Source organism: Coregonus clupeaformis, chromosome 10 (genome assembly GCF_020615455.1).
Source record: "Coregonus clupeaformis isolate EN_2021a chromosome 10, ASM2061545v1, whole genome shotgun sequence".
Taxonomy (NCBI): domain Eukaryota; kingdom Metazoa; phylum Chordata; class Actinopteri; order Salmoniformes; family Salmonidae; genus Coregonus; species Coregonus clupeaformis.
In genome coordinates this window covers 40454949-40723044 of record NC_059201.1, presented here as the reverse complement: position 1 = coordinate 40723044, position 268096 = coordinate 40454949, and the positions used below count along the sequence as shown (strand labels likewise).

Below are 268096 nucleotides of genomic sequence, written 5' to 3'. Positions count from 1 at the left end.
CTGATGTCTTCAGATGTTGCTTCAATATATCCACATAATTTTTCTTCCTCATGATGCCATCTATTTTGTGAAGTGCACCAGTCCCTCCTGCAGCAAAGCACCCCCACAGCATGATGCTGCCACCCCCGTGCTTCACGGTTGGGATGGTGTTCTTCGGCTTGCAAGCAACCCCCCTTTTCCTCCAAACATAACAATGGTCATTATGGCCAAAGAGTTCTATTTTTGTTTCATCAGACCAGAGGACATTTCTCAAAAAAGTATGATCTTTGTCCCCATGTGCAGTTGCAAACCGTAGTCTGGCTTTTTTAAGGCGGTTTTGGAGCAGTGGCTTCTTCCATGCTGAGCTGCCTTTCAGGTTATGTCGATATAGTACTCGTTTTACTGTGGATATAGATACTTTTGTACCTGTTTCCTCCAGCATCTTCACAAGGTCCTTTGCTGCTGTTCTGGGATTGATTTGCACTTTTCGCACCAAAGTACGTTCATCTCTAGGAGACAGAACGTGTCTCCTTCCTGAGCGGTATGACGGCTGCGTGGTCCCATGGTGTTTATACTTGCGTACTATTGTTTGTACAGATGAACGTGGTACCTTCAGGCGTTTGGAAATTGCTCCCAATGATGAACCAGACTTGTGGAGGTCTACAATTTATTTTCTGAGGTCTTGGCTGATTTATTTTGATTTTCCCATGATGTCAAGCAAAGAGGCACTGAGTTTGAAGGTAGGGCTTGAAATACATCCACAGGTACACCTCCAATTGACTCAAATGATATCAATTAGCCTATCAGAAGCTTCTAAAGCCATGACATCATTTTCTGGAATTTTCCAAGCTGTTTAAAGGCATAGTCAACTTAGTTAATGTAAACTTCTGACCCACTGTAATTGTGATACAGTGAATTATAAGTGAAATAATCTGTCTGTAAACAATTGTTGGAAAAATTACTTGTGTCATGCACAAAGTAGATGTCCTAACCGACTTGCCAAAACTATAGTTTGTTAACAAGAAATGTGTGGAGTGGTTGAAAAACGAGTTTTAATGACTCCAACCTAAGTGCATGTAAACTTCCGACTTCAACTGTACATATATATCTTAGCCAACGTCACTCAGGAGAAGTTTGATGCCACACGGATGCATGTGATGCCAGAAGTAGCGGCACAGGAGCGCATGGTGGACGATGGCACTGGTCAGGTGGAGGTAAACTCACCAGAACATGAACTCTGATTTATGTAATTTGTTCCAAGATATCTCTCCGTCATTCTACTCACCGTTTGTCACTTGTGGAAATGTGTAACACTCTCTGTGACACGTGCAGGTGTGGCGTATCGAGGACCTGGAGTTGGTCCCAGTGGAACCCCAGTGGCATGGCTTCTTCTATGGAGGAGACTGCTACCTGGTGCTCTACACTTATGAGGTCCACAGCAAGCTAAACTACCTCCTCTACATGTGGCAAGTAAGGGAGCTCACTGCCATTGTAGAATGAATAAAGTTGAATCATTTTATTTGTAATGGCATACCTTTAGACATAAATGCCTCGTCTTTATATATATACAGTGGGGGAAAAAAGTATTTAGTCAGCCACCAATTGTGCAAGTTCTCCCACTTAAAAAGATGAGAGAGGCCTGTAATTTTCATCATAGGTACACGTCAACTATGACAGACAAAATGAGATTTTTTCCCCCAGAAAATCACATTGTAGGATTTTTTATGAATTTATTTGCAAATTATGGTGGAAAATAAGTATTTGGTCAATAACAAAAGTTTCTCAATACTTTGTTATATACCCTTTGTTGACAATGACACAGGTCAAATGTTTTCTGTAAGTCTTCACAAGGTTTTCACACACTGTTGCTGGTATTTTGGCCCATTCCTCCATGCAGATCTCCTCTAGAGCAGTGATGTTTTGGGGCTGTCGCTGGGCAACACAGACTTTCAACTCCCTCCAAAGATTTTCTATGGGGTTGAGATCTGGAGACTGGCTAGGCCACTCCAGGACCTTGAAATGCTTCTTACGAAGCCACTCCTTCGTTGCCCGGGCGGTGTGTTTGGGATCATTGTCATGCTGAAAGACCCAGCCACGTTTCATCTTCAATGCCCTTGCTGATGGAAGGAGGTTTTCACAAAAAATCTCAGGATACATGGCCCCATTCATCCTTTCCTTTACACAGATCAGTCGTCCTGGTCCCTTTGCAGAAAAACAGCCCCAAAGCATGATGTTTCCACCCCCATGCTTCACAGTAGGTATGGTGTTCTTTGGATGCAACTCAGCATTCTTTGTCCTCCAAACACGACGAGTTGAGTTTTTACCAAAAAGTTCTATTTTGGTTTCATCTGACCATATGACATTCTCCCAATCCTCTTCTGGATCATCCAAATGCACTCTAGCAAACTTCAGACGGGCCTGGACATGTACTGGCTTAAGCAGGGGGACACGTCTGGCATTTGAGTCCCTGGCGGCGTAGTGTGTTACTGATGGTAGGCTTTGTTGCTTTGGTCCCAGCTCTCTGCAGGTCATTCACTAGGTCCCCCGTGTGGTTCTGGGATTTTTGCTCACCGTTCTTGTGATCATTTTGACCCCACGGGGTGAGATCTTGCGTGGAGCCCCAGATCGAGGGAGATTATCAGTGGTCTTGTATGTCTTCCATTTCCTAATAATTGCTCCCACAGTTGATTTCTTCAAACCAAGCTGCTTACCTATTGCAGATTCAGTCTTCCCAGCCTGGTGCAGGTCTACAATTTTGTTTCTGGTGTCCTTTGACAGCTCTTTGGTCTTGGCCATAGTGGAGTTTGGAGTGTGACTGTTTGAGGTTGTGGACAGGTGTCTTTTATACTGATAACAAGTTCAAAAAGGTGCCATTAATACAGGTAACGAGTGGAGGACAGAGGAGCCTCTTAAAGAAGAAGTTACAGGTCTGTGAGAGCCAGAAATCTTGCTTGTTTGTAGGTGACCAAATACTTATTTTCCACCATAATTTGCAAATAAATTCATTAAAAATCCTACAATGTGATTTTCAGGATTTTTTTTTCTCAATTTGTCTGTCATAGTTTACGTGTACCTATGATGAAAATTACAGGCCTCTCTCATCTTTTTGAATGGGAGAACTTGCACAATTGGTGGCTGACTAAATACTTTTTTTCCCCACTGTATATATTTTTTTTTTAGGGGAGCCATGCCTCTCAGGATGAGATAGCAGCGTCTGGCTTCCAGGCCGTGGCCCTGGATCAAAAGTATGGCAACCAGCCTGTACAAGTGAGCATCACCATGGGCAAGGAACCCAGACACTTCATGGCCATGTTTAAGGGTAAAATGGTCATCTGTGAGGTGAGACAGTTTTGTTTTGATTTAATGGTACAATGATAAAATGTAAATATTGTGAAACTGGTTGTCATTATCTGATAACAATGGATTGTCTTTGGTTTAACCATGATTATAGGTTGATATAGGATTTCTAACCATTAAGTAATTTATTACCACATACTGTATGTTTAAATCAAACCTGACCTACTTTCCTCATCTTCTGTTCCTCAGGGCGGTACCTCCAGAAAAGGCATGTCTGACCCAGAGCCACCCGTCAGATTGTTCCAGGTCCGCGGTTCTGACGCCTCCAACACCAAAGCCATCGAGGTGCCGGCCCTGGCAGCCTCGCTCAACTCCAACGATGTCTTTCTGCTGAGGAGCCAGTCAGGGATTCACCTGTGGTGTGGCAAGGTACTGTAGGGAGGAGAATTAGGTATATGCAGTTGTGGATACTACAGATATAGCAGGTTAGAGATACTGTGTGCGTACCAAATGACCAGGGTCCAATGGTCAAAAGAAGTAGGAATAGGTTGCCATTTGGGACACAGACACAGAGATATAGAGATGGTACAACATTCTGTCTAATAGTCTCTCTCTGATTGGCCAGGGATCAAGTGGGGATGAGAGGGCCATGGCTAAGGAGGTCAGCGCTGTGATTGGACAGCACTCGACTGCTGAAGAGATCATGGCAGAGGGTCAGGAGCACATTGAATTCTGGGATTTACTTGGAGGGAAGGCCCCTTATGCCAATAAACTTAAAGTATGGTAGTATGTTTACCTTGCCATAATCTGTATTTCAACCAAATATGATCTAATAAAATGTCAATGGGAGCAGCTGTACTAAGTTAGTGAAGTGATTGCACCCTAAACCATGTACAATTGATGGGTTGTGATTCACTGTGCTAGATATTATGAATTTCAAGTAAACTGTTTGCTGTATTTAAAGTTCTTTGTGTTCTCTGTGTGTGTCTTGTGTGTGTGCTCTGAAAGACAACAGCAGGCTGCTCTGGATCATCAGCCGTGTCTCTTTGAATGCTCGAATAAGACTGGCCGTTTCATCGTTATCGAGGTGACCCAGTTCACCCAGGATGACCTCAGCGAGGATGATGTCAATCTACTAGACACGTGGGACCAGGTACAATGTGTCTTGTTAACATTTCAGCTTAACAGCCTTCTTCAGTGTGTAGGTCCAAACATTAGACTATAATACTATTATAACCAGGTCGTCCTCTGGGTGGGGAACGAGGCCAATGAGGTGGAGAAGAAGGAGGCGGTGGTCACCAGTCAGGAGTACCTGCGTACCCACCCAGGGTCCCGGGACCCTGACACCCCTATCCTCCTCATCAAGCAGCGGTACGAACCCCCCACCTTCACCGGCTGGTTCACCGCCTGGGACCCCTCCAAATGGAGTGTGAGTGAAAATGATCTCCTTCTCTTACAGATGAACTCTTGGTCTGTTTGTGTGTGTGTGTGTGTGTGTGTGTGTGTTTCTGTGTGTTTGTGCGTGTGTGTGTGTGTGTGTGTGTGTGTGTGTGCCAAATAGTGTACACAACTGTTTAAGTTAATATATTCCATCAATAATACTGTACACACATGTTTTGTGTTAGTGGGGGAAACTTACGAAGAGCTGAAGAAAGAGTTGGGTGAGGTGACATCCCTTGTAAGGATCCCAAATGTAAGCACAATTTTATTTATCTATGCACTCACCATAACTTGGTGTAAGGAGAGGGATTGAGACAATGATGAGCTGGATCCATTTACCTAACCTTGCTGTGAACTCAACCCAACAGACTCATGGTTTCATCAATTTTATTGGCCCCATACACACTTCCCACTGGGCAAAAACTGGTTGAATCAACGTTGTTTCCACACCATTAAAAAACGCAATGTGATGATCTGGAATCAACGTGGAAAACTCATTGTATTTGCAAAATGTCATCAACATAAGGGCATTTCGTAATTTTTTCACCCAACTTTTAACCTAAATCCAATGGAATTGTGAAATGTTTTGTTGATTTCCCATTGAATTCACGTTAGTTGACAACTCAACCAAATCTAAATCAAAACTAGACGATGAACCAGTGGCGAACCGTGACTATAGGACCTAGGCCTTCAGAGGGGCCAAGAATCTTCCAATACATTGTATCAAAGAAAATAACAGAAAACATAGCATCGCTTAATGGGCCCGACGTTTTATCTTCTGTAGTCCGACCAGAGGAGCAATTATCTTTGAGACATTATGAATGAATAAAATAGGCCTAGGCGCGTTTTGGCTGCCGCACACACAGAGATGGAACCGGCATGGACACAACATGCGAGACATAGCATAAAATAATGCGAACAGCAAAACAAAAAACACTGTTTATACAACCAATAGTAGCCTAACACCAATATCACCAATAGCGACAACAACAGTGTCACATCAAAGGTGACAGGCTCATGGTGCTGAAACTACAGCGAACGTAATACCTGCGCACTCCATGGCGCTGAAGGAGAGCCGGTTTTGGTCAAACACATTGACACAGCTATCAACAGTCACACACAGCATCAAATAATATTAAAGAATAAGCTGCCCATTCACCCCAGTAAGCCCCATGAAATCATAACAATACAAAAACACAACCATTTCATTTCCAAAATGAAATTAACAAACCAGCTATTACTTCCCATTGCAAATATATTTGATCACGTTCATCACACTAACCCAGGGGTTCCCAAACTTTTTGGGCCCACGAATTCAGAACAATCTTTTGAAAGTTATCGGAGCAGTGCATTTTGGGAAATGGTGTTCTACACTGCCTCCTGAATCGAATCATTGTCTCTCAGGAGCAGAATGGTGTTGAGACCAGGAAGAGCTTCCAGTCTTACCCACCAGATGACCTGATCAACAAACTAGCTAATGAGCTGCCTGAGGGTGTCAACCCCACCCAGAAGGAGGTAGGTGTACTGAGCTGCTATAATGAAGTGACAAGTGTTCAAGGTACTGCCACGCCGATATTCAGAACAATCTTTTGAAAGTTATCGGAGCAGTGCATTTTGGGAAATGGTGTTCTACACTGCCTCCTGAATCGAATCATTGTCTCTCAGGAGCAGAATGGTGTTGAGACCAGGAAGAGCTTCCAGTCTTACCCACCAGATGACCTGATCAACAAACTAGCTAATGAGCTGCCTGAGGGTGTCAACCCCACCCAGAAGGAGGTAGGTGTACTGAGCTGCTATAATGAAGTGACAAGTGTTCAAGGTACTGCCACGCCGATACACTCAGATGCTATATTGATCAGTAGTTTTTTAAGTGTGAAAAGTAGATTCCTCCATAGACTACTGTGAGTTACGATGTATTACAAATAGTTTTAATAAAAGTGTCTTGACAAATGTATTCTTTACACTTGAATGTTGCCTTGAAAAATAACAATGGTCTCCTCTCTCTCTCTCTCTCTCTCTCTCTCTCTCTCTCTCTCCTCTGTCTTCCAGAAACATCTCTTAGACTCAGACTTCAATGCCATATTTGGAATGTCTAAAGACCACTTTGCCAGCCTGCCTCAATGGAAGCAGCTGAGCGTTAAAAAAGGCAAAGGCTTATTTTAAGGGGAATTAATCTCTCATCATTTTGTAACAATTTCCAGATGTTAAAATTTGCAAAGCATACTAATTGTACCTTGTTCAAACATTACTTTTAACTGATGTCTTATTATTTCGATCTAATGACAAAGTCAGTCATAAAAAATAAAAAACCTGCAGTTGTCTTTTCCTAATTGTGCATTTAAAAAAGATGTCCCTATATTGTACTATATACTGTATGTCTGCCACTCAATTAAGCGTACATTGAATACATTCAACCTAATAAAAAAATCAATGTGTATTCTGAATGATTGTTTTATTGACTCTTCTGAGTCCCCCCCCCCCCCATCCAGCTTAAATAAATTGTTGTTAGTAATGTCAAAGTCAAACACGCATTCATATGTATGATTAAATTGTTTTGAATCCTGAATATATATTTAATGCTAAACTATTTTTTTATAACAGAAATGCTGTGAAAAAGTATTTGCCCCCTTTCTAATTTTCTCTACTTTTGCATATTTTTTATATTGAATGTTATCAGATTTTCAACCAGAACCTAATATTAGATAAAGGGAACCAGAGTGAACAAATAACACAACAATTACATACTTCTTTCATAAACAAAGTTATGCAACACCCAATGCCCCTGTGTGAAAAAGTAATTGCTCCCTTACACTCAATAACTGGTTGTGCCACCTTTAGCTGCAATGACTCCAACCAAATGCTTCCTGTATTTGTTGATCAGTCTCTCATGTCGCTGTGGAAGGATGTTAGCCCACTCTTCCATGCAGAACTGCTTTAATTCAGCAACATTTGTGGGGTTTCAAGCATGAACTACTCATTTCAAGTCCTGCCACAACATCTCAATTGGGATTAGGTCTGGTCTTTGACTAGGCCATTCCAAAAATTCACATTTGTTGTTTTTTAGCCATTTTCATGTAGACTTGATTGTGTGTTTTGGATCATTGCTGCATGACCCAGCTGCGCTTCAGCTCACAGATGGATGGCCTGACATTCTCCTGTAGAATTCTCTGATACAGAGCAGAATTCATGGTTCCTTCTATTAAGGCAAGTGGTCCAGGTCCTGAGGCAGCAAAGCATCCCCAAACCATCACACTACCACCACCATGCTTGACAGTTGGTATAAGGTTCTTACTGTGGAATGCAGTGTTTTCACTAGGAATAATGGGACCCATGCAACAGTTGCAGCTAAAGGTGGCATAACCAGTTATTGAGTGTAAGGGGGCAATTACTTTTTCACACAGGGGAATTGGGTGTTGCAAAACTTTGTTAATGAAATAAATAAAATAAGTATAATTTATTTTTGTTATTTGTAAATTAAGATTCCCTTTATCTAATATTAGGTTTTGGTTGAAGATCTGACAACATTCAGTATCAAAAATATGCAAAAATAGAGAAAATCAGAAAGGGGGCAAATACTTTTTCACGGCACTGTATAAAGGTTTATTCAATGCATTGCATGCAACTGTTGCACATTTGTTGCACTATATTCGGGGCGTGTCTATCAAGTGCCTATGATGTCACGACGTACCCTATAATTTTCATACGTACGCATTGAAACAACAACAGCGTCAAAAGGCTAAAGTGCGTAAAGAAATAGCTTGCAAATCAATCTGTTGCTGACCACTGTGGAAATATCGACATCAGGTACGTTAAATAATATTTAATGCAGCTAACCAGTAATTGTAAACGGCACCTGAGTTTATCGTCGTTTTGACGTGATACTGAAGAGCCAGGAAAGACCGAGAAGCAAAACGTCGTCGTTAGCCAGCAATGTCGATGCCAGCTACTGGTAACGTTGTTTGCGATCTAGTTAAATGGCTGACTTTCTACTCACATTTTGTTAACGATAAATAGAAACAAACTGTCCTGATACAATGTTTTATTTGAAGGCTTGTGCTTATATTTATAGTAGGCAATTGGAATTTAGCAAATGAACGTTAGCTAGCTCGTTCATTGTTTCGTATAATCACAATTTGCTTGATTTGCGCTTGATTGGGGGAGAGGGCCTTCGTTAGCCAAATTGGCTGGCTAACTAGGATAGTTTGACATCAAGTTAGATGTCTGGCTATCATGACAACGCCCCCTTCAGCCAGCCGCATCATGGTTTGGGAGCATCATGTTACACTATCTAAATATCTAGCTAGGTAGATTTGACTAACTAAAATTAACAATGACATGTAGGTTGTAGCGTGAAATGAGCTACCTACTGTAGCTTCCTGTTACACTTTTCCCTCCCAACGCGAAGTAGCGACTGTCATGTTGAATCCATTGCGTAGGTGGCCTGATGTAACTGGGCAATTGTTAACTCGTGTGCGATTACGACAAGGTTTCATCACATTAGACAGTTGTTTAAATATTTGTTTACGGTAGTTAGCCGTAATAGTTTATCGTTACCGGGGCGGGTGGGATTTTGGCCAAGATGTATTTACAGTAGTTTTGTGTTAGGTTATGCAACTGTCGCTAGCTAGCTAAGTAAATCTGAAACATAACCAGAGATGAGACAGAACTGAGGCTTTAACTCAGGAAGCCCCTAACCCTTTACAACCAAGTCAGTGAATGGCTAAGCCACATAACTGAGCTGCACTTGGCTCAGTTGGTAGAGCATGGCGCCTGCAACGCCAGGGTTGTGGGTTCGATTCCCACGGGGGACCCGTATGAAAAATGTATGCACTCACTAACTGTAAGTCGCTCTGGATAAGAGCGTCTGCTATAAAAAAAAAACAAAAAAAAAACACAATCATGGTTAGGGACAGATCGACATTTACTGTGGGGGAGGGGTGGTCCAAAATAGGAGAGGGTTGTCAAAAATTGTTTTTTTCCCCCCTTTGGGTAGGGTTGTGTGTGATTTTATTTTTATTGGGTACAGGGTAGGGTAGTGAGTTTTTTTCCCCCTGGTTTACCTTCACTCTTCTGCTTGTATTTTCTGTATAAACAATGTCTTCACTTTTGATATTACCCTAATAAAGTTTAGAAACGTTTGGTATGGCTATTATTAAGCTTTAGCTAATGCAGGCCTATGATATGAAGGCAATTCGCCCTTCGCTCCAACTGACTCCGACAGTTGAACTTGAGGTGAGGAAGACTGTTTCTGGCCTACCAGAGTTACTTCTATTACATTTACATTTTAGTCATTTAGCAGATGCTCTTATCCAGAGCGACTTACAGTTAGTGAGTGCATCAATTTTTTTTTCATACTGGCCCCCCCGTGGGAATCGAACCCACAACCCTGGCGTTGCAAACGCCATGCTCTACCAACTGAGCTACACGGGACCTCTATAATATAATGCTTATCTTTATACCAAATATTATATGTTTGAAAATTAGCCGCCTTCTGTATGTTTATATCTGTATAGCAGAAGCAGTAGCCACATGACATAAAGAAATGTGTCGTAGCATGCCACCGGCATATCTCTATCTCTCTGGGGTTAGGCCTACATCTTTCTGGGGTTAGGCATATATATATATATATATATATGTGTGTGTGTGGATTTGGTTATTTCAGCCACACCCGTTGCTGACAGGTGTATAAAATCGAGCACACAGCCATGCAATCTCCATAGACAAACATTGGCAGTAGAATGGCCTGTACTGAAGAGCTCAGTGACTTTCAACGTGGCACCGGCATAGGATGCCACCTTTCCAACAAGTCAGTTTGTCAAAATGTCTGCCCTGCTAGAGCTGCTCCGGTCAACTGTAAGTGCTGTTGTTATGAAGTGGATATGTCTAGGCGATATGTCTAGGCGCAACAACAAGAATTGGTAGGCCACACAAGCTCACAGAACGTGACCGAGTGCTGTAGGGCATAAAAATCGTCTGTCCTCGGTTGCAAAACTCACTACCGAGTTCCAAACTGCCTCTGGAAGCAACGTCAGCACAAGAACTGTTAGTTGGAAGCTTCATGAAATTATATATTTGTAACGTTGGGAGGGGGTGAATTTAATTTTTTTTTCTAACACCTTGAGTTGGACCAGCCCCCCCCTTCAGTAAATGTCAATCTGTCCCTTGCATTAAGACACCGAGCCAGCCGAGATATGGGTCGGAAAACGTACCGCAATGTAGGGATGGGATGTGCCACTGTACACAATTTGACCTTTATCCAAACGGCTCCATCAAGAACATTCAAATACTGCTAGTTTTCCCGGAAAACTGCCCTTTTCGTCCTCATGCTAGCTAGCAGTAGCCGCAGCAGCCATTATGGAATGGCACATCGCGTTTAACAACAAAGGAGCTGATTGGCTGACACTGCCATTCCTAAATGGCTGTGATGGCTACTGCTAGCTAGCATGAGGATGAAAAGGGCAGTTTTTAATGTAACCATGATTGCGTTCCGACCCCAGTGCAGCTCAATGTAAATAATCGTGACGGTAGGGTCGGTATCTTCTGCCAAAGCCCCGTACAAGACCTTAGTAATGAATGCAATGTAACTTAGGCTAATCCTAACACTAATTAATTCCATGCATAAGTGGAGGAGGCTACATATGTTCATTTTCAGACCCAGGGAGTTAACGTTTGCTATCTATTTGATCTACCCAAGCATGTGATCCAGAATAGATAGGAAGTGACAATAAGGTACTTTTGGTTCTGGTGATGCAGACAGACATGTTTTCACTTTCATTCTGAGTTCTACCATTCCAGTACATGTAGGCTAGTTCAAGTTTCTAAATTAAGAAGGCTGTGTTTATTTCATGCCGTTACTGTACTAATCAACAGCAATGTCTAATGTCCATCTCATATCTGTTTTGTTTCAGGACATTTTACTCCTGGGACAGGGTCCAACCAAATCCAGACAAGATGAACGTGTTCGATCGAAGTATAAATTTTGATTCCCTTTTTAAATTTTCTCAAATGTAAGTATCTTGGTTTACTATTTCCACACAATGTCTGACAACCGTAAGGAGACTGTGTCACCATGACTGTGTCATCATCATGAGTCATTCATTCAACGGAAGCAGTCTGTACTGGTCACAAACTGGTTTTGCTAGTGCTACAGACAGAGATGTGTTACCAAAGTAGAATATGACTAGATAGGCCTAACTGATGAGGTGGAAATTTTTTGTTAGTGTATTTTCTGTAGAGCTAAACCTGTTCCTCGTACAATAAAAACTCTCCCCTCTATCTCAGCACCCGCTCCACTCAGGCTACAAGCCTAGCTAATTCTGGGTGGGATGGGGTAGTGATACATAAATTAATCTGTGGATGTTAGGCTTTGTGGGTGTTGTATTTTGAAGAGTGTGTCAATATAGTTTACTCTTGTTGTCTTGCAACTTAATGAAGAACAAAAATATATATCTATTCCATATACAATACAGCTCCCACTCCACTCAGCTGCACCTGAAGAATGTCTACTCCAGCCTGGCCCTGTGCATGTTTGTGGCTGCAGCTGGAGCCTACGTCCACGTCGTCACCAGGCTCTTCCAGGTAAACAGAGGTGGTGGTAGAGGCAGCAGTGGGAACAAGTGCAACCAAACTAAAGCACTTTATTAGTGTGCTGTACTATTAAAGGGCCAATGCAGCATTTAAAAAAAATCTCAATATCAAATCATTTCTGGATAACAATTAAGTACCTTACTGGGATTTTCAATTTAAAAGTGTAAAAAAGAAACACAAATGGTTCAAATCAAATTTGATTTGTCACATGCTTCATAAACAACAGGTGTAGACTAACTGTGAAACGCTTACTTACTGGTCCTTTTTCAACAATGTAGAGTTAAAGAAAAAAAGATAGTGACACATGGCTATATACAGGGAGTACCAGTACCGAGTCGATGTGCAGGGGTATGAGGTTATTGAGGTAGCTATGTACGTATAGGTAGGGCCAAAGTGACTAGGCAACAGGATAGATCATAGACAGTAGCAGCAGCAGGTAACCATTTTAATTAGCTATTTAGCAGTCTTGGTTAGCAGTCTTATGGCTTGGGGTAGAAGCTATCAAAAAGAAAAGAGAACCAAGGCACTCTTCATATAATTCATTAAAATACCTTTATTTGTATGGCATGTTTAATGGAACAAAGATTTTAAAACTCTGATGCGTTTCGGCTGCATGGCCTTCATCGGGGAGTACAATGATACAATGTCTTCTTTTGAACAAACCATTTTCCAATCAACCCTAATTGAAGAGGGAGTGGTCACAGAACAGCCTATATTCCAAATTAATTGGACAACACCTAGTAAACAACACTATACATTCAACATTGAAATAGATATGCTATCAAAATGCACATCAAGGTCAGAAGTATTAGAACCACTAGAAAAACAAAGTAGTTCTAGCCTTGAATGGGAGTGGGAAAAATTGTGAGAATAGGAGAGCAATACATTTTATAGTACGCTAGATGACGGCAAACATGGATCAACGCAGTCCAAACATGGCATAGGGCAATATGTCCACTAGATGACAGTAAAGGGACCGCTAAGACCCTACAGGAACGGTGAAAAATCCATATCTTCCTTTAAACCAGGGTACTTAGTGGCCTGTAGTTTGTAAATCCCCCAACATTCCCTTTGGGTTAGCTGTTGAACGCGGTCCCCTCATCTAATTTAGGACTGAACATGATCAATACCCTTAGCTTGTATGGAGGCAGGGTTGCCATGGTGTAAGGACTTGTATTCCCTTGCCATGGGGTAGTCTTTTATTTTATTATTATAATAAAAGAAATTGGGTGTAGATCAGCTTTAATATTGCAAATAGATTGTAGCTTCCATCAATGTAATTGTCTGCATCATTTCCAATCTATGGGGCAGTCTTTGTTGCCTACCTGTGTGGCGTACTTGTGTCCCACTAAGCGGTCTTAAAGGTGTCTCTTTGTCCGTCCAATGTAGAATACCTTGCACTGTGGACATTCCAATCTGTAGATGACATGAGTGGCTTTACAGATAATGAAATGCTTGACTTGATGCTCCGTGTTAGAAGCTGTATCAGCAAAATACTTTTTCTGTGCAGTATTTTGTCTTTTGAGAGTCACCATTTTACATTTGAGTAATTTAGGAGACGCTCTTATCCAGAGTGACTTACAGGAGTAATTAGGGTTAAGTGCCTTGCTCAAGGGTGCATCGACAGATTTTTCACATTGTCGGCTCCGGATTCGAACCAGCCAACCTTTCGGTTACTGGCCCAACACTCTTAACCACTAGATTACCTGCTGCGAAGGTAGCTGTGGACTAGTTTGTTATTTAGGGTAATACCTCTCTTAAAGCTTATGACTGGTGGCTCTGGGAAGACTTTGCGTAGTAGTGTATGACTTTGGATGATTCCCCAATTATTTTAAAGTTCTCTGCTTCAGTGCTATATTTTGTAACAAAGTACACTCTGGTGCATCACGAGGAGCTCCCCTCTGTAAAAAGTCCTCTGTCAAGACGTCCTTGTCCCTGCATCTTTCAGAACCTGACTACTCTAACCCCGGCTCAAGAAGCGATTCTCCAATTCAGCAGATTGGACACGTCTGTTTCCTGATCGCAAATTCTGCAGACTATTTGGAATTGTCCATAAGGAATGTTCTCTTTTAGCCTTTTGGGGTGGAAACTGTCTGTTCAGGGTCCTGTTGGTTCCAGACTTGGTCTTTCACACATTTTTGGGGCCTTCTTCTGACACTGCCTGGTATAGAGGTCCTGGATGGCAGGGAGCAAGGCCCCAGTGGTGTACTGGGCTGTACTCAACATTAGAGGTCTTCACAGGTCCAAAAAACTTTTGCCACACTCGGAGTGAGGCTCTATGACTGTAGCCTATTGCTGCTTTGATGACTTATGATTGGCCAACAGCAAGCTACATGTGCAACGCTCCACTCGTGAAAAGCAAGGGCAGCAGCATAAATAATACAATTTCTCTCTACTGCAGCAGTCGCATTCGGATCTGTACGAGTCCTACCGGCCAAGTCAGTTAAAATTACACATACTCAAGACCGTGACAATCAGATCCGACCCAGACCCGTGATATTATTTAGAATTCTGGATCCCGCTTGGGTCCTGGATCGGGTCTCGGGTGTTCGGGTACAGGTGGATCCGTGAAGACCTCTACTCACCACCCTCTGTAGCGCCTTGCGGTCGGATGCCTTGTAGTTTCAGTACAAAGCGATTATGCAGCCAGTCAAGATGCTCTCAATGGTGTAGCTGTATAACTTTTTGAGGATCTGAGGGCCCATGCCAAATATTTTCAGCCCCCTGAGGGGGAAGAGGCACTATCGTGCCATCTTCACAACTGTGTGGGGGTTTGTGGACCATGTTAATTCCTTGTTGATGTGGACACAGAGGAACATGAAGCTCTTGACCCGCTCCACTACAGCCCCATTGATGTAGATGGGGGAGTGCTCACCCCTCCGTTTCCTGTCGTCCACGATCGGCTCCTTTTGTCTTGCTGATGTTGAGGGAGAGGTTGTTGTCCTGGCACCACACTGCCAGGTCTCCGGCCTCCTCCCTATAGGCAGCCTCGTGATCAGTCCTACAAACCATTGTGTCGTCAGCAAACTTAATGATGGCATTGGAGCCATGCATAGCCACGCAGTCATGGGTGAACAGGAAGTACAGGAGGGGGCTAATGCCACGCTCAAAACAACTGGAAACTCTGAAAAATACGAAGTCAAATCATGACGTCAATGATCTTTAGGTCGGAAAGTCGGAGCTCTAGAAAGAGGCCAGAGTTCCCGAGTTGGAATTCCGAGTTGGATGACCGTTCAAATCGATTATATAGAGTTCCCAGTTGTTTTGAACGCGGTGTTAGCACACACCCCTGAGGGGCCCCCATGTTGATGGTCAGTGTGGCAGATGTGTTGTTGCCTACCCTCACTGTCTCGTGGCTGCCTGTCAGGAAGTCCAGGATCCAGTTGCAGAGGGAGGTGTTCAGTCTAGGGTTGTCCCCGACAAAACAAAAAAAAACCTTGGTTGACTGAGAGCCATCTGTTCTTTTGACCAATTAATTGGTAAACATTTTCAAACGTGTATTTTTCTATATAGACACACCCTATGTGTTTTAATAAAATCAACTACACTGCTCAAAAAAATAAAGGAACACTAAAATAACACATCCTAGATCTGAATGAATGAAATAATCTTATTAAATACTTTTTTCTTTACATAGTTGAATGTGCTGACAACAAAATCACACACAAATTATCAATGGAAATCAAATTTATCAACCCATGGAGGTCTGGATTTGGAGTCACCCTCAAAATTAAAGTGGAAAACCACACTACAGGCTGATCCAACTTTGATGTAATGTCCTTAAAACAAGTCAAAATGAGGCTCAGTCTTGTGTGTGTGTGGCCTCCACGTGCCTGTATGACCTCCCTACAACGCCTGGGCATGCTCCTGATGAGGTGGCGGATGGTCTCCTGAGGGATCTCCTCCCAGACCTGGACTAAAGCATCCGCCAACTCCTGGACAGTCTGGTGCAACGTGGTGTTGGTGGATGGAGCGAGACATGATGTCCCAGATGTGCTCAATTGGATTCAGGTCTGGGGAACGGGCGGGCCAGTCCATAGCATCAATGCCTTCCTCTTGCAGGAACTGCTGACACACTCCAGCCACATGAGGTCTAGCATTGTCTTGCATTAGGAGGAACCCAGGGCCAACCGCACCAGCATATGGTCTCACAAGGGGTCTGAGGATCTCATCTCGGTACCTAATGGCAGTCAGGCTACCTCTGGCGAGCACATAGAGGGCTGTGCGGCCCCCCCCAAAGAAATGCCACCCCACACCATGACTGACCCACCGCCAAACCGGTCATGCTGTAGGATGTTGCAGGCAGCAGAACGTTCTCCACGGCGTCTCCAGACTCTTTCACGTCTGTCACATGTGCTCAGTGTGAACCTGCTTTCATCTGTGAAGAGCACAGGGCGCCAGTGGCGAATTTGCCAATCTTGGTGTTCTCTGGCAAATGCCAAACGTCCTGCACGGTGTTGGGCTGTAAGCACAACCCCCACCTTTGGACGTCGGGCCCTCATACCACCCTCATGGAGTCTGTTTCTGACCACTTGAGCAGACACATGCACATTTGTGGCCTGCTGGAGGTCATTTTGCAGGGCTCTGGCAGTGATCCTCCTTGCACAAAGGCGGAGGTAGCGGTCCTGCTGCTGGGTTGTTGCCCTCCTACGGCCTCCTCCACGTCTCCTGATGTACTGGCCTGTCTCCTGGTAGCGCCTCCAAGCTCTGGACACTACGCTGACAGACACAGCAAACCTTCTTGCCACAGCTCGCATTGATGTGCCATCCTGGATGAGCTGCACTACCTGAGCCACTTGTGTGGGTTGTAGACTCCGTCTCATGCTACCACTAGAGTGAAAGCACCGCCAGCATTCTAAAGTGACCAAAACATCAGCCAGGAAGCATAGGAACTGAGAAGTGGTATGTGGTCACCACCTGCAAAACCAGTCCTTTATTGGGGGTGTCTTGCTAATTGCCTATAATTTCCACCTGTTGTCTTCCATTTGCACAACAGCATGTGAAATTTATTGTCAATCAGTGTTGCTTCCTAAGTGGACAGTTTGATTTCACGAAAGTGTGATTGACTTGGAGTTACATTGTGTTGTTTAAGTGTTTCCTCTATTTTTCTGAGCAGTGTATATGCATTGAGCTTGTCTGATGCTTTAAGTGCACTGTTTGATGAAATAATTAAAACACACAAATGACTCGAGGGAGCCAGGTCAAGATGACCAGAACCTGTTCCCGATCCTCCTCCTCCTGCTGTCCTTCGCCGATTCTGCCGTTACGCTCCCGAAGTTGCCGGTAATAGGCAATTTACAATTTGTCTTACGATTTCTACCAATCTGCGTCCCACTTATGATTTTCATATGCAAATTTTGTGGAACACTTTAATTTCTATTAAAATAACATTGTTTGTTCTATTGCCAACTAGGTACAAATAGGCTACATAAAGCCAACAGTTAAGAACATTGCAGGTAGAAAATATCCTGACTACAAGTATCCTATAAAGGTTTGTTCTTCAATTGCATTAATCTCTCTACTCGGCCTTTCTGCAACGAACTTGAAACATTGTATCAACTGGGTATGGCCTGCAGCTCCCGCTAGCAAACTTGCAAAATTGTATCAACAATTCTGGACCCTCAGTGAGTAGAGCTGTATTTGCGCAAGGGACAATAAGTAATCAGGTCTTTCATGATGTTTCCACTGCATCAGAGCATTACATTTTTCCCTTTCACAACGAGGCTCAGTGGTTATCAAAAGGGAGAGCGCTGGGTCGATTTCTCAAATAGCCAACATTAGGAACTATTGCCATTCTCAATGGATGTAAAAACTTGCTGTTTGAGGTGAAGAGAAATACTTTGAAGCTCCACAGCTCTTTTAGTGGTGGTGAGTTAAGACAATCAGAAATGCTGTCAGACATCCCCAAATCTGCTCATTTATAAATTTGCCCGCCGGCCAGGTAGCCTTTCTATGTGTAATCGGGTGCGTGTCCTTACACAACCTTGAAAGTATACAATGAAACTTGTTTATCACAAGTGTAGAATAGGTTGTGAGCTCTACAAACAGCTTGTCCACTCCGACAATGAGAATGGTAAACAACTGTAATAATAACCTATTGAATGCATTAACATAAATTACCGTCACCAAACAAACATTGTAGATTAGAAATTATGGGAATTAACGTTAAATGTACTACTGTTGATATATGAAATGGTGAATTGATACACTAACAGAGGCAAACAATTTACACAATGAAGTGATGAAAAAAGTTGCATGAATTGGGGGGAGCACATTCTGGAGAGAATCTAAGCCACACTCCCCTTCTTGACACAACATTTAAAATGTATACCCAAGACACATTATCTTCACACATACTGTAGGCCCAAGATAAACAATGCAATTTCACTTATTTTATCAATTTAATTAAATTGCTTGGCGTGCTGAGGAAAATACCCTCGTGGCACACATGCCTTACAATGCCGATGCCTGTCTTAGAGTGATGACTGTGCCATCCCCGCTGCCTCCAATGGATTAGTCTACTGAGACGACAGGCGTGAATCAGACCGGTGTCTCGTGTGCCATGACATAAATAATTTGCAACTGCTCGACTAAAAAAATCTCGCTTGACTAACAGCCTGTCGACTAAATGGGGTCAGCCCTAGTTCAGTCACAGATTCCTGAGCTTGGTGATGAGCTTGGAGAGGACTATGGTGTTGAATGCTGAGCTGTAGTCAATGAACAGCATTCTTACAGCGGTATTCCTTTTGTTCAGGTGGGTGAGGGCAGTGTGGAGTGCAATAGAGATGGCGTCATCTGTTGGGGCAGTACGCGAATTGGAATGGCTCCAGGGTGTCTGGGATGATGGTGTTGATGTGAGCCGTGACCAGCCTCAAAGCATTTCATGGCTATAGATGTGAGTGCTAGGGGGTGATAGTCATTTAGGCAGGTTACCTTGGCGTTCTTGGGAATGGGGACTATACACGTCCTGGTGTTCCGTCTGACCCCGCGGCCTTGCAAATGTTAACCTGTTTAAAGGTCTTACTCACATCGGCTAGGGAGAACAAGTTCACACAGTCATCTGGAACAGATGGTGCTCGTGTTGCTTGCCTGGAAGCGAGCATGGAAGACATTTCGCTGGTCAGGTAGGCTCGCATCGCTGGGCAGTTTCCCTTTGTAATCAGTGATAGTTTGCAAGCCCTGCCACATCTGTCGAGAGTCAGAGCCGGCGTACTAGGATTCGATCTTAGTCCTGTATTGAAGCTTTGGCTGCTTGATGGCTCGTCGACGGTCATAGCGGGATTTCTTATAAGCGTCCGGATTAGTGTCCCGCTCCTTGAAAGCGGCAGCTCGAGCCTTTAGCTCAGTGCAGATGTTGCCTGTACTCCATGGCTTCTGGTTGGGATATGGTCACTGTGGGGACGACGTCGTCGATGCACTTATTACTGAACTCGGTGACTGATGTGGTCAACTCTTCAATGTTATTGGATGAATCCCGGAACATAATACAGTCTGTTCTAGCGAAACAGTCCTGTAGCTTAGCATCCGCTTCACTGGACCACTTCCGTATTGAGCGCGTCACAGGTACTTCCTGTTTGAGAAACGCCACCTCTGAATGTGCATTTGTCTTGTTTGCTTATGGCCCAATACAGCTCATTGACTGCGGTCTTAGTGCCACAATCTGTTTTGTGTTGGTAAATAGATAGCTACGATAAATATAGATAAACTCTCTTGGTAAATATTATGGTCTGCAGCTTATGAGGTATTCTAACTCAGGCGAGCAAAAACTTTTGACTTCCTTTTTTAATTTATTTTATTTATTTATTTCACCTTTATTTAACCAGGTAAACCAGTTGAGAACAAGTTCTCATTTACAACTGCGACCTGGCCAAGATAAAGCAAAGCAGTGCGATAAAAACAACAACACAGAGTTACATATGGGGTAAAACAAAACAAAGTCAAAAAATACAACAGAAATACATATATATACAGTGTGTGCAAATTTAGCAAGTTATGGAGGTAAGACAATAAAATAGGCTATAGTGCAAAATAATTACAATTAGTATTAACACTGGAATGATAGATGTGCAAGAGATGATGTGCAAATAGAGATACTGGGGTACAAATGAGCAAAATAAATAACAATATAGGGATGAGGTAGTTGGGCGGGCTAATTTCAGATGGGCTGTGTACAGGTGCAGTGATCGGTAAGGTGCTCTGACAACTGATGCTTAAAGTTAGTGAGGGAGATAAGTGTCTCCAGCTTCAGAGATTTTTGCAATTTGTTCCAGTCATTGGCAGCAGAGAACTGGAAGGAATTGCGGCCAAAGGAGGTGTTGGCTTTGGGGGTGACCAGTGAGATATACCCGCTGGAGCGCAGACTACGGGTGGGTGTTGCTATGGTGACCAATGAGCTAAGATAAGGTGGGGATTTGCCTAGCAGTGATTTATAGATGGCCTGGAGCCAGTGGGTTTGGCGACGAATATGTAGTGAGGACCAGCCAACAAGAGCGTACAGGTCACAGTGGTGGGTATTATATGGGGCTTTGGAGACAAAACGGATGGCACTGTGATAGACTACATCCAATTTGCTGAGTAGAGTGTTGGAGGCTATTTTGTAAATGACATCGCCGAAGTCAAGGATCGGTAGGATAGTCAGTTTTACGAGGGCATGTTTGGCAGCATGAGTGAAGGAGGCTTTGTTGCGAAATAGGAAACCGATTCTAGATTTAACTTTGGATTGGAGATTCTTAATGTGAGTCTGGAAGTTTACAGTCTAACCAGACACCTAGATATTTGTAGTTGTCCACATACTCTAGGTCAGACCCGTCGAGTGTAGTGATTCTAGTCGGGTGGGCGGGTGCAAGCAGCGTTCGGTTGAAGAGCATGCATTTAGTTTTACTAGTGTTTAAGAGCAGTTGGAGGCTACGGAAGGAGTGTTGTATGGAATTGAAGCTCGTTTGGAGATTTGTTAACACAGTGTCCAATGAAGGGCCAGATGTATACAAAATGGTGTCGTCTGCGTAGAGGTGGATCTGAGAGTCACCAGCAGCAAGAGCGACGTCATTGATATACACAGAGAAAAGAGTCGGCCCAAGAATTGAACCCTGTGGCACCCCCATAGAGACTGCCATAGGTCCAGACAACAGGCCCTCCGATTTGACACATTGAACTCGATCTGAGAAGTAGTTGGTGAACCAGGCGAGGCAGTCATTTGAGAAACCAAGGCTATTTAGTCTGCCAATAAGAATGTGGTGGTTGACAGAGTCGAAAGCCTTGGCCAGGTCAATGAAAACGGCTGCACAGTACTGTCTATTATCGATCGCGGTTATAATATCGTTTAGGACCTTGAGCGTGGCTGAAGTGCACCCATGACCAGCTCGAAACCGGATTGCATAGCGGAGAAGGTACGGTGGGATTCGAAATGGTCGGGTGATCTGTTTGTTGACTTGGCTTTCAAAAACTTTTGAAAGGCAGGGCAGGATGGATATGGGTCTGTAACAGTTTGGATCTAGAGTGTCACCCCCTTTGAAGAGGGGGATGACCGCGGCAGCTTTCCAATCTCTGGGGATCTCGGGCGTTACGAAAGAGAGGTTGAACAGGCTAGTAATAGGGGTTGCGACAATTTCGGCGGCTAGTTTTAGAAAGAAAGGGTCCAGATTGTCTAGCCCAGATGATTTGTAGGGGTCCAGATTTTGCAGCTCTTTTAGAACATCAGCTGTCTGGATTTGTGTGAAGGAGAAGCGGGGGGGGGCATGGGCAAGTTGCAGCGGAGGGTACAGAGCTGGTGGCCGGGGTAGTGGTAGCCAGGTGGAAAGCATGGCCAGCCGTAGCAAAATGCTTGTTGAAATTCTCGATTATTGTAGATTTATCGGTGGTGATAGTGTTTCCTAGCCTCAGTGCAGTGGGCAGCTGGGAGGAAGTGCTCTTATTTTCCATGGACTTTACAGTGTCCCAAAACTTTTTGGAGTTAGTGCTACAGGATGCAAATTTCTGTTTTGAAAAAGTTAGCCTTTGCTTTCCTAACTGCTTGTGTATATTGGTTCCTAACTTCCCTGAAAAGTTGCATATCGCGGGGGCTATTTGTTGCTAATGCAGTACGCCACAGGATGTTTTTGTGCTGGTCAAGGGCAGTCAAGTCTGAGGAGAACCAGGGGCTATATCTGTTCTTAGTTCTGTATTTTTTGAATGGGGCATGTCTATTTAAGATTGAGAGGAAATTACTTGCCCACCAGCTGTTAAGACACACCCCATGGATTTTACAAGGTGTCGGAAACGTTCCACAGGGATGTTTGTCCATGCTGGCGCGATGACATCATGCAGTTGCTGCAGATTGGACGGCGGTACATTCATGCTGCGAACAGCCGATTCCATCTCATCCCAAACATGCTCTATTGGGTTTGGTCAGCAACAATGTTCAGCTACGTGTGGCGTTCAATCATTGCTCAGTTGGTATCAAGGGACCTAACGTGCCAGGAAAACATTCCCTAAACCACCGCCACCAGCTTATACCGTTTCACGAGGCAGGATGGGTTCATGGACTCATGCTGCTTATGCCAAATCCTGACTCAACAGGAACTGGGATGCGTTGGACCAGGCAACGTTTTTTCCTTTCCTCAATTGTCCAGTGGTGATCGTGTGCCCACTGAAGCCGCTTCTTCTTGTTTTTAGCTGATAGGAGTGGAACTCTGGGTGGTTGTCTGCTGCAATAGCTAATCTGTGACAAGGATCGACGAACTGTGCTTTCCGAGATGACGTTCTTCACACCACTGTTCTACTTCGCCATTATTTGTCTGTTCGTGGGCTGCCTGTTAGCTTGCACGATTCTTGCCATTTTCCTTCGACCCCTCTCATCAACGAGCTGTTTTCGCCCACAGGACTGCCGCTGACTGGATGTTTTTTTATTTGTCGCACCATTCTCTGTAAACCCTAGACACTCGTGCGTGAAAATCCCAGGAGGGCCACTGTTTCTGAGATACTGGATCTGGCGTGCCTGACACCGACGATCATACCATGCTCAAAGTCGCTTAGGTGACTCGTTTTGCCCATTCTAACTTACAACTGAACAGTAACTGAATGCCTCGATGTCTGCCTGCTTCATATAACAAGCCACGGCCACGTGACTCGCTGTCTGTAGGAGCGATTCATTTTCATGAATGGGGTGGTGTACCTAATAAACTGTCTGAGTGTATAACACAGGAAGACCACGTTTCTGACTGCATTAGGCCTTTAACAAAACTTAAGTGTGTGGAGAGTGGGGGGTAGATTTCACAAAAGATGGCCATATAACATACGATTGATTGTATGTGGTAACGCATTGATGTTTTTTCATTAACTGGTGAATGGCGATCACCATTGATGTTATTACATATTTATAATAACTATTGCTGTGTGTTTTGTGTCCATTTAGGGTGGGCTGTTGACCATGCTGGGCTCCCTGGCCATGATGGCCTGGCTGGCTATGACTCCCCACAGCCCTCTGACTGAGAAGAAGAGACTGGCCATCCTCTCCGGTTTTGCCTTCTTCACAGGTAACCTCATCTGCTCCATAGCTCTGTCAGAAAAATAGATTTCTGTATGCTAGCTATGATTACCAGCTTATACGAACGGGAGTTAGCATTTAGCAGTCGCTTCTTATAAACCTGAAAAGGGACAACTTCTACATGGTTTGCAGCGAAAACAGCTAAATAAACTCAGCAAAAAAAGAAACGTCCTCTCACTGTCAACTGCGTTTATTTTCAGCAAACTTAACATGTGTAAATATTTGTATGAACATAAGATTCAACAACTGAGACATAAACTGAACAAGTTCCACAGACATGTGACTAACAGAAATTGAATAATGTGTCCCTGAACAAAGGGGGTGTCAAAAGTAACAGTCAGTATCTGGTATGGCCACCAGCTGCATTAAGTACTGCAGTGCATCTCCTCCTCATGGACTGCATTAGATTTGCCAGTTCTTGCTGTGAGATGTTACCCCACTCTTCCACCAAGGCACCTGCAAGTTCCTGGAAATTTCTGGGGGGGAATGGCCCTAGCCCTCACCCTCCGATCCAACAGGTCCCAGACGTGCTCAATGGGATGGAGATCCGGGCTCTTCGCTGGCCATGGCGGAACACTGACATTCCTGTCTTGCAGGAAATCATGCACAGAATGAGCAGTATGGCTGGTGGCATTGTCATGCTGGAGGGTCATGTCAGGATGAGCCTGCAGGAAGGGTACCACATGAGGGAGGAGGATGTCTTCCCTGTAACGCACAGCGTTGAGATTGCCTGCAATGACAAGCTCAGTCCGATGATGCTGTGACACACAGCCCCAGACCATGACGGACCCTCCACCTCCAAATCGATCCCGCTCCAGAGTACAGGCCTCGGTGTAACGCTCATTCCTTTGACGATAAACGAGAATCCGACCATCACCCCTAGTGAGACAAAACCGCGACTCGTCAGTGAAGAGCACTTTTTGCCAGTCCTGTCTGGTCCAGCGACGATGGGTTTGTGCCCATAGTCGACGTTGTTGCAGGTGATGTCTGGTGAGGACCTGCCTTACAACAGGTCTACAAGCCCTCAGTCCAGCCTCTCTCAGCCTATTGCGGACAGTCTGAGCACTGATGGAGGGATTGTGCGTTCATGGTGTAACTCGGGCAGTTGTTGTTGCCATCCTGTACCTGTCCCCCAGGTGTGATGTTCGGATGTACCGATCCTGTGCAGGTGTTGTTACACGTGGTCTGCCACTGAGAGGACGATCAGCTGTCCGTCCTGTCTCCCTGTAGCGCTGTCTTAGGCGTCTCACAGTACGGACATTGCAATCTATTGCCCTGGCCTCATCTGCAGTCCTCATGCCTCCTTGCAGCATGCCTAAGGCACGTTCACGCAGATGAGCAGGGACCCTGGGCATCTTTCTTTTGGTGTTTTTCAGAGTCAGTAGAAAGGCCTCTTTAGTGTCCTAAGTTTTCATAACTGTGACCTTAATTGCCTACCGTCTGTAAGCTATTTGTGTCTTAACGACCGTTCCACAGGTGCATGTTCATTAATTGTTTATGGTTTATTGAGCAAGCATGGGAAACGGTGTTTAAACCCTTTACAATGAAGATCTGTGAAGTTATTTGGATTTTTACGAATTCTTTGAAAGACAGGGTCCTGAAAAGGGGACGTTTCTTTTTTTGCTGAGTTTATATCCAAATCGGACTTTAGCAACCACATTGTGGGCCTGTTACAATACATAAACCTTGACGGATGATGAATATCCACTTTGTTAGATCAGATTTGTTGAATGTGGGCCAATCTGGTCAATGGAACATCTGTGTTCCATTGACTCCTTTACCGCATCTATATTGGTCATGGAGAAATCCAAACCAGTCTAATTGGAATGAATGGCAGTCGAGGCATAACCCTTTTTTGTTATCAACCTTTTAATTTATTTTTAAAGGAACACCGACAATAACAAAAAGCAGCAGGAATGGTTATGCAGTAGGTAAATACAATTAGAATAGACCACATAGCCTATACATCCATACACTGAGTGTAGAAAACATTAAAGACGCCTTCCTAATATTGAGTTGCACCCCCCTTTTTCCCTCTCAACAGCCTCAATTCGTTGGGGCATGGATTCTACAAGGTATCGAAAGCGTTCCACAGGGATGCTGGCCCCATGTTGACTCCAATGCTTCCCACAGTTGTTAAGTTGGCTGGATGTCCTTTGGGTGGTGCACCATTCTTGATACACATGGGAAACTGTGGTGTGAATAACACAGCAGCGTTGCAGTTCTTGACACAAACCGGTGCGCCTGGCACTTAAATATTTTGTCTTGCCCATTTACCCTCTGAATGGCACACATACACAATCCATGTTTCAAGGCTTCAAAATCTTTCTATAACCTGTCTCCTCCCCTTCATCAAGTTACATCAATAAGGGATTATAGCTTTCACCTGGTCAGTCGGTCATGTTTTGTACACTCCGTGTATATCGCCCACCCGTGATGCATCAACCCACCCTCCAACCCCTCCTGGCGACTACCCCAACCCACCCAACCTGAACTCCATGAAATTAAATACAAAATCAAGCAATTGTGATAAAATCAGAAGGGTACACTTTTGCACATGAGTAACAAGTAAAGAAAATAATGGCAATCGGTTGGGAAATAAACTCACTACAGTAGTTCTTTTGATAACTAGCTGTCAATTGTTGCTGTCAAACCTGACAACGTTATACGTCTTTACTGTAATGACATTAGTGGTGAATTATCATTAAGTAATAACAGTTTGGTGGATCAAGGTATGGTGATATCAAGTACGTCAGATAAGACGGAGGATACCTCTTTCCAAAATATCTTCACACCCGAGAACTCCCAGTACACATGCATAAAGGTATCTTGGTTACATGGGTCACACAGAGGAGAGATTATGATTTCTAGGTGTAAGGTGAAATTAAGTATGTCCGCTGATGATTGGGATTCTTAGAAGAACCCGCTAAGTTCTCCCATACAGGATCCCAACAAATATCAACAGTAGATGGTTTTCTTATCCATTGATTCTTAACTGGTACTGATTTTTGTAAGCTGCAACTAACATAACAGTATACAGATCAGTAACCAAACTCTTTGAGTTACCATGTCTATCTAATATTCTATGTAGTTTATGTTGTGGGAGGGATGAGTCCCGAGGGACACCATACGCCCGCATTGGTGATCTTTAACGTAGATAAAAGAAAGTACCAGGTAATTGAAATATAGCCCTAAGATCATTCAAGACTTGCAAACCTTAATCTCTAAATAGATCATCCAAAACATGCACTCCCTATCCTCCCATTGAGTGAATGAAAAGGGGATACCCCCAGAAAGAAGGGAATGATTGTGGAAAATTGGTGACTGAGCATGCCACTTCTGTATTGTTAGATTACTTTTCTACTAAGCGCCATGTGAGTAAGAAGGAAATTAGTGTTCCAAGACCGTAACTTGGTAGATTTTTATGGTACAGCAGAATTTACTAGATCCTGAAGTCTGTGTGGTAAGTACATTTACCCATCCTGCCTGGTACAGGCTGCTTGCGGTGGTGTGCTGGTGTAAATCAACTGAAATGGTTCCGAAAAATAAGTGCTCACAGGCCAAATGTAGAACAATGGGGATCCAAGGAATGGAGCGAGAAAGATAAGCAGCCATCTTTCTGCATGTCACGTGATTCCCATCAGTCAGAGGCATAATCTTGATTTGACTTAAGCAGGAAAATTTAAAGTAAGGCATGTGATATCAGAAAATGTGTAATAGAATTGTCAAACTAAAATATTGTCATATTATTATAAATACAGTTTATACAGGTTTTAGAACAATTCTGTATAAATATCCTCAAATATTTAAACAGACAAATGTCTCCATTTTTTTTTTTTTCTTGGAAAGCTGTGAGTGCTATTATATGATACAATATCAGTACTTGTTGCATTTACAACTTGTTTAAGTCCTATTATCAACTGATTTCAGCCAATGTATGGCTGTGGATTGACTGCATTGTTTGAATGGAATGTTTGCATATTGGTAGTTAATTTGAAAGATTTATGAAATTATTCCTCTAAAAGTGGATGGCTAGCTAGTGAACAAACATAAAATGCATATACATTCTTCAAACTCATTATTTTACACTTTCTTATCACAATGGCTGACCTTTATCCCATCATAAAAAGGTTCATGTCCATTCTACTATTCTAATTTCTAATTCTATGGTTTCCTCCATATTCCCATGAGGGGGAGGGTACGATTGCACACTTCTAAAGAAGGGTAGAGAATCGGAACGCAGCCTATGTATTTTTAGTTATTGAAGTAGTCATGAGCTGATGTTTTATGTTTTCCTTTCCCTCTTCATTTCAGGTGTTGGTTTGGGCCCAGCCATGGATTATGTCATCTCTATTAACCCAAGGTAAGATGACAGTAATAATATGTATAGTAGCTAGTTCCTTTTGAATGAGGGGTTTCTCCTGAGGTGACTGAATGAGTCTTTTCTCACATCTCTCTGCTTTCCCCCTCCAACCAGCATCATTGTGACAGCCTTCCTGGGGACCTCCATAATCTTTCTGTGCTTCACGCTGAGTGCCCTCTATGCCCAGCGCAGGAGCTACCTCTTCCTTGGAGGTAAAGTGCGGAACCTTCATATTCATGCATAATGTACCAAGTAATGAAAGACGAGCACTGTAGTTTTGAGTTCCACATAGTGGGTGTGGAAGCGGTGACATTTTTGTTGTTGTTGCAATCTATAAATAAGGACAAACCACCTGGTACCGACAACCTGGATGGGAAATTGCTGAGGTTGGTGGTGGAATACATTGTGACTCCTGTTTGCCACATCTTAAATGTAAGCCTATAAGACTGTGTGTGCCCTCAGACATGGAGGGAGGCAAAGGTCATTCCGCTACACAAGAATAGCAGAGCACCCACCCTTTAATGGTTTAAACAGCCGACCAATCAGCCTATTACAAGTGCTTAGCAAACATTTGGAGAAAAAAAATGTTTTATCAAATATACAGTAAGGGAAAAAAGTATTTGATCCCCTGCTGATACTTATTTCCCTCATTTTAAAATGCAAATCAATTTATAACATTTTTGACATGCGTTTTTCTGGATTTTGTTGTTGTTATTCTGTCTCTCACTGTTCAAATAAACCTACCATTAAAATGATAGACTGATCATGTCTTTGTCAGTGGGCAAACGTACAAAATCAGCAGGGGATCAAATACTTTTTTCCCTCACTAGTTATTTTACAGAAAACAAATGAACAACCGATTTTCAGCATGCTTATAGGGAAGTGCAGAGCTGTTCTGTTAGACTTCACTGCAGCTTTTGATGTCATTGATCATAAGCTATTGCTGAAAAAACGTAGGTATTATGGATTTGCCTTATTATGGATTGAGAGTTACCTATCTAATAGAACAGAGGGTTTTCGTTAATGGAAGCCTCTCTCATGCAACTTCAGTTGTGTGCGTACCGCAGGGCAGCCGGCTAGGGCCATTATTGTTTTCTGTTTTTACTAATGACTTTCCACTGATCTTGAATAAAGCCTGTGTCTATGCACGCTGATGACTCAACAGTATACACGTTGGCTGCCACAGTAAAATAATTAACTGACACCCTTAACATAGAGCTCCAGTCAGTTTTAGAATGGGTAACTAGCAATAGGCTGGTGCTAAATATCTCAAAAACTAAAAGCATAATTTTGGGGACAAATCACTCGCTCAACGCTAAACCTCATTTAGATATATTATTGAATAATGTGGCGATTGAGCAAGTTGAGGAGACTAAACTGCTGGGTATAACTCTAGATAGCAAGCTGTCATGGTCAAAACATAAACATATAGACTCAATGGTTGCTAAAATGGGAAGAGGTCTGTCTTCCTTTCATTTCAGTTGACCAGACAGGTCCCACAGGCCCTAGTTTTGTCGCACCTGGACTACTGCCAATCTGTGTAGTCATGTGCGGCAAAGAGGGACATCAGTAAATTGCAGTTGGTCCAGAACAAAGCAGCACGTATCGCACTTAGGTGTACACAGAGGGCAAGTGTCAGTAACATGCATGTCAATCTCTCCTGGCTCAAAGTTAAGGAGAGATTGAATGCATCACTATTGGTCTTTGTGCAAGGTATTGATGTGTTGAAGGTACCGAACTGTCTGTTCAAGCAGTTGGCACACAGTTTGGACACTCATTGGTACAACACAAGACATGCAACCAGAGGTCTCTTCACAGTCCCCAGGTCCAGAACAGAGGCTGGGAAACGCACAATATTAAATACAGCCATAACTACACGGAACTCTCTGCCACACCAGGTAACTCAAGCGAGCAATAAAACCAGATTAAAAAAAACAACAGATAAAATAACGGACTGGGAAGAGACAAAGCCATTTTATATATATTGTATTGTAATTTGCACTTATGTATTAGCCTACATATCAGTACATACACACAATATCAAGGTCTATGTGTGAAGTTTTTTAAATGTATGTAGTTCAGTCCTTGACTAATGTTCTGTACTATGTATTATGTCATGTTTCATGTGGCACCGAGGAAGAGTAGCTGCTGCTTTTGCAGCAGCTAAAGGGGATCCTAATAAATACCAAAGTGTTCTGTGCTGCTAACCAGATATTGTGTAATGTAAAGGAACTGAAACTATAGAAAGTAAACTCGCACACCTTGAAGTGCTACCAGGTGCATGGAGAAAAAAGTGTGCTCATTACGTGTGCTGGAGTTGTCCTTTTTATTAAGGAACTGAAACTTACCACTCTGGATTTAGGGAGACTGTGCTCACTAAATACAAACGTCATACTAAACCAATGTTACCAAATGCACATACCCCAAGTTGTTAATAAAGAAGTTTCCAACTTTCTATTCTGTTCATTTATTTATCGAACATTTTCTTCTCTCCGTCTTTCAGGTACTCTGATGTCCGGACTGTCCATCCTGCTCCTGGTCTCTTTCCTCAACATGTTCCTGGGGTCTGTCATGTTGTTTACGGTAAAGAGGAAAACAACCCAATATTGTCATGTTTGCTGTTTTTTTTATCCATTATTATTGCTACACAGTGCTACACAGTGCTGTCCAACACTACTCTTTATGGACTTAGCTATGACTTAGTGTGCTGGTTGTCATTTTCACCAATCAAGCATTTATCTCTGTGTGTGTAGGCTCACGTGTACCTTGGCCTGGCCATCATGTGTGGATTCGTGCTGTTTGACACTCAACTCATCATTGAAAAGGCTGAGATGGGAGACAAAGACTACATCTGGTAAGGGACACACACTCTCTCTGGACCTGGTGAGGAGGGTGAGTGGTTAGATGTTGAAACATAATTTTTTGTAATCTGGAATTTCGAAACTTGTATGAGTGTGTCTGTCAGCCTGTGGCTCTAAATTAAAATGTTTCATTGGTACCACTGGTACTCCCAGCTTAAAGTTAGGAGCACAACAACATTTAGGAGCACCAGAAAATAGGATACATTTAAAAAAAAAAATTGAGATATAGCTTATAACTTATATTTTCATTTTAGTCATTTAGCAGACGCTCTTATCCAGAGCGACATACATATAATTTTTTCTTCATACTGGCCCCCCGTGGGAATCGAACCCACAACCCTGGCATTGCAAGCGCCATGCTCTACCAACTGAACTACACTGGGCCCATATGAATTCGACCTACTTCTGAAGCACATGTTGTGTCATAGAAACTTATAGGTAACCCTGTAAATACATTTGTTAATGATAAAAAGCAAAAATGTTGATACAAATACCCGTCATTGAAAATAGTTATTTATTGAATATTAGATTTCTACATAGTTGGGGCCCTATAAAATGTATTTCCCGTTTTGTTTTGCCCAAATTCCGTTTCCAGGTTTAGATTTTCAATTTATTTTCAGGTTTTCACTTTCAAAATCACTTTTTAAATAGAACATCCAGTTTTGTTGTTTTTCTAAATCCACAACAATGCTTAAACCACATCAGGTGACCACATAAGACATTTTTAATTTTTAAGTGTAGTTACCTTTTAATTCAAGTGCACACCATGCACCTATAGCAATAGACTGTTTGGTTCAAAGTGTTTCTGTAGCCCATGTGTGTGTGTGCAGAGTATGCAAAACAAATGCTCAATGGATTGATGCAAGTAAGCATGAGATCTTTCTGCCAGGTAGGGATAGGCTACTTTGTAGTTAACATTTAATTGAAAAGGTTTTTGAGAGAGCCTTTCCATCTACCAGAAAGCAGTTATCATTAGCATCGCTAACGGCTACACAAAGTGGTAGACATACGCACAAACGGCACAGCGCGCACACAGACAGGACATTCCTGTGCTTTGCATCTTCAGAAAGTTGCAGGAAATACGAATCACTGATGCATTCTGTTTATGTCTCATGATATGGGTGGCAGGTAGCTTAGTGGGTAAGAGCGTTGTGCCAGTAACCGAAAGGTCGCTGGTTCTAATCCCTGAGCCGACTAGGTGAAAAATCTGTCTGTGCCCTTAAGCAAGGCACGTAACCCTAATTGCTCATGTAAATCGCTCTGGATAAGAGCGTCTGCTAAATGACTAAAATGTAAATGATTATACTTGGGCTAATTTAATTAATCTTGAAATGTTTGGGCTAGAAACAATCCGTTGGATGTAGCCTAGTAATGGTGCAACCATAACGCTGTGCTGGCTTTTTTCTCTAAGGCACTCGGAAACAACAGTACAGCGAAGCCTAATCATTACAACTATTATTATCTGCTTGTTTTTTTTCTAGGCTCACTGGTGCTCCCAAATTAAAATTCCAGGTCGCACAACAGAATATTAAGGAGCATATGGTCGCACTTTAGATTGCCCACGCAATCTTTCCTTCTCAAACACAGAAGAACATACAGTAGGGTATACAATGCACTTGGTATTGTGGCTCATCAAAAGTTTTAGAAGATATTTGATAACACTTCTCTCTTCACCCTATTGAAGGCATTCTGTGGATCTCTTCTTGGACTTTGTGACCATCTTCAGGAAGCTCATGGTTATTCTGGCCATGAATGAGAAGGTACAATATTGACAGTGTATTGCTTTTTATATAGTATACCGACTATACGATACTTCCACTATCTCTCATACACATTGCTATGTTTTGAACCATATAAAAACATGAACCTAGGACCAGAAAGCATTCTAAATACAATGTGTATGATTAACCAGCATATTGTAGTGTTGTACTTTGCATGGTTTAATGTCAATTAGCTGAAGTGAAAATGGATGTCTGTTTTATAAAGAGCTGTATTGTTCTCTTTATTTAGCAGGACAACAAGAAGAAGGAGAAGAAGTAAATGTGGAGGAATGCAAGCAAATAAAATATCTGTGACCTGGAATTGCATCAGGAGTGCTTCTGCTGCATTCACATTAATTGCTTAATTATTCTAAATCATTATTTAGACCATATTTGATTTTGTACTTTGATATAGTGTCTTAATTTTTAGGAATCGATTGGTTGGATTTGGAATTTGGCGTAAGGTTTGATGTATTTAAAAGTAGATGTGAAGGTCCTAGACGTCCCCGTGTTTTTTTTGTTGGTGTTTTCTTAAAGAACTCCCGTTTTGAAGGGATGGTGTAGTTTTGTGAAGTTAACTAACAGACTTATTTAGATAGTTATTTTTGCGTTGTCAGGTAACGATTTGAGGAGACAATTTGTTTGTTCTTTGCTCTTCCATCTGATTAAGTAGGAAATCAATGCCTCAAATAATTTTAAAAGGCCACTTTTTATATACCTACTGATAAAAGTGCAGTATCCGTTTGGAGTTGTGGGAGGTTGTTAATTCTGTGAATGTCCATTTGGGAATTCTGCCACTTAACCCCCCCACACCATTATTAGTCTCAATTATGACATCACAGGCTTTCAGCGTTGCGATGAGTAATGAAGAACATGAGTTTGTAAGGTGGTCATTTACATGGTTTATCATTTATTAGCACATGACAAATATTACTACTGCTATTACAGTACAATCCCATTTTACTGAAGTCATGCGTTTAACATTTCCCCTTGACTGATCAGAGTAATTTACTGGTTTAATTTAAGGCATTGATTGTCTCAGTGAGGCTGCTCTAACCACAGTCTTTTTATGTTGTAGGTTGTGCCATTTAGGGGATATTCGTTTTTTTAATAAGATGCAAATGATAGAGCAGACCAAGCTTTGCATCTTAAATGTTAAATATCTAGACCTGACAGGACTCATTAAAACACAAATGATTGCTATAGCAGTTGTATGATATTTGTCAATGGTAATTGCTGGTGGTGGTGTTGTCCGCTATGGTGTCAAGAAAGTGATGTTTATGGATTGACAAGTGTAATATATTTCTTGTCAAGCTTGTTCTCTTTCCCTTACTAACAAAGATTCAGTGCTTGAAATAGAGGTGATCACTAGAACCTGTTTCATGTATTGAGGTGAAATGAAAGAAATCCCACTAATCTTCATGGTATGCCCAAGGTGCAGGGGTGACATTTATTTACAAGGTGCACTTACAGTTTTAATTAAGTAATTTCTTGTGACAGGGGTTATGGGATTAATTGAGAAGGTATGGCATTTCTGCCAAATTCAAACCATTCTAGTCAATTAACTCATTGAATCACATGGCATAGCATCCAGTTACCAGTCAGAACTGGTCCTCAACTACCCATGTCCTTGGATAAAGGATTAGCCATTACAAATGTTTCATCCTCTTCCTTGATGTTGGGGGAATCAAGATGAAGTTAAATTCACTGTTTCCTTTCTGATATGGGTTGTATTCCTTAGGTTAACCTTAGTTGAATGACATTGAACAGAATCTGGCAGTCAAACATCCTCTTTGATATGCAGCTCAAGGCTTTCTTTTCTTAGTGCCAATAACAAGTTTACCAAACTAATCACCTGTTGCTTCTCAACTTGAGGATTTTACTGTTTAAGAAATTAAATAACTGCATATCTTATACTGTGAAATTTGTTTTGCTTTTACAGGAATTACTGTTGTAATTCTGCTACATTAATGTAATTTGTTAAAATAAAGTTTGATTAAGTCAATGAGACTTATGCTCATGTTTTAATAACTGGTTGCAAAGTAGCACATACATCCCTATGGGGATTTTTAACAGGGCTTAGATCACTTCTATCTGACAGTGTACAAAACATTAGGAACACCTGCTCTTTCCATGACAGACTGACCAGGTGAATGCTTATTGATGTCACCTGTTAAATCCACTTCAATCAGTGTAGATGAAGGGGAGGAGACAGGTTAAAGGATTTTTAGGCCTTGAGACATGGATTGTGTATGTGTGCCATTCAGAGGGTGAATGGGCAAGACAAATGATTTAAGTGCCTTTGAACAGGGTATGCAAGCTGCTGGGTTTTTCACGCTCAACAGTTTCCTGTGTGTATCAAGAATGGTACACCACCCAAAGGACATCCAGCCAACTTGACACAACTGTGAGAATCATTGGCATCAACATGGGCCAGCAGCCATGTGGAACACTTTCGACACCTTGAGTCCATGCCCTGACGAATTGAGGCTGTAATAAGGAAAGTGTTCCTAATGTTTTGTACACCAAGTGTGTGTCATCCTAACCGTGAACATAGGGTACATTCAGTACTATACACTCATCAGTCATCTCTGGGATACAAACACTAGTTCTTTGATTTGGCGCAGCCTGCAATAATGATATTAAAATGTAATCTCCCTATGCGAATACTTAATTTACTATGGAGGCAACATTTTATTTTTATAAACTTTTGGGTCAATTCTCATTCACTGCCTACATTTCTCATGAATTTGTCACTCCCGTCCGTCAATGGACCAGTATGGGTCAGTCAGCTCTGTTGCCTTGATAGATTGCAGAATCTCTGTCCACAGTCATCTCTCAGGACAGTGTTTACTCCAACACCAGGCACCTCCACACCTGAGAACCTTCAGTCCAGTGTTGCCATGGAAACAGTGATGATGAGGAGGGTAGTGGGGCTGGTGGGAGGATGGCTGGGGGCCAGGGAGATCCTAGGGGGGCGGGGTCCGTTGCAGAGGGGGGTGTTACAGCAGCTAATACAGACAGAGCCCACCCGGCCCGGGACACAGAAAGACTGATACCCTGCTGACACAATCAGACAGGTGGAGAAAGAGGCACAAGCCTTCCTGTAAATCACACCTAGGGAGAGAGAGAAGACAAAGCCTTGACCAAAAAGTACACATGTCAAAGGGTGCACATTTTCGATCTTGTAAAAAAAAAAGTTATTTACTATTAACCTACTAGAATAAATTCAGCAAGGCTCACCATTTTCATCCACAATCACCTCCTTCTGACAGGCATTCTGGATGTTTGCTGTGCAGTTGACAATGAACTTTGGAGCTGAACAGTCATTGTCCAACAGTGTCTCTTCACAGTGGTAACACTGCATCTGAAAAGGCCAGACTGAAACGCGCACACACACACTAATTGTGATGCCTAAAATACATGGAAGGAAATATCTAGTTACAGTGCACTACATGGAAGCACATGTGTTTCCAAGCAACCTCCATGAAGATAATGCAGAGCAGAAACTCCATAAGAGGGAGCCATTTCCTTCTGTTGATGTCTCTATTCCCTCTCTAATACATAGACAAGTCCATTGTCCAGCGCCCTTTTCAATCAGATTGGACAGTAAAACAGCACAGAGGTTTAAACCCGTTAAAAATGCTATAGCCACTGCTTTTTCAACTACACTGTTAATAATAATGAGGTGTTAAAATTAGTATGACCACTGTCTCAGAAAAAGGAGATCATCAGACGCATGTTTAAGTGTGAAGGCTATCCAATCACTGTCACTTCTGGTGAAATGCCAAATCCCAACAGCTAATATACAGATAATCATTAGTATGAAGAATCCTTGACCCACTCAACCTTGCTGCTTTATTGGTAATCAGTACAGTCACACATTAAAAACATTATAGCAGCACTTTGTAAAACACATCGCTATACATCACTATTTTGAAGAAAATACAATCTGATTACATCCTATGTCCTACTTTATGTCTGCCTGTGTGTCAGGTCATCTACTATAAAATATGAATGCAGTGTGGCCAAACATTATTATTGCATTAGCCATAGTTCAAACAAAAATATAAACTTGTCTAACTATAAGGGTGTTGGAGCAGAAATTATTAATGCGTCTGTCTGAATGACAGATTGACCATTTTAATAATGTTCACTGACTGGTATTATGATTACGACAGGTAGGCTCAGACTCCGAAGGTAAAACAAGTTAAATCATTCATTTCTGTCAATGTGTGTAAAGACTACATTTAAAGCGATTGCATTCATATTTGCATCATTTTAGAACATAATGTATACATTATATTAGAATAGAGGCTTAGCTTCTCAAAAATATCTTGTTTTATTCTAAAATGTAGCCTATAGGCTTTAAATTGAGAGATTTTGGGGCAACGAGACAATAATTAAGAAATTATTACTCGGGATTGCAAATGTTATACATAATATAAATAAACCTACACTGACTTTTACAAAAGAGAAACAGTAGTTATGTACCTGAGCAAAGGACGCATCCACACAGAGAAGCGAGGAGAACAAACGATTGCATCGTCAAACTCCATCAGGTTACTTTGTCTCCCAAAAAAACATTACACAGTTGTAAGGTCAGCCACAACTTGAATCCACTTCTGATTAAGTATGAGCAGTAATATCACCAGTAAGCATCCAGTGTTACGCCTAAATTGGTTCCGAGGGTCTTGCGTCTCCTAATTTTGAGTGCGCTGTTTGGCAAGCGTCACAGACTCAATCTCAATCTGACGCCTCGATCACACCGACAGTATTTTTGCGCCAAAAACCCATCATCTGAATGTGTGCAACATTCACCTTCTGCTACCATTTCTGTCAAGCCTTCTACACATACAGTTTGATGCATATTCGATAAATCCAATGTATGTGCCACACAGAACGCACTGCAATGCAATGCTGCAAGGCAAACACAGCGTTCCATTGGAAATTAATGTACATACTTCTGGTGTACCAAAACGCAGAAACACTGTTGGTGTGATCGAGGCTTCAGAGTTCTGTAACGTGCTCCGGTTCAGTGGTTTCAGATAAACAACAAATGCTAGAACATTTCTCAATAGCAGAAAATGAGGAAATGTCTGTATAACTCGAATTCATCAATACACAGTTCATCCCTACAAAATGAATCCCTATTCAGTGTGACTACCCTAGTCTTTACCACAACCCTTACCCTATCGGTTCATATCCCAGCCCAGCAGCAGCAGCTCCACATCCTGGTTCAACCCGAACCTTAACCCTAGCTTCATGCCCACATCCCGGTTCAACCCTAAACGCTCAAAATAAGTGCTTGTTAGTACCCCAAAAAAAGGATTCTTCATTTTGTCCATGTAGGGCAGGGTTCTTCAATTCCGGTCCTGGAGGGCCGAAACACTTCTGTTTTTTATTTCTACCTGGTAGTTAATTGCACTCACCTGGTGTCCCAGGTCTGAATTAGCCCCTGATTAGAAGGAGAGGATGAAAAACAGAGGTGTTTCGGCCCTCCAGGACCGGAATTGAAGAACCCTGATGTAGGGGAACCCTTTTTTGTGCTGTGGAGAACCTTTATCAGTTCTTTGAATAAACCTTTGTTTAGCCATGTGTATGGTTCGTCATTAAACTGTTAGAACCAGAGCCGACTGGGCACAAACTAGTTGAATAAACGTTGTTTCAATGTAATTTTTCAACATATTGTGAAGTTGAATATACGTGGAAAATACATTGGATTTGAAAATACATGATTATGTGATCTCTAACCAGGTTTCCATCCAACCTTTTTATGCTAAAGTATGTTGGATAAAAAATGTCATGCCAGGTCTGATGAAAACAGCAAATTTATCGGTAATCTTTCAGAATGTCGACAAAACAAAATACACTAGAGAAGGTGTGCCTTTGTGCCTGACAAATTAATTATGCGAGAAATGGCGGTGGACTTTATGCACAAATATCGATATAAGCATCATATAGTGACGGCTCTTTCATCGATGCGATTCGATTCCCGACGTTCACCAAAAATATATGTTCAATAAGAGCCGTTCGTTCGCGAAGGACCCATCACTAACGTAGGCTACCGAATAAAAAATACAAGTTAAATGGGTTTCCATCGCTCCCTGATTTGCATACTGCTACTACTGCTTTTTGAGCTAAAACAATGTTTTTCTGCAGATAAGTTACAAAATAATGATCTAAAGTCAGGGGTCTCCAACCCTGTTCCTGAAGAGCTACTATCCTGTAGGCTTTCATTCCAACCCTAATCTATTGCACCTGATTCTAATAATTTGCTGGTTTATTAAGATGAATCAGGTTTGTTACAACTGGGGTTCGAGTAAAAACCTACAGGAGGGTAGCTTTTTAGGAACAGGGTTGGAGAGCCTTGCTCTTAAGAGGGTGAATCCTCACTGAATAAACAATAAATAGCGGGGAGAGCGCCTCAATCTGGTCCACGGTGATTTTTTCCGTTTGTAAAAAAACGTACTTTTTTTGCAGGTCATTTAATAATCTGGCTAGGTAAAAATGTATTTGAACGCACATTTCACGATCTGACATAGGCCTAAATGGTAGCCTACCTTTTGGGCTTAACATTGGAGATATGCAATTCTTTTCACAGTTCTAGGTCGTTTTTTAAGCATTTTGAACAAAGAGCCGTTTGGGAGCCAAATTAGCAGGCTCTTTTACGTGAACAGAGCCTAATGAGCCAGCTCAAAGAAAAGACTCGGAATGCCCATCACTAGCCTACATGGGAATTTAACCACAGAAGTTTTTATGTGCACTACGTCATCACGCACAGCATTTAACCCGCAACAAGTCAATTTGATGTAAACACATCTGGTGGGAAAATGCGGATTTTTAGAATATTCAAATTAAAATCTGTCACCAATTGGATGGAAACCTAGCTATTCTAATGAATTTTCAACATAGACAAACCTTGCATAAAATATGTTGAATTTGTACATTTGAAACAATGTCAGATCTTCAACATTATACCCACTATCAGAAAAAAATACTATAGGATGGGCAGCACCTCGTACTGGTACAGGGTTTTAACCAAGCCCAGTCCTGCTTAGATTTGATATTTATCACTGACTACTACCAATGTGCTATTGTGAGAATGATTATTGAGCAATCTATTAATAGCTAAATACACTGCTCAAAAAAATAAAGGGAACACTTAAACAACACAATGTAACTCCAAGTCAATCACACTTCTGTGAAATCAAACTGTCCACTTAGGAAGCAACACTGATTGACAATACATTTCACATGCTGTTGTGCAAATGGAATAGACAACAGGTGGAAATTATAGGCAAATAGCAAGACACCCCCAATAAAGGACTGGTTTTGCAGGTGGTGACCACAGACCACTTCTCAGCTCCTATGCTTCCGGGCTGATGTTTTGGTCACTTTTGAATGCTGGCGGTGCTTTCACTCTAGTGGTAGCATGAGACGGAGTCTACAACCCACACAAGTGGCTCAGGTAGTGCAGCTCACCCAGGATGGCACATCAATGCAAGCTGTGGCAAGAAGGTTTGCTGTGTCTGTCAGCGTAGTGTCCAGAGCATGGAGGCGCTACCAGGAGACAGGCCAGTACATCAGGAGACGTGGATGAGGCCGTAGGAGGGCAACAACCCAGCAGCAGGACCGCTACCTCCGCCTTTGTGCAAGGAGGAGCACTGCCAGAGCCCTGCAAAATGACCTCCAGCAGGCCACAAATGTGCATGTGTCTGCTCAAACGGTCAGAAACAGACTCCATGAGGGTGGTATGAGGGCCCGACGTCCACAGGTGGGGGTTGTGCTTACAGCCCAACACCGTGCAGGATGTTTGGCATTTGCCAGAGAACACCAAGATTGGCAAATTCGCCACTGGCGCCCTGTGCTCTTCACAGATGAAAGCAGGTTCACACTGAGCACATGTGACAGACGTGACAGAGTCCGGAGACGCCGTGGAGAACGTTCTGCTGCCTGCAACATCCTCCAGCATGACCGGTTTGGCGGTGAGTCAGTCATGGTGTGGGGTGGCATTTCTTTGGGGGGCCACACAGCCCTCCATGTGCTCGCCAGAGGTAGCCTGACTGCCATTAGGTACCGAGATGAGATCCTCAGACCCCTTGTGAGACCATATGCTGGTGCGGTTGGCCCTGGGTTCCTCCTAATGCAAGACAATGCTAGACCTCATGTGGCTGGAGTGTGTCAGCAGTTCCTGCAAGAGGAAGGCATTGATGCTATGGACTGGCCCGCCCGTTCCCCAGACCTGAATCCAATTGAGCACATCTGGAACATCATGTCTCGCTCCATCCACCAACGCCACGTTGCACCACAGACTGTCCAGGAGTTGGCGGATTATTTAGTCCAGGTCTGGGAGGAGATCCCTCAGGAGACCATCCGCCACCTCATCAGGAGCATGCCCAGGCGTTGTAGGGAGGTCATACAGGCACGTGGAGGCCACACACACTACGGAGCCTCATTTTGACTTGTTTTAAGGACATTACATCAAAGTTGGATCAGCCTGTAGTGTGGTTTTCCACTTTAATTTTGAGAGTGACTCCAAATCCAGACCTCCATGGGTTGATACATTTGATTTCCATTGATAATTTTTGTGTGATTTTGTTGTCAGCACATTCAACTATGTAAAGAAAAAAGTATTTAATAAGATTATTTCATTCATTCAGATCTAGGATGTGTTGTTTAAGTGTTCCCTTTATTTTTTTGAGCAGTGTATATTCAATGTTACTGTCGAAATCCTTCTAAAGGGTGGGTTTAACCGAGCAAATGAAAAGTAACCATACTTTGTAAGTCACATATCATCAATACAACCATTTAGACCTATATAGCATTTGCAAAGTCATCAACAGCTTTTGTTGCAATTTAACCCAGGGTTCAACAAAAACATAGGCAATACATATACAGTACCAGTCAAAAGTTTGGACACACCTACTCATTCCAGGGTGTTTCTTTATTTGTACTATGTTCTACATTGTAGAATAATAGTGAAGACATCAAATCTATGAAATAACACATATGGAATCATGTAATAACCAAAAAAGTGTTAAACAAATAAAAATATATTTTATATTTGCGATTCTTCAAAGTAGCCACCCTTTGCCTTGATGACAGCTTTGCACACTCTTGGCATTCTCTCAACCAGCTTCATGAGGAATGCTTCTCCAACAGTCTTGAAGGAGTTCCCACATATGCTGAGCACTTGTTGGCTGGTTTTCCTTCACTCTGCGGTCCAACTCATCCCAAACCATCTCAATTGGGTTGAGGTTGGGTGATTGTGGAGGCCAGGTCATCTGATGTAGCACTCCATCACTCTCCTTCTTGGTCAAATAGCTCTTACACAGCCTGGGAGGTGTGTGTTTTGAGTCATTGTCCTGTTGAAAAACAAATGACAGTCCCACTAAGCGCAAACCAGATGGGATGGCGTATCGCTGCAGAATGCTGTGGTAGCCATGCTGGTTTAGTGTGCCTTGAATTCTAAATAAATCACAGACAGTGTCCCTAGCAAAGCACCCCCACACCTCCTCCTCCATGCCTCCTACTCTGCACCTCACAAAGACACGGGGGTTGGAACCAAAAATCTCAAATTTCAAATTTCCACCAGTCTAATGTCCATTTCTCGTGTTTCTTGGCAAGTCTCTTCTTATTGGTGTCCTTTAGTAGTGGTTTCTTTGCAGCAATTCGACCATGAAGGCCTGATTCATGCAGTCTCCTCTGAACAGTTGATGTTGAGATGTGTCTGTTACTTGAACTCTGTGAAGCATTTATTTGGGCTGCAATTTCTGAGTCTGGTAACTCTAATGAACTTATCCTCTGCAGCAGAGGTAACTCTGGGTCTTCCTTTGCTATGGTGGTCCTCATGAGAGCCAGTTTCATCATAGTGCTTGATGGTTTTTGCGACTGCACTTGAAGAAACTTTCAAAGTTCTTGAAATTTTCCGGATTGACTGACCTTCATGTCTTAAAGTAATGATGAACTGTCGTTTCTCTTTGCTTATTTGAGCTGTTCTTGCCATATAAAATATATTTAGATTTGTTTAACACTTTTTTGGTTACTACATGATTCCATATGTTTTATTTCATAGTTCTGATGTCTTCACTATTATTCTACAATGTAGAAAATAGTACAAATAAAGAAAAACCCTGGAATGAGTAGGTGTGTCCAAACTTTTGACTGGTACTGTAGGCCTAGGGTTTCAAGCTTTGGTTGATTTCAAATGTAATCTTTAAGTTAATCATTAATACGTTGGATTCACAACTCCATCCCAACCAAACATCTAAGCTATAGGACTAAATCAAATCCAACTTTATTCAAAGTGCATTTAAAGTTAGATTAGATTTAGTCCTATTCTCTAACGTTGATTATTGGTTGAGATGGAGAAGTAATAATAATAATAATAATAATAATAATAATAATAATAATAATATGCCATTTAGCAGACGCTTTTATCCAAAGCGACTTACAGTCATGTGTGCATAAATTTTTACGTATGGGTGGTCCCGGGAAGTGAATCCAACATATCAACTATTAATTTGTAGACAAACTGGAATAAAAAACAGACTAAGTCAGATGTTGATATTTGGTTGCACTGACAACCAAACACAATTCAATATCACTTTTGCAATACAGTTATTGGCCTATTAACTTGCCGACAAGTTAACAAATGATATGTTGGATTCACGTCTTCAACTAAACCAAAAACAAAAGTTAAAGAATATATGTTGGATTCACATCTCCAACTAAACCAAAAATAAAAGTTAAAGAATAGGATTAAGCCAGTGGCTCAGATGAAACTATCGAAGCATTAGATATCCTTTAAATGTTGATACGTGGTTGTGTTGGCAACCAAACAAACTCAATATTACTTTTGTAATACAGTAATTAGCAGTAATAAGTTACGGCTATCTTATCAACTAATGTAACAGTATTTATTCAACTTTAAATGAGTAACACATCCATGGCCACATTTTGAAGTTAGCCTACTGTAACTATAAATGTCTTATGTAATCATAGAATGCGTGTATTGTTCAAGATAGCATGCAAAGGTCGCAGGTCTGTGGATATCTTCACAATTGCTTTAATTATCTGTGCAGAATCTCGAACAGCTTTGCTTACTTGCACCATGTACTTTTCAAGTAATCCAGGTAATTTGATGAAGCACAGTGATAACACATTAAAGTGTTGTATAAATACAAATTAAATAGTGTATTCCCATTTGAACTTTGTTGTGCTTTTAAATGGTTGAACGTCCAGTGATAACACATTTAGATGGCAACTTAACCAAAACTCAGACATTGTTTTTCCATTGGAATTTGGTTGTGCTTTTAGATGGTTGAAAGCATAGTGATAACAGATTGGGAATTCAACAAACCTCTGACTGTTTTTTTTTTTTAATAGGTGAATAAAGGTTGAAATTTCATTGATCAGATCAGGCTGACGTGTATGCGGTAACGAAGTCAAGCGCAGGACACCGAGCTACTGGCAGACGTACTTTACTGAACACAGTATAGAAAGTACAAAATCTAAATACCTCCTAACAGGGAGGAAACAATACTAGCACACAACAGCTTGCCGACCTCACGAAAAACAATCACACACACAATAAACTATGAGAGACAGGGGTATTTAAAGGAAATACAACGCAACATAATAGGAAACAGGTGTAAACAATAAAGACCAAACAAGACAAACACCGAAACATAGATCGGTAGCAGCTAGTACTCCGGGGACGACGAACGCCAAAGCCTGCCCGAGCAAGGAGGAGGAGCAGCCTCGGCTGAATCCATGACAGTACCCCCCCTTGACCCCGGCCTCGGGGACGGCCAGGAGGACGCGGAGCAGGGCGAGTCGGATGACTCCGGTGGAAATCTAGGATCTAGGAATCCCTCAACATGGAGGGATCTAGGACGTCCCTCCTAGGGACCCAGCACCGTTCCTCTCCTCCGGACCGTACCCCTCCCACTCCACGAGATACTGCAGGCCCCCCATCCGACGCCTCGAATCCAAGATGGAACGGACTGAGTACGCCGGAGCCCCCTCGATGTCTAGTGGGGGCGGAGGAACCTCTCGTACCTCACTCTCCTGGAGTGGACCAACTACTACCGGCCTGAGGAGAGACACATGGAACGAGGTGTTAATGCGGTAATTAATGGGCAGTTGTAACCTATAACATACCTCGTTCAATCTCCTCAGGACTTTAAATGGCCCCACAAACCGCCGACCCAGCTTCCGGCAGGGCAGGCGAAGGGGCAGTTTTCGGTTCGAGAGCCAGACCCGATCTCCCGGTGCATACACCGGAGCCTCACTGCGGTGGCGCTCGGCGCTCGCCTTTTGCCGCCTGATAGCCCGTTGCAGATGGACATGCGCAGCGTTCCAGGTTTCTTCCGAGCGCCGAAACCACTCATCCACCGCAGGGGCTTCAATTTGGCTCTGATGCCAAGGTGCCAGGATCGGCTGATAACCTAGCACACACTGAAAAGGCGTAAGGTTAGTGGAGGAGTGGCGGAGTGAGTTTTGGGCTATCTCTGCCCAGGGGATATATCCCGACCACTCCCCCTGCCGGTCCTGGCAATAGGACCTCAGAAACCTACCCACATCTTGGTTCACTCTCTCCACCTGCCCATTACTCTCGGGGTGAAAACCTGAGGTAAGGCTAATCGAGACCCCCAGACGTTCCATAAACGCCCTCCAGACTCTAGAGGTGAACTGGGGACCCCGATCAGACACTATATCCTCAGGTACCCCGTAGTGCCGGAAGACGTGTGTAAACAGGGCATCAGCAGTTTGTAGGGCTGTAGGGAGACCTGGCATAGGAATGACACGGCAGGCCTTCGAAAACCGATCCACAACGACCAAGATCGTCGTGTTCCCCTGGGAGGGGGGCAGGTCCGTGACAAAATCCACCAATAGGTGAGACCACGGCCGTTGTGGAACGGGTAGGGGTTGTAACTTCCCTCTGGGCAGGTGTCTAGGCGCCTTACACTGGGCGCACACCGAGCAGGAGGAAACATAAACCCTCACGTCCTTAGCTAAAGTGGGCCACCAGTACTTCCCACTAAGGCAGTGCACTGTCCGACCAATACCAGGATGACATGTGAGGCCAATATTTGAATCGATCACTAACCTCGAGCGGCACGTACTTCCGACCCTCTGGACACTGTTGGGGAGTAGGATCGGTACGCAACGCCCGCTCGATGTCCGCATCAACCTCCCACACCACCGGTGCCACCAGACAAGACTCCGGAAGTATGGGAGTGGGCTCAATGGACCTCTCCTCTGTATCATATAGTCGGGACAGGGCGTCTGCCTTAGCGTTCTGTGACCCTGGTCTATAGGTGAGCTTAAATACAAATCGGGTAAAAGAACATAGCCCACCTTGCCTGCCTCCTCGCCGCCCGGATGTACTCCAGGTTACGATGGTCAGTCAAAATGAGAAAAGGGTGTTTAGCCCCCTCAAGCCAATGCCTCCACACCTTCAGGGATTGAACCACAGCTAACAGCTCCCTGTCCCCCACATCATAATTGCGCTCCGCCGGACTGAGCTTCTTAGAAAAGAAAGCACAGGGGCGGAGTTTTGGTGGCGTACCCGAGCGCTGAGACAGTACAGCACCGATCCCAGCCTCGGACGCATCCACTTCAACTTGGAACGCCAAAGAGGGATCCGGATGTGCCAGCACCGGAGCCGAGGTAAACAGGTCCTTCAGATGTCTAAAAGCCCTGTCCGCCTCAGCCGACCACTGCAGACGTACCGGATCCCCCTTTAGCAGGGAGGTAATGGGAGCTGCTACCTGTCCAAAGCCCCGGATAAACCTCTGGTTGTAATTGGCAAAACCCAAGAACCGCTGCACTTCGTTCACCGTGGTGGGAGTCTGCCAATTACGCACGGCAGAAACGCGGTCAATCTCCATCTCCACCCCTGACGTGGACAACCGGTGTCCCAGGAAGGAGATGGACTCCTGGAAGAACAGACATTTCTCCGCCTTCACATACAGGTCATGCTCCAACAGTCTACCAAGCACCCGTCGAACCAGGGACACATGCTTGGCTCGCGTAGCGGAGTATATTAGAATGTCATCAATATACACCACTACACCCTGTCCATGCAAGTCCCGGAAAATCTCGTCCACAAACGATTGGAAGACTGAAGGAGCATTCATTAAACCGTATGGCATGACGAGGTACTCATAGTGACCCGAGGTGGTACTGAATGCTGTCTTCCACTCATCTCCCTCCCTAATGCGCACCAGATTGTACGCGCTCCTGAGATCCAATTTTGTGAAGAATCGCGCCCCGTGTAATGACTCCGTCATACTAGCAATCAGAGGGAGAGGATAGCTGTATTTGATTGTGATCTGATTGAGACCACGGTAATCAATACACGGGCGTAAACCCCCATCCTTCTTCTTCACAAAAAAGAAACTCGATGACGCAGGGGAAGTGGACGGCCGTATGTATCCCTGTCTCAGAGATTCGGTGACATATGTCTCCATAGCCGCCATCTCCTCCTGAGACAGAGGATACACATGACTACGAGGAAGCGCAGCGCCTACTTGGAGGTCTATCGCACAATCCCCCTGTCGATGAGGTGGTAATTGAGTCGCCTTCTTTTTACAGAAGGCGAGTGCCAAATCGGCATATTCAGGTGGAATGTGCATGGTGGGAACTTGGTTCGGACTTTCCACCGTCGTTGCCCTACGAAAACACCTACACACCGCCCGAAACACTGATCAGACCACCCCTTGAGAGTCCTCTGTTGCCATGAAATGTTGGGGTCATGTTAACCAGCGAAGCCCCAACACCAGGGGAAATGCAGGAGAATCAATCAAATTAAAACGAATTATCTACTCATGACCCTCCTGCGTTTTCATCCTGAGAGGCGCTGTGACTTCCCTAATCAATCCTGACCCCAAAGGGCGGCTGGATGGGGAAGGGCACATCAACTGGTACAATAGGAATCCCTAACTTATAGGTGAACTGGCGATCAATAAAATTCCCAGCTGCGCCTGAATCTACTTGCGCCTTATGCTGGGAATGAGGAGAAACCTCGGGAAACACCACTTTAATACACATATGCGCAACAGAGAGCTCTGGGTGAGTTGGGTGCCTACTCACCTGGAATGACTCATCAGTGCGCTGCCTACTGCCTCGATTCCTAGGAGACCCTCCCCAGCACCGACCAGCAGTGTGTCCTCTGCGGCCACAGTTGGTGCAGGGGACGGCCTCTCTCCTGGTCTCTCTCCTGGTCTCCCTAGCTCCAGCACCTCCGAGCTCCATAGGGGTCGGCTCGGAAGTGCTGGGGGATGGAATGGACGGCCCTGAATCCGGACGTCCGCGGGTAGCCAACAGGGTATCCAGGTGAATTGACATGTCCACCAGTTGATCGAAGCTGAGGTTGGTGTCCCTACAGGCCAATTCCCGACGCACGTCCTCCCTCAGGCTACATCTGTAGTGGTCGATGAGGGCCCTCTCATTCCATCCCGCGTTGCCAGCCAGCGTCCGGAAATCCAGTGTGAACTCCTGTGCGCTCCTCCTCCCCTGTCTGAGGTGGAATAGACGCTCACCCGCCGCTTTACCCGCTGGTGGATGATCGAATACTGCCCTGAAGCGGCGGGTGAACTCTGCATAGTTGACAGTAGCGGCGTCTATTCCCCCCCACTCGGCGTTGGCCCACTCCAGTGCCTTGCTGGACAGACAGGAGATGAGGGCGGACACGCTCTCGTATACCAAGGGCACCGGGTGGATAGTTGCCAGGTAGAGTTCAACCTGGAGCAGGAAACCCTGACACCCGGCAGCTGTGCCATCATAAGCCCTTGGGAGCGAGAGCCGAATCCCACTGGACCCCGGAGGTGAAGCGATGGGCATCGCCGATGGTGGTGGTATCGTCGGAGAAGGTGTAGGCAGACCCCCTCTTTCCCATCGCTCCATAGTGCTCACCACCCATTCCATGGCGGTGCCGAGAGCCTGGATCATGGCCGCTTGTTGTTCGATGCGTTCCTCCATTGATCCAGCTGGCACCGCCGCTCCTGCTGACTCCATGTGTGGTGTGTGATTCTGTCAGGCTGACGTGTATGCGGTAACGAAGTCAAGCGCAGGACACCGAGCTACTGGCAGACGTACTTTACTGAACACAGTATAGAAAGTACAAAACCAAAATACCTCCTAACAGGGAGGAAACAATACTAGCACACAACAGCTTGCCGACCTCACGAAAAACAATCACACACAATAAACTATGAGAGACTGGTATTTAAAGGGAATACAATGCAACATAATAGGAAACAGGTGTAAACAATAAAGACCAAACAAGACAAACACCGAAACATAGATCGGTAGCAGCTAGTACTCCGGGGACGACGAACGCCAAAGCCTGCCCGAGCAAGGAGGAGGAGCAGCCTCGGCTGAATCCGTGACAGATCAACATCTCTACCAAATATTACCCACATTTCTGTGTTGAAATTACATGACATGCCCAGTGGGAGGGTTCTTCATTACACTTGTTAATTTCCCTGCGACTGGTTGGAGTGAGTTACTGTATTTTTAGATCTGAATTAAGGTATTAATGCTGAAAGGGACAGTGTGCTGCTGTATTCTGATTACTTGGGAGTCAACGTCACTTGGGATTTGAACACACAACCTCTCGGTTGCCCGCGACCTGAATTTCCTGCTACGCCACTGTGTCTGTGGGTATAATAGAGATTAGAACCAATAGACATTCTGTCATTTGTTCCAATGGGGGAACCCTTTCTGCTGCCATGGAGAACCCTTAGATTTTTTAGAACCCTCTCATGAAGAACACTCTTGTTCCAGGTAGAACCAATGGCCTATTCTACAGTTATACTTATAGGATACTTCAGGATGCGCTTATGGCATGCAAAATGTAGTATAATGGTACATTTTTCGACCCGATATATTCAATATAAAAGGTACAATCATTACTGCACTTTGAAATGTAGGTGGGGTGGCTCATTAACATATTTGGGGACATGGTCTAAAATGTTGTATTTGTGCCAACCGTTAGTGGAAGTGTTGTACCAGTTTAAGTGGTTTTATCATTATGCTGATGGAGGTTGAGCACATCATTTGTCCACTCCCAATGCTACAATCTATGTAAGAGCTTGTGACAATCAACAAATGTGCATTCTCCAGTAACTTAATGGCAGTTGGTCACCAGGAAGTTCACATTTATTTTTTCAATAATATACTGTCAGCTTGCTGGCAGGAAGGCCAAGTAGGGCTGACCACATTTAGTCAACTGGTTGATTGTTTGGTTGATAGGATTTTGGTCGACCAAGATTTCTTTAGTCGAGCAGTGGCAAATATATTTAAAATAAATTATGGTACGAGACACCTGTCTGATTCACGCCTGTCTGAGTGGACTAATCCATTGGGAGGCCGCAGGGATGGCACACCAGTAGTACATTTACCATTAATTCCCATAATTTCTAATCTACAATGTTTGTTTGGTTACGGTAATTTCTGTTAATGCATTCAATATATTATTATTACAGTCTTACCGTGGTCATTGTAGGAGTGGACACGTTGTTTACAGAGCATGCAACCTAGGCTACACTTGTGAGAAAAAAGTTTGTTTATTTCATTCCATTTACGAGTTGTCAATTTATTGCATTTTGTTTGGAGCGCTCCTGTCAATCTTGAGTAAGGACATGCACCTGATTACGCATGTAGAAGTAGGACTAGTCTACCTGGCCTGTGTGCCTATAAATGTCCCCATTTGGGGATCTGATACTATTTCTGATTGTCTTAACTCATCATCACTGTGGAGCTTCTCAAAGTATGTTTACTTGCTGTTTGAAGCAAAGAAAAACAAAGTCTGTTTTTACATCCATTGAGAATGACAATAGTTCCTCAAAGTAATCTTTCCAGCTCTCTCCCTTTCGATTACCACTCAGCATGAAATGGGGAAAAAAATGGCATGCTCTGATCCGGTGGAAACATAAAAATAGGCCTACCTGATTACTTCTTATCCCTTGCGGAAATAGCCTACAGCAGTGTCTGTCCCGAGCTCACTGGCGCTGGGAACTGAGAGCCCAGAATATTTTATACAATGTTGCAAGTTTGCTAGCATGAGCTTCTGGCCTGACCAAGTTAATACAATAGTTTATACAATGTTTCAAGTTCCTTGAAGACAGGCCATGCGTAGCCAATGTGATTTATAGGATATTTATTTTTTATCAGGATATGTTCTACCTGTGGGCTGCAATGTTTTTAATTGTTGGCTTTATGTAGGTTATTTTTACATATTGGCAATGGCAATAGAAGTTACTTTTAGATTTGTATAATTTTCATTTAGATATAATTTTTATTAACCACATGACATTGATTTTGAGATATGGTGACTTTATTATAAATTAAACTGTTCCACGAAAGTGTGCATATGAAAACCATAACTGGCACGCAGATCAGTCGAAATGGTACTATAACTTGTCGCCCCAAATTAAAAAGGTTGCCGACCGATGGTGTAGCCTATTATCGCCAACTTCAGGAGCATAATGGCAGAATCTGCGAAGGCCAGCAGCAGCGGGCAGCGGGCGGAAGAGGGTCGGGAGAGGGTCGGGAACAGGTTTTTTTTCTTCTGGTTAGGCTATATTGATCTCTGGCGCCCTCTTTAGTAATTTGTGTCTTCACTTTTAATCGCATTGCTTAAAGCATCAGACAAGCTCAGTAGCCTACATATATTTGATTGTATTCAAACAGGGTGTCTATATATGGAAAAATACACGTTTTAAAATGTCCACCAATCGATTGGTCAAAACAACAGACGACTCTTGGTCGACTAAGATTTTTTTGGGGTCAGGGACAGCAGTAGTCCCAAGTGTGCTCACCACAAAGAATGTATAGTAGTCGTTAACTAATGTTAACCTCTAGGGGATCGGTGTCCCGTATACGGGACGGTTGAGCTAACGTGCGCTGTGATTAGCATGACTGTTGTAAGTAACAGCAAACTTTCCAGGACATGACAAGACATGTCTTATATGGGAAGAAAGCTTAAATTATTGTTAATCTACAGTGGGGAAAAAAAGTATTTAGTCAGCCACCAATTGTGCAAGTTCTCCCACTTAAAAAGATGAGAGAGGCCTGTAATTTTCATCATAGGTACACGTCAACTATGACAGACAAATTGATATTATTTTTTCAAGAAAATCACATTGTAGGATTTTTTATGAATTTATTTGCAAATTATGGTGGAAAATAAGTATTTGGTCACCTACAAACAAGCAAGATTTCTGGCTCTCACAGACGTGTAACTTCTTCTTTAAGAGGCTCCTCTGTCCTCCACTCGTTACCTGTATTAATGGCACATGTTTGAACTTGTTATCAGTATAAAAGACACCTGTCCACAACCTCAAACAGTCACACTCCAAACTCCACTATGGCCAAGACCAAAGAGCTGTCAAAGGACACCAGAAACAAAATTGTAGACCTGCACCAGGCTGGGAAGACTGAATCTGCAATAGGTAAGCAGCTTGGTTTGAAGAAATCAACTGTGGGAGCAATTATTAGGAAATGGAAGACATACAAGACCACTGATAATCTCCCTCGATCTGGGGCTCCACGCAAGATCTCACCCCGTGGGGTCAAAATGATCACAAGAACGGTGAGCAAAAATCCCAGAACTACACGGGGGACCTAGTGAATGACCTGCAGAGAGCTGGGACCAAAGTAACAAAGCCTACCATCAGTAACACACTACGCCGCCAGGGACTCAAATCCTGCAGTGCCAGACGTGTCCCCCTGCTTAAGCCAGTACATGTCCAGGCCCGTCTGAAGTTTGCTAGAGTGCATTTGGATGATCCAGAAGAGGATTGGGGAGAATGTCATATGGTCAGATGAAACCAAAATAAAACTTTTTGGTAAAAACTCAACTCGTCGTGTTTGGAGGACAAAGAATGCTGAGTTGCATCCAAAGAACACCATACCTACTGTGAAGCATGGGGGTGGAAACATCATGCTTTGGGGCTGTTTTTCTGCAAAGGGACCAGGACGACTGATCCGTGTAAAGGAAAGAATGAATGGGGCCATGTATCGTGAGATTTTGAGTGAAAACCTCCTTCCATCAGCAAGGGCATTGAAGATGAAACGTGGCTGGGTCTTTCAGCATGACAATGATCCCAAACACACCGCCCGGGCAACGAAGGAGTGGCTTCGTAAGAAGCATTTCAAGGTCCTGGAGTGACCTAGCCAGTCTCCAGATCTCAACCCCATAGAAAATCTTTGGAGGGAGTTGAAAGTCTGTGTTGCCCAGCGACAGCCCCAAAACATCACTGCTCTAGAGGAGATCTGCATGGAGGAATGGGCCAAAATACCAGCAACAGTGTGTGAAAACCTTGTGAAGACTTACAGAAAACGTTTGACCTGTGTCATTGCCAACAAAGGGTATATAACAAAGTATTGAGAAACTTTTGTTATTGACCAAATACTTATTTTCCACCATAATTTGCAAATAAATTCATTAAAAATCCTACAATGTGATTTTCTGGATTTTCTTTTCTCATTTTGTCTGTCATAGTTGACGTGTACCTATGATGAAAATTACAGGCCTCTCTCATCTTTTTAAGTGGGAGAACTTGCACAATTGGTGGCTGACTAAATACTTTTTTTCCCCACTGTAACTGCAGTGTCCAATTTACAGTAGCTATTACAGTGAAAAAATACCATGCTATTGTTTTAGGAGACTGCACAACAAAAAACGTATCACGGCAACTGGTTTGATACATTCACCTCTGAAGGTAAATAATGTACTTACATTCAGTAATCTTGCTCTGATTTGTCATCCTAAGGGTCCCAGAGATAAAATGTAGCATAGTTTTGTTTGATAAAATCAATTTTTATATTCAAATGTAGGAACTGGGTTCTACAGTTTGAACCCCTGATGTCTATGGCTCCACACCCACCCCGCCCGGCCATCTAGATGTGTGAAAGTTAGTGTATAAGCTAATGATCCATCATGTATGACATTCCTGGGAGTGTGTAAACTTACATTTTGTGTTACCATATAATTTTAGTATGTTCTCTATAGTTATGTACTTGAAAATGTATCAATTGACCTTGATACAAAATAGTCTAGTATTGCAATGCTTCACTGGATCAATCTGAAACTTTGCACACACACTAAATTGCGCCTAAACTGCAATATTATATTGTGGCCTCTCTCTTGCATTTCAAAGATGATGGAACAAAAAAAACCCAGATCTAATGTGTTATATTCTCCTACATTAATTTCACATTTCCACAAACTTCAAGGGGTTTCCTTTCAAATAGTATCAAGAATATGCATATCCTTGCTTCAGGTCCTGAGCTACAGGCAGTTAGATTTGGGTATGTCATTTTAGTTGAAAATTGAAAAAAAGGGTCCGATCCTTAAAGCTATCTTGTAATCAGAAAAGTTATGTGAAAGTACAGTCAGTTACTGGCAGCTAGTTTATTTATTTATTTTTAATCATTTAGCAGACGCTCTTATCCAGAGCGACTTACAGTTAGTGAGTGCATACATTATTATTATAATTTTTTTTCTTACTGCCCCCCCGTGGGAATCGGACCCACAACCCTGGCGTTGCAAACGCCATGCTCTACCAACTGAGCTACATCCCTGCCGGCCATTCCTGCCCCTACCCTGGACGACGCTGGGCCAATTGTGCGCCGCCCCATGGGTCTCCCGGTCGCGGACGGCTACGACAGAGCCGTAAGTTGCAAGTAAGTTACTAGCAGTTACTGGCTATTAAGTTAATGTGAATTTTACAATAACTTACTGAAAGCTGGTTGTTAGCAGAGCCTTTCATTTACAGTGTTAAATAACACTAATATGTGAGAAAAATATTTTTGAGAACAAATGTTTCATTTTGGCGTTATAATAAGGTTGGTAGCAACCAGTGGCGATTTTAGCATGTAAAAAATATATACATATGTTTTTGATGCATGTCAGCAAAGCCACAACACAACACTAAACAATACATTAAATTGCACTATAACAGTGACAAACCGTGCCCACAAACTGTTAGGGCCTACATAAAACTGTCCCAACAGCAGAGTCCCAACACCTTACCACTGCTACACCTGGCTATCAGCGGAGCCTTGTCTGGCAGCGAAACAGTTCATTCAGCCTCATTTACTGCCTTAAAAAAAACATAGATGATATGGCTGACTTGCTTAAACAAATGTGGTTTATACTGACAATTGAGATGTACAAACTATGGCATAAGGGGACGACAAGCGGATAAGAGGCAAACCGTAATTTCGATTAAGACGTTAATGAGCGAGTTCGGACGGACGTAGTCAATATAACTATTTGTTATACTTACCGTGTTCTCCCTGTACACCAAGTCAGAACCGTAAAATAAATAAAGGGGGCATATAAGCAGACAATGAAAGCTCTTACAATATTTGATGATTACATTTCTCTAAAACAGGCTATAGGCTACATGTGCACTACCAAGTCAGAACAGTAGGCTAAATTATGTGGGGAAACTGTACCAAATTATTAGGGTGAGGCACATGGGCTACTAACAGCTTACTACACAACATACACTTAGTATTAATTTCTTAGCTACAGTATGCATATCTCCCTGGCATATTACATCATTTATGCAGCAGCATACACAACACTTTTGGACTCACCTTGTTGTGCTGCGCTCACTTGAACAGGAAGGTGTCGTAGCGGGTCCTTCGTGGGCAAATTTTGTCATCAAACTTTGTCATCAAAGTCTGGCATTCTCTGGATTTTTGGTGCTTTCAAGACAACTGGCAACTCGGAAAAAACAAGGTCGGCTCATGATGATGTCAGTGATCTTCAGGTCGGAGCTCTAGAAAGAGGCCAGAGTTCCCGACTTGCAATTCCGAGTTGGATGACCATTCAAAACTTATTTTCCCAGTTGGAGTTTTTTTTCCAGAGTTCCCAGTTGTCTTGAACTCACTGAAGTCTGAGACTTCCCAGTTCCGAGTTTCCAGTTGTTTTGAGTGGGGCAGAAGTCATGCTGGATTGACAGCATGGCCAATGTTGAATGTTTATCTTTTTAAGCTTGGAAAAGAGACCCTTACACCCAGACTTGGACCACACACCCACTCCACTGAATAGCCGGCTAGTGATTGCTTTGCAATGCTTGCAGTTAGCCACTGATTCCTTCCAAACCACTCATTGTTGAATTTGCGATTACCAACTTGTTGTGTAATGTTTATGTCCAATGGCCGATGAGCACCGATACATTTTATCTATAATTTCTCTTCATTATTTCTCTTCATATGACAAGGATTGGCCAGTAAATTGTCGAATTGATTCATGATGATGACTGCTAGCTTGCTAGCAAAGATTTTGAAAGTATGACGTTGATATGATCAATCCAATCAAAGTTACTGTAGATATAACGTGATTTCATGTCATTTTATCTGTGACCAATGACCTTGAGCCTTCTTAGATGGGCACTTTAATATGGCGGCACCCAAGGGGTTAGGTAGCTAGCTAGCAAACGTAGCCACACAATAATACCAAATACAATATCATCATGTGAAGTAGTTAGTTAGCAGTAAAATCGCCTAAACAAACTGCACTATCAATTTAGGGGTCTACAATCTTACCATGTTCAACCTGCAGATCGATGTGCCCCACAGAGTGGAGTCTGACATTCGCAACGGCAGATATACTTTTGAGGAGATGGGAAACGTTGCCCATGCTATGTCAGTGGATCGCGCGGTGCATTCTGGGAGATTCTGGGACAAGGAGCGCCCTCCTTCAAGGTGTGAATGGGAGTCTATTGTGCGCTAGCTCCAAAACCCAACATTAGCACGAATTTTGTCAACAGGAAGTAAATTACAAATATTTTCCAAGATGTGAGATAATTAACTTGCTATGTGTAATATCGTATAGCTTTGGAATCGTGACATTATGTACTTTCGAGGAAAATAGGCACATTTGTCGACATATACACTGACTTTGAGAAGGGATTGCGTGACTATTAGCCTAGCAACCGAGTGACGCAGCATGACAACGTGAACGCGATTGGTCAACAGTCTGCTGGGGGTGGGGACGTTTTGCGTTCCTTCATTAATTGGATTCCTATCTCCTTTCTCTAATATCTCTGGCAACGGCACCATGCATTGCACCCTGGACTGAAAAGGCGGGTAGGCATATCGCAAAAATATGATCAATTGCTCATCGAGAGAAAACATCCTCCCGAGTTATAACATCGTCCAGTATTGAAATCTGACATGTATAATAAACGTTTTCGCGATCTAAAAGTCGTATTCCTATGCACTTCTAGTGTGGTAAGAGCAACTATCACAGTGCTACGTCATTATTATTATTATTTTTTAATTTCACCTTTATTTAACCAGGTAAGCCAGTTGAGAACAAGTTCTCATTTACAACTGCGACCTGGCCAAGATAAAGCAAAGCAGTGCGATAAAAAAAACAACAACACAGAGTTACATATGGGGTAAACAAAACATAAAGTCAAAAATACAACAGAAAATATATATACAGTGTGTGAAAATGTAGCAAGTTATGGAGGTAAGGCAATAAATAGGCCATAGTGCAAAATAATTACAATTTAGTATTAACACTGGAATGATAGATGTGCAAGAGATGATGTGCAAATAGAGATACTGGGGTGCAAATGAGCAAAATAAATAACAATATGGGGATGAGGTATTTGGGTGGGCTAATTTCAGATGGGCTGTGTACAGGTGCAGTGATCGGTAAGGTGCTCTGACAACTGATACTTAAAGTTAGTGAGGGAGATAAGAGTCTCCAGCGTCAGAGATTTTTGCAGTTCGTTCCAGTCATTGACAGCAGGGAACTGGAAGGAATGGCGGCCAAAGGAGGTGTTGGCTTTGGGGATGACCAGTGAGATATACCTGCTGGAGCGCATACTACGGGGTGGGTGTTGCTATGGTGACCAATGAGCTAAGATAAGGCAGGGATTTGCCTAGCAGTGATTTATAGATGATCTGGAGCCAGTGGGTTTGGCGACGAATATGTAGTGGGGACCAGCCAACAAGAGCGTACAGGTCACAGTGGTGGGTAGTATATGGGGCTTTGGTCATACCGGCCGGATTTCTGCCTGCTTGAAAGCCAATAACTCAGATACACATGAGAACATGAAATGACCCGGGGAATCGATATAACATCACTCAGAGATGCCCAAAATACATATAACATAACAAAATTCAAATTTTTGTCATTTAGCAGGCGCTCTTCTCCAGAGCGACTTACAGTAATGAATGCATTCATTTTCATTCTTGCTGGTCCCCCGTGGGAATCAAACCCACAACCCTAGCGTTGCAAGTGCCATGCTCTACCAACTGAGCCACACAGGACCAAAAATGGGTGAAACTTTGCTTTAAGGTTAGTGTTGTGGGTCAGGGTTAGGCTAGAACCAGGATGTGGACATGAAGCTTTAAAATAAAAAACAACAATTTACTGAATTTTGTGTATTTGTGCCAGTTTAAGTGGTTAATGGTTATGTTTTAACACTGTCAGTTCTACAATCTTTGTAAGAGCATGTGAGAATAAAGAGATGCACTGTTAGGAGTTAACCACAACCCAAATCCTAGCTTCATCTATACATCCCGGTTCAACCCTAATCTTAACCACAACCCTAATCCTAGCTTCATGTCCACATCCTGGTTTAACCCCAATTAGGGTTGCAATGCTACCGGTAATTTACCATAAGTAATCTTAATGAAAAAAGCATCAATCAATAATGGCATTATTTTCAATTAACTGCAGACTATTGACTTTTTTTCACAACTGCCACCAGTTTGGCCCAAAAACATTTACAACAGAAGACATTAACATAGTAAAAAAAAAAAGTGTGTAAAAAAAAAAAATAGGATATTTCATGCAGAAACCCTCATATTAAAAACCAATGGTATTCACTAAGTTGATGGTTTATATTTAGTGTTTTACAGCTTTGCCATTGTATTTGTGTGATAATCATCACAGGTGTCTCGCGGTTAGGAGCGTTGGGCCAGTAACTGAAAGGTCGCTGGTTCGAATCCCCAAGCCGTCTGCTAAATTACTAAAATGTCAAACGTAATTGTCTGAAGTACCCAAAAAGATCACTAGATGTCATCTGATATAATTCTTTTTTTTGTTGTTGAAAAATACCAAGATTCTGGTAGTTTACTGGTAAACTCTTTGCATCCCGAAACCTAGCTTTAAACACAATCCTAACCCTAGCTTCATGGCCACAACCCAGTTCAACCCTAACTCTAGCCTTATGTTTAACCCTGGCTCAACCCTAATCCAGAGTATTGCATATGCAGAGTATTGAAACAGCAAGAAAGTTTTGTGTCAAAATCATAGCAGGCGCTGATGCTTTGTGGATATTACATACATAGCAGGTGAGCTTTTACCAGGAGGCGTTCAATCAATAGTCTTGAATGAATAAATGAAGAATGTCAAGCGAGCTCAGAGATTTTTATTTGTTGGGTTCTTGCATTTGTTTAGAGACATAAAATTAACATAATCATCATCATCGTGTTTTTACTGCATTGATAAAATACATTACGGTTTATGGCTTCATTTAAGATCTGGTAGAAATTCTATGTACATAACACCTTGAAATACTATTTACAAAATCAGAGTAATAAAATGAAAATACCCCAGTCAACAGAACAAAAAGACAGACCTCTGATGAAAATAATAACCTTTCATTCGATAGAATAAAATGAGTATAAAATAAGAGTATAGTACAAAAATAACGGGTATCAGAATAAAAACAGCAATAACATCAATGACGTCAGAAACAAAAATGTCATTTGAGTATGATTTGCCCTCAAAAATAAATAAGTAAATAAATACAACAGATAGAGATAAATCACGAGTCCAATTTAGCAAACGTACTAAGTAAAGATTCCACTACATCGCCACGCCACTCCATACTGGTCAGCATTGCCATGGTTATTGTACATGGTGTTGCGAAGACTCCTGACCGGGGCTTGACCCATGTTTGACTGACAGAAGCAGACAATAGAGGCTTCCCTGCAGATAGATGACATGTGTGTTACCATGGAGCTACCTATGGATCCCCCAGTTAGATCCAGAAGAACACAATATAAGGGTATGGTAAAGAAAGTATTGGGTTATTGGGTCCTACGTATGTAAAAGAGATATGGTGGAATGAAAACTGCTACCATCTGAAGTACTGTAGTTTTTTAGTTGTCATTTAGTTTTTTGGAGTTTGGCCTGCAACTTAGAACACAGGAAACAATGTTTCATGAGATGATTGTAAAGCGAACGGCCTTCATGTCAAACCCTTGTTTTAATTTTGACATAAACCAGATGGCCTTGAAAGGGTAGAATGGTAGCATATATTCTGGAAGACTACCTCTTCAACTCAAATCTATCTATTCTCACAGAGGATTGTATACAGTAACAGTCAGATCTCAATTTCCATGGTATAACACAGTAGTTATTTTGTTAACTCAGAGAGGGGGGAGCTAAAGGACAGGCAAGGTTCAAAGTGGGATTATGAAGAATTTTCAACTAGAAAAAGGTCAAATTCATGTCAGTTTTGAAAGATCACTCACTTCTGAAAGCTCAGAGTTTGGAAGCACAAGGATGTCTTATCCCTGAAGGAATTTCTGGGGAGTTATGAAGTTGAAGCAGATGGAACAATACTGAACAAAAATATAAAACGAAACATGCAACAATTTCAAAGATTTGAATGAGTTACAATTCATTAGGCCTTAATCTATGGATTTCACATGACTGGGAATACAGATATGCATATGTTGGTCACAGATACCTTAAAAAAAAGGTAGGGACGTGGATCAGAAAACCAGTCAGTATCTATAGCGTGACCACCATTTGCCTCATGCAGCACGACCAATGTCCTTCGCATTGAGTTTATCAGGGTGTTGATTGTAGCCTGTGGAATGTTGTCCCACTCCTCTTCAATGGCTGTGCGAAGTTGCTGGATATTGGCAGGAACTAGAACACGGTGTCGTACACGTCGATCCAGAGCATCCCAAACATGCTCAATGGGTGACGTCTAGTGAGTATGCAGGCCATGGAAGAACTGGGACATTTTTAGCTTCCAGGAATTGTGTACAGATCCTTGCGAAATGGGGCTGTGCATTATCATGCTGAAACATGAGGTGATGGCGGCGACAATGGGCCTCAGGATCTCGTCACGTTATCTCTGTGCATTCAAATTGCCATTGATAAAATGCAATTGTGTTCGTTGTCCGTAGCTTATGCCTGCCCATACCATAATCCCACCATGAGGCACTCTGTTCACAACATTGACATCAGCAAACCGCTCACCCTCATGACACCATACACGTGGTCTGCTTGAGTCTGGTTGGACGCACTGCCAAATTATCTAAAACGACGTTGTAGGATGCCTATGGTAGAGAAATGAACATTAAAGTATCTGGCAACAGCTCTGGTGGACATTCCTGCAGTAAGCATGTCAAATGTATGCTCCCTCAAAACTTGAGACATCTGTGGCATTGTGTTGTGTGGCAAAACTGCACATTTTAGAGTGGCCTTTTATTGTCCCCAGTAAAAGGTGCACCTGTGTAATGATCATGCTGTTTAATCAGCTTCTTGATATGCCATACCTGTCAAGTGGATGGATTATCTTGGCAAAGGAGAAATGCTCACTAACAGGGATGTAAACACATTTGAGAGAAATGCGTCTGGAAAATCTCTGGAATCATTTCAGCTCATGAAACATGGGACCAACACTTTACATGTTGCGTTTATATTTTTGTTCAGTATATTTATGAGGACATAATCAAGTACATGGGCAGGAAGGAAGGGAGGAGTCCATGTCCTTCTTAGTGTCTCTTGGTGCTGTTCTGAAGTGGGTGTTTAAACAAGGTCTGTGTCCCAAATGGATCCCCATTCCCTATAGTGCATTTCTTCTGACTAGAGTAGTGCACTATATAGGGAATAGGGTACCATTTGAGATGCAGAAAAGTTCCCAGATCGGCTTGGATCTCCTATCAGCTTATATTCTGTTCGCAAAAGAAGAATGAAACAGCTGTGGCAAAAAACAATGTATTGCTTTCCAGCGCCCTCCTATCTTTTACAGTTCCGCTCATAGGGCGATGACATCCTTGCACTGTTTAACTATAGGTGTTTGGCCACAGCCAGGGTTGCCACAACCTGAAACTACACAACGTTTAACATAAAAAACATGTTTTTGGCAGCCAGAGGGAATATAAAAATACATTTAAATACGCACTTCCCCATTAGAATAACCTCAGATTCTTATGAATGCTAAATGAGTGTAGAAACACAATACTCTTCCTCCTGCAACAAACATCTGTAAGTCTACCTAAACACTTTTGAGTGTATCGTGGTGTAGCATCTGCAGTACAGCAATGGTGATTGAATAGCACATATGTTGTCTTAATTCTCCAACAGTAAATTGATTGAATGTGTCTCTGTCTATGCTTGTGCAAGGCAAACATTGACCCATATTGCAGAAGTAAGTAACTACTCTATGTCCAGTGGGGCTTCACAAGGAAGGCCTACATAAACTCAGCAAAAAAAGAAACGTCCCTTTTTCAGGACCCAGTTGTTCAAAGATAATTTGTAAAAATCCAAATAACTTCACAGATCTTCATTGTAAAGGGTTTAAACACTGTTTCCCATGCTTGTTTAATGAACCATAAACAATTAATGAACATATGCACGTGTGGAACGGTCGTTAAGACACTAACAGCTTACATACGGTAGGCAATTAAGGTCACAGTTATGAAGACTTAGGACATTAAAGAGGCCTTCCTACTGACTCTGAAAAACACCAAAATAAAGATGCCCAGGGTCCCTGCTCATATGCGTGAACGTCATAGGCATGCTGCAAGGAGACATGAGGACTGCAGATGTGGCCAGGGCAATAAATTGCAATGTCCGTACTGTGAGACGCCTAAGACAGCGCTACAGGGAGACAGGACGGACAGCTGATCGTCCTCGCAGTGGCAGACCACGTGTAACAACACCTGCACAGGATCGGTACATCCGAACATCACACCTGCAGGACAGGTACAGGATGGCAACAACAACTGCCTGAGTTACACCAGGAACGCACAATCCCTCCATCAGTGCTCAGACTGTCCGCAATAGGCTGGGAGAGGCTGGACTCAGGGCTTGTAGGCCTGTTGTAAGGCAGGTCCTCACCAGACATCACCGGCAACAACGTCGACTATGGGCATAAACCCACCATCGCTGGACCAGACAGGACTGGCAAAAGTGCTCTTCACTGACGAGTCGCGGTTTTGTCTCACCAGGGGTGATGGTGGGATTCGCGTTTATTGTCGAAGGAATGAGCGTTACACCGAGGTCTGTACTCTGGAGCGGGATCGATTTGGAGGTGAAGGATCCATCATGGTCTGGGGCAGTGTGTCACAGCATCATCGGACTGAGCTTGTTGTCATTGCAGGCAATCTCAACGCTGTGCGTTACAGGGAAGACATCCTCCTCCCTCATGTGGTACCCTTCCTGCAGGCTCATCCTGACATGACCCTCCAGCATGACTGCCACCAGCCATACTGCTCATTCTGTGCGTGATTTCCTGCAAGACAGGAATGTCAGTGTTCTGCCATGGCCAACGAAGAGCCCGGATCTCAATCCCATTGAGCACGTCTGGGACCTGTTGGATCGGAGGGTGAGGGCTAGGGCCATTCCCCCCATAAATGTCCGGGAACTGGCAGGTGCCTTGGTGGAAGAGTGGGGTAACATCTCACAGCAAGAACTGGCAAATCTAATGCAGTCCATGAGGAGGAGATGCACTGCAGTACTTAATGCAGCTGGTGGCCACACAAGATACTGACTGTTAACTTTTGATTTTGACCCCCCCTTTCTTCAGGGACATATTATTCAATTTCTGTTAGTCACATGTCTGTGGAACTTGTTCAGTTTATGTCTCAGTTGTTGAATCTTGTTATGTTCATACAAATATTTACACGTTAAGTTTGCTGAAAATAAACGCAGTTGACAGCGAGAGGACGTTTCTTTTTTTGCTGAGTTTATATATTTTTGCTTTAGTGGAGCATTTTGTAGACACAAAGTAGGGTTATCGGTTTAATTGTTTCTGGCAGAATAAACATGTACCCTGTGCCAAACGAAATGTCAGAAGATTCAATCCAAGGTGAGTTATAGAGCAGTGGACTAAACAGCCAACAATGCACCTTTTAAAGGCATTTCCCTGACGTTCACGGAGATCACATTCATGGTAAACGCTGCATTTCAGATAAAGCACAAATTATCGTCAAAAGTCTGTTACATTACGCTGCTCTTTAACACGCCTTGGATTGAATCCTGGCCCATGTATGTAAACTCAGTCTATAGTCGTATAAATACTTGTTTACTCTTTCAGCATGTCAAACTCTCATTTTGAGTATTAAATGGCAGCTCAGTTGAGAATTACATTTTTAATGACTGCAGTCACAGGCTGCCTTTATAATGCTGTTATAATGGCATTATTCCTGACATAACTGTTTCAGTACGTAAAACAGTCTGACAATGGATCAAACACATGTAAAACATTTGACTCTTGGTTGAGATTCTTAGCATTTCATTGTCCATAACACATACACTACTAGGTAATGTCTGGCCATAACTGTAATATAATGGCTGTTGTCTTGATCTGCCACTATCTGTTACTTCAGATAGTAGGTCGATTTCTTTGACAGTGTTTCAGTAAGTTGTGATACAATACAGTATATGGCAGCTTCAGGGAAAGTGTGAACTTCAAGAGCTCATTGACATGGTCAAAGCTATTGTGGACACACTGCATTAAGTCTCACTCACATACACTCATCCATCGATCCATACATACCCACACTTTTTTCTTTAACTTAACCCTTTACACTCGTGGGAATTGGCCTAGATGGATAGGGCTAAATTGAAATGCTTCTTACAGAAGAAATAGGAAATGCATAACCATGGTAGCAATTGAAAGGGAACGTTTTGAAGATTATGGGGAAATTATTAGACCAAAAGGTGAGGGCAATAGTTCATCTGACACAAGACTGTATCCAAACATTACACTTGATTATATGTGCATTTTACATTTACTGTACATTTCGCCGCATTTGTTGATAACGAAATCTGAAAATACTCTGGATACATTCAGTAACATAATGAGAATATTCTTGGAAAATGTGGGGTAGGTGCAACATAAGATTTAAAAAATTACAACGGTTTGAGTGAGAGTGGCTACACACGTCTCCAAAGTGTGCACAGTTCCTAAGTAAGTTCAATGCACTTTTATGACTCAAAGAAGAGTCTTCAACTATAAGGTGCTTTTTGAGCTCTCCTAGCTGTGCCGTTCAGGAACTAAAGCAAGCACACTTGTAGTTGTTTTGGTTGGAACACAACCCTGCATCCCCACCCTCACACACAATTACTGTTGTTTTTAATGCAATCCAAAAACGGTTAATTATCAATTGCAATCTGGGTCAGGTGGGCATCATTTGAAAGCTTATTCTATTTCCAACATGACTAGCTAAGTTATAAAATACGATATTACAGTGTTAGTTTCACAATGCAATTCAGGGAAACAGATCGTAATTTTGGTGTGCATAGAAAGGAGTCATCATGAGTGCATTCAGGTGCGTGTGCCGTGGCAAATTTTCTTCACAATAGACAAACATAGGCTTATTCTGTTCAGAACAACCCAGGGTATGTATATTATCTTGTAACTGTACATCAAACATAGTGATCATAAACGTTAACACTATATATGACATGAGTTTTATGATATGGAAATGTGAAGTGCACATTTGGATTCATGGGTGTTTGGCTTGCTTGTATGACATCAAAGCTGTATTTATTATAATCCATCTTTCAAAATACATAGAGTCCTCTTAAATTTACAGCATTTCCCTCACTCAGACAACATAAATGTGTAAAAGTTGCCCAATTAGCAGGAGGGATGGGGGCAACATCTTGTCGCGCGAGGTGCTCAAGTTCAGAACGGTTATCAGTCAAATACCATACTGCGCTGTGAAGCACAGAGCCTGAGCTCTGACGTTATGTCTAGCATGTTACTTTACAGCCACTGCATTCCAATTTAGGCGTTTATCAGTGCCCAAATCTGCTATTTTCAACCCGTATATGTGTATGAGTGTAAAGGGTTAAAATAACATGATATATAACATATGACATAAAGCACAACAGTTTTTTAAAATTACATTACGACTGAAACCATGGAAGTCTATGACATATTTATGATCGATCACTACATTGCATTGCATCACTACATTTAGTGTTATTTTTATCTGGCATTAAAGGCAGCCCAGTTCTACGTGACCAAAACATGTCCACATTCAGGGCAGACAAGATAAACCCCTGATACCAGCCACTTCTTGGGGACCGATGATCCCAATTACATTATTTAACAACGATTCTTCAGATCCAGACCATAGTGAGCGTTTGCCTGTCTCGAACAAGGTGACATTTTTTCCATTCATCTCGGTGTGTGTTAGGCTTGGGCGGTATACCATATACCGGGGTATTTGGAAATAGCCACGGGGTGGTTTTTCAATACAGTCAATTCCGTTGAACCTATTTCTTTGAAGTTTTTAAAATAAAATGTGAATATTTGTAGCAATTATTTTTGTAAATACCTACAGTCAACTTGTGCAATCTGTTAGGAGATAAAGAAAATTGCGTTCTTCATTTCACCTGTCACATAATTATTCATTATGAAGCTTACCGTAGTCCCCAGTCACGTGGTGTTTGTTTACAAGCACACAATGATGAGAGACCAGAGCCTTGTGAGTCACTCACTGTTGTACAGCACGCGCCATGTGATCTAGTTACAGTATGGAATTCACAACTAAATGTTTGCCAGCTAGATATCTTTTAACTATTAAGTTACCTGTCTAAAATGTGCTAAATGCGCTGCAGTAGCTAGTTAGCTATCTAGCTAAGTGGTTAGCTTTTTCCCAAATCGAGCTTCGCTTACCAGTAACAGCAGAAAATCACCTCCTGGATCAAGAGCCTTGCTGTCTAATATTTGTTTTGTGCATGCAGTAAACTGTGAGTAGCATTTACTTGTATAACTTTATGAGCTGGGATGTCTGTCCTGAAAACAGTTTAGGTCAGAGACTGTATAAAATGTTAGCATTTAGTTAGCATTCTCTATAGGACTTGACATGTAGTTGTTAGCATTGCTAACCTTCGGATTAGGCTCAGTGGGATTTGAAAATAGTGCCCCTTGTGTTCAGTGCCAGTATTACAGAATATCCCAGTATGGCACAAGGTCAGTATGAAGGTATGGCAATCTGGATACCGCCCAACCCTCGTGTGTGTGTGTGTGTGTGTGTGTGTCTGTGTCTGTGTCTGTGTACATTTGAGTTGCGCTGGTCTGTCATATGATGCTTGTTGCTTGGAGGACAGCAGTGTCCAATTCTCAGTCTAGTTCCTCAAATTATGTATGTGTGTGTGAACATCAGTCAACCTGAGGGTGAGTTTTCCAGCAGTTCTAACCAGGTCTCAGTAATACAGAGAGGGTCAGCAGAAAGAGGTGTATGTGGAAGAGGTACTTCAACTCGGTCTGCCTCAGGGGCTGGGCCCACCACTACAAGAAGGGATGGGTGTGCCTCATTAGCAGGGGTTTAAAGGGTGTCGGTCGGTCTGTCTCTCCATCTGCTCCCCTCTCTGTCCCTGGGTCCTTAGGCCGGTCAGCCCTGGCTGCCACAGGAGGAAAGGCTGTCGTAGAGGGAGTCACTGAGGGATTCAGGCGTCTCTCTCGGGGACAGGATGTCCTCTGGTCTCTCCTTCACCAGCTCCAGCCCTCTGTCCTTCCCCACCTCTGGGGCGCTGGGCGTCCGCCCCTTACCACGTGGGCTGAGCCCTGTCTGGGGTGGCAGGGGGAGGCTGCCTGGGTCAGCAGCCAGGGGGCCCTGGGGGACACACTGTTTCAAACTCTTGTGGGAGAGGAAAGGTGGGCACACGAAGAAGGGGGAGGGCGGATGGGAAAAAAGGAGAGGATATGGATGGTAGGGATAGACAAGGGACAGAAGGATGCTATAGTTAGTTATTTTAGGATGACGTGAAATTGACCAGGTTCTAAGGCAAAACATGAATTTATATCTGCCACTTGAAGAAATGCTTTTGTCAGTAACCATGTTTCCATCCAACCATTTTGATGGGATTGAACTACCTGTCGGATAAAAAAAAAACTCATGACAGGCCTAATGTGGGTACATTTCCTAAATGCCAACAGAAAATATATATTTGACAGGAGTGGATACTTTTTTTGTTGGTGAAATAGATCATGCTACAAATGGCAGTGAAAACATTTGTATTTTATTGAATATTGTTGATATTGCAATTGTTGATAGAATAACCATCATATTGCGGTAAATTTGCAGTCACGTAATGCTAAGTTGTCTGGTCCTGCCACTACGACTTGGAAAAGCACGCACAGTTTATTAGGCTACCGATGAAATAAGTTATGATGAACTTCACAGGGTGGTGAATGTGCACTGTCATAAGATAGATGCTCATTTCCAATAAATAAATATCGAGGGTCTTAACTTGTATGGTGGTGACATGATGATCGCTGCCAATTGACCAATAAAAATTATCTAGCTTTTATTCATAATCTCAACATGTACAGTGAGGGAAAAAAGTATTTGATCCCCTGCTGATTTTGTACATTTGCCCACTGACTGTCAAGATGTGAGGTGTATGTGGGGTGGAAGTCAGGCGCAGGACACCGAGGCTCAGTCCAACAGAGTTTACTCAAATAATCCAACAAGGAAACGGTAAACAAACTGCCTCGAAAAACACAGAGGCGAGCATTACGCACAATGCGTAAAACACTAAAACAGAAAACAAGAAACGAAACACGCAGCACTACGACAGGCGAACAACAACACACAATCCTACTAAGCAAACAGACAGAACTTATAGGACAGGTGATCAATAAACAATTGGACACAGGTGTGACAGACAGACAAAAGCAATCACACACAGAACAAAGATCGGTGGCAGCTAGTACTCGGGGACGGCGACCGCCGACGCCTGCTCGTACAAGGAGGAGGAGCAGCCTCGGCAGAATCCGTGACAGTACCCCCCTTGACGCGCGGCTCCAGCCGTGCACCGACCCCGGCCTCGGGGACGGCCAGGAGGACGCGGACCCGGGCGCGTGGGATGCCCACGGTGGAACTCAGTCAGGAGGGATGGATCGAGGATGTCCCTCCTGGGCACCCAGGACCGTTCCTCCGGACCGTACCCCTCCCACTCCACGAGATACTGGAGACCACTCCTCCGGCGCCTCGAGTCCAATATAGTCCGGACCCTGTACGCCGGTGCCCCCTCGATGTCCAAAGGGGGTGGAGGGGTCTCTCCTATCTCCTCCTCTTGGAGTGGACCAGCTACCACCGGCCTGAGAAGAGACACATGGAACGAGGGGTTAATATTTTTGTACTCAATAGGCAGTTGTAATCTGTAACACACCTCGTTCAATCTTCTCAGGACTTTGAAGGGGCCCCACAAACCGCCGACCCAGCTTCCGGCAGGGCAGGCGGAGGGGCAGGTTTCGAGTCGAGAGCCAGACTCGATCTCCCGGTGCGTACACGGCCCCTCACTGCGGTGGCGATCGGCGCTCGCCTTCTGTTGACGGATGGCACGCTGCAGATGGACATGGGCAGCGTCCCACGTCTCTTCTGAGCGCCGAATCCACTCGTCCACCGCAGGGGCCTCGGTCTGGCTCTCGTGCCACGGTGCCAGGACCGGCTGATACCCTAAAATACACTGGAAAGGTGTTAATCCGGTGGAGGAGTGGCGGAGAGAGTTCCGGGCCATCTCTGCCCAGGGGATATACCTCGACCACTCCTCCGGCCGGTCCCGGCAATAGGACCTCAAAAACCTACCCACATCCTGGTTAACACGTTCAACCTGCCCATTGCTCTCTGGGTGGTACCCCGAGGTAAGGCTAACCGAGACCCCCAGGCGTTCCATAAAAGCCCCCAGACTCTGGAGGTGAACTGGGGACCTCGGTCGGACACAATATCCTCGGGGACCCCATAGTGCCGGAACACGTGGGTAAAGAGGGCCTCGGCGGTCTGTAGGGCAGTAGGGAGACCCGGCAGTGGGAGGAGACGACAGGCCTTAGAAAACCGATCCACAACGACCAAAATGGTAGTATTACCCTGGGAAGGGGGTAGATCGGTCACAAAATCTACAGATAGGTGGGACCATGGTCGTTGTGGAACGGGCAGAGGATGTAACTTACCCCTGGGCAAATGTCTAGGTGCCTTACACTGGGCACACACCGAGCAGGAGGAGACATAAACCCTCACATCCCTGGCTAACGTTGGCCACCAGTATTTCACGCTAAGGCAGTGCACCGTCCCACCAATACCAGGATGTCCAGAGGAGGGTGATGTATGAGCCCACGAAATAAGCCGATCACGAACCTCGAGCGGAACGTACGTCCGCCCCACAGGACACTCGGGGGAGTAGGGTCGGTACGCAGCGCCCGCTCGATTTCCGCATCGACCTCCCATACTACCGGAGCCACCAGACAAGACTTCGGCAGTATGGAAGTAGGCTCAATGGACCTCTCCTCCGTGTCATACTGTCGGGACAGTGCGTCTGCCTTACCGTTCTGGGACCCAGGGATGTATGTGATCTTAAACACAAACCGGGCTAGGAACATGTTCCACCTAGCCTGACGAGGGTTCAATCTCCTAGCTGCCCGGATGTACTCCAGGTTGCGGTGATCAGTCAGAATGAGAAAAGGGTGTTGAGCCCCCTCAAGCCAATGCCTCCACACCTTTAGGGCCTGGACTACAGCTAACAGCTCCCTGTCCCCAACGTCATAATTGCGCTCCGCCGAGCTGAGCTTCTTGGAGTAGAACGCACAGGGGCGGAGCTTAGGTGGCGTGCCGGACCGTTGTGACAGGACTGCCCCTATACCGGTCTCGGACGCGTCCACCTCTACTTGGAAAGGCAAAGAGGGATCCGGATGTGCCAGCACCGGGGCGAAGCGAACAGGTTCTTCAGCTTGACAAATGCCCTGTCCGCCTCAGCTGACCACCGCAAGCGCACCGGACCCCCCTTTAGCAGGGGACGTAATGGGAACTGCAACCTGTCCAAAACCCCCGGATAAACCTCCGGTAGTAATTAGCAAAACCCAAGAACCGCTGCACCTCTTTTACGGTGGTTGGAGTTTGCCAATTACGCACAGCTGATACCCGATCTACCTCTATCTCCACGCCAGACGCGGACAACCGATAACCCAAAAAGGAGACGGACTCCTGGAAGAACAGGCATTTCTCTGCCTTGACATACAAGTCATGCTCCAACAGTCGTCTCAATACTCGGCGCACCTGGGCTACATGCTCGGCTCGTGTAGAAGAATACACTAGAATGTCGTCAATGTACACCACTACACCCTGCCCATGCATGTCCCGGAAAATCTCATCAACAAAGGATTGGAAGACTGAAGGAGCATTCATTAACCCATACGGCATGACGAGATACTCGTAATGACCCGAGGTGGTGCTAAATGCTGTTTTCCATTCATCCCCCCCCTTAATGCGCACCAAATTGTACGCGCTCCTGAGATCCAACTTTGTGAAGAAACGCGCTCCGCGTAATGACTCCGTCATCGTCGCAATCAGTGGAAGTGGGTAACTGTATTTTACTGTGATCTGATTGAGACTACGGTAATCAATACACGGGCGCAATCCCCCGTCCTTCTTCTTCACAAAGAAGAAACTCGAGGAAACCGGAGAAGTAGAGGGCCGTATGTATCCCTGTGCCAAGGACTCGGCTATGTAAGTCTCCATAGCCGCAGTCTCCTCTTGAGACAGGGGATACACACGACTCCTGGGAAAAGCTGCTCCGGTCTGGAGATTTATCGCACAGTCCACCTGTCTATGAGGAGGTAGCCGTGCTGCTCTCGATTTGCTAAACGCTAGTGCTAAATCCTCATACTCGGGGGAATGCGCAGTGCGGGCACTTGGTTCGGACTCTCTACCGAGGTCGCCCCTATGGAAACACCTAGACATCTCCCTACACACTGGGCAGACCACTCCATAAGAGCCCTCTGTTGCCACGCTATGGTAGGATCGTGGGTGCTTAACCAGGGAAGCCCCAACACCACTGGGTACGCAGGAGAGTCAATCAGATAGAACTGAATGATTTCCTCATGACCCCCCTGCGTAGTCATCGTCAGCGGTGCCGTGACATCCCTGATTAGACCCGACCCCAACGGCCGGCTGTCTAACGCATGGACAGGGAATGGAACTTCTACCGGCCGAAGGGGAATTCCTAACCTAGCACAAAATGCCCGATCAATAAAGTTCCCAGCTGCGCCTGAATCTACTAGCGCCTTATGCTGGGAATGAGGTGCCACCTGTGGAAAACGCACAGGAATGCTCATGTGACCAACAGAGAGCTCTGGGTAAGTGGGGCGCCTACTCACCTGAAATGACTCCCCAGTGCGTGACCTGTTGTCCCCTCTCTCAGAAGACCCTCCCCAGCACCTGGCCGCGGTGTGTCCTCCACGGCCACAGTTGGTGCAGGGATTGGCCCTCCTCGGGTTCTCCCTCCTCCTCTCTCTAGCGCCAGCACCCCGAGCTCCATAGGAATTGGCTCAGAGGTGCTGGAGGATGGAAATGGACGACCCCCACTCGGGACGTCCCGCGGGCGGCCAGCAGGGTGTCAAGCCTGATGGAGATGTCCACCAGCTGGTCGAAGCATAGGTTGGTGTCCCTGCAGGCCAGCTCACGACGAACGTCCTCTCGCAGGCTACACCGATACTGGTCGATGAGGGCCCTCTCATTCCATCCCGCATCCGCAGCTAACGTCCGGAACTCCAGTGCGAACTCCTGTGCGCTCCTCTTCTCCTGTCGGAGGTAGAACAGACGCTCCCCCGCCGCCTTCCCTTCAGGTGGGTGATCGAAGACTGCCCGGAAGCGGCGGGAGAACTCAGCGTAGGTGATGGTAGCTGCGTCTATTCTCCTCCATTCGGGCGTTGGCCCATTCCAACGCCTTACCGGATAGACAGGAGATGAGGGCGGCGACGCTCTCGTATCCCGAGGGCGCTGGGTGTATAGTAGCCAGGTATAGTTCTATCTGCAGGAGGAAACCCTGACACCCGGCTGCAGAACCGTCATATGCCCTCGGGAGCGAGAGCCGAATGCCACTGGGTTCCGGTGCTGAGAGAGGAGGACTGGTCGTTGGTGATGGGATCGTGGGTGATGGCGTGGGCACTTCCCTCGTCACCAAGCGACTCATCTTGTTGGACACCTCGTCAAGGGCGGCCTCAAGTTGCTGGAACAAGATGTCTTGATAGCGTAACTGCTCCTCCAGCAACCTGGGTGCCGCTACTGCTCCTGCTGACTCCATGATGGTGTGTTGTTCTGTCAAGATGTGAGGTGTATGTGGGGTGGAAGTCAGGCGCAGGACACCGAGGCTCAGTCCAACAGAGTTTACTCAAATAATCCAACAAGGAAACGGTAAACAAACTGCCTCGAAAAACACAGAGGCGAGCATTACGCACAATGCGTAAAACACTAAAACAGAAAACAAGAAACGAAACACGCAGCACTACGACAGGCGAACAACAACACACAATCCTACTAAGCAAACAGACAGAACTTATAGGACAGGTGATCAATAAACAATTGGACACAGGTGTGACAGACAGACAAAAGCAATCACACACAGAACAAAGATCGGTGGCAGCTAGTACTCCGGGGACGGCGACCGCCGACGCCTGCTCGTACAAGGAGGAGGAGCAGCCTCGGCAGAATCCGTGACACTGACAAAGAAATGATCAGTCTATCATTTTAATGGTAGGTTTATTTGAACAGTGAGAGACAGAACAACAACAACAAAAATCCAGAAAAACGCATGTCAAAAATGTTATAAATTGATTTGCATTTTAATGAGGGAAATAAGTATTTGACCCCCTCTCAATCAGAAAGATTTCTGGCTCCCAGGTGTCTTTTATACAGGTAACGAGCTGAGATTAGGAGCACACTCTTAAAGGGAGTGCTCCTAATCTCAGCTTGTTACCTGTATAAAAGACACCTGTCCACAGAAGCAATCAATCAATCAGATTCCAATCTCTCCACCATGGCCAAGACCAAAGAGCTCTCCAAGGATGTCAGGGACAAGATTGTAGACCTACACAAGGCTGGAATGGGCTACAAGACCATCGCCAAGCAGCTTGGTGAGAAGGTGACAACAGTTGGTGCAATTATTCGCAAATGGAAGAAACACAAAAGAACTGCATGGGGCTCCATGCAAGATCTCACCTCGTGGAGTTACAATGATCATGAGAACGGTGAGGAATCAGCCCAGAACTACACGGGAGGATCTTGTCAATGATCTCAAGGCAGCTGGGACCATAGTCACCAAGAAAACAATTGGTAACGCACTACGCCGTGAAGGACTGAAATCCTGCAGCGCCCGCAAGGTCCCCCTGCTCAAGAAAGCACATATACATGCCCGTCTGAAGTTTGCCAATGAACATCTGAATGATTCAGAAGAGAACTGGGTGAAAGTGTTGTGGTCAGATGAGATCAAAATGGAGCTCTTTGGCATCAACTCAACTTCCTTGCTGAGCGGCCTTTCAGGTTATGTCGATATAGGACTTGTTTTACTGTGGATATAGATACTTTTGTACCCGTTTCCTCCAGCATCTTCACAAGGTCCTTTGCTGTTGTTCTGGGATTGATTTGCACTTTTCGCACCACAGTATGTTCATCTCTAGGAGACAGAACGCGTCTCCTTCCTGAACGGTATGACTGCTGCGTGGTCCCATGGTGTTTATACTTGCGTACTATTGTTTGTACAGATGAACGTGGTACCTTCAGGCGTTTGGAAATAGCTCCCAAGGATGAACCAGACTTGTGGATGTCTACAATTTATTTTCTGAGGTCTTGGCTGATTTCTTTTGATTTTCTTCTGAGTTTGAAGGTAGGCCTTGAAATACATCCACAGGTACACCTCCAATTCAAATGATATCAATTAGCCTATCAGAAGCTTCTAAAGCCATGACATCATTTTCTGGAATTTTCCAAACTGTTTAAAGGCACAGTCAATTTAGTATATGTAAACTTCTGACCCACTGGAATTGTGATACAGTGAATTATAAGTGAAATAATCTGTCTGTAAACAATTGTTGGAAAAATTACTTGTGTCATGCACAAAGTAAATGTCCTAACCGACTTGCCAAAACTATAGTTTGTTAACAAGAAATTTGTGGAGTGGTTGAAAAACGAGTTTTAATGACTCCACCCTAAGTGTATGTAAACCTCCGACTTCAACTGTACGTCATTATGCACAGCTCTTTATTTGCAAAAAGACAGTTTGTTTGAAACACACTGCTGCTGAGAAAATGCACATATTTCTTTGTGCAAATGTATTGCTTTAAACTATTTCGATAAATGGGATTGAAACCTGTTTGCAGTTTTAAAACAACTTTCCTGCAATTCTACACATTTTGCCATAGATCAGAGGACATTTTTCAGTTGTATAGCTCATCTCATGCTATTCTACACATTTTGCCATGAGGTTGAGATAATTTTTCATTTTAAAGCTAATTCAAGCTACAATGTGTGTTGATTGTGATAAAGGCACTGGATTATGAGTTGTCTTGTTTGGAAAATGAAGAAATGAAATGGGCAGTGGCATGGTGCATATAGCCATAGAAGCACAATGACATACAGTAGCAGTCAAAAGTTTGGACACACCTACTCTTTCAAGGGTTTTTCTTTATTTTTACATTGTAGAATAATAATGAAGACATCAAAACTATGAAATAACACATATGGAATCATGTAGTAACCAAATAAGTGTTAAACATATCAAAATATATTTTATATTTGAGATTCTTCAAATAGCCACCCTTTGCCTTGATGACAGCTTTGCACACTCTTGGCATTCTCGCAACCAGCTTCATGAGGTAGTCACCTGGAATGCAATTCAATTAACAGGTGTGCCTTGTTAAAAGTTAATTTGTGGAATTTCTTTCCTTCTTAATGCGTTTGAGCCTATCAGTTGTGTTGTGACAAGGTATACAGAAGATAGCCCTATTTGGTAAAAGACCAAGTCCATATTATGGCAAGAACAGCTCAAATAAGCAAAGAGAAACATTCCATCATTACTTTAAGACATGAAGGTCAGTCAATCCGGAAAATGTCAATAACTTCAAGTTTCTTCAAGTGCCAATAACTTTTAAAGTTTCTTCAAGTGCAGTCGCAAAAACCAACAAGCGCTATGATGAAACTGGCTCTCATGAGGACCGCCACAGGAATGGAAGACCCAGAGTTACCTCTGCTGCAGAGGATAAATTCATTAGAGTTATCAGCCTCAGAAATTGCAGCCCAAATAAATGCTTCACAGAGTTCAAGTAACAGACACATCTCAACATCAACTGTGAATCAGGCCTTCATGGTCGAATTGCTGCAAAGAAACCACTACTAAAGGACACCAATAAGAAGTATTGCTTGGGCCAAGAAACACGAGCAATGGACATTAGACTGGTGGAAATATGTCCTTTGGTCTGGAGTCCAAATTTGAGATTTTTGGTTCCAACCGCCGTGGCTTTGTGAGACGCGGTGTGGGTGAACGGATGATCTCCACATGTGTATTTCCCACCGTAAAGCATGGAGGAGGTGTTATGGTGTGGGGGTGCTTTGCTGGTGACACTGTCTGTGATTTGTTTAGAATTCAAGGCACACTTAACCATTTGGTTTGGGCTTAGTGGGACTATCATTTGTTTTTCAACAGGACAATGACCCAACACACCTCCAGGCTGTGTAAGGGCTATTTTACCAAGAAGGAGAGTGATTGAGTGCTGCATCAGATGACCTGGCCTCCACAATCCCCCGACCTCAACCCAATTGAGATGGTTTGGGATGAGTCGAACCGCAGAGTGAAGGAAAAGCAGCCAACAAGTGCTCAGCATATGTTGGAACTCCTTCAAGACTGTTGGAAAAGCATTCCAGGTGAAGCTGGTTGAGAGAATGCCAAGAGTGTGCAAAGCTGTCAACACGGCAAAGGGTGGCTACTTTGAAGAATCTCAAATATAAAATATATTTTGATTTGTTTAACACTTTTTTGGTTACTACATGATTCCATATGTGTTATTTCATAGTTCTGATGTCTTCACTACTATTCTACAATGTAGAAAATAGTATAAATAAAGAAAAACCCTGGAATGAGTAGGTGTGTCCAAACTTTTGACTGGTATATATATATATTTTTTTTGCTCAATCTGATTGGGTGGGCCTAGCTCCCCAGTGCCTAAGTCCCTGCCTAAAGCAGGACTGATATATGCTCCTCCAGCTCAGTGGCTCCAGAATGCTCCGACCAACTACTGTCTATCATATGTGCGCACAAGCATCGTAGAGAAGAAAAATGCATGTTTAGAATTGATAATCAACCGCATGATGCAAGAATGAATACAATTACTTGATTATGGAATGTTTTAATGGACACAGCTTTGTAGAACTAAAACATGCAACTCGAGAATGAATAATTTGTGGGTCTGCTGCTGTTGCAAACGATACTGTGCTTATCACCCTCTCGGCAGTCAAATATTCAGCCAAAAATCTTTCACAATCTAGTCCGGTTACGGCCGCAACTAGACCTAATTTCAAAGGAATCAAGAAATAATCTTATTTTATGCAGAGCTATCACAAATGTACATTGTTTAAAACACAATTTTACAAGTCTGTCACAAATAACTGCTCCAATAAGCCCCTTATGGTGAACGAGAGGCTTGCCGAATCATGACCCTTTCGAGTTTTCAGTTTATCATTCGCCGGTAGGGGGTCCTACGTGCTCTGAGCATTACTGAATGGAATTAACGAAACGAGTCGAGTTGTTTTGACTGAACGAGTCGAAAAGATCTGAGTCTGTAAGCCGACCTTCCCATCACTAGTCAAAAGCCCTTCTCCCGCTCCATCTCGTTTCCACAGCAACCCCCCCACCTCCCCCATCCCTGAGAAGTGGCAGGAGGAGTTAGTTATCTGCATTTAGATTGATCTCTCTCTCACTCAAAATTTGAGGATAATAATGCCAGCTAATGGGACTATGGTTTAAAGTGCTGACAAGGGATGACAACTGACAGGCGAGAGTGATCAAGGCCCCAGCTGTCTATCAGCCTCATCTCTTAAAATATTAATAAAGAGCAGAGCTTTCATCTTTTCACTGTAGATTAGAAAGTTGGCACATGTCAGCACAGAGTACAGGGATGTCTTCTTCTAAATTTCTTGTTACGATGGAGATGAACTCAGCTCTCTGACTCACTCACCCTTCTGGAGGGGGTCCTCTGGCTGCCCTCTCCCTGCATGTCCAGGTAAACATCACTGGCTCCTGCAGAGCCTTTCAGGTTGGGAAAGGTCCAGTTCTTGGTTGGGGGATTTTGCATATGAGCCCCGTAGGCATCTATGTCTGCATAAGAGTAAATGCAATTCAAGATGTAAAAAAGAGCTTAGCGCAGGTGTTTTGTTGAAGATTTAAGCTTGTGTGAATAGTTAGTCCACAGTATTAATGACACACAAAATGTTGGTTTTGCAGAACTGATAAAACAGACTTCCGCAACCATATCTAAACCACTTATGTAAAATGACTGCATTAAAATGGTCTATATGGGAACACAACAAGTCCTATGGGAATACAAAGTCCAAGAGTCCAAGCTGACCCTCGTGGATTGTGCTGGACAGATGCATGTTGGGACCTCTTCCCTCCAGTCCTGAGCCATACAGGACAGATGGGTTGACTTCATCCAGAGATGACAGCTCTCTCTCCAGTGTACGGGCCTTACGCTGAACTTTCATCTTTGCCCCATGTTTTCCCTGGGAGCCTGAAAACACTTGCTCTCCCTGTGGCTTCCCCTTAGTGATGCTCTTCCCTGCTGCGTTACTGGCATAGTCTGGCATGGGGAATGTGCCGATGCCACTGTCGAGGGTACGCATGGATGCCCCAGAACCTAAACAGTGCGGAAGGAACGGGGGAGTGTTAGTCAAGGGAAATGGATGACAGACATTATCATGACTCAGCATCATGCTGCTCTCACCTGTAAAGTGCTGGGAACTAATGGACTCTGCCAAGCTCTCGTCTGATGTGACCTCATCCTTGCCGATCATATCTGAAGCCTGAAACAGCAAGGGTTACACTCCACGTAAGATTGAATCATATTACTGATGTCATTTATTAATTTGTCTATAGTGTATAAGAGAAAAAAAAGAGAGAGAGTTTACCTGGTCCATCTCGTCCCTGCTCTTGGTGTGGCTGATCCTGTCCCTCTGGTGACTGAAGATGGGCCGCGACCTCTTTGAGTCAAAGGAGAGGCGTCTGTGTGCCATTCCAAAAGTGGTAGGTATAGCTCCCCTCTCGTCCACCCTGTTTCCAGAACAAGACGTCGAGGGACTTAAGAAAGAAGAAGTTACAAAAAACTCATAGGGGAACTAGCTTTCGACTTATACCAATCAAATTAGATCCGATTTTATCATACGAGAAAGAGTTTTCTAATCCTCAGGCAAGTTTTGTAATTACAGTGCATTCGTAAAGTATTCAGACCCCTTGACTTTTTCCACTTTGTTACGTTACAGCCTTATTCTAAAATGGATTAAATAGTTTTTTCCCCCTCATCAATCTACACACAATATCCCATAATGAAAAAGCAAAAACTGGTTTTTAGACATTTTTGCAAATGTATTAAAAATAAAAAACTGAAATATCACATTTAAATACGTTTTCAGACCCTTTACTCAGTACTTTGTTGAAGCACCTTTGGCAGCGATTACAGCCTCGAGTCTTCTTGGGTATGACGCTACAAGCTTGGCACACCTGTATTTGGGGAGTTTCTCCCATTTTTCTCTGCAGATAATCTCTAGCTCTGTCAGGTTGGATGGAGAGTGTCACTGCACAGCTCTTTTCAGGTCTCTCCAGAGATGTTCGATCGGGTTCAATCCGGGCTCTGGCTGGCCCACTCAAGGTAATTCAGAGACTTGTCCCGAAGCCACTCCTGCGTTGTCTCGGCTGTGTGCTTAAGGTAGTTGTCCTGTTGGAAGGTGAACCTTTGCACCAGTCTGAGGTCCTGAGCGCCACCACCATGCTTCACCGTAGGGATGGTGCCAGGTTTCCTCCAGACATGACGCTTGGCATTCAGGTCAAATAGTTCAATCTTGGTTTCATCAGACCGGAGAATCTTGTTTCTCATGGTCTGAGAGTCCTTTAGGTGCCTTTTAGGAAACTCCAAGCGGGCTTTCATGTGCCTTTTACTGAGGAGTGGCTTCCGTCTGGCCACTCTACCATTAAGGTGGAGTGCTGCAGAGATGGTTGTCCTTCTGGAAGATTCTCCCATCTCCACAGAGGAACTCTGGAGCTCTGTCAGAGTGACCATCAGGTTCTTGGTCACCTCCCTGTCTAAGGCCAGCTCTAGGAAGAGTCTTGGTGGTTCCAAACTTCTATTTCAGAATGATGGAGGCCACTGTGTTCTTGGGGACCTTCAATGCTGCAGAAATTTTTTGGTTCCCTTCCCCAGATCTGCGCCTCGACACAATCCTGTCTAGGAGCTCTACGGACAATTCCTTCAACCTCATGGCTTGGTTTTTGCTCTGACATGCACTGTCAACTGTGGGACCTTATATAGACAGGTGTGTGCCTTTCCAAATCATGTCCAATCAATTGAATTTACCACAGGTGGACTCGGATCAAGTTGTAGAAACATCTCAAGGATGATCAGTGGAAACAGGATGCACCTGAGCTCAATTTTGAGTCTCATAGCAAAGAGTCTAAATACTTATGTAAATAAGGTATCTGTTTTTATTAATACATTTGCAAACATTTCTAAAAACCAGTTTTCGCTTTGTCATTATGGGGTATTGTTTGTAGATTGATGAGGGAAAAAATTATGTAATCGATTTTAGAATGAGGCTGTAACGTAACAAAATGTGGAAAAAGTCAAGGGGTCTGAATACTTTCCGAATGCACTGTACAGTGGGGGAAAAAAGTATTTAGTCAGCCACCAATTGTGCAAGTTCTCCCACTTAAAAAGATGAGAGAGGCCTGTAATTTTCATCATATGTACACGTCAACTATGACAGACAAATTGAGATTTTTTTTCTCCAGAAAATCACATTGTAGGATTTTTTATGAATCTATTTGCAAATTATGGTGGAAAATAAGTATTTGGTCACCTACAAACAAGCAAGATTTCTGGCTCTCACAGACCTGTAACTTCTTCTTTAAGAGGCTCCTCTGTCCTCCACTCGTTACCTGTATTAATGGCACCTGTTTGAACATGTTATCAGTATAAAAGACACCTGTCCACAACCTCAAACAGTCACACTCCAAACTCCACTATGGCCAAGACCAAAGAGCTGTCAAAGGACACCAGAAACAACATTGTAGACCTGCACCAGGCTGGGAAGACTGAATCTGCAATAGGTAAGCAGCTTGGTTTGAAGAAATCAACTGTGGGAGCAATTATTAGGAAATGGAAGACATACAAGACCACTGATAATCTCCCTCGATCTGGGGCTCCACGCAAGATCTCACCCCGTGGGGGTCAAAATGATCACAAGAACGGTGAGCAAAAATCCCAGAACCACACGGGGGGGACCTAGTGAATGACCTGCAGAGAGCTGGGACCAAAGTAACAAAGCCTACCATCAGTAACACACTATGCCGCCAGGGACTCAAATCCTGCAGTGCCAGACGTGTCCCCCTGCTTAAGCCAGTACATGTTCAGGCCCGTCTGAAGTTTGCTAGAGTGCATTTGGATGATCCAGAAGAGGATTGGGAGAATGTTATATGGTCAGATGAAACCAAAATATAACTTTTTGGTAAAAACTCAACTCGTCGTGTTTGGAGGACAAAGAATGCTGAGTTGCATCCAAAGAACACCATACCTACTGTGAAGCATGGGGGTGGAAACATCATGCTTTGGGGCTGTTTTTCTGCAAAGGGACCAGGACGACTGATCCGTGTAAAGGAAAGAATGAATGGGGCCATGTATCGTGAGATTTTGAGTGAAAACCTCCTTCCATCAGCAAGGGCATTGAAGGTGAAACGTGGCTGGGTCTTTCAGCATGACAATGATCCCAAACACACCGCCCGGGCAACGAAGGAGTGGCTTCGTAAGAAGCATTTCAAGGTCCTGGAGTGACCTAGCCAGTCTCCAGATCTCAACCCCATAGAAAATCTTTGGAGGGAGTTGAAAGTCTGTGTTGCCCAGCGACAGCCCCAAAACATCACTGCTCTAGAGGAGATCTGCATGGAGGAATGGGCCAAAATACCAGCAACAGTGTGAAGCTTGTGAAGACTTACAGAAAACGTTTGACCTGTGTCATTGCCAACAAAGGGTATATAACAAAGTATTGAGAAACTTTTGTTATTGACCAAATACTTATTTTCCACCATAATTTGCAAATAAATTCATTACAAATCCTACAATGTGTTTTTCTGGATTTTTTTGCTTCTCATTTTGTCTGTCATAGTTGACGTGTACCTATGATGAAATTTACAGGCCTCTCTCATCTTTTTAAGTGGGAGAACTTGCACAATTGGTGGCTGACTAAATACTTTTTTCCCCCACAGTATCTTGTAATCATCATTCAGTACACTCATGGCTGCAGTATTATATATTTGTGCCAGAGTTCTGATGTATTTAATTAATTCTTAGGAACATAATCTAAGATTACATATCATTCTTACCTGTTGAGGAGCTGCTGCATGAAGTTGTCTGCGGTCACTCCTCTGTACATGAGTGACAGTTGGCCCTGGGCCTGGTCCATCACCACCTCACAGGAGTGTCCCCTGCCGGAGCGGTCCATCTCGACCCCGTTCACATAAGCCCGCTCCTCCTCCAATGCCTTCCGCAGGTCCTCTGCCTTCTCCATCAGCTTGGAGATGTTCAGGCTCTCCACCACCTTCCGGGGCCCACCTGACTTAGTGTCCTTAGCCCCTCCGCCAGAGGACGACGAAGGAGAGGACGACATGTTGTTCTTGAGCTTGGACACTTCTGGTTTACGGCTGAGGGCGGGGAGCTTGCTCTTCCTCAGGCCGAACCAGCTGGCGATGCCGTTGGAGGCCTTCTGCTTGGGCTCAACTGCCTGGCCCCGGTCCTGCTCCTGCAGCTTAAGCATGTTCTCCTCGATGCCACGCATTACTTTCTGCTCGATGGCCGACTGGGGTACGGGTGGGCCGGTTGAGTACTGCTTCTTGTCGTCTTTCACGATGGCTTCAGTAGACGACCGCGGTGGCAGAGGAGGAGGAGGTGGGAAGCTCTCTGCATGGACAAAGTTCTTCTTCTTGCTGGCCAGGAGCTTACTTTTGTCCTCCGGCCTGGGCGGGTGTCTCTGAGCCAGGGCGCGGTCCTCGTGAGCAGGCTTGACCCCTCGGGGGTAAGAGGAAGCCTGGCCGACCTTTGAAGGGGACTTTGAGGGGACTTTAGCGGGGCTGTTTTGGGGGCTAGGGGCAGTTTTACTGTGGTGGCTCTGGGTGATGGGGCACTTCCCGTAGCTCCGCACCACTGGAGGGGTCTCTGTGTTGGAGGATGATGTGCCCATCTTGATCTTTGGACCCTCTGCTTTCGCTACATATATCCGGGGAGAGAATGATGTCTCCTGCTCTACCTTTGGTATGGATGATGGGGTAGCTGATGATTTGGCGCCTGATTCATGTATTGGACCTGGCACCCTGGGGTGACTGCCGAGGCTGGTTTTGGGGTAGGGCTTCCCTTCCAGGGAATCTGTGTATTTCTGATGTTTGTGCTGCTCTGTCCCAGTTCTCTCGCCTTCCCTTTCAGGAGTCTTGGTTTTCTCAATATTGTTGGTGGGGGGTTTACCCACGTTACTTTGTGCATCCTTCTTGTCCACGGACTGTGCGCCTACTGGCAGGTTATCTGTGCTCTTCAGTTTCCCCAGAGCAGCCAGGCGCTCTTTGAATGGGTGGTGACTGGACTCACTCTGGGATTTTCCCTGCACCAGCCTCTTGGGGGTGGAAGACCCAGGCGACGGGTCACCTCGCCTGGCTGCAGACTGGGTTGGCTCACAGATCGTCTGACTGGGCTCCAGAGCTGCACGGTGCTCCTGGTGCCTGTCCCTCATGCTGGAGTAGCTGGGGCGACTACTGTGTGCTTTACTAGCGGTGGCGGAGGACGAGGAGGGTAGGCTGAAGTGTTGGTCGGGCTTGTGCCAGACGGGGCTTTCTGAGTCAGTGTCCTGGTCAGTGTCCTGTTCAGTGTCCTGGTCATCTGGTTCTGGGGACGAGTCAGGGTGCTGTGAAGATGGGTGGCTGAGGAGGTTATCCTCCTCCTGCTGCTGATTCTCTACAGGCCCCTCAGGTTGGGTGTAAGGGAGGTACTGGGGCGTCCCATCTGACGGGCAGACATTCTCATAGTGGGCCACCTTCTGAGAGCCCCTTTGTGCGTGAGAAGAGGAGGAGGAGGGGGCTGCCTTTGTACTGCGGCTGGGTTTGGGCGCAAAGTGGCTGCTGAAAGCTATCTCCTTGACTGTGGGAGGGGGGCCCGCGCTGTCCTCTGGCTTGGGTGGCGAGGTGGGGGCAGAGTGCGTGGCAGGGTAGGGGTCTGTTTTGGAGGAGGATGAGGACAGCTGCTTCTCCCTCTCTGTGGTGGTGGCTTTGCGTGTCATTACAGGCGAGTGGTACACCTCATAGTTGTTGTTCCTGCAGGGGATCTTGGAGCTGCGGGTGAGCTGGGGACTTAGACGGAGGGGGTTGCCTGGTTGTGCCTGGTTGATCCCCGTCGGGATCTTCAGGAACTTGAGCAGCCGTGCCGGGGAGGAAATGGGGGAGGGCTTGACTTCACCCAGGCCTGAGGAAAAGGTGGGGCTGAGTGCAAGCTTACTCTTCCCAGAGGGAGGCAGGGCCTGAGCTGAGCTGGTCCTCTCGGGAACCGGGGCTGGAGAGTACAACTCCACCGCCACCTTCTTGCAGACAGACGTCTCATTGGAGGAGAAGTAGAGCCCGTTGCAGACCTGCTCGCTCACTTCCTGCTCCTCGTGATACCCTGGATCCGTCTCCATGGCAACAGGGTCTGTGTGTGAGGTAGAGGTGTGTAGGCTGTTGTTCACATTGTGCACCACTGATACGGCCTCTTCTTCCACGTAGCAGCACTCCTCCGGACTGTCCCCGTTTTGGGTCAGCGATGTTGCAATGACAGCCTTTATGTGCTTCACATCCTCACTGTGAGAGGGTTGCACCTCGACCCGAGACAGAGGTGGCGGTTTGCCAAACGGATGCCTGTCTTTGTGTCTTTGAAAGTTCCTGGTCTCCTTCCCTAGCATCCCGTTGAGGTTGGCTTGGATTAGCGAGGAGATTGGATCAGAAGAAACCAGAAGTTCTGGAGGCTGCTCTAGAGAGTCTACTGCTGTTTTGTTCATGTAGCACTGGCTTGTGCTGTCAGCAGAGAGGAGGTGGGGGAGAGCTGCTGCCTGGGGAAGGCCTGTGCTCTGTGCCGACGCCCCCTGGTCCTCTGCCCAGGCCTGCCCGTTGAGGCTCTCCACTCTGCCCGGGTGTGTGGCGCCGTGGCCCTGGGCACACTTCAGCAGGCTCTCCAGGCTACTCTTCTGGGAGAGCATTTGGCAGGACTGGCAGCCCCTCTGCTGGTGCTGTCTGTGCAGGGCATGGTCCTCCTGGAGAGCCCCTTCTCCGTTGGTGTAATCATGGATGTCTGAGTCTGAGCTGGAGTGGCGGCAGCGTGACGAGGGATGTGCTACCAGGCACTGAGAAGAGGGTAACCCCACAGAGGACATCAGGGACATCTGGTCTCTCTCCATGGAGACCAGCGCCTGACCCAGGTCGTGGTGTGGGGACAGGCAGGAGGAGGGGTGGAACTTGAGGGGGTCTGACTCCTCCAGCTTGCGCAATACTTCCAGGATGTGTGCTTTCTTTTTAAAGAATGGTGACAGGGCCTCTATGGAGGTGGCAGGGGCCGGGGCTGAGCCGGCTGTTCCGTTCTGTGTGTGGTCCCCATTGCTCTGCATAAACAAGGACATCAGTTTGTAACTCTACTACATCTTCATCAAACAATACAAACTAAAAACAACACTTCAAGTTAAGTACAGTATGGCTAAAATCAAAAGAAAATTCATGCTGCCTCCAACATCTAACACATTGCGTGCACAGCGCACCAGGAGTCATATGTATTGATTTCATGTTGACAATCGATTGTGGAGGTTCCTTTTTACCCTGATTAGAACAAAACTTGCTTGGATACTTCAGGACTTTTTGAGTGGGCCTGCAACTCATGTTTCAAGTGAATGTACTGCATTGAACTAACTGCCCAAGTCCCCAATGACCGTCACAGCAAAAGAGGACATCCTGAGAATGCTGAGCACCCCAGTCCTTACAGGGGGTGGAATAAATGAACGAAGGAGAGAAGAGTGGAGAGGCAACTGAAGTCACTTTGGTTACACATGTCCGGCCAACCATAGGAAGCAGTCGTTATCTTTAATTAAAGAAGCAATTCATTCTGTAATCAGTGAGAAAACTACTCCTCCACCCTCCTCCTCCTCCTCATCCCCTCTTCTTGGAGAGGAGCCAATCTGTTAACTAAAATAGTCACCGCCAGTGGGGACCTCTGTGATTATCAAATGAAGACAGAGGGGGGTGGGACAGAGCCACTTGTTTAGCTTACACAGACCATTCATTCTCTTCCCCTGTCATTATTTCCAATACTACTCCACTGGCATTCCCCAAAGCCATGGCACGTCAATTTGATGAATCCAAGCAACAGGCCTAGTTTCTATAGGTGAGGGCCCACTTGATTACCTCAGCATACACTGTGCATTGTTTACCCCTTTTCAATCTCCCTCCATCTCTCCCAAGTGAACCCAAAGAGCTATTGCGTGTAAATTTGACAAATCCAGTCGAATGAGGTGACTTTGAAAACCCCTCTGCCAACGCTGCAAAGTGCCTATTCTGATGCAATGATTTACGTCCACCTAATAAATTCTCAGTCTACACCTGGGAGCTCGGATAAACCCATATATATGCAGCATGTATATATACAATCTGGACGGATGCTGCACTTGGATCAGGGGAGCTGGGAGTGGTGCAGAGCTTAGCTGAGGATGTGGGTATGGTGAACTGAACGGGATTCAGTCAATACATTTCTCTACTCATGGTTCATTAAAGGCCCAGTGCAGTCAAAAACATGATTTTCCTGTGTTTGAGTAGGGTTGCAAAATTCCAGGAACTTTCAATAAATTCCCTGGTTTTCCCTAAATCCCGGTTGGAGGCTTCACGGAGTCAGGAGGGGATAAACAGGATTCCGCATTTCCTGCTTATTCCCTCCTGATTCCGGGAATCATCCAACCAGGATTTCTGTAGAACCAGGGAATTTATTGAAAGTTCCTGGAATTTTAAGTAGAGAAATGTATTGACTGACTGAATCCCATACAGTTCTGCTTCCTAAGTTGCCAGAATTTTGCATCCCTATGTTTGATATACACTGATTATACCAAACATTAGGAACACCTTCCTAATATTGAGTTGCCACCTCAGCATCCATGAGAGAGGCTTTATGTTGTAAAGTAGCCTTTCAACAGTGGACTCCATCAATGTGTGTGATGGGTTAATGGGCTCTCTTAAGGGGTGCCGCATTTACCCAAAACCTCCATCCCACTATATTTTTGTTTAAAATCCCAGGGCTATATGGAGGGTATACTAAATGCAATGTGGAGACTATGGGATGATGGCTGGGTTGCTTTGAAACTTGGGGCCAGACAGAAACCATTGCCCAAGGAGATCTGAACGAAATAAAGCCTCAACCTCAAAGAATTACGGAGGAGAGGAGATGGAGGGAGAGAAAGACAGAGAGGAATGCATAGGGCGAGTGTTTGTTCAGAGGGAAACAAAAATCTATATTCAATTTGACACCTCTCTCCCTGCCTGATAACAAGAAACCAATCAGTTGCCCTCAGGGTTGAAATGAGGGGTCTCTCTTGTTCCTTTCTTCCACTTGTTTCTCAGTCATTTGTCAGCAGGAGTCTAGTGCTGCTCCTGGGGGCAGCAATAACACCGGCCTATTTTAAGAGAGAACATTACAGAGGTGCTCGGTGAGCGCCGTTGGGGGTACTTCGGTGAGTGGGGGCAAAACAGGAGGAACTTTCACAGCAGAAAATGTTGTGGTGGCGCTAGAACATTGAGCAAGCCAATCCCCTTTAAATTATATTAATTTGTGGTTGAATTAATCCTGGGAATGCGAATGGACTTGGTTCACTGGGGGACCTCCTTGGAACATAATAAATCCTTGGAACACATCAAATTAGTGGATTTGGCTATTTCCGCCACAACCGTTGCTGACAGGTGTATAAAAATCGAACACACAGCCATGCAATCTCCATAGACATACATTGGCAGTAGAATGGCCTTACTGAGGAGTTCAGTGACTTTCAACATGGCACCGTCATATGATGGCACCTTTCCAACAAGTCAGTTCGTCAAATTTCTGCCCTGCTAGAGCTGCCCCCGTCAACTGTAAGTGCTGTTATTGTGAAGTGGAAACGTCTAGGAGCAACAATGGCTCAGCCGCGAAGTGGTAGGCCACACAAGCTCACAGAGCGGGACCGCCGAGTGCTCAAGTGCGTAAAAATAGTCTGTCCTCGGTTGCAACACTCACTACCGAGTTCCAAACTGCCACTGGAAGCAACATCAGCACAGGAACTGTTCGTTGGAAGCTTCATGAAAAGGGTTTCCATGGCCTAAGATCACCATGTGCAATGCCAACCGTCAGCTGTGATGTAAAGCTCGCTGCCATTGGACTCTGGAACAGGTAAACAAAACAACAAGGTGAAGAAAAACAATCAATTCCATTCGTTCTGCATCGCTGATCATCAGGTCCACCGCCTGTCGCTAGGCAACTGTCATTCTCTGGAGTGATTAATCACGCTTCACCATCTGGCAGTCCGACGGACGAATTTGGGTTTGGCGGAAGCCAGGAGAACGCTACCTACCTGAATGCATAGTGCCAACTGTAAAGTTTGGTGGAGGAGGAATAATGGCCTGGGGCTGTTTTTCATGGTTCGGGCTAGGCCCCTTAGTTCCAGTGAAGGGAAATGTTAACGCTACAGCATACAATGACATTCTAGATGATTCTGTGCTTACAACTTTGTGACAACAGTTTGGGGAAGGCCCTTTCCTATTTCAGCATAACAATGCCCCCATGCACAAAGTGAGGTCCATACAGAAATGGTTTGTCGAGATCGGTGTGAAAGAACTTGACTGGCCTGCACAGAGCCCTGACCTCAACCCCATCGAACACCTTTGGGATGAATTGGAATGCCGACTGCGAGCCAGGCCTAATCGCCCAACATTAATGCCCGACCTCACTAATGCTCTTGTGGCTGAATGGAAGCAAGTCCCCGCAGCAATGTTCCAACATCTAGTGGAAAGCCTTCCCAGAAGAGTGGAGGCTGTTATAGCAGCAAAGGAGGGACCAACTCCATATTAATGCCCATGATTTTGGAATGAGATGTTCGATGAGCAGGTGTCCACATACATTTACATTTATGTCATTTAGCAGACGCTCTTATCCAGAGCGAGTGCATACAATTTTTGTATATTTTTTATTTAAAAAAAATTATAATTATACTGGCCCCCCATGGGAATCAAACCCACATACCTTTGGTCATGTAGTGTATGAGTATGAAAATAAACATTGTGATTACTAACAGAAGGTGTCCAATGCTGGTGAAGCAGAGGTAAACAAAATATGAGTTTGCTGAGCTGATTAAGGGTGGTACAGAGGGCTGACACCCCCCTTTGCCCTCACAACAGCCTCAATTAGTCGGGGCATGGACTCTACAAGGTGTTGAAAGCGTTCCACAGGGATGCTAGCACATGTTGACTCCAATGCATCCCACAGTTGTATCAAGTTGGCTGGATGTACTTTGGGTGGTGGACCATTTTTGATACACACAAGAAACTGTTGAGCGTGAAAAACCCAGCTGCGTTGCAGTTCTTGACACAAACCGGTGCGCCTGGCACCAACTACCATACCCCGTTCAAAGGCACTTAAATATTTTGTCTTGCCCATTCGCCCTATGAATGGCACACATACACAATCCATGTCTCAATTGTCTCAAGGCTTAAAAATATTTTTGAACCTGTCTCCTCCCCTTCATCTACACTGATTGAAGTGGATTTAACAAGTGACATCAATAAGCGATCATAGCTTTCACCTGAAATAAAAGTTCGCAGAAATTTTCCATACACACGAAAAGCTTATTTTTCTCAAATTTTTGGCACAAATTTGCTTACATCCCTGTTAGTAAGCATTTCTCCTTTGCCAAAATAATCCATCCATCTGACAGGTGTGACATATGAAGAAGCTGATTAAACCACATGATCATTACACAGGTGCACCTTATGCTGGGGACAATAAAAGCCACTCTAAAATGTGCAGTTTTGTCACACAACACAATGCTACAGATGTCTCAAGTTGACGGAGCGTGCAATTGGCATGCTGACTGCAGGAATGTACACCAGAACTGTTGCGAGATAATTGAATGTTCATTTCTATACCATATGCAGTCTCCAACATCGTTTTAGAGAATTGTGCAGAATTTGTGCAGTGCATCCAACTGGCCTCACAACTGCAGACCACGTATAACCATGCCAGCCCAGGACCTCCAAATCCAGCTTCTTCACCTACGGGATCGTCTGAGACCAGCCACCCGGACAGCTGATGAAACTGCAGAGTATTTCTGTCTGTAATCAAGCCCTTTTGTGGGGAAAAACATATTCCCAAGTGGGGGAGGGCCTATGCCCTCCCAGGGCCACCCATGGCTGCACCCCTGTGCAGTCATGTGAAATCCATTGATGATTAGGGGCTAATTAATTTATTTCAATTTACTGATTTCCTTATATGAACTGTAACTCAGTAAAATCGTTGAAATTGTTGCATGTTACGTTTATATTTTTGTTCAGTATATGTGTTCGTAATTCTATGGTCAAAGTGAAGTTTTAGTCAGGGGTCGGGGTTTGTGTGTGGTCAGCTGCTCACCTTGAGTTCCCCTTGTCTCTGGGACACCAGCAGCTTGTCACTGTCCATGGTCAGGGGCTCTGTGCTGTCCTCCGGGACAGACACCAACTGCAACTGGAACGGGAGAGAACAGAGAAAGAGTAATGACAGTAAGGGCACCATATTGACTATTGTCATTCTCTGCACCCTCTCCTGATTTCCTTTAACCTGCCTCCTAATACACAGATAAAAATGACATTACTGGAGCGGGCCAGCCTCTTTTCATTCCTATCTCAGCCCTGAATAATTAAATTGCTTCGGCAGTGAGATGGCATCAGTTTTCCTTATGATTATTATATTCATCACAAAGAAAGGCAACAGCGGGGGAAGAGGCACTCACTCCGTATGCGAGGAAATATGTTTTTTTTTTGCTCACAGGTAAGAGACGCAAAGAGAACGACTGAAGAATACAGAAAAAAGTAGGCGTGGAGGAGAAGAGAGGGAGGGAGGGAGAAGGGGTTAGATTTGGGGGGAGTTGGGGACAGTTGAAATTTTCATTTACAGTAATAGAATGTGCCATTTTGCTCTCCTGGCAATTACAGGGCACATTTGTTTAGATTAAATACTTGAGATTTCTGCAGCAGATTGCTTCTCTCTCCTATCCCCTCGCTACCGTGGAGTGGTTGGAATACTAATAGAGTTGATAAGAAGGAGAGAGCGAAGGAGTTGGTGTTAATAAACAGAGCTGAAGAAAGAGAGAGGGAGGGAGACAAGTGGAGAAAGAGGTGCCCTGTGTCACACACTTCAAAGAAATGAAAAATATGACCAAGGTCACTGAACATCTTTATCAAAGACAATCTCTGCCTCTGTTCTTTTGAGGCCAAATTCTCAGAAACTTGATAGTTGCTGTATAACCACCTCAGCAGGGGATTCTAAAACTATACTATCACAACAGCGCTTTTGTCCTTAGTTTCTTTCAACAAGGCCAAAATGGATAGAGTAAGAGCTCCAAAGAGCTTTTGGGCTCCAAGCTACAGTCCATGTTACAATTGATGTTAGATATCAGTTGGGATAAAATACATCCAAAAGAAAAGCAAGACATCAGCCCTCATTGGGATATCTAAACATCTATCGGACCTCATATCAATGCATAATACATCACTAGCTACACTTCACTAGAAGTAACCGTTCCACATTTCACCATGACAACAGTCACCTAAGCAACAACAGAGATGAGATGAGGGAGAACTTCTCATCTCCCTCTCAAATGATTAAAATCAGAAACACTGTGCTTATTATCAAATCAAATCAAATGTTATTGGTCACATGCGCCGAATACAACAGGTGCAGACATTACAGTGAAATGCTTACTTACAGCCCTTAACCAACAGTGCATTTATTTTAACAAAAAAAGTAAAAATAAAACAACAACAAAAAAAGTGTTGAGAAAAAAAGAGCAGAAGTAAAATAAAATAACAGTAGGGAGGCTATATATACAGGGGGGTACCGGTGCAGAGTCAATGTGCGGGGGCACCGGCTAGTTGAGATAATTGAAGTAATATGTACATGTGGGTAGAGTTAAAGTGACTATGCATAAATAATTAACAGAGTAGCAGCAGCGTAAAAAGGATGGGGTGGGGGGGCAGTGCAAATAGTCCGGGTAGCCATGATTAGCTGTTCAGGAGTCTTATGGCTTGGGGGTAAAAGCTATTGAGAAGTCTTTTGGACCTAGACTTGGCACTCCGGTACCGCTTGCCGTGCGGTAGCAGGGAGAACAGTCTATGACTAGGGTGGCTGGAGTCTTTGACAATTTTGAGGGCCTTCCTCTGACACCGCCTGGTATAGAGGTCCTGGATGGCAGGAAGCTTGAAACAGCATGACACATAGGACCATATTCTCTTTTATATAAAACTTTGATAGTGTTCTAAAACAGCAATATAGTCATAACGATATAATCATAATGAACAGGAGACAAGCAAGGCAGTGGTTTAGATACAGATGTACGATCTTAATTTGATCACTCTGAGAATTTTCCTGCACACTTGAAATACACTGCTCAAAAAAATAAAGGGAACACTAAAATAACACATCCTAGATCTGAATGAATGAAATAATCTTATTAAATACTTTTTTCTTTACATAGTTGAATGTGCTGACAACAAAATCACACAAAAATGATCAATGGAAATCAAATTTATCAACCCATGGAGGTCTGGATTTGGAGTCACCCTCAAAATTAAAGTGGAAAACCACACTACAGGCTGATCCAACTTTGATGTAATGTCCTTAAAACAAGTCAAAATGAGGCTCAGTAGTGTGTGTGGCCTCCACGTGCCTGTATGACCTCCCTACAATGCCTGGGCATGCTCCTGATGAGGTGGCGGATGGTCTCCTGAGGGATCTCCTCCCAGACCTGGACTAAAGCATCCGCCAACTCCTGGACAGTCTGTGGTGCAACGTGGCGTTGGTGGATGGAGCGAGACATGATGTCCCAGATGTGCTCAATTGGATTCAGGTCTGGGGAACGGGCGGGCCAGTCCATAGCATCAATGCCTTCCTCTTGCAGGAACTGCTGACACACTCCAGCCACATGAGGTCTAGCATTGTCTTGCATTAGGAAGAATACAGGGCCAACCGCAACAGCATATGGTCTCACAAGGGGTCTGAGGATCTCATCTCGGTACCTAATGGCAGTCAGGCTACCTCTGGCGAGCACATGGAGGGTTGTGCGGCCCCCCAAATAAATGCCACCCCACACCATGACTGACCCACCGCCAAACCGGTCATGCTGGAGGATGTTGCAGGCAGCAGAACGTTCTCCACGGCGTCTCCAGACTCTGTCACGTCTGTCACATGTGCTCAGTGTGAACCTGCTTTCATCTGTGAAGAGCACAGGGCGCCAGTGGCGAATTTGCCAATCTTGGTGTTGGGCTGCACGGTGTTGGGCTGTAAGCACAACCCCCACCTGTGGATGTCGAGCCCTCATATCACCCTCATGGAGTCTGTTTCTGACCGTTTGAGCAGACACATGCACATTTGTGGCCTGCTGGAGGTCATTTTGCAGGGCTCTGGCAGTGCTCCTCCTGCTCCTCCTTGCACAAAGGCGGAGGTAGCAGTCCTGCTGCTGGGTTATTGCCCTCCTACGGCCTCCTCCACGTCTCCGGATGTACTGGCCTGTCTCCTGGTAGCGCCTCCATGCTCTGGACACTACGCTGACAGACACAGCAAACCTTCTTGCCACAGCTCGCATTGATGTGCCATCCTGGATGAGCTGCACTACCTGAGCCACTTGTGTGGGTTGTAGACTCCGTCTCATGCTACCACTAGAGTGAAAGCACCGGCAGCATTCAAAAGTGACCAAAACATCAGCCAGGAAGCATAGGAACTGAGAAGTGGTCTGTGGTCACCACCTGCAAAACCACTTCTTTATTGGGGGTGTCTTGCTAATTGCCTATAATTTCCACCTGTTGTCTATTCCATTTGCACAACAGCATGTGAAATGTATTGTCAATCAGTGTTGCTTCCTAAGTGGACAGTTTGATTTCACAGAAGTGTGATTGACTTGGAGTTACATTGTGTTGTTTAAGTGTTCCCTTAATTCTTTTGAGCAGTGTACAAACTTGTAGTGTATTCAAGGTTTAAAAAGGCTTTTACAGTGCCTTCAGAAAGTATTTACCCCCTTGACCTTTTCCACATTTTGTTGTGTTACATTTAAAATGGATTAAATTGAGATGTTGTGTCACTGGCCTACACACAATACCTCATAATGTCAAAGTGGAATTATGTTTTTAGAAATGTTTACAAGTTCATTAAAAATGAAAAGCTGAAATGTCTGACGTCAATAAGTATTCAACCCCTTTGTTATGGCAAGCCTAAATAGGTTCAGGAGTAAATATCTGCTTTATTAACAAGTTGCATAATAAAGTTGCAAGGACTCACTCTGTGTGCAATAATAGTGTTTAACATGATTTTTGAATGACTACCTCATACATTTATCTGTAAGGTCCCTCATTCGAGCAGTGCATTTCAAACAAAGATTCAACCACAAAGACCAGGGAGGTTTTCCAATGCCTCGCAAAGAAGGGCACCTATTGGTAGATGGGTAAAAAAAAAAGAAAAGGAAGCAGACATTGAATATCCCTTTGAGTATGGTGAAGTTATTAAGTACACTTTGGGATGGTGTATCAATACACCCAGTCACTACAAAGATACAGGCATCCTTCCTAACTCAGTTGCTGGAGAGGGAAAAAAAACGCTCAGGGATTTCACCATGAAGCCAATGGTTTAATGGCTGTGATAGGAGAAAACTGAGGATGGTTCAACAAAATTGTAGTTACTACACAATACTAACCTAAATGGCAGAGTGAAAAGAAGGAAGCCTGTACAGAATACAAATATTCCAAAAACATGCATCCTGTTTGCAATAAGGCACTAAAGTACAACTGCAAAGAATGTGGCAAAGAAATGAACTTTATGTCCTGAATACAAAGCGTCATGTTTGCTGCAAATCCAACACAACTCATCACATTTTCAAGCATTGTGGTGGCCGCATCACATTTTGGTTATGCTTGTCAACGGCAAGGGAGTTTTTTTAGGATAAAAGAAACGTAATAGAGCTAAGCACAGGCAAAATCCTAGAGGAAAACCTGGTTCATTCTGCTTTCCATAGACACTGGGAGAAAAATGAACCTTTCAGCAGGACAATAACCTAAAACACAAGGCCAAATAAACACTGGAGTTACTTAACAAGATGACATTGAATGTTCCTGAGTGACCTAGTTACAGTTTTGACTTAAATCGGCTTGGATATCTATGGCAAGACTTGAAAATGGCTGTCTGGCAATGATCAACAGCCACTTATGTAAATTAGATATTTCTGTATTTCACTTTCAATAAATTAGCAAACATTTCTAAAAACATGTTTTCACTTTGTCATTATGGGGTATTGTGTGTAGATGGGTAAAATAATAATATTTAACCCATTTTGAATTCAGGCTGTAACAACAAAATGTGGAATAAGTCAAGGGGTATGAATAATTTCTGAAGGCACTGTAATTTCCACCAAAATGTTACACTTGATTTTACCTAACAAAAAATGTATCAACTCATACAAAAATGTCCATTAATTATAATCGAAATTTCCTGTTGCTACAGGATAATTTTCCTGCTCTAAGAAACAGGTCAAATTAAGATAGTACATCTGTATGCACCGCGTACGAACACACACACACACACACACACACACACACACACACACACACACACACACACACACACACACACAGTTCTGAGAGCCAACGGATAGACTTAAATCCCTTCTTTGGTCACACATTCAACAACTGTCTGTCAGTACTCATGACTAATTCTCATCTTTATCAAGTGCTTTCTCCTGTCACATTCAATCTAGTTTTGCAAAAAAACTACTGAAAATAAAATGAAAAGCAACTTGTTAATTTATGCATGATTTCCAACTTACTGCTGAGAAAATAAATGTCACACACACACGTTCTGTACCTGTTTCAGAGGGCTATCCTGGGGGTGTAGTTTCTGGGCAAAGAGCTCAGTCAGGGTTCTGTTCTGTCTCTCCAGGTCAAACACACGCATCTTCAACTTAATACACTCCTCCCGCAGGTCCTAGGACAAAACACAAATAAAAAAAACTTCTCAATGACACACACACACACACACCCACACACCCCCCACACACACACACACACACACACACACACACACACACACACACACACACACACCTTGTGTAAAGAACTGCTCCTTAACTTGTTAGACTGTTGAGTCTGAACATCATTGATTTGTCTTGATGTCTTACCTTTTGACTCAGAAGTGCCTGTACCACGTGGTTGGCAACCTGAATTAAATATAATAAAAAGTTACATCTTTGCTACAGTCTGTGGTCACAAATTGAGACTGATTTTAGAGTCTTAAGAGTGGACAGTAATCATTGCAGGGTATAAAAGCTGAGACACCTTATGTAGTGGGTACAGTGACAGACAGAATACAGTGTCAGGATGACCTTCTCTGAATGTATACTGTAGCTCTATATGAAAACTCACCTCATCCAGACACCTTTCATAGGCCTCTCTCTGGCTCTCATTCGCAAGGGCCAGGGCTGAATTCTCAGCCTACAAAGGAGAGAGAAAGGAGAGAAGAGATAGACACCGATTACATACGTCTATCAAAAGCATTAATTTGACAACAAAGATCAACCTCAGGAAATTCATCCCCACCTCTGTCTCATATGATCATAGTGCATTTCAAATGTCTACACCTAGAATGAAAAAATCCCTTGATTTCACAATCCTTCCCAACAATATGTTCTGTTTAATTTCATGTAGAATTTAACAGTGTGAAAAAATTGAAGAAAGAGCAAATGATGAGGTAGATCTCCAAAAGGGGTTTGATAAAAAAAATTGCTCCTTGCTCTAATAGGTGCAGACGGAGTCAAAGAGAATCCGACCACCGTCTCATTCGCCATGATCAAAAGCGGGAATGTGTCACCCCGGCAGAGATGAAATCGAAGGGATGATAGGGGACAGACTGAGTGATGGGGAAAGAAGAAACGAAGTAGAAAGAGAAAAAAGTGGAAAGAGAGGGAAGCATTCTGAAAGATTGGAAGAATGAGAGGGAAACAGAGATAAGATGGAGAGGGTTAGTAGTTAGATTTATTGTATTTTCTTAGGATCTCTTTTAGTACTCATTTGCACTAACCTAAGAGTTAAGTAGTGGAAGAAATAAGGGGAAAGAAAATAAAGAACAGGCTGATTGGAATAAAAAGAGAGATAGAAAAAAAGTGAGAAAGAAGAAAAAAATGCATCCACAGAAACAGAGGCACTTAAGCCACCAGTGGCTGCACATCAAAACAACCCTCACATGTTTAATGCTCCCTCTGCGGTGGGTCACAGAAGCTGTGACGGGCCCAAGTGTTCAATGATCAGGGAACGGTGAAGGGAAAAGGAGGACAAGAGACCAAATCATTTCCCCGCACTACAGATTCCCATCTCAACCGAGGAGAGAAAACAGAGTTTTCGATCTGATTGTCTATGAGGTTTCGAAGCAGAACAGGAATCAGAAGCTAGCTAGTCAAAAATCACTGCATTCTCAAGTAAGGGAGTGCGTGCGTGTGCGTGCGTGCGAGAGAGAGAGTGTGTGGGCAAGCCAGTTCAGTTCAGACCAGATCAATGGCGAGATAATTTCTTAAATAGATAAACATATACACATTGGTCAATGTACAATGTTATGGAGATTTGGTTCGGCCTCTGATTTGAGCGTTAATCACCTTTAAAGCAAGGCTTGGTGGATCCCTCAGTGAGCAGAACAAGATGATCACAATCAATATAATTACAGAAATACAACCCAAAGACACTGCAGCAAGAGGAAGAGAAGCAGTAGAAATTACAGCCTGATTCACACATCAATACACTGCTGTACTAAGGGTGAAGGTGTATTCAAATAGGGACAGGGAGAAAGTTTCATCTTCGTAGTGTGTGTGTAGGGAATTTTTCTGTGTGTGTGTGTGTACAGTAGGGAGAAAAGTATTTGATCCCCTGCTGATTTTGTACGTTTGCCCACTGGCAAATAAATTATCAGTCTATAATTTTAATGGTACGTTTATTTGAACAGTGATAGACAGAATAACAACAAAAAAATCCAGAAAAACGCATGTCAAAAATGTTATAAATTGATTTGCATTTTAATGAGGGAAATAAGTATTTGACCCCCTCTCAATCAGAAAGATTTCTGGCTCCCAGGTGTCTTTTATACAGGTAATGAGCTGAGATTAGGAGCACACTCTTAAAGGGAGTGCTCCTAATCAATCAGATTCCAAACTCTCCACCATGGCCAAGACCAAAGAGCACTCCAAGGATGTCAGGGACAAGATTGTAGACCTACACAAGGCTGGAATGGGCTACAAGACCATCGCCAAGCAGCTTGGTGAGAAGGTGACAACAGTTGGTGTGATTATTCACAAATGGAAGAAACACAAAATAACTGTCAATCTCCCTCGGCCTGGGGCTCCATGCAAGATCTCACCTCGTGGAGTTGCAATGATCATGAGAACGGTGAGGAATCAGCCCAGAACTACACGGGAGGATCTTGTCAATGATCTCAAGGCAGCTGGGACCATAGTCACCAAGAAAACAATTGGTAACACACTACGCCGTGAAGGACTGAAATCCTGCAGCGCCTGCAAGGTCCCCCTTCTCAAGAAAGCACATATACAGGGCCGTCTGAAGTTTGCCAATGAACATCTGAATGATTCAGAGGAGAACTGGGTGAAGGTGTTGTGGTCAGATGAGACCAAAATCGAGCTCTTTGGCATCAGCTCAACTCGCTGTGTTTGGAGGAGGAGGAATGCTGCCTATGACCCCAAGAACACCATCCCCACCGTCAAACATGGAGGTGGAAACATTATGCTTTGGGGGTGTTTTTCTGCTAAGGGGACAGGACAACTTCACCGCATCAAAGGGATGATGGACGGGGCCATGCACCGTCAAATCTTGGGTGAGAACCTCCTTCCCTCAGCCAGGGCATTGAAAATGGGTCGTGGATGGGTATTCCAGCATGACAATGATCCAAAACACACGGCCAAGGCAACAAAGGAGTGGCTCAAGAAGAAGCACATTAAGGTCCTGGAGTGGCCTAGCCAGTCTCCAGACCTTAATCCCATAGAAAATCTGTGGAGGGAGCTGAAGGTTCGAGTTGCCAAACGTCAGCCTCGAAACGTTAATCCCTCCTGAGATGTGTGCAAACCTGGTGGCCAACTACAAGAAACGTCTGACCTCTGTGATTGCCAACAAGGGTTTTGCCACCAAGTACTAAGTCATGTTTTGCAGAGGGGTCAAATACTTATTTCCCACATTAAAATGCTAATAAATGTATAACATTTTTGACATGCGTTTTTCTGGATTTTGTTGTTGTTATTCTGTCTCTCACTGTTCAAATAAACCTACCATTAAAATTATATAGACTGACCATGTCTTTGTCAGTGGGCAAACGTACAAAATCAGCAGGGGATCAAATACTTTTTTCCCCTCACTGTGAAATATATATATATATATATATATATATATATATATATACACACATACATACATACATACATACATACATACATACAACACACACACACACACACACACACACACACACACACACACACACACACACACACAGTTGAAGTCGGAAGTTAACATACACTTAGGTTGGAGTCATTAAAACTTGTTTTTCAACCACTCCACACATTTTTTTGGCAAGTCGGTTTGGACATCTACTTTGTGCATGACACAAGTACGTTTTCCAACAATTGTTTATAGACAGATTATTTCACTTATAATTCACTGTATCACAATTCCAGTGGGTCAGAAGTTTACATACACTAAGTTGACTGTGCCTTTAAACAGCTTTGAAAATTCCAGAAAATGATATCATGGCTTTAGAAGCTTCTGATAGGCTAATGGACATAATTTGAGTCAATTTGAGGTGTACCTGTGGATGTATTTCAAGGCCTACCTTCAAACTCAGTGCCTCTTTGCTTGACATCATGGGAAAATCAAAAGAAAATCAGCCAATACCTCGAAAATAATTGTAGACCTCCACAAGTCTGGTTCATTCTTGGGAGCAATTTCCAAATGCCTGAAGGTACCACGTTCATCTGTACAAACAATAGTACGCAAGTATAAACACCATGGGACAACGCAGCCATCATACCGCTCAGGAAGGAGACGCGTTCGGTCTCCTACAGATGAACGTACTTTGGTGCAAAAAGTGAAAATCAATCCCAGAACAACAGCAAAGGACCTTGTGAAAATGCTGGAGGAAACAGATACAAAAGTATCTATATCCACAGTAAAACGAGTCCTATATTGACATAACCTGAAAGGCCGCTCAGCAAGGAAGACACTGCTCCAAAACCGCCATAAAAAGCCAGACTACAGTTTGCAACTGCACATGGGGACAAAGATCGTACTTTTTGGAGAAATGTCCTCTGGTCTGATGAAACAAAAATAGAACTGTTTGGCCATAATGACCATCGCTATGTTTGGAGTCCCTTGCAAGCCGAAGAACATCATCCCAACCGTGAAGCACAGGGGTGGCAGCATCATGCTGTGGGGGTTCTTTGCTGCAGGAGGGACTGGTGCACTTCACAAAATAGATTGCATCATGAGGAAAGAAAATTATGTGGATATATTGAAGCAACATCAAGACATCAGTCAGGAAGTTAAAGCTTGGTCGCAAATGGGTCTTCCAAATGGACAATGACCCCAAGCATACAGTGGCTTGCGAAAGTATTCACCCCCCTTGGCATTTTTCCTATTTTGTTGCCTTACAACCTGGAATTAAAATGGATTTTTTGGGTGTTTGTATCATTTGATTTACACAACATGCCTACCACTTTGAAGATGCAAAATATATTTTTTGCGAAACAAACAAGAAATAAGATAAAAAACAGAAAACTTGACTCTTTGCATAAACTTAATGTAATTGTCAATAAAAGACTGACACTTATGGAATGCTTGTAATTATACTTCAGTATACTATAGTAACATCTGACAAAAATATCTCATAACACTGAAGCAGCGAACTTTGTGAAGACCAATACTTGTGTCATTCTCAAAACCTTTGACCACGACTGTACAGCAATCTTTAAATCCAATAAGATTGAGGTCTCTTCTTTGACTAGGTCATTCCAAGACATTTAAATGTTTCCCCTTAAACCACTTGAGTGTTGCTTTAGCAGTATGCTTAGGGTCATTGTCCTGCTGGAAGGTGAACCTCCGTCCCAGTCTCAAATCTCTGGAAGACTGAAACAGGTTTCCCTCAAGAATTTCCTTGTATTTAGCGCCATCCATCATTCCATCAATTCTGACCAGTTTCCCAGTCCCTGCCGATGTAAAACATCCCCACAGCATGATGCTGCCACCACCATGCTTCACTATAGGGATGGTGTTCTCGGGGTGATGAAAGGTGTTGGGTTTGCGCCAGACATAGTGTTTTCCTTGATGGCCAAAAAGCTCAATTTTAGTCTCATCTGACCAGAGTACCTTCTTCCATATGTTTGGGGAGTCTCCCACATGGCTTTTGGCGAACACCAAACTTGTTTGCTTATTTTTTTCTTTAAGCAATGGATTTTTTCTTGACACTCTTCCGTAAAGCCCAGCTGTTTCAGATATTTTTTTTATAACCCAACCCTGATCTGTACTTCTCCACAACTTTGTCCCTGACCTGTTTGGAGAGCTCCTTGGTCTTCATGGTGCCGCTTGCTTGGTGGTGCCCCTTGCTTAGTGGTGTTGCAGACTCTGGGGCCTTTTAGAACAGGTGTGTATATACTGAGATCATGTGACAGATCATGTGACACTTAAATAAACTCCACCTGTGTGCAATCTAAGTAATTATGTGACTTCTGAAGGTAATTGGTTGCACCAGGTCTTATTTAGGGGCTTCATAGCAAAGGGGGTGAATACAACCAGTTTCATTTAAGGACCAAAGGATTGACAGCCGTCCCATATAGATATAGCAAAATAGTTGGGAAGAGATTTTTGACGTACCGATCCCATGGCATAGTGTTTATGAACTGATACGCAAAACGACACCGGATTCAAAACTTAGAATCTTTCAATTTAAATTATTATATAAAATTCTTGCTACCAATAGAATGTTATTTATATGGGGGAAACAATCTTCCCAGCGAAGAGACAGAATCATTAGATCATTTATTTTGGTACTGTCCATTTGTAGCTTGTTTTTGGACACAGGTCCAGGAATAGCTAAAGGATTGCAATATTTACCTTGAGCTAACCTTGCAGATAGCATTACTGGGTGATCTGAAAAGTCATAGTCAATCGATAAATAATATAATAATACTTTTAGAAAAAATTTTTATTTTTAATTTACAATCTGTAGAAACAATGAGAATAGAAAGGTTCAGAACTTTTGTAAAACATCACAGTACAGTTGAAAAATATATGGCAAATAGAAATCCTATATGGATGGTGTTAAGAGATAGATGGGTGGTATTGAATGGAGTTGAAGGATGGGACTAATAACAACTAACAACAACTAATAACAAGATAACTAATAATGTAAGCATACTGTGTCCATAATAAGTATATAGGTTGTAGGTTGGGAGCTTTTGTGAAAGAGCACAGTTAGAAAGATATTGCATATAGAAGCAAACCGGATGGACATCATGAAAATGATTGGAGAGGTTGAGAGTAGAAGTAGTTCAGGAGAAAAAACAAACAAAATAGAATTATTGTAAAATTGACTTTGTCCATAAAATGTATATAGTAAGTATAAGCTGGAAGTAGAGGCCTAAGCATTGTTGTTCACTAGTTTACTCCAATTAGGGAAAGGGTGGTGGGGTTGGAAAGTAATAAAGGGTAATATATATATTTTTTAAAGGATATGTATGTATGTATGTATGTATATATATACAGTGGGGAAAAAAAGTATTTAGTCAGCCACCAATTGTGCAAGTTCTCCCACTTAAAAAGATGAGAGAGGCCTGTAATTTTCATCATAGGTACACGTCAACTATGACAGACAAATTGTGAAGAAATCCAGAAAATCACATTGTAGGGTTTTTAATTAATTTATTTGCAAATTATGGTGGAAAATAAGTATTTGGTCACCTACAAACAAGCAAGATTTCTGGCTCTCACAGACCTGTAACTTCTTCTTTAAGAGGCTCCTCTGTCCTCCACTCGTTACCTGTATTAATGGCACCTGTTTGAACATGTTATCAGTATAAAAGACACCTGTCCACAACCTCAAACAGTCACACTCCAAACTCCACTATGGCCAAGACCAAAGAGCTGTCAAAGGACACCAGAAACAACATTGTAGACCTGCACCAGGCTGGGAAGACTGAATCTGCAATAGGTAAGCAGCTTGGTTTGAAGAAATCAACTGTGGGAGCAATTATTAGGAAATGGAAGACATACAAGACCACTGATAATCTCCCTCGATCTGGGGCTCCACGCAAGATCTCACCCCGTGGGGTCAAAATGATCACAAGAACGGTGAGCAAAAATCCCAGAACCACACGGGGGGACCTAGTGAATGACCTGCAGAGAGCTGGGACCAAAGTAACAAAGCCTACCATCAGTAACACACTACGCCGCCAGGGACTCAAATCCTGCAGTGCCAGACGTGTCCCCCTGCTTAAGCCAGTACATGTCCAGGCCCGTCTGAAGTTTGCTAGAGTGCATTTGGATGATCCAGAAGAGGATTGGGAGAATGTCATATGGTCAGATGAAACCAAAATATAACTTTTTGGTAAAAACTCAACTCGTCGTGTTTGGAGGACAAAGAATGCTGAGTTGCATCCAAAGAACACCATACCTACTGTGAAGAATGGGGGTGGAAACATAATGCTTTGGGGCTTTTTTTCTGCAAAGGGACCAGGACGACTGATCCGTGTAAAGCAAAGAATGAAAAGGGGCCATGTATCATGAGATTTTGAGTGAAAACCTCCTTCCATCAGCAAGGGCATTGAAGATGAAACGTGGCTGGGTCTTTCAGCATGACAATGATCCCAAACACACTGCCCGGGGAACGAAGGAGTGGCTTCGTAATAAGCATTTCAAGGTCCTGGAGTGGCCTAGCCAGTCTCCAGATCTCAACCCTATAGAAAATCTTTGGAGGGAGTTGAAAGTCTGTGTTGCCCAGCGACAGCCCCAAAACATCACTGCTCTAGAGGAGATCTGCATGGAGGAATGGGCCAAAATACCAGCAACAGTGTGTGAAAACCTTGTGAAGACTTACAGAAAACGTTTGACCTGTGTCATTGCCAACAAAGGGTATATAACAAAGTAATGAGAAACTTTTGTTATTGACCAAATACTTATTTTCCACCAAAATTTGCAAATAAATTCATTACAAATCCTACAATGTGATTTTCTGGATTTTTTTTCCTCATTTTGTCTGTCATAGTTGACGTGTACCTATGATGAAAATTACAGGCCTCTCTCATCTTTTTAAGTGGGAGAACTTGCACAATTGGCGGCTGACTAAATACTTTTTTCCGCCACTGTATGTATATATATATATATATATATATATATATATATATATATATACAGTGGGGAGAACAAGTATTTGATACACTGCCGATTTTGCAGGTTTTCCTACTTACAAAGCATGTAGAGGTCTGTAATTTTTATCATAGGTACACTTCAACTGTGAGAGACGGAATCTAAAACAAAAATTCCAGAAAATCACATTGTATGATTTTTAAGTAATTAATTTGCATTTTATTGCATGACATAAGTATTTGATACATCAGAAAAGCAGAACTTAATATTTGGTACAGAAACCTTTGTTTGCAATTACAGAGATCATACGTTTCCTGTAGGTCTTGACCAGGTTTGCACACACTGCAGCAGGGATTTTGGCCCACTCCTCCATACAGACCTTCTCCAGATCCTTCAGGTTTTGGGACTGTCGCTGGGCAATACGGACTTTCAGCTCCCTCCAAAGATTTTCTATTGGGTTCAGGTCTGGAGACTGGCTAGGCCACTCCAGGACCTTGAGATGCTTCTTACGGAGCCACTCCTTAGTTGCCCTGGCTGTGTTTCGGGTCGTTGTCATGCTGGAAGACCCAGCCACGACCCATCTTCAATGCTCTTACTGAGGGAAGGAGGTTGTTGGCCAAGATCTCGCGATACATGGCCCCATCCATCCTCCCCTCAATACGGTGCAGTCGTCCTGTCCCCTTTGCAGAAAAGCATCCCCAAAGAATTATGTTTCCACATCCATGCTTCACGGTTGGGATGGTGTTCTTGGGGTTGTACTCATCCTTCTTCATCCTCCAAACACGGCGAGTGGAGTTTAGACCAAAAACTATATTTTTGTCTCATCAGACCACATGACCTTCTCCCATTCCTCCTCTGGATCATCCAGATGGTCATTGGCAAACTTCAGACGGGCCTGGACATGCGCTGGCTTGAGCAGGGGGACCTTGCGTGCGCTGCAGGATTTTAATCCATGACAGTGTAGTGTGTTACTAATGGTTTTCTTTGAGACTGTGGTCCCAGCTCTCTTCAGGTCATTGACCAGGTCCTGCCGTGTAGTTCTGGGCTGATCCCTCACCTTCCTCATGATCATTGATGCCCCACGAGGTGAGATCTTGCATGGAGCCCCAGACCGAGGGTCATTGACCGTCATCTTGAACTTCTTCCATTTTCGAATAATTGCGCCAACAGTTGTTGCCTTCTCACCAAGCTGCTTGCCTATTGTCCTGTAGCCCATCCCAGCCTTGTGCAGGTCTACGACACAGCTACGACACAGCTCTCTGGTCTTGGGCATTGTGGAGAGGTTGGAGTCTGTTTGATTGAGTGTGTGGACAGGTGTCTTTTATACAGGTAACGAGTTCAAACAGGTGCAGTTAATACAGGTAATGAGTGGAGAACAGGAGGGCTTCTTAAAGAAAAACTAACAGGTCTGTGACAGCCGGAATTCTTACTGGTTGGTAGGTCATCAAATACTTATGTCATGCAATAAAATGCAAATGAATTACTTAAAAATCATACAATGTGATTTTCTGGATTTTTGTTTTAGATTCCATCTCTCACAGGAAAACCTGCAAAATCGGCAGTGTATCAAATACTTGTTCTCCCCACTGTATATATATACATACATGGGGGATTGGAAGTGATGCAGACAATTACATTGATGGAAGTTACAATCTATCTGCAATATTAAGCTGATCTATCCCCCCCCCCAAAAAAAGGGGGGTGAATACATATGCACGCACCACTTTTCCGTTTTTTATTTTTTTGAATTTTTTGAAACAAGTACATTTTTTTATTTCACTTCACCAATTTTGACTATTTTGTATATGTCCATTACATGAAATCCAAATAAAAATCAATTTAAATTTGTCACGCCCTGGCTCTGGGGACTCTAGTATGTTGAGCCAGGGTGTGAGTTTTCATGTGTTTTCCATTCTAGGTTAAGTATTTCTATGTTGGCCAGTGTGGTTCTCAATCAGAGGCAACGAGTGTCAGCTGTTGCTGGTTGTCTCTGATTGGGAACCACATTTAGACAGGCTGTTTTCCCACAGTGGTTGTGGGATCTTGTTCCAAGTAGGTTGTGTTTATCTAAGGATGTCACGTTATCGTTTTGTTGTTTTTGTTCGTGTTATCTTATTTAATAAATATGTTCGCAAATAACGCTGCGCATTGGTCCTCTGTTCCCGACGATCGTGACAGAAGATCCCACCAAAACTGGACCAAGCAGCGTGTCCAGGAGCCATCGCCAGGGGAATCGCTAGCGGATCTCCGTGGCAACCTCGACTGGGTCAAGCCTAGTGAAGAGCAGAGAGGGTGGACTTGGGAGCAGTGGAGGAGGAGTCTCGACTGGGTCAAGCCAAATGAAGAGCAGAGTGGTTGGACTTTGGAGCAGTGGAGGAAGAGTCTGGCGAGAGATAGGGAGGCTTGGTCCACGGGGAGGAGAGACACCCAGACATTTTTTAGGGGGGGGCTCACGCCGTGGACGACGGGGCAGCAGGAGGCCGCGATGGAGCGGTCCAGCGGGTTTGCAGAGGAGGCCGCCAGGTTAAGGGGGCCACTGGTCACAGAGGAGAGGGAAAGTGTAGAGGCACGGCGAGAGGTACTGGGGTGTGTTACCAGTCCGGTCCGGCCCGTTCCTGATCCCTGCGTAGGGCCAGTGGTGTGTGTCCCCAGTACGGTCCGGCCTGTTCCTGTCCCTCGCATCGAGCCTGTGGTGCGTGTCGTCAGCCCGGCCCGGCCTGTTCCTGCTCCCCGCACCAAGCCTATGGTGCGCGTCGCCAGCCCGGCCCGGCCTGTTCCTGTTCCTCGCATCGAGCCTGTGGTGCGTGTCGTCAGCCCGGCCCGGCCTGTTCCTGCTCCCCGCACCAAGCCTATGGTGCGCGTCGCCAGCCCGGCCCGGCCTGTTCCTGCTCCCCGCACCAAGCCTATGGTGCGCGTCGCCAGCCCGGCCCGGCCTGTTCCTGCTCCCCGCACCAAGCCTATGGTGCGCGTCGCCAGCCCGGCCCGGCCTGTTCCTGCTCCCCGCACCAAGCCTATGGTGCGCTTCGTCAGCCCGGTCCGGCCTGTTCCTGCTCCCCGCACCAAGCCTATGGTGCGCGTCGCCAGCCCGGTCCGGCCTGTTCCTGCTCCCCGCACCAAGCCTATGGTGCGCGTCGCCAGCCCGGCCCGGCCTGTTCCTGCTCCCCGCACCAAGTCAGTGGTGCGCGTCGCCAGCCCGGCCCGGTCCATTCCTGCTCTCCACACCAAGCCAATGGTGTGCGTCGTCAGTCCGGCACAGCCCGTGCCTGTTCCACCGGTGCCTGGTCCGGTACCGGTCAGCTGCTCCACGCCGGAGCTAGAGCAATCCGCTCCACCAGTGTTCAGTCCAGCTCCGGCCAGCAGGGCCAGACCGGACCAGGGGGTACTTTGGGGGTTAGAGAGGGAGTGGGGATCATGCCCGAGCCGGATCCGCCGCCAAGGCGGAGTGCCCACCCGGTCCCTCCCCTGTGGTGTTTGGTTGGCACGGTCGGAGTCCGCGCCTTTGGGGGGGTACTGTCACGCCCTGGCTCTGGGGACTCTAGTATGTTGAGCCAGGGTGTGAGTTTTCATGTGTTTTCCATTCTAGGTTAAGTATTTCTATGTTGGCCAGTGTGGTTCTCAATCAGAGGCAACGAGTGTCAGCTGTTGCTGGTTGTCTCTGATTGGGAACCACATGTAGACAGGCTGTTTTCCCACAGTGGTTGTGGGATCTTGTTCCAAGTAGGTTGTGTTTATCTAAGGACGTCACGTTATCGTTTTGTTGTTTTTGTTCGTGTTATCTTATTTAATAAATATGTTCGCAAATAACGCTGCGCATTGGTCCTCTGTTCCCGACGATCGTGACAAAATTACAGGTTGTAATACAACAAAATAGGAAAAACGCCAAGGATGATGAATACTTTGCAAGGCACTGTACTTCCAAAGTTGTGGCAAAATGGCTTAAGGACAACAAAGTCAAGGTATTGGAGTGGCCATCACAAAGCCCTGACCTCAATCCTATAGAACATTTGTGGGCAGAACTGAAAAAGCGTTTTTTTTTTTTTTCATACTAGCCCCCCGTGGGAATCGAAACCACAACCCTGGTGTTGCAAGCGCCATGCTCTACCAACTGAGCTACCTTTTGCCCTTTGCCTTGATGACAGCTTTGCACACTCTTGGCATTCTTTCAACCAACTTCATGAGGTAGTCACCTGGAATGCATTTCAATTAACAGGTGTGCCTTGTTAAAAGTTAATTTGTGGATTTTCTTTCCTTCTTAACGTGTTTGAGCCAATCAGTTGTGTTGTGACAAGGTAGGGGGGTATACAGAAGATAGCCCTATTTGGCAAAAGACCAAGTCCATATTATGGCAAGAACAGCTCAAAAAAGCAAAGAGAAACGACAGTCCATCATTACTTTAAGACATGAAGGTCAGTCAATCCGGAACACTTCAAGAACTTTGAAGGTTCTTCAAGTGCAGTTGCAAAAACCATCAAGCGCTATGATGAAACTGGCTCTCATGAGGACCGCCACAGGAATGGAAGACCCAGAGTTACCTCTGCTGCAGAGGATAAGTTCATTAGCGTTACCAGCCTCAGAAATTGCAGCCCAAATAAATGTTTCACAGAGTTCAAGTAACAGACACATCTCAACATCAACTGTTCGGAGGAGACTGTGTGAATCAGGCCAAGAAACATGAGCAATGGACATTAGACCGGTGGAAATGTGTCCTTTGGTCTGGAGTCCAAATTTGAGATTTTTGGTTACATCCGCCATGTCTTTGTCAGACGCGGTGTGGGTGAACGGATGATCTCCGCATGTGTAGTTCCCACCGTAAAGCATGGAGGAGGTGGTGTTATGGTGTGGGGGTGCTTTGCTGGTGACACTGTCAGTGATTTATTTAGAATTCAAGGCACACTTAACCAGCATGGCTACCACAGCATTCTGCAGCGATACGCCATCCCATCTGGTTTGGGCATAGTGGGACTATCATTTGTTTTTCAACAGGACAATGACCCAACACACCTCCAGGCTGTGTAAGGGCTATTTTACCAAGAAGGAGAGTGATGGAGTGCTGCATCAGATGACCTGGCCTCCACAATCCACCGACCACAACCCAATTAAGATGGTTTGGGATGAGTCGGACCAGCCAACGAGTGCTCAGCATATGTGGGAACTCCTTCAAAACTGTTGGAAAAGCATTCCAGGTGAAGCTGGTTGAGAGAATGCCAAGAGTGTGCAAAGCTGTCATCAAGGCAAAGGGTGGCTACTTTGAAGAATCTCAAATATAAAATATATTTTGATTTGTTTATCACTTTTTTGGTTACGACATGATTCCATATGTGTTATTTCATAGTTTTGTTGTCTTCACTATTATTCTTCAGTGTAGAAAATAGTAAAAATAAAGAAAAACCCTTGAATGAGTAGGTGTGTCTAAACTTTTGACTGGTACATATATACATACATACATACATACATACACACACACACACACACACACACACACACACACACACACACACACACACACACACACACACACACACACATATATACACACACACACACATATATATATATACAGTGGGGAAAAAAAGTATTTAGTCAGCCACCAATTGTGCAAGTTCTCCCACTTAAAAAGATGAGAGAGGCCATCATAGGTACACGTCAACTATGACAGACAAAATGAGAAAAAGAAATCCAGAAAATCACATTGTAGGATTTTTAATGAATTTATTTGCAAATTATGGTGGAAAATAAGTATTTGGTCAATAACAAAAGTTTCTCAATACTTTGTTATATACCCTTTGATGGCAATGACACAGGTCAACAGTTTTCTGTAAGTCTTCACAAGGTTTTCACACACTGTTGCTGGTATTTTGGCCCATTCCTCCATGCAGATCTCCTCTAGAGCAGTGATGTTTTGGGGCTGTCGCTGGGCAACACAGACTTTCAACTCTCTCCAAAGATTTTCTATTGGGTTGAGATCTGGAGACTGGCTAGGCCACTCCAGGACCTTGAAATGCTTCTTACGAAGCCACTCCTTCGTTGCCCGGGCGGTGTGTTTGGGATCATTGTCATGCTGAAAGACCCAGCCACGTTTCATCTTCAATGCCCTTGCTGATGGAAGGAGGTTTTCACTCAAAATCTCACGATACATGGCCCCATTCATTCTTTCCTTTACACGGATCAGTCCTCCTGGTCCCTTTGCAGAAAAACAGCCCCAAAGCATGATGTTTCCACCCCCATGCTTCACAGTAGGTATGGTGTTCTTTGGATGCAACTCAGCATTCTTTGTCCTCCAAACACGACGAGTTGAGTTTTTACCAAAAAGTTCTATTTTGGTTTCATCTGACCATATGACATTCTCCCAATCCTCTTCTGGATCATCCAAATGCACTCTAGCAAACTTCAGACGGGCCTGGACATGTACTGGCTTAAGCAGGGGGACACCCCCACGGGGTGAGATCTTGCGTGGAGCCCCAGATCGAGGGAGATTATCAGTGGTCTTGTATGTCTTCCATTTCCTAATAATTGCTCCCACAGTTGATTTCTTCAAACCAAGCTGCTTACCTATTGCAGATTCAGTCTTCCCAGCCTGGTGCAGTTCTACAATTTAGTTTCTGGTGTCCTTTGACAGCTCTTTGGTCTTGGCCATAGTGGAGTTTGGAGTGTGACTGTTTGAGGTTGTGGACAGGTGTCTTTTATACTGATAACAAGTTCAAACAGGTGCCATTAATACAGGTAACAAGTGGAGGACAGAGGAGCCTCTTAAAGAAGAAGTTACAGGTCTGTGAGAGCCAGAAATCTTGCTTGTTTGTAGGTGACCAAATACTTATTTTCCACCATAATTTGCAAATACATTCATAAAAAATCCTACAATGTGATTTTCTGGATTTTTTTCTCAATTTGTCCTGTCATAGTGACGTGTACCTATGATGAAAATTACAGGCCTCTCTCATCTTTTTAAGTGGGAGAACTTGCACAATTGGTGGCTGACTAAATACTTTTTTCCCCCACTGTATGTATGTATATATATATATATATATATATGTGTGTGTGTGTGATCCTAATGTCACGTCTGAAACTCAAATCGGTTGCTCAACTACCCAACCTGAGAGCAATACGTCTAATAAGTCTCAATGGTGTGCTCTATACAAAATGTAGGTTGGCTGACATGAAGCAGAGGACCATCACCTGATTCTGCAACATTTCATAAGTCGAGGGGATATAACCACATTAACAGTAAGAGCCTCTCCATCACAGTGGCATGATTATAAAACACTAAATGTTTTTCTTTTTTTTTTAAAGCACTTTCTTTCCCACCTCTCATTCTGCCACCAGGGCCCAGGAGACAGGGTCAGAAGAGCTGGGAGACTTCAAGGTGTTGTAACAACTTTTAAAGTACTGCAGCGGTCCATAGTGCCACGTTAGGAGATTTAACACAGGCACTTAAGGCGCTAACGGCAGAGCCTTTTAGATTTGTCGATAAAGCAAAGCCCTAAAAGTAGCTGCAGGTTACTCAGTCGTGTAATATCCATCTTGTACTAAGCTGAGGAGAGTGGGAGCATGTCATGCAAAGTGGCCCCTGATTCCCCGAACATCCCTTCCAAAATACCCTTATCACCAAGAGACAAAAATTGTGAATTAGTAAAATGGGGGGAGGGATCTTTGACTGACAAAACCATTCAAATCCAATACAATTTTTCAGCATATAAATGTCATATTCACTTGCCAGGTTCTCAGTTGACTTTTATGGCCTCCCACCTATCATTACATACAGTGGGGAGAACAAGTATTTGATAACCTGCAAAATCGGCAGTGTTTCCTACTTACAAAGCATGTAGAGGTCTGTCATTTTTATCATAGGTACACTTCAACTGTGAGAGACGGAATCTAAAACAAAAATCCAGAAAATCACATTGTATGATTTTTAAGTAATTAATTTGCATTTTATTGCATGACATAAGTATTTGATACATCAGAAAAGCAGAACTTAATAATTGGTACAGAAACCTTTGTTTGCAATTACAGAGATCATACGTTTCCTGTAGGTCTTGACCAGGTTTGCACACACTGCAGCAGGGATTTTGGCCCACTCCTCCATACAGACCTTCTCCAGATCCTTCAGGTTTCGGGGCTGTCTACATGCTTTGTAAGTAGGAAAACCTGCAAAATCGGCAGTGTATCAAATACTTGTTCTCCCCACTGTACATACGTCGTGGGACAGCGTCGTGTCGGGTGAGGTTGTCTCTCTCTCTGGCGGGAGGTAAGCTTGGCTTATATGGTGTCGACTAAAGCTTAAACCATGTATTTAGATTTTATGTAGGTAGGTATTGTAGTTAGGTATTGTAGGTAGTTTATCCAGGTAGTTATTGTAGGTTATTGTAGGTAATTATTGTAGGTAAGTATTGTATTCGGCTGAGCCCGGTGAAGCACGAGGCTAGCTAACTCACTACCTGGACCAATAAAGCTAGCTAGCTAGCGGGTAGCTACTGGTAACTATTAGGACAGACGCGAACTGGCTGAATCGATTCAGTGACTAGCTTTGCACTTAACTGGCTAACAGTAGCTACTAAGGGTAAGTTATAACCTACATTTATTTTTGTTTAGTTTTTACATACTGGTAACCAGAGTCGTTCAAGGGAATTCGGGACATGGGTGACTAGTTAACGTTAGCTTGGCTCTCAGTGCGTTCGTGCCGTGGGAGGAGGGGTTAGCTCGTTGGCAGAGAGCAATGGCTAGCTAGTGTGCTAACTATTCTAGCTAACTAACTGGCTGAATAAGTTGACGACGTACTCACTCAAACTGTCAAAACTAACCCAAAACTTTACACAACGTTAGACACGGACACAAATGATCTGCTTGGCGTGTTAACACACTGGTGGTTTGTTGTAACTGAGTATTGGTGCTAAACCGTGTTATTGGAGGCTGGCATGCTAGTTGGCTTTGGCGTCATAGGATTCGGTGCCCTGGACGGTTTTCACGGAAGAATACTGTACCAAGTTAGCTAGCTGAATAAACTAAGTTAGTCTATTCCTAGAAACATTGAACCGCTGTAGTTTACAAAAATTATAATTTCTAAAGTGGAAGTTGGGAGAGTTATATTTGAGTGTTTCAGTGAAACGTAAGTGAGGGAGGCCCCGCTCTCTCGCTTTCCCAGACGTTTAGTTCATTTCATTCCGATCTCCTTTGCATTATTGTAGCCTTTTTCTGTAGCCTGTCAACTATGTGTCTGTCTATCCCTGTTCTCTCCTCTCTGCACAGGCCATACAAACGCTTCACACCACGTGGCTGTTGCCACTCTAATCTGGTGGTCCCTGCGCGCACAACCCACGTGGAGTTCCAGGTCTCTGGCAGCCTCTGGAACTGCCGTTCTGCGGCCAACAAGGCAGAGTTCATCTCAGCCTATGCTACCCTCCAGTCCCTCGACTTCTTGGCGCTGACGGAAACATGGATTACCACAGAAAACACTGCTACTCCTACTGCTCTTTCCTCGTCTAACCATGTGTTCTCGCATACCCCGAGAGCATCTGGTCAGCGCGGCGGTGGCACAGGAATCCTCATCTCTCCCAAGTGGACATTCTCTCTTTTCCCCCTGACCCATCTGTCTATCTCCTCATTTGAATTCCATGCTGTCACAGTCACTAGCCCATTCAAGCTTAACATCCTTGTCATTTATTGCCCTCCAGGTTCCCTTGGAAAGTTCATCAATGAGCTAGAAGCCTTGATAAGTTCCTTTCCTGAGGATGGCTCACCCCTCACAGTTCTGGGTGACTTTAACCTCCCTACGTCTGCCTTTGACTAATTTCTCTCTGCCTCCTTCTTTCCACTCCTTTCCTCTTTTGACCTCACAGTCTCACCGTCCCCCCCTACTCACAAGGCAGGCAATACGCTTGACCTCATCTTTACTAGATGCTGTTCTTCTACTAATCTCACTGCAACTCCCCTCCAAGTCTCCGACCACTACTTTGTATCCTTTTCTCTCTCGCTCTCCTCCAACACTACTCACTCTGCCCCTACTCAGATGGTAATGTGCCGTCGCAACCTTTGCTCTCTCTCTCCCGCTACTCTCTCCTCTTCCATCCTATCATCTCTTCCCTCTGCTAAATCCTTCTCCCTCCGATCTCCTGATTCTGCCTCCTCAACCCTCCTCTCCTCCCTTTCTGCATCTTTTGACTCTCTATGTCCCCATTCCTCCCGGCCGGCTCGGTCCTCCCCTCCTGCTCCGTGGCTTGATGACTCATTGCGAGCTCACAGAAGAGGGCTCCCTGCGGACCTGTCATCTTTTCACTCCCTCCTCTCTACATTCTCTTCCTCTGTTTCCGCTGCTAAAGCCACTTTCTACCACTCTAAATTTCAAGCCTCTGCCTCTAACCCTAGGAAGCTATTTGCCACCTTCTCCCTGCTGAATCCTCCTCCCCCTCCCTCCTCCCTCTCTGTGGATGACTTCGTCAACCATTTTGAAAAGAAGGTTGACGACATCCAATCCTCATTTATTAAGTCAAATGACACCGCTGGTCCTGCTCACACTGCCCTACCCTATGCTTTGGGATGCTTTGACTTCTTTCTCCCCTCTCTCTCCAGATGAAATCTTGCGACTTGTGATGGCTGGCCACCCAACAACCTGCCCACTTGACCCTATCCCCTCCTCTCTTCTCCAGACCATTTCCGGAGACCTTCTCCCTTACCTCACCTCGCTCATCAACTCATCCTTGACCGCTGGCCATGTCCCTTCTGTCTTCAAGAGAGCAAGAGTTGCACCCCTCCTCAAAAAACCTACACTCGATCCCTTCGATGTCAACAACTACAGACCAGTATCCCTTCTTTCTTTTCTCTCCAAAACTCTTGAGCGTGTCGTCTCTAGCCAACTCTCCTGCTATCTCTCTCAGAATGACCTCCTTGATCCAAACCAGTCAGGTTTCAAGACAGGTCATTCAACTGAGACTGCTCTTCTCTGTGTCATGGAGGCTCTCCGCACTGCTAAAGATAACTCTCTCTCCTCTGCTCTTATCCTTCTAGACCTATCCGCTGCCTTTGATACTGTGAACCATCAGATCCTCCTCTCCACCCTCTCCGAGTTGGGCATCTCCGGCGCTGCTCACTTGGATTGCGTCCTACCTGACAGGTCGCTCCTACCAGGTGGCGTGGCGAGAATCTGTCTCCGCACCACGCGCTCTCACCACTGGCGTCCCCCAGGGCTCAGTTCTAGGCCCTCTCCTATTCTCTCTATACACCAAGTCACTTGGCTCTGTCATATCCTCACATGGTCTCTCCTATCATTGCTATACAGACGACACACAATTAATTTTCTCCTTTCCCCCTTCTGATAACCAGGTGGCGAATCGCATCTCTGCATGTCTGGCAGGCATATCAATGTGGATGTCGGATCACCACCTCAAGCTGAACCTCGGCAAGACGGAGCTGCTCTTCCTCCCGGGGAAGGACTGCCCGCTCCATGATCTCGCCATCACGGTTGACAACTCTATTGTGTCCTCTTCCCAGAGTGCAAAGAACCTTGGACAACACCCTGTCGTTCTCTGCTAACATCAAAGCGGTGACCCGATCCTGCAGGTTCATGCTCTACAACATTCGCAGAGTACGACCCTACCTTACACAGAAAGCGGCACAGGTCCTCATCCAGGCACTTGTCATCTCCCGTCTGGATTACTGCAACACGCTGTTGGCTGGGCTCCCTGCCTGTGCCATTAAACCCCTACAACTTATCCAGAACGCTGCAGCCCGTCTGGTGTTCGACCTTCTCAAGTTCTCTCATGTCACCCCGCTCCTCTGCACACTCCACTGGTTTCCAGTTGAGGCTCGCATCTACTACAAGACCATGGTGCTTGCCTACGGAGCTGTGAGGGGAACGGCACCTCCTTACCTTCAGGCTCTTATCAGACCCTACACCCAAATGAGGGCACTACGTTCATCCACCTCTGGCCTGCTAGCTACCCTACCTCTACGGAAGCACAGTTCCCGCTCAGCCCAGTCAAAGCTATTTGCTGCTCTGGCACCCCAATGGTGGAACAAGCTCCCCCACGACGCCAGGACAGCGGAGTAACTGACCACCTTCCGGAGACACTTGAAACCCTACCTCTTTAAGGAATACCTGGAATAGCATAAAGTAATCCTTCTACCCCCCTCCCCCCTCCCCCCCATAAAAAAAGTGGTTGTCCCACTGGCTATCATAAGTTGAATGCACCAATTTGTAAGTCGCTCGTGGTCCTCTGTAGCTCAAATGGTAGAGCATGGCGCTTGTATCGCCAGGGTAGTGGGTTCGATCCCCGGAACCACTCATGCGTAAAAATGTATGCACACATGACTGTAAGTCGCTTTGGATAAAAGCGTCTGCTAAATGGCGTATTATTATTATAAGAGCGTCTGCTAAATGATGTAAATGTAAATGTAATAAGCATCCTATTCATTCAGAGATCAGACTGTGTTAAAACAGCTTATTTCACAGGAGGATGGAGACACCTGGTGGTCTATGATACAATTAGATGCATAAATCAGGGCTATCAAGAGTCTCAGAGTAGGAGTACTGATCTAATTTAGAATCAGGGCCCGTATCCACAAAGCATCTCAGAAAAGGTCCTACGAATCCTGCTAAAACCTGTTTTAAGACAAAAAAATAAAACTCTTAGCTCAGAGTAAGTTTAAGGATGATGTTAAGACACTGCCCAGACAAACTCTGAGCCAGGAGTAAAATCTACTTCTAAAGGTTTCTCAGCTGGTAATCACAACAATTTGAGGTACAGCAAAGATGGTGATGACGCTCATTGACATTGTTGCAAATTATGGGGAATAACCAATAGCAATGAGACATCGCCAGCTGTGAACTCCATAGCACGCTTCAGACAACCACAGTGAATGTGACTGTACATCAAATGGTGCAATAGTAAAACGTTTGATATAATTTTCACCTGACACAATCACTTTGCCTACTCTTAATTATTGCCTAATATCTTGGCATGCATAAAACATTTTTTAAAACCAATTCTGATGGTTGTTAAAATAGGAATTTTGACAATATTACCATTATATCAACACACTCGTCACTCCCGTTTAACAACTCTAAATCGCTTTGCCACAGTAGGCATCAAGTCACTCGCCGTAATGTTGCATACCGTGAAGTGGGCATGACAACGCCTCTTCCCCTCAGAAGGCTGAAAACATTTGGCATGGGCCCTCAGATCCTCAAAATGTTCTACAGCTGCACCATTAAAATAATCTTGACTGGCTGCATCACCGCTTGGTATGACAACAGCTTGGCATCCAACCGCAAGGTGCTTAAGGGGGTAGTGCGTAGGCCTAGTACATCACTGGGGCCGAGCTCCCTGCCATCCAGGACCTCTATACCAGGCGGTGTCAGATGAAGGCCCTAAGTGATGGCAAGCGGTACGGATGCACCAAGTCTGGAACCAACAGGACCCTGAACTGCTTCTACCCCCAAGCCATAATACTGCTAAATAGTTAGTCAAATTTTTCCCGGATTATCTGCATTGGCCCTTTTTGCACTAACTTTTTTTACTCATCACATATGCTGCTGCTACTGTTTATTATCTATCCTTTTGCCTAGTCACTTTATTCCTAGTTATACAGTGGGGAAAAAAAGTATTTAGTCAGCCACCAATTGTGCAAGTTCTCCCACTTAAAAAGATGAGAGAGGCCTGTAATTTTCATCATAGGTACACGTCAACTATGACAGACAAAATGAGATTTTTTTTCTCCAGAAAATCACATTGTAGGATTTTTTATGAATTTATTTGCAAATTATGGTGGAAAATAAGTATTTGGTCAATAACAAAAGTTTCTCAATACTTTGTTATATACCCTTTGTTGGCAATGACACAGGTCAAACGTTTTCTGTAAGTCTTCACAAGGTTTTCACACACTGTTGCTGGTATTTTGGCCCATTCCTCCATGCAGATCTCCTCTAGAGCAGTGATGTTTTGGGGCTGTCGCTGGGCAACACGGACTTTCAACTCCCTCCAAAGATTTTCTATGGGGTTGAGATCTGGAGACTGGCTAGGCCACTCCAGGACCTTGAAATGCTTCTACGAAGCCACTCCTTCGTTGCCCGGGCGGTGTGTTTGGGATCATTGTCATGCTGAAAGACCCAGCCACATTTCATCTTCAATGCCCTTGCTGATGGAAGGAGGTTTTCACTCAAAATCTCACGATACATGGCCCCATTCATTCTTTCCTTTACACGGATCAGTCGTCCTGGTCCCTTTGCAGAAAAACAGCCCCAAAGCATGATGTTTCCACCCCCATGCTTCACAGTAGGTATGGCGTTCTTTGGATGCAACTCAGCATTCTTTGTCCTCCAAACACGACGAGTTGAGTTTTTACCAAAAAGTTATATTTTGGTTTATCTGACCATATGACATTCTCCCAATCCTCTTCTGGATCATCCAAATACACTCTAGCAAACTTCAGACGGGCCTGGACATGTACTGGCTTAAGCAGGGGGACACGTCTGGCACTGCAGGATTTGAGTCCCTGGCGGCGTAGTGTGTTACTGATGGTAGGCTTTGTTACTTCGGTCCCAGCTCTCTGCAGGTCATTCACTAGGTCCCCCCGTGTGGTTCTGGGATTTTTTGCTCACCGTTCTTGTGATCATTTTGACCCCACGGGGTGAGATCTTGCGTGGAGCCCCAGATCGAGGGAGATTATCAGTGGTCTTGTATGTCTTCCATTTCCTAATAATTGCTCCCACAGTTGATTTCTTCAAACCAAGCTGCTTACCTATTGCAGATTCAGTCTTCCCAGCCTGGTGCAGGTCTACAATTTTGTTTCTGGTGTCCTTTGACAGCTCTTTGGTCTTGGCCATAGTGGAGTTTGGAGTGTGACTGTTTGAGGTTGTGGACAGGTGTCTTTTATACTGATAACAAGTTCAAACAGGTGCTATTAATACAGGTAACAAGTGGAGGACAGAGGAGCCTCTTAAAGAAGAAGTTACAGGTCTGTGAGAGCCAGAAATCTTTCTTGTTTGTAGGTGACCAAATACTTATTTTCCACCATAATTTGCAAATAAATTCATTAAAAATCCTACAATGTGATTTTCTGGAGAAAAAAATTCTCAATTTGTCTGTCATAGTTGACGTGTACCTATGATGAAAATTACAGGCCTCTCTCATCTTTTTAAGTGGGAGAACTTGCACAATTGGTGGCTGACTAAATATTTTTTTCCCCCACTGTACATCACATTGTAGGATTTTTAATGAATTTATTTGCAAATTATGGTGGAAAATAAGTATTTGGTCACCTACAAACAAGAAAGATTTCTGGCTCTCACAGACCTGTAACTTCTTCTTTAAGAGGCTCCTCTGTCCTCCACTCGTTACCTGTATTAATGGCACCTGTTTGAACTTGTTATCAGTATAAAAGACACCTGTCCACAACCTCAAACAGTCACACTCCAAACTCCTAGTGAATGACCTTTATCTAAACATGGATGTCTGATTATCAAGAAACTACACATATGCTGCTCCACATGAGACACAAACACTTAAATCATACATGTATCCTCTAATTCAAAATGCGATTTCAAAGAATCAAATCAAAAGCTGTACTAAACGGTTGCTTGTTGTTTTTTAAAGCCCTCAATGGATCAATCAAAGAGAAACAATGGTCCAGTCTATGGCTGTCTGTTTGTGGGAAGGATTAAAGTGTTTGAGTAGGTGTTTTGGTGTGAATCTTTAGCCAGATTACATAGGCAGCTCTGGTTGAGTTAAATGTCAGGGAGGATACCCATTATGGCTCTGGGTACTACCATTGCTGAAGGACCCTCCAAATAACCCTAGTTAACTTCATCAACTTCACTCAATACTCTACTGAGAGAGAGCTACATGGAAAATGTAACAGAGTTCAACAGTCCTAACACAATCAACAAAAAAACACCAGAAAAACAATTAACATTCAAAATAAGAAAAAAATATACATGGAAATATTGAATCCAATAATAATATTTGTAATAATTATAACAAAATAAATATTTCTGCTTGAATAACGCAAGTTTAAAATGATCTACAGCAACTAAACTTAAAGTTTGTGATCTAGATATTGATATACTGTTTATATAAACCTTTTATTTCCATAGCCTTTAAAAAAAAAGACACTTTATATATTAAATCCAAACCCATGTTCAGCACACACCACTCCTTCACAATACAGAGGCGAAAGAAATGGAAGCGAGTGCACCCACAATCACATGCCGTCTACAGCGTGAAAAACCAAACAAATTATCGTTTTTTCTTTAGGTTATGAATTGATATAGAGGTTATGTTCTATGGTTTAGATGTGTTCTGATAGTGTCCATTGTCATAGTCTTGGAGGGCCAATTTTTTATTTATTTATTTATTTGATGCTGCTCGATCCATAGTCAATATGTCCAAGAAGTACTTTTTATAAGAATTGTCCACTTGACTGATAGGTGGGCCAGAGAAATGATGCGTGCATGGTTCTAGGTTGGATATTACCCAGCCTGCTCCCTACAGGACACAGTGGGATACATACGTTCAAGATTTCAGACAGCATATCAACTACCTCAGTCCAGAATCTTTTGACGGCTGGACATTTCCAGGCTTTGATCCATCTTTTTCAACTTGTGTCTGCGTCTGTGTCGTGTGATGCATGCCCTGTGTAATATCTTAATTTGAATAAACGTATAGCTTACACAATTGGATATTGATGTTGTATTTTTCCATATTGCATCACAATGTGCTGCGGTAATAGATACACCCATGTCCTGCTCCCAACATAACTGAGTAGAGGTGTTACTATTTGTGTAGGAGAGGCCAACCAGCTTGTATAGGGCAGAAACCGTTCCTTTCCCATTAGCAACATCCCTCAGTTTGTTGTCTAAAGCACTTTTAGATCCCACATCAATACCCTTTGAGGAAATACACTTCAGAATTAATTTGAGCTGTAAATAGGATAGAAATGCTATATTATTCAGGCCAAACTCTGATATCAGCTCTTGGAATGGTATGATATCTCCATCCCTTACAACCTGCCCCACCTGACTGATGTTTTGGCGTTGCCAGGTGATATTAGCCAATGTCTTTCCCCCTGCGGTAAACAAGGGGTTGTTCCATATTATGCAACGGGTGGGTCTAATCCTGAAGGCTGATTGGTTAAAACTGCATTCCAGCTGGTGTCTATTTCACAAGTTACCACCGGCTAAATCTGACGTTGAAATGCCTATTTACTCTGTTCCATCTTTTTATAGTGGCGCAATCCACTGTCTCATCAACCCTGCCAGGAAATGTATAAACTTGATCGCCACTATAAAAAGAATCTAGACATTATCTCCCATTTCTTTTAGACTAGCATTTGGTTTTCAACAGCAGAGATTTGTATAAACCTTGCTGTCTGTCTCTCCGACCTTTTCAATATTGAATTGCGATCTCCACCATCTCATTTAAAGTGAATGTGTCCGAATGAGACAGACAGCAAATTTAGCTGGTTGTCATAGCAACACACACAACTTTTTTCAGTTGACTGGCTAAATCGATACTTTGTTGCGAAAACTAAAATGGATGTGGAACATTTCTTTTGATATTTTCAGCGGCATGACTATGGATGAATGGGAAAAAATTGTTGGCAATAAAACCCAGGCATGCAGATTTGGGGGATACTGCATTGAATGACCCAGAGAAAAGCCGCAACAAAAAAAACACAGTTAAGAATACAAACTGGGCTGGGTGGTGCTTCGGGGGCTGGCTAGCAGAGAAGAAAAAAGTTGTTCAAAACTGTCACTAAGGAAGAGTTTAACATCCTTCTCCGACAGTTTTATGGAAATGTATGAAATGGGAAGGGGGAGCAGTACAGCATATGTAGCTACCTGGCACTCCGGAGCTGGCTCAACCGGTTTCTAAATGACCCACCCATCGGTCGCAGCTGGTGCCTTATGAAGGACACTGAATTTACCACCTCAAATCATGTATTTCTGTGCAACATCAAACAGCTAAGAAGGCAAGGAAAATATATCACAAACAGCCACCCTCCCATCACCGATAAGGACATGGCCCAGCACCAAAACTCCCAGGCTCTGAATCCCGGTATACCAAGGCTCTGATCCAGAAAGTGTGGTTCGACCTCCAGTTACATCTTGGTCGAAGAGGAAAAGAGGGGAGCAGACAACTAAAGCCCAACTCATTCCTCGTAAAAACAGACGAGAACAGTCTAAGGTATGTTGTTCATAGCCTATTTGTGTTATTTCTAAGTCACACTCGTAATTAGGCTACTGGAAAACAATATTATAACAACGCATTCTCTCTCTCAGATATGCCACTCTCGCATATAACTAGGCCACAAATAATCATCTGGACCCAAGGGAGAGGGGCAGGGAGTCCAAGAGGGGATTCATGTTCGAGCAGCCAGGGAACCCACTATGCCCGGTGGCATCACTGGAGAAATATCGATCGAAATGCCCAGAGAACGCCCTTGCATTTTATCTCCACCTAAGGAGAGGAGAGTGTATCGGGGAGTCGATCTGGTACACGTCAGAGCCGATGGGCGTGAACTATCTGGCAGCACTTCTAAACTAAACTAAATTACATACACAAATCACAGCATCAGGACCACGACAGTCCAGAAACTGGCCAATACTGGTTTAGAAGCAAGAAGATTATGTCAGTGAGTGGGCATCGGTGCGAAGGTTCGCTCCATAGCTACTGGTGTCCCTCACTGACAGACAGAAAATGCTGGAGCAACATCCTGGCCGAAAACAAAGAACACTGCAGCACCATTAACACCCAAATGGCTGAAGCAAATCACATTTTATTTGTCACATGCGCCGAATACAAAAGTGAAATGCTTACTTACAAGCCCTTAACCAACAATGCAGTTTTAAGAAAGAATACCAAAAAATGAAATAAATAAAAGTAACAAATAATTAAAGAGCGTAGAGGCTGTTTAGAAGGCTCTTGGACCTGACTTGGCGCTCAGGTATCGCTTGCGGTGCGGGCCGTATGCACTACCCTCTGTAGTGCCTTGCGGTCGGAGGCCGAGCAGTTGCCATACCTGGCAGTGATGCAACCAGTCAGGATGCTCTCGATGGTGCAGCTGTAGAACCTTTTGACGATCTGAGGACCCATGCCAAATCTTTTCAGTCTCCTTAGGGGGAATAGGTTTTGTCGTGCCCTCTTCACGACTGTCTTGGTGTGCTTGGACCATGATAGTTTGTTGGTGATGTGGATACCAAGGAACTTGAAGCTCTCAACCTGCTCCACTACAGCCCCGTCGATGAGAATGGGGGCGTGCTCCGTCCTCTTCTTTTTCCTGTAGTCCACAATCATCTCCTTTGTCTTGATCACGTTGAGGGAGAGGTTGTTGTCCTGGCACCACGCGGCCAGGTCTCGGACCTCCTCCCTATAGGCTGTCTCGCCATTGTCGGTGATCAGGTCTACCACTGTTGTGTCATCTGCAAACTTAATGGTGTTGGAGTCGTGCCTGGCCATGCAGTCATGAGTGAACAGGGAGTACAGGAGGAGTACAGGAGGATGTGTTGTTACCTACCCTTACCACCTGGGGGCGGGCCGTCAGGAAGTCCAGGATCCAGTTGCAGATGGAGGTGTTTAGTCCCAGGGTCCTTAGATTAGTGATGAGCTGTAGTCAATGAATAGCATTCTCACATAGATGTTCCTTTTGTCCAGGTGTGAAAGGGCAGTGTGGAGCGCAAGAGAAATTGCATCATCTGTGGATTTGTTGGGGCAGTATGCAAATTGGGAGTGGGACTAGGGTTTCTGGGATAATGGTGTTGATGTGAGCCATGACCAGCCTTTCAAAGCACTTCATGGCTACAGACGTGAGTGCTACGGGTCAGTAGTCATTTAGGCAGGTTATCTTAGTGTTCTTGGGCACAGGGACTATGGTGGTCTGCTTGAAACATGTTGGTATTACAGACTCAGACAGGAAGAGGTTGAAAATGTCAGTGAAGACCACTTGCCAGTTGGTAAGCGCATGCTCGGAGTACACGTCCTGGTAATCCGTCTGGCCCTGTGGCCTTGTGAATGTTGACCTGTTTAAAGGTCTTACTCACATCGGCTACAGAGAGCGTGATCACACAGTCGTCCGGAACGGCTGATGCTCTGATGCATGTTTCAGTGTTACTTGCCTCGAAGCGAGCATAGAAGTAATTTAGCTTGTCTGGTAGGCTCGTGTCACTGGGCAGCTCGCGGCTGTGCTTCCCTTTGTAGTCTGTAATAGTTTGCAAGCCCTGCCACATCCGACGAGTGTCGGTGTACTACGATTCGATCTTAGACCTGTATTGATGCTTTGCCTGTCTGATGGTTCGTCTGAGGGCATAGCGGGATTTCTTATAAGCTTCCGGGTTAAAGTCACGCTCCTTGAAAGCGGCAGCTCTACCCTTTAGCTCAGTGCGGATGTTGCCTGTAATCCATGGCTTCTGGTTGTGGTATGTACAGTGAGGGAAAAAAGTATTTGATCCCCTGCTGATTTTGTACGTTTGCCCACTGACAAAGACATGATCAGTCTATAATTTTAATGGTAGGTTTATTTGAACAGTGAGAGACAGAATAACAACAATAAAATCCAGAAAAACACATGTCAAAAATGTTATAAATTGATTTGCATTTTAATGAGGGAAATAAGTATTTGACCCCTCTGCAAAACATGACTTAGTACTTGGTGGTAAAACCCTTGTTGGCAATCACAGAGGTCAGACGTTTCTTGTAGTTGGCCACCAGGTTTGCACACATCTCAGGAGGGATTTTGTTCCACTCCTCTTTGCAGATCTTCTCCAAGTCATTAAGGTTTCGAGGCTGACGTTTGGCAACTCAAACCTTCAGCTCCCTCCACAGATTTTCTATGGGATTAAGGTCTGGAGACTGGCTAGGCCACTCCAGGACCTTAATGTGCTTCTTCTTGAGCCACTCCTTTGTTGCCTTGGCCGTGTGTTTTGGGTCATTGTCATGCTGGAATACCCATCCACGACCCATTTTCAATGCCCTGGCTGAGGGAAGGAGGTTCTCACCCAAGATTTGACGGTACATGGCACCGTCCATCGTCCCTTTGATGCGGTGAAGTTGTCCTGTCCGCTTAGCAGAAAAACACCCCCAAAGCATAATGTTTCCACCTCCATGTTTGACGGTGGGGATGGTGTTCTTGGGGTCATAGACAGCATTCCTCCTTCTCCAAACACGGCGAGTTGAGTTGATGCCAAAGAGCTCGATTTTGGTCTCATCTGACCACAACACTTTCACCCAGTTCTCCTCTGAATCATTCAGATGTTCATTGGCAAACTTCAGACGGGCTTGTATATGTGCTTTCTTGAGCAGGGGGACCTTGCGGGTGCTGCAGGATTTCAGTCCTTCACGGCGTAGTGTGTTACCAATTGTTTTCTTGGTGACTATGGTCCCAGCTGCCTTGAGATCATTGACAAGATCCTCCTGTGTAGTTCTGGGCTGATTCCTCACCGTTCTCATGATCATTGCAACTCCACGAGGTGAGATCTTGCATGGAGCCCCAGGCCGAAGGAGATTGACAGTTCTTTTGTGTTTCTTCCATTTGCGAATAATCGCACCAACTGTTGTCACCTTCTCACCAAGCTGCTTGGCGATGGTCTTGTAGCCCATTCCAGCCTTGTGTAGGTCTACAATCTTGTCCCTGACATCCTTGGAGAGCTCTTTGGTCTTGGCCATGGTGGAGAGTTTGGAATCGGATTGATTGATTACTTCTGTGGACAAGTGTCTTTTATACAGGTAACAAGCTGAGATTAGGAGCACTCCCTTTAAGAGTGTGCTCCTAATCTCAGCTCGTTACCTGTATAAAAGACACCTGGGAGCCAGAAATCTTTCTGATTGAGAGGGGGTCAAATACTTATTTCCCTCATTAAAATGCAAATCAATTTATAACATTTTTGACATGCGTTTTTCTGGATTTTTTTGTTGTTATTCTGTCTCTCACTGTTCAAATAAACCTACCATTAAAATTATAGACTGATCATTTCTTTGTCAGTGGGCAAACTTACAAAATCAGCAGGGGATCAAATACTTTTTTCCCTCACTGTAGCTTGTGCAGAAATAGGAGCATAAATGTTTACAAGAGTACATGTTTCATTTTGTAAAAAACCTGACAATTCCATATGCCATATTTGTCGAGATTCTTTTAGCTACTAAGATACTGACATGCCTGGCTGCTCCATTACCTGGTGCTGAAAATACTTGACCAACCCATCTCTGCCTTAACTTTAAAGATTAATTCTCATTAAAAAGGTGTTTCTTGTAACATGGCCACATCACAGGCTAGGGATTTCAAATGAGAAAGCATTTGACTTTATTCGAAATCCCATTCACATTCCATGAAATCAGATTGATATAGTATTAGATCCCATTTGTTACAATGTGTATAATATCAGCCTTAGCATTACCATCAATGTACTATTGTTTGTATTCTGTACTAGTGGGGAGGGAATGTGGAGGGAATACACATGACAAACAAACATAAAAGATGCCACGAGGCAAATAGAAAACACAAAACCAAAGTTAGATAGATGCCCTATCCAGCTCTTATTCGTGAAAAAACAGGTGTAGGCGCTGCTATCCGCGATAGCCAGACCTCTTATTAGGTGGATTTGTTTCACCCTCACTGTGCTCTGGGTGGGCGGGGTAACCCCCAGACCAGCACATTGTTTGAGACTGCTGGCAACCAAGTCTACACCAAAACACTATTTGCACAAATTTGTCTCCGTTATTGCATAATGTATTGGCCTGGTAAGTTGGCTATAGCCATATTTTAGAGCGCCATTAAACGCATTTATAGCCCTTTTTCTGTATATATTTTAACCAACACTCTGTCAATACCAGGGGAGAAAAGTAACAATCTCAAAAACATTAGAGACTAGTGCAGTCCTTGATCGCCTCATTAACTTGCCCGAGTTACAAAAACAATATTAGGGAGCCGTAAATTCAAGTCCTTGGCCGCATCTTCTGCGCTACTGTAGATACTGTAGGTTTCTTCCCATCTATGGTGACGATGTGCCTGGCTGCGTACAGTAGCGGTGGTCTGTGTCCCAAAGTATCTTCTTGATGTTGGTATACTCCGCGCATTTTTGTTGGAGCTCCACTGGGAAATCATGGTACACATGGAACGGTCTCCCTCCCCAGATCAGCTTCTCCTTCTTGCCCGCAGCTCTCATGATGTTCTGTCGGTCACCCCATCGTAGCAGGCGTATGTAGTATGGATGCGGTGGTTTGGGTGGGTTAGAGCGGGATCGGAAGCATCTGATGTCTCTCCACCTCTGGTACTGGGTCAGTCTCTTTCAAGTCCAGAATGTACCACTGGTACTGGGTCAGTCTCTTTCAAGTCCAGAATGTACCAGAGTATCTCATCCATTGTCTGGTTCGTGTAACCCACCTCCAGCAGAACCAGGTTATTCCTCCTTCCACGCGATTCCAGGTCGATCACCTTAGTATTCAGGTGGTCCCTGTCTTTTTAAAGTTGTTTTACGTCTTCTCCGTCAACTTTACCCTGGTCCTCTAGGGTCCTAATCAGAGTCTCTGCCTTGCTTACTCTGTTCAGCACGGCCTCAAAGTCCTCATCACACTCCCTCTTTTTAAAGTTCTTTAGACTCGTCGAGTCTATCAAACCTCTGCTAGAATGATACCTTAAGTTTGGTGACCTCCTCAGTCAGGTGCCGTGCCCAACACGACATCTCCTCCTCGGTCATAATTTGTTTGGTAGGACGCTGACTGTATATAGTTTATTTGCCGTTTGCCTGGTCTGCTGTTGGACTCCTCTATCAGTCATTCACCAAACTGTGTACAAAGCACAGTTTAGAAAATAGAAGTGGCCGTTTTTTTTAGGGTGTTAAGAGGCTAATATTTTGCTGTATTTCAGCATCTGGAATGCGAAAGAAACTAGCATGCCATTCCGTGGTATCACGTGATCCTGACTAGACTTATTTTTTTAACAACGTGATGTTACCCTCCAAATGGATAACTTGAAATAACATGACGTAGGTAATTAAATAAACAAAATAAAAATGTGTTTTTTTATACGCTTAGTGGTTATAAGTATTTAGGCATATCATGTGAAATAGGCCTTGTGAAATCATTGTCAAAAGCTCTAGAGATACTGTTGCATGTAGGTCTAGATTATTTATAGATTTTGACATTTTTATATGATCAAACATTATTTTAACAACTCCAATTCAATTGCATGTGGCGCATTTTTCTATTATCGAGACACCTGCTGTTAACTCTTAAATGGTTAGGACAGCTCATGAGGTCTCCTAAATATCTGTCAACTAAGTGTGACTCTTATGACTAAAGACGCTTCATGCTTAGCTTTTATTTTTACCTATAACAGTAGGAGTAAAATGTCTCTATTCTCAGCACTTTTCTACTCTGAGACACTATGTGTATACAGGCCCTGGTTCCCCCTGTCCATGTAATCTTATTGAGATCTAAAAAGGCATGATCCTAAAAATCAGCACTCCTACTCTGAGACACTTGATACATACGCCACCAGGTGCACATCTATAAAATTGGCATAATCTTCAAAATAAATTAGAAATACAAATTCTACTAGCATTAATAATGACACAGTACTAGTTATAAATATCACAACTGCTCCATCACTAGGATGAATGAAAGACTGATTCTTTGAGTTTGGTTGTTTGGACTGAAGCATGTGGTCGTTTCGACAGGTGCAGGTCTCAGTCAAAACAACCAACTGCATTAATCAAATGTTGCAAACTGTTATTCATTTCCATTGATTGTTTTGACTGATGCAGTTCTCAGTCTCCAGGTGTACCCAGAGGTCACCAGCTCCAGGGTTCAAGACTAAAGCCCTTTCTCAATTCCTCTGTCTCCTTCTCAAAAACAGTTGAAGAAGGTGGTCCCAGGGGAGGGAACCTTGGACCTTCTCGTTCAATACAGTTGAGAAAGAGGTGAGGAGATCGGATGTGAAGAATCAAAGAAAAACAAAATTGGCACACAGCCAATAGTTCCTTGTGATCCGCGGCCTTTCCCTCCCCGGGCCTCACCTCCAGCTCCCTGAGCCTCTCTAGGAGCTCCCTGCTGCTCGTTGGCTCCTCCAGGTACGGCTCCACATCGCCCTCTTCTGACTCAAAGGCCTCATCACACTCCCTCAGCTCTGTCTCAGACTCCATCACTACCTGCATTAAAGAAAGGACAGTCAGGGACACGGTTGGTAATGGTGTAGGGTGAAGTTGCTCCTAGAAACTGATCTTGGGTCAGTTTTGCATCCGGCTAAGGATTAAGGTTAGGATTGGGAGAGGTGACCTAAACCTAGGCGAAGGTTCACCCCGAAGCTTAGAGAGAGGTTGGGGACACGGATACCATAGTAATACAGAAGCCGGGTAATAATGTCATTCCACACAGTAAAACATCAACATCTCATGGGGATTTGTCATAGTTTCATACTCTTTCCTGGGTGATAATTAAAATAAGCTTTTATATTTTTCACCTACATTTCACCTTTCCACCCACTCTGATTTTGGTAGCTCAATTGGTAGAGCATGGCGCTTGCAACGCCAGGGTTGTGGGTCCGATTCCCACAGGGGGCCAGTATGAAAAATGTATGCACTCACTAACTGTAAAAAATGTATGCACTCACTAACTGTAAGTCGCTCTGGATAAGAGCGTCTGCTAAATGACTAAACATTTAAAAAATGTAAATGAGACTGTTTTCAATAGTGATAGTGACAATGAAAACTGGATTAATTGAGATTTAAATGAAGAATGCTGTACGTATTTATTTTTAACATTCCTGGTCACACATACAGTGGGGAGAACAAGTAATTGATACACTGCCGATTTGGCAGGTTTTCCTACTTACAAAGCATGTAGAGGTCTGTAATCTTTATCATAGGTACACTTCAACTGTGAGAGACGGAATCTAGAAATCCAGAAAATCACATTGTATGATTTTTAAGTAATTAATTTGCATTTTATTGCATGACATAAGTATTTGATACATCAGAAAAGCAGAACTTAATATTTGGTACAGAAACCTTTGTTTGCAATTACAGAGATCATACGTTTCCTGTAGGTCTTGACCAGGTTTGCACACACTGCAGCAGGGATTTTGGCCCACTCCTCCATACAGACCTTCTCCAGATCCTTCAGGTTTCGGGGCTGTCGCTGGGCAATACGGACTTTCAGCTCCCTCCAAAGATTTTCTATTGTGTTCAGGTCTGGAGACTGGCTAGGCCACTCCGGGACCTTGAGATGCTTCTTACGGAGCCACTCCTTAGTTGCCCTGGCTGTGTGTTTCGGGTCGTTGTCATGCTGGAAGACCCAGCCACGACCCATCTTCAATGCTCTTACTGAGGGAAGGAGGTTGTTGGCCAAGATCTCGCGATACATGGCCCCATCCATCCTCCCCTCAATACGGTGCAGTCGTCCTGTCCCCTTTGCAGAAAAGCATCCCCAAAGAATTATGTTTCCACCTCCATGCTTCACAATTGGGATGGTGTTCTTGGGGTTGTACTCATCCTTCTTCTTCCTCCAAACACGGCGAGTGGAGTTTAGACCAAAAAGCTCTATTTTTGTCTCATCAGACCACATGACCTTCTCCCATTCCTCCTCTGGATCACCCAGATGGTCATTGGCAAGCTTCAGACGGGCCTGGACATGCGCTGGCTTGAGCAGGGTGACCTTGCGTGCGCTGCAGGATTTTAATCCATGACGGCGTAGTGTGTTACTAATGGTTTTCTTTGAGACTGTGGTCCCAGCTCTCTTCAGGTCATTGACCAGGTCCTGCCGTGTAGTTATGGGCTGATCCCTCACCTTCCTCATGATCATTGATGCCCCACAAGGTGAGATCTTGTATGGAGCCCCAGACCGAGGGTGATTGACCGTCATCTTGAACTTCTTCCATTTTCTAATAATTGCACCAACAGTTGTTGCCTTCTCACCAAGCTGCTTGCCTATTGTCCTGTAGCCCATCCCAGCCTTGTGCAGGTCTCAATTTTAACCCTGATGTCCTTACACAGCGCTCTGGTCTTGGCCATTGTGGAGAGGTTGGAGTCTGTTTGATTGAGTGTGTGGACAGTTATTTTATACAGGTAACGAGTTCAAACAGGTGCAGTTAATACAGGTAATGAGTGGAGAACAGGAGGGCTTCTTAAAGAAAAACTAACAGATCTGTGAGAGCGGAATTCTTACTGGTTGGTAGGTGATCAAATACTTATGTCATGCAATAAAATGCAAATTAATTACTTAAAAATCATACAATGTGATTTTCTGGATTTTTGTTTTAGATTCAGTCTCTCACAGTTGAAGTGTACCAATGATAAAAATTACAGACCTCTACATGCTTTGTAAGTAGGAAAACCTGCAAAATCGGCAGTGTATCAAATACTTGTTCTCCCCACTGTACATGCATGTATGCATGACAATCACATGAATGAAGCAGGGGATGATGCTCTAGATATTATAGTTTATTTTGATCACCAGGTCACCATGGCTGGGCAAGAGGTGGCGAGACAGAAGCTCTGTGGTTTTTAAAAACTTGCCAGACTCAGTTTCCATCCAAGGTTTCAGAGTCCGTTATCAAACCATCAATCACGATCATGTGAAGGTGAGGTCTCATTTATAAGGAAAATATAGTTATTCAGTAGAAAGAACATTAACAGGTTTTAGTCTGAAATACAGTTGAAGTCGGAAGTTTACATACACCGTAGCCAAATACATTTAAACTCAGTTTTTCACAATTCCTGACATTTAATCCTAGTAAGAATTCCCTGTCTTAGGTCAGTTAGGATCACCACTTTATTTTAAGAATGTGAAATGTCAGAATAATAGTAGAGAGAATGATATATTTCAGCTTTTATTTATTTCACCACATTCCCAGTGGGTCAGAAGTTTACATACACTCAATTAGTATTTGGTAGCATTGCCTTTAAATTGTTTAACTTGGGTCAAACGTTTCGGGTAGCCTTCCACAAGCTTCCCACAATAAGTTGGGTGAATTTTGGCCCATTCCCCCTGACAGAGCTGGTGTAACGGAGTCAGGTTTGTAGGCCTCCTTGCTCGCACACACCTTTTCAGTTCTGCCCACAGATTTTCTATAGGATTGAGGTCAGGGCTTTGTGATGGCCACTCCAATACCTTGACTTTGTTATCCTTAAGCCATTTTGCCACAACTTTGGAAGTATGCTTGGGCTCATTGTCCATTTGGAAGACCCATTTGCGACCAAGCTTTAACTTCCTGACTGATGTCTTGAGATGTTGCTTCAATATATCCACATCATTTTCCTTCCTCATGATGCCATCTATTTTGTGAAGTGCACCAGTCCCTCCTGCAGCAAAGCACCCCCACAGCATGATGCTGCCACCCCCATGCTTCACGGTTGGGATGGTGTTCATCGGCTTGCAAGCATCCCCCTTTTTCCTCCAAACATAACGATGGTCATTATAGCCAAACAGTTCTATTTTTGTTTCATCAGACCAGAGGACATTTCCCCAAAAAGTACGATCTTAGTCCCCATGTGCAGTTGCAAACCGTAGTCTGGCTTTTTTATGGCGGTTTTGAAGCAGTGGCTTCTTCCTTGCTGAGCAGCCTTTCAGGTTATGTCAATATAGGACTCGTTTTACTGTGGATATAGATACTTTTGTACCCGTTTCCTCCAGCATCTTCACAAGGTCCTTTGCTGTTGTTCTGGGATTGATTTGCACTTTTTGCACCAAAGTACGTTCATCTCTAGGAGACAGAACGCGTCTCCAACCTAAGTGTATGTAAACTTCCGACTTCAACTGTACATAATACCTCTAAATTTAGGCCCTACTTTGAGGTTTAAAATGGAACAGTTGCATCTTTACTCCTCTCCCCAGCTCCCCAGTTTTGTGCTTTATTGGGAAGGGATGCCACCTCAGGCCATAAACCAACCACTCTATTGTATCCAGAGGACGGGCAGTAGACAGGGCCAGTAAATTAAAGCACAGTCGCCCCTATTCTAACCCCTTTCTCTGCTCATCCAAAACAACCTATTGACCCCTTTCAAGACGGGCAGAGGTATCTGAAGCGTGGACTACGTGGGGCAAATTGTCGTCTTCTGGCCTGTATGGGATTCCACAGAGTTTTAAATGGATGATTTACGTCTTTAATATGTTATAAAAAGTAATAATGATGTAGCAGCAGACATAGCAGACATAAAACAGGTATGGGGTGACAGAGGAGTAAAGAGAAACTCTCTCAGGTGAAGAGTACACGAGGTGTCGCTTTGAAGCAGACTTCAGAGACTGTTTTGGTCAGTTAAGGGCAAAAGTTCATCCTTTGCATAACTGCCAGTGTTGCGACAGCCCGCAGTAATTGTCAGTTTATGGTCCAATGCAGCTGATCAGAGCTGAGGTAACTGTGTCTTTGACCAGGGGATTCATTTAAGGAGGGATCAAAGTGAACACGAAGCTGCACTATATAGGGCAGGTATGGGCAATAACACATCGGGATTTCAGAATTCTACGGAGGCCGGACAGATTTTTTGGTCAAAAGCAGTTTGCTGGCCAGAATTAGGGCTTTTGAAAAATATATAGGTCCATTATAATTTCTACAAATGTTGTAACTACTTTTAGATGTTCAAGTGTGCCCTGGAGTGTTCTTTTAACCCAAAATAAGTAGGGTGCCATTTGGGACGCACACAGAGAGGCCAAAGAGTCTAGGCCAGACAGACAGAGAGCACTCTCAGGGACATGTGATGGGTGCCCCATGCCTGCTTGGATCAATACATTGCCGCTGCTGCAGCCTCTCCTCTCCCACGTATCCCTCTTTCTGAGAACCCAAAATAAACAGGGTAGTTGTATAATCAGACTTGTGTAGGTAGGGGCTAATTTTCACGAAGTCACATGAAAAGTTAAAGGGGAACACTGACGTTTTGAGTGTTCCTTTTCCTACCGGTCTGCAGATCAGTGCTATTTTCCCTTCTATTTTGTGATGATGTCTGTCTGTTGACTTGATAGAGCTTAGGGTTTGGGTTTTGATTCAGCTAAGAATACAAATAGACCTGGCCTGTGTGGTTCAGCGGTTAGTGAAATATATATAAGAAAATAAATACTCAAATAGACTCAGGTGAAATAGACTGAGTAGGCTCAGTCAAATAGACTCATAGTGATGAATGTGTGTGTGTGTGTGTGTGTACGTACACGTGTGTACATGTGTGTAGGAGGGGGTACCCACCTGTCAGGCTGGCTCTACAATGTGCCGAAAGGACAAAGGTCGGTTATGACGCCCTTCAGGCCCACTCCGCAATTTACCTGAGAAACACATAAAAAGGGCAAAACATTAGTCTCACAGTCTCCCCAGAGTTAACAATGTAGTTTAAAATGCATCTTCCGTTAAAAAGATACCAAAAACAACATTGTAATCCCCCAAAATGTAATGCATGGCATTAACTTGTCATAAAAAAGCTAAACATTCTTTCACTATTTTCACAGCCACCCTCTTTAAGCATTTTGCCATAGCATGTGGCACTTAGATGTGACAAAAGAAAGACCAAAAACAGCCTATCCCAGCCAGTCCATTGACATTTACAGTGCCCTATTCAAATAAACCTACAAGACATCCTCAAGCCAACCCTACAGATAAACAACTGCATCCAAGCTACAAAGACAAGACATTATGTGACATTAGGTTCACTTAACTGACCCACCTGTTATGCTAGCCCTATCTGGCATTTCCAAATCACCAGATAAAAAGTGCTCCATCTTTAACAATTTTATCCATGTTTAGTTTTGGTAACCTTTTCAAATAAAAACCTTATAGCAATAAAGCTCATACCCATTCCCCACTATGGGGTTTGTAATGAGTTCATATGAGTTAACGGATAGAGTCATGACCTGATAGTACCTCAGATGGTAAACCAGGACACTACAATGCATTGTTTCTCATTAGCTCAAACCCTGCACCCAACTCAAAGCTCAGGGTTTGCAATTTACCTGCAGGGCTAAATTCCAAGTGATTAGTCTACTAATGGTTATGTATAGATGGTTGCGGTTTGAGATCTGATTGGGAGCGGATCAGATGTTTAGGCGTCGGCCTGATGGAATGCACAGCGTTCAAGAGGAATTTGTTGCCATAAAACATAGCCAAATATGGAAGCTTATATTACCTATTGAGAGCGAAAAGCTGATTCATCACATTTACATTTACATTTACGTCATTTAGCAGACGCTCTTATCCAGAGCGACTTACAGTTAGTGAATGCATTTTTTTTTATATACTGGCCCCCCGTGGGAATTGAACCCACAACCCTGGCGTTGCAAACGCCATGCTCTATCAACTGAGCTACATCCCTGCCGGCCATTCCCTCCCCTACCCTGGACGACGCTGGGCCAATTGTGCGCCGCCCATGAGTCTCCCGGTCGCGGCCGGCTGCGACAGAGCCTGGATACGAACCAGGATCTCTAGTGGCACAGTTAGCACTGCGATGCAGTGCCTTAGACCACTGCGCCACTCAGGAGTACCCATCACCAGAGTGAAAGCTCATAGATCAGATTGAAAAGTGAGAAACGAAGACCAAAAAAATATATACAGTGGGGAAAAAAAGTATTTAGTCAGCCACCAATTGTGCAAGTTCTCCCACTTAAAAAGATGAGAGAGGCCTGTAATTTTCATCATAGGTACACGTCAACTATGACAGACAAAATGAGATTTTTTTTCTCCAGAAAATCACATTGTAGGATTTTTTATGAATTTATTTGCTAATTATGGTGGAAAATAAGTATTTGGTCACCTACAAACAAGCAAGATTTCTGGCTCTCACAGACCTGTAACTTCTTCTTTAAGAGGCTCCTCTGTCCTCCACTCATTACCTGTATTAATGGCACCTGTTTGAACTTGTTATCAGTATAAAAGACACCTGTCCACAACCTCAAACAGTCACACTCCAAACTCCACTATGGCCAAGACCAAAGAGCTGTCAAAGGACACCAGAAACAAAATTGTAGACCTGCACCAGGCTGGGAAGACTGAATCTGCAATAGGTAAGCAGCTTGGTTTGAAGAAATCAACTGTGGGAGCAATTATTAGGAAATGGAAGACATACAAGACCACTGATAATCTCCCTCGATCTGGGGCTCCACGCAAGATCTCACCCCGTGGGGTCAAAATGATCACAAGAATGGTGAGCAAAAATCCCAGAACCACACGGGGGGACCCAGTGAATGACCTGCAGAGAGCTGGGACCAAAGTAACAAAGCCTACCATCAGTAACACACTACGCCGCCAGGGACTCAAATCCTGCAGTGCCAGACGTGTCCCCCTGCTTAAGCCAGTACATGTCCAGGCCCGTCTGAAGTTTGCTAGAGTGCATTTGCATGATCCAGAAGAGGATTGGGAGAATGTCATATGGTCAGATGAAACCAAAATATAACTTTTTTGTAAAAACTCAACTCGTCGTGTTTGGAGGACAAAGAATGCTGAGTTGCATCCAAAGAACACCATACCTACTGTGAAGCATGGGGGGTGGAAACATCATGCTTTGGGGCTGTTTTTTCTGCAAAGGGACCAGGACGACTGATCCGTGTAAAGGAAAGAATGAATGGGGCCATGTATCGTGAGATTTTGAGTGAAAACCTCCTTCCATCAGCAAGGGCATTGAAGATGAAACGTGGCTGGGTCTTTCAGCATGACAATAATCCCAAACACACCGCCCGGGCAACGAAGGAGTGGCTTCGTAAGAAGCATTTCAAGGTCCTGTCTCCAGATCTCAACCCCATAGAAAATCTTTGGAGGGAGTTGAAAGTCCGTGTTGCCCAGCGACAGCCCCAAAACATCACTGCTCTAGAGGAGATCTGCATGGAGGAATGGGCCAAAATACCAGCAACAGTGTGTGAAAACCTTGTGAAGACTTACAGAAAACGTTTGACCTGTGTCATTGCCAACAAAGGGTATATAACAAAGTATTGAGAAACTTTTGTTATTGACCAAATACTTATTTTCCACCATAATTTGCAAATAAATTCACTGTGGTCCTCTGTAGCTCAACTGGTAGAGCACGGCGCTTGTAACGCCAAGGTAGTGGGTTCGATCCCCGGGACCACCCATACACAAAAATGTATGCACGCATGACTGTAAGTCGCTTTGGATAAAAGCGTCTGCTAAATGGCATATTATTATTATTTTTATATTATTAAAAATCCTCCAATGTGATTTTCTGGATTTTTTTTTTCTCATTTTGTCTGTCATAGTTGACGTGTACCTATGATGAAAATTACAGGCCTCTCTCATCTTTTTAAGTGGGAGAACTTGCACAATTGGTGGCTGACTAAATACTTTTTTTCCCCACTGTATATACCCGGCAGTGAAAGATTCTTGTCAGGCATTTTCTTCCGCTCCCCCTATCGACACCCTGTTCCTCTCACCGTCCGTCCCATATCACTTCTGACAGGCAGTTCCCCATCTCAGCCTCCCCTGGACTCCCTTGGACCCCTTCAGGGGCCAACATTTAGAATGAAATAAGCATTTGAGAGCATCTGCCCTATCCACCCAGGGTTCCCCTCTCTAGAAAGCACAGACAGGCAGGGCTGGCGCTGCCAGGTGGGATGTGTGTTTTCACACCACCAAACAGGTGCTTCAGAAGAGCCCCTTAAAACCTGTCTCAGTCTCGACATCAGCTGCTGCCTCCCAGACATTACTGTAAATGCCGCCCCCCCCCTCCCAGACATACAGTACTGTTAGGGGAATGCCTTCTGTTTGGGGCAGAGGGAAAGTTAAGGTAAAAATTGAGATGGACATGGTGTTGTTTAATCAGCCCTGGTTGTCTCCCTTCAAACCTAATAAAGATAATCCACTACACATAAATATAAAAAATAGACACCACAAAGATGCTTATAACATAATTGAATAGTACTGATCTATCTATGCAGCAGAATGTTAGGCTACATCTTTCAGTAGATAACCTAATAACAGTGCTCTCTCTACAGTGGGCCGTACGTATAGCCTATCTAATCTCTGGTCTACAAGGTAAAGTCTTATGACTACAGAAAACAATTGCTAGGGTTAGCCTATAGCCTCACGTGCCAGGTTTCGATGGTGAACAAGACTGTGTATGGGCTGATCCCAATGCTGGGATCCTGTGAATCATTGCAATGATAATATGCCCTGAGAAGTCAGCAGACAACACATGGGAATGAGGACCAGACCTATGAGGCCTGACTTCACCAGCAGCCTCCGCAGGGTTGGGGCTAGACAGACTAAAACCACTGTGGCAGAGTGCACCTGGAGGCTAGTGAGTGGGGTAGGCAGGCAGCCGGCGGCAGTACATTATTTCAGCATGAGTATCAGGGAGGGTAATTCCACTATTGTCTGCCAGGAGTGGGCATCACAGATGGAGGCTCAGTGGGGTCGCAGGTTTTCTGAGAGTGGGTATGTGGAGTCAACACACCAAAAGAAAGAGGCATAAAGAAAGAGAAAGATCTACTGAACAAAAATATAAAACACAACATGCAACAATGTCAATGATTTAACTGAGTTACAGTTCATATAAGGAAATAAATCAATTTAAATAAATACATTAGGCCCTAATCTATAGATTTCACATGACTGGGCAGGGGCGCAGCCATGGGTGGTGTCATGACTCTCCTGGGTGAGGATCAAAGGCCTCAGAAGAGGGGGGGCTGTGCTGGTCTTGACACCTTAACACTCTGCCATAAGTTAGAGAGGTGGAGAATCTCTCTCTGGCCCTCTAGTATAGTGAAAGGAATGTGCTTTGTCCCCCAGAATACTTTTGCCGCCAAAACTATAACGTCCAAAATGTAAACACTGGAACAATATTCCTAACATCTGAATGTTTGGAATGGTCAGTGGGGATCTAAAGACTAATCATGTCATATTGTTTATTATTTTGTGATGTCATTAAAAATGTTATGGCGAAAATACAGTAATTTGGAAAGTATACACACTTTATTTGTCAACTTTACATCCAATATGTTGTGTATATAATATGGAGAATTATGAGAGTATTTTTGTTAAGATAGGAATGTGATTTTAGTTTTCTAACGAGATCATAGGTTTTCATAGAAGCTATGCACGGTGACTAGACACGCCCTGAGTGAGCTCAGAGACCGTGCCAGCAAGTAGGAACGCCCCTTTTACCAGAGTGCATAAAAAGCCTTGGTAACGAAATTTACATTAGACCAGAAAGCGTGGAGCTGTGGCTACACGTCTTAAAATGGTTAGACCAAAAAGTCCAGAAAGCGGAGACGGTAGTCCTCACGTTTGAAATGGTTAGAACTTTGAATCTCAACACGAGGTGAAGAAGATAAACTCACTAGACCAGAACATTGCCAGTCTGCAGCTGGGCGTGTAAAGTGATCTAGAACTTTGACTAAAGACACAAGGTGGGAAGGAGAAAATCCCATCTCAGACAATCACAGAGTATCTGCTCTGAGTACACTCCACTACAAGCCAGAACAAAAAAGAGGACATTATGATCTCTGGTGGACAATCAGAGCCTTACAAGTGAGCTGAGCGAAGACCCAGCCAAAACCTCCTTTCCAAGAGGGCTTGGGTCAACAGAGATAGATGAGCGGCAAACACGTAAATACATTAATTGGTTTCTTACTCCAAAAAGGGTGGTGGTTCGTGAGCAAAGTATTATGATTACTTTGAGGGTAGCTTCCAAATGTATCAACGATAAGTTTGACTCTCTCTTTGTCTGTCCCCATCTACCCTTCCCTCTTTTGATAACCAAGCCGTCATGCTGTTGTTAGTCCGCTAGGGACGTTTTCCTCACATATTAAGTATGTATTCTGTGTTATTATTTAGTTAGCTAGTAAATAAATAATTAAGCCAATTTGTGTAGTGCTGAATCATAAGTAAAGATGGGGTTTGTGCAGATACAAGAAGTCTACGACTGTTCAGAATTAGACTGATAAGAGGTAATGATTGATACGTTGACTGTTTTATACATACTGATAGGTAAAGACCTTTTGGAGTTTAATTTGGGAGATGGTAATTCTATAAACAACTTCTTCCGTGGTGCCCCAAATCCTAATGAGTTAATTGTTACATGATTAATTTAAATAGAGTAACAATTAAACATAGTTAGTTGATTCGATAAATAACAAATCATCATATTAATGAAAGTCACGTCACGACAGTGGACTTGGGAAGGCATATGCCTACCCACTTGGGAGCCAAGCCCAGCCATTCAGAATGAGTTTTTCCCCACAAAAGTACTTTATTACAGACAGAAATACTCCTCAGCACCCAGCACACGTGGTCTGCGGTTGTGAGGCCGGTTGGACGTACTGTCAAATTCTCTAAAACGACGTTGGAGGCAGCTTATGGTAGAGAAATTAATATTAAATTATCTGGCAACAGCTCTGGTATACATTCCTGCAGTCAGCATGCCAATTGCAATTGTTTCTCAGCTTTTTTTTACCTCCCACGTCACTTTATACACAGACCTCAGCTAAACATAGAATCACATGGTTTATTAATCTCTCTGTGACCGCCGGTAACTTCAGAAAAAAGTTGACTACAAATACAAAGTTGCCAATGTCTTTGCAATTGATGCAAACAAGTAACGTATGAAAACCGAGATGATGCATTCAAATATAAACAGTAGGCTATAGGCCTATTTCAACCATATTGAAATACATTACTGGGCCAGTGACTAAAGCTCCACCATCTTGACCAACTTTACCTAAAAAACTCAGAGTTTGAGCTCCTGAGAGTTACAGCCTCTGTCTGACTGAGTCAGTGCTGTGACATTGCAGTAGTCAGCAAATTCACCCAACCAAGCGTAGCGGAGCAGAACAAAACTTAGGCTTGGGCTGCTGAGGAGCTATAAAACCAGACCCCGTCGGTCATTAATGAGACATAACCTCATATATCTCAGACTGGCTTATCAACAGAAACAGCATATCTGTACTTTAGTGGAGGACTCACTGTGTCCTGACTTCACCAACAGGAGACATTAAAATACGAGATATTTTAGAGGCTTCGTGAGAGTGTTGTAAATTCACCACTCATTCAAGGTTTTTAGGCTCTTTTGAGCCTTTCTGTCTCTGTGAAGGTTGGTTGACCGTTCGTTGAGGTACATGACAAAGTTATCTTGTCAGCAGAGTTTGATTCAGCTGAGTTAAAGTTGTGTCATTAAAGTCACGGGCATGTCATCAAAGTCACGGTCACAGTGAGATGTCTAGCTCTTTGACCACCCCCAACTGCATGGCATACATACCAACACTGTCCAGCCATCTGGCATGAATACTGCGTGCTTAGAGGACTCCTGAAACGGGATAAAATACTGTGGACTGGGTCTCACATTTGAGGAGACCAGACCAGAACCACAAATCAATATAGTGTGTCCCCCAAATACCCCACTATTCCCTATATAGTGCACTACTTTTGACCAGGACCCATAGTGCCATTTGGGACACAGACTTGGCCTCTGTTTTTGATACGGACCTTTCGCAGTGTAAAAGAACAGCAAGCACTAACAAGTCCAGCTATTAAAACAATTTAGCACACTCAATATCTAGTGAGAATTGAGAAATTCTGTGTTCAAAACCCTTCATTCTGGAGGAGTTGAGGCACACACATGTATGCACACATGAACACACATGCGCTCAAACATTACCCTCATTGCTAAGCCTTGTGTCAACACACCAGTGTATCACTTCCCCAGGGCTTATTACAGTTTAGCAGTATGAAGGCCCACCCACAACACAACACTGGTTAAACAAACGATCCAGTGATTTTAACAAAGAGAAATATGCATACGGGAAGATCATGATAGAGCTTGACCATGTAAAACAAACAAAATGCTATAGCTAACGGCCCGTCTCACCACAAAGCCATGGTTGTTCTGGCTTGGGTTAATGTTTTAGTGGCGTGGGGGTGATATTGGTATAGGACCCTCTTTTCGCTGTTTTGCCCATATTCCTCTAAGTACAGTCACATCAGAGCTGCAATTGGCAATAACTGTAATGTGTGTAGTGTAGGATAAGAATGCCAAAACCCACTCTACTCTATAAACAGTTGCTTTAAGCTTTGTTGAAACAACTTATACACATTCAAATATCATGCTGCTGACTAAGTAGAGCAGCAATATCAAATTAACCCTGCAGTGCCCCCTTCCCAACGCCCCAAATATAGGTTACTCCCCCTGCGGGCATCTGGTTATGACTATGCCAAGTTGAGTATTTGGGGCTAGTAGCTGATCCATGCCAACGGGTGACTCCTGGTCGCGCACCCCTTTCCACAGCAGCCCAGCTGTCCCGCCTACCATCCTGCTTCCCCTCCCCCTGTCATCATGTACAGAGCTTCTGATCACCACCCGGCACAACAAAACCCAGGCAAAAGCCTGCCAGCCAGGGGATTAGCAGCCCGCTGACGAAATTAGACACAGAGAGAAAAAACAACCATACACACACAGAAAGAAAGCATATAAAAATATTAACCTAAATGCTATTGCGGACACAGGGGAACATGTACACTGACACACACATGCTGCATGCAAAAATTAGCTACAACACACACACACACACACACAATCTAATAAACACATCCACATGCATACAGTCCACATACACATGCATAGTCCACATACACAAATGTGCATTAACAAAGAAGTACACATCATGCACAAAATAAGTAGGCCACCCTCTTCCGAAAATTCACAAAATAAATACATACACCACACACACGATAAACAAAGCACACCAGCCCATGTCGACAGAGCTCCGCATTTATAGATCTCTGGCAAAAAATAGCATCCCTCCTTTCTTCCAGTTAATCTCCACTCTTCCCCATCATCACCTCACAGGGAAAGCACCCTGTCACAACATCCTACACATTCCAAAGCTCCTGTTCCACCACTGGGGAATGTCTGAGATCAATACGGAATAAACCCTACGTACATACGGAAATTAGAAAATGTCCCCAGCACAGAGCGCCTCTGCCAGCCAGCCACTGCTTCTAGTCCCAATGTCAGCTGGGCCAGCCTCGTGCTGCAGTTACAGCCTCTCTCCCCAACCAGAGAGGAGGCACAGGAGGAGGTAAAGAGGGGATGTGTGTCGTCTCCAGAACTCTGAGGCTCAGTGCTGAGACGTCAGGGCCATCCTAGTGCAGCAGTAGCAGTGGTAACAGCAGCAAGGCTGGCATATGGTATGTGTCTGCAGTAGCGACTGTCATTGTTCCAGAGGCCGAGCAAAGACCGAGAGAGAGCACTAGCCAGAGCTAAAGCACATAAGAGCATGTACTGTAATAGACAGAGGAAGGGGGTCGAGCGAGTGAGAGAGAGAGAGAGTTAGGCCCTCCTCCACTCATAGACAAACCCAGCCTACTACACTACAACAGCTGTGGACGAGCCCACGTGCGCTCTACCTCCTCCTCTCCTTGTGCCCAGAATTAACTCTGTAGTTGCTAGCTGGCTGAGAGGGAGCAGAGGAGCGAGGGATGAGCGAGGGAGGGGGACGTCATAGAAAGAAAAGGGGGATATTGTTTCCAAAAGGGAACAGAGTTAGCCTATAGACAAAGCCTGGGGAGGGGAGCGTAGCGTACATGCTCAGCTCCACAGACATTTGAGCTGGATGGGGGGACAAGGGGCTGTCAGCTAAGAGGTTTTCCAGCCCCTGAAAATGAGTCTGCAGTCAAAAAAGTCACACAATTAAATAAAAAAATGGGGAAGTAGTGCACTCCTAATTGAGAATCGATAATCTAAATTTTTTTGTTTTATTCTGTCAGGAATAAGAGGAATTATAAAACTGAGGGGGAGGGGGCGTGGATGTTTTCTACACTACAATTGTAGATTAAACTATGTCTTTCATCTATTGAGTAACCTCCAGATTATTTTTTATTTGAGATCTATTAAAATATGGTCACAGAATCTAATGCTAACAATTACTTTATAGATTAATAACTAAAGGGGTGAAGCCAAAGGAGATGATTGTGGACAACAGGAAAAGAAGGACCGAGCACACCCCCATTCTCATCGACGGGGCTGTAGTGGAGGAGGTTGAGAGCTTCAAGTTCCTTGGTGTCCACATCACCAACAAACTATCATGGTCCAAACACACCAAGACAGTCGTGAGGAGGGCATGACTGAAAAGATTTGGCATGGGTCCTCAGATCCTCAAAAAGTTATACAGCTGCACCATCAAGCGCATCCTGACTAGTTGCATCACTGCCTGGTATGGCAACTGCTCGGCCTCCGACCGCAAGGCACTACAGAGGGTAGTGCGTACGGCCCAGTACATCACTGGGGACAAGCTTCCAGCCATCCAGGACCTCTATACCAGGCGGTGTCAGAGGAAGGCTCTGTTTATTATCTATGCATAGTCACTTTAACTATAGCTACATGTACATATTACCTCAATTACCTCGACTAACCGGTGCCCCCGCACATTGACTCTGTAACGGTACCCCCTGTATATAGCCTCGCTACGGTTATTTTTACTGTTATTTTACTGCTTTTATTTTTTACTTATCTATTGTTTACTTAACACTGTCTTTTTTTAAAAAGTGCATTGTTGGTTAAGGGATTGTAAGTAAGCATTTCACTGTAAGGTCAACACCTGTTGTATTCGGCGCATGTGACAAATACAATTAGATTTTTGATTTGATTGGTAAATGACGGAGATGCGTTTTATGAGAGCTGCCGGCCACAGAGTGTTTTTCCATGCACCATACGCTGAGGGTGCAGAGACGGAATTAGACATGTGTCGTCACACCAAGACAGGTGGCTACAACCTGCCACCATTTTTATCCTAATAAGTGTGTGCGTGTCTCCGACTGGCACTATAACCTAATTACAGCTCTGGAATGCTGGGTATTCCTTGGTACTCTGTGGTCCTGACTCCTGGGCCAACCCTGCTGCTGTCACACCCACCCACCACAAGACTGCCCTTCCTCCTCCCAAGGAACAACAGCATACTATGTAAAATAGGGAATTGACATCTATACTATAGCACTCACAATGTTTGGAATCTACCTTTCACTTAAACTGACATACCATACTGACATACGCTCTCCTAGAAAGATATAACATTTCCTGTAAAGAAAATTGATTATTTTGGCCCTGTTGTCAGACAGCGTAGTGTGTTGGAATCTTGGCATTTATTTACAGTCCATGAGGTATGTTGAGATTAAAGAAAAAGGAGGGAAAGTAAGATGTCTTAAGGGTCGAACAGATCTCACCGAATGTGGATCTCCCGTTCGTCTACCGATCGTTCAGCGCGCTGTTGACTTCTGACTGCCGACATTTTCGGTGATTCTACATGTAAAATCGGTTTGCAAGTACTCTCGGTAGGCAAACGGTATTGGTGTGTTCGAGCCCTTAGAGCCTGACCGTTCTTAGATCACCCTCTATCCATCTCCTTCCCTGTGGTGGAAAACTATGGAATTCTGTATGAAACCTCCTCCCGTGACCAAAGCACCTCTCGGGGTGAGAGAGGACTCGTGTCTGGGGGGGTTAGTGGGAGGCAGAGGGTGATCGTTGGGTCAGATGGGGAATGTTTTACTTTGAGGCTTTGTAGTTAACAGAAGCAGCCTAGTAGATGTTTATAAACTCAAACATTCTCTTGGTTCTTGATGAGTTGAAACAATGCTTGTTTTGCCTCCACTATATGGTTGGCGTGTGACTAGTGTTGTCCTCAAAAGGTCCTCTTCATTACACACTGTTGACTGTGTATTGTGGTTCGTCTCGCACTACTCAAGGAGAAAATGGTTGACAGCTAGAGTAGACACACCACAGACTGTTTTAATACCTGACTGTCTGGCAGGGTCGTCACTAGTTAACACAGCCAAATTCATACAATCTCTATTCTTAAAATGTGATTTTAAACCCAACCTAACCTTATGCCTAACCCTAACCTTAAATTAAGACCAAAAAGCCAATGTTTGTTTTCATGAATTTTTACAATATAGCCATCTAGTTGAAACTGTCTAGCGGGGAAACCCCTGTCCAAACCCCAGAATGCTTTGAATGAAGAAGTTCAAGTTTATTTGCCATATGTAATAAATTAATTGGAAATCTTACTCACCAAAGCTCTTGCATTAAAAACAAGACTTGAAAACACCCTACACTACTCAGTCAAATGGCGTGCGTCATCAACATGGTACCCCAACATGGCTGGCTTTCTTCAAGGCCCGAGGGAAGCAGTGAATAGCCTCTTAATGGAAAATACACATTTAGCCAAGCTAAAGGGTTCGTAGCCTGAGCGGCTAATTCAACTACGTGGCTCAGACATATAGGGTGCGTCCCAAATAGCACCCTATTCTCTTTCTAGTACACTACTTTTGGCATGGGCCCATAGCGCTTTGGTCAAAAGTACTACACTATATGGAATAGTGTGCCGTTTGGGACACATTCACGATGTGGCTCTGGGTCTGATGCTAGTAAATGATAGTCACTGTAGCTGGCTCAATAAGCACCATTACCCATACACTTGTTCAGACACACCCCCACTGAGTCAGACAAGCCCACGCTAACACTATCATTACTGAAGCATTTAGCCACATGCCTCAAGAAAGACACGCTCCCATCAACTGGATTCCTAGAGCTCACCATGTATGAGCCATCCATCATGGAAATCTAGTCTACATCGACAATTAGATATGGTCAATAAAATATATTTCTGCCTATAGCTAGGTTTCCATCCAATTGGTGACAGATTTTCATGCAAATATTCAAAAATCTGCATAAAAACAATATGCGAATTTCTCCACCAGAGATGTGTTTCCATCAAATTGACTTGTTGCTGATAAAAACGGCTGTGCATGATGACGTAGTGCACATAAAATAACTTTTGCGGTTAAATTCCCATGTACTGAACAAATACATGTTAAATGGGTTTCCATCGTATCTTCAACTCTACTGATGGTTTTGTCACAACAAATGTTGCATAGCGAATGTGCACATTCTGGTCTTGGCACGTGCGCTCTAGCCAACAGCTAGCATATACAGTGTGGCTAGGCTAGTCTACATGATGAGATTATTATGTATACGGCAGCCAAGCATCGATTATCATGTCACCAGAATAAGATCCTCAATATTTATTGGACAGGAGCATCAAGCTCATCACCTTGCACTTTCACCACCCTGTGAAGTTCATCATAACTTATTTCAACTGTAGCCTAATAAACTGCATGCTTTCCCGAGTTGTAGTGGGAGGACCACACAATATATTGTGTGACTCCAAGTGCACTTCGATATGTTATTATATCAATATTTGCGTATAAAGGGGATTCCAAAGCCATTTCTCGCATAATGAATTTTACAGACACAAAAAGATCCCACCTTGTCTAGCGTATTTTGTTTGTCGACATTTGGAAAGTTTACTGACAAATGTTGTGTTTCCATCAGGCCGGTCGTGACATTTTTGTATCGAACGTAATTTACTTGCATAAAAAAGTTTGATGGAAACCTGGTTTATATCAGCAAATTTCCCCCAAAACAGGTGAATCATCCGTTTCCTGAGAATAAACATCAGTAACAATAACACACAACTGTTATGGATGGAGATCTTTATAATGTAATAGGATTATAGGTCTGAAGCTCCATGATCAGCAATCAATCAGAACCTATGGTTTGTGTATTACAGTAGGAAGAACTGCAATAATAAGACCTCTGCAAAAAACTGTTCTTCATGTGGACTGACTCAGACAAACAAAAGCCCTAACAACACAAAGCCAAAAACGACAAGCTCACTTCCCTTTTCACAACGGCTTCATACCAACAAAAACACACCCATCAGCAAATTTAGTTTCATCATAATGTTTGTATAGTGCTAGCACACACACTAAACATGTGCGTGTGTGTGTTTGTGTGATAATACTGTGTGAAATGGTAAATAGTCACACTTCCCTCATTCTACATTATGTGTGGCTCTCTTTTGCATCCCCCCACTACTACTTCTGACCCCAGAACAGTTTGTCTTTGTTTGGGGGGGGTGATTTTCTCTGTCTCCCAGTCGAGGGGTGCGATTCCCCTCTAGCACATCATCCCTGGTGGGTTATCAAGCCAAGTCCTCTGATAAACACGACGAGACACAGTGAGCCCCCACCCAAAGGGGTTAATTAAGAGAGTGAGATAGTGAGATTAAGAGGAAACGAGAGTAAGGTAGAAGTAGCCTACAGAAAGTGAGTCAGAGCTGATCAAAGAATATTAGATATCTGTCCTGGTGTAGTGAAGCCACTCCAGGGACCAAAAGGACACAGACACTGGTGACAAAATCAATGAGGGTTTACGGCTCCCCTCTCAATTACGATAAAGAGATCTACGGTCTGAATTATACGTCAGCCCTCTCCCTGCATCTCACAGAAGAACGGGACAGGGCGTTTTAATGAGTACGGTTAAATGCACAAAATAATATGATTATTTTCAATAGTCAGATTAATATTGTTTGATTTAAACATTTACGTGCTTTGAAAGGAGAACAATTTCCCTAATAATTCTGTTTACATGGACACATCTGAAATCAAGCTACCTGTTGGGACTTTGATACATGCAGAAAATCGCCAAATCAAAATAAACCTACCACCTCAACCATATTATTTGTGGGAAACATATTTGATTCTGAGTTTGGACATATAAAGTTCGTATGTGAAAACTATATTTCTAGCTGCCCTCTTGGCCAAGTATCACTTGTAAAAGTGGTATTCTGACCTCATGGGACTTCCTGGATAAATTAACATTGAAAATATATACTGAACAAAAATATAAAAACGCAACATGCAACAATTTCAAAGATTTTACTAAATTACAGTTCTTAAAGGAAATCAGTCAATTGAAATACATTCATTAGGCCCTAATCTATGGATTTCACATGACTGGGCAAAGTTCCCAGCAATGGGTGGGTCTGGGAAGGCCCACCCACTTGGGAGTCAAGCCCACCCACTGGGGAGCCAGGCCCAGCAAATCAATTAAATTCTCTGGCAACAGCTCTGGTGGACATTCCTGCAGTCAGCATGCCAATTGCACGCTCCCTCAAAACTTGAGACATCTGTGGCATTATGTTGTGACAAAACTGCACAATTTATAGTGGCCTTTTGTCCCCAGCACAAGCTGCACCTGTCAGCTTCTTGATAAACCACACCTGTCAGGTGGATGGATTATCTTGGCAAAGGAGAAATGCTCACGAACAGGGATGTAAACAAATTTGTGCACAACATTTTAGAGAAATAAGCTTTTTGAGCATATGGAAAATATCTGGGATCTTTTATTTCAGCTCATGAAACATGGGACCAACACTTTATCTATACATATACACTACCAGTCAAAAGTTTGGCCACACCTACTCAGTCAAGGGTTTTTCTTTATTTTTTACATTGTAGAATAATAGTGAAGACATCAAAACTATGAAATAACACATATGGAATCATGTAGTAACCAAAAGAAAGTGTTAAACAAATCAAAATATATTTTATATTTGAGATTCTTCAAACAGCCATCTTTTGCCTTGATGACAGCTTTGCACACTCTTGGCCTTCTCACAACCAGCTTCATGAGGTAGTCACCTGAAATGCATTTCAATTAACAGGTGTGCCTTGTTGAAGTTCATTTGTGGAATTTCTTTCCTTCTTAATGCGTTTGAGCCAATCAGTTGTGTTGCGACAAATTAGGGGTGGTATACTGAACATAGCCCTATTTGGTAAAAGACCAAGTCCATATTATGGCAAGAACAGCTCAAATAAGCAAAGAGAAACGACAGTCCATTATGACTTTAAGACAGACAATACGGAACATTTCAATAACATTGAACGTTTCTTCAAGGGCAGTCGCAAAAACCATCAAGCGCTATGATGAATCTGGCTCTCATGAGGACCGCCACAGGAATGGAAGACCCAGAGTTACCTCTGCTGCAGAGGATAAGTTCATTAGCGTTACCAGCCTCAGAAATTGCAGCCCAAATAAATGCTTCACAGAGTTCAAGTAACAGACACATCTCAACATCAACTGTTCAGAGGAGACTGTGTGAAATAAGGCCTTCATGGTCGAATTGCTGCAAAGAAACCACTACTAAAAGGACCCCAATAAGAAGAAGAGACTTGCTTGGGCCAAGAAACACGCGCAATGGACATTAGACTGGTGGAAATCTGTCCTTTGGTCTGTAGTCCAAATTAGAGATTTTTGGTTCCAACCAACTTGTTTTTGTGAGACGCGGTGTGGGTGAACGGCTGATCTCCGCATGTGTAGTTCCCACAGTAAAGCATGGAGGAGGAGGTGTTATGGTGTGCTTTCCTGGTGACACTGTCTGATTTATTTAGAATTCAAGGCACACTTAACCAGCATGGCTACCACAGCATTCTGCAGCGATATGCCATCCCATCTGGTTTGGGCTTAGTGGGACTATCATTTGTTTTTCAACAGGACAATGACCCAATACACCTCCAGGCTGTGTAAGGGCTATTTTACCAAGAAGGAGCGTGATAGAGTGCTGCATCAGATGACCTGGCCTCTACAATCCACCGACCTCAACCCAATTGAGATGGTTTGGGATGAGTCGGACGGCAGAGTGAAGGAAAAGCAACCAACAAGTGCTCAGCATATGTGGGAACTCCTTCAAGACTTATATATATTTATTATGCGCTCTCCAAATGTATTTTCATATCTTGTAAGACAAGCATGTGTAGTATCAGCTGTTCTTCTGAGTGTTTATCTGGTACAGAGGCCTGTGTCTCAGTCATGACAAGTACATAGGACTACCCAGTTGTCTGCTGTGTCGCTATTCATCATACATTTATTCATTTAGCAGATGTTCTTACCCAGAACCAACCATCCAGAAAAATCTGGAATTATTCTTTTTTTATTTTCTTACTTAGATAAATGTTGGCTAATTCGAAGAGAGAAGGATAGTGGATAATTGGCAAAGTTTTTGCATAACACTCTTGAATACACAACGCCCTACTGTACATTTTGTAGACTACCCCCAGAGAGGGACATTTTGGGTGTCCTTCACGCTGCCTGTTATGAAGATGTGCTTTATAAAAAAATCTCTTGCTTTTGCGGTAATAATATCTGTATCAATTAGGTCCCCAAACCAGCCTGCACCCTGCTGATACAGAATCTTGCTGTTTAATTGTGACCAATTCAGTCAGTTGGATTCCAGTTTGCTTATGTTGAGAAAGAGAGGGAGGTGAGGGAGAAAGAGAAGGCAAGCCAAGTGGGACTCAAATCCCCGCCTAGGGAGGGAGTATGAATGAATAAATAAATCAAAATAAGAGGGGCTGCATCAACACAGCACACATCAATGGAAAGGGGGAAGCTAGGAGGGGAACACTGTATGCACTGTGTGTATGCGTGTGTCTGTAGACACACTGCCTGACACCCAAACCAGCGGGACCACACCAGGGTGGGGGTGGGATTTGTTTAGGGGGTGGGTGAGGGGGCTAAAGGCCTCCGCATACATAGGTTTGGTTTGCAGAACTCGGCTAGGCAAAATGAAAGTCTGAGGATTACTCTACATTAACCTTCTCTTCTCCACTTCATCCGCAGAGGTCACAGAAAGTAAGTAGCCATACAGATAGAGCTAGCATATAGAAATTTGAAATAGCAACCATGTGCCTTAGAACAGGGACTTACCTCCCTATCAGCAAAAGTGAGAACAGGACGAGATTGGATGGATGGTGAAGGATGGCACGTCCGAACAACAACAGTAAGCTTGATTTAGTTCAACAGACTACCTCATCTGTGTGAAGTGAAATCTAATCAAACGTCCTTGTGAGTTATTGTAAGGAAGCAGCGGAACAATGATGTGTGAATGTGTAAATGTCAGAGGGCTAGTGTCCAGGGAGTTCTCATGCGTAATGGAGACACACACACAAATTCAAACCGGCAATGTGAAAGCATGCCTGACCCAGCGCGGTCACCTTAAGCCAGTGGTATTCAATGTCGTGGTGGAACTGCAGCTGGGTCATATAAAAAAAAGTATAAATAAATAGTACAGATTATTGTATGGGAAATGATACAAAAGTTAGAGATTTATTTTTATTGAGTATATTTATTTCTTAGTTTCTTTTCATTTTGATAAGAGATCAAAATGCAATGAATTGAAGGTTATTTGTTGATATAAAAATAGAAATGTACCAATATTAAGGTTGTCATTCGATTTTGGATCGGGTTGGGTCGCGAATAATCCGTGGGGGGAAAAAATGGAGTCACCAGACATTCTGGCAGAGAAAATGGGGTCCCCACTAAAAATGTTGAATAGATTTAAGTCATTTAGCAGACGCTCTTATCCAGAGCGACTTACAGTAGTGAGGGCGAGGGCATACATTTTCATTCGTACCACTGGTCGTCATACCGGCTGTATTTCTGCCTGGTTGAATGGCAATAGCTCAGATACCCATGAAATGACCACGGGAATCGATATAACATTACTCAGAGATGCACAAAAACAATATAACATTCAAAATGGGTGAATATTTCCTTTAAAAAAGGTGCAATATGCAGAAATCGCACTGCCATTTCCTGGTTGCTAAAATTCGAATAGTTTGCCTAACTTCTGTTTGTGACAAAACAAGCAATGTGTTTTTGAATCATTGTACCATCTAAACCGCTGTGAAATATTTTTTCAATAAACCAAAATACAGTTTTTTCAGTTGTTTGAAGCTGGTGTACAAAAGTAAAAGACTCAAAAACAAAACTTAAAAGAATGGGAAGCATAGAAATAGCACACAAAGAACACATGTACCGCTTCTTAAGTTTCAAATTAATGTCACATGCACAAGTACAGTGAAATGCCTTTCTTGCTAACTCAAAAACTCAACAATGCAATAATCAATAATGTAATATTAGAAAGAAAAAAGAAAAACACAAGAAATAAGAAACATGAAGAACACAAGTAAGCATATTATACTGAACAACAATATAAACTCAACATGCAACAATTTCAACGATTTTACTGAGTTACAGTTGAAATAAGGAAACCAGTCAATTGAAATAAATTCATTAGGCTCTAATCTATGGATTTCACACGACTGGGCAGGGGCGCAGCCATGGGTGAGCATAGGCCCACCCACTTAGGAGCCAGGTCCAGCCAATCAGAATTAGTTTTTCCCCACAAAAGGGCTTTATTACCGACATAAATACTCAGTTTCATCAGCTGTCCAGGTGGCTGGTCTCAGACAATCCCGAAGGTGAAGAAGCCAGATGTGGAGGTCCTGGGCTGGTGTGGTTACACGTGGTCTGCGGTTGTGAGGCCGGTTGGATATACTGCCAAATTCTCTAAAACGACGTTGGAGGCGGCTTATGGTAGAGCAATTACCATTAAATTCTCTGACAATAGCTCTGGTGGACATTCCTGCAGTCAGCATGACAATTGCACGGTCCCTCAAGACTATCTTGGCAAAGGAGAAACGCACACTAACAGGGATGTAAACAAATGTGTCCACAACACTTTTGAGAAATAAGCTTTTTGTGCATATGGAAAATGTCTGGGATCTTTTATCTCAGCTCATGAAACATGGGACCAACATGTTACATTTATATTTTTGTTCAGTATATATATATATATATATATATATATATACACACACACATATATATATATATATATACACACACATATATATATATATATATACACACACATATATATATATATATATATATACACACACATATATATATACACACATACATATATATACACATACATACATATATATATATATATATATATATATACACATACATATATATACACATACATACATACATATATATACACATACATATACACATATATATATACACACACACACACACACACACACACACAGACACACACACATATATACATACACATACACACAGTGAGGGAAAAAAGTATTTGATCCCCTGCTGATTTTGTACGTTTGCCCGCTGACAAAGAAATGATCAGTCTATAATTTTAATGGTAGGTTTATTTGAACAGTGAGAGACAGAATAACAACAACAAAATCCAGAAAAACGCATGTCAAAAATTTTATAAATTGATTTGCATTTTAATGAGGGAAATAAGTATTTGACCCCCTCTCAATCAGAAAGATTTCTGGCTCCCAGGTGTCTTTTATACAGGTAACCGAGCTGAGATTAGGAGCACACTCTTAAAGGGAGTGCTCCTAATCTCAGTTTGTTACCTGTATAAAAGACACCTGTCCACAGAAGCAATCAATCAATCAGATTCCAAACTCTCCACCATGGCCAAGACCAAAGAGCTCTCCAAGGATGTCAGGAACAAGATTGTAGACCTACACAAGGCTGGAATGGGCTACAAGACCATCGCCAAGCAGCTTGGTGAGAAGGTGACAACAGTTGGTGCGATTATTCGCAAATGGAATTAACACAAAAGAACTGTCAATCTCCCTCGGCCTGGGGCTCCATGCAAGATCTCACCTCGTGGAGTTACAATGATCATGAGAACGGTGAGGAATCAGCCCAGAACTACACGGGAGGATCTTGTCAATGATCTCAAGGCAGCTGGGACCATAGTCACCAAGAAAACAATTGGTAACACACTACGCCATGAAGAACTGAAATCCTGCAGCGCCCGCAAGGTCCCCCTGCTCAAGAAAGCACATATACAGGCCCGTCTGAAGTTTGCCAATGAACATCTGAATGATTCAGAGGAGAACTGGGTGAAAGTGTTGTGGTCAGATAAGACCAAAATCAAGCTCTTTGGCATCAACTCAACTCGCCGTGTTTGGAGGAGGAGGAATGCTGCCTATGACCCCAAGAACACCATCCCCACCGTCAAACATGGAGGTGGAAACATTATGCTTTGGGGGTGTTTTTCTGCTAAGGGGACAGGACAACTTCACCGCATCAAAAGGGACGATGGACGGGGCCATGTACCGTCAAATCTTGGGTGAGAACCTCCTTCCCTCAGCCAAGGCATTGAAAATGGGTCGTGGATGGGTATTCCAGCATGACAATGACCCAAAACACACGGCCAAGGCAACAAAGGAGTGGCTCAAGAAGAAGCACATTAAGGTCCTGGAGTGGCCTAGCCAGTCTCCAGACCTTAATCCCATATGAAATCTGTGGAGGGAGCTGAAGGTTCGAGTTGCCAAACATCAGCCTCGAAACCTTAATGACTTGGAGAAGATCTGCAAAGAGGAATGGGACAAAATCCCTCCTGAGATGTGTGCAAACCTGGTGGCCAACTACAAGAAACGTCTGACTTCTGTGATTGCCAACAAGGGTTTTGCCACCAAGTACTAAGTCATGTTTTGCAGAGGGGTCAAATACTTGTTTCCCTCATTAAAATGCAAATCAATTTATAACATTTTTGACATGCGTTTTTCTGGATTTTTTTGTTGTTATTCTGTCTCACTGTTCAAATAAACCTACCATTAAAATTATAGACTGATCATGTCTTTGTCAGTCGGCAAACGTACAAAATCAGCAGGGGATCAAATACTTTTTCCCCTCACTGTGTGTGTGTGTGTGTGTGTGTGTGTGTGTGTGTGTGTGTGTGTGTGTGTGTGTGTGTGTGTGTGTGTGTGTGTGTATATATATATATACACATATACACACACACACACACACACACACACACACACACATAAATATATACATACATGCATATACAGCTGTGGAAAAATTAAGAGACCACTGCAAATTTTTCTTAAATCTACATCTCTACATGTATGACAGCCATTCCATTCCAGTGTCTGTTGAATTCCAACACAGGCACACCTCATTCTACTGAATTAGGTACTGATTAGGTGATCACCTGAACCAAATCTTATTTAACGAGGGAAAGTATAAAAACCACTGCTGTGGTCATCACTATCCTCTTGCAATAGGACCAGCTGGATGGCAAAAAATGTGCTAATAGTACCTCAAAAGTCATATTAATTAAAAAAATAACTATTGACCATGCCAAAAGAGTTGAAAATGAAAGTTTTGAGTGAGGAAAAGAAGGGTTCAATTCTGGCTTTACTGGCAGAGGGATACAGTGAGCGTCAGGTTGCTTCCATCATTAACATTTCAAAGACGGCGGTTCATAAGAACAAGGTCAAGCAGCAGACATTGGGGACAACAAAGCTACAGACCGGCAGAGGGTGAAAACGACTCTCCACTGACCGGGATGACTGCCAACTCATTCGAATGTCACTCAACAACCGTAGGATGACATCAAATGACCTACAAAAAGAATGGCAAACGGCAGCTGGGGTGAAGTGCACGGCGAGGACGGTTCGAAACAGGCTCCTAGGGGCAGGGTTGAAGTCGTGCAAAGCTAGAAAAAAGCCCTTCATCAATAAGAAGCAAAGAAGAGCCAGGCTGAGGTTTGCAAAAGACCATAAGGATTGGACCATAGAGGACTGGAGTAAGGTCATCTTCTCTGATGAGTCCAATTTTCAGCTTTGCCCAACACCTGGTCATCTAATGGTTAGACGGGGACCTGGAGAGGCCTACAAGCCACAGTGTCTCGCACCCACTGTGAAATTTGGTGGAGGATCGGTGATGATCTGGGGGTGCTTCAGCAAGGCTGGAATTGGGCAGATTTGTCTTTGTGAAGGACGCATAAATCAAGTCACGTACAAGGTTGTCCTGGAAGAAAACTTGCTTCCTTTTGTTCTGACATTGTTCCCCAACTCTGAGGATTGGTTTTCCCAGCAGGACAATGCGCCATGCCACACAGCCAGGTCAATCAAGGTGTGGATGGAGGACCACCAGATCAAGACCCTGTCATGGCCAGCCCAATCTCCAGACCTGAACCCATTGAAAACTTCTACAATGTGATCCAAGAGGAAGATGGATGGTCACAAGCCATCAAACTAAGCCGAGCTGCTTTAATTTTTGCGCCATCAGTGGCATAAAGTCACCCAACATCAATGTGAAAGACTGGTGGAGAGCATGCCAAGACACATGAAAGCTGTGATTGAAAATCAGGGTTATTCCACCAAATATTGATTTCTGAACTCTTCCTAAGTTAAAACATTAGTATTGTGTTGTTTAAAAATGAACATGAACTTATTTTCTTTGCATTATTCGATGTCTGAAAACACTGCATCTTTTTTGTTCTTTTGACCAGTTGTCATTTTCTGCAAATAAATGCTCTAAATGACAATATTGTTATTTGGAATTTGGGAGAAATGTTGTCTGTAGTTTATAGAATAAAACAAAAATGTTATTTTTAGCCAAACACATACCTATAAATAGTAAAACCAGAGAAACTGAATTCTGCAGTGTTCTCTTACTTTTTTCCAGAGCTATGTGTGTGTGTATGTATGTATGTATATACACACACACACACACACACACACACACACACACACACACACACACACACACGTGTATATACACATACATACACACACACACAAAAGGACTACAAAAGGAAAACCAGCCACGTTGCCGACACCGACGTCTCGCTTCCAGACATGCAAAACACCTTCTTCGCCCGCTTTGAGGATAACACAGTGCCACTGACAAGGCCCACTACCAAGGACTGTGGCCTCTCCTTCTCAGTGGCCGACGTGATTAAGACATTTAAGCATGTTAACCCCTGCAAGGCTGCCGGCCCAGACGGCATCCCTAGCCGCGTCCTCAGAGCATGCGCAGACCAGCTGGCTGGTGTGTTTATGGACATATTCAATCTCTCCCTTTCCCAGTCTGCTGTTCCCACATGCTTCAAGATGGCCACCATTGTTCCTGTACCCAAGAAAGCAAAAAGGTACCTGAACTAAATGACTATCGCCCTGTAGCACTCACCTCGGTCATCATGAAGTGCTTTGAGAGACTAGTCAAGGATCATATCACCTCTACCTTACCTCTCACCCTAGACCCACTTCAATTTGCTTACCTCCCCAATAGATCCACAGACGATGCAATCGCCATCACACTGCACACTGCCCTATCCCATCTGGACAAGAGGAATACCTATGTAAGAATGCTGTTCATTGACTATAGCTCAGTATTCAACACCATAGTATCCTCCAAGCTCATCATTAAGCTTGAGGCCCTGGGTCTGAACCCCACCCTGTGCAACTGAGTCCTGGACTTCCTGACGGGCCGCCCCCAGGTGGTGAAGGTAGGAAACAACATCTACACTTCGCTGATCCTCAACACTGGGGCCTCACAAGGGTGCGTGCTCAGCCCCCTCCTGTACTCCCTGTTCACCCATGACTCCGTGGCCAAGCACGCCTCCAACTCAATCATCAAGTTTGCAGACGACACAACCGTAGTAGGCTTGATTACCAACAATGACGAGACCGTCTACAGGGAGGAGGGGAGGGCTCTGGGAGTGTGGTGCCAGGAAAATAACCTCTCACTCAACATCAACAAAACAAAGGATATGATCGTGGACTTCAGGAAACAGCAGAGGGTGCACCCCCCTATCCACATCGACGGGACCGCAGTGGAGAAGGTGGAAAGCTTCAAGTTCCTTGGCGTACACGTAACCGACAAACTGAAATGGTCCACCCACGCAGACCGTGTGGTGAAGAAGGCGCAACAGAGCCTCTTCAAACTCAGGAGGCTGAAGAAATTCGGCCTAGCACCTAAAACCCTCAAACTCCCTTCACAGAACAGCACAAACTGGCTCTAACCAGAATAGAAAGAGTGGGAGACCCCGGTGCACAACTGAGCAAGAGGACGAATACATTTGTGTCTAGTTTGAGAAACAGACGCCTCACAGGTCCTCAACTGGTAGCTTCATTAAATAGTACCCACAAAACACCAGTCTCAACATCAACAGTGAAGAGGCGACTCCGGGATGCTGACCTTTTAGGCAGAGTTGCAAAGAAAAAGTCCAGTGTTCTTTTGCCCATCTTAATCTTCTCTTTTTATTAGCTAGTCTGAGATATGGCTTTTTCTTTGCAACTCTGAAGGTCAGCATCCCAGAGTCGCCTCTTCACTGTTGACGTTGAGACTGGTGTTTTGCGGGTACTATTTAATGAAGCTGCCAGTTTCTCAAACTAGACACTCATGTATTTGTCCTCTTGCTCAGTTGTGCACCGGGGCCTCCCACTCTTTCTATTCTGGTTAGAGCCAGTTTGCCCTGTTCTGTGAAGGGAGTAGTACACAGCGTTGTACGAGATATTCCGTTTCTTGGCAATTTCTCGCATGGAATAGCCTTCATTTCTCAGAACAAGAATAGACTGACGAGTTTCAGAAGAAAATTATTTGTTTCTGGCCATTTTGAGCCTGTAATCGAACCCACAATGGCTGATGCTCCAGATACTCAACTAGTCTCAAGAAGGCCAGTTGTATTTATTCTTTAAAATCAGCACAACAGTTTTCAGCTGTGCTAACATAATTGCAAAAGGGTTTTCTAATGATCAATTAGCCTTTTAAAATGATAAACTTGGATTAGCAAACACAACGTGCCATTGGAATACAGGACTGATGGTTGCTGATAATGGGCCTCTGTACGCCTATGTAGATATTCCATAAAAAATCTACAGTTTCCAGCTACAATAGCCATTTACAACATTAACAATGTCTACACTGTATTTCTGATCAATTTGATGTTATTTGAAATGGACAAAAAAAAAAAAAAGGACATCTCTAAGTGACCACAAACTTTTTAACGGTAGAGTGTGTGTGTGTGTATATATATACAAAGTAAGGAAAAAAAGTATTTAGTCAGCCACCAATTGTGCAAGTTCTCCCACTTAAAAAGATGAGAGAGGCCTGTAGTTTTCATCATAGGTACACGTCAACTATGACAGACAAAATGAGAAGAAAAAAAAATCCAGAAAATCACATTGTAGGATTTTTTATGAATTTATTTGCAAATTATGGTGGAAAATAAGTATTTGGTCAATAACAAAAGTTTCTCAATACTTTGTTATATACCCTTTGTTGGCAATGACACAGGTCAAACGTTTTCTGTAAGTCTTCACAAGGTTTTCACACACTGTTGCTGGTATTTTGGCCCATTCCTCCATGCAGATCTCCTCTAGAGCAGTGATGTTTTGGGGCTGTCGCTGGGCAACACGGACTTTCAACTCCCTCCAAAGATTTTCTATGGGGTTGAGATCTGGAGACTGGCTAGGCCACTCCAGGACCTTGAAATGCTTCTTACGAAGCCACTCCTTCGTTGCCCGGGCAGTGTGTTTGGGATCATTGTCATGCTGAAAGACCCAGCCACGTTTCATCTTCAATGCCCTTGCTGATGGAAGGAGGTTTTCACTCAAAATCTCACGATACATGGCCCCATTCATTCTTTCCTTTACACGGATCAGTCGTCCTGGTCCCTTTGCAGAAAAAACAGCCCCAAAGCATGATGTTTCCACCCCCATGCTTCACAGTAGGTATGGTGTTCTTTGGATGCAACTCAGCATTCTTTGTCCTCCAAACACGACGAGTTGAGTTTTTACCAAAAAGTTATATTTTGGTTTCATCTGACCATATGCCATTCTCCCAATCCTCTTCTGGATCATCCAAATGCACTCTAGCAAACTTCAGACATGCCTGGACATGTACTAGCTTAAGCAGGGGGACACGTCTGGCACTGCAGGATTTGAGTCCCTGGCGGCGTAGTGTGTTACTGATGGTAGGCTTTGTTACTTTGGTCCCAGCTCTCTGCAGGTCATTCACTAGGTCCCCCCGTGTGGTTCTGGGATTTTTGCTCACCGTTCTTGTGATCATTTTGACCCCACGGGGTGAGATCTTGCGTGGAGCCCCAGATCGAGGGAGATTATCAGTGGTCTTGTATGTCTTCCATTTCCTAATAATTGCTCCCACAGTTGATTTCTTCAAACCAAGCTGCTTACCTATTGCAGATTCAGTCTTCCCAGCCTGGTGCAGGTCTACAATTTTGTTTCTGGTGTCCTTTGACAGCTCTTTGGTCTTGGCCATAGTGGAGTTTGGAGTGTGACTGTTTGAGGTTGTGGACAGGTGTATTTTATACTGATAACAAGTTCAAACAGGTGCCATTAATACAGGTAACGAGTGGAGGACAGAGGAGCCTCTTAAAGAAGAAGTTACAGGTCTGTGAGAGCCAGAAATCTTGCTTGTTTGTAGGTGACCAAATACTTATTTTCCACCATAATTTGCAAATAAATTCATAAAAAATCCTACAATGTGATTTTCTGGATTTTCTTTTCTCAATTTGTCTGTCATAGTTGACGTGTACCTATGATGAAAATTACAGGCCTCTCTCATCTTTTTAAGTGGGAGAACTTGCACAATTGGTGGCTGACTAAATATTTGATACACTGCCGATTTTGCAGGTTTTCCTACTTACAAAGCATGTAGATGTCTGTAAATGTTATCATAGGTACACTTCAACTGTGAGAGACGGAATCTAAAACAAAAATCCAGAAAATCACATTGTATGATTTTTAAGTAATTAATTTGCATTTTATTGCATGACATAAGTATTTGATACATCAGAAAAGCAGAACTTAATATTTGGTACAGAAACCTTTGTTTGCAATTACAGAGATCATACGTTTCCTGTAGGTCTTGACCAGGTTTGCACACACTGCAGCAGGGCTTTTGGCCCACTCCTCCATACAGACCTTCTCCAGATCCTTCAGGTTTCGGGGCTGTGGCTGGGCAATACGGACTTTCAGCTCCCTCCAAAGATTTTCTATTGGGTTCAGGTCTGGAGACTGGCTAGGCCACTCCAGGACCTTGAGATGCTTCTTACGGAGCCACTCCTTAGTTGCCCCGGCTGTGTGTTTCGGGTCGTTGTCATGCTGGAAGACTCAGCCACGACCCAGCTTCAATGCTCTTACTGAGGGAAGGAGGTTGTTGGCCAAGATCTCGCGATCCATGGCCCCATCCATCCTCCCCTCAATACGGTGCAGTCGTCCTGTCCCCTTTGCAGAAAAGCATCCCCAAAAAATTATGTTTCCACCTCCATGCTTCACGGTTGGGATGGTGTTCTTGGGGTTGTACTCATCCTTCTTCCTCCAAACACGGCGAGTGGAGTTTAGACCAAAAAGCTATATTTTTGTCTCATCAGACCACATGACCTTCTCCCATTCCTCCTCTGGATCATCCAGATGTTCATTGGCAAACTTCAGACGGGCCTGGACATGCGCTGGCTTGAGCAGGGGGACCTTGCGTGCGCTGCAGGATTTTAATTCATGACGGCGTAGTGTGTTACTAATGGTTTTCTTTGAGACTGTGGTCCCAGCTCTCTTCAGGTCATTGACCAGGTCCTGCCGTGTAGTTCTGGGCTGATCCCTCACCTTCCTCATGATCATTGATGCCCCACGAGGTGAGATCTTGCATGGAGCCCCAGACAGAGGGTGATTGACCGTCATCTCGAACTTCTTCCATTTTCTAATAATTGCGCCAACAGTTGTTGCCTTCTCACCAAGCTGCTTGCCTATTGTCCTGTAGCCCATCCAAGCCTTGTGCAGGTCTACAATTTTATCCCTGATGTCCTTACACAGCTCTCTGGTCTTGGCCATTGTGGAGAGGTTGGAGTCTGTTTGATTGAGTTTGTGGACAGGTGTCTTTTATACAGATAATGAGTTCAAACAGGTGCAGTTAATACAGGTAATGAGTGGAGAACAGGAGGGCTTCTTAAAGAAGCCGTCTCTCACAGTTGAAGTGTACCTATGTATACACACACACACTCTTTTACAGCTAACCTTGTGGGGACACACAATTCAGTCTCATTCAAAATCCTATTTTCCCTAACCCTAAACCTAACCCGTACTCTTACCCTAACCTTAACCCAAAAACCTAACTCTAACCCTAGCTCCTAACCCTAAACGTAATTCTAACCCTAACACTAATTCTAACCTTAACCCTAAAACACCCTAGAAATAGCATTTGACCTTGTGGGGACTAACAAAATGTCCCCAGTTGGTCAAATTTGTGTTCGTTTACTATTCTTGTGGAGACTTCTGGTCCCAGAATAGTTTAGCACGCACACACACACAGGGTCAATTCAAATACCATATTTACAATGTGCAGGGATACTGGCGTGATGGAGGTAGATTTGTATAGGGGTAAGGTGACTAGGCAACAGGATATAAGATCAACAGAGCAGCAGCAGCTTGTATGTGAGTGGGTGTGTGTATATATATATTATATATATATATATATATATATATATATATATATATATATATATATATATAGAGTTGGTCAAATGTATGTGCATATTATGTGTGAGTGAGAAGATGATGGAGTGAGTGTGTAGGGCACTCCGAGTGTTCAAAGAGACTGTGCAAAATAAAAAATTAAAAGGTCAATAAAGATACAAGGTTAACTCAGTCTGTGTAGCCATTTTGTTAGCCATTTATCAGTCTTATTGCTTGGGGATAGAAACTGTTCAAGAGCTTGTTGATGCCAGCCTTGATGCACCGGTACCACTTGCCGTGCGGAAGCAGATAGAACAGTCTATGGCTTGGGTGATTGGAGTTTAACAATTTTCCGGACCTTCCTACCACACCACCTGACATAGATGTCCTGGATGGCAGGGAGTTATTGTTCTGGCACCACACTGCCAGGTCACTGACCTCCCTGTAGGCGGACACATCGTCACCGGTGATCAGGCTTACCACCGTCAGCAAACTTGATGGTGTTGGAGTCGTGCGTGGCCACGCAGTCGTGGGTGAACAGGGAGTACAGGAGGGGACTAAGCACACACCCCCTGTGGGGCCCTTGTGTTGAGGATTAGCATGGCGGAGGTGATGTTGCCTACCCTCACCACCTGGGGTCGGCCCGTCAGGAAGTCCAGGATCCAGTTGCAGAGGGAGGTGTTTAGACCCAGTCCTAAGCTTGGTGACGAGCTTGGAGGAGACAATAGTGTTGAATGCTGAGCTGTAGTCAATGAACAGCATTCTCACATAGGTATTCCTCTTATGTAGGTGGGTGAGGGCAGTGTGGAGAGCAATTGAGATTGCGTCATCTATGGATCTGTTGGGGCGGTATGCAAATTGGAATGGGTCTAGGGTGTCGGATGGTGGCGTTAATTTGTGCCATAACCAGCCTCTCAAAGTGCTTCATGATTACAGAAGTGAGTGCTACAGGGTGGTAGCCATTGTGGCATGAAGCCTTAGAGTTCTTGGGGACAGGAATGGTGGTGGTCATTTTAAAACATGTGGGGATTACAGACTGGGACAAGGAGAGGTTGAAAATTACAGTGAATATGCCTTCCAGCTGTTCTGCGCATGCTCTGAGAACGCGCCCTGGAATACCGTCGGGCCCCGCGGCCTTGCGGGTGTTGACCTGATTAAAAATACCTTTCTCACGTCGGCCTCGGGGGAAAGATCACCCAATCCTCTGGGTCGGTGACGGCCCACACATCCGGCACGATGTTGTTGTTTTCAAAGCGTGCAAAAATGCATTGAGTTCGTCTGGTAGAGCGGCATCGTTGGGCAGATCACGGTTGGGTCTTCCTTTGTAATCCATAATGGACTGTAGCTCCTGCCACATGCGGCAGGCATCGGAGCCTGTGTAAAATGATTCCACCTTATTCCTACATTGTCCTTTTGATCGTTTGATGACTCTGCGGAGGTCATAGCGGGACTTCTTGTGCTTATTCCTGTCCTCGGCCGTAGCCTAAGGGTTGTCTACAATAGCTCTGTGTGCGGTTGCCCTGTCTTTTAGTTTAGCACCAACCTCTGCGTTAATCCTGGACTTTTGATTGGGGAAGCAGCGAACCCTCACTGTGGAGACAACATCGCGGATACATTTTCTAATGAAGCTGGTGACTGAGGTGGTTAGCTCGTCAATGTTATAGTCTCGAAACATATTCCAATCAATGCTAGCAAAGCAGTCCTGTAGCATAATCTCGGATTCTGGTTCTCAACAGAGCGAGTCACGGGTACTTCCTGTTTGAGTTTCTGCTTGTTAACGGGAAGCAGGAGTGCAGAGTCATGATCTGATTTGCCAAATGGCGGACGAGGCAGGGCCTTGTATGCTTGCTTTGGGGTAGAACAACAGTGGTCTAGGACTTTATCGGCCCTACCGCCGTTGGAGACGTGTTGATGGAAGTTGGGCATCACGTGTCTTAGTGACGCGGAATTAAAAAATGCCGGCAACCTGACAGGCAACCTCTGGATGTAGGTTTTCTTGCTTGTTTATAGCGTTGTACACTTCGTTAAGTGCCAGCTTGTTATTTTTATTGTCCTGAGGTGGAATGTATAAAGTCACGATAACAGCTGAAAACTCCCTCGGGGAGGTAGAAAGGTCAGCATTTGACCATCAGGTATTCCAAGACGGGTGAACAGTGGGTCTACACTTCCACCGCGCTGGAGTTAGCACACCAGTTGGTGTTGATGTAGAGGCAAACCCCTCCCCCCACTCGATTTCCCCGACTCCACTGTCATGTCCGCCTGGTGAATGGAAAATCCCTCGAGTTGTGCGAGAGCCATGTTTCAGAAAAGCAAAGAATATTGCAGTTTCGAGACTCCCGTTGGTAGGAAATCCGCGATCGGAGGTCATCCATCTTATTATCGAGTGGTCAGTAGAATGGAGGGAAGAGGTGGCCGGTTTTCCCTTCGCCTCAATATCACCAGGATCCCCCCCTCCTTGCCTCTGTAACGCCAGCGTTTCCTCTTGGGTAGCCCAAAAATTGGGTCGGAATTACAGAGAGAGCCTTGGGCAGATGAGTCGATGTAGAAGCCGGAATTGGGGTAAGTAACTGCCGATCTGATGTTCAAAAGTTATTGTCGGTTGTAAGAAATAATAGCAGATACATTGTGAAAATAAAGTAAAAATAAACAACAAAATAATGAGTTGGGTCAGAGCTTGCAAAACGACGGCCATCCAGTACGGCGCCATTTTAGACTTGCTCTCAATGAGAATGACAGATCTATAACTCACATTTCTATGTGAATTTGGTCGGTTCACCCAAAAAGTGACATATTGCAGCTTTAAGCCAAAGCATACTTCACATTTATGGCAACAGACCTAGTCACCCCCATTCACACACTATTGAACATGCATACATATAGACACACACACACCCCAACTCCCCCCTCATAGTGTATAAACTCAGAAACCCATGCATACACATAACACACACTTGTCCCTAGAGAGTTGATGAATGTGAGATCAGTTGTAATAGGACGTTAATCTTCATGAACACCCACACAGTAAGAGTATCACATGTGCTATAGGGACCCTCCAGGGGCTCAGTGTGTCCCCACAGGGACGGCCATTATGGAGAATCAGTGCACAGTTTCACGTAGAGTAGACACTTCTAATGAGTTCTGGTTATGAAAGTAATAATGTCCTGGAGGTCTGATAACAAGCAAGATTGTTCCTTAGTCTTTCGTGGTAATATTTTGAGTATTATCTTTGCCTAGGTTTAGAAAACGTATATATTAGACTACCAACAGACTGAACTATATCTAACCAATGTCCACAGAAGCCAACTTGACAAAAAGCGTGGCAGTCAAGTAAAGAGTTTTGAATTCATATCCCATTAGGTCACCCAGCCTACATCTTTCTTTTGCTAATCTCCCAGACATTGAAGACTGAAGAGGGATATTGGTCATCATTATCCCCTGTATGCCCCCACCCCTTCCCTCTCTCCATTGGAATGTTTGCCATCCTGGGGGGCTAGCAGTTGTTAGCGGGCATGTGTGGCTGCAAGTGTCAGTGCTGTTTGTGCACCTGGTCCCAAAATGAGTCCCTAAGACAATACATTTTTCTAAATCTCACTTTACACCCGTCACTGCTGGTAAGGATGATGGGTAGTAGATTCTGTGCTGTAGTTTTATCTCTTCCAAAACAGCGACAAAAACATTGTTAAAATCATTTGGTGATACAGTATAACCTCTGTTGAATGAAAACCAAGAACTCGACATGAACTCCAAGAATGGATTGAAAATATATTCATGAACTACTGAGACAGATGGACAGTCGAGTGGATGAGGATCCTGCACAGCGATGTATAGAAAATCAAAGGGACATTAAAAAAAAGTAATTTAACCACAGTGCCAGAAATAGACCGTTGCACTGATAAAACAGCATTTCCACAACCAGACAGCCTCCTCTCATACATTTAAATAATCTTACAGCAGATTACAACCGCAGCAGAATAGTGCCATTTGGCATCAATAGTGTACGTTAATTTACATGGGAGAGAGTAAAACGCCCAGATAAATAATACACTCCTTAAAGAAAGACGAAGAGAAAGGAGAAGAAAAAAAAACTGCCTTTTGATGAAGACTTGAATAATTCATCAAGGAGAATCTCAAATTGAAAATAATTAAAATCAACAGATGGTCTCTCTATTACTCCCTCTATCATTCCCTCTCTTCACTTCCCAGCTCTATCACTCACTCAAATCTGGCTCTTCTTTTGGCTTTGGGTCCCTCCAGAGAAGCCCTTTGCTTTCCCCACTCTTCCCCCATGCAATGGTGGCGGGACTGAACCTGGAACCCTGGACAGTGGACAGATGACTTCATTCACTCTTTCCTGTACGAGCCAGCCTCAATGGAGACGCAATGGAGGGGCTCAGTCAGTGACCACTAAATCTCCAAGCTCAACAGGAGCTTGGGGGGGGTCTAATCCAGCTAAGCCTGTAGCACTGACACTCAACTCTCGGGCATGGCCCACTGTTGTAACCGACACCAATGGAAAGTCATTAGCTGGATGCACTCAAGGTCATGGTGCAGACGTTAGACTGGCAAATTCTAATGGTCAACATCCGCTAGCTAGGGAAAGTTCCTTCTCAATATTAGCTATAAAATGCTCCCCTCGCAATCCTTCTTAACACTAATTTCAACAAATAGCAAAAGATTTGGTCAAAATCACTTTATGCCATATGAAGAAATAATTTCATGTCCCCATATGCAGGTACTGTATGCCAAGGTGCATTGAAGCTGTTCTGGCTTGTGGTGGCCCAACACCCTATGAAAAGACATGCTCCGGAACTTTGGCAACTACTAAATATTTTTTTTACCTCCTGCTTTGGGCTGGATGTGTCAATGTGTAGTTCATACATTGTGCATAATCTATGAGCAGAATTACTGTTTCACCTCAATTAGCCACGAAATCCCTAGTTTGAAAGCACTGTTTTTCAGGAAGCTGTGCTGCGCCATTTTTCCTACATTTTCCCCCACGTGGGCCAGCCCCATAGCAATTAGAGTTCAACGAGCTTCAGTACCTCGCCATTTGAGTGACATCTAGCAAGAGGCACATCATGCACACACAGCAGAGCGAGCAATTTTTGGGGCCCATTTTTGGCTCGTGAGTGCTACTTTCAGAACTATTGGCTAAAAAGCATACAAAAGTACCAGAGTATCTCTTTAATACACTATGTTGGTGTTTCCTTTATTTTGGCTGTTACCTGTACGTCCCCAATATTGTCCACTTTTTCTAAGGGAAACAAAGACAGGCGCTGCACATTGGATGGTGACAATCACCAACAGGGGCTTGAGTGCAATATCCCAACAACTACAGTGAGGGAAAAAAAGTATTTGATCCCCTGCTGATTTTGTACGTTTGCCCACTGACAAAGACATGATCAGTCTATAATTTTAATGGTAGGTTTATTTGAACAGCGTGAGACAGAATAACAACAAAATAATCCAGAAAAACGCATGTCAAAAATGTTATAAATTGATTTGCATTTTAATGAGGGAAATAAGTATTCGACCCCACCACAAAACATGACTTAGTACTTGGTGGCAAAACCCTTGTTGGCAATCACAGAGGTCAGACGTTTCTTGTAGTTGGCCACTAGGTTTGCACACATCTCAGGAGGGATTTTATCCCACTCCTCTTTGCAGATCTTCTCCAAGTCATTAAGGTTTCGAGGCTGACGTTTGGCAACTCAAACCTTCAGCTCCCTCCACAGATTTCCTATGGGATTAAGGTCTGGAGACCGCCTAGGCCACTCCAGGACCTTAATGTGCTTCTTCTTGAGCCACTCCTTTGTTGCCTTGGCCGTGTGTTTTGGATCATTGTCATGCTGGAATAACCATCCACGATCCATTTTCAATGCCCTGGCTGAGGGAAGGAGGTTCTCACCCAAGATTTGACGGTACATGGCACCGTCCATCGTCCTTTTGAAGGGTGAAGTTGTCCTGTCCCCTTAGCAGAAAAACACACCCAAAGCATAATGTTTCCACCTCCATGTTTGACGGTGGGGATGGTGTTCTTGGGGTCAATATTCCTCCTCCTCCAAACACGGCGAGTTGAGTTGATGTCAAAGAGCTCCATTTTGGTCTCATCTGACCACAACACTTTCTCCCAGTTCTCTTCTGAATCATTCAGATGTTCATTGGCAAACTTCAGACGGGCATGTATATGTGCTTTCTTGAGCAGGGGGACCTTGCGGGCGCTGCAGGATTTTCGCTCTTTGGTCTTGGCCATGGTGGAGAGTTTGGAATCTGATTGATTGATTGCTTCTGTGGACAGGTGTCTTTTATACAGGTAACAAGCTGAGATTAGGAGCACTCCCTTTAAGAGTGTGCTCCTAATCTCAGCTCGTTACCTGTATAAAAAGACACCTGGGAGCCAGAAATCTTTCTGATTGAGAGGGGTTCAAATACTTATTTCCCTCATTAAAATGCAAATCAATTTATAACATTTTTGACATGCGTTTTTCTGCATGTTTTTGTTGTTATTCTGTCTCTCACTGTTCAAATAAACCTACCATTAAAATTATAGACTGATAATTTCTTTGTCAGTGGGCAAACGTACAAAATCAGCAAGGGATCAAATACTTTTTTCCCTCACTGTATACTAAATCTAGCTTAATAGGAACTGTAAAGTATATTCTTTTTTAACAGTCAATTCACTAGCATTGCAGATATCAGTGACACAGACATAAGTCAGAATGAGTCCACTCACCTCAGAGCTAACTTCTAGTGGTCTATCATGTGGCCCTCAAGGGCCAGGGACCTCGAAACCTCAGGAATAGGAGTGTGGTTCCTGTCTCCGGGGGCCAATACCATGCTTTATCTCACTCTTCCACTGATGTTCCTGTATCACATCATACCACGTTGAATCACCAGGGATAAGGAAAGATGGAGGGTAAGAACCCTGTTGACAAAGACAAAGATCGATGAGTCACTATGGCCAATTTATGAAGAATGCACATTTCCGATTTTTGCCCCAATAAGTGAAGCAGTAGGCATCCTGCTGGCATCAGAATTGATAGAAATGTAGCATACGCAATGCTGACACAATCACTTCTTGGTACGGAAGTTGCTGATACTTCAGGCTCTAATGATTTCACAGTTGAATAGGGATGTTTATGTAAATACATTTCCATCACTTCCAAGATAGACAGGTCAAGGAACCATTGCACAAGGATCTGGAAATGCCATCTTTAAAAACAGAGGTTTGCAAATTATCTTTGAGGATTTAATTTCCTCCTCTTTGTGCTTTCTTAGGCAAAGAAGTGACATAGCCTGCAGCATAGTTCAGCTCATTTAATTCAACACCACACTGCTCAGCTGATCAATATCTTCTATACATTTCCTGTTTAAGGAAAGTCAATACAACAACTTTACGTAACCTATACCATCTGTCAGCTGATCGGGAAACATCACCAGTACACTGCCTCAGCCTGACATGTCAACAGAGTGTGAGCCTTCTGGATTTAGACCATTGTGGGGGAGCAAACCACAACAACCACCTATGGGTACCCTTTGAACAGAAAGCTCATGCATCTCTACCAGTAACTAATGCCCAACAGTCTTCTGCCGCGTCAATAAACTAAAAAAGGTGACACCACCATCCGTCTCCGATCCGAAGCGTGTAATTAAAAACTAAAAAGGACAAAAAAAAGTGTCACCCTGGTCATAACAAGTCAAGACCTTTGACCAGGAACCCAACTTACAAGACACCAGGAGCTAGCTGGCTTGTGGCCTTCTGGCTGACCCGTGAAGCCAGTGTCCAGCTGAACCCTGAGAGGAAAAGACCCCCAAAAATGTGTGGTCCACAGTTACCAACCTTTACGTCTGGTTTTACATTTGGCCTAAAGACTTCATTAAACTCCTGAATGTTGCTTTGCCTCGCTCCACCCGTTTCCTGTGATAAACATCCTGAAGAAAATCTGACTAATTTACCTTTCCTTTTTTTATACCAGCTGTTTCGTATATCTGAAAGGGGTAGGGGGTAAAAAACATGAAAAAATAAATAAAAGCCACATAAAGACTTACACTGAGTGTACAAAACATTAGGAACACCTGCTCTTTGGGGGGAATCGATCAGCTTTAATATTGCTGATAGATTGTAACTTCCATCAATGTAATTGTCTGCATCACTTCCAATCCCCCATATGGTTTGTTTTCTCGCAAATACACACACACTTTTTAAAAATATATTTCCCTTTATTACTTTCCAACCCCACCACCCCTTTCCTAATCGGAGTAAACTAGTGAACAACAACGCTTAGGCCTCTACATATTATATACAGTTGAAGTCGGAAGTTGACATACACCTCAGCCAAATACATTTCAACTCCGTTTTTCACAATTCCTGATATTTAATCCTAGTAAAAATTCCCTGTCTGAGGTCAGTTAGGATCACCACTTTATTTTAAGAATGTGAAATGTCAGAATAATAGTAGAGAGAATGATCTTTCAGCTTTTATTTCTTTCATCAGATTCACAGTGGGTCAGAAGTGTACATACACTCAATTAGTATTTAAATTGTTTAACTTGGGTCAAACGTTTCGGGTAGACTTCCACAAGCTTCCCACAATAAGTTGGGTGAATTCTGGTCCATTCCTCCAGACAGAGCTGGTGTAACTGAGTCAGGTTTGTAGGCCTCCTTGCTCGCTCACGCTTTTTCAGTTCTGCCCACACATTTTCTATTAGATTGAGGACAGGGCTTTGTGATGGCCACTCCAATACATCGACTTTGTTGTCCTTAAGCCATTTTGCCACAACTTTGGAAGTATGCTTGGGGTCATTGTCCATTTGGAAGACCCATTTGCGACCAAGCTTTAACTTACTGACTGATGTCTTGAGATGTTGCTTCAATATATCCACATCATTTTCCTTCCTCATGATGCCATGTATTTTGTGAAGTGCACCAGTCCCTCCTGCAGCAAAGCACCCCCACAGCATGATGCTGCCACCCCTGTGCTTCACGGTTGGGATGGTGTTCTTCGGCTTGCAAGGGACTCCCTTTTTCCTCCAAACATAACGATGGTCATTATGGCCAAACAGTTCTATTAATGTCTCATCAGACCAGAGGACATTTCTCCAAAAAGTACGATCTTTGTCCCCATGTGCAGTTGTAAACAGTGGTCTGGCTTTTTTATGGCGGTTTTGGAGCAGTGGCTTCTTCCTTGCTGAGCGGCCTTTCAGGTTATGTCGATATAGGACTTGTTTTACTGTGGATATAGATACTTTTGTACCTCTTTCCTCCAGCATCTTCACAAGGTCCTTTGCTGTTGTTCTGAGATTGATTTGAACTTTTCGCATCAAAGTACGTTAATCTCTAGGAGACAGAACGCGTCTCCTTCCTGAGCGGTATGACGGCTGCGTGGTCCCATGGTGTTTATACTTGCGTACTATTGTTTGTACAGATGAACGTGGTACCTTCAGGCGTTTGGAAATTGCTCCCAAGGATGAACCAGACTTGTGGAGGTCTACACATTTTTTTCTGAGGTCTTGGCTGATTTCTTTAGATTTTCCCATGATGTCAAGCAAAGAGGCACTGCGTTTGAAGGTAGGCCTTGAAATACATCCACAGGTACACCTCCAATTGACTCAAATTATGTCAATTAGCCTATCAGAGGCTTCTAAAGCCATTACATCATTTTCTGGAATTTTCCAAGCTGTTTAAAGGCACAGTCAACTTAGTGTATGTAAACTTCTGACCCACTGGAATTGTGATACAGTGAATTATAAGTGAAATAATTTGTCTGTAAGCAATTGTTGGAAATATTACTTGTGTCATGCACAAAGTAGATGTCCTAACCGACTTGCCAAAACTATAGTTTGTTAACAAGAAACAAGTTATAATGACTCCAACCTAAGTGTATGTAAACTTCCGACTTCAACTGTACATTTTATGGACACAGTCAATTTTACAATAATTATATTTTGTTGTTTTGAACTTCCTCTACCCTCAACCCCTCCGATCATCTTCATGAAGTCCATCCGGTCTGCCTCTACATGCCATATCTTTCCAACTGTGCGCTTTCACAAAATCTCGCAACCTATAACCTATATACTTATTATGGACACAGTATGCTTTACATTAGTTATCTTGTTGTTATTAGTTGTTGTTAGTTCCATCCTTCAGCTCCATTCAACGCCTCCCATCTATCTCTTAACACCATTCATATTGGATTTCTATTTGCCATATATTTTTCAACTGTACTGTTTCACAAAGGTTCTGAACCCTTCTATTCTCATTGTTTCTACAGATTGTAAATTGAAAATAAACATTTTTGCTAAAAGTATTATATCATTGATCGATTATGACTTTTCAAATCACCCAGTAGTGCTATCTGCAGGGTTAGCTCCAGGTAAATATTACACTCCTTCAGCCATTCCTGGACCTGTGACCAAAAACAAGCTACAAATGGACAGTACCAAAACAAATGATCTAATGATTCTGTCTCTTTGCAGCAAAATCTGCAGAGCTGGGAAGATTGTTATTTATATGGAGGATACAATCTATTGGTAGCAAGAATTTTGTATAATAATTTAAAATTGAACAATTCTAAGTTTTGACTCCGGTGTCGTTTTGCGTATCAGTTCATAAACACTATGCCATGGAATCGGTACAATAAAAATCTCTTCCCAACTATTTTGCAATCTATATGGGACAGCTGTCAATCCTTTGGTCCTTAAATGAAACTGGTATACTTTTTTATTGATCACAATTTTCTTTAACCAATTATGTTCTTTAATGTAGGGCCGACAGACAAGTTCCTTACTTTCTCCCCCTTCCACTTTCCTATTCCATTTTTGCAGTAATGCTGCAATTATTTGGGTGTTAATTTTGGGTAGAGCAGACATTTCCATATGTTTTTGTTAGCTGCATGTGCAATATAACTCCACCAGTCCTACCTATGATATCATTTACGAAGATTATACCTTTTTAAAAAAAAAATTCAAAAACTATTCTTTTTTTTATCAATTAGTGTATTTGAGTTTAACCACAATATTTGTTGCATTATTTGTTCTGTCATTTCTGGAGGATTAAATTGAAATTGCAACCAACTTTCGATTATTTCCTTTTCAAATAACTGAAAGTGAGAGGTTGTAATCTGAATTAAGGGGAAAAGGCCATTCTTGAACATGGGGTGAGACAATCTCACTAATTTGCTAAAGAACCAGGTCGGATTTAAGTATAACTTTTGTATGACTGAAGCTTTTAGTGATAGGTCTAATGCTTTAATATTTAACCATTTATGTCCTCCGAATTCATATTCATTATATAAATGAGGCGGCAGGTAGCTTAGTGGTTAAGAGCGTTGTGCCAGTAACCGAAAGGTCGCTGGTTCTAATCCCCGAGCCGACTAGGTGAAAAATCTGTCGATGTGCCCTTGAGCAAGGCACTTAACCCTAAAAAAAAAAAAATGTTTTTTTTGTTTTTTTTATAGGCCCGTTTAATTTTGTCTGGCTTGCCGTTCCAAATAAAATGGAAAAAAATTCTCATAATTTAAACAACTGTTTGCTAGGCAAGACCATAAGCAAACAGGTAAACTGGGATAATACTAAAAATAGTTAAATCAGGGTGATTTTTCCACAAATAGACAGGTATTTACGTTTCCATGGTAGCAAGATCTTATCTATTTTTGCTAACTTTCTATAAACATTTATTGGAGTGAGATCATTTATTTCAATTGGGATATGTATTCCGAGTATATCCACATCACCATCAGACCATTTTATTGGTAAACTACATGGTAATGTAAAAATTGTATTTTTTAGTGATCCAATACCTAATATAGTACATTTATCATAATTTGGTTGTAATCCAGAGAGGTTAGAAAATGTATCTAGATCCTCTATGAGGCTGTGGAGGGATTCAAGTTGTGGATTTAAAAAGAAAACATGTATCATCAGCGTACAATGACACCTTTGTTTTTAAGCCCTGCATTTCGAATCCCTTGATATTATTGTTGGATCTGATTTTAATAGCTAACATTTCGATGGTCATAATAAATAGATAAGCCGATAGTGGACAACCTTGTTTTACTCCTCTTGACAGTTTAAAACTTTCGGAGAAATAGCCATGATTTACTATTTTACACCTAGGGTTACTATACATGATTTTAACCCATTTTATAAGAGATTCTCCAAATTTGAAATCCTCCAGGCGTTTATATATAAACTCCAGTCGTACTTTATCAAATGCCTTTTCAAAGTCTGCTATGAATAGCAGGCCTGGTTTCCCAGATTTTTCATAGTGTTCTATTGTTTCCAGTACTTGCCTTATATTATCTCCAAATGTATCGTTCATGTAAAAAACCTGTCTGATTAGAATGAATAATGTCCGACAATACCTTTTTAATTCTATGCGCTATACATTTTGCATCACAACACTGAAGTGTAAGGGGCCTCCAATTTTTTGAATGGACTGGATCTTAATATTTCCCACCTGTATCCTGTTTCAGTAATAATGAAATCAGACCTTCTTGAGTGTCTGATAATCTACCATTTACATAGGAGTGGTTAAAACATGCTAATAACAGTCCTCTGAGTATATCAAAAAAGGTTTGGTATACCTCGACTGGTATGCCATCCAACCCTGGAGTTTTCCCGGACTTAAAGTCTTTAATTGCATCCAGAAGTTCCTCCTCTGTAATTTTACCTTCACATGAGTCTTTCTGTATGGCTGTTAATTTTACATTATCAATAGAAAACAAAATCTCTACAATTAGCTTCAGTTAGAGGAGATGGAGGTGACTGAAACAAAAACATATGCTTAAAGTACTTTGCTTCCTCCTTCAAAATATAATTTGTTGAATCATGGGTGACTCCGTCATTTGTAACCGGTTTCAGTAAATTATTTTTGGTAGCATTTCTATGTTGAATATTTAAAAAAGAATTTGGTGCATTTTTCCCCATATTCCATCCAGTTTGCTTCATTTTTATAATATATTACACTTGATCTTTCTTGAATAAGTTCCTACATTTCTTTTTGTTTTTCCTCTAATTTATTCTGAGCCTCTATGTTACAGTTTTTATTGCTATCTTTCTGTTCTGTTAGACCTTCTATTTCCTTTGTTAGTATGGACTATTTTGACATAAATTGCTTTTGTTTTCGAGATGAGTACTGAATTGCCTGGCCTCTAAAGGCACATTTAAAAGTGTCCCATACGATAAAAGGGGATTTGCTGTACCTATGTTATGTTGAAAAATAATAATAAAATGTGGTTATAAATTCCTCTGTCCTAGTTAAAAACAAGTTATCATCCAATAGGCTTTGATTAAATTTCCAATATTCTCGCCCATATGGAAATTCAGTAAGAGTAATGTATATGCCAATTATATGATGGTTCGACCGCATTCTGTCCCCTATCAACACTTTTTTAACATTTGGTGCCAACGAGAATGACATAAGAAAGAAGTCAAGACGACTAGCTTGATTGAGTCTCCGCCATGTATATCTCACTAGGTCAGGATATTTAAGCCTCCATATATCTACTAGTTCTAATGTATCCATGACATTCATGATTTCCTTAAGAGCATGAGGGTGATAGTTTGTAGTGTGATTTCCTTTACGGTCCATTGTGCTATTTAAAACAGTATTATAATCTCCCACCATAATAATAGAGTCTTGTATTGCTTGCAGGGTTGATAATTTATTATATATATTGTCATCCCAGTGATCGGCATACCAACCCCGTCCCCACGGATATATATATATATATATATATATATATATATATAGTCAAAGGTGTGGATCATCATTATTTGGTCCGTAAAGGTTAATGAGCCATATCTGTTTATGGTCCAATAACATATTTAAAATCATCCATCTACCTTGCGTATCTGTTTGGACAATTTGCACATTTGGATCAAAATTACTGTTAATTTTATATCATCACCCCTTTCGAGTTTCTTTGCCCATGGGAGAAGTATATTTCGACCCCCCAGTCTATTTTCCACAAAACTTCATCTAGAATTGTTGAATGAGTTTCCTGTAAACAATAGATATTATATTCCTTCTCTTTGAGCCATGTAAATATTGTTCTTCTTTTGTTATCATCTGCTAAGCCATTACAATTATAACTGGCTATACTTATTTCACCATATACCATAATGAGATACAAGTTTCAAATCTATTTATCATAATGTGTGTGTAAATTTACCAATAAAAAAATACCATAGTGATTGAGTGTCCATATAGCTGTACCATGATATTTGCATTGCTACTAAGTAACCCTCCAATTGTTTTCCACTATTCCTCCCGCTAAAGCCCCTCCCCATCCCAAGTTGGGTTGTCATCCCAGTGATCGGCATACCAACCCCGTCCCCACGGATCCCTAGGCCCCCCGAGAGGCCAGGACCCATCCTTCGAAAACAGCACTCAGTGCCACCCACAAAACAGAAGCAGGTCAACCGGCAAAATAATTTCCAATGCTCTCACCTCAAAATAAATAAAATATATCTATTAAAAATATATATCTATTCAAATATCTTGCATATCTTAATTTCCATCATTATCAATTAATATGCGTAATAATGGTCGGCAGTTCATGTGAAGGATTGTAACCTATAACACGGATTGCCATTGTATTACATTACATTTTTGTCAAGCAATTCTTATTTTAGCAAACAATTGTGGTTCATCCTATATTCTCCCTAACATCCTTACTCCCTTGCAACATATGTAGGACACACACACACACACACTCAACCCCTTTCCTCCACAATCAACCATAAGCTCAGATGCTCAACAGTTGTTACATCCCAGAGCCCAACTCAAAGACCTGATTTACAAAAGCATATACAGTTACAGCTGTTTGAGAAAGCATGCAAGAATGAGCAAACATTTACAAAAATTTGAGATTTGATTAACCTATGTCAAGTCCTGCTCTTTACATGACAGACTGACCACATGAATCCAGGTGAAAGCTATATCCCTTATCACACATGTTAAATCCACTTTAAAATCAGTGTAGATTAAGAGGAGGAGACTGGTTAAAAATAAGGATTTTTAAGCCTAGACACATTACATTTACATTTTAGTCATTTAGCAGACGCTCTTATCCAGAGCGACTTACATTTAGTGAGTGCATACATTCTTTTATTTTTCATAATGGCCCCCCGTGGGATTCGAACCCACAACCCTGGCGTTGCAAACACCATGCTCTACCAACTGAGCTACATCCCTGCCGGCCATTCCCCCCCCCCTACCCTGGACGACGCTGGGCCAATTGTGCGCCGCCCCATGGGTCTCCCGGTCGCAGCCGGCTACGACAGAGCCTGGATTCGAACCAGGATCTCTAGACCACTGCGCCACTCGGGAGTACGACATGAATTGTGTACGTCTGCCATGGAGAGAGTGAATGGGCAAGACAAAAGATTTAAGTGCCTTTGAACAGGTTATGATAGTATTTGCCAGGCGCACCGGTTTGAGTGTGTCAAGAACTTCAATGCTTCTGGGTTTTTCACACTCAACAGTTTCTCGTGTGTATCAACAATGTTCCACCACCCAAAGAACATCCAGCCAACTTGACTGTGGAAGGCTTGACGCCTTGTAGAGTCCATTCCCCGACGAATTGAGGCTGTTCTGAGGGCAAAGGGGGGGTGCAACTCAATATTAGAAAGGTATTCCTAATGTTTTGTACACTCAGTGTATATCTCTTTCATACTAAGACGTTTTTCCGCCAACTTTACCATACTGCCAACTTTTTTCCGCCTTTTCTTTATATCCGAAAAGGTATTGCCGATATCAAAGCCAAAAAATGTATTTACGCCAAAAGACCTAGTAATCATTTTGGTAAAGTTCTGCCTACGGCTTAGTATAAATTTAGCCGTAATGCTGAAGCGGCATTTGTACACACTATGAGCTGTATCAGTTAAAACTATTATTTAGGATATGTCAATCAATAAAATGTATTTATAAAGACCTTTTTATACAGAAACCCAGCCTAAAACCCAAAAGAGCAAGCAATGCAGATGTAGAAGCACGGTGGCTAGGAAAAACTCCCTAGAAAGACAGGAACCTAAGAAGAAATCTGGAGAGGAACCAGGCTCTGAGGGGTGGCCAGTCCTCTTCTGGCTGTGACGGTGCAGATAAGAGTACATGGCCATTAAGGCTAGATCTTTCTTCAAGATGTTCAAACGTTCATTGATGACCTGCAGGGTCAAATTATCACAGTGGTGATTATCTAGCAAGCCAGGCAACTAAAATCAACTTTCTAGACAACAATGTTTTGGTTTGTTGCTAAAGTTAGCTTGTTAGCCATCTAGCTGGCTAGCCAACTCCTTTAATTACTAGAACATTCACTATATATATATATATATATATATATATTTACATTTACGTCATTTAGCAGACGCTCTTATCCAGAGTGACTTACAAATTGGTGCATTCACCTTATAGCCAGTGGGATAACCACTTTACAATGTATATTAAATTTTTTTTTTTTTGGGGGGTTGGGGTAAGGGGGGGGTAGAAGGATTACTTTATCCTATCCCAGGTATTCCTTAAAGAGGTGGGGTTTCAAATGTCTCCGGAAGGTGGTGAGTGACTCCGCTGTCCTGGCGTCGTGAGGGAGCTTGTTCCACCATTGGCACCGAACAGTTTTGACTGGGCTGAGCGGGAACTATGCTTCCGCAGAGGTAGGGGAGCCAGCAGGCCAGAGGTGGATGAACGCAATGCCCTCATTTGGGTGTAGGGACTGATCAGAGCCTGAAGGTACGGAGGTGCCGTTCCCCTCACAGCTCCGTAGGCAAGCACCATGGTCTTGTAGCAGATGCGAGCTTCAACTGGAAGCCAGTGGAGTGTGCGGAGGAGCGGGGTGACGTGAGAGAACTTGGGAAGGTTGAACACCAGACGGGCTGCAGCATTCTGGATGAGTTGTAGGGGTTTAATGGCACAGGCAGGGAGCCCAGCCAACAGCGAGTTGCAGTAATCCAGACGGGAGATGACAAGTGCCTGGATTAGGACATGTGCCGCTTCCTGTGTAAGGCAGGGTCGTACTCTCCGAATGTTGTAGAGCATGAACCTACAGGATCGGGTCACCGCCTTGATGTTAGCGGAGAACGACAGGGTGTTGTCCAGGGTCACGCCAAGGCTCTTCGCACTCTGGGAGGAGGACACAATGGAGTTGTCAACCGTGATGGCGAGATCATGGAACAGGCAGTCCTTCCCCGGGAGGAAGAGCAGCTCTGTCTTGCCAAGGTTCAGCTTGAGGTGGTGATCCGTCATCCATACTGATATGTCTGCCAGACATGCAGAGATGCGATTCGCCACCTGGTTATCAGAAGGGGGAAAGGAGAAGATTAGTTGTGTGTCGTCTGCGTAGCAATGATAGGAGAGGCCATGTGAGGATATGACAGAGCCAAGTGACTTGGTGTATAGCGAGAATAGGAGAGGGCCTAGAACTGAGCCCTGGGGGACACCAGTGGTGAGAGCACGTGGTGCGGAGACAGCTTCTCGCCACGCCACTTGGTAGGAGCGACCGGTCAGGTAGGACGCAATCCAAGAGTGAGCCGCGCCAGAGATGCCCAGCTCGGAGAGGGTGGAGAGGAGGATCTGATGGTTCACAGTATCAAAGGCAGCAGACAGGTCTAGAAGGACAAGAGCAGAGGAGAGAGAGTTAGCTTTAGCAGTGCGGAGAGCCTCCGTGACACAGAGAAGAGCAGTCTCAGTTGAATGACCAGTCTTGAAACCTGACTGGTTTGGATCAAGAAGGTCATTCTGAGAGAGATAGCAAGAGAGTTGGCTAAAGACGGCACGCTCAATAGTTTTGGAGAGAAAAGAAAGAAGGGATACTGGTCTGTAGTTGTTGACATCAGAGGGTCGAGTGTTGGTTTTTTGAGAAGGGGTGCAACTCTCGCTCTCTTGAAGACGGAAGGGACATAGCCAGCGGTCAAGGATGAGTTGATCAGTGAGGTGAGGTAAGGGAGAAGGTCACCGGAGATGGTCTGGAGAAGAGAGGAGGGGATAGGGTCAAGCGGGCAGGTTGTTGGGCGGCCTGCCGTCACACGTCGCAAGAGTTTATCTGGAGGGGGGTGGATTCAGCAGGGAGGAGAATGTGGCAAAGAGCTTCCTAGGGTTAGAGGCAGATGCTTGGAATTTAGAGTGGTAGAAAGTGGCCTTTGCAGCAGAAACAGATGAAGAAAATGTAGAGAGGAGGGAGTGAAAAGATGCCAGGTCCGCAGGGAGTCTAGTTTTCTTCCATTTCCGCTCAGCTGCCCGGAGCTCTGTTCTGTGAGCTCGTAATGAGTCATCAAGCCACGGAGCTGGAGGGGAGGACCGAGCCGACCGGGAGGATAGGGGACAGAGAGTCAAAGGATGCAGAAAGGGAGGAGAGGAGGGTTGAGGAGGCAGAATCAGGAGATTGGAGGGAGAAGGATTGAGCAGAGGGAAGAGATGATAGGATGGAAGAGGAGAGAGTAGCGGGAGAGAGAGAGAGCGAAGGTTGCGACGGCGCATTACCATCTGTGTAGGGGCAGAGTGAGTAGTGTTGGAGGAGAGCGAGAGAGAAAAGGATACAAAGTAGTGGTCGGAGACATGGAGGGGAGTTGCAGTGAGATTAGTAGAACAACAGCATCTAGTAAAGATGAGGTCAAGCGTATTGCCTGCCTTGTGAGTAGGGGGGGACGGTGAGAGGGTGAGGTCAAAAGAGGAGAGGAGTGGAAAGAAGGAGGCAGAGAGAAATGAGTCAAATGTAGACGTAGGGAGGTTGAAATCCCCCAGAACTGTGAGGGGTGAGCCATCCTCAGGAAAGGAACTTATCAAGGCGTCAAGCTCATTGATGAACTCTCCAAGGGAACCTGGAGGGCGATAGATGACAAGGATATTAAGCTTAAATGGGCTAGTGACTGTGACAGCATGGAATTCAAATGAGGAGATAGACAGATGGGTCAGGGGAAAAATTGAGAATGTCCACTTGGGAGAGATGAGGATTCCTGTGCCACCACTCCGCTGACCAGATGCTCTCGGGGTATGCGAGAACACATGGTCAGACGAGGAGAGAGCAGTAGGAGTAGCAGGGTTTTCAGTGGTAATCCATGTTTCCGTCAGCGCCAAGAAGTCGAGGGACTGGCTGAGATTAACTCTGCCTTGTTGGCAGCAGAACGCAGTTCCAGAGGCTGCCTGACACCTGGAACTCCACGTGGGTGGTGCGTGCAGGGACCACCAGGTTAGAGAGGCAGCAGCCACGCGGTGTGAGGCGTTTGTATAGCCTGTGCGGAGAGGAGAGAACAGGGATAGGCAGAGGCATAGTTGACAGGCTGCAGCAAATGGCTACAATAATGCAGAGGAGATCGGAATGAAATGAACTAAACATCTGGGAAAGGAGAGAGCGGGGCCTCCCTCACCACAACTCCCAAATATAACTCTTCCAACTTCCACCTCAGAAACTATAATTGTTGTAAACTACAGCGGTTCAATGTTTTCTAGGAATAGACTAACTTAGTTTATTCAGCTAGCTAACTAGGTACAGTATTATTCCGTGAAACTCGTCCGGGCACCTAGTCATAAGACGCCACAGCCAGCTAGCATGCCGGACTCCAACAACACGGTTTAGCGCCAATACTCGGCCACAACAAACCACCAGTGTATCAACACGCAAGCAGATCGTTCGTGTCCGTGTCTAACGTTGTGGGTTAGTCCCGACAGCTTGAGCGAGTCCGTCGTCAACTTATTCAGCCAGTTAGTTAGCTAGAATAGTTAGCAAGCTAGCTAGCCATTGCTTTCAGACAAAGAAGAACCCCTCCTTTCACGGCACGAACACACAGAGAGAGCCAAGCTAACGTTAACTAGTCACCCATGTCCCGAATTCCTTGAACGACTCGGGCTACCAATATGTAAAAACAAAACACAAATGTAAGTTATGACTTACCCCTAGCAGCTACTGTTAGCTAGCCAAGTGCAAAGCTAGCCACTGAATTGACTCAGCCAGTTCGCGTCTGTTCGCTAGGGTCGTTCCAGCTATTGTTTACTAGTAGCTATCCAGGTAGCAACAAGCTAGCTAAATTTCAAGCACAGTAGCCACTTGCTACCTAACGTTAACGGTTCAGACAATGAGGTTAGAAAACAGCTGAATGGTAGGCAATTATTGTATGTAATTATTGTAGGCAGCCAGCTGGCGTAATTACAGGCACTCTCAGGCGTGAAACAACTATACCGTTGCTAATAGCTACTCGCCAGCTAGTCCAGGTGGTGGGTTAGCTAGCTAGCTTCGTGCTACACCGGGCACAGCCGAGTACAATACTAACCTACAATAATTACATACAACAACCCACGATAACTACCTACAATACCTAACTACAATCTAAATACATAGTTTAAGCCTTACTCGACAAAGCCCAAGCTATGTATAAAGCCAAGCTTACCCGACGCCAAGCTTACCCGACGACACACACACACACACACAAAAGTATGTGGACACCCCTTCAAATTAGTGGATTAAGTTATTTCAGCCACACCCGTTGCTGACAGATGTATAAAATCGAGCACATAGCCATGCAATCTCCATAGACAAACATTGGCAGTAGAATGGCCTTACTGAAGCGCTCAGTGACTTCCAACATGGCACCGTCATAGGATGCCACCTTTCCAACAAGTCAGTTTGTCAAATTTCTGCCCTGCTAAAGCTGCCCCGGTCAATTGTAAGTGCTGTTATTGTGAAGTGGAAACGTCTAGGAGCACCAACGGCTCAGCCGCGAAGTGGTAGGCAACACAAGTTCACAAAAGCGCGTAAAAATGGTCTGTCCCTGGTTGCAACACTCACTACCAAGTGGCAAACTGCCTCTGGAAGCAACGTCAGTGCAAGAACTGTTCGTCACCATTGGACTCTGGAGCAGTGGAAACGCGTTCTCTGGAGTGATGATTCATGCTTCACCATCTGGCAGTCCAACAGACAAATCTGGGTTTGGCGGATGCCAGGAGAACGCTACATGCATAGTGCCAACTGTAAAGTTTGGTGGAGGAGGAATAATGGTGTGGGGCTGTATTTAATGGTACGGGCTAAGCCCCTTAGTTCCAGTGAAGGTAAATCTCAACGCTACAGCATACGACATTCTAGACGATTCGGTGCTTCCAACTTTGTGGCAACAGTTTGGGGAAGGCCCTTTCCTGTTTCAGCATGACGATGCCCCGGTGCATAAAGCGAGGTCCATACAGAAATGGTTTGTCGAGATCGGTGTGGAAGAACTTCACTGGCCTGCACAGAGCCCTGACCTCAACCCCATCGAACACCTTCGGGATGAATTGGAACGCCGACTGCGAGCCAGGCCTAATCGACCAACATCAGTGCCCAACCTCACTAATACGTGGCTAAATGGAAGCAAGTCCCCGCAGCAATGTTCCAACATCTAGTGGAAAGCCTTCCCAGAAAGAGTGGAGGCTGTTATAGCAGCAAAGGGGGGACCAACTCCATATTAATGCCCATGATTTTGTAATGAGATGTCCACATACTTTTGGTCATGTAGTGTATCTGACAACGTTCTGATTTGAACTGTAGCCAACTTTTTATTCACCATAAGAGGAAAAGTAAGACATTACAAGGTAATAATTTACAAATGATTTACAAGTATAAGCGAAAAACTCACCAGAAGCGGGCAGGTGGAAAAAGCAGAGTGAGGCAGTTGGGAAAGGACGGGACAGGCAGAGCAGTGACTGTATGCTAGCAGGGAGCGGCTATACGGACACGACTGGTGCCCAAATTGACGACGTATGTCGCGCAGCGAGAGTCGAGTTGAGACTAATGGATTCAGTTCAGTCTGTCATCCTGATGAGCCTTTCCCAGCAATGGCACTAGTAAAATAAAGTTGTTTATTTCGATGGGTGAGGGAGAAATAACTTGTAGTATTAGCCACCATCTGGATGTCACCGTGACATGCCAATGAGCTAACGTAACGGCAAGCCATTGCGAACGACCAGTGCAACAATGTTGTATCTAGGTGCTTGCTAGCCTCTTCAATACGGTCTCCCAGAGCGAAACAATATGGTCAAGTAAAGAGGCTATAGTGCTTGGCGACATGAGTTGAATAATGACATTTTTATTATGTGACTCCAGATGTGGGATCTTAATTTGATCACTCTTGTTGCTGCGAATTGTCCTGCAAGGAAATGCAAACTGTAGTGTATTCAATAATTTAAAAAAGGCTTCTAAGTTAGTAGTTTCCACTTTAAAAATGTCAGACTTGATTTGCCCTAATGACAAATATTTTCAACCCCTACAAAATGTCCATTAGTTATTATCCACTTTTCCTGTTGCTGTAGCAAACTGGCTCAATTTAAGATCCTACATCTGTACAGCGCCAGCAATAAAACACAAAAAGAGAGATGTTCTAATTGAGCTAGGCGTCAAAGCGGAAACCCCTCCCGCCCGGCTTCGGTTGGGTCATTATAATTCCAAACAATGCATTCTAAATTTAAATCACACACACAAAACACACACGCCTAACACGCTCGCCTTTGAGTTTAGGCCATTACTGTTGTAAATGTGAAGGAATGAAAGCAGTGCTGTCACTCAGGTTACCATCACAATGACCACAACAACCGGGTTAAAGTTGAATAGTCTCTTGCGCCTCCCGGCAAAAGCAATGGCAATATAAAAGGTGAATGCCGACAAGGTATAATTCACATAGGATTTGTGGTATGTTGCCTGAAAAAAAATATTGGGCAATGTGTTTGTATGGTCCCCTTTCAAAACAGTCAAATGTTTACGTGGTAAATAAATAAATAAATAAATAAATAAATAAATAAATACTCTAACCGTTTAAGGAGAAGTTCTTTTTTACAACCAAAACTCATATTTTTTATGTGAATGGCATGTTATAGAATGGATGCCGAGCAGTTGCCATACCAAGCGGTGATGCAACCAGTCAGGATGCTGTCGATTGTGCAGCTTTAGAATTCTTTGAAGATCCATGCCTAATCTTTTCAGTCTGAGGCAGAATAGGCGTTGTCGTGCCCTCTTCATGACTGTCTTGGTGTGTTTGGACCATGATAGTTTGTTAGAGACGTGGACACCAAGGAACTTGAAGCGCTCGACCCACTCCACTACAGTCCCATCGATGTGAATGGGGGCGTGCTTGGCCCTCCTTTTCCTGTAGTCCATAATCAGCTCCTTTGTCTTGCTCACATTGAAGGAGAGGTTGTTGTCCTGGCATCACACTGCCAGGTCTCTGACCTCCTCCCTATAGGCTGTTTCATTGTTGTCGGTGATCAGGCCTACTACCGTTGTGTCGTCTTAATGATGGTGTTGGAGACGTGCGTGGCCACGCAGTCGTGGGTGAACAGGGAGTACAGGAGGGGTCTAAGCATGCACCCGAGAGGCTCCAGTGTTGAGGATCAGCGTGGCAGATGTGTTGTTCCTACCCTTACCACCTGGGGGTCGGCCGGTCATGAAGTCCACGATCCAGTTAGTTAGCTTAGTGATGAGCTTTGAGGGCACTATGGTGTTGAACGCTGAGCTGTAGTCAACAAACAGCATTCTAACGTAGGTGTTATTTTTGTCGAGGTGGGAAAGGGCAGTGTGGAGTGTAATAGAGATTGCATCACCGGTGGAGCTGTTGGGGCGGTATGCAAATTGTAGTTGGTCTAGGGCAGGGTTCTTCAATTCCGGTCCTGGAGGGCCGAAACACCTCTGTTTTTCATCCTCTCCTTCTAATCAGGGGCTAATTCAGACCTGGGACACCAGGTGAGTGCAATTAACTACCAGGTAGAAATAAAAAACAGAAGTGTTTCGGCCCTCCAGGACCGGAATTGAAGAACCCTGGTCTAGGGTTTCTGGGACGATGGTGTTGATGTGAGGCATGACCAGCCTTTCAAAAGAACTTCATGGCTACAGATGTGAGTGCTATGGGGCGGTAGTCATTTAGGCAGGTTACCTTGTCGTTCTTGGGCACAGGGACTATGGTGGTCTGATTGAAACATGTAGGTATTACAGACTCGGTCAGGGAGAGGTTGAAAATGTCAGTGAAGACACTTGCAGGTTGGTCAACGCATGCTCAGAGTACGCGTCCTGGTAATCCGTCTGGCCCTGCGGCCTTGTGAATGTTGACCTGTTGAAAAGGTCTTATTCACGTCGGCTACGGAGAGCGTGATCACATAGTCATCTGGAAATGCTTGTGCTCTCATGCATGGTTCAGTGTTGCTTGCCTCGAAGCAAGCATATAAAGTCATTTAGCTCGTCTGGTAGGCTCACGTCACTGGGCAGCTCGTGGCTGGGTTTCCCTTTTGTAATGCATAATAGGTTTGCAAGCCCTGCCACAGCCGACGAGGGTCAGAGCCGGTGTAGTAGGATTCAAATCTTAGTGCTGTATTGACGCTTGTTTGATTGTTCGTCGGATGGCATAGCAGGATTTCCTATAAGCGTCCAGATTAGTGTCTCGCTCCTTGAAAGTGTCAGCTCTAGCCTTTAGTGCAGTGTGGATGTTGCCTGTAATCCATAGCTTCTGGTTGGGATATGTATGCATGTATGTATGTACGGACACTGTGGAGACGAGTTTTTGCGTGTAAGCAGGAATCCGGAGGATAGAATTATGGTCAGATTTGCCAAATGGAGGGTAAGGAAGAGCTTTGTACGCATCTCTGTGTGTGGAGTAAAGGTGGTCTAGTGTGTTTTTTTCCTCTGGTTGCACATGTGACATGTTGGTAGAAATTAGGTAAAATTAATTTAAAGTTTTACTGCATTAAAGTCCCTGGCCACTAGGAGCGCCGCTTCTGGGTGAGCATTCTCGTTTACTTATGGCCTTATACAGCTCGTTGAGTGCGGTCTTAGTGCCTGCATCGGTTTGTGGTGGTAAATAGAAAGCTACAAAAAATATAGATGAAAACTCCTGATAAAAAGTGTGGTCTACAACTTATCATGAGTTACTTAACCTCGAGACTTCCTTAATAGAGATTGCGCACCAGCTGTTATTAACAAATAGACAGACCACCACCCCTCGTCTTACCGGAGGTTGCTGTTCTGTCTCGCCGATGTACCGAAAACCCAGTCAACTGTATACAGTGGGGAAAAAAGTATTTAGTCAGCCACCAATTGTGCAAGTTCTCCCACTTAAAAAGATGAGGCCTGTAATTTTCATCATAGGTACACGTCAACTATGACAGACAAAATGAGAATTTTTTTCTCCAGAAAATCACATTGTAGGATTTTTAATGAATTTATTTGCAAATTATGGTGGAAAATAAGTATTTGGTCAATAACAAAAGTTTCTCAATACTTTGTTATATACCCTTTGTTGGCAATGATACAGGTCAAACGTTTTCTGTAAGTCTTCACAAGGTTTTCACACACTGTTGCTGGTATTTTGGCCCATTCCTCCATGCAGATCTCCTCTAGAGCAGTGATGTTTTGGGGCTGTCGCTGGGCGACACGGACTTTCAACTCCCTCCAAAGATTTTCTATGGGGTTGAGATCTGGAGACTGGCTAGGCCACTCCAGGACCTTGAAATGCTTCTTACGAAGCCACTCCTTCGTTGCCCGGGCAGTGTGTTTGGGATCATTGTCATGCTGAAAGACCCAGCCACGTTTCATCTTCAATGCCCTTGCTGATGGAAGGAGGTTTTCACTCAAAATCTCACGATACATGGCCCCATTCATTCTTTCCTTTACACGGATCAGTCGTCCTGGTCCCTTTGCAGAAAAACAGCCCCAAAGCATGATGTTTCCACCCCCATGCTTCACAGTAGGTATGGTGTTCTTTGGATGCAACTCAGCATTCTTTGTCCTCCAAACACGACGAGTTGAGTTACCAAAAAGTTATATTTTGGTTTCATCTGACCATATGACATTCTCCCAATCCTCTTCTGGATCATCCAAATGCACTCTAGCAAACTTCAGACGGGCCTGGACATGTACTGGCTTAAGCAGGGGGACACATCTGGCACTGCAGGATTTGAGTCCCTGGCGGCGTAGTGTGTTACTGATGGTAGGCTTTGTTACTTTGGTCCCAGCTCTCTGCAGGTCATTCACTAGGTCCCCCCGTGTGGTTCTGGGATTTTTGCTCACTGTTCTTGTGATCATTTTGACCCCACGGGGTGAGATCTTGCGTGGAGCCCCAGATCGAGGGAGATTATCAGTGGTCTTGTATGTCTTCCATTTCCTAATAATTGCTCCAACAGTTGATTTCTTCAAACCAAGCTGCTTACCTATTGCAGATTCAGTCTTCCCAGCCTGGTGCAGGTCTACAATTTTGTTTTTGGTGTCCTTTGACAGCTCTTTGGTCTTGGCCATAGTGGAGTTTGGAGTGTGACTGTTTGAGGTTGTGGACAGGTGCCATTAATACAGGTAACGAGTGGAGGACAGAGGAGCCTCTTAAAGAAGAAGTTACAGGTCTGTGAGAGCCAGAAATCTTGCTTGTTTGTAGGTGACCAAATACTTATTTTCCACCATAATTTGCAAATAAATTCATTAAAAATCCTACTATGTGAATTTCTGGATTTTCTTTTCTCAATTTGTCTGTCATAGTTGACGTGTACCTATGATAAAAATTACAGGCCTCTCTCATCTTTTTAAGTGGGAGAACATGCACAATTGGTGGCTGACTAAATACTTTTTTTCCCCACTGTATTATCCATGTCCTCGTTCAACCACAACAACTCGGTGAAACATAAGATATTACAGTTAAAATGTCCCGTTGGTAGGATAGTCTTGAAAGGAGCTCATCAATTTTATTCTCCAGTGATTGCACGTTCGCCAGTAGTACGGATGGTAAAGGCGGATTATCCGCTCGCCGATGAATTCTCACCAAGCACCCGGATATGCGGCCCCTGTATCGGCGTCTCCTCTTCATGCGAATGACGGGGATTTGGGCCTGGTCCGGGAGTAGCCGTAAATATTTTGCCTTAAATTCATTGAAGAAAACAATCTTCGTCCAGTCCAAGGTGAGTAGTTGCTGTTCTGATGTCCAGAAGCACTTTTGTTGTCACAAACAACACAGGGAAAAGAAAAACACAGAACAGCACAATTGGTTAGGAGCCCGTAAAACTGCAGCCATCCCCGCCATCGCCATTCTGAAGTATATTGAAAGCATGGGGTGCTTCCACACAGGAAGTTCCAGACACTTGTAGAATCTACGCCAAGGTGTATTGAAGCGGTTCTGGCAGCTCATGGTGGCCCAACGCACTATTAAGACAATGTTGGTGTTTCCTTTATTTTGTCAGTTACCTGTAGCAGCAGGCTACACAGAGAATGGAACAGCTGGAGAGGGGAAACGGCTCAAGTAGCGCAAAAGGAAATATAACATTCCGGATAAAGTTCAGAATGACAAAAAAACATATTTAAAAAATCAAGAGTTTAATGGTTGTGATATGAGAAAACTGAGGATGGATCAACAACATTGTAGTTACTCCACAATACTAACCTAATTGACAGAGTGAAAAGGAGGAAGAATATACAGAATAAAAATATTCAAAAACGTGCATTGTGTTTGCAATAAGGCACTAACGGAATACTGCACAAAATGTGGCAAAGCAATTAATTTTTTGTCTTGAATACAAAGTGTTATGTTGTTTGGGGCAAATCCAATACAACACATTATTGAGTACCACTCTCCATATTTTCAAGCATAGTGGTGGCTGCATCATGTTATGTGTATGCTTGTAATCGTTAAGGACTAGGGAGTTTTTCAGGATAAAAAATAAACGGAATGGAGCTAAGCACAGGCAAAATCCTAGAGGAAAACCTGGTTCAGTTGCTTTGCACCAGACACTGGGAGATGAATTCACCTTTCAGCAGGACAATAACCTAAAACACAAGGCCAGATCTACACTGGAGTTGCTTACCAAGAAGAGTGAAATGTTCCAGAGTGGGCGAATTAAAGTTGACTTAAAATCTGCTTGAAGATCTATGGCAAGACCCGAAAATGGTTGTCTAGCAATGATCAACAACCAATTTAATAGAGCTTGAAGAATAGTGAAAATAAAATAAAAAATTGCACAATCCAGGTGTGGAACGCTCCAAGAGACTTACCCAGAAAGACTCACAGCTGTAATCTCTGCCAAAGGTGATTCTAACATGTATTAACTCAGGGGGTTGAATACTTATCTAAATCAAGAGTGTTTTTTTTTTTAAACAAAATGTTCAACATTTGTGTAGATCGTTGACAGAAAATTACAATTAAATCCATTTTAATACCACTTTGTAACAACAAAATGTGGAAAAAGTAAAGGGGTGTGAATACTTTCTGAAGGCACTGTAGGTACTAGTCATGATTCCTGCATTTTCACAGACCCTGTAACCAAAATACAGGTATCGGATAGGTGTCTGTGTGAATGGTTCTCTGCTTTTTGCAGGTAAATTCATTAACACTTCCATTGTTCCCTAATTTTAACTGTAAACAGCCCCCATGTTTTTTGTTTTGTTGTTTTTACACCTTTATTTAACTAAGCAAGTCAGTTATAACAAATTCTTATTTACAATGACGGCCTACACCGACCAAACCCGGACGACGCTGGGCCAATTGTGCGCCGCCCTATGGGACTCCCAATCACGGCCGGTTGTGATACAGCCTGGAATCGAACCAGGGGGTCTGTAGTGACGCCTCAAGCACTGAGATGCAGTGCCTTAGACCGCTGCGCCACTCGGGAGCCCAATGGGTTTAACACCCTGCACCCTCCCAATTTGCCAGTTACCCACTGATCTGTATAAAAGGGGTACACCTGCAAAAAAGTGGTAAATACAGGGCTGTTTGAAAGGGGGTCAAATAAACGTAGCCTTATATTTTTTACAGGTAACATATACTGTAGGGCTGTTGCGGTGACCGTATTACTGCCACACCGGCAGTCATGAGTCATGACCGCAGTAAAATTCCTCGTGAACATTGAGTCACAGTATTCTCCTCTTATGCACTCTGGACATGCTTTGGTAGTACACAACTTGCTAACGACCATCAGGTCCTAATCACCTGGTACTCAGGGCTCTATCTAAAACAAAAAATGGACAGCGCTTTCTAAGGTGATGATTAATTCAAAACACCCATACGCATATTAGAGCTTATGCATAGGCTTATGAGCCCAAGCAAAAAAAAAGAAAATTTTAATTCTATGATTGTACTACATAGCCTACCGCATATTACACATGGCAGAAACACATAAATCTGATTTAAGATGTCATTGGTACATAATTGCCTATACTCCAAAACAAATTAGAGTAATCACCTTTGAGTGTGGACTGTATTATTATTATGCATACTGGATGGACTGGTTATCTTATGCTACACGCCAACATTTCTATCCACGATTCTGGGAGAGAGCCCTGGGCGAGCCTTGCTGTTGGTGCATTGATTGTGCAGGGCAGCTTACAGGAAGCCTACAATTATAGTGAATTTGTATTTGATTTTGAATAGCCTAGTAACAGGGAATTCTTAATATTTTCATAATTAAACCATCAATAGCCTATTGTCACATCACGCAAGTAACGTTTCCAAATAACTCTAAATCTAGCGTATAGGACCTATTTCAAATTATCACTTCTACGCTCAACATAGCCACTTCATATGTGCACTCGCACCGGAATGGGAAAAATATCTTTTCTATTTTACTCAGCTAGGTTCAGTTATATTCTTCTTACTATAAAATCTTATAATATAAAATAATGGTACGGGACTTATAAGCATACCTTGTCAGCTAAATAAACAAGACTACAGACTATGGCATGGAGCATAGCCAGATAACATACAGTATTCATATTCTGTTCTTCTGAAATACATCATACATAATGTTTTAGACTTGACTAATAATGGATTTATTGTGATGGTGTATATTAAAATTGGACTATTTTTTTTAATGTAGAGGTTCCAAAAGGCGCGCAGCAGCGGCTTGTATGTAGTTCGTATGAGTGGAGGCCTGGAGATGCTAAACGTGTTTATGTTAATTAAGTCAGTCAATTACCGTGAGACCGGCAGTCTTTTGCATGACAATAACCAGCTGACAAAATGCCATGACCGCCACAGCCCTAGTAACATACCACATCTTCTGTATGAAATGGGTGTACAAACCATTTGCGGCACTTCAAAATGCCCCTTCGACTGTGTAACTGGTCAAACTAGATGATAATAACCACTGTTTTGACTGCTTCTCTATGGTTGTAAAAAAAACTAAACGACATGAATAGTCTCGCTATCAAGTACCAGTCTCTCCATCTGGTAAACTAATGTGAGTCGCTCTTCTCTCTGCCTCTTTTTCTCCATCCCACTGCCACCAACACAACTCTTCCCTGAAGGCAATGAATGCATTATCATGTACTCAGCATCTCTTCTGACCTATATTCCTGCAGCAACACCAGAGACATGTGTCAAGTTGTCACTGATCCCCCACGCTTTACCATTTGATATTATAATTAATCAATACTTTAAGAGCTTCTGCTACTCTCCCAAGGCTAATATGAGATGCCATATGGCTGTCACCCACATTAAGTTATGGTCATAATGCAGATGCCCTATGACCATATGTAATACATTATTACATGCATACCATATACATACATATGCATTCAGAAAATAGATGGTCTGTGAGAGCCAAAATGGGAAAGAGAGAATGAGTTGGGCACAAGAAAGGGAGGGAGAAGAAGTACCTTGGAAGGACAGACAGCTGGGCACAACTGCATGGCAGTCTTTGCGACTCGGCATTGACTGTGCTTCAGTGCCTTTTACTCTGGTTGAGCTAGCCACCACCAACACATACACTGACACAGGCGCACACACACAGGTTTTGCAACCCTATCCCGTTTCTGATACACACACATTCTGTCACATCCAGTTAGCCACCCAAAGGTGAAATGACAGAAAGTTGGGGTCATGTGGCTTCAGCAGTGTTTACAGTCTAAAGCATGTGAAGGTGTCTATGTGAAGGTAAGTCACAACCCTGCAACTCGCATTCAAAAGGTGTCATGGAGCAGGCAATTTCTACGACTACCACTGATTTATCATCGTCTGTATAGGTCACCAAATATAGAACCAAAGAAAAGAGGGGATTTTGTCCCCGATAGGAGTGTTTATCCGATAGAACTCCCCATATTGCACTGCTGTCCCACTCCACCGGTCCCTCCACACCTTAGGGCAGGGCACACACCTATACAAACATTCCCTTCGCTTGTACACTGTTGACCAGGGAGAAGAAGGAAGGAGAGGGTGAGGAGGGAGGGAGAAACAGCGCTCTCCTCTCACATCTGCAAGTAATAATCTATAGTATGTGAATGCTTGTGGGCTGGATTAGCGGCCCTGTTGTTTTAAAAGCACAGTAACCCCCTTTTGCAGGGAGACGTTGGTATTAATGGTGGGGCAGGCGGGGGAGAAACCAGAGGCAAGTAATCTTCTTATGGGAATGGTTTGGCCTTGATTACCAGACCACTGCGCTCTGACAGATGACCCCCTTTTCATTCAGCCACATGCAGACAAAGACAGAACATTCCATACATACATCACACCGAACAGAGGTCATAGTTATTCCTTCATTCAGAAACGCGTATAATTTCTGTAAGCTTTGAAATCTGATTGAAGGAAACATTTCTGAAGGGCTTGTTACGACTTGGCAGATATGGAGATATGGATCTGGCATAAGAATATTTTGGTTTCACTTTGATTAGATCAGCAGGGGTTTACATTTGGTTGGAATTAATTAAAAGGGTTAATAAATGCTTAGTATGACAAGACCTACAAGACTGTTTTTTCCTGTTCACATTGACATTTTCATTGCAACAAAGGCCGAGCACAATCAAGATGGGTCAAAATCAAAGTGCCAGACCGCTTTTATTTCTTAAGGGCGTAGACGTCAGCATTGTATGTGAATTAGTAGAGATTTCTCAAGAAGATATGGCAACTCATTCCTCTGTCTGTGTGTGTGTGTGTGTGTGTGTGTGTGTGCGCACATTTTCTTCCTCCCCCTAGTGATTTCAGTCATCTATACCCAGCTCTTGGTAGTAATTACCCAAAACCACAAAAAAAAGACCAAACTAAATCTCTGCTGCTTTGATGAGGAGGCAACCATACTTAGATAAAGGGGTAAGGAGAGAGAATGAGATAGGAAGAGAAAAGACAGAGGAAGCCTAGAGGCACATGGGGTGGGGTTAAAAATTGGTGGCAGTGTGTAGGGTTGGGCGGTCTACAGATGTTCATATTGTCCTTCTCTTATCCCAGGATTTACTGTATTACCGGCTTAGTACACAAGGGGGCGCCAAAAACTGAAAAAAGGGTGTCTATTACCAGAATGTTAACAAAATTAGCACAAGTAATAGCACATTTCCATGGAGGCTAATAGCTAAATATGCTAACGAGCGCAAACAAAAAAATAAAAAACAATTGCCAAGACAGGCAGTCCAGCTCATAAAGTTACCTTTTTTGATGAGTTTAGACATTTACAAGCGAATGTGAACGAGAGACATTGTGCAAATGAACAGTACTCGCTCTGGAGGCCTGCCTGCTCTGAGAAGATGGGGGAGGAGCAAACCGGCCAAGAACTGAGAGGAGAAAAAAAGCAAGGAAATCAAAAGATAAGTGGCAGCTGTACAGAGAACTCATTCCTAAAAAGGGGCATTGACTCCTCGAATACGGCAGAAAGCCAACACAATATGATGCCCCGTCACCTTATTAATTCAGCCACTTACTTAGATAACTAGCAAGTTAAACTTAGGGGGTCGTGTTAACGCAGAATTATTTGTTGTTCACGCAGGAAAAAAAGATACAATGCATAAGAAATATCTTGCTGTGTTTTGTAAATACAGATCTAAAATGCTTCTTATTGTAATTTCTGCTCGACATCAGACGAACGGGCATTCTATCAGCAGAAAGCGCTCTGACTGATGTGTAGCTACTTTTCTCCTCGGGTACCTACTTTCCTCCCGTAAAATGCAAGATTAACTTGAAGATAAACATTAGGAAATATAGCTGGCTACATTCTTTCTATTATAAAAAGAAATATGTAAGAAAACAAAAAATACCTTGCCTTTTCATCGTAAGCTCATTTAGCTCACTTGTGTGGCTGCCAGCCAAATAGCGTTGCACTTCGGTTGTCATCCGATTAAAATTAAGCCATTTTCTGTCGAATGTGTTGTGCTAACTTCTTTGAATGAAAACTAAAGTTGCACATCCCTGATCACTCAATTGAAGCAAAAAAAACACTTGACCTTCAATATAAAACGCGACCCCTGTCAATACACAGCTGGACTCACCTGCTCCCGCTTTCTCCAGTTGTGCTATTTACAAACAAAAACGTGACTGCCTCAACTGTTCTGGGGAACTACGGTAAGCTTCATAATGTAAAATAAATGTGACAGGTGAAATTAAGAATGCAATCTGCTTTATCTCCTAACATATTGCACAAGTTGACTGCAGGTATTTACTTAAAAAGTAGCAACAAATATTAAAATGTAAAGAAATAGTTAACGGTATTGAAAAACCATCCCGTGGCTATTTCCACATACATACTTCCATACATCCATACATACAGTGGGGAGAACAAGTATTTGATACACTGCCGATTTTGCAGGTTTTCCTACTTACAAAGCATGTAGAGGTCTGTAATTTTTATCATAGGTACACTTCAACTGTGAGAGACGGAATCTAAAACAAAAATCCAGAAAATCACATTGTATGATTTTTAAGTAATTAATTTGCATTTTATTGCATGACATAAGTATTTGATCACCTACCAACCAGTAAGAATTCCGGCTCTCACAGACCTGTTAGTTTTTCTTTAAGAAGCCCTCCTGTTCTCCACTCATTACCTGTATTAACTGCACCTGTTTGAACTCGTTACCTGTATAAAAGACACCTGTCCACACACTCAATCAAACAGACTCCAACCTCTCCACAATGGCCAAGACCAGAGAGCTGTGTAAGGACATCAGGGATACAATTGTAGACCTGCACAAGGCTGGGATGGGCTACAGGACAATAGGCAAGCAGCTTGGTGAGAAGGCAACTACTGTTGGCGCAATTATTAGAAAATGGAAGAAGTTCAAGATGACGGTCAATCACCCTCAGTCTGGGGCTCCATGCAAGATCTCACCTCGTGGGGCATCAATGATCATGAGGAAGGTGAGGGATCAGCCCAGAACTACACGGCAGGACCTGGTCAATGACCTGAAGAAAGCTGGGACCACAGTCTCAAAGAAAACCATTAGTAACACACTACGCCGTCATGGATTAAAATCCTGCAGCGCACGCAAGGTCCCCCTGCTCAAGCCAGCGTATGTCCAGGCCCGTCTGAAGTTTGCCAATGACCATCTGGATGATCCAGAGGAGGAATGGGAGAAGGTCATGTGGTCTGATGAGACAAAAAGAGAGCTTTTGTCTAAACTCCACTCACCGTGTTTGGAGGAAGAAGAAGGATGAGTACAACCCCAAGAACACCATCCCAACCGTGAAGCATGGAGGTGGAAATATCATTCTTTGGGGATGCTTTTCTGCAAAGGGGACAGGACGACTGCACCGTATTGAGGGGAGGATGGATGGGGCCATGTATCGCGAGATCTTGGCCAACAACCTCCTTCCCTCAGTAAGAGCATTGAAGATGGGTCGTGGCTGGATCTTCCAGCATGACAACGACCCGAAACACACAGCCAGGGCAACTAAGGAGTGGCTCCGTAAAAAGCATCTCAAGGTCCTGGAGTGGCCTAGCCAGTCTCCAGACCTGAACCCAATAGAAAATCTTTGGTGGGAGCTGAAAGTCCGTATTGCCCAGCGACAGCCCCGAAACCTGAAGGATCTGGAGAAGGTCTGTATGGAGGAGTGGGCCAAAATCCCTGCTGCAGTGTGTGCAAACCTGGTCAAGACCTACAGGAAACGTATGATCTCTGTAATTGCAAACAAAGGTTTCTGTACCAAATATTAAGTTCTGCTTTTCTGATGTATCAAATACTTATGTCATGCAATAAAATGCAAATTAATTACTTAAAAATCATACAATGTGATTTTCTGGATTTTTGTTTTAGATTCTGTCTCTCACAGTTGAAGTGTACCTAAGATAAAAATTACAGACCTCTACATGCTTTGTAAGTAGGAAAACCTGCAAAATCGGCAGTGTATCAAATACTTGTTCTCCCCACTGTACACTCCATACATACCATACAAACAACTCTGCCTAGGTCAGCATCCCGGAGTCGCCTCTTCACTGTTGACGTTGAGACTGGTGTTTTGCGGGTACTATTTAATGAAGCTGCCAGTTGAGGACCTGTGAGGCATCTGTTTCTCAAACTAGGCACTCATGTATTTGTCCTCTTGCTCAGTTGTACACCGGGGCCTCCCACTCCTCTTTCTATTCTGGTTAGAGCCAGTTTGCGCTGTTCTGTGAAGGGAGTAGTACACAGCGTTGTACGAGATCTTCAGTTTCTTGGCTTTTTTTTTTTTTTTTTATAAATAAAAGCCGTTTCCAGCTACAATAGCCATTTACAACATTAACAATGTCTACACTGTATTTCTGATCAATTTGATGTTATTTTAAAATTGACTATTTTTTTTGCTTTTCTTTCTAAAACAAGGACATTTCTAAGTGACCCCAAACTTTTGAACGGTAGTGTGTGTAATATATACACACACACAGTTGAAGTGGGAAGTTTACATACACTTAGGTTGGAGTCATTAAAACTTGTTTTTCAACCCCTCCACAAATTTCTTGTTAACAAACTATAGTTTTGGCAAGTCGGTTAGGACATCTACTTTGTGCATGACACAAGTAATTTTTCCAACAATTGTTTACAGACAGATTATTTCACTTATAATTCACTGTATCACAATTCCAATGGGTCAGAAGTTACATACACTAAGTTGACTGTGCCTTTAAACAGCTTGGAAAATTCCAGAAAATGATGTCATGGCTTTAGAAGCTTCTGATAGGCTAATTGACATCATTTGAGTCAATTGGAGGTGTACCTGTGGATGTATTTCAAGGCCTACCTTCAAACGCAGTGCCTCTTTGCTTGACATTATGGGAAAATCAAAAGAAATCAGCCAAGACCTCCGAAAAAAATGTGTAGACCTCCACAAGTCTGGTTCATCCTTGGGAGCAATTTCCAAACGCCTGAAGGTACCACGTTCATCTGTACAAACAATAGTACGCAAGTATAAACACAATGGGACCACGCAGCCATCATACCGCTCAGGAAAGAGACGCGTTCTGTCTCCTAGAGATGAACGTACTTTGGTGCAAAAAGTGCAAATCAATCCCAGAACAACAGCATAGGACCTTGTGAAGATGCTGGAGGAAACAGGTACAAAAGTATCTATATCCACAGTAAAACGAGCCCTATATCGACATAACCTGAAAGGTCGCTCATCAAGGAAGAAGCCACTGCTCCAAAACCGCCATAAAAAAGCCAGACTACGGTTTGCAACTGCACATGGAGACAAAGATTGTACTTTTTGGAGAAATGTCCTCTGGTCTGATGAAACAAAAATAGAACTGTTTGGCCATAATGACCATCGTTATGTTTGGAGGAAAAAGGGGGATGCTTGCATCCGAAGAACACCATCCAAACCGTGAAGCACGGGGTGGCAGCATCATGCTGTGGGGGTGCTTTGCTGCAGGAGGGACTGGTGCACTTCACAAAATAGATGGCATCATGAGGAAGGAAAAGTATGTGGATATATTGAAGCAACATCAAGACATCAGTCAGGAAGTTAAAGCTTGGTCGCAAATGGTTCTTCCAAATGGACAATGACCCCAAGCATACTTCCAAAGTTGTGGCAAAATGGCTTAAGGACAACAAGGTCAAGGTATTGGAGTGGACACTGCAAAGCCCTGACCTCAATCCTGTAGAAAATCTGAAAAAAGCGTGTGCGAGCAAGGAGGCCTACAAACCTGAATCAGTTACACCAGCACTGTCAGGAGGAATTGGCAAAATGGCTTAAGGACAACAAAGTCATGTAGTGTAGGTAAACATCTGCCAGGACTGACCACATTTTTTGTTTACATACAGAACACTGAAACAACAGTTCAAGCATCCCCATGTCACTCTATACAAAAAAATCTGAATTTAAAATCATGGGGTTGGAATTTATCGCTGGTCTGCATAATCACATCCATACCGACACATGCAGTCAGAGTCAGCCCTAGCCTTTTGGGGGCCCGAAGAAATTCTACACATTTTGCCATAGGGTGGAGAGAAATGTTTGCAGTTAACATGGGGCCCCCCCGGTCGGTAATTCGACCATGATTACTACAAGTTTAGATAACTGGCCGCTAGATTAATTTACCAATAAAAAGAACATTTAGCTGATATGGGCTAATTAAGTGACTGTCAGTGACTGACAAGAGAAACTGCTGATGCGCAACCAAATTCAAAATTGCACCTTGTGTATTGTACTGTTCTAACTCTCAACAGTAAATTGAGTCCCCTATTTCTTTTTGTCTTTAGGCATTGATCCGTGGGCCTGCTTATACTATTCTCTTCTAGTGCAGGAGTAGCCGGTTGAGAACTCATATTTCATTTTAATTCCCCATAGAAAAGCTAAAGCGCTGCCTGCCATCTAGCCATGTTAGCGATATCAATCCACTAAGGTAGAGATTTGGGTATACAACCCCTTTATACAGATATAGGATCTTAATTTGACCCGTTTCTCACAGCAGGGAAATTATCCTGCAGCAAAAGGAAATGTGAATTATTGTGTGGATTATACATTAATAAATTTACATTTTTTTAGGGGTTGATAAATGTTTTGTTAGGACAAATGAAATCTGCCATTTAAAAAAGTGCGAAATTACAAACTTCAGAAGCCTTTTTAAACCTTGAATACACATTTCCTGCAACAGGGTGATCAAATTCTAAAATCAAAGTTATTGATACGCATGGAGGTCTGGATTTGGAGTCACCCTCAAAATTTAAGTGGAAAACCACACTACAGGCTGATCCAACTTTGATGTAATGTCCTTAAATCAAGTCAAAATGAGGCTCAGTAGTGTGTGTGGCCTCCACGTGCCTGCATGACCTCCCTACAACGCCTGGGCATGCTCCTAATGAGGTGGCGGATGGTCTCCTGAGGGATCTCCTCCCAGACCTGGACTAAAGCATCCGCCAACTCCTGGACAGTCTGTGGTGCAACGTGGCGTTGGTGGATGGAGCGAGACATGATGTCCCAGATGTGCTCAATTGGATTCATGTCTGGGGAACGGGCGGGCCAGTCCATAGCATCATTGCCTTCCTCTTGCAGGAACTGCTGACACACTCCAGCCACATGAGGTCTAGCATTGTCTTGCATTAGGAGGAACCCAGGGCCAACCGCACCAGCATATGGTCTCACAAGGGGTCTGAGGATCTCATCTCGGTACCTAATAGCAGTCAGGCTACCTCTGGCGAGCACATGGAGGGCTGTGCGGCCCCCCAAAAAATGCCACCCCACACCATGACTGACCCACCGCCAAACCGGTCATGGATGTTGCAGGCAGCAGAACGTTCTCCACGGCGTCTCCAGACTCTGTCACGTCTGTCACATGTGCTCAGTGTGAACCCGCTTTCATCTGTGAAGAGCACAGGGCGCCAGTGGCGAATTTGCCAATCTTGGTGTTCTCTGGCAAATGCCAAACGTCCTGCACGGTGTTGGGCTGTAAGCACAACCCCCACCTGTGGACGTCGGCCCTCATACCACCCTCATGGAGTCTGTTTCTGACCGTTTGAGCAGACACATGCACATTTGTGGCCTGCTGGAGGTCATTTTGCAGGGCTCTGGCAGTGCTCCTCCTGCTCCTCCTTGCACAAAGGCGGAGGTAGCGGTCCTGCTGCTGGGTTGTTGCCCTCCTACGGCCTCCTCCACATCTCCTGATGTACTGGCCTGTCTCCTGGTAGCGCCGCCATGCTCTGGACACTACGCTGACAGACACAGCAAACCTTCTTGCCACAGCTTGCATTGATGTGCCATCCTGGATGAGCTGCACTACCTGAGCCACTTGTGTGGGTTGTAGACTCCGTCTCATGCTACCACTAGAGTGAAAGCACCGCCAGCATTCAAAAGTGACCAAAACATCAGCCAGGAAGCATAGGAACTGAGAAGTGGTCTGTGGTCACCACCTGCAAAACCAGTCCTTTATTGGGGGTGTCTTGCTAATTGCCTATAATTTCCACCTGTTGTCTATTCCATTTGCACAACAGCATGTGAAATGTATTGTCAATCAGTGTTGCTTCCTAAGTGGACAGTTTGATTTCACAGAAGTGTGATTGACTTGGAGTTACATTGTGTTGTTTAAGTGTTCCCTTTTATTTTTTTAAGGCGTTTGTTAATTTTCTGTGTTGATTCTTGGTATTGTTAGACAACTACTACTGAACTTTTATTTTGAGTGCATTATGTTGAAGCTGATTTTATAGAAGTGTTCATATTGATTGTGTTAAAAATAAAAAAATGGAACGTTTTGGGAGAGGTAGGGGAGTTTTCATGTTTAACCCTTCACCGCCAGTGGGGCAACTATTTATCCAGTGACTTCCACACCTCTGGCCAGGCCAACTGCACAGGCAAGTGTGCGCTTTCCACATGATTTAGAGCTACCTCAACTCGGTGCATTCGAGCCAGTTTCACCTAGTCCTAGGATGGAGGATGTGTCCATGGATTTCCTGGCGGGCATTGTTAAGCAGATAGGTTACTCCATAGGTGAAAATCCTGCCTCTTGTTTGGAATCAAAGGCTATGGGAGATTGGGTGGGACAGAAGGTTGATAATGTGGTTCCAAGGCTGGGGCCAGCTCTAGTCTAAATGTAGTGGTGAAAAATGATGTCAGGGAACCAGTCTGTTTCAGGGGGGATGGTTCAGAGGAATGCACAGTGCATGAGTGGGAGGAGACCATGTTAGTGTACATGCAGAAGAAGGGCTATGGTGGGCAGGAGAGGTCAGATGAAGTTTTGGGTAAGCTGTCAGGGCGGGCACGTGACGTGGTAAGAGTAAGCCTACGCAGTAACCCAGTTGACTTAAGCCAGGGCCCTAGACCAGTTTTTGACATTCTGAAGCATCACTTTAGCGACACAATCAACTCTGACATGCCCCTAGCTGATGTTTATTCTACGTTGCCAATGGAAGGGGAGACTCCATTTGATTACTGGATCAGACTGAACAGGGCCATAGAGGTGGCAGAGGACTGTTTGAAGAGGCAGAACAAGGAGCTAGACAATCCATCACGTGTTCTGACTGTCATGTTCATCAAGCACTGTCCGAACCCAGAGCTGTCATTGATATTCATGTGCAAACCATTGCATGAGTGGACGGCTGCAGAGGTCCATGGCAGGCTGGAGGAGTACCAGAGGAAGTGCAAGGCTCCACGTCCCTTGCGGCTGGCCCCACTGGTCACCACACTGATGCAGGAAGTAAGTAGGCCAGTGTCGGCTGTTGCAAACTGCCCGGACCCCTTGCAGCAGCCCGGGTCTTGGAGCAGAGGCCACAGCAACCTGTAGGCGGCTATGATAACCGTTTCCAGAGGAGGCCCAGGAGAAGGGAGAACCCGTCTTTGCAATGCAAAGTGTGTGGGGATGCGAATCACAGCACAATGGATCATTGTTATTCTAACCACCTATGCTCCCTCTGTTATGCAGCGGGGCACACACGTCAAGAATGCCCTCGCACTTCATCGGTAACTCCCGTCCCTCCATCAGACAGCAACACGACACAGCGGCAGGAAAACTAGCTGGCCCGCACAGGATGGGGGGAAGTGCTGGGCCTTGTGAGGTGCCCCAATCAGATAGTGGTGTAGATTTAGAGTCAATATATTCAAGGGTTTGTGATGAAGTCAAGTCGAACGAAAGTCATTATGCAAAATACAGAGAGTGCTCCACAACGATGAACTCTTCTATACTAGGGTGTTACTGGGGGATGTTATAGAGGTGAGCGCTATGATTGACAGCGGTTCTATGGCATACACATTGAGCTCAACAGTGGTGCCATGCCTTGAGAAAGCAGGTGTGCTCAAGAGTGGCTCCCTCAGTCCGACTGAAGTGGTGTTGGTTGGCTGCGGGGGGTTGAAGACCAAGCCTGTAGGTGTGTGTGAATTGAATCTGTCTGTGTATGGCAGCAGTGTCTCTGTCCCTGTTCTAGTAGTGGATGGCCAACGTGATGAGCTCATCCTAGGCAGCAACGTGATAAAAAACCTCATCATGGAGCTGAAGACGACTGGTGACTTCTGGGAGAAGATGTCATCATCTGAACACAATGGAGATGACAAACTGTTCCGTCTGCTGGCTAATGTAGAGAGATGGAAAGGGACCGAAGTGCCAGAAAGAGTGGGTACAGTAAGGCTGAAGCGGGCGGTCACATTGGAGCCTATGCAGGAACATTTAGTCTGGGGCCGGCTGTGTAGGCCTCAAAATGTATCCGCGGGCAGTGCTGTCGTTATTGAGCCTACGAGGGCACGCTCAAGACCAAAAAACATCCTAGTGGGGAGAACAGTAGCAACATTGTGGAGCGATGGCTGGGTCCCTGTCAAAGTTATCAATCCCTCACCAAAGCCAGTAACAGTGAGACGCAATGCCAAGATAGCGGACGTTTTTCCTTGCATGGCATTAGAGGACTTTGACACTGACTATATGGATAGGCCCACTGTCGAACCGGTCCCCCTGGTGCAGCAGGTACACAAAATGGAGGACAATCCAGACTTTGACAATGGTAGTGGAGATAGCTTGACCGTTGACAGTACCGTCAAACCGCACAGAGTGACAAGTGAGGTGTTGCACGAGTTAGGGCTAGGTGACATTGACATTGAGTCCACTCAGTTGTCGCAACAGTGTAAGGCCAGGCTAGTTCAGCTTATAGCCCGCTATGAGTCTATCTTCTCCCGGCACAAACTAGATTGCGGGAAGGCTACTGGATATATCCATCGCATCAGACTCAGTGACACTAAGCCTTTTAGGCTACCTTACTGTAGGCTCTCCCCTAACCATTATGACAAGCTCAGGCAGGCCTTGGATGAGATGGAAGAGCTAGAGATAAAATCAGGAAATCCAGCAGTGAGTATGCCTCCCCGCTCGTGCTGGTCTGGAAGAAGTCTGGTGATCTGAGACTGTGTACAGACTTCCGATGGCTCAACGCTCGCACCGTAAAGGATGCTCACCCTCTACCTCACCAAGCTGATGCTCTGGCGGCCTTGGGTGGCAATGCCTTCTTCTCTACAATGGATGCATGAAGACGACAAGACGTTTACAGCCTTCACTTCTCCTTTTGGGTTATATGAATATAACAGTCTTCCACAAGGACTATGCAACAGCCCAGCTACATTCATGAGGATGATGTTGAGCATTTTTGGTGATCAACATTTTTCTAGCCTTCTATGCTACCTGGACGATGTGCTGGTTTTTGCCCCGACTGAAGAACTTGGATTGCAACGCTTGGAGTCAGTTTTTGAGCGTTTCAAAGCCCATAATCTGAAATTGTCTCCAAAGAAATGCCATTTCATGAAGAGGTCAGTGCGGTTCTTGGGGCATGTCATCAGTGAAGGAGGTGTGGCCACAGACCCAGAAAAAGTGAAGGCTATTGCAGGGATGACAGAGAAGGATCTCATGGAGGATAACACGGACGTGCCATCTCAAGGGAAGATATGGTCCTTTCTCGGAATGATAGTCTATTACCAGCAGTTCATTGAGGGGTGCTCCACCATCGCTAAGCCGCTGCATGGGCTGACAATGGGGACCAAGGCACCACGCCATGGGAAAGGCAAGAGGAAAAGAGGAATACATAGGAAACTCACAGCAGCAGACTGGACTGGTGAGTGCAAACAGGCCTTTAGTCAGTTGAAACAAGCTCTCCTCGATCAGGTCATGCTAGCCCACCCTGATTTTAGTAGACCTTTCTTGCTGTCTGTAGACGCATCTAGTAATGGATTAGGTGCGGTCCTCTCCCAGGTGCCAGAGGATGGGTCTGCAGCCAGACCCGTAGCATTCGCTAGCAAATCACTTACTTATGCACAGTCAAAGTATCCTGCCCATAGGTTAGAGTTTTTTGCTTTACGCTGGGCCGTCTGCGAGAAGTTTAGTCATTGGCTAAGGGGCAAGCCTTTTACTGTATGGACAGACAACAACCCATTGACGTACATCCTGTCCAAGCCCAAATTGAACGCCTGTGAACAGAGATGGGTTGCTAAACTCGCTCCATTCGAGGTTTGACATCAAGTACATCACTGGTCCCAAAAATGTAATTGCTGATGCACTCAGTAGACAGCCATTTGTGCAGCCGAGCGCTCTCCACCGCATCACAAGGGTTCCATACAAGGCCTTGCTGGAAGAAGCTGCTGGAGTACATGCTGAGAAGGTGCAAGATGTGTTCCGCTGGTCGAACCACCCATTCGACCTCGAAAGCTGCTCACCGTCAATTGAGGCAGATGCCTGTGAAATTGTCATGGACTGCCAAACTACCTCCTATCCTTCTCCTGGTTATCTGTCAAAGGAAGTGGTGTCAGCAGTCCTGAGGTCGCAAGGGGAGGCTGGTCTACAGAACTGTGCGCTGCTACTGCCTCAGCTCACTCAGTCACTGGTGCCATCTGAGATGTCAGATGTGAGAGTGCTATCCCGTGATGACCTGATATCAAAGCAGCGCCAAGATGACGCACTCGCCAGAGTTGTCTTCTACGTGGACAGGGGCCGTAGACCTTCTAGGAGGGAACGTGGCCATGAACCACTCAAGGCTCTGCGGATTCTGAAGACCTGGGAGAAGCTCACTGAAAATGGGTGTACTATATCGCGTTACCAAAAGTTTGCTATCAAAAGAAGAAGACGTACCAGTATGTAGTACCCACCTCAATGAGGGCGACAGTTTTGAAGGGTGTCCACGATGAAGCCGGTCATCAGGGGCAACAGCGGACATTGTACTTGACGAGACAGAGGTTCTTCTGGCATGGTCTGGAGTCGGATGTGAGAGAGTATGTCAAGACCTGCAAGAGGTGTGTGTTCAGTAAGGCCCCCGAGCCTGAGGCCAGAGCTCCATTGGAGAACATCATCACGACTGAGCCCCTCAAGTTGGTGTGTGTGGACTTCTGGTCTGCTGAAGACTCCAACAATAAGTCCTTGGATGTTCTGGTTGTCACTGATCATTTTACTAAGATGGCCCACGCCTTCTTGTGTCCGAACCAATCAGCTAAAGCAGTGGCACTTCAGCTGTGGAACAACATCTTCTGTGTGTGTATGGTTTTCCTCGTCGTATCCACTCTGACCAAGGGGCCAACTTTGAAAGTAAATTGATTGCGGAGTGCTGCAGGAGTCCAGAAGTCGCACACAACTCCCTACCATCCGATGGGGAATGGGGGAGTCGAAAAGTTAAATAGAACGCTGGGAAATATGATCAGGGCTTTACCTGCGAGAGCGAAGCACAGGTGGCCCCAGAAGCTGAAGTCGTTGACCTTCGCCTACAACTGTACAGTCCATGAAACCACGGGCTACGCCCCTTTCCAGTTGATATTTGGGAGAACCCCACGTCTGCCTGTCGACATGATGTTTGGTACTGTGCTGCAAGACTCAGAGGTTGTAGACTATGACGAGTACATCAAGTCCCTGACGAGAGACCTGAGGGAGGCCATGGAGACGGTACAGGTGTCGGCAACCAAACAGTTGAGGCATTCGGGCCTCTACGGCAGGAAGATCAGAGGAGCTCCAGTGGAGGTCGGTGATCGGGTGCTGCTGGCGAATAAGGGTGAACGTGGAAAGAGAAAGCTGGCGGATCGTTGGGAGAACAACCTCTATATTGTTACGGAGAAGAATAGTGACATCCACATCTTCAAGATACAGAACATGTCAACTGGCCAGGAGAAAAACGGTCCACCGTAATCTGATAATGCCTGTACACTTCTTGCCTCTCCCCGACACTGCCTTGGAGACACCTAATACGGGAGACCGTGAGGATCCGAGTGAGGAGATGGAGGACTCATCCATGAACGATATACCAGAAATTGACATTGGTGAGAGGACTAGGGTGTGGGTATCAGAACAGACCTCGGGGGAAGCACAGCCGAAGTACCCTGAAAAATAAACCCCAGATGTGCTGGAAGATGGGCCACTGGCGAGGACTCACCACATTCTGAGGGTGCCACAAGCATGTCAGAGCTAACCTTTGGAGAAGAAATGTCCGAACCCTCTGAAGAAGAAAGGCATTCTGAAGATGCCGCTGGTAGCACAAGCTCCAGCAACAGTCACAGAACCCTTGACTATACACCGACTGTGGACAGTGACCCACCAGTAGTGGTTGTAGGTGGCCGCCCAACAACCTGCCCGCTTGACCCTATCCCCTCCGCTCTTCTCCAGACCATCTCCGGTGACCTTCTCCCTTACCTCACCTCGCTGATCAACTCATCCTTGACCGCTGGCTATGTCCCTTCCGTCTTCAAGAGAGCGAGTGTTGCACCCCTTCTCAAAAAACCAACACTCGATCCCTCTGATGTCAACAACTACAGACCAGTATCCCTTCTTTATTTTCTCTCCAAAACTATTGAGCGTGCCGTCTTTAGCTAACTCTCTTCCTATCTCTCTCAGAATGACCTTCTTGATCCAAACCAGTCAGGTTTCAAGACTGGTCATTCAACTGAGACTGCTCTTCTCTGTGTCACGGAGGCTCTCCGCACTGCTAAAGCTAACTCTCTCTCCTCTGCTCTTGTCTTTCTAGACCTATCTGCTGCCTTTGATACTGTGAACCATCAGATCCTCCTCTCCACTCTCTCCGAGCTGGGCATCTCCGGCGCGGCTCACTCTTGGATTGCATCCTACCTGACCGGTCGCTCCTACCAAGTGGCGTGGCGAGAAGCTGTCTCTGCACCACGTGCTTTCACCACTGGTGTCCACCAGGGCTCAGTTCTAGGCCCTCTCCTATTCTCGCTATACACCAAGTTACTTGGCTCCGTCATATCCTCACATGGCCTCTCCCATCATTGCTACGCAAACGACACAACTAATCTTCTCCTTTCCCCCTTCTGATAACCAGGTGGCGAATCGCATCTCTGCATGTCTGGCAGACATATCAGTATGGATGACGGATCACCACCTCAAGCTGAACCTTGGCAAGACGGAGCTGCTCTTCCTCCCGAGGAAGGACTGCCCGTTTCATGATCTCGCCATCACGGTTGACAACTCCGTTGTGTCCTCCTCCCAGAGTGCGAAGAGCCTTGGCGTGACCCTGGACAACACCCTGTCGTTCTCCGCTAACATCAAGGCGGTGACCCGATCCTGTAGGTTCATGCGCTACAACATTCGGAGAGTACGACCCTGCCTCACACAGGAAGCGGCACAGGTCCTAATCCAGGCACTTGTCATCTCCCGTCTGGATTACTGCAACTCGCTGTTGGCTGGGCTCCCTGCCTGTGCCATTAAACCCCTACAACTCATCCAGAATGCCGCAGCCCGTCTGGTGTTCAACCTTCCCAAGTTCTCTCACGTCACCCCGCTCCTCTGCACACTCCACTGGCTTCCAGTTGAAGCTCGCATCTGCTACAAGACCATGGTGCTTGCCTACGGAGCTGTGAGGGGAACGGCACCTCCGTACCTTCAGGCTCTGATCAGTCCCTACACCCAAACAAGGGCATTGCGTTCATCCACCTCTGGCCTGCTGGCTCCCATTCCTCTGCTGAAGCACAGTTCCCGCTCAGCCCAGTCAAAACTGTTCGCTGCTCTGGCACCCCAATGGTGGAACAAGCTCCCTCACGACGCCAGGACAGCGGAGTCACTCACCACCTTCCGGAGACATTTGAAACCCCACCTCTTTAAGGAATACCTGGGATAGGATAAAGTAATCCTTCTACCCCCCCCCCCACAAAAAAAGTAAAGTGGTTATCCCACTGGCTATAAGGTGAATGCACCAATTTTTTAAGTCGCTCTGGATAAGAGCGTCTGCTAAATGACGTAAATGTGGGTGAACAGGTTAAACGTAATAACTCTGTTAGGCCTGTCAGATCAGGGGCTGGTCGGGTTAGGAAACGCCCAGTGAGACTCAGAGACTATGCAAACACAGAGGGTTTTTCATACAGAATTCATTAGAATACCTGTGTGGGTGTAGGATTAGAATCCAAGTCTGTAGCCCACATTTCTTTTTTTTAACTTTCAAGAGACCCCATAGAGGTCATGGGTCAGAGGTCAAGTTGGCCAAGTTTTTTTCTGTCTGAGGTTCTTATTGTCACTGAGTGTACTGAACATGTAACAGGCATGTTTTCCTACGGGGTCTTTGAATTCCCCTAATTCTCTTTTGAGAATAGTCTTTGCACTGGAATATTTGGTGACATATGTATTGCAAGGTATTGCATACCTCATTTTGTTTCTTTATAGTATGCAAGTGTAATTCAGCAGGGGAGAATGTAACAGGGTTGGTTGTTTCCACTTGCCTCTAAAGAAATGTGCATTTAATGTTCAAGCATTCTTATTGGTTGGTTCAACTCTGATGACAATAAGGCGTGTTGTGATTGGCCCCGCTTGCAGCTAGGGGGAAATCGTGAACGTCAGGTCTTCCCAGTATGAAAATGTGATAAAAGGGGTAGGTCATGTTCTGAATACTGTTTTATATTTCACAATGTGTACAAGGTTGCTGTACGTTACTAATTCATACATGTGTGGGTATATGGTACCTGTTAGGGATTGAGGGGCTTTCTGGGATGTGCTTTGGCATATGATTGCTGTAGATAAGTGTATTAGCTAGCATACACCGACGTAATGGTCACATGAGCCCACTGCTAACACAGTTGCCTTCATGTTACAGATTTTGCCATCGACAGCCATCAATATCGTTAAGCTCTGCACAACTAATGTGCTGTTTCCCATTTAACAACAGGTATTTACACGTTATATTTTGTATTGTATTTTGTTCGGCCAGTATGAAAATGTGATGCAAGGGATTTTGCCATCGACAGCCATCAATATCGTTAAGCTCTGCACAACTAACGTGCGGTTTCCCATTTAACAACACAAATAAATTATGCTCAACTGGGACCACTGGCTGATGTGATTTATTAAGAGAAAACACAACGCAAGGAGAGTACGATATACATCTGTTACACATCTGTAGAAGTTTGTGAGGGTCTTAGGGGCCAAGCTGAATTTCTTCAGCCTCCTGAGATTGAAGAGGCGCTGTTGCGCCTTCTTCACAACGCTATCGGTGTAGAGGGACCATTTCAGGTCCTCAGCGATGTGCATGCCGAGGAACTTGAAGCTTTGACCTTCTCCACTGCGGCCCGTGGATGTGGATTAAGAACCTACATCTGTATACCCCATCCCAGACCTGCAGTGCAACAAAGCTGTAATCTTGCACCCTCAATATTTAGCACAGGCAACAACATGAGGCTTTTTAGAGCCAAACAGCTAAATATTTAAACGTGCCTCCTTGCAGCCCGCCGTAGCAAAGTCAAAGTGAATGTGAAATTTGACACGTGGCAGCTTCTTTAAAACACACAAACCGAAATAACAGTCGCTGTGACATTGTCTGCCTTGCCTTTTATACTGCCCGTGGTGAACAAATCAGGAGGGTTAGGTTGTAGCGAACACCCCCCCCCTCCCGCATCCCTGCCTCTTTGTGAAAAGTATGGATGGTGGCTAGAAGCTGTCCTCTACTGTATGTGGGACACCCATCAGACCAACTAAATTGATCAGTGCACATCTCCCGCCCCCGTCCCCATTACAGCTCCATTACTATGCACATATATTTCACCCGTGTTTAAATATCAGCCAGACTCCTTAGCCAATTCCTAGCCTCCCGGGCACAGCTTTGCATAATTTTGGATAAGACCTCTCAATTTTCAATTTTTTCCCTGGCTGTACTATACTGGAGGACCTAGTCAACATAGGCACAAAGAGGCTGTGATTTTCATACTGTCCCCATCTTTATTCATCTGAGCCATTTCTGCCAGTGTTATATTCTTAGGGCCCTATAAAAATCTGCATTGCTGACGGAATCACAGAACCCAAACATTAAAAGTGAATTCAACAATATTCAAAAATGTGTTGAACTTATTAGTAGGAAATCAACTAAATCTATTGAATTTCTTAGGAAATAAATTAATTTGCCCACGTGAATAAAAAGACATGAACAAAATGCATCAGTGATTCATATTTTCATGAAACTTTCTGAAACAGCACAGGAATGCCCCTTTCTGTGTATATGTGTGCCTTGCACGCGTATGTCTACACTTGGTGTAGGCATTAGCGATGACGCTAATGATAACATTTCTCCTGGAAGAGATGGAAAGGCTTTCCCAAAAACCTTCTCAATTAAAATTGTTACTACAAAGTAGCCTATGCCTACCTGGCAGAATTATATCATGATTATTTGCATCAATCCAGTGGCCATTTGTTTAGCCAACTCTGCAATCACATGAGCGCTACAGCAACACGATTAACCAAACAACGGTCTTCCTGGTGCGCACTTGCATTAACCTCAGTGGTCTCCTGATGTGGTTTAAACATTATTGTAGACTTAGAACATCCAATTTTGTTTTTCAATAAAAAATAAAGTGATTGAGAGCAAAAACCTAGAAAAACAAAATTTATAAAAACAGAATTTGGGCCCTATATTCCTCTTGTCACCTGAGAGTTCCTGTTGACTTATCTTTTAGGGATGGCTCTGCGGAGAAGGGGGTATTGTTCACTGCAGACAAGCATTATGAGGAGGCGGTTAACTAAGGAGGACATGGGCACAATAGAATCAAATCTTTAAATGTTGTCTCCATTCCAATATCCAGTTGGTCTCTTGTGCCAGGATGGCTTAGTTAAAATACTCCAGAGTCTGCCATTGTCAGTGCATTACAAAATGCTTTGCCCACCAATCTGTTGCAAGGATTAATCAAAACACTGCCATTCTGGACAAGCAGAATATATAAGTTGTCCCAAATGGCACCATATGGGCCCTGGTCAAAAGTAGTGCACTACACAGGGAATAGGATGCTATTTGGAACATACTGTACAATGTTGAGATGAAAAATCCTAAAGCAATACAGTGAGGGTAATGGGATTGACCACTGGGTTTATTTAAAAAAGGTCAAACCATCTGAAGCAAAGAGACCTAGACATTGTGGCAACTAAACTAGAGAACACTACTGGGTTTTGTCATTGTAATATTCCTGGTAAGAGAGTGTGAGTGTCTCTGCATGTCGTCAACTGATCTAGAGGGCACATAGTCTACACAGAGGACAGACGTGATCTAAGAAACAGGGGTTGCATCCCAAATGGCACCAGGGCTGATAGGGCTCTATGTAGGAAATACTGGAACATTTGAGAGGCAACCAGTGTTGTAAAAATAACCGAGGCGTTGGTCACCCCACCCCCACCAGTTGACCACAGGAAACCTCTATCCAGGAACAGAGCAGAGCACAACTCCATTGCCATTTTCAACCTCTCCCTGACCGAGTTTGTAATACCAACATGTTGTTTCAAGCAGACCACCATAGTCCCTGTGCCCAAGAACACTTACGTAACCTGCCTAAATGACTACCGACCCGTAGCACTCACGTCTGTAGCCATGAAGTCTAGGTCCAAAAGACTTCTCAACAGCTTCTACCCCCAAGCCATAAGACTCCTGAACAGCTAATCATGGCTACCCGGACTATTTGCACTGCCCCCCCACCCCATCCTTTTTACGCTGCTGCTACTCTGTTAAGTATTTATGCATAGTCACTTTAACTCTACCCACATGTACATATTACCTCAACTACCTCAACTAGCCGGTGCCCCCGCACATTGACTCTGCAACGGTACCCCCCTGTATATATAGCCTCCCTACTGTCACTTTTTTACTTCCGCTCTTTTTTTCTCAACACTTTTTTTTGTTGTTTTATTCTTACTTTTTTTGTTTAAAATAAATGCACTGTTGGTTAAGGGCTGTAAGTAAGCATTTCACTGTAATGTCTGCACCTGTTGTATTCGGCGCATGTGACCAATACAATTTGATTTGATTTGATTTGATGAAGTCCTTTGAAAGGCTGGTCATGGTTCACATCAACACCATTATCCCAGAAACCCTAGACCCACTCCAATTTGTATACCGCCCCAACAGATCCACAGATGATGCAATCTCTATTGCACTCCACACCCTTTCACATCTGGACAAAAGGAACACCTAAGTGAGAATGGTATTAATTGACTACAGCTCAGCGTTCAACACCATAGTGCCCTCAAAGCTCATCACTAAGCTAAGCACCCTGGGACTAAACACCTCTGACGTGCCGCCCCCAGGTGGTAAGGGTAGGTAACAACACATCTGCCACGCTGATCCTCAACACGGGGACCCCTCAGGTGCGTGCTCAGTCCCCTCATGTACTCCCTGTTCACCCATGACTGCCTGGCCAGGCACGACTTCAACACCATCATTAAGTTTGCCAATGACACAACAGTGGTAGGCCTGATCATCGACAATGACGAGACAGCCTATAGGGAGGAGGTCAGAGACCTGGCCGTGTGGTGCCAGGACAACAGCCTCTCCCTCAACGTGATCAAGACAAAGGAGATGATTGTGGACTACAGGAAAAAGAGGACCGAGCACGCCCCCATTCTCATCAACGGGGCTGTAGCGGAGCAGGATGAGAGCTTCAATTCCTTGGTGTCCACATCACCAACAAACTAACATGGTCCAAGCACACCAAGACAGTTGTGAAGAGGGCACGTTCAGCGGACCTCATTATTGCGACCACCTTGTCGAGGGAGAGAGTATGTGTGCATCCCAAACGGCACCCTGTTCCCTACATAGTGCACGACCTGAGACCAGGGCTGTTCAAATGTAGTGCACTATGTAGGGAATAGGGTTCCATTTGAGACATGCATATAATAGTTTTGAATTTCTGGAATACATATTCATACCCTGGAAGACAGAGCCCTTTCAAAACACAGACTACAGGTCAACATAATCGCGTGCCTTCAGTAGGCGAAGAAAAATCAACCATTGGTTTGACTAAACTTCTTGAACAACAATAAAATCCACTCACTCAATCCAGCCCACCAAGGCCTTTGAGCAGGCGGCAGGGAGGGCTGATGTTTCTGCTGTGGTTGAGGGCTGGGGCAGATCCCTTAAGCAGGATTTGTGATTTCAGCATGATTAGAAAAGAGTGGCAGATGGGAGGCGAGAATATAGAAACCAGAGGAGCACCATCTGGGATGGGCATGTGAAAGTTCAGAGTATAGGCCTAGATAAGGTATTCAATCCTTGCATTCAATAATGGTATAACACTTCCCACAATGGGCAGACAGCACACTGATCTATACTTGTCAGCAAACCAGTTTCGAAAGGGTTCAAATGTCCCTAAACATCAGTAAGATTTTTTCACTTTAAATAGAGGGTCAAATAAACTACATAACAAAGACAGTATATTCCACTAAGACATGGATTATTTACTCTCCAACCTTAGACAAACGAAGGACAAGATGAAGGCCTTCAATGAGCATTGATGTTTTGATTATCTGGAGGACTGAAACATTAGAACAAAGCAATGTCGAAAAACGATGGAATAACGGAGGAAGGGAGGGCGAGAGGCAAAGAGGGCGAGAGGGAGAATTTGGCTGAAATCCTGCAGTCGATTTAAAGGGACTACACCCTGTGGGAGTGCCTTGTCCAAGAGACCAAAAATAAAGCCAAATACTGATGCAGCACAAACTGACACTGTGATAGACATCATCACAGAAGACAGTACAGATCAGATAGATTTATATCCTCAATATCAAATAAATCACACACTAAAACCATCTTGACACAAACAATCTGATTTCTTCCTAAATAAATCTCCCTAAGATCCCTAAAACAATCTTCAAACAGTGAAGGAAAATTGACAAGGGCGATTCGGTTGGGCTGAAACTATTAGCAGAACGTAATGAGTATTCCCTTTTAAATGCACTTTAAGATGTTTCACAGTGCAGTGAGAAAATAGGCTTGTTAAATAAAATGAAACCCCAATTAGGTTTGGATCTGCACACTGACAAATTACACAGCACTAGGCCATGATGGGGGGTGGGGGCACTCCGAAGTGCTCGCCACAGATGTTCCCCATTTAAAGCAGTGCAAGCACCAGCCCTGACAACCACACTTACATCAAAGTGAAACAAAATCAAAAGGAGCTCACATTAAATTGTTTCCTCATTTCTTCCCCTCTCATTCCCTTTATCGTTTAAGAGGGGACCGGCGATTGGTTGATGCTTAGCAACGCGGCAACCTGAGTAGGTGTCTGTTAGGGTAATGGGGGCTAATGACGTGTGGGAGTGTGTCTGAGCATTGGGCTGCTCAACGGACTGTGATCAGATACTCACTTCTCTACATATCAAACAAGGTCACATTGGCGGTAAAATTGTGTTTGAGGATCTACTGGCAACACTCCATCTGAAAACAATGGTGTCATCTAGTATTGGACACAAGGTCTGTGTCCCAAAAAGAAACCCTATTTCATATTTAGTGCACTACTTTTGGCTAGGGCCCACATTCAGAATAGAGGAACCAAGTCTGGTTTGAAAGCAGGTCTAGTTTCAAAGTTGAACCGTGTTACATGCATCTGAAATGTCTCACTCCATCCAGCACAGATGGTAGTTGAGTCCAACAGACTTCCCCATGGCTTGGCCAGTACCTGATTGCATCTCCTAAAAGGGTCAGAGATACTGTAGCTTCATGACTAGAAGGATTACCTATGGCTTCTGTAATGCCTCTCTGCAGTCTCACTGACCTAATGAAATCAAGTCGTAAATTAGGCTTGGGCGGTATCCAGATTGTAATACATTCATACCAACCTTTTGCCATACTGGGATATATTAGTTAATACTGGCACTGAACAGAAGGGCCGCTGTTTTCAAACCCCACTGAGCATTTGTAATCCGAAGGTTAGCAATGCTAACAAGTACATGTAAGATCCCATAAAGAATGCTAATGAGCGCATTGCGAACATTTTATACAGGTCTCTGACCTAAAATATTTGCAGGACAGACATTCCAGCTCATAATGTTATACAAGTAACTCAAAAATACTACACAGTTTGCTGCACACACAAAACAAATATTAGACAGCAAGGCTCTTGATCCAGGAAGGGATTCTCTGCTGTTACCAAGCAAAGCTTGATTTTGGAAGAAGCTAACCACTTAACTAGCAAACCAATAATGCACAACTGCGGAACATTTTAGACAGTTAACTTCATAGTTAAACGATATCTAGCTGGCAAACATTTAGTTGTGAACCCCATACTGTAACTAAATCACATGGCACGTGCTGCACAACTGTGCGTGACTCAATCAAGTTAAGTTTTAATGTCACATGCACAAGTACAGTAAAATGCCTTTCTTACAAGCTCTAAATTCAACATTGCAGTAATCAATATCAATGTAGTACTAAAAATAACATCAGGTCGAAAGAACAAAAACACACAAAAAATATTAATAAGAAGAACACGAGAAAGTAAGAAGCTATATACAGGGTCAGTTCCAATACCATATTTACAATGTGCAGGGATACTGGAGTGATAAAGGTAGATGTGTATAGGGGTAAGGTGACTAGGTATCAGGTTGTATGATAAACAGAGTAGAGGCAGCATAAATTAAGATTGTGAGTGTGAACACGCGCGTATTTTGAGTCAGTATAAATGTGGGTGCATGTTATGTGTGTGTTGGAGTGTCAGTGTGTGAGTGTGTAGAGTCCTGTGAGTGTGCAAAGAGACAGTGCAAATAAATTACTTAATAAAAGGGTAAACTCAGTCTGTGTAGCCATTTTGTTAGTTATTTAGCAGTATTATGGCTTGGGGATAGAAACTGTTCAGGAGCATGTTGGTGTCAGACTTGATGCACCAGTACTGCTTGCCATGCGGAAGCAAAGAGAGTCTATGGCTTGGGTGGCTGGAGTCTTTACCAATTTTCTGGGCCTTCCTTTCACACCGCCTGATATAGAGGTCCTGGATGGCAGGGAGCTCGGACCCAGTGATGTACTGGACTGGCCGCACCACCCTCTGTAGCGCCATGCGATCGAGGTGCTGTTGCCATACCAAGCAGTGATGCAGCCAGTCAAGATACTCTCAGTGTTGCAGCTGTATAACTTTGAGGATTTAAGAGCCCATGCCAAACTTTTTCAACCTCCTGAGGGGGAAGAGGTGCGGTCACGCCTTCTTCACGACTGTGCGCGTGTGGACCATTTTAGGTTCTTAGTAATTTGGACCCCGAGGAACATGAACCTCTCGACCCTCTCCACTGCAGCCCCGTCGATGTGGATGGGGGCGTGCTCGCCCCCCATTTCCTGTAGTCCACAATCAGCTCCTTGGTCTTACTGACATTGAGGGAGAGGTTGTTGTCCATGCACCACACTGCCAGGTCACTGACCTCCTGGTCACCGGTGATCAGTCCTACCACCATCATGTCATCAGCAAACTGGATGATGGTGTTTGAGTCATGCGTGGCCAAGCAGTCGTGGGTGAACAGGGAGTACAGGAGGGGAATAAGCACACAACCCTGTTGGGCCCCTGTGTTGAGGGTCAGCGTGGCGGAGGTGATGTTGCCTACCTTCACTACCTGGGGTCGGAAGTCCAGGATCCAGTTGCGCAGGGAGGTGTTCAGTCCCAGGGTCCTAAGCTTGGTGACAAGCTTGGAGGGTACAATGGTGTTGAACGCTGAGACATAGTCAATGAACAGCATTCTCACATAGGTATTCCTCTTATCTAGGTGGGTGACGGGGGCAGTGTGATGTGCAATTGAGTTTGCGTTGCCTATGGATCTGTTGGAGCAGTATGCAAAATGGATGGGCTCCGGTCTCTCGTCATTGTGTGCTTGTAAACAAACACCACGTGACTGGGGACTACGGTAAGTTTCATAATTAACAATTATGTGACAGGTGAAACGAAGAATGAGAATTTTTGATCTCCTAACTTATTGCACAAGTTGACTGCAGGTATTTACTTAAAAAAGGTAGCTACAAATATTCAAATGTATAAAATAAAAAAAACTTCAAAAGAAATAGTTAAGGGTATTGATGGTATTGAAAAAAACATCCCGTGGCTATTTCCAAATAACCCAGTAAATACGGTATCCTGCCCAAGCCTAACGTAAATCAATCCACTCTTAACACACCGCAAATCTAGGGTCTAGGAAATGTACCTGCACGCCAATTCTCAGAACAGTCTTACTCAATTAATACAATCAGGAGTAGAGATCAAAGTTAATCAATTTATGAAATTATTATAGATATTGAATTACCAAGTTGTTGACTTACTATAAAAGATCACTGTATAATCATGTGTAGGTACAAAATATGCAAGCACAAGATCACCAATTGAGTTATTCCCCCCCTTTTGATCAACTACAGAGATTAATACACCAATCGAATTATGGTTATTGACCAATGATATGTGAACGTGAAGATGGGTGATGTCTAAAGGGTTTTGGTATACGCAAATTAATGCCATATCCTTACATAGAGCATTTCTACTCAAATGTGCAGGTTGTTTACTTATCTTGAGGAAGCATTAAAGCTTCATAACTTTTTTTATTCTAGGCAGTACGCTTACTGGATGCTATACATCTGGGTATCAGATGCATACTTTGAATATCACACTATCATGTATTGAGACACTGTTAGAAACAGCCATGTACTCACCACATCAGCACTGACCAAAGATATCAGGCCTATTAGTTTAAACTTTACAACCTAGGTAGCAGTCATCATGAAGACTGACTCTCAGGGCCAGCTCTAGCCTTTTGGGGCCCCCAAAATTGCACATTTCCTGCAATTCTACATATTTTGCCATGACTTATGCCATGTTAATGATATCTGAGTGAGAGTGACTAACCCAATCAATGGGGGCCCCCTGGAGGTCAGGGCCCCTACAGCTGGCTAGACTAATTTACTGATTCGACTGTGAGAGAGTGCTGATGTCAGAATCATTTGGAGTCAGTGCTGCTGACACACATTACAGGCCCATTGGACCAAGATAGGCTCAAGTAAATATTTGAATATGCTCACAGGTGCAGCCAATGCCCAGAATATATTGCAGCCATTTACTCCAGATTTACAGTACTTTTCAAACCAAACAACCAGTCTGAAAAATAATGGATAACGATTTCAAGATGTGTGCATGCAGGATTCACTTGAAAGGCTGATGACAATGCATTCATTCTCTCGACATAGCTGTGCAAGCAAAGGCAGATAAACTGACTGCACGCTTACAATGTCACATGCCTCAGAGTGTAGACTACAGATGATCAAGGCTGGTAGTTTGAGCAGATGTTGCGCCCTATCCGACCCATGTTGTCCTTCATGTTCGCTAGCCTAAGTATAAAGTTTGTATCATGTTCCATATATGTCAAAATTCGACAACAGCAGCAAACTACTAATTACTAATGATACCCAGTGTTGTAGCCCATCAAAACTGCCACTTACACGCACTTACATGGCAATAAGACTTCATTAACCATGGAGTTGTTTTTAGTCAGCTGGTATTTCATAAGTATTTTGCTATAGGAAAAAATATATTAGGTGTTGTCCAATGCATGGCAAGATTTTAATTTGGAATACTATCGTAATGACCGTCTGGGCGCGATAAATGTTCCCGGAGTAACCGGTTTCCTGCTCACGTTTAAATTAATACAGCGACATGAACGTCACATAATAATTCATTGTTTACGTACTACAGGCACCGCCAAGCAGGCCTACATGGTAGTATGAGTAGGCAACTACAAACAAACCTCTGTGGCATCCTCATACATTGTTTGCAACGTTCTTCATCACATTAAACACCCAGTCTAAGGTTTGTCCCACCACCCTACTCGTAAGCATTTTTTCAAACAGCACATCGGTACACGGTGAATATAACATTCACTTACCTATTCTAGAAAAATGGTGCTTCATAAGGAGAGAAACGGACAGTCATACAGCACCAACGTTAAATAAGGCACGTCTAAAAATACACATTAAGTCGAGAGACTCCGTATTGTCTAAAAAAGCTGCATTCCTTATTTTCCTCGAACAGAGAAAGATTGAAATAAGAGCCGCAACGAGGTCTTTCCGCATTTGGATGCGGTCGTCATGAAATGTGATGTCATGGCTTTAAATTGCTCTCGACTCCCCGCTCTCATTGGGGCAGCCAATGTCTGTGTGGTACTCACATTTTATTTTGAAAACTAACCCAAACAAATCTTACTCCATTATTTTATTAACTACAAGACATCCCGTGGTACTATTATGTTGTTATAGTAAATGAATGACTACTATTCTATATACACTCTACAATAGCCTACTGTACAGCATACAAGCTACTATATGCTACCATACTATAATAAAGTATACTATAATATACTATTTTTTTTTAATAATCTTCTTTGAGATTATATCCAAGTGGTGTAAATGCTCAGAAAGTCCTGCGCTCCAGTCATGCAGTGATTTATTTCCCCATAATCTCTCGTGGACAGATCTACGTAAACATGATTGGAGCAGCTGACCAATTACGTGCGAGAGACTTTAGTTCTAGTTTAACCGACATTAATTTCCCCACCATGTAATTTGTTTTTTTACATGATAATTTCCTATTCACGTCATTCAGACACATGAACTCTATATACGTTTGACAAATAGAAGTGAGTGGTTTGAGCATGGTGAACCTGTGCATGTATAGAACTTATAATGTAGATGCACAATTGTATTTCATGTACATTATAGACCTAGAGTTTGCTATCTCCTCAAATCCCTTGACTGCTTTGAGAGAGGTGGAAATGGAGGAGATATACGAGGTGGGATAAAGTTTTTGTTATGGCTAGTCAGACCCTAATAGCGTTTTCCCATACACTCAAACACCCATTCCCATCCTGCATCCTTTAATCTCCAGAATAACCACTAATAAACACTACCCACCATACATGTCTAATCAATCTCATGGGAATCAAAACAAAGAAAGTACATCAACACTTATGCTCTCTTTCACAACAAATGTTAGCACCAGGTCTAGCATAGATGCAATTATGTCCTCAATTGAAAGGGTACTGTCCTAAGACATTTTTGTTAAGAAGGCGCCCTCATGTGACGTAAAAGGGAACAGGCTCTGGCACACCAACATCAAAGCAGACCTCAGTTCAAATACTATTTGAGATCTTTCAAATGCTTTGAGCGTTTCCTTTATCCTGCCTGGAGTGCCAGGTGAGCAGGGTTTGCACTTTTGAGACTTTTCTATTGGTTCCATTGCAACAGGCAAGATCAATCAAGCACAGCTAAAGTATTTGAAATTATTTCAAATCATATTTGAATCCAGGTTTGCATCACAGTAAGGCTGTGATGGACAGAGTGGCAATTCCACAGTGTCCAATGTGAGTAGTGGTTGATGTTTATAATGGTGATTTCCGTAAGTAGGACAGATGTCTTGTCTCTAACACAGCACTGGGAGACCCATGGTTCTGTAAACAGGAAACAGATAAACGATATTCTGGCTTCCTCTCTGAGGTCTAAAAATACCTGACCTCAGGAAGATAGGGCATTGTGCTACTACACTGCATTCCACTGTCCTGACATCATTGTATATGTTTATTTAAAAATATACAAGGTGGGCATCTGAAGATAAATATAGTCCATGGGGCAGATCCCCAAATTTGGGCCGTCGGGCTCACTTGGGGTGACAATGTCTCATAGTGATTTTCTTGAAGGTCTATGTCCCTAGAGTTGTAAAATGTGTGCTAGCAGTGCAGTAATGGCGGCTTTCTTTGTGTTATCATGCTTTCTTTCATCCCTCCATCCCATACATTCTTCCCATAGGGATTTTACACTATGACAAACAATGTCAGTACACAACCAAATGAGCCAGGTGTGCCAGATTGGAAAGATGTTCAATTATTCACAGAACTGTGGTGAGAACGTGCCCTAAAAGCTGTCCGAACCGCTGATTTCTGAAGATGTTTCAATCCTTAATTGCAATATTTCATATTCAAAGTGAAAAGTCATGGATGTGAGCTATACAATGTTGGATACAATGGATACAATGTTATTCTATTAACTGTTTTCATAAAACAGAGGACTAGAAACGTGTAAAATGTTTACGTATTATCTTGATGATGAGAGCAACAAACCATTACACATAGTTAGTCTAATTTAAGATGTATTCTTACTATGGGGCCATAGCAGATTGGTCTGTTACTAGAATATTAAAAGTATGAAGTAATATAATTGGCCTCAACAGGCCCAACATGGGATTTTACTACATTGTAATGGAATGTACGGGTAGGTTTATAGTCCTCATAATGAAAACAGTTAAAAGGATAACATTGTATATCATTTTAATCAGCCCACATCCATAAATATTTACATGTATAAATACATTTTAAATGTTTGAAGATTAAATATTGCAATTAAGGAATCAAACATCTTCAAACATCTTCATCGACTGCTCAGGCAGTAGGAAGCTCTCTCATCCATTTATATACAGATGATACTGTCTTAGACTCAGCTGGCCCCTCCCCATATTTTGTGTTGAACGCTCTACAACAAAGCTTTCTTAGTGTTCAGCAAGCTTTCTCTACCCCTAACCTTTAAAGGGATGGAGGGATGAAAGAAAGAGTGCTAACAGAGAAAGCTGCCATTGCAGAACTGCTATCACACATTTTCCAACTCTAGGGACATACATTTTCAAGAAAATCACTATGAGACATCGTCAGCCCAAGTGAGCCCAACCGACCCCCCCCCCTGGCCCATTGACTAATAAAACAGTTAAATCAAAGACCCCGTCAAATCTTTATTTATTTTTTATTTTTTAAATAATATCCCCCCCCCCATTAAAATAAAATAAAATGTACACTCCAAAAGCAAACTTATACATACAAACAACAACTTACAGACACACACAAAGAATAACTACATCTTGTCTGCCCAGACCCGCATGCTCATACCCCCATCCAGAGTGCCTGCATTACTGTTTGCCACCTGGCCTTAAATTGTACCAATTTGTTTTTCTCGGTCGCCCATGCTATTTCAATATTTCAATAATAAATCATTAGATTTTTACATTGTGTCTATGATGGCAGATTGATTGAATGCAGACCGTCAAATCAAAGGCTTTCCTTCGATATAAAGTTGTTTTTGATGAAAATGAAAATGTGTCAGTTTGTCACTTTCAGGAGGTTGGAGTAATAACATGTTCAACTACTTAAGACATTAGCTAGAATTTAGGTTGTGCCTTTAGAGTTAGAGAAAATTAACAACTAAGGAATCATTTGTAACTTCTCTCATTGACTTCTCAAACCCCAAACCCTGTGTCACGACTTCCTCCGAAGCTGCCTCCCCTCCTTGTTCGGGCAGGCTTCGACGTTCGTCGTCACCGGTCTTCTAGCCACTGCCGCTCCATATCTCATCATTCCATTTGTCTTGTCTTGTCAATTACACACACCTGGTTCATATTCCCCTCATTAGTAGTGTTTAAGTGTTCCCTCTGCCCCCTTGTCCTTGTGGGTGATTGTTCATTGTGAGGATTAGTAGCGCGGTTGAGCTCAGTATTTATATATATATATGTTTGTTCCAGTGCGCCTGTTTTGCGCACTGGACTGGTTACGCTGGATTAATAAATAAACTCTGTATACTGTGATTTACCCTCCTGCGCATGACTCCTTCAAATCACGCATCACACCCTGGCCTGGTCTGCTTGGTCTGTTTCACAAGCGTTCCTGGAAGTCTAGTGATGTTGCACCTCTTGGTTTAGAAACTCTAGTTAAATTGAGTTGGGGTCACATTGGTTTTTGTACACAAATGCTAATAAGTTAGCATTTGGAGACAGTGGCCATTTAAACAAAATCAAAGCATGGGTTGCTGTCTTACCTTGTCCATAGACTGCTTACAGAGTAAGGAAACCAATTGTATTTTTTTTAAATCTAGGTGAACTATTCCTTTAATGTAGGCTAGATGGTCTTATCACCAAGTGATGATGATAGGCTTTGAGTTGAGTAATGGTTACTCATTTGTTAAAGGCGTGGTGTGTTAACAACAATGAAAGTAAGAAAAACTGCATTAGATTAGGACCCCATCAAATTCAAGAAGCATTTAATTTTGAAGCCCATAATCTAAAGTGAAATCAAGAATATATGTAGTTATTTATATTTATAGTTACTTATTTCAACTATTGAAATATACCCCCTAATGTTTAAAGCAAATTACTTAATGCATTAAATAGCTTATTACAACTGTCTTACCACATAACAAAAACAATTAAGGACTTAAATGTTTTGCTTCAACTGATGTAAAAATAAAAAAGCAACAATATTCTATTCTATTCTCCTCAGCTCTATTCTGCTCAGATCTAGCCTATTATATTATATTCTCTGCTCAGCTCAGCTCAGCTCTATTCTGCTTAGCTCCTCTATTCTATTATATTCTATTCTGCTCAGATATAGGCATATTCTATTCTAACAATTTAGTTCAATGTTAAGTGTTGGCATTTTAGGATAAATGTGAATAATGCAAGTAAGAGTTGATAGATATTCTATTCTGCTCAGATCTATTCTATTTTAGAGCATTTTATCATTTTTGCCCACCAAAAACACTATCTCGATAGGAGTTTTGTACTGTGGTTTTCAGCACACTACTCCTCTAGACGAGACTTAGCTTACTCTGCACTCAACAGGCTTCACCTCTACCAGGAAAGTTGCTGTGTAGAGGAAGGATAGCATTGGCGACCCGTCATTCAGAGCCCTACCTGTTTTGAGCCCCACGTTTTTAGCAACAAAAAAATATATACAGTTGAAGTCGGAAGTTTACATACACTTAGGTTGGAATCATTAAAACTCGTTTTTCAACCACTCCACAAATATCTTGTTAACAAACTATAGTTTTTGCAAGTCGGTTAGGACATCTACTTTGTGCATGACACAAGTAATTTTTCCAACAATTGTTTACAGACAGATTATTTCACTTATAATTCACTGTATCACAATTCCAATGGGTCAGAAGTTACATACACTAAGTTGACTGTGCCTTTAAACAGCTTGGAAAATTCCAGAAAATTATGTCATGGCTTTAGAAGCTTCTGATAGGCTAATTGACATCATTTGAGTCAATTGGAGGTGTACCTGTGGATGTATTTCAAGGCCTACCTTCAAACTCAGTGCCTCTTTGCTTGACATCATGGGAAAATCTAAAGAAATCAGCCAAGACCTCAGAAAATAAATTATAGACCTCCACAAGTCTGGTTAATCCATGGGAGCAATTTCCAAACGCCTGAAGATACCACGTTCATCTGTACAAACAATAGTACGCAAGTATAAACACCATGGGACCACGCAGCCGTCATACCGTTCAGGAATGAGATGCGTTCTGTCTCCTAGAGATTAATGTACTTTTGTGCGAAAAGTGCAAATCAATCCCAGAACAACAGCAAAGGACCTTGTGAAGATGCTGGAGGAAAGAGGTACAAAAGTATCTATATCCACAGTAAAAAGAGTCCTATATCGACATAACCTGAAAGGCCGCTCAGCAAGGAAGAAGCCACTGCTCCAAAACCGCCATAAAAAAGCCAGACTATGGTTTGCAACTGCACATGGGGACAAAGATTGTACTTTTAGGAGAAATGTCCTCTGGTCTGATGAAACAAAAATAGAACTGTTTGGCCATAATGACCATCGTTATGTTTGGAGGAAAAAGGGGGTCGCTTGCAAGCCGAAGAACACCATCCCAACCGTGAAGCACGGGGGTGGCAGCATCATGCTGTGGGGGTGCTTTGATGCAGGAGGGACTGGTGCACTTCACAAAATAGATGGCATCATGAGGAAGGAAAAGTATGTGGATATATTGAAGCAACATCTCAAGACATCAGTCAGGAAGTTAAAGCTTGGTCGCAAATGGGTCTTCAAAATGGACAATGACCCCAAGCATACTTCCAAAGTTGTGGCAAAATGGCTTAAGGACAACAAGGTCAAGGTATTGGAGTGGCCATTACAAAGCCCTGACCTCAATCCTGTAGAAAATCTGAAAAAGCGTGTGCGAGCAAGGAGGCCTACAAACCTGACTCAGTTACACCAGCACTGTCAGGAGGAATGGGCCAAAATTCACTCAACTTATTGTGGGAAGCTTGTGGAAGGCTACCTGAAATGTTTGACCCAAGTTAAACAATTTAAAGGCAATGCTACCAAATACTAATTGAGTGTATGTATCTATTGAAGCAACATCTCAAGACATCAGTCAGGAAGTTAAAGCTTGGTCGCAAATGGGTCTTCCAAATGGACAATGACCCCAAGCATACTTCCAAAGTTGTGGCAAAATGGCTTAAGGACAACAAGGTCAAGGTATTGGAGTGGCCATTACAAAGCCCTGACCTCAATCCTGTAGAAAATCTGAAAAAGCGTGTGCGAGCAAGGAGGCCTACAAACCTGACTCAGTTACACCAGCACTGTCAGGAGGAATGGGCCAAAATTCACTCAACTTATTGTGGGAAGCTTGTGGAAGGCTACCCGAAATGTTTGACCCAAGTTAAACAATTTAAAGGCAATGCTACCAAATACTAATTGAGTGTATGTAAACTTCTGACCCACTGGGAATGTGATGAAATAAATAAAAGCTGAAATAAATCATTCTCTCTACTATTATTCTGACATTTCACATTCTTAAAATAAAGTGGTGGTCCTAACTGACCTAAGACAGGGATTCTTTACTAGGATTAAATGTCAGGAATTGTGAAAAACTGAGTTTAAATGTATTTGGCTAAGGTGTATGTAAACTTCCGACTTCAACTGTATATACAGTACCAGTCAAAAGTTTGGACACACCTACTCATTCAGGGGTTTTTCTTAATTTTTACTATTTTTTACATTGTAGAATAATAGTGAAGACATCAAAACTATTTTAAAAAACACATCATGTCAATCATGTAGTAACCAAAAAAGTGTTAAACAAATCAAAATATATTTTAGATTTTAGATTCTTAAAAGTAGCCACCCTTTGCCTTGATGACAGCTTTGCACACTCTTGGCATTCTCTCAACCAGCTTCAGCTGGAATGCTTTTCCAACAGTATTGAAGGAGTTCCCACATATGCTGAGCACTTGGTGGCTGCTTTTCCTTCACTCTGCAGTCCAACTCATCCCAAACCATCTCAATTGGGTTGAGGTCGGGTGATTGTGGAGGCCAGATCATCTGATGCAGCACTCCATCACTCTCCTTCTTGGTCAAATAGCCCTTACACAGCCTGGAGGTGTGTTGGGTCATTGTCCTGTTGAAAAACAAATGATAGTCCCACTAAGCGCGAACCAGATGGGATGGCGTATCACTGCAGAATGCTGTGGTAGCCATGCTGGTTAAGTGCGCCTTGAATTCTAAATAAATCACAGACAGTGTCACCAGCAAAGCACCCCCACACCATCACACCTCCTCCTCCATGCTTCACGGTGGGAACCACACATGTGGAGATCATCCGTTCACCTACTCTGCGTCTCACAAAGATACGGAGGTTGGAACCAAAAATCTCAAATTTGGACTCATCAGACCAAGGACAGATTCCCACCGGTCTAATGTCCATTGCTCGTGTTTCTTGGCCCAAGCAAGTCTCTTCTTCTTATTGGTGTCCTTTAGTGGTGGTTTCTTTGCAGCAATTCGACCATGAAGGCTTGATTCACGTAGTCTCATCTGAACAGTTGATGTTGAGATGTGTCTGTTACTTAAACTCTGTGAAGCATTTATTTGGGCTGCAATTTCTGAGGCTGGTAACTCTAAAGAACTTATCCTCTGCAGCAGAGGTAACTCTGGGTCTTCCTTTCCTGTGGCGGTCCTCAGGAGAGCCAGTTTCATCATAGCACTTGATGGGTTTTGCGACTGCACTTGAATAAACTTTCAAAGTTCTTGAAATGTTCCGTATTGACTGACCTTCATGTCTTAAAGTAATGATGGACTGTTCTCTTTGCTTATTTGAGCTGTTCTTGCCATAATATGGACTTGGTCTTTTACCAAATAAGGCAATCTTCTGTATACCACCCCTACCTTGTCACAACACAACTGATTGGCTCAAACGCATTAAGAAGGAAAGAAATTCCACAAATTAACTTTTAACAAGGCACACCTGTTAATTGAAATGCATTACATGTGACTACCTCATGAAGCTGGTTGAGAGAATGCCAAGAGTGTGCAAAGCTGTCATCAAGGCAAAGGGTGGCTACTTTGAAGAATCTCAAATATAAAATATATTTGGATTTGTTTAACACTTTTTGGGTTACTACATGATTCCATATGTGTTATTTCATAGTTTTGATGTCTTCACTATTATTCTACAATGTAGAAAATAGTAAAAATAAAGAAAAACCCCTGAATGAGTAGGTGTGTCCAAACTTTTGACTGGTACTGTATATATCTATTTTTGGGGGCTTGCGTGTTTTACATGTTATTTTGGCATGAATACTTGTCACATAACAGTTTGCAAACAAAGTAAAAAAAAAAAAAATATCATTGAGTTAATAAAGCCGCATACAAACATTGTCTATTTTTTGCTTTATTGAGTAAGGCAGCTCCAGAATGCAGGTGTTTCAGCCTAGCTCAGTGCTCTCTGTGGTGGTGGGTCAGCCAGCAGAAAATACGGAGCGTAGGTGTTGGTAATGTTCTCTAGTTGTGCCGTGATTGGCTCAGTGTTCTGTCACTCATGGTGACACTACCTCACCGCCAAGTGTAGAGCTAAAAAATTCAAGCCCCTTGGGTGCTGCCATAGAGTTACATTAGAAGTGCCCATCCAAGAAGGCTCAAGGTCATTGGCCACAGATAAAATGACATCAAATAATTTATTTTTTTATTTTTTTATTTTTATTTCACCTTTATTTAACCAGGTAAGCCAGTTGAGAACAAGTTCTCATTTACAACTGCGACCTGGCCAAGAAAAAGCAAAGCAGTGCGACAAAAACAACAACACAGAGTTACATATGGGGTAAAACAAAACATAAAGTCAAAAATACAACAAAATATATATACAGTAGCTTTGATTGGAATGATCATGTCAACATCATACTTTCAAAATGTTAGCTAGCAGTCATCATCATGAATCAAGTCGACAATCTACTGGAAAATCAATTTTAATCCTTGTCATATGAAGAGAAATTATAGATAAAATGTATGGGTGCTCATCGGCCATTGGACATAAACAAGTTGGAAATCGCAAATTCAACAATGAGTGGTTTGGAAGGAATTAGTGGCTAACTGCAAGCATTGCAAAGCAATCACTATCCTGCTATTCAGTGGAGTGGCTGAGTGGTCCCAAGTCTGAGATTAAGGATCTATTTTGCAAGTTTAAAATGATAAACATTCAACATTGGCTGCTGTCAATGAAGCATGATTTGTGCCACGCTCAAAACAACTGTTAACTCAGAACTGCGAAATCTGACATCAGTGAGTTCAAGACAACTGGGTACTCGGAAAAACAACTGGGAAAATGTGAACGGTCATCCAACTCAGAATTGTAAATCCGGAACTTGAGCCTCTTTCTATGCCTACGACCTGAAGATCACTGACGTCATCATGATTCAACCTTGTTTTTTTTCCCGAGTTCCCAGTTGTCTTGAAAGCACCATAAATCCAGAGAATAACAGACTTTGATGATGAAGTTTGATGACAAAATTTGCCACGAAGGACCACCGCGCCACCTTCCTGTTCAAGTGGGCACAGCACAACAAGGTGAGTCCAAAAATGTATTGTATGCTGCTGCATAAATTATGTAATATGCCAGGGAGATGTGCATACTGTAATGTGGTCTCGTGACGAATGCTGGTGGGTATTGCTGTCGATCAAAGAATCCCCTTAGTCTGTATCGTGTTCAAAGGCCTTTATTAAAACCACGAGATTACAGCATAGGTACAGACCCGCGGTGTCCGGAGAACGGCTCCCCGATTGCCATGGCCGTTCTGACTTCTTCTTCGTTTAACCCCCCTATTTATAAACAACGAAGCTGACCTCTTCTGGCCAATCCCCAGTCTCCAAGACACTTCCGGTCTGCTGGATGTGGCGTTACACCCAAAACATTCCCTCTTGCTACTAACATAACCAACATTCCATTTCTTCATGAAAAACATTTAACAAAGACATAATTTTAATACACTACATATTCCCCCCTTCGAGACGAACTAAACGTCTCGAAAACAAACAGAATAGGATTATGACTAGTAACCATTTATCTTATTGAGTATCTTTAACATTAAACCAAAAACATTCTCCTCTAGAGTGTAAATACCTTTCTATGCAATAACTGTTTATGAAGTGTGAATACATTACTATGACATATGAAGAAATCTGTATGGAGTGTAAGAGCGAAAAACTGTCCGGCAGCCATCTTTTCAGATATCCATCCATCAATCAAGACAGTAAAATTCTCTCACGGTCCCTCTGCCCCAGGCAACCACCTCGGTACTCCAGATAACCTCATAAACCATGTAAATGCCTTTGAAACTATGATGCAATTAAATACACATGTAAGCCCCTGCAAACAAAATCCTATCCAATAAATATCCATTGTAAGGCTGGTCAACCCATTGGACCGTACAACGAAACTCTCCCTTCCTAGCCTCTCTGTCCCTAAACATTCACGAAATAAACAAAAACATCTAAGATCCTCACATGTATTCAATAACATCAAACATCATTCTACAAAATTAATCCCTGAGGCTATTACACAATTATGTATTACACATGTCTATATTTCATTGCAGACACTGGAATGTAGTCCACTACACTTAATCTCCCTGTAGTCTCCTCTTCCAATGGACTGTTGATGATGGAATCAGCCACACCCTCCTTGTTTCATCTCCTCCAGTCATATTGTCCCTTCATATTGTCTTTGTTTGAGTATTTCAATGTCCACATGTTCTCCCAAATGCTTCTGGAATGTAAAGAAAACGACCAAACAGTATCTTTTGCAAAACAAACACTTTCAAATTAAACATCAATATCAACTAAGAATATAAACTGATATATAAATGATGCATGAATCACATAAACCTATTCCCCCCTTTGATTCATAAATCATACCAACATCACCCCAATATTGGAAAAAAAAAAAAAAAAAAAAAATTTGAAAAATCATCCAATAATCAAAAATGATATTTATCCATTCAGTTCCACTGGTCCATCTTTATCCAGATCAGGAACAGTCAACACCGGCATCTGAGTGTTGTCTCCAGGAATCACTCTCCAACCTATCTCAATATCAAAGCTTTCTCAAAGGTCAGTAACAAATTACAAACATCACACAGTGTTATCAAAGCTGAAACTAAAATCTGACCCATCACTGCCCCTACTGGCCTAACTGATCTTGCAACCAAGTCTTCCAAATGCATCCCTTATTTCCTTCAATGCATATCAATATGATCTTCCCAAATGTTACACCATACCATGAATAAAGTCCCCCCTTCTCCCTGACCTTATCCTTCAATGATAGACTTGAAGACTATGACATGTCGCCATGTCACCCTTTTAACCCTAGATTTAGCTGTGTCCGATGCTATCCCTCTTATAATGGTAAAACCTCATATGGAAGCTTCAACGTTAACATGTAACAAAATCCTTTCCATCCATAATGTAAGAATATATATGCTTTATTACCCCAAACCCTCTAAATATCTCTAAAATTCCCAATAGTTACATTGTCCGTCAAAAGCTAATCGTTCAACCATCAAAGTCCTGCTGTTCCTACTAACTGATCCATAAAAAATTACATTATATTTGTCATCTCTAACCTTATGTTCATGCTTATCCAAAGTTATCATATAACATCCCAATCTGATATTCCCATAAACATACCCTTTACCTCATATGTTTTATTAGAACAAAAACAACTTTTAGCCCTCAATGTTTCACCTGAATACTTCAGGGTTCCGTTGTTACCTAATTTTCCTTTCCCATTTAACAATTCCCATAGGGTAATTAATTTAACCAAGAACACTTAAACCTAGGCTTAAACCACTGTTCTGACAACGACATTATTTTATCTGTCAATGACTGTTGCCAATACCACAGTCATGACAAAGCATAAGACTGACCCATACCTGATAGAGGCCGCGCGACCGTCTAACATGTCTGGTGCTGGAATTCTCAACAGACATGGACCCTCAAGATTCCTCACTGATCTTACAGAATGAGTTAATATATCTCTAATTTCCACAACAGAAGAACGAGCGGTACTGATCAGATACCTCTCCCTGTCTGTCATCAAAATCAAAGATCTCATCCTGTCCTCCATGATGAATCTATATTCTCTCTACTACTATCTGTTCTCCTATTTTAACCCTATTCGTACTATCCTTGACAGCACTCTCCATCCGTAACATAACCCATGAGTCTAAAATTCCCCATTTAATTTCAGAAAAGTTGTTGTCGATGTCATACTCTCTCTTTTGCTATTGCCATCGTATCACTAATCCCTTCCAAAGTTACCATTAAAGTAGTTGACTTAGTTGCTGTATCAACCCTAATTACTTCTAGTGCAAAAGTTCCCATTATCCTCTGTGTATTATCTACTGTTGGAGTGACTGTAATCTACTCTTCCTGACCTCCTTTGGTGACTGTGGAGGCTACAAACCTTAACTCTTCCATTATAAGCGTTACTTTATGAATTACATAGTCCTTTAACCAATAATTCCTAACCGGAACAACTTCTAATGCTTGCACTAGATAAGTACACATATATTCTCCCTGACCTTTCTCTGTAACACTACGCAACATAAGTGAACAGTCACTCCTAACGCTCTTCCAAACTATACCTCCTTTGACTAGGTGCAACAGCTTCTACTCCTGGTCCTGATAACAATACTTATTCTCCATAATTATCTCTCCATATGGGAGGAACGTCCCCATCCTAACCCCTAATAAGTATTTTTTCCCCTAAAATTGGTGCTGTATTGGTTCCCTTATAATCAAATGCAATATATTTATGACTTTAATAACTATCAATGTTGAAAGAGTTAACTTGCTTCTCACTGTTGTTATAATAGATTCACGTGTTGATGTCCTTAGTTACTCCTAATTTTCCCCAGTTTTCCCCTAAGACTTTGAACTCTTTACTTGTACTTCCATCTATCACCACTAGTGTCACTTTTTCCCCAAATCTCAATCCTTTCTCTAAATCCCTGACTTTCAAACTTTTGATTACACAAAATACACCTATAATTACCTTGATCTTCCTGCTGGGAACTGTAAATAGAGATACTCACTCACCCTCAATCTTCTCTTATCATTCAGCAACCCATACTTTCTCAATGCATCTGCTCCTAACCGATCTAAACTCCTACCATATCTTCCCACTAAACTTTAAAATGTCCTTCCTCACTGTTCTCTCTCTGTCTTACCACTAACTTTGAAACTTAGCTTACTGTCTCAGAGTTCCTTCAACCCTAATCTACTCCTAACTTATTTTAATCTAATCTTTTCTCTCATAACATTTACAACTTTTCCCCCTGATTTTCACAAAATCCCTTACCACCAAATTTGTAGAATATGTGATTGGGAAAGTTCCCCACCTGCTTCTGACTCATTACACACAGACTTGGCAAAACCGACTAAACACCTTTTAGCCTAGCCTGAAATCTCTTAGTGTAAGAATGTAACCCCGAATAAACAGTCACCCCTTTTAACTTTTCAGACAGATTGTCTTAATAGACAACCGTCTAGTGTACATCTTATTGTACAATTCAATTCTCTTCCCAACACTGCAATAACAGTATCTTCTAATATTAGTATGTCTATTTTGATTAACTGTTTTACTACCTCAAATCCCTATCCTAATTAGTTAGCAATTAGTGAGATGTTTAACCTCTTTAGGCTGAACCCAGATAAGTTTTCCCCTATTCACTATCACTTCTAATGGTCGGTTGTTTTTACTTCAATTGTTAGCTATTTTCTCTTCTTCTCTAATCGATTCCCTCAGCAATGCACCCCCCTTCGTCTCCACTAGGCCCTAACAGGTGATCTTCACTTGCTCTTTTATCTTCCTCTGTTGTTTTCTCCTGGTGCATTTCCATCCCAGGTAAAGTAACCAATCTGTCCACAATTATAACAGTCTTCTGAAAGTTGCTGGAAGTGTAGGTGAAATCTTCCTCCTTCTTCTATTTCTTCTTTGTTCTTCTCCAATTCTTGGGATCCTCTCAGCAGTTTCTCCTCTTCTGTATCTTCAGCGTCTCGAGCTGTTCCTCTAGCTCTCTTACCTCTCCCAAAGTCGTCGCTTCCTCCAGGCCTGATACGCCTCGGTCTATATCTCCTATTTCTTCTTTGCCAGTCATTGTAGGATAAAATCCTCGAACATAAAGCACCTTTAATCTCCAAATCTTCATCGCTTTCTTCATCAGAACTCGAATCTCTTGTCTCCTTCTTCGTTCAACTTTCATCAGAGATAAAATCTCGTGTATCCTTCTTCGTTTCTCTCTTGCCAACTTCCTTCTGATCACAGAGTCATATCCACCCCTGCATGACCTCTTCATCATCACTCTCATCTTCTTTAACCTCACTCTTCTCTTCCAGACATCTCATTTTCTTCCTTCTGGAGTTTTGGATCCATCTTCATCGTCGTTTCTGCTTGTCCTCTATCTATTATTCATCTTCATCTCTGATGCCATAATCACCCTGCTGGATGATCACTGAAAGCTCCCTTCTCATAAGGTGGGTGTCTTTTTGCTGAATCCGTATGTGAGAAAGGTGTACTAACTTCTGCCATTAGTTTTTGTAACCCTACTTTCTAACCCTACTTTAATTAAAGGATTACTATTTTACTCAATTTTCCCCTATATCAAGCCTTTTATATTCCTTTATTGTGAACTATCTTATTTTAGACTGTATAGCCTAAGGCTTCCCCCCTTAAATTATTAATATAACCCTAAACAACTCCAAATAAATCCAAATAAACTCCAAATAAATCAATTAGAAATCATGAATAATTAAAACCAATTTTTATTCCTATATCCTATGTCACCAATTTATCCATTAGTGGTGGCTATCTTACCACAACCTATCAACTGCAAGTAAATGCAAGTTAGTCATCCTCAGACTAAAATACCCATAAACAAAGCCTGTAACCCCTTGCTCTAACCCCTAATTATCATAAATTTACAGAAGAATGTCAGTCTTCGATTCCCAACACATCTGTAATTAACCCAAGTGATGCCCATAGCCTCCAAAATGCAACTTTTAATGAAATAGCATTTGCCAAGCCTATGTAAAATCGTCACAACATCACATATTTTGTAACAGTCTCAAAACCTTATTTTTTGACTTGATCCTCTGCCGCGTCACGTGATCACTCCCTGTATCTCCTCGCTCCCCCTCTCTCCTGTCTCTCATGACAAGGGACAAAGACACAGAAACAGCTTTTAGTAGTTAATGCCATCACTGAGTATTTCCAACCATTCAATATTCATTCGTTCTACATTATTCACTCTAAGACTAAACTCAGAACTAAATAGATCGCTCAAAAACATTTTTATTTAATTTTAATCGTCTTTTAATTATTTAATTCAATTCCTTATACTTCGCCAACATATATTTACTGTATAAATTCAATAGGTCACAAAACAAGTTTCATCTTTAACCAATCGCAGTTTAAACTAGAATCATCGTGCTAAAATCTATCCTCTTTCTGTCTATTTTCTCCCTTGCAGGGTAACGCCAAATGGGACCTATGACCTGTACCCACCATTTTGTTTTGTAGGCTCAGCGCGACCACATGTCGTAGTTTTAGCCCTGTAAAATCCCGCGCATGCGCACATCCAATTAAACCCATGCTTACCGCACAATAGAACGCCCAATAGAACGCCAGCATCCTACCTCAGTTTTTCTATTTTACACTTACAATCAGACAATTACACAACAGACCTTACATTTGCGTAGAACTCTGAATTCCACCCAAATGCAAACAAATTTAAGAGGCTTAAATCCATCGCAATGGCCCTCTAAGGATACGTTAGCATGTAGCACACAACACAATTAGCATTAGCCTTTAGCATTAACCTCAGCCACTAGGTAGAATGTAGCATGATTCACACTTTAGCCTTACAAAAATTAGCCTTAGCAACGATGTACCACGTAGCCTGAAACAATCAAGCATTAGCCACGAGGCACCACGTGGCCCAAAACAATCCAGCCTTAGCCTTAGCCTCTAGCTAACTGCGGCCTACTACACAATCACACATCCTGCGCTTCCCTTAAAATATAACCGTATCCTTGCACATAGTTACCAATGAAATATAACCTTATCATTGCCCACCGTTACCAATGAAATATAACCTTATCATTGCCCATAGTTACCAATGAAATAACCTTATCATTGCCCATAGTTACCAATGAAATAACCTCATCATTGCCCAACGTTACCAATGAAATAACCTCATCATTTTTCCCCTAAATTTCTCATTGCCACTCGTTACCAATGAAATAACATTTTAATGCTCTAAATCCTCATTGTCTATCGTTACCAATGAAATATAAACTTCTACCGTTCCTTTTGCTCTAAATTTGTCATTGCCACCAGTTACCAATGAAATATAAATTTTAGAATATTTTTAAAGACCCGTAATCGACCGCAACACCCCACATCAACAACGATCCAAGTATTTTTAATCTGTACACCTTCAATGCCCTCTCCCCAATCAACGAAATCACTAATGCCCAAATTTTGTGAGTAATCTCACCTTTAGCCGGCTTGGGCAGTAGTCACCTCGCGTCTCAGGCAGGGGGCAGAACAATGCAATCAGAATCTCGGTAGGACCTCCATTTGTGGTCTCGTGACGAATGCTGGTGGGTATTGCTGTCGATCAAAGAATCCCCTTAGTCTGTATCGTGTTCAAAGGCCTTTATTAAAACCACGAGATTACAGCATAGGTACAGACCCGCGGTGTCCGGAGAACGGCTCCCCGATTGCCATGGCCGTTCTGACTTCTTCTTCGTTTAACCCCCCTATTTATAAACAACGAAGCTGACCTCTTCTGGCCAATCCCCAGTCTCCAAGACACTTCCGGTCTGCTGGATGTGGCGTTACACCCAAAACATTCCCTCTTGCTACTAACATAACCAACATTCCATTTCTTCATGAAAAACATTTAACAAAGACATAATTTTAATACACTACAGTAACTAAGAAAGTAATACTATGTGTATGTTGTGTAGTAAGCTGTTAGTAGCCCATGTGCTTCACCCTAATAATTTGGTGTATTTTCCCCTCTTAATTTCGCCTATTGTTCTGACTTGGTGGTGCACATGTAGCCTATAACCTATTTTAGACAAATGTAATCATCGAATATTGTAAGAGCTTTCATTGTCTGCTTATATGCCCCCTTTATTTATCCTACGGTTCTGACTTGGTGTACAGAGAGAACACTGTAAGAACGGTCCATGTTCTGAATTCTGTCGCTGTACATTTCAAAAGTGCTGAAAAAATAGTTATTGACTACGTCCGTCCAAGCTCGCTAATTAATGTCTTAATCGAAATAACGGATTGCCTCTTATCCGCTTGTCGCTGCCAGACAAGGCTCCGCTGATAGCCAGGTGTAGCAGTGGTAAGGTGTTGGGACTGCCGTTGGGACTCTGCTGTTGGGACAGCTTTATGTAGGCCCTAACAGTTTGTGGGCACCGTTTGTCACCGTTATAGTGCAATTAATGTATTGTTTAGTGTTGTGTTGTGTAGTGGCTTTGCTGACATGCATCCTACATATACATATTTTTTCCCCCACCAACATTTACAGTGGGGAAAAAAAGTATTTAGTCAGCCACCAATTGTGCAAGTTCTCCCACTTAAAAAGATGAGAGAGGCCTGTAATTTTCATCATAGGTACACGTCAACTATGACAGACAAAATGAGGAAAAAAAAATCAGAAAATCACATTGTAGGATTTTTTATGAATTTATTTGCAAATTATGGTGGAAAATAAGTATTTGGTCAATAACAAAAGTTTCTCAATACTTTGTTATATACCCTTTGTTGGCAATGACACAGGTCAAACGTTTTCTGTAAGTCTTCACAAGGTTTTCACACACTGTTGCTGGTATTTTGGCCCATTCCTCCATGCAGATCTCCTCTAGAGCAGTGATGTTTTGGGGCTGTCGCTGGGCAACACAGACTTTCAACTCCCTCCAAAGATTTTCTATGGGGTTGAGATCTGGAGACTAGCTAGGCCACTCCAGGACCTTGAAATGCTTCTTACGAAGCCACTCCTTCGTTGCCCGGGCGGTGTGTTTGGGATCATTGTCATGCTGAAAGACCCAGCCACGTTTCATCTTCAATGCCCTTGCTGATGGAAGGAGGTTTTCACTCAAAATCTCACGATACATGGCCCCATTCATTCTTTCCTTTACACGGATCAGTCGTCCTGGTCCCTTTGCAGAAAAACAGCCCCAAAGCATGATGTTTCCACCCCCATGCTTCACAGTAGGTATGGTGTTCTTTGGATGCAACTCAGCATTCTTTGTCCTCCAAACACGACGGGTTGAGTTTTTGCCAAAAAGTTATATTTTGGTTTCATCTGACCATATGACATTCTCCCAATCCGCTTCTGGATCATCCAAATGCACTCTAGCAAACTTCAGACGGGCCTGGACATGTACTGGCTTAAGCAGGGGGACACGTCTGGCACTGCAGGATTTGAGTCCCTGGCGGCGTAGTGTGTTACTGATGGTAAGCTTTGTTACTTTGGTCCCAGCTCTCTGCAGGTCATTCACTAGGTCCCCCCGTGTGGTTCTGGGATTTTTGCTCACCGTTCTTGTGATCATTTTGACCCCACGGGGTGAGATCTTGCGTCCAGATCGAGGTAGATTATCAGTGGTCTTGTATGTCTTCCATTTCCTAATAATTGCTCCCACAGTTGGTATCTTCAAACCAAGCTGCTTACCTATTGCAGATTCAGTCTTCCCAGCCTGGTGCAGGTCTACAATTTTGTTTCTGGTGTCCTTTGACAGCTCTTTGGTCTTGGCCATAGTGGAGTTTGGAGTGTGACTGTTTGAGGTTGTGGACAGGTGTATTTTATACTGATAACAAGTTCAAACAGGTGCCATTAATACAGGTAACGAGTGGAGGACAGAGGAGCCTCTTAAAGAAGAAGTTACAGGTCTGTGAGAGCCAGAAATCTTGCTTGTTTGTAGGTGACCAAATACTTATTTTCCACCATAATTTTCAAATAAATTCATTAAAAATCCTACAATGTGATTTTCTGGAAAAAATAATCTCAATTTGTCTGTCATAGTTGACGTGTACCTATGATGAAAATTACAGGCCTCTCTCATCTTTTTAAGTGGGAGAACTTGCACAATTGGTGGCTGACTAAATACTTTTTTTCCCCACTGTACATGCTAAAATCGCCACTGAAGGATAGACTAGCCTACTTTTACCAGTAGACAATTGGGTAAAAAACTGTCAATCTGTTACCGTCCCAGAACTCCAAATTACGAGATAGGACAATGCAGTCGATATCTCAACTAAAAAGACAAAGGATAAACAGCGGCATTTGTCAGGCAGGTATAGTCGCAATGCAATTTAAAACTAGAAAGCCTGAAGTAATTTTTTGTGGAACAACACTCTGGTAAGCCGAGTGGGCTCCCGTGTGGCGCAGCGATCTAAGGCACTGCATCTCAGTGCTTGAGGCGTCACTACAGACCCCCTGGTTCGATTCCAGGCTGTATCACAACTGGCCGTGATTGGGAGTCCCATAGGGCGGCGCACAATTGGTCCAGCGTCGTCCGGGTTTGGCCGGTGTAGGCCGTCATTGTAAATAAGAATTTGTTCTTAACTGACTTGCCTAGTTAAATAAAGGTTTAAAAAGAAAAAAAGCCGCTCTGATGTGACCACTTTGTATACAGATGTCTATATAGATTCCATACAGGACGGGGTCGTATTGTCTTGTGGTAGGCTATAGCTCACGACCTAGGGACAGGAGCGGGGTTGAACACTCATGGGTGGACTATATAAGTGGGGGAGGGGTTGATAACGTATTAAATGGTTATTACATATTTATGGTATATAGGCATTATGTCAGTGGTCACCAATCTTCAAGGCATTCCTAGTCGATCACCAAATCTTTCTGTAGAAAAGCCAACAGTAAAGGCTTGCGCTGTTGGTGGTAGGTGCACTTGATTCACCGGGTATGCAAAATGTTCCCATTTTGAGCAATTTCAGTCGTCTGAAAAGACTAACTCCGCGCGGACCGGGAGATCTGTGGCTAAATCCAGTGCGCCTACCGTGCTGGCCAATTGGATTGCTCAAATCACTGTGCATACAGTTTCCACAACCCCAGCCACAGCAAAGTTTAATACAAGCCTATGTGAGATTCATAACTTTTGAAACCTTGAGCAGAGAGAGAGACTGTCAAAGAATACAGCAAAGAGCTGATGTTTTTATGAGTGAGTTCATGTCTAAGTTTTTATTCAGCACAGCACAGCATAGTCAAAGCTGTTTTCAAAGCTTTTTTATTCAACACTATTACAAAACATAAAACGTGCTTCTCCCTACTTCCCCTGGCGCTGCAATGAATGAGTAGCCAAGTGTATCGATAGTCATGCGTTTTTATTATTATTAGCAGCTCGTCGTGGCTACTCCGCGTTGCGTCGTGCATAAGAACAGCCCTTAGCAGTGGTATATTGGCCATATACCACACCCCCTCGGGCCTTATTGCTTAATTATACAACTACAATTTTTGCCAAAGCAGAGATGCTGAACAAACGTTTTTGCTTGCACTTCAGATGTCTATATCGGTCCGCTAATACTAGTAAAGGCCCAGCGCACTACTTTTGTGAAAAAAATATTAGTTTCCTAAAACCCTCAACAACCCTACTTCCCGTGGCTATGCGGTGTCCCCTCTCTCTGGTCAGTCTCACTGGAGGCGGACCATCTGCTGCTCTCTCACTCCCTCCGCTGAGACTAATGTTATGTTCAAAACAACTGGGAACTCGGAAATCTCTGAGTTAACAACAATGACCAGAAACTGCCATGTGGGTAATCGTAAGTGGCTTGTTTCTGCTAGTTTCATCTTGTTCTTGATATCATGTCTTGTTTTGAGGTGTTTTGACTGATTTAATGTCAATGCTAATTTGGCAAAAAATGTGCTAGCTAGCTAACCAATAACTGTAACGATGTATTTAAGAAACAACAAGTGTTCATTGTGCAAATGTACTTATGTTTTAAACATTGTCAACAATCTAAGCCAACCCAGTCTTGTTTTGCCGCATAGTTGCACACGTGTCAGTTTTGTTGATAAACAACCAACCCCTCTATAGTAAACGTAAATTAGTCTTTGAGGCCAGGCTGGGGTAGGCTAGGCCTAAATGATAAACTCAGTGTTGCAGAGAAAGATGAGAAAGCGAAAGTCTGTTTTGAAAGTTCTTGTCTGCTACATTTGCCACAGAATTATTGAAGGTAATGATTATTTTTATTTTCTCTCATTGTTCAGTTGTTCATCTCTTATTTGTTGCATGCTAACAAATAAGAGATGTTTATATAAATCAGATTTTACTAAGTAGCCCAGGCTAGTAATGCTTCCTAACTAGTGGCTATTCGCTTTGGATCTAGATTAAAATTGATTGTACACAGCAGCATGCAAACGTGGAGATATATTTTGATTCACATGGGTTTCACTGGTGATTGTGTGACAGGTTGCCATTATGATAAAAGTGTAAATTCTGGCATAGGCCTACATCTGTTGTTTTTTGTCTTGTAGATTTCCATTTTTCATCTGACAGATGGGTCCCATTGTCCTTGAGAGGGGTACCTCTCTCTCCCCCCTCCTCTCCCCCATCCTCCTCTCCCCAGCTGTCACTTGAACCCCCTTTTCCCATGTCCACCCAACCTCAGTGTCCCCAAAACCCCCTCTCAAGGACTTTCTGAATCAGATGGTGAGTGTGGACGGTGCCATGGTGAAGTTTGAGATCTGCGACACGGCTGGTCAGGAGTGCTACCACAGCCTGGCACCTATGTGCTACAGAGGAGCCCAGGCAGCCATAGTGGTCTATGACATCACCAACACAGTATGAACATCTTAGATGATAACATCTCCCTCTCTGTTTCAAATGCTCTGTCTCCCCCTTTATCTCTCTCTCACAATCCTCTTCAGCCCTTCTCCTTCCTGCATAATGACTCCCATCTTTTCCCTGTTAATCTCTTCACCTTTCCTCTCACCTTTTCCACTAATTTGTAGTGAAGTAATTCACCAACAATGCTAAGCATCTGTTAATAATTCTCGCCAGAAATGTCACATATATCCCGCATTTACAGTATACCACTGTGCAGAGGTTTGAGACAGATGTTTTTAGAAGGACATTCCTACAGGTCTAGCAGTACATCTTCCCTGTTCCTTCTGGCCATATCTCATCTTTATTTTCTATTCTGGATAGGAGACCTTTGTACGAGCCAAAGCCTGGGTGAGCGAGCTCCAGAAACAGTCTGTTAACAGAGCGGTGGAGTATACGGTAGGCTCCTGTGTGTATACCTCACACCCAAGATAGCCAGATAATGGCCAAATGCTTGTGCAGTGATGTGTGTGTAACAGGTCTGTGGTGTTTTTTCAGGATGGTCAGGGCTAAGTTGCTGACAACAGTATTTTCTTCATGGAGTCCTCTGCCAAGACAGCCAGGAATGTCAACAACCTCTTCCTGGTCATAGGTGAGTCACATCTGACACGCCATCATCCAAATTCATAGGGTTGAAATGGGCTGGAGATGATACTGTGGCCTTCTTTCTCAAGGACTTCAATATTCAATGTTATATAGCAATGTTATGGGACAAAACTATTCAAAACAAATCAACCCAAACAAATCATAATTCCTTTGACAGAGCATTTGTTTTTGCCATGGATAGTTTACTCCTCATCATGACACCGCTAAGGGATAATGTCCCTATATAGCCACAAGAGGATGATAAAACCTCATGGTGTACACAATATGAGCAGCTATCAATCACCTTGTTTATACTGTTGCCATCTCAACTATAAGCAACACATACTATAATTGTTATATGTGGTCCTCTATGTTGATATGCAGTACCATGATTTGTTGTCTGTCTTTTTTCTAGCCAAGAAACTGCCCAAGAGTGAGCCACTGGGTGGAGTAGCGGGTAGTGCTCGGGTTCGAGGAGGACCTCCAGTGGATCTCAGGCAACCTACCCAGACAAGTCCAGCCCAGTGCTGTGGAAACTGAGGAGGGAACGGGGGAGAAGAGGAGAAGCAAACTGAGTGTAAAACGGGACCAAATGAAAGTGTTTCACAGCAAGCTCACAACTGAGGGAGCAGGGAAGGCTAAATAGATTTTCCAGAGAAAAGAAGGGAGAGTGGAAGAGAGATAGAAGTGCAGCATGAAAATGAAAGAGGGAGTTAAAGGAATTATAAGGGACAAATATATAGAGCAATGGGAGGAAAACAACACTGGAATAAGATTAACTTCTATCTTGTCAACACTACTGGACAGCCACTGATAAATACACGAATGGTCTGTGATCCATACACTCTTTAGTCTTAGGCTTTATAACACTCCTGTAACCTTTCCATATTTTCATGGGTATATTTAATATTATGATAATAATTCAGAAAATGTCGTAAGAATGGAAAGAGATCAAGGGATGATATTGGATTTTTTTATTTCGAGCTCCAAGGCTGACTTGAAAGTGATAATGGAGGCTTCATTTACCAATCGGTTTCATATTCATTGATAATCACCTCAAAACGTCAGCTGAATTTTGTAACAATTACTTTGTTCGTGAGGTCAGTAGCTAGGTTTCCATCTAATTGGTGACAGATTTTCATGCGAATATTCTAAAGTCTGCAAAGAACTAAATGCGCAATATCCATCAAATTGACTTGTTGTGGATAAAAGGCTGTGCTTGATGATGTAGTGCACATAAAAATACCTTTTGCGTTTAAATTCCCAAGTACCAAATAAAACATTCAAGTGAAATAGGTTTCCATCGCATTTTAAACTTACAAAAAATTTTGCGTTATATACTGAATGTGCCCACTCTGGTATTGGCATGTGCGCTCTAGCCAACAGCTCGCAGATACAGTGTGGGTATAGCCTACATCAGTGGTTCCCAACCTTTTTAGGTTACTGTACCACCAACTGAATTTTGCTCTGTCAGGGTTACCCCTGAAGTACACTACATGACCAAAAGTATGTGGACACCTGCTCGTCTAATATTTAATCTCAGATTCATGGGCATTAATATGGAGTTGGTCCCCCTTTGCTGCTATAACAGCTTCCACTCTTCTGGGAAGGCTTTCCACTAGATGTTAGAACATTGCTGCAGGGACTTGCTTCCATTCAGCCACAAGAGCATTAGTGAGGTCGGGCACTGATGTTGGGTGATTAGGCCTGGCTCGCAGTCACCATTCCAATTCATCCCAAAGGTGTTCGATGGGGTTGAGGTCAGGGCTCTGTGCAGGCCAGCCAAGTTCTTCCACACCGATCTCGACAAACCATTTCTGTATGGACCTCACTTTGTGCATGGGGGCAATGTCATGCTGAAACAGAAAAGGGCCTTCCCCAAACTGTTGCCACAAAGTTTGAAGCAAATAATCGTCTAGAATGTCATTGTATGCTGTAGCGTTAAGATTTCCATTCACTGGAACTAAGGGGCCAGAACCATGAAAAACAGCCCCAGACAATTATTACTCCTCCACCAAACTTTACAGTTGGCACTATGCATTCAGGCAGGTAGCGTTCTCGTGGCATCCACCAAACCCAGATTTGTCAGTCGGACTGCCAGATGGTGAAGCGTGATTCATCACTCCAGAGAACGTGTTTCCACTGCTCCAGAGTCCAATTCCAGCAAGCTTTACACCACTCCAGCCGACGCTTGGCATTGCTCATGGTGATCTTAGGCTTGTGTGCGGCTGCTCGGCCATGGAAACCAAATATGACGCACTGACTTGTTGGAAAGGTGGCATCCTATGACAGTGCCACGTTGAAAGTCACTGAGCTCTTCACTAAGGCCATTCTACTGCCAATGTTTGTCTATAGAGATTGCATAGATTTTATACACCTGTCAGCAACGGGTGTGGCTGAAATAGCTGAATCCACTAATTTGAAGGGGTGTCCACATACTTTTGTATATATAGTGTACCGCATGTGCATTTTACCAGTAGGCCTATGGTCTCATGAGTCTTATCAAGTACCCCCTGTGGATCGGCCAAGTACCCTAGTACCCCTGGTTGGGAAACACTAGCCTACATGATGAGATTATTATGGGAAAAATAGCAAGATTATATTTTTTTGTCAAATGGCAGCCAAGTGTCGATGATCATGTCACCAGAATAAGAATCTTGATATTTATTGGAAAGGAGCATCAAGCTCATCACCTTGCACTTTCACCACCCTGTGAAGTTCATCATAACTTATTTCATATGTAGCCTAATAAACTGCATGCTTTTCTGATGAGTCATAGTGGGAGGACCACACAACATCATCGCGTGACTTCAAGTTTACTTCGATATGATGGTTATTATATCAATATACAGGCCTGTATGACATTTTTTACCCGACATGTACATTACTGACATAAAAAGGTTGGATGGAAACCTGGCTAGTGTGAACTATTTATACCAGGGTATGTTTTGGGCAGTGTCATAACCCTTTGACTTTTGGGGGTGAAGTAAGTGAACGGGTACACATGCAGCTGTGGGAAGGGTGGAAGTGACCTTGTACGGGTCGGAAAAGGAGGGGTGACCAGCCACTCCATGCTCAAAGACAGACAAATGAGTACCTTTAAATTGTATTTTTACACTCATCAGTTCTCCCAGTAGGCTACAAATGGAAGGCCAATGGAACACATGCTGCGACACTGCTTCTTATGTTTCAGTCCATGACAAGGCATGTTGTTTTACCACAGACACATTGCTCACTGCAAATATTACAGTGGTAAAGTTTCATATAATCCGCTGTTTCTGTGTATTATGTTTTATAAAAACACAAAGTAGCCTATATATTTTTCTAATGGTGTTCCAATATACAATTATAATAAGCACTATATGCCCACTGGATTTCATTTCAAGTCTTGTATTATCAAGCTTTTTATCACAATGTGCATTGGCCCATGTATGCATATCCTGTATTGCAGTCCAAATGTCTTGTATGTTTACAAATTAAGTGCCTTTCTTATTGAATCTGTTACTTGTTGTTTGTATTGTCTATTCATGTGCAGTTTGATAATAAATCATTATTTTAACGTGACAAAATAAAATGTAAGATGAAATAGAAATAGAATGGCGCTGTACAAAATATTTATTCTTTAAAAGAATAGAATTCATTCAAAAAATACATACTTTATCTTAACTATTTGGTGAAAATATGATAATAAAGCATAAGCATTACCACTGAGGAAGGTATATATGTTTTTTTCCTTCTTTTTTTGTTGCCATTTTAGATCATGATGCAGCAAATCCTGTTTGGAAGTGCAAATCACAAAACTAGTTGTGCAAACTTACAATAGCAGAAGCATGCTGAAATAACACACACTTTGTGCCAAGACCCTGCTGAAAAACAACTTTTGTATCAAAGACAGTTGTTTTCAGAAAAAATACCTAAAACGTTAAAGATAAATTGTGACATCAAGGAGTATTAGAGATATAAAACACATAACAGGTAGTATTGCACGTTTAGAAACCTCCAGAGTACATATAGTGCCTTCAGAAAGTATTCATACCCCTTGACTTTTTCCACATTGTTGAGTTACAACCTGAATTTAAAATTGATTAAATTGAGATTGTGTCACTGATCTACACAGAATACCCCATAATGTCAATTTGGAATTATGTTTTTAGAAATGTTTACAAATTAATTAAAAATGAAAAGCTGAAATGTCTTGAGTCAATAAGTATTCAACACTTTCGTTATGGAAAGCCTAAATAAGTTCAGGAGTAAAAATGTGCTTAACAAGTCAGATAATAAGTTGCATGGACTCTATTTGCGATTATAGTGTTTAACATGATTTTTAAATGACTACCCCATCTCTGTACCACACACATACAATTATCTGTAAGGTCGCTCAGTCGAGCAATGAATTTCAAGGACAGATTCAACCACAAAGACCAGGGAGGTTTTCCAATGGTTCGCAAAGAAGGGCACCTATTGGTAGATGGGTAAAAAAGCAGACATTGAATATCCCTTTGAGCATGGTGCAGTTATTACACTTTGGATGGTGTATCAATACACCCAGTCACTACAAAAAGTACAGGCGCCCTTCCTAAGGAAAGGTAGGAAACCGCTCAGCGATTTCACCATGAGGCCAAAACAGTGACAGAGTTTAATGGCTGTGATAGGAGATAACTGAGGATGGATCAACAACATTGTAGTTACTCCACAATACTAACATAAATGACAGTGAAAACAAGGTAGCCTGTACAGAATAAACGAGGGAGTCTTTTTGGGGATACAAATAAATGGAATAGAGCTAAGCACAGGTAAAATCTTCGAGGGAAAACTTGGTCCAGTCTGCTTTCCAACAGACACTGGGAGACAAATTCCTCTTTCAGCAGGACAATTACCGAAAACACAAGGCCAAATATACACTGGAGTTGCGTACCAAGACGACATTGAATGTTCCTGAGTGGCTTTGTTACAGTTTTGACTTAAATCGTCTTGAAAGTCTATGGCAAGACTTGAAAATGGCTGTCTAGCAATGATCAACAACCAACTTGACAGAGCTTTAAGAATTTTTTAAAGAATAATGGACAAATATTGTATAATCCAGGTGTGAAAAGCTCTTAGAGACTTACCTAGAAAGACTCACAGCTGTAATCGCTGCCAAACGTGATTCTAACATGTATTGACTCAGGGGGTTGAATACTTATCTAATCAAGATATTAGTGTTTTATATAAATAAATAAATAAAAAAGATAGACTTCTTCTTCCACTTTGACAGAGTCTTGTGTAGATCGTTGACATAAATGACAATTCAATCCATTCCACTTTGTAACAACAAAATGTGGAAAAAGTCAAGGGGTGTGAATACTTTCTGAAGACAATCTCCTGCAGAAACAGACATTCAGGCAATAGAAACAGAATAGAAAACACAAATCACAAGTATCAAAGTCAGAAAGCAACATACTGAAATAATTCCTAACTTGACATCCATTTAACCCCCACCCCCTCCCTTATCTACAAGAGCTGCATTCTAACTTGAGAAACAAAGTCTAACACACAAAAGCTAATGTTGAAGGCATTGTAAGATTTGGACCCAAGTTCATTCTACAAACGCAGTAAAAAGACAGTAGCTGTGGAAACTGTGCAAATTTAAAAAAAGGTGAGGATTGGAAAACAGATCAATTCCATTTGACCTCACTAGCGTCAAACATGGGCAGGAATGTTGATAAAGGATGTGTCCCAAATGACACCTTATTCCCTTTATAGTGCACTACTTGAACCGAGTCAAAGATAATGCACTAAATAGGGAATAAGGTGCCTTTGGGACTCTGACAAAATCTCCTAAGAAGATTAATAGGTAGCAATGTTTATGTAACTCTTTCCAAGTCAAAAGATTATCCTCAGATTGTGTTAATGGTTATGTGTAGAGAGAGAAGAAAAACAAAGGATACATTGTCCAGCAATGCCAGATACAAAATATTAACATGTAAGGTCTCCCAATTCAGTAGTTTCACTGCAACTGTGCAAACATGACCTGACCTTACAAGCACTGAGTAGCATGCAGTACTGTTACTGTACATCAAAATTATTATCAGGTATCCTTAAAGGTTTACTATTAAATGGAATGTCGATACTTTTTCAATCATGCTAGTATTGTACTATGTTCAACTTCAAACAATGGACATCTGATAACTAAAGCTAGATGAAATTCAGTAAATTTATTAATCTTTCAAGTTAATCTTTCATATTCATAAAAACGCATTTTAGTGAGGCCAGAAAGGCACCAAGTCAGTCTTCTAGATCAAAATAAATGTCCCCGTGAAGGCCAGTGAGGCAGTGAAAACATTATGGTTTTATACCCATAAATGGAAATATTCCCTAAAAATATATAGTAGCTAGCTCATTGGCTGCCTGCTATTGTGATTACAATCTTGCCAGCATCTAAACTTATAAGAGCATAGAAACAACTATAATCGTCTTAATCTACAAATCACATAGTTTGCCTGTTTAGAATGCTAGAGGTCTGTTGTGTGTCCTTAAACATATCTGATAGTTCAGTGCACGCAAACAGAGGGAGGTCATTTGCCTTTTGTGCCGAACGGCAGGAAAACAAAACACTTAAGTTCAACCTTGCAAGTCATACCAAACATGCTGAGGGAGAGAGATTGGCTTTGAGTAGTCTGTAGACATTACTGGAATTCCACCCTGCCTAGTTGCATTAAGACAACTCCCAATATTGACTCTACCCTTCTATAGGTGTAAATGCTATATGGTAAATGGCATATTTTATTATATTATCAAGAGGCTGACGGAGCGAGAGCAGTAATCTCAGAGAAGATTTGACCCTTCGTACCACAACAGGTCTGCAGCTCTTACGACAGAATGCAAGAATCATTGGGGTTTTTGGGGCTCTTGGGTTCATTGCCATTCGACGGGTCTCCCTCCTCATCATCTACTGGGGAGCCTTCATCAAGGGGCAGCTTTAGCCCATCACCCTCTTCCAGCTCGGGCATGTCAGCGCAGGCGTCTTCGTAGGCGCTGATGCTGTCTGTGTCATTGTTCCTGTCAGGGGAGAGGTCACGCCCGTTCCCCTCCTGACTGCTCCCGGGGGTCTGGCTACCCAGCGCCAACGGCCCAAAGGTCTTGTTGACCATCTTCGTGAACTTGGTGAAGCCACCCTCTGCCCCTTCTCCTACGTCCTCAGAGGACACCAGCCGGGCAACGTGGAGAGGAGAGGGCCGGGTCGGACTGTCAGAGGGCTGCTCCCCCTTCCCCTTTTTGAAGAAGGAAGCGAGCAGCCCCCCAGTGCTGGTCTCAGATGATAGCCCGTTGTTGGGCCTGGGGCTCTCACTGTCCAATCGGATAATAGAGAGAGGTGCATCTTGTGGAGAATTGTCCTCATCCCTTGGTGCATCCCTGATTTGTTCCTGTGCTTCCTTTTTGATTTTCATCTCTTGTGCTTGTTGTCTAGCCATCTCATCTTCCCTCTCCTGCTCCTTGACAAGTGTGTACACTGGGACTGCTGATATGGTGTTCCTCTCCTGTGGAACAGTATAATATAACAACTATATTAATAATGTTCACATCAGGGTTGTGCCCCAAATGGCACCCTATTCCCTATATAGTGTACTACTTTTGACCAGAGCCCTATGTAGGGAATAGGGTGCCATTTGGGACACAACCCTGTACAAACCTCAGTACAGCAGGGAAACAGGAAATCCCGAAGCTCATTGAGAAATTTACATTTCGATTTTCATTCTGTAAAACCGGATGCAAATGTCAACAGGACACTCCAGGTTAGAGGTGGGTGATATGAAAACCAGATTCAACAAATACAGTCATATAAGTATTTACACGGTCTGGGCTGCTACTATTACAAATATGAGTCCAAATCTCTGTCAAATAAATTGTATAGCCTTGTCTCTGGTACATCTTGTGCTACACTGTATTAATACATTCACAGCTCTATTTGCATTGCTTGAGGCATTGGCTGGGAAAGTAGCCAGGCCAATTGTCACGTTTCCGTTTCCCGATTGCAATAGGAAACAGGCAGCATCTGCATGTCTGTCAGCAAGTGGACAGGGGACAGGCCATCCTACTGCAGAGCAGAGCATGCACTGGGTACAAGGCCAAGGCCATTTGATGGGACACACACAGCCTTGGGCCACACTGGACTTACCCAACCATAAGACCATGCTGATGATCAGATTACCAAATTATTACGACCACGGTCTCTTGAGTCAATGCAAAAATTTATTAGTTTGAAAATCTGAGGTTTCTTAAAGTGAGGAGAATATAGAGGCAGCTAGGATATATTGTTTAGCTCTTCTTATGGCTTTAAATTGCAAACAGGTGACTCCCTTCTAATCTGCCTCAAGCCTCAGTAGCAGATAACCAGATAAATGGACTGTGATAGGGATGCGGGTTGAACCCTGAGGAAAATGTGTACATCTTCTATTGTGCTGTGTGCTGCTCTCTTTAGATTAGAGCACAAAATGTACTCCACAGGACTTCAGTCAACATGTAGCATGCATAACAACTTTATCAAACATATTCCATTCTATAGGCTTTGGGACAGAACAAATATCTGTCAATCATTTAAAAATTGCCCTACTTTAGGAATGGTAATGCGCGCACACACACACACACACACACACACAGTGAGAATAACAGGTATGGTGGGAGGTTGTCCCACAGGCTGGAATCTCCCAGCAGCTGAAACACTTCATTCTGTCAAGTTCAGCAAAGCACAGTTGAGCCGAAAGAACAAGAGAACACTCCCCTGACAAACGAAAGAGTTACGCAACTAACAAGAGCTGGCATGCAGCAACAAGCCATTTGTCACTCTTTATGCCAAAAAACAGGAAGCCTGCTGTACTTGTGCCTCTCTCTCTATGATTATGTAAGCCCATCTTCCTCATCCCCCATTACCTCTTTTAGCCTCTCCACCTCCTGCATCAGAGAGCTGACAATGTCCTCCAACTTCCTCTTGGCCTCTCTCTCTCGCTCCAACTCCTACAAATGCAGAGAGACAGGTTAGCAGCATCAGTCCATATACGACCCATTAGATCAATGCAGCGGAGGGTAGTGAAGTATTTTAGAGCAGTGGTTCTTAAAACGGTGGGTTGGGACCCACAGTTGGGCCACAGGAAATTGGACATTCCTACTGGAGCATTGTGTTGCTCCTCTAGGACCTTTTTACATATACAGTGCATTTGGAAAGTATTCAGACCCCTTGGCTTTTTCCACATTTTTTTACGTCCTAAAATGGATTAAATTAAAAATGTTCCTCATCAATCTACACACAATACCCAATAAAAGACAAAGCCAAAACAGTTTTCTTTGCAAATTTATTGAAAATAAAAAACAGAAATACCTTATTTACATAAGTATTCAGACCCTTTGCTATGAGACTCGAAATTGAGCTCAGGTGCATCCTGTTTCTATTGATCATCCTTGAGATGTTTGTACAACTTGATTGGAGTACACCTGTGGAAAATCAATTGATTGGACATGATTTGGAAAGGCAGTTGACAGTGCATGTCAGAGCAAAAACCAAGCCATGTGGTCGAAGGAATTGTCCGTAGAGCTCCAAGACGAGGCACAGATCTGGTGAAGGGTACCAAAAAAGTTCTGCAGCATTGAAGGTCCCCAAGAACAGTGGCCTCCATCATTCTTAAATGGAAAAAGTTTGGAGCAACCAAGACTCTTCCTAGAGCTGGCCGCATGGCCAAACTGCGCAATCGGGGAGAAGGGCCTTGGTCAGGGAGGTGACCAAGAACCTGATGGTCACTCTGACAGAGCTCCAGAGTTCCTCTGTGGAGATGGGAGAACCTTCCAGAAGGACAACCATCTCTGCAGCACTCCACCAATCAGGCCTTTATGGTAGAGTGGCCAGACGGAAGCCACTCCTTAGTAAAAGGCCCATGCCAAAAGGCACCTAAAGGACTCTCAGACCATGAGAAACAACATTCTCTTGTCTGATGAAACCAAGATTGAACTCTTTGGCCTGAATGCCAAGCATCACGTCTGGAGGGAAACTGGCACCAACTCTACAGTGAAGCATGGTGGCGGCAGCATCATGCTGTGGGGATGTTTTTCAGCGGCAGGGACTGGGAGACTAGTCAGGATCGAGGAAAATATTAAGTACAGAGAGATCTTTGATGAAAACCTACTCCAGAGCGCTCAGGACCTCAGACTGGGGCAAGGTTCACCTTCCAACAGGACAATGACCCTAAGCACACAGCCAAGACAATGCAGGAGTGGCTTCGGGACAAGTCTCTGAATGTCCTTGAGGGGCCCAGCCAGAGCCCGAACTTGAACTCGATCGAACATCTCTGGAGAGACCTGAAAATATCTGTGCAGCGACGCTCCCCATCCAACCTGACAGAGCTTGACAGGATCTGCAGAGAAGAATGGGAGAAACTCCCCAAACGCAGGTGTGCCAAGCTTGTAGCATCATACCCAAGAAGACTCAAGGCTGTAATCGCTGCCAAAGGTGCTTCAACAAAGTACTGAGTAAAGGGTCTGAATACTTATGTTAATGTGATATTTCAGTTTTCTTATTTGGAAAAAGTCAAGGGGTCTGAATACTTTCCGAATGCACTGTATATTACATGTACATTCCATTTTAGTAATTTATCCAGAGAAACTTACAGACAGTGCATTCCACTAAAGGTAGGTAAGACAACCACAGTTTTTGCAAGGAAAAACATTCCTCAATAAATTTGTCTATCAGCTATTTTTAGAGCGATGACCCCACCTTAAGCCTCTCAGTATGTGGCTTTAGATGATTCATGGCTAGAAAGGAGTGAGTGCGTCCCAAATGGCACCCTATTCCCTATATAGTGGAATACCTGGAATAGTATAAAAGTAGTATAAAAGTAATCCTTCTACCCCCCCACCCCCACATAAAAAAAAAAACTAAAAAAAAGTGGTTGTCCCACTGACTATCATAAGTTGAATGCACCAATTTGTAAGTCGCTCTGGATAAGAGCGTCTGCTAAATGACGTAAATGTAAATAGTGCACTCCCACTATGGGCGCTGGTCAAAAGTAGTAAACTATATAGGGACATGGGTGCCTTTAGGGACGCATTTAGTGTGTATGACTAGGTGTACCATGGTGGCGTGGCTGGCCTCTCTCTGGGCCTCAGCTAGCATCTCCTCGGCCCCCTCCAGGGCGTCCTGCAGAACGTCCACCTGGAACAACAGAGTCTCCCGCTGCAGCTCCAGCCCACGCAGCTCCTGCAACACATCGTCGTAGCTCGCCTGCAGGTCAATCTGCATGAGTGATGTATTCATTAGTCATATCAGTGGGCAGCTTGAGCGATGTATACACAGGCATATCATTGGGTAGCTTCATCTGGCCATGATAGAAATGATTTGTCCCAAACGGCATCCTATTCCCTTTACAGGGTACTACTTTTGACAAAAGTGAATAGGGTGCCATTGGATCTCAGACAAACAATATACATTAGGCATGACAGTGTGCAGCTTCATCTAGTCACACTAGCAACAGCGGTGGTTTAATTAATGTGATTTGTTCTTCAGCTGTTGGATAATTATGTCATTGTTTTGATAGCTATTTCTGGTCTATGGTCGTATTTATCTGCGTCATACAAGGGTTTTTGTCTTCTTTATATGGCAGAGAGTTACTGGCATTACAACACATCATTTTTTAAATAATATATTTCTGGGTAATTTGGTGTGAGCTTCATAAAGAGTGCGCACCCTTTGAATATGTAGAATGTCTAATTTGACATCCAGTAGAACTGGTTATATACTGCTAAAATATGAGAAAAGTTATCCTGCAAAACATCATCATTAAAACAGCTTGTGCAGATAATCACCATCTCAGGGAGTTCCATCATCAGTTCCTGATCCTCCTCAGACTGCTGAAATGACCAAGACCAAGATAAAAGGTCAACAACACTCATCAACAAGTAATATATGAGAAGTTTGAACATACTCTCAGTATGTTCAATAACAGTGATAGAATCAGAAGTAATCATGTTTACTACAGTAGGTATGCGTCCCAAATGGCACCCTATTCCCTATATAGTGCACTACTTTTGACCAGAGCCCTATGGGGAATAGGGTGGCATTTGGGCCGCAAACTAAATACAGTGAGGGAAAAAAGTATTTGATCCCCTGATGATTTTGTACGTTTTCCCACTGACAAAGACATGATCAGTCTATAATTTTAATGGTAGGTTTATTTGAACAGTGAGAGACAGAATAACAACAAAAAAATCCAGAAAAACGCATGTCAAAAATGTTATAAATTGATTTGCATTTTAATGAGGGAAATAAGTATTTGACCCCTCTGCAAAACATGACTTAGTACTTGGTGGCAAAACCCTTGTTGGCAATCACAGAGGTCAGACGTTTCTTGTAGTTGGCCACCAGGTTTGCACACATCTCAGGAGGGATTTTGTCCCACTCCTCTTTGCAGATCTTCTCCAAGTCATTAAGGTTTCGAGGCTGACGTTTGGCAACTCAAACCTTCAGCTCCCTCCTCAGATTTTCTATGGGATTAAGGTCTGGAGACTGGCTAGGCCACTCCAGGACCTTAATGTGCGTCTTCTTGAGCCACTCCTTTGTTACCTTGGCCGTGTGTTTTGGGTCATTGTCATGCTGGAGTACCCATCCACTACCCATTTTCAATGTCCTGGCTGAGGGAAGGAGTTGAGTTGATGCCAAAGAGCTCGATTTGGGTCTCATCTGACCACAACACTTTCACCCAGTTCTCCTCTGAATCATTCAGATGTTCATTGGCAAACTTCAGACGGCCCTGTATATGTGCTTTCTTGAGCAGGGGGACCTTGCGGGCGCTGCAGGATTTCAGTCCTTCACGGCGTAGTGTGTTACCAATTGTTTTCTTGGTGACTATGGTCCCAGCTGCCTTGAGATCATTGACAAGATCCTCCCGTGTAGTTCTGGGCTGATTCCTCACCGTTCTCATGATCATTACAACTCCACGAGGTGAGATCTTGCATGGAGCCCCAGGCCGAGGGAGATTGACAGTTATTTTGTGTTTCTTCCATTTGCGAATAATCGCACCAACTGTTGTCACCTTCTCACCAAGCTGCTTGGCGATGGTCTTGTAGCCCATTCCAGCCTTGTGTAGGTCTACAATCTTGTCCCTGACATCCTTGGAGAGCGCTTTGGTCTTGGCCATGGTGGAGAGTTTGGAATCTGATTGATTGATTGCTTCTGTGGACAGGTATCTTTTATACAGGTAACATGCTGAGATTAGGAGCACTACCTTTAAGAGTGTGCTCCTAATCTCAGCTCGTTACCTGTATAAAAGACACCTGGGAGCCAGAAATCTTTCTGATTGAGAGGGGGTCAAATACTTATTTCCCTCATTAAAATGCAAATCAATTTACAACATTTTTGACATGCGTTTTTCTGGATTTTGTTGTTGTTATTCTGTCTCTCACTGTTCAAATAAACCTACCATTAAAATTATAGACTGATCATTTCTTTGTCAGTGGGCAAACGTACAAAATCAGCAGGGGATCAAATACTTTTTTCCCTCACTGTATGCCAGTAGCTTCAGGCCATTTCCATGTAAAAGGATCCATGAGCACCAACATGTGAAGTTCATAGGAGCACATCAAATTAGGTGTCAAATGAAAGGTATTTCCATGACAGACTGACCAGGTGAATCCAGGTGAAAGCTATGATCCCTTATTGATGTAATTTGTTTGGGATGCTCTGGATCGATGTGTATGACTGCATGTTCGAGTTCCCACCAATTTCCAGCAACTTCGCACAGCCATTGAAGAGAAGTGGGACAACATTCCACAGGACACAATCAACAGCCTGTTCAACTATATGCTAAGGAGATGTGTTGCGCTGCTTGAGGCAAATGGTGGTCACGCCAGATACTGACTGGTTTTCTGATCCATTCCTTTTTTTTAAGGTATCTGTGACTAACAGATGCATATCCATGTAAAATCCATAGATTAGGGCCTAATTTATTTATTTAAATTGACTGATTTCCTTATATGAACTGTAACTCAGTAAAATCTTTGAAATTGTTGCATGTTGCGTTTATATTTTTCTTCAGTATAGAATTTCACACAGGGCACCTTTCCTTTGCCAGGCAGGCCTTTTGAAAGAAATAATAAAAAGAGTATACCCACTTCTCCAGGCACCACTGCTCTCCTGTTAATGTCACCTCTCCTGGGCTCTTACTGACACCTACCCATGAGGCCCCTCTCTTTCCATTTACTGTAACCAGCGACTTCACCCACTGAATACCGACCGACACCAGTCCATGGACGTTGAGAAGTAGTTGAAATTTGGTCAGTCCAAATCGGAACCAATCATATACGTCTATGTATCACCAGATTGGACAGAAAAGTAGAGGTCAGTACAGTACTGCACAGTAAAGTTTAGTACAGTAAAGAAAAGCAGAGTTTAGTACAGTACGCTAGAGTAGAATATAGTATAATTTACTGTATTGTACTGTACTGAACTCTACTCTACTGTGCGGTGCTGTACTGTGCTCTACTGTGATTTCAAAACATGATCTATGATTGGTTCAGATTTGGTCTTGTCCGTACCAACCAAATTTGGTCTTGTTTGAATAATACCCAAACATACAAAGGAGGATATTGCATTTTTCTACCTTTGTTTACCTATTCAGGATACATCACAATGAATACATCACATATCCATAATTATGCAATTCTGTATAGTACAGATCAGGGACCGTGATGTCATTCTGTTTTGAAAAACCGAGGGAGCTTTGACCGTCATTCTGTAACAAAACTTCTGCACTGTTCTTCAAGTATATGTGTTTTAGTAAAAAAAATCTGTGGACATTTTTGAAAGTATACTGACCAAAAATATAAACACAACATGCAACAATTTCAAATGTTTTACTGAGTTATAGTTCATATAAGGAAATCAGTCAACTGAAATAAATTCATTGGGCCCTAATCTATGGATTTCACATGACTGGGAATGCAGATATGCATCTGTTGGTCACAGATACCTTAAAAAAAGGTAGGGGCGTGGATCAGAAAACCAGTCAGTATCTGGTGTGACCACCATTTGCCTCAAGCAGCGCGACACATCTCCTTCACATAGAGACTGTTGATTGTGGTCTGTGGAATGTTGTCCCACTCCTCTTCAAGGGCTGTGCGAAGTTGCCGAATATTGGCGGGAACTGGTACACGCTGTCGTACACGTTGATCCAGAGCATCCCAAACATGTTCAATGGGTGACATGGCTGGTGAGTATGCAGGTCATGGAAGGACTGGGACATTTTCAACTTTCAGGAATTGTGTACATATCCTTGCGACATGGGGCTGTGCATTACCATGCTGAAACATGAGGTGATGGTGGCGGATGAATGGCATGACAATGGACCTCAGGATCTCGTCATGGTATCTCTGTACATTCAAATTGCCATCAATAAAATGCAATTGTGTTTGTTGTCGGTAGCTTATGCCTGCCCATACCATAACCCCAGCGCCACCGAGGGGCACTCGCCCACACAACGCTATACATGTGGTCTGCGGTTGTGAGGCCGATTGGACGTACTGACAAATTCTCTAAAACATCGGAAGCGGCTTATGGTTGAGAACTGAACATTCAATTATATGGCAACAACTTTGATGGACATTACTGCAGTCAATATGCCAATTGCATGCTCCCTCAAAACTTGAGACATCTGTGGCACTGTGTTGTGTGACAAAACTGCATATTTTAGTGTGGCCTTTTATTGTCCCCAGCACATGGTGCACCTGTGTAATGATCATGCTGTTTAATCAGCTTCTTGATATGCCACACCTGTCTGGTGGATGGATTATCTTGGCAAAGGAGAAATGCTCACTAACAGGGATGTAAACAAATGTGTGCGCAAAATTTAAGAGAAATAAGCTTTTTGTGCACATGGAACATTTCTGGGATCTTTTATTTCAGCTCATGAAACATGGGACCAACACTTTATATTTTTGTTCAGTGTAGTCTTTGGGTATAGAATTGTATGGTTTGTTTAACTTCGCAATCAATCGTTTTGTTTGGCATACATTTAAATGTGAAAACTTGAGTCTGCATCATTCTGTTAGCATGGAATTGCCCTTCATTCATTGCACCTATTATACCTGACTCCCACTGCTCCTCTTGAGGGTCCCCCCTCTGCTGTCACTGTGCGTCAGACGCCTAGCCGAACTCTCCGTCTGACAAAGGAACAAAAAGACATCTCAGACAGAGCCATAATAGTGGTGAAGAGAAGCTCTGCCAACCCTTCGTGTCAGGAAGTAATTTAGCCAATCATTGTAGCCATTGGCGCTCTGTAGAGTTGCTATTTTCTCGCGTCAATTAAATTGTGACATTCCTGCTTTACTCATTATACTAATAAAGTCTGATTTAATCAAAAAATACGATAGTCAGTTTAAAAAAGGTTAAGGGCAGAAGACTGTGTACATATCTGTCTGTGTTGGCAAAATCACTACATATCCCATCGAGCCAAGCAGGGAGAGGCTGCCTGTTGTCACAGTTCCAAGACCAGTCAGAAACGTCTAGCTAACCCTACGCCAATGATGCTGGTGGATCTCAAAACTGAACTTGGATATGTGTCAAGGAGCAATGATATCCTTCGCCACCGTCGTCTTAAAACAGATATCTCGAACCAGTCATGACTATTCAACAAAATAAAACGATAAATCATTTTCACGTTTATTTCATGCGAATTTCTTAGTAACATGATTGTATAACTAGCAAAGGAGTTTATACGTTGAGAGTGCAGTATTTATGAAGTTTGGCAATAAGGACGAAAACTAGCATAGTTCAGCTAGCCAGCTTGTTTGGCCAGGGAAAACGAGCTCGGGTCTAGTGCGCATGTGCACAGCTGGGCGCACTAGGCTAATTTAGGAGACATTATGCACTGATATCAGGAGCTGGAGACTGAAACGAATGAATCAGATGACTCATATTTAAGGAGAGTGAATCGATATACAATCCCGAAATAAGCTGTAACTGTCAATAGTAAAACAAAGCTTTAAAAGATGTTTGAGTGAACCCTGAATACAGAAAATTAATGGTGAAATTGCTTCCGAACACGGTAGACTCCTCCTCACCACTATAATGTTAACAAAAGCATGTGGGAATAACTGTTTGCACCTTTTTACATTGTTCCCACATCCAATAGTCAGCTGGTATATGTCAACATGTTAAGATGGTTTAGCAGGTCCATCAATAAAATCTATACCATCTCCAAGCCTTTTAAACAAAGTGAAGAGCAGGCCATCTGTGAAACTCAATGCCTTGCATTTAGGAGAAAGGCTATATGATGCCGGATGCTTACTTTACAGATAGGTATGAGGTCTTCTGTGATGCTCAATCTAATGAGTGGCCTGCTATTGAATATTAGCCTACATGTTATCACATAACTTACATGTATTTAGGGGTAAGGCTAGATAATGATGCCGAAGGATTCTTTTACAGATGGATTCATTAATTAAGCTCAATCAAATGAGTGGGCTATTGCTACTGTTTAATAGCCTAGGCTACATGTCAACACATAATTTACATTCATAGAGCATATGGATAGAAACATGGATTTTAGGCAAACCTCTAGGTCCAGTTCTTATGGACTGTAGGTCTACTGTACTCTACCAATAAGAACATAATTAAATAAACGTATAATGAACCACTGATGACTGAATTCTAACTACATTAGTCATGTAATGTGTCATCCCTATTATATGCACACTGTAAGGAAGTAGCCATACTTGTTTTTTTACACTTGTGCCCTAATGGGATAGACACTAAACAGAGATTAGGAGAAGAAGCCATTTTAAGTAGCTAGCTAAACATAAAACAAGGATGTACATAGTTTGGTTACAATCAGGGCCGGTCTAACGCATTTGGAGCCCCGGGGAACCGACCTCGTCTGCATTCATCAATGTGCCATAAGGTAGCCTGATTTCAGATGTGTCCATGTAGACTAAACAGGATTATGAGGGAAATCGTTCTTCTTGCAAAGCATATTTATATTTAACGTTTATAAACGTTTTAATCGAACTATTATATTAATCTGACTATCAACAATAGTCACATTATGTGTGCATATAACCGTTTTCAATGTAACACCGCATGCTACAGTAACACTGGGATGAGAGTCGAAATGAAAATGAGTAGTAGGCTACACATAGGGTTAAAAACCACAAAGTAAACGAACGCCTAAAAATATAAACACAGGCGGTGGCTTACTGTAAGAGGATGAATCTTCTCGACTGTAACCACTAGTAATGTTGCTAATGCTAAGCTTCAATTCGCTAAGCTTCAATTTTAGTTGAATAGGCTATAATGTCAAATTAGACTCAATAAAAATAGATAGAGAAAATAGAATGTATGCCTCATGTAAATATCGCATTAAATGACGACGACGTGATTTCTCAACGCTCACCTCCTTGATAATGTTGCGAAGTGACTCATCATCGCTCACTCCCCGAGAAAGCGTCCTTTTCCTCGGTGACCCAACTCTTTCCAATGTCCCGGAATGCATTTTTCTAGTAGCCTACGATACACAAAACAATATGAATACTTTTCTTAACAACTAGATGCTATGAGTGCAATCAACACACCCGAGTAATGTTTTGTTTGGTGTGGATGAAGGTATCGCGACAGAATGAACTGGCTCCCAGATTGTGGGCGAAGGTTAACAAAACTGTAACGTGGGCGGAACCTGTTTGTCTCTGGGTTGCCTTTAGGATTGCCTCCGGAGGCTGGCATGGCGTAGAGTAGTGGTCACCAACCTTTTCTGAGTCAAGATAACTTTCGCAGTCAAAAAGCAACCCGAAATCTACCGCTAAAACATGAAAATGTAACATTAACCTAATAAAACAGTTCTGTAGGAAGGAGGTTTGTGCAGTAGACCTAATACATTATCACAGCATATTGGCTATATGCCTGGCTTGCCAATATTATTATCCTCAGACCATATTATATGTCAAAACTCGAACTTTGATAACAAAATAGTTGGTGTAAACACTTGCGAGCCACAGCTGAGCATAAATTTAAATAATTAGCATTTGTTTGTTTTTTACTGGACTTATGGTACTTGCGTCTGATGGTCATGGTGCTTTCAAGACAACGAGGTCAAATCATGACGTCGGAGCTCTAGAAAGATGCCCGAGTTTCCGAGTCGGATGACGGTTCAAAACGATTTTTCCCAGTCGGATCTCGTATTTTTCAGAGTTCGCAGTTGTCTTGAACGCACTGAAGTCAGAAGTCGGAGATTTCCGAGTTCCAAGTAAGAACACCACATTAGTCTCAGCAGAGGGAGGGCGAGTGTAGCAGAGGGTCCGCATCTCACGGTCACTGCTCTCTCCTCCTTTTCCTCTGGTGAGACTTACCAGAGAGAGGGGACACATTCTTCCACCTGATGGCGAAAACTCGACTCGCACCGCATCTGCCTCAGGCACAAATTAATGTTGTTCCTATGACCAGAGAAAATGAAATACTCCTCGATATTAAAATAGACACGAGGAGCTGCTAATAATAATAAAAACGCAGTCACTTGACTACTCATTCATTGCAGCTGCAGCGCCAGTGGAAGTAGAGAGAAGCTTGTTTTATGTTTTGTAATAGTGTTGAATAAAAAGTGTTGACAGTGCTGAATAAAACTTAGACATGAACTCACTCATAAGAACAGCAGCTCTCTGGTCATGGTTTTAAAAGTTATGAAATCTCAAGTAGGCTAGTATCAAACTTTGCTGTGGCGGGGGTTGTGCAAGCTGGATCTCTCGATTTAGCCACAGATCTCCCGGTCCATCAGGTATTTGTATTTATTATGGATCCCCATTAGCCGGTGCCAAGGCAGCAGGTACTCTTCCTGGGTCCAGCAAAATTAAGGCAGTTATATATTTGAAAAACATTACAATACATTCATAACAGATTTCACAACATATTAGGTGTGTGCCCTCAGGCCTCTACTCTACTACCATTTATCTATAACACAAAATCCATGTGTACATGTGTGTATAGTGCGTATGTTATCGTGTGTGTATAGGCGGAGTTTGTCTTTTCAGACAAATGAAATGGTTCAAAATGGGAACAGTTTGCCTACCCAGGGCTTCTGAATCAAGTGTACCTACCGCCAACAGCGCAACACGGAGTAAAAAAAGCAGCGCAAGCCTCTATGCCTTTATCGTTGGCTTATCTACATAAATGTTTGGTCATCGACTAGGAATGCCTTGAAGATCGACCGGTTGGTGACCACTGGCGTAGAGAAGCGGAGGCCAGGGTGTAAAACAAATAGGCTTAAGACTTCATAATGTCACAAGACAACTAAAGGAACACACACATACATAGGTAAGTTTGATTTCCATCCTACATCCCATCAGTTCTGCCTACTCTCAGTAAAGCCTACAGCAGAGTTCTTCAATTCCGGTCCTGGAGGGCCGAAACACTTCTGTTTTTTATTTCTACCTGGTAGTTAATTGCACTCACCTCGTGTCCCAGGTCTGAATTAGCCCCTGATTAGAAGGAGAGGATGAAAAACAGAGGTGTTTCGGCCCTCCAGGACCGGAATTGAAGAACCCTGGCCTACAGCTTCATATTGTCTACATTTACATTTACATTTTAGTCATTTAGCAGACGCTCTTATCCAGAGCGACTTACAGTTAGTGAATACATATTTTTTTTTATACTGGCCCCCCGTGGGAATCAAACCCACAACCCTGGCGTTGCAAACGCCATGCTCTATCAACTGAGCTACATCCCTGCCGGCCATTCCCTCCCCTACCCTGGACGACGCTGGGCCAATTGTGCGCCGTCCATGAGTCTCCCGGTCGCGGCCGGCTGCGACAGAGCCTGGATTCGAACCAGGATCTCTAGTGGCACAGTTAGCACTGTGATGCAGTGCCTTAGACCACTGCGCCACTCAGGAGTCAATGAATGTGCTCACAGTCCCACACTGTGAGCACATTCGAAAGCACTAAAATCAGGTTCAGTCATAATTTGTTTATTGCCTATGCTCTATGGACATTTTCGGCATATGCTAAGCACTTTGCAGCTGTTGCTTCTCTCATTGACATTAGTGTTGCCTATTGATTGAGGGGTTTACAGCCAAAACAGGGTTTAGGCCTTGGCCTACTGTGGTTCCAGGGAGAGCGCATCTGTTAAACTGTTATGGTCCATCCACGTACAAGTACAAGGGAATTGAGCGGCAACAAGTGTGGGCAGACTGGAGCTCGGAGTCGCTGTCATTCGATACTTGTAAAAATGTAAAATCTTAAACCCTTACCGTGTACCTATGTTTGTCCTGTGTTAAGTTGGGCCTGTATTTGTTTGCTGAAATCCATACTTTATTTACATTTTAGTCATTTAGCAGACGCTCTTATCCAGAGCGACTTACAGTTAGTGAGTGCATACATTTTTCATACTTTATAATAAAACTTTCATCAAATACAACCACCGACCGTTTCCTCATTTGGTTGCTCTAAAATGTGATTACCCTATGTACTCTGAGCTTCAATTGGCACATGCGCATTCGTGCTGAGTTGGCACCTTCGAGCAACAGAAACAAGGAAAGGGTCAGTGGTTTCAAAGTGTGACATAATGTACATACTACAGTGGCACGCAGACTCCTTACTACTTTCACATGCAAACCAATAAACACATTTGGACATTACTAAATACCGTTTTGAGGAAAAAAAAATGGGCAGCACTTTATTTCAGGATACAGAAAATACCATTTATTTACTTAGAAGGTACATTGTAAAATGGTAATTACACAGTATTAACCTATCAATTACTTGTTGATATCTTTAGGATTCATTCAAACAAGCGCCACTAGGCACCATTAAGTACCAAGTAGCTATTGTGTAGAATTCTTTAAAGTGTCAGAAATCCAAAATTCTAAAGGAGACTACTGGCAGATGTGCTCTACCAAGGACAAGAAATGCATATGGAATCTTACTAACTTCTGAATCTACGTTGTTTAACTGAAACTGTATATTCAGCCAGTAGGTGACAGTAGTAAGCTAGTTCTGTACTACACTACATTGTAGGCTACTCAACTGATGGACAAGTCAATACCATAATTGGTGCAATATTTACCATTAGGAATTAGCCAGAGATAATCACAAAATAAGTAATTACATTGATTCAGAATATTTAGCATGTATTAGCTGGAATTATTTTATGGCAGGCAGAGGTAATGAACTTAATTTACAAGTTAATTGTAGTTGGCCTACTGTAGGGGTTCAATTGTGTGGCTTCACATTTGTAGAGGCCTCACTAAAGTGTTAATAATCAATTGTGTATTCCAGGCTTGAGTAACAATATAACTTTAATGTTCATTGAGGAGATGAGGAGATTAGAAATAATAAAAGGGATTCATTTAAAAATAATGATGCATAAAGTATATGGATTGATTGATTGGTTGATTGATTGACTAATTGATTGATGTGGTTCGTTTATTGGTTAATTGATTCATTGCTAGTTTGGAATATTGTTTAGAAAGACAAAAAATTACCAACAGGCATTTGTCACTCAAATTGAGCTACTGTATTGAAATCTAACAGTTGTTACTAATGCACTGACCATGCACATAATGGTTGAAACAATCATAGATTGTCATAATGAACAAATATGGTAAGTTATGACAGCAAATCTTTATAAAACATTTTAAAAAGTCAGTGATAGATCACGAATTGCCTGACCAACATTACTTGATCATTTCACAAAAGATGTTACCCGGGTTATCTCAATAAATAAAAAACTAAGGGCATATTACTCCCATATGCCTTTATGTAATAGAAGACTTTGTTAACGTATTATGTAAAGCTTCAAATCACGTTTAGAAAAAGTTATGTTGCCCTCATGGAATGTAAATATAGATATATTTAAATCAAGTGTTAGGTGCAATTGAAAATTGACGCATTTGCTCCATTGTTTTATTTTGTTGTCATATCCCACTCTTTTATGGAATGCATGATTTTAACATCAGGGCCTACATGTTTGTCAGTCTATATTATAAGTTATGCTGCATTTGCACATCTTGATGTAAAAACACTGCATTAAAAGTCTTGAGGTAGTCTAACACAAAATGAGCGTCACTGTTGTCGACGTAATACTTCTTAAATTCCAAAGATGCTATCCCAATGCCATTTAGGACAACCTGTCACTCATGAGTCAAGTTTGAAAGTTTCACAATTCTACAGGGGCAGGCCAGGTTCAACGTATCAATGTATTTGACTCCTTTTACAAATAATATTACTGAACAAAAATATAACAGCAACATGCAACAATTTCAACAATTTTTCTGAGTTACAGTTCGTACAAGGAAATCAGTCAATTGAAATAAATAAATTAGGCACTAATCTATGGATTTCACATGACTGGGCAGGGTTGCAGCCATTGGTGGGCCTGGGTGGGCATAGGCCCACCCACTTGGGAGCCATGCCCACCCACTGGGGAGCCAGGCCCAGCCAATCAGAATAACCTTTTCCCCACAAAAGGGCTTTATTACAGACAGAAATACTCCTCAGTTTCATCAGCTGACCGGATGGCTGGTCTCAGACAATCCGGCAGGTGAAGAAGCCGGATGTGGCGGTCCTGGGCTGGCGTAGTTACACATGGTCTGCGGTTGTGAGGCCGGTTGGACATACTGCCAAATTCTTTAAAATGACGTTGGAGGTGGCTTATGGTAGAGAAATGAACAGTCACTTCTCTTGCAACAGCTCTGGTGGACATTCCTGCTGTCAGAATGCCAATTGCACGTTCCCTCAAAACTTGAGATATATGTGGCATTGTGTTGTGTGACAAAACTGCACATTTTAAAGTGGCCTTTTATTGTCCCCAACACAAGGTGCACCTGTGCAATGATCATGCTGTTTAATCGGCTTCTTGATATGCCACACCTGTCAGGTGGATGGATTATCTTGGCAAAGGAAAAATGCTCACTAACAGTTACGTAAAAACAAATCGGCACTAAATTTGAGAGAAATAAGCTTTTTGTGCATATTACAATTTTTTGGAATAT

General features: G+C 43.4%; 5 protein-coding genes and 1 long non-coding RNA gene across 8 annotated transcripts; 3 read left to right on the top strand and 3 right to left on the bottom strand.

The window, feature by feature from the left end:
* Positions 1–1061: 1061 nt before the first annotated feature.
* LOC121575903 (advillin-like) lies at positions 1062–7116 on the top strand (the record flags this gene model as incomplete). The annotated part of the gene is made up of 11 exons (XM_045223271.1): positions 1062–1193; positions 1312–1449; positions 3160–3318; positions 3526–3705; positions 3902–4046; positions 4278–4429; positions 4517–4705; positions 4902–4969; positions 6121–6231; positions 6382–6492; positions 6766–7116. Coding segments are annotated over 8 exons (1119 nt in total), but the record flags the coding sequence as incomplete, so codon positions are not given.
* Positions 7117–8411: 1295 nt separating this feature from the next.
* Positions 8412–34813, top strand: LOC121575145 (probable Bax inhibitor 1). 2 transcript variants are annotated; one of them, XM_041888040.2, is made up of 10 exons: positions 8412–8520; positions 11625–11723; positions 12186–12294; positions 23693–23813; positions 28139–28187; positions 28302–28399; positions 30691–30770; positions 30941–31041; positions 32733–32808; positions 33062–34813. In XM_041888040.2, exons 2-10 carry the CDS (start codon positions 11668–11670, stop codon positions 33086–33088), a joined length of 717 nt encoding a protein of 238 aa, XP_041743974.1. In that variant the 5' UTR covers positions 8412–8520; positions 11625–11667; the 3' UTR covers positions 33089–34813. The 2 variants fall into 2 exon arrangements, with proteins under 2 accessions (XP_041743974.1, XP_041743973.1); XM_041888039.2 differs by having other exon boundaries at positions 33059–34813.
* Positions 34814–35260: 447 nt separating this feature from the next.
* LOC121575904 (ly6/PLAUR domain-containing protein 1-like) lies at positions 35261–37671 on the bottom strand. Its single transcript, XM_041889198.1, has 3 exons — positions 37303–37671; positions 36052–36189; positions 35261–35925 (listed from the first exon to the last, which is right to left on the bottom strand). Exons 1-3 carry the CDS (start codon positions 37352–37354, stop codon positions 35696–35698), a joined length of 420 nt encoding a protein of 139 aa, XP_041745132.1. The 5' UTR covers positions 37355–37671; the 3' UTR covers positions 35261–35695.
* Positions 37672–66890: 29219 nt separating this feature from the next.
* LOC121575146 (nck-associated protein 5-like) lies at positions 66891–221573 on the bottom strand. 2 transcript variants are annotated; one of them, XM_045223025.1, is made up of 14 exons: positions 221388–221573; positions 170445–170636; positions 134954–135030; positions 129801–129932; positions 96821–96889; positions 96577–96615; positions 96264–96383; positions 90792–90884; positions 82478–85761; positions 79018–79159; positions 78834–78912; positions 78459–78746; positions 78069–78208; positions 66891–67707 (listed from the first exon to the last, which is right to left on the bottom strand). In XM_045223025.1, the coding sequence occupies exons 4-14, from the start codon at positions 129924–129926 to the stop codon at positions 67462–67464; spliced, it is 4626 nt and encodes a 1541-aa protein (XP_045078960.1). In that variant the 5' UTR covers positions 129927–129932; positions 134954–135030; positions 170445–170636; positions 221388–221573; the 3' UTR covers positions 66891–67461. The 2 variants fall into 2 exon arrangements, with proteins under 2 accessions (XP_045078960.1, XP_041743975.2); XM_041888041.2 differs by lacking the exons at positions 170445–170636; positions 221388–221573 and adding an exon at positions 143648–143974 and having other exon boundaries at positions 79018–79186.
* Positions 221574–242671: 21098 nt separating this feature from the next.
* On the top strand, positions 242672–245517 carry LOC121575905. Its single transcript, XR_006002394.2, has 4 exons — positions 242672–243479; positions 243846–243920; positions 244020–244113; positions 244522–245517. It is a non-coding gene; the product is annotated as an uncharacterized LOC121575905 (long non-coding RNA).
* Positions 245518–249387: 3870 nt separating this feature from the next.
* On the bottom strand, positions 249388–262939 carry si:ch1073-456m8.1 (leucine-rich repeat flightless-interacting protein 2). The gene is made up of 6 exons (XM_041888044.2): positions 262514–262939; positions 260208–260282; positions 255933–255977; positions 255202–255363; positions 253014–253097; positions 249388–251623 (listed from the first exon to the last, which is right to left on the bottom strand). The coding sequence occupies exons 1-6, from the start codon at positions 262610–262612 to the stop codon at positions 250955–250957; spliced, it is 1134 nt and encodes a 377-aa protein (XP_041743978.1). The 5' UTR covers positions 262613–262939; the 3' UTR covers positions 249388–250954.
* Positions 262940–268096: the final 5157 nt, after the last annotated feature.

Coding starts and splice junctions, on each gene's coding strand:
- LOC121575145 (XM_041888039.2), top strand. CDS start 11,668: ATGAACGTGTTCGATCGAAGTATAAATTTTGATTCCCTTTTTAAATTT. Junction 28,188..28,301: donor GTCATCTCTATTAACCCAAG/GTAAGATGACAG, acceptor CCCTCCAACCAG/CATCATTGTGACAGCCTTCC. Junction 28,400..30,690: donor GAGCTACCTCTTCCTTGGAG/GTAAAGTGCGGA, acceptor TCCGTCTTTCAG/GTACTCTGATGTCCGGACTG.
- LOC121575904 (XM_041889198.1), bottom strand. CDS start 37,354: ATGCAATCGTTTGTTCTCCTCGCTTCTCTGTGTGGATGCGTCCTTTGC. Junction 36,190..37,302: donor TGGATGCGTCCTTTGCTCAG/GTACATAACTAC, acceptor TGCGCGTTTCAG/TCTGGCCTTTTCAGATGCAG. Junction 35,926..36,051: donor GGTGATTGTGGATGAAAATG/GTGAGCCTTGCT, acceptor CTCTCTCCCTAG/GTGTGATTTACAGGAAGGCT.
- LOC121575146 (XM_041888041.2), bottom strand. CDS start 129,926: ATGGAGTCTGAGACAGAGCTGAGGGAGTGTGATGAGGCCTTTGAGTCA. Junction 78,913..79,017: donor GCAGGGACGAGATGGACCAG/GTAAACTCTCTC, acceptor TTGCTGTTTCAG/GCTTCAGATATGATCGGCAA. Junction 67,708..78,068: donor AGAGGACCCCCTCCAGAAGG/GTGAGTGAGTCA, acceptor CTCTCCCACAAG/AGTTTGAAACAGTGTGTCCC.
- si:ch1073-456m8.1 (XM_041888044.2), bottom strand. CDS start 262,612: ATGCATTCCGGGACATTGGAAAGAGTTGGGTCACCGAGGAAAAGGACG. Junction 253,098..255,201: donor AGGCCAGCCACGCCACCATG/GTACACCTAGTC, acceptor CTGCATTTGTAG/GAGTTGGAGCGAGAGAGAGA. Junction 251,624..253,013: donor AGGTGGAGAGGCTAAAAGAG/GTAATGGGGGAT, acceptor ACTGTTCCACAG/GAGAGGAACACCATATCAGC.